We start from the raw sequence: 230887 nt of genomic DNA, 5'->3' as shown, positions 1-230887 counted from the left end.
TAGTGAGAGGGAGGACAGGGGATATACACACCTAACAGACCAGGAAAGATTGTAGTGCACAGAGAGGAGGAGCGTGTCCAAGAGCATTAAGTTTCCACTTTCCAAAGAGAGCTGTGGTTTCAGGTCCCAACCCTGCCTCTATTCTTTATTCATGTTTATAGGTAGCCATGGTGACTAATCAGGAGATTTATGTCAGGCTTGGTGACTGCTATACATAATATATATATAAAAATAATATGCCTGCTTGTTTAGAACAGCACCTTCCTTACAGGGAGATGAACATTTTTTGATTTGGGCTACAGCCCTTCACTCCCCCTGCATGCAGTAAATGATATCCTGTATCCTGCAGATATTTTTGCTCAGGCTGGACCCAATTGACTGGAGCATTCAAAAAATTAAATATTTTTCTTTTCCTTATTAGGAGAGGGGAGCAGAGATGTGCCCTAAACAGACCTGCTCATGATGAATCAGACATTTATTAACTTGTGAAAGCAATCTGCTTCTCTCTGTCCCTCCCCTCACCTCGCTGTGATACACATCCTGCATCCAGACACATTTCATTCCTCCCCAACCTTGTGAAGGTTGGAGGCAAGTAAACCCCAACTGCCTCAATCCAATGGCAACTACAGTGTCAGATTCTGCCTGCTTTATGTCTCATAAACATGTATTAATAATTCCTTCCATAGACCCTTCCACAACTACTGTTGTGCTGTAGTAAACTTTCTTTTGGCCTGGTATCAGCGAAAGAAGCTTCAGCCCAAAGGAACCTGGTGCAGCAGCAACTTCGCTGCATAACACCTTGATGGTTGTAGATTTGACATTTCCCTCCATCGCCAGTATGGAAGGAAGTGAGAACAGACAACGTGCAACCTTACAGCATTGTTTTGTCTCTAATTTCCTCCCCATCCAATAAATGCCTCAAAAACTTTCTGCAATACAGGAATATTTGCGCATGGCCTTGCACTTAAAAGCATATCCCAATTATAATGGAATGCTTTCCTCCAAAGCAAAGATAATAGGGCTTGGGAAAATAATATTTTAGATGAACATCTGCTAGAGACTGGCAAGCTGTCTGGCAACAAATTCTTTGGGGAAACAGCTCAATACTCTTGCTGAAGGGGAGCAAGTGAGATTACAAGACAGGAAAAAGTAACATGTCTTGAAAGGTTAAATGCAAAACCTGATTACTCCTCTCAATTATCCCAATCTTACTTTGTGAAAGTAACTATTTGAGAACTGCTTATTTCCAAATTATACTGAGATGAGCAAGAGGATAAGTCAGTGAAATTACTAAATGAAAACCAACCCTTTTATATAATACATGCAACCCAACCAATTTAGTACAACAAATTCTGTACGCATTTGAAGTATCATGAAAATAGTGTCTTTAATATACAGTTTATATACTTACAATACGCAGTTTAAATTTGTTCATATACATTACAGGGATATTTATTTGCACCTGGTTTAAATAACAATCTGCCTCCAGCCTTTTACACAAAAGCCCAAAACAGCACAGAATTCCACAAAACCCATGCTTTGTTTTATAACGGAAATGTACTAAGCCAAAGTTTTGGGGCTTTTTCTTTTTTTATTTTTCCCAAGTGTTATTTTTTTGACATACCCGAAGTGAATCTAAAGAGCTAAGAACAAACATATTTTTAATACAATTCAGAAGATTGTCCAAGTCAAGAGAATCACTCTGCAGATTTTCACACTGAAAATTTGGTTATTACACACAAAAATTGTGAAGTCTGAACAACTCCTGGACTACCAGGAGTTTAAGACATAACAAAATGGAGAGTCATTTATTGCTAGGTCTCAACAAGGGGCCTTAATTTCCCCACTGCCCTGCCATCTCTATAAATAAAAAGGACGATCCCTCTCGCTTATTAGGATTTCATCTGTACCTTCAGGTTTGCATACAGGAATGCTGCAATTTCAAAGCTTCAGAAAGAGGAGCCAGGAGAGCTGTGCTAAGCCGTAGTCCTCGCACAGGGCTGGTGTTTGGCTGTTAAGTACCACGGTGTGACCCCCTGCCTGGCCTGCAGGCAGGACTTGGCTCGCCTGTGTTACAGGCAGGAAACCCACTGGGAAGCACACAAGAGGCTGGTGCCAGCACAATTTGTTTTGTGGGGGGACAACCAAGAAGTTGATTCAAGATGAAAAGATCAGAGAAAACAACTCTTTATAGACAGGTTTGAAACACCTTTTTCAGGTGTTCAGAGTATTTTCAGGAAGCTTTGCTGTTTACACTGTTTCTCTTGAAGCTGTTGTTGTGGAACAAAATTCTTTTAAGAGACAAGTAAACCCGTTCTATTAGAAAATACACAGCAATACACAGTAAATTCTAACCCTTGCTTCTAGCTGAAAAGAACACTTCAAAATGTATTTCCCTTCTAATTTTGGATGGACCAAATGTTTTCCATCTAAGTTTCTAGCTGTAGGCAATTTTTACAATATGGCAAGAATAAGAATGCAAATATGCACTTTGAGTTGCTGTCAACACAGCTTTGGTTAGCCAGGCAGGCAGCAAGACAAAGAATCATCATCCTAGGCACAATGAACATTTGAAAGAAACTAGCATTCCCCCTCAAGTTTCCTCTCCATCCCTTCCCTGCCCAATGTGGTGTCCACTCCAGGAAAGCCTCCATGCCAGAATCCAGCTTTTATTGCTGAAGGCAGCATCAGTCCTTGAACCAGCACATAACAGTTGCATAGAAAGGATGTGTTTCCTGGTGCAGGACAGAGAGACAGCTCCATACAGAATGACATGACGTGTTTTTTGCTACTAAAACCCCCAGACAAACAAAAACCCCAAGGACAACACACAGCTCAGACACCGGTAACCAAGTAAGCACCACAGGCCTTACATTTATTTAATCTGAGGGAAGAAATCCAAGGTTAGGACTGGCGTATTTTAGTGGACTGCCTTAAAAATATAAGTGATTTTAGGCCCACTCTGGCACAATGCTCAATAGTTACAGCTCTCAGGCCTCAAAGACAATCAACACAACTTCCATCAACATGGCTGGACTCCGCTACTGTCCAAAACCAGATTGGTTTTCCCCACTGCTGACATTTGTGCTGTGCTTGGGAGTTGCCATAGCCTGGCTACCTACTGAAAGGTACCCCTTTCCATAACCTAGGATCCAAAGGCTGAGCTACAACATTCCATACACCCAGTTTGCTCATCACTCTTCTGATTTCACCAGAGCAGACACTTCACTCCAGCTTGAGTACCACAGCAGGCAGATCGACACTGGAGCCATATAATTCACAGAACACAAATGTTAGGAACATCTAAATCCCCCAAAATGGCTTGGAAAGTGAAGGTGATGAGTGGCTAAGGGCAAAAGAAAATGTTAAATGCTAATATATTATGCATAAAAGTAAGTAAGCAGTGCCAAGCAGAACGAGACAACTGGAAGGCCATCAATAGCAAATCTGCAGTTAGAGGTTTTAGCTGTACTTTGGCACACAGGCTCAGCTTCTTCAATCAATGCACATTTCTAGGCCTTTCTGTGGGCCAGTTCTATTTTGGTTTATGCACATGGGATGTTAGTGCAGCATGGTCATGAATGCAAATTCCACCAGTCTCTTTGCAGGAATAACCACTTGAAGCAGGTAAGCAGAGATAATAAAATAGATGTGAATCCACAGTCAAAGAAAATTTCTTTCTCAGGGATGTTAATATTCTGGGGGGTGTTAGCAATATTTAATGTTAATATTACCAAGACTACAGTATTATTTTTTTTGGGTTTTTTTTATCTAGAATTAACAAGCCGAGCAAAACAATGGCAAGTACCTGACATTAAAGATTAGGCCCTTTCATATATGAATACTCATTTGACAGTGAGGTTTAAAAGGCCATTGGTTTCAACTTGCATGTGGTTGACCAACAAACATACACCTCTGAACAATATCTGAATTTGATCTACCCTTATTTAAAGCTAAAATATTTTAGAATGCTAATTCAAAAGCATTTGGAAAAAGCTATTGATCTGTTGCTTAAAGTCAATATATTATGAAAAACAGGATTATAAACTCCTGGGGTTTTTTCTGTTGAGATATTTGTTGGCTCTATAGTACCCACAATAACTGGGCTTTTCTTTCTAGTTGGGAACTGGTGGTTTGCATTACTGGAAGACAAATAATGGATCTTGGCTTCGGCAAGGTGACATGACATGAAATGTCCCAACAACAGAAAGCTCTCTTTGCTAATAAATTCTTTTTAATGAGTCAATATGGTTGAGAAAACAGGCAAACCTAGCCTTTTTGTCTCTGCTCTGTATGTTCTCTTGATGCTCCCAACTACATGCCCTACAATGGAGATATTTTTAATACATCAAAAAGGTAAGCAAGGCAGGTGATGGTTTTCTCCTGGCCAGGGCTCTGCTCAGCAGTAAGTGAAGATGAAATTGCTCTAGCATTCCTAGCCCTGATCACCTGAGGATCCTGGGCATGCACACTTGCTGAGGAGGAAGGGTTAACACAGACTGTTTCTTAAGGATCTCCACAAATCCTCAAATCCAGTATACAAAGGCAGGGGGGATCCTGGGGTTATTTAGACACATTTCAAAGAGCTCTGTCTGCTACAAGAAATCCACAAAGGACTACCAAAAGTTAATGCTATTCCTAGCCTTTTGAGCAGTTAAATTTAAGAGGTCTCTAGGGGCAGACTAATGCCCACCTACCATTTCTGCCTCCCTTTTAACTGCTATTTCCATGTGACATCTATTGCAGTGAGTTTTTGCAGCTGGGCAACTGAATTAGCACATGCTTTGATGTTACAGCACCCCCCACTTTGCCACCCACATCCTCCTAGCCCACTGCAAACAAGACAGGTGAACTGAAAAGATCACAAGCATTTCCTGTGGCATGGCCCAAAACCTCCCTCAGCTCATTCTCAGCAGCATGCCACGCTTTGTTTCCGATCCCTCCCACTTTGCCAGCACTTTATTTCAAAGGCATGACACAGGAGCACTGTCACCTTCCTACACAGGTCTGACCACAGGAAGAGGAGAGCAGCCCAAGCGCTTTTCCAGACAATGAGAGCAGCAGCACAAGAAACACAAGGAGTTGTTACCTTTCACCACAGCACGGCTCCTGCAAGGGCTGTGCTAGCAGGCTGCTGCAGCATGCAGGATTTGCTGAGAAAAGAGCCTGTGCACTGAACTGCTTTTCCCATGAGAAAGCTGCACGACCAGAAGTCATGCTATTTACTCCAGTCATTCGACTACAAAAGCAACTTTTGAAATCTACAGGTCATAAACTTTTAATTGGCCAGGGCAGAGTGGCTCAGTAGAAAATCCCCCTTCTCCCTCCCCTCTGGGCAACGAGCTAAGCATGACTCTTGGTTTAAAAACATTTAACTCTTTTTGCTCAAAGTAACATGGAAAATGCATCCACATTACAGATAGTCAGGAAGATACAGTTCATAAAAATAATGTTGCAAGAATAGTGTATTAGTGGCACTTCACAGCAATTCTTAACATTTTCAGATGTAGTGTCAAAACCAATGCTTTTGTATATCTGCAAGTCACAGCATGTTGCCAAATATTATGTGAACAGAAATAATCCCATAAGAAATACCTTTTTTTGCAGTTAACACAAAACTGTAAACTGGATTGGTGTGTGCCTTTCAGCATCAAATTGTTCAGTAATAAATACAACTAAGTCATAACAGACTGTGGAGTCAAAGTTCCCTTAGTGTCCTGTTTTTAGCAGCTGTTGAATGTTCAGGGATGCACAAAGGCACACCTCTGCAGATTCTCTACCATTATTATTGACATAGAAAAAAAAGTCCATTCACCACTGAAAAATGTTTATCTGCATAGTAAGAATTTTTCTACTACTATTTACAAGAAGGATTTTTAGTGCAAAAAAACAGGAAGTGACATATTAGCTCAAATGTATCAAGTATACAGTTTCACTAAAAACTAGCCAGCATCACATCTTGGGCCTCCAGCCATTAATGAACTGCAGTATTTTCTTAACCTGCAATTTGCTTAGCTTGAAGTCTTCTGATAGGATTTCTTCTGTAAGCTGAACCAGTAAATTGCCATCAATCTTCTCTGTGACAAAAAATGATATGACGTCTTCTGACAGACCAATAAACCTCAATGATTTAGACACTTCCTCTATAGAGAGTCCAGAAAGGTCTGTGGGTGGCTGCCAGGGGGAGCCATCCCCACAAGACCTTGGTGCTAACTGGAGATGGAGGGGAGATGAGAAGGGGTAAGACCCAGAGAATGTATCCTGCATGCCCTTTTTAGCCAGATACTGATCTTCCAAGACGACTGCAGAGCCAGCTTTTGATTCCTCCTCAGCACCATCTATTTTCAGTGGCAAGGGACACATGTCTGTAACTGTCTTATCTTCACTTGACTTCGGTGCCCGAGGAGGTAAGGCAGGACACGAATGGCTCTGCTTTGTGTTGCTGACTCCCAGAGTTTTCTCATCAGTGCAGTCTAGAGAGTAACTTGCTGACTTTGGACAGCTGGAGATGGTGTTTGTGAGCTCTGCTGGAGTCAGCGGGGAGTACCCTGTTGGGAGCTCACATCCATCGAAGTCAAAAGTCAAAGGTGCTGGACAATTTCTCTTTGGCGTACCTGGGGTCTTCTGTCTGGGGTAACTGTAGCTCCTGCTTGGATCAAGGAGGAAATCGCTCCTATTCAGGCCTTCAGCAGTTCCTGAAAAATGGTTTGGCCAAGATAACCTCGAAGGCAGAGCTTCAGCTGAGGGGCTTCCCAAAGGCATTGTGCTCTCAGGCTCTTTGGATTCAGTTTTCATCATGTTACACGGGTAGCAGGAAACAGGTGTGCTCTCAGTTAGGTTGGTGTTGTCGCTTTCTGTGACATTACTTGAGGAACAAAACAGAAAAGATGTTGTTAGTAAGAGAAAAATTGGCATTTCAAGAAACTCATAAATCATCTGATAGAAGGTGATCATCACAAGGAAAGAATCTTCTTTCCTCCAGCAGAACTTTTCACATTTGAATTAACATATTTGAATTAATGTATTGAGAGTTCCTTCACCCCTTCTACAAGCCTGACAAGATGCTGATATACCCAAAAGCCCCATGTCTTGTTTTTTCAAGGTCATAAAAAAGTTGATGCCTCAATTCAGTTCTGTGTTACCTCACAAATCCTCAGTTTTTCACTGCTGAATTTCTGAGGGATATCACCATGGATAAGAAACAGTCTCACATACACTAGAAGATGTTCTAATCCAGCACTTTTATATATATATATATATATATATATACCACAGATGTGTCATGCAAAAGCTCATATGAGGACAGGTCACCACTGCCCTAGGCCATGTGAACCAGTGCAGAGTACAGAGACAACAGAGTGAGTTAATGCTCACTGCCAAAGGAAGAGTTTTATCTGGAAGGGTAAGCAGACCTGGCTGCATGTGCTTTAAGCTTACTCAGAGTAACTTTTTGGTGTATCTGGATCTTTAACAAGCTTTGATGTTAAACACTTGCTCTTCAAAGGCACCTAAAGAAAGTTACCCTGGATCCACTTCAGGGGGTGAACTAAGCTCAGCCTGTCCAAGGGAACTGATGGTTTATATCCAGGTGTTCCCAAGAGACAGAGATGACAATCAAAGGGCACAATCTGTTATAAAAAGCAAATGTTTGCTGATTTTATGCCACTTTCTAAAAGAAAATCTGAAAGATTGCGCTGATCTTTGGAATTTTGGGCAATTAAACTAGAACACTAAAACATAATTAGCAGACTTATAAAATCCTTACTCAACACAACAGACAAAAAAACAGTTGAAAAAAATGTTTTAATGACTTGCCTCTCTCTCTGAAAACTAACTACTCAAGTAAAAACTCAGTAGTCACCCCATGACAGCTCAGTGAACAGTGCTTGAGAATGGATCAAGCTATCAAAATGGATCAATGGAGCTATCAAAAAACCAGCACAGTTTTCAATGGATTGACACAAAATTACTTCTCTGTGTGCTTACAGTGGATCAGAGAGGCCAATCTGGACTCGCCTAGATTAAATACAAAGTGCAGATGTGTAAAACCAGCCCTAATCTGCATTGCTGGAAAATCTCTGTCCCAACAAATGCAGTTTCCCTCTTTCTAACCATCTCTCAGTCTCCATTCTGTGCCTTCCAAACTTTTCCTCTGTTTATGTCACTAATACAAGTCTGGCAGGTAAAGCAGCTAGATGTTTTCAATATGAGACAAGGAGTTTTGCCCCCTCAACAGGGATACACCATCAACTAGTTATTTCTGGTTGCTTAAAGGCCGACTGGTGTATTGCACACAGTGAAAATCATTTTTCAAAAACCAAGTCATCAAGCTGAGAAAACAGTCAGTGAGGTGTTTTAAACAACATGCAGAACAACTGTTCTCCAATTCCATACTGGAACTGGAACATTTATTGAGTTCAAAGATTAATGGAATTTCTGAAAACTGATGAAGTAACATTTTAACATTTTCAAAGTGCTTCCTCACTTGGCCTCCACTAAAATGAACTGCCTGGGACTCAGTGTGAAAGGATGCAAGACAAGCCTCAAATACAGCTGAAATCAGGTATCAGGCATTTTTAGAGGCAGATAAGGACAAATCATATTAACATTGTTTCTGTTTAAAATACTGTCTGCAGCCCTTCATATCCAGAAAACAAGTTTATTGATACAAATGGCAAAGCAATCTGGTTATTCCACATAATGGCAATTTTCTAGTAGCTTCCTCTGCAACACCAGGTCAGCTCTACCAAAACGGAGACGTCTGGTCTGGACCCAGCTAGAGATGAATTTCATGCAAATACTGTGAAAGTCAAGGCAAATCATACAATCACAGAATTATTTAGGTTGGAAAACACCTCTAAGATCATCAATCCAACCATTAATCCAGCACTGCCAAGTCCACACTAAATCATGTCCCCAAGTGACACATCTACACTTTTTTTGAACACTTCCAGGCATAGTGACTCCAACACTTCCCTGAGCAGCCTGTTGTAACGCTTGACAGCCCTTTCCATGAAGAAATTTTTCCTAACATCCAATCTAAACCTCCCCTGATGCAACTTGAGGCTTTTTCTTCTCATTTTATTGCTTGTTAGTTGGGAGAAAAGACTGACCCTCACCTCACTATAACTTCTTGCATTCTTGAGAAACTTCACTTCTGTTTTTCTAGTTTTTGCCCTAGTTTTTGGCAGATGTATTCTTAGCTACAAAGAGAGAAAGCAGCATTTGGTGGGCCCCTAAAACTGGGAGGTCTTGTGCTCAGCCTCCTGTGGAGTAGACCTTGACAGAACTACCCAAAAGGCTTTCATAAAATAAGCAAGCAGCCTTGATCTAAGTGATCGTTGCCAGATCCAGAACACTAAGCTGCAAATGTGCAGTATGACTTAGTAAGGCAATTTCAGTGTAAGTAATTATACCAACTGTATCCAGGCTAAAATTAATTAAATGATGTTTTGGATGAATTTATAATTGTGTAGCATTGTGTTATTGAAGGGGTACCAAAAATAATGGCAAGAGGACATCCAAGGCAAAAAGGAGGTGAGGCTTCAGAAGCTGTATTAACTTTCTAAAGCCAAAGGAAGGACACTGTACCACCAAGAAAGCTATGCAGCAACATAATTCAGAATTTACTGTCAACTTTCATCTAGCCTGGGTGGATTTTCTGGATTGTGGGTTGGGTTTGTGCTGAAGTGTGTTTGATGTGGAAGCTGTCTGGCCCCCTTCTGCTACACCTCACTTAGCACTCAGTGGTGTCTGCTGGTCTTTCTGTCCTCCATCACATCCACCCTGCAGGTGTCCATATAGTTAGTACAACACATTTCTGGATTACCACACTCTTTTTGTGTCCCTGATTATTAGAGCTGGCTGCACTGCATGCAACACTGAAATCCCAAAAACTAGCATTGAGGTGGTCTGGTTTGAAGATTCAAGCCTTTCAAGAAACATGGAGAACTATACATGATCTTTTAATTAGACAGCCTATGTCACCTAAGAGTGATATTACGTCTAGCAATGCACGCAGGTGTTTAATATAAACTGCTGTCCTATCTAGTAAAACATAGTTTCTGCTGGAGCTTTTCTTCCTTTTGAATCTTTCAAAACAACTTGACAGGTTAGCCTGTTTTACTGCAAGTCTGACACCACACTGTGCCTTAGAAACACGTGCCTTCAAAAAGAAGAGTGCTAAATTTAACTTTCTCAGAAAGTGCTAGCACGGTGCTCCCACAGCTCAAACACATACATGTTGTGCAGTCCTGAAGAGTAGTAGGACAGAGTGGGGCTGGGAGAGCGGGTCTGCTGTCGAGCAGGCTTCACTGTGCGAGGAGGGATGGAAGGACTGGTGGAGGACGGCTTTGAACTCCGTGGTGGGACTGGGGGAGCGTTGAGGAGCCTGCATTCCTCTTTCACCTGTACAAAAGAAGAACATGTAAGCAAAGCAGGAAGAAAATCTGGGCAGCAGCAGCCTCAACCAGATGAAGCACATCTGGTTCTGCCTGATTCTTTGAAAGGAAATAATTAAAAAGGGAGGAGAATAGAGAAATGAAAAAGTATATACATTTGCAACAGTATATAGCTGTCAAGGAAGTCCAAAAGAATGCTTTGCCACTGGTAGAATGACCAGCAATCTTTTTTAGGGCACATTTCAGCAGTTTGATAGCCACTCATTTAAAAAGTAGCAGCAATGAAACTATGTAAAAGAACATTTCAATAACACAAAAAATCAGACAGACTGTTCCTGATATTATACATTCTGTAAGGAGCAATTAATTACACCTAAACTTCATTAGTGTTGTTTATTTAGATGTAATGAACCAAGCTTATGTAGTGAAAAGATCTCAATATACTTTGATGTTTCCTGACTTACTTCACCAGTGATAGTCAGTCATCCAACTCTAAGATGATTCCCAGCCTCCCTCCCTCAGGAATAGTACATTTATCTCATATTTACCAGCTTCTGGATTCAAACTAGGATCTTCAATCCATCTGTTGCTGCCAAAGCAGTGCAGGAAAAGGCTGTCCAAAATGTACAAGAGGAAAGGTGTACACCCAGCCAACAGGTCTGCTCTGTGCAGCCAGACAACATCACAGCTTAAAACACACAGCTGTAGCAACGAGCACCTGAAATTTAGTGTGGTGTCCCTGCACAGGAGCAAAACTTCAGGATCCATCCCCATAAAAAATATGATGGAGTTAAGGACTTAATCTCATCAGGACATATTTGGGAGAGCAACTTTATTTAGTAAGGCTAGAGGTGAGAAGGCTGCTTAGAATTTGGCTGCCAGGCAGGATTTTAACGATTCACCACCTGCCCCTGGGCAGGAGAAGACCTCTATGTTCTCCTTGTCTGAAACAGTCTTAGATGCATCAGAAAAAGGAAATTATTTTTGTGTTTGAAAGTTGAAGTTTATTTTAAAATTTTACAACACTGCAGAACTGAAAGTTATCTTAGCAGTTCTGCAACACATAATTAGCAATTAAAGTGATGTAATTTATTTAAAAACAAAATAAATGTGGAACCTTTTGCAATCCACTTCAATGCTTTCAAAATGCAACAGCATATTTAGTATTTTTGTGAAATGGAAAACTGGGGACTAGGACACTGTAGTACATTTTTTTCTTAATTCAAAACAAGTCAAAATTACAGGAAATGCCCGTCAGCATAAAACACTGAAATAAATCTTGTTCTAAGGGATCTTATTTGGTCTTTCAAGGAAAGGGAAAAAAAATGAATCAATTTTATTCATGTTTGTTATTGAATTCAGGCATCAAATTCTTCAACCATTTTAGTACTGTGCTCCAAGAATGCCTGAAGACTTTTTCTCCCCCAAGTCAGAATAGGCAAAGTTAATAGTGAATGCTATTGAATATATATTCATGGGGTTACAGAGACCGTTCAGGGGAGCTCTTGGAGCACAGCAGATGGTCAAAGGCTTAAAGCTTTTCTTTCCTGGGAAGACTGAGGAATTCAAAGGTGCTGGCATAAAAAACTCTGCCAAACTCCCTTGCTTGACCCAGATTACAGATCAGAATGAAGCCATAAATAATACCTGTTTACAGTCCCAATTGCTCCTTGTCACAAAACCACAATTACAGCTGCCACACACAGCCCCCAGGAAACCCAGCAGAGGAATAAAAAGAGAGATTTTGCAGATTATACTGACAAGAGCAAGGGGAAGCTTCAGGAAAGCCATGCTCACTAGGCCCAAGAGAATGGCAATGAAATAAATGCAGGAAATGAGTGGAACAGCCAGGGTGTGACAGGACGATGTCCTCGATGGCTGCTGCTCTTAGCTGGAAATACTCTTTGCCCTGGAAGCACTAGATGTCACATGGCTGTCAGATAGAGATAAAACACACACACTGCACAACCTGAAACTTCTATTCGACACTGAGCTCTCTCATGCTCCAATCCTCTTTCCTGTGACCTAGCAATGGTGACCTGTTTCCAATGGCATGAGGTGCTATGTTGATTTTAAGACCTCTGCTCCTTTTCCTTGCTGCCAGCCCAAGCCTCGCCAGCACCACCTGGGCCCTGGGGTGTTATTGCTGAATCTGGGCATCACGGGTGCCCATTGCAGTGACCAGCTCTGAGGCTGGCTGGATAAAACCTGCCCTGGCACAGCTTGACTGTGAGCGTAACACAGAGCAGTTCCACACTCCTCGCCACAGGAGCCTGAACTTCCGGCGCACTCCATTAGGGATGTGCTTCGTATCAATCAGGAAAACAGCTTCTGATGTTATGCAAATTAGTGTTTGGGGAATGAAGAAATTACTGATTGACAGGCCTTAATTCAGAGGTTATTCCCCCCTCCTCTGCCTCCTGCCTTCACGCTACTTTGATTTTCTGAAAGGCATTTAGAAAATACACATAATGTCTCATAATGCTTCATCTTGCTGGAGAGAAGAAAACCAGAACAGCTTCTGAAATACCCAGATGTCCTTTCCTATCCTGCAAACAGCTCCTGAACACACATTTTAAATTTAGTTCAAAAATACAATTGCTGGCCAACCTTTACACAGAAATGCTATGGAATATCATTCTAGAGGGAGTGATGACTAAACCACATGTTCACCAGCAGCTCCTGAGATCTACTTACTCTATAAATACCTACATGGAAACCATGCAAACGTCTCCTCAGCCCCAGCCCACAGATGAATTCTGTAGGTCACTGATACTCACTCCAAAGCTATTCCAGGAAGCCATAAAAGAAAGTCTGCATTATTATAATCTATGAAAATGTAGGTTTTTAGTTTTGCTTTGTTTTTAATGGGGTTACACCCCCTGCCCACCTCTAAATCCCAGCTAATTTCTTCAGCAGAAGTTATTTCTCCAAAATGGCTAGAAAGCTACACTGAAATTGCTGACAGCATTCACACAGTACCTCAGTAATGTAAGACACACATGACAAAATTGCACGCTTTCCAAAATAACTCTAAAGGGCAACATAAACATCTACCCCAAGTGTCACCCTGCTGTCCCCAAAAGGGACTCATGGGGATTCCCCAGGTATGAGGGTCCACAGCGATGCTGTGCAGGTGCTCCACAGCTCTCCCAGCACTCCAGTGCCCACACCTCAGGCGTAAGACCCTCATGTCTCAGGCATGACCCAGGCACAGCACCCCCATGCCACAAGGGCTGCCCTCACCTCGCTGTGGGGGCAGCCTTCCTCCCCCACCACCCACCACTCCTCTGACCCTGTGCAGAAGCAGTTCAGCTCACAGAAATCAGCAGGAAACAAATCATTTTCCAGATCCAGACCTGGCTGCCTTCCCAGGCACAGGAGTGCCAGAGCCAGCACAAAAGGGAAGCCAGGACGATGTGTCTGGGAAAGGAGGAGGAGGAGGAGGAGGAGGAGGGTGGGACTAGCCCCACTCCAGTTAACATCAGCACAGGCTGCCAGGGAGCCTCATCTCCATATGGTGCTGCTGGGCACTTGTCCAAGAGTCTGGACAAAGTGTCAGTGCATACCTGACCTCAGAGGCAAGGAAGTACTCTTGGGTTCCTGCACTTAACATTGCACGTAAACACTTTGCTAATACATAATGTCTTGCCTTTCCTGGCTGCTGCAAAGCTGCTGCGTTTGCTTTTCGGGGAAGTTTTGGTGGCACAGTCCAAGGGCTGTAGTTGGGCATTTTGTACCTGCAAGTGTCCTCCTCCCCTCTCCTCACTGCACCTGCCTGGCCAGGGGCATCCCCATAGAAATCCACTGCAGGCAGACCCAGCATGAATGAAGACACCTGAGTTATCAACCAGGCTATGACCCAACTTATGAGGGGAAGGCTACAGCCAACACTACTGGACTGTTGGATAGCAATAGGAAAAATATAGGATCACCATGGTTTGTTGCAGTTTTGTCTCAAATTAATCTTAATTTACTGTACAGCCATAATCTTGAAACCACCATAGGGCTTGCAAGTGGAATGGAATTTTTTTTAAATCCAGAAAAACTCCTGCAAAAAAAATTGTTAAATAATGATATACACCAATATTCATGCTATATATGCATCATTGACATTTTGCTGAAGACTCCTAGACACTCTTTCCTGTGGGAATCTTCTTTCTTCCTTTCTTTTCTTTCTTTTTTTTTTATTTTTAATAAGGCTTAGGACTATGTCAAGAGACCAATAATGGGTGGATTCTCCAGCCAGGCCACATAAGCTCCTATTGATAAAATACATTTGCATTTTTCCCTCCTAAGTCTCCATGACATTTCAAGTTTGGAAAAGTGATTTCTCCTAGGAGTTTTCATTAAAAACCTTAGGCCAGGAAACATGCTCTGTTTACATCTTAGTCCTCTAGAAGGCTCATTTATCAATTCTGCAGACCTCCTATTTAAACATATTTTCTTTCAATAAGCAGTACTGACCGATTAATTCCGGTCTAGTTTGATAAAGGACAATGATGCAATATTCTTCAAAATCTGCTATAGGGTCATAATAGAGAAGACAATCTCTCATTAACAAACTCTTCTAGCTGTTCTCATTATCAGAGCCTGTTAATTGAAGATACACTAAGGCAATCTGAGGCATTTCCAAGTGGGTCATGCCCCACACACTCTGCCCACAGAAGATATAAGAAAACATGGAGGTCACATGGAGAGATGATGTGGAAAGCAAGAGAATGAAGTGACTCAGCAATTCTTGTTTGTGTGAGCAAGAAACCCAAATTAAATATCACCAGAAAGCATCAGGATTAAGCTATTAGATCAATAATATTAAATATACTCCTGTGATTTTTAAGACATGGTAGGAAACTAGCTAAAGTGGCACATCTTGCAAAGTCTGACTGTTCACTTGCCCCGTATGTGGCCCTCCCTTCTCCACCACATTCCCTAAAACGATCTACATGCAAACTCTTCACCACCTAAAACAAGAAACAGACAAACACAAATAACCCCAACTTACTGCTTCTGATTTGGGAGGCACTGGAGGTGGAGGTAGGGAAACATCTGAAGACTTTGTGTTTGCTCCGACAGTTGCAGGCACAGGAAGAGACGCGGAACCACACTTTGATCGGAAAGACCCTCTGTAGTTGTCGCACTTGTTCTTCTCACTTAGCGAGCACGAGAGAGGCTGATCACCACCCTTTCCAGATCCTTGGTCCAACCAGAGCTCTTCGTAAGGAAGTTCCGGTTTCGTAGGCAGAAACATCGATTCTTCGCTAACTTCAGGGAAAAGGTAATCACTGCTACTGTCCCCGGACTCCTGGTACTGAAGGGCATCGTGAGAGAACAGGGCCCACTCATTACACAAGTCCCTGCAGCCGTGGAGGTTCACCTCGCTGTTCCCATGCAAGTTGTTCCCATAGACGCACACGGAGAGCCGGTGGAAGGACTGCGTGAGCTCGTCCCGCGCGTAGCTGAGGGAGTTTGGCACGTGGCTGTGCCCCGCACACCGGCTCTTCTTCGGGCTCTTGCAGTCGTCGTTCCAGTCAGTCTTTACATCTCGCACGGCACGGGAATACTCGTCTATGTCAAACTGCTCCTGGCATATATTAAACCAGTGCTGGATGAGGGGTTCGTGCCACAGCTCCCCCTTCACCACACTATCAGGTAGAATAAATTTCGGAAGTGTCAAGTGCAAGGGAAAATGCATGGGAATGATTTTGTTTCCACGAAGCACGCAACAAACTACCACAGTCTTGGTCTGAATGTTGACAAACTTGTACCTGTGCCCCTCACGGATAAAATGCAGGTCATAAGGGTTTCTTGGTGTAGGACTTGGCACAGTAACGTTAACAGGCAGCCTGGTTTTTTCTACTATATTGCGAATTGTGTGCTCCCCTTCTTGCATCTGCACCTCCAGTGGGCTGCGGGTGCTGAACTTGCCCTTACACTGGAAAGGGAGACTGATGCTCTCGTTGGTCCTGTGGTTCATGCAGATGAGGCAGGGCATCTTGCCTCTGCCTAGCTTACTAATTGAATTAAGCTTCCCGATTTTTTTGAAGATGGTGTTGAGCCGTGACTTCTCCTTAGAAGATTTTGCATAAAGGATTTCTGCTTGCCCCATTAAAGTGAGCTCATCCCCAGTACTAAGGGTAATGTTGTAAACTTCAGTGTCTTCATTGCATTCACCTGAAGCTACCTGCAAAATAATAATAAAAAATTTTATCTTCCCCCAATGAAGACAATACTTCAAATCACATTGTATCTCTTGAGACTGAACTTACAAGACTATGTATTGGAAAAAATGAAAGTAGCTATATTTGAACAGCTGACCGGTCAAGTGTGAGGTGTTTAAGCTGAAGCTCAGCTAAATAACCTTTTTAAATTGTTCAGCACATTCCTGCATCTTACTTGAGAGGAAAGAGCCATCTGAAACTGCCAAAGAAGGCATGAGAATAAACATAACCATTTTTTAAAGAAAGGGCAAATCCACACATCCCAGTTATATCCCCATATAGCAGTTCAAATAGCTGCTTGTGTCATACAGCTATGACAGACCATGTCTAGATTCCTTTGGTTATCTTTTCCCACCTTTGTTTTTTGCTGTTTGCAAAAACAGAACTTATTTGCCAGGCTCTTGAGGGACACAAACTTCTTTCACCATCTCCAGCTCCCTGAGGAGCAGAAAAGGTGATTTCATCATTACAGATGAAGCATATCCCTTTGATATAATTTTTTCCAGGCTAGGGGGAGTGACAGATGACATCTATTCCATGAAGGAGAAATCAAGATTATCGGTCTATCCCATATGCCTAACTCCCCCCCCGCTTTGCTCTCCTAGTCATAGACTTCCTTCCTCATTTTTTGATCATAATTGCAATTTAAGAGATTAAACAACATATGCACAGCCATGTGTGAGCTTTTCTAGTATGGAAATTGTACCCGGAAAAAAACCCCAACAAAACAGATGTCCAAGGCTCATTTGCTCCTGAAGTTATTTCCTTATGACTGAAATAACTCTTTACAGACAAGATTGCTCTGCCTCATATTTGAGTGGTTTAACGTGAAAAGCCATTTTCAGGGACCTAACAGAACCCACCCAATTCTTTCGTAGCAGCAGATTCCTACCCGTAAATGAAGGTGCACCAGATAAACACTATTGGTCTGTTATAGACCATTTTATTTGAGAAATTGAACATACTAAAGAAACCGCCAATGAAAACTTAAGCTAAAATTGTATATCCCTTCCTCACCTCCAAAACTCCTAAGACTTCATGGACTTGAGTGAAGTCCAAACTCCAGGCTTCAAACCCTGGTATCATCACACAATAGCCACTGCATGAAATCAAAGCTGTAATTCCAGTAAGTCAATAACCAACAAGCACAATGAATAATTCTGCCTCTTGTAAGACATGACCTGTATTTGCAGAACTGTGATTATCTTCTGCAAGCCAGAATTGCAGTTGCACAGGATTAATTGCACAGGCAGCTCAGGCGAGGTGCGCCGCCTTAGCACTTCAGGCCTGGGGCTTCCGGAGAGGAAGTCATTCAAACCTTGAATTATCTAAACAAACACTAATTGCTCTAATCCAGGAAACCACTAGGGTTTATGGTACGTAATACTCATTCACAGCTTGCACCACTGGTCTGGCAGTATTTGAAACACTGCAATGTGAAATGAAAGCACTGAGGGCTCTTTTGCTGCTAAGGCTCATGTCATGTCCATTGCTGGTTTCTCCTCAGACTGTCACAGAGCACTGCATTGGAGCTGCAGCCATACAGCCCTGCCTTCGAGGGGCTGAAAAGGGCTGAGAACACACAGGGCTCTATGCCTGTACCATGCAGTCTCGCCCTTTTCTTTCTGAGAGGGTGTTTTCTCTAAGAATATTGGTTTCTAGAACCAACAAGTCCCCGCAAATGGCTGCTTTGACAATGCCAGCTACACTGCTGAATTCTTCACTCAATGCTGCATGATCACAGCTTTTCCTCACTACTTGTGGGACACTGTCCCGAGCAAGGGACATGTCACAGCATACAGCTGTGGGAGCTCCTCCTCGACCAACTTACAGTTCCCTGGTGATTCACAAACAAACAAGCCACTGTAGGAGGAGGCGGTGGGTCAGATGTGAAACCACAAAGGTAACTAAATGGCTGAGCTTTACAATGAAGGTCTTGTGGAGCAGCTACTTATTGATGTCATCCACTTCAACCAGCCAAATAGCAAATCGGCTTTTAGAGTCAACTGACAAGTTTAAAGACAAAATTATTTTCAATTAAAAACATTGGAAAACAATTTTTCATTGTTAAAAAATATAGTTACAGGATCATTGCAGGTGAAATAAGGCTGAATTTAACCCTGAATCAGTGTACAGATGGGGGAATCAGATACTGGAGAGCAACACGGTAGAAAGGGAGTCCTGGTTGATGGCAAGTTGAATATAAGTCAGCAGTGCCCTAGCAGCCAGGAGGGACAATTGTGTCCTGGGGTGCATCAGGCACAGCACTGTCAGCATCAGGCAAGGGAGGGGCTTGTCCTGCTCTGCTCTGGAGTGGCCTCACCTCGAGTGCTGGGGGCAGTTTTGGGTGCCACAATATAAAAAGACATTAAGCTCTTAGAAAGCATCCAAAAGAGGGCTTTGAGGATGGCAAAGGACTTTGAGGAGAAGCTGTATGAGGAACAGCTGAGGTCACTTGGTCTGTTCAGCCTGGAGAAGAGGAGACTGAGGGGAGACCTCATTGCAATTACAACTTCCTCATGAGGGGAAGAGCAGGGGCAGACACTGATCTCTGTGTGATCAGGAACAGGACTCATGGCCTGAAGTTGTGTCAGGGGAGGTTTAGATTCAGAATCAGGTAAAGATTTTTCCCCCAGAGGGTGGTTGGGCACTGGAACAGACTCTCCAGGGAAGTGGTCACAGCAGCAAGCCTGACAAAAATTCAAGAAGCATTTGGACAATGCTCTCAGGCACATGATGTGATTCTTGGGGTGTCCTCTGCGAGGCAAGGAGTTGGACTTTATGTTCCTCATGAGTCCCTTCCAACTCAGTATATTCTGTGATATTTTATGAAAAGAAAGATGAGGCCATAGTTCTAGTTTAGCACTCTGAGAGAAATACTGTTCTGCATTCTTTCTTCTAAACAAAGATCTAAGATATCAGTTGCTGCTCAAAATGATAATAAAAATCAAAAACATGAAATTAAAAGTCTAAGACCTCAGAAATTTATCTACTAAATTCAACTTATGGTGATGTTAAGATTGCTGATATATCCCACTGGGCAGATTATACTTTAAAATTGGTAGGTAAACAGCAGGTAAATATGTTTTACAGCATATGGGCAACAAAGATATACCATACATATCACATATCTCTCAATACACGTAACAGTGCATATATACTGCTGAGCTATTGTTCTGAAGATTACAAAGGCTAAAGATCATTAGGCTAAATGATCCTTACTTTGTCCTTGTAGCAATGACATATGAAAATCAGACTTGCTCTGTCTTGTTCAAACATTTCACTTTATCAGTGGCCACAAAACTTTACAGAAAAATCAGCAAAGAGCCATGGACTTTAGCTTGGCTTTACACTGCCTTTGGTGAGCTTCACAGGGCCTCCAGAAGTCCAGGAATTAGTCATGCAGAGCATTTCCTAAGAACAGATGGGACAGGAGGAAACGGCCTCAAGTTGCACCAGAGGAGGTTTAGATTGGATATCCGGTATTTTATCAAAAGGGTTGTCATTCACTGGAACAGGCTTCCCAGGAAAGTGGTTGTGTCACCATTCCTGGAAGCATTTATAAGACGTGAGGATGTGGCACTCGGGGACATAGTTTACTGGTGGACTTGGCAGTGCTGGGCTAATAGATGGACTTGATGATCTCAAAGGTCTCTTCTGACCTAAATGATTCTATGGTTCTATGCCAAATAGTACACTTGTAGACAACATGAAAGTGCATATCATAAATTATTCCTAGAAGGCAGAAGGACCACACCAGACCCATCTCACTCTACCCTCTAAGTTTTCAGCACCGACCCAGCAGGATTTGCATCTTCACAACCCTGAATGATGCACACAAGACAGCACTGCACAGTGGAAGAGTTAGCGTGGTCCAGATCATAAACTAGTGCAGAAAAAAATCATACATTTTTGAGGTAAACACCTAAAGTCTCATAATAATTCTGGAAAAGAGGTAACACTCAGAAGGCAGAAAACATTCAAGAGGCTTTCACTCAGCTGCATCACATATCCAAGGAGGGCTTTATACATTTTAACAATAATGTTTCATGCACTGCAAAAACTCCTGCAGTTTTACTTTGCACTCTTCTGCTCTTCTCAGTCAGTTTTCATTGGTAACAGCTGAGAATAACCAGTGATCCCAGCTTTATGAAAGAGGCAGTGCTTGCCACACTACACTCCCAACGCCATCTAGGAATCAGTAATAGATATTCGAGCTGAACAATGATCCAGAATTTCCTCCCTGAATTGCCTTCTCCTTCCAACTGCCAGCTGTTAATCCATACTATGTGTTCACTGTTGATGCTAGGATACTGACCAGAAAGTTTACAGGCACGCAGACATCTTACCAAACACACTGCAAAACAGCAGCGGTATAAGTCACGGTAATATTTTATATTTTAAGACTCATGCAATTTCAGTAACATTGAAAAGCCATTGAAAAGTCCTGCAGAAGACAGGCATCAGAAAAGCAATGAATGATTATTTAGGAAAATGTGTTTTGGAAAAGCTCAGGTATAATCTTCCTTTTGCTTAAGGAAAGGCTAACTAGCAATAGTAGATTTTGGTAACACCTGAGTCAATATGCTGTCTTGGAGTCCAATTGTTCTAATTTGTTATAATTCAAAGCAGAAGTCTTTAACTGGACACATAAGAACACCTTTATAAAAATGATTTGTGGTTTTATATAGGTTGGTATAACTGCTAGATTTTATTCAATTAATGCAAGTATTGCTTTAACTTTAAAAATACAGTTAGGATTTTTTTTTTGTTAGAGCTTTTTGTAACTGTGAAGTCTCTGATTCATAGCTACAGCCTATGTTTTTTACTTAGAGCCAATTTACTTAGGTCCAATTTACTAGCACCAATTGTAGCACTACATATATATTTAATATATCATATATTAGATATATATTTTTTTCAGGTCACAAAAATAGGAAAAGATTTTTAAAATGTAAAACAGTGTCTTCAGAAGAGCTGTTAGCAGAAAAAAAATTATGAGCAAACATTTTCAAGGAAGTTGGCTAAATTCAGTGAGATAGTACCCCATTTTTCTTCTGTTTCCCAAGACAGAATCAGCAAGTAAAAGTCTTCATGCATCTATGTCCGTCTGGGATAAGAGGGACTTTGCCTAATGGGTACATGAACAGCTGCCTTCAGTGCTCTTTACGGAATGTCTCAAATAAATCAGTGTTCTAAAACTGACCCAAAATGTGGCAGGTAACACTGCAGAGCTGTAACATGAAGCATGTCTTTATGTGGGATGTCAGGAGCCACCAAGGCAGTGGCACTTGCCATCCAGGATCCCTTTGGAGCAGGATTCCTCCCACAGGCACCTCAACGTAGGCACACAGCAGCAGCAGCTCTTCTTCCTCTGCTCCTCTTACTCAAGCCACCCACCTTTTTCCAGGAGGAAGAGAGGCAGCCACAGGATTGCAATGCCAATGCAAGACACCGAGGTGTCGAGCCTGCGTGTACTGGGAGCAAAGGGGAAAAAGAAGAAAAAACCCAAACTGCTTGGAATTGACTCCTGCTGCTTTGTAAGGCTGGCATCAAGCCACAAGGCCACTAAAGCACTAATTCTTGAGGTGAAGAATTATGAATTGCCTGAAAGTCTGGAGCCAAAATCTACACACCACCTCATTTCAAGAAAGTCACTACTGCAGCACTTACAAATGTCACCGTAAAGTTACAGCCTACTATATATGTGCTTTATGGCAACTCAGGATGAGTTTATCAGAGGCTCTAGAATTACAACCAGGAAATCAATTTTGCCTCACTGTACTGAATTACCATCTGCCAAAAAAAAAAAAAAAAAAGAAAAGCGCGAAGTTTTTACTACAGATTTCTTTCTGCCAAAATGTACATGGTATGGGCCAACACGGTTAAATCACTGTGAAAAGAGGATTACATTAAAAAAGATGAACAAATCAGGTATCAAAAGTTCACACCAGTCATACAATATCTTTGACAGGTAAGAAAAGAATCATTAGAAGGCTAATTCACTAACCTATTTCTCCATTCTAGAAACTGTCTGCAAACAGCTTCACAGACTCTCTAGGGAGACCAAATGATGTCTTCAGAACAAAAATGTTATTTTGGAAGATTTGAAGGGTCCTGCAACACTAAGTGAGCTGCTTTTTAGAGTGAAGGAGCTCCTAGTTTGTCCAATTTCAATTTATCAGAAAATACTGCTGCTTTTTAAAGGGAACTTTTTGTGAATTGCCCTCAGTATTATTTGGGTGGGGGGTGGGGATGTGTTTGTTCCTTGTCTTGTTTTTAAGACCTGGTGCAAATAGCTTCCTGGGTGTTTGTACACACTGCCATATGTATGAGACCAGAGCAGTTGAAAGCAAACATCTACTTCTGCTGTTTCAGCAAAAGACAGGGTCCTGGGGTAATTCAACATTCTTAGTATTTTGTTCCTAGCAATAGAAAAACAAAAAATAATCTCATATTTGTAGCATAATGCTGTAACATAAAATCTTCTTCAATTATGCACTGAATATTAATACAAAAAGAGTTCTCACCTATCTGGTCAGTGAAGAAAGGACAGAATGCCTCTATTTTTTGAACAGGAAGAAATTAAACTATTGACTGAGTGAAATTCAATTATCCCCAGAACACTCTAAATTACTGTGCTTGTAGATGCTGCTGGCCACCACTCGAAACAACCAAGCGGGTATTCAGTGCAGTACATATGGATAAAAAAGTTACAAAGTACTTTCAGCCACTACAGAAGTTTTATTTAACCTAAAATTTTTGTTTGCTAGTCTCTGAAAAGATACTACCTTTCCCTCCTAGTGGCACCTGTTTGTATCTATTACATCTGTTCTTCAAACACCCATTAGGTCCTCAACCACCTGCCTAGGACACTGCCCAGAAAGCCTATCCAGCTGCAAAACCACAGGAAAGGAAGGGAGAACCACTGCCTCCCCTGCCTCGCCAGGAGAAGGTGGCTGAGTTTTCCCTTCAACAACTACTACAAGAAGCAAAAGTAAATAAGCCCCTTGGAAATGATCATGCAGCCCATTGCAGCGAGAAGGCAGTTTGGAGAATGGCAGCTGTGAAATCTTGCTAGAGCTGCCAAGGATTTACACTCAGGAGCAAGGCTCACACCAAGTGGAATCATAACCATGGTGTACTGGCACATGCAGGCACACCTCAACAAGCACAGACAAAAGCATGCAGTGGCTGTCTGGTCACCTTGGAACTCTATAGGCTCCCTGTTCAAAAATTATCCACTGAAGACTAGAGTGTATGGAACAAGAAAGAATTCCCAGACTTCAGAGCTCTTTCTCATCTTAAGTGCTTCATCAGATATTTTGGGCACTTTTCTTTTTATATCGGATTAGCTACCTTCTGATACTCTCTTCTGAATTTAAACAGGCACACTACATTGCATAGGAATCAACTGTACTTAGTATTCCTCCCTTTGCTCTAATCAGCTTGACAAAATCTCTCCCATATTAAAATTTTAGCGTACATAATTCTCTTGCATGTAAAGGGTTATTAAACACTTTAATAAATCCTGCTAAGTTAATTTATTTTTTGGAAGATGATAACCTTGGAATAGACTTCTATGAAACTGGAAAAACTGCCAAGAGGAATACTGCCAAGATAACTGTATAACTAGGTTAAACCTGGATTATTACTACTGTTATTTACATTAAGGAGTATCACTATAAAACCTTTTAAAAATGGATTTGATATCCAACTGAAAGCTATGCTTATTTCTCAGTTTGCTACATATGAAAAAGAGGTTTAAAACCACTCATGGTAAACTCAAGATATGGCGTTTTATGTCTAAACAAACATGTAGACAAATACTTTTTTGCACTAGAAAATCAAAGCTGCACATTCTACTGTGCCATTCTCTTGGCTTGGTCATTGATCAAAAGAGAAATAATAGCACAACTCTGGATAAGGCTAACAGTCACAAGGACTTTTTCTGAGCAGAGATAAAATTTTCTTGTTCCCTTGCCTAAAGATACAGAAGTGTTCCAACTTTCTCACGTAGCCTTCATTCATGAAAGCCTCTGTTTTACAGGCTCAGGTTAATGCAGAACACAAATGAAAACAATCTACTGTCTAGCAAGGTGTGAGTCTTAGTCACTGAGTAAATTAACTGATGAGCTCTTCCACTAACACCTATAAAAATTGTGAACTAGCCGGTGTCTCCCAGCTGTAGCAGTGCAAGAAAAAGGAAAAAGTCATTAAAAGGTTGTTGTACAAAGCCCAACCTGATACACATGGGACCAGGAAATTCCAGGCTGGTTTAGCACCAGCCAGTTTCCACCACAGGGTACATGATGTGGATCTCCACCACTGCACATCAGCTCTAGGATGCCCTTACATCAGTCTGAGATGGTGCTGCTGCTCAAACCAACCAGTCTGAGATGGTGCTGCTCCAGGTCTCAAGCCTGGAGACCACTCTGCACTCCCTGCAGAGCTGACCTACCTTGTGGAGCTTCACACATGTAGGTAGGACAAAGAAGAACAAGTCGTGTCTTCATTGCTCCATGCCACTACACTGCAGTGTGCTCGGTGACAGCAAACCCTCTCATGGGATCAGTGACCCTTTCATAAGCCCAAGAGCTGTGCACAAGCAAACACACACACATGCACACAGAGAACAATTGTCTTTTCATTTTGGTGTGTGGTTTTTTTATTATTATTATTTTATTCACAATGGTATTTAGCCGCAGTAATTTTGAGACAAGCAACCTCATCATTTCACCCTGTGTGCTCTCTGAGAAAGAGGCTTTCTGGAGAGGGATTTGAGCAGCTGCTGCTTAGCAGAGAATGAAATTCAGACTGCTAGAGGGGGAGGAGAAAGGGGGCAACAAACAACATTTGTTTAAAATCTGGCAGGAGAATCCTAATTAGATGAATTATTGAATGGATCATCAAGATTGCTCCCCAAAGTGCCATAGGGTAGGAGAGCCCTTAGAGGACATGTTGATTTAAGACTGCAAAAATGATCCCAAAGAGCACCACTGCATCACTGAATGTGGAACACTAAAGGCTCATTTGTCTCAAAAATCACACTTCCCACTCAGCGCCACTGCTCACTTGCCATGTATATAAAGGTTGCAACAGTTAATCATTGAGACAGGGACAAATATTTATTCAGGGACTACCTTAACGTTGAATGTTATTTCCTCCATGACGTAAACTCGTTCAGGAAATGCTTTAGCCACCTCCTCCACACTGTTAAAATACTGCACTGGCTCCTTAATATCTCGGTCTTGTTCCAGCAGCTTAAACTGCCCTGAAAACAGATAATAAACAGAAGAATTGTAAGATATTTATACTGGACAACTGTCACTGTGGCAACTGCTGGCTCAACTTCACCATTTTGCTCAGTCAATTTTTCCAGTTATTAGTAACCAAACAAGAAGACGAAAGATTGTAGAGTCTCCTGAACCTGCCATGAAAGACACCCACATTCACTGCCTAGGAATGAAAAGAACATGTGGCAGCCAAAGTGAAATTAAAAAAGATTAGTTTATCACGTGCTCTCTAGAAATAGTAAATAATTATGGAGGCATTTGCATTTGGGTACTTAATTCAGTGTTATAGTATCTGTACAGATAGCACTTTTGGGTCTTTAATATTAAAAGTTTTACAGAAAGAAACCACACCTACAAAACCCCAAAACAATAAACATACAGAGTTTGGGTTTGTTTTAGCATCATCAAACAGCAGGCTAAACCTAAACCCTTTTACCCCTGGGCTTCCCTAAGAATGGAACAGCATCTAACTTTCCTTAATGATAAGCTAAACCCTTTGAGAACTTTAGCTAACATAAGATATTAAACCACACACATTTAAAACTCTTTTGAAGGTGCCTTCCTTCAGAAGCGCATGAGAAAGAAGTGTTCCTTGCTAACTTTACCTCCCCCCCAGCATGGAAACTTTGGCTATTTTCTATCTCTTGTAAAAGACAAGAGCTAACATGGAGGGAGCCACCCCAGGCAGACCTGCCAGGGACAGCCAGACACATCAATCACCTGTGTGCATTATGAACACAAAGTTTTAGAACCTTATTTTATAAATACAGATATATGAAAAGCTTAGACAATTTACTGTTTGCATGACAAGCTTAAAATCTGTGGAGTGTTCTTTCCAAATTTAGAAATGGTAATTACTACTAAGTTAAAGGCTGGTCTCTGCAAGACTTGATGTAAAAAAAAAACTTTAGAAAATGAGGAAAAGGTTGAATAAGATCTGTGGTTGGTGCATCTCCTGTAAATCACATTTTAAAATTTGCAATGCACTGGATTATTGCTCTCAAATAGTGCTGAACTTCATTAAAATGCATTCAGTATATGAGGATGTTAGCCACCTACAGAAATATTTCTCACTCCTTCAGCATTCTTGTGCTCAGCACCCTGCTGCCCTTTTACATCCCATCATGCTTGAGACTTCTGTGACACGTTTGGAGAATTCACCCACACTGAACTATTTCAGGCTACTCAACAGCAGAAGACAATGCAAACTCAGCGAGCCCGGACGCCCATGAGAGAGAGCTGTCCTGCCCCTGCCAGGTGTGTGCACACACCTGTGCCCACCACCACCCCCCAGGAGAGGTGCCCGAGCAAAAGGCTCAGCGCTGCTGCCCATCCCCAGCACCTGCTGCCAGGGGCACACTCTTTTAAGCAGTATTTTAAGAGCTCTGTGGTTGCAACTCTGAATATCAACTTGCAAGGCAGAGGACTTCCTTTTACGCCCTTCCATGTTTTGTCTTTCTAAAGTGATCATGGTAACTTTGAAGTATTATCAGCAGGGTAACCACAGATGCTGGTATTTCTCACTGCAGGACTCTTTTTCCAGTGTTTTAACTTCATCACACTTCTCAAAATCAGTTGAGTTTTCCCAGCTTCGCATCTGCTTCAGGGCATGCTATGATGTGGCATTCAACCAAGGCAATTCATGTGCTTTGGAGACCAGCACTGGGATAGAAGCCACAGGACCTTTGGTCTGACCTGAGGAAGCCCTTCCTACAGTGTACCACAGCAGGAATGGCTTCTCTGGATCAGACCAAATGTCTGCCGCATGCAGCATTCCACAACAGCCATGTAAAAAGGTTACTTAATGCACAATTAGCAATACTGCCCAGAATCTCCTTCCCAGCTCTCAGAGGAACTCATAGCTGAAGTGCAGGGAAGAGGTTTTGGGCTTAGCAACCCCAGAGGTTTTCTTCCCTGTAAATTTGTTTAATTGCTTATTGATGGTATAGAAAACTTTTGCTGTAGACATACCCTCTTATCGTGAAAAATGTTGGTAAACTCTTTTTCCACAAACTTTAAAGTACCTCTGGGATTAAGGAGTGATAAAGCTATACCTGGCAGACAGTATGGGTAGTCAGAGGAAACCTGACAGCAGACAAGCATTTAGAAAATGCTTCACATACTGAACAGAAACATGCCAGCATACTAAATCTGAATTCCTCAGCATGTCCACTTCAAGCCCTTTTGGGTGCAAAGCAGTAGAGGGGCCAGGCAGCCAACACCTTTGGGCTAAGGGAATCTGCAAAATGAGCAAGAAGCTGCTCAGTTAACTGATGCTGGGAAGTGTGTTATGACTGATGCCAAAGCACACACACGGAGAGATGAAGAGAGAACTGTGCTTTTTAATCCCCAGTCTGCCACAGACCATGAAAATCCTGTCTTCAGGATTTCCCTGTCAGCTACAGCCTAACCAAGAGAAAGATGCATTCGCTGGCTGAACAGGTCCTTTCCCTCACAAGTACCCCACTTTCCTGTAAAAGAAACTGAGGAGTGGGGAAGCTGAGTGAAGTCAGGTGCCCTTGTGCATGGAGTCAGGATGTGCCAGGACATCATGTAGAAGCAGAGACTATGAGCTGCACCAGGGAGCATCTGACAGCACAGAAAAACCACTACTCTAAAGCACAGAGCGAGCAAATTTACTCAGATAGTCACTAAGAGCAGGATGCTCTTAAATTTAACAGATGTCACACAGTGTTCCTTCACCATGGGCTGACCTGAGGCTGTGTTTATTTTCAATTGTCTTCCTCTTTGACTACCGACACAGCCATTGGGATGCAGCCCTAAACGACTGGCCAGTTTGGGATCTAGGGGTCTCATTTCCAAGATTCCTGGCTGTGTCTACCATTTAAGGCAAGCTGTGATCAGAGTTTTGAATGACAAAAAAGTAATCTCAAACATATCTAAGCTCAGTGGAGTTACTTCTGATTTGATACTCCATGCTTATGTACAGAATTTAGGTGAATATGATATTGCATGGAAGCTAAATAGTTTTTTGAAATGGCAGTATACTGCAATAATAAAATTTTACTAGTTCAGAAAGAAATTGAGAATTCTCACTTCAGAGTGGGAACTGAGTTGGGCACAGTAACAAAGCATGAATTCACATAAACGAGGAAGGAAAATAAAATACTGAATAGTAATACATGATATGAACAATACTAATCCAGCCCTTTGAATGAGACAGTGGCCTTTAATTCTAAGTTCTCCAGTTACTCTGTTTGCAAGCATAATAATACTATTTTTCTAGGACTGTTATATATTTAACAACAGTGAATCTGGTGGCAAGACAAGGCCAGTTACTCCCTGCAACCCAAAGTTCTACAAAAAAAGTCCCAAATTCCTCAGCATAGAACAAACGCTTTGGGCTGTGTGCAACTGGGAGCAGAGTTTGCTCTTTACAGCAGAACTACACATTCTTGCAAAAAAAAAAAAAAAAAAAGAAAGAAAAAAAGAAAAAAAGAAAATCATCATTGGGAGCTTTGGTCCCGTACAAAGCGACACTCAGAGCTGTCTGTGTCACTATCTGTGCTATCCTCCCCGTCCTTCAGCTGAGCCTCACAAACACAAAGCTGTCTGTGCCCTCACTGTTAATAAGCAGCAGTTCACGAGGAGGTTGACGACAGAGGAGTACACACAGATCCCAAAGCACAGAAGAGAAGGGCAGCATTAATCTCTGCCTGTTATGAAATCAAGAAGTATGCTGTGCAAGGGAGCTGTCAGGGCTAGACGTTAAAATGCCTCTTCCTTGAAAAAGATGGGTTTATAATATGAGATTTTCTGTAGACAGTTTTTAAAAATATATATTTCCTCATTGATAAAAGCAGACTTTTTTTTTTATTGGAAGGAGAGAAAGAAGGGCTGAAGAGCCTATAATACGCATTTGAACCAGATGTCAGTAACTAACTAACTAATGGGGAAGAAGCAATTTCTTACTATGTTTTTGCCTGGTCTCTATTCAAGCCTCCATAAAAAAAACCAAATACAGTATGGCTGAAACAAAAGTTTAACAGACACAAGTATGGCTTGACTGCATGTTGAAGTGGAAATTTATTCCACTTTGCAAGAGGCACAATTTCCTTGGGACACTTGAAAAAATTGACAGCAAGTTTGAACAAACCACAGGACAATTTCACTTTGTGTTAATCAAAAATTTAATAAAAAATAAAGAAAATATAAAGCTAAAACTATACTTTTATAGAAGCTCACCCCCCTCTCTCACTAGCACAAAAAGAATAATGAAATGTTTCTGTAGTAAATCAGTGAAGGTTCAGAAAGATCAAAGATTCGTAATACCTGCATGGTCCACTGAGCAGGTATGGCTATTCCTCTGCAGCCAAACACAAGGGAGAAATGAACAACCACTGCAAGCTTTTTATCTCTATCTTTCTGTCTGGCCTCTGGCAGGCACAGTATTGGAACAGTTTCATTCTAGAATATATTATCTCTGTAGATTATGAATTCTTATTTCTTTGTGAAGGTACTTACAGCAAAGACAATAAATCTACTACTGGTGGAAGTGACTCTGGAAAGCTAAAAAGGCAAGGATGGACCTAAACCAGTGCTTATTCTCCAGTTTATGAAGGCATTTATAAAAACCCATTAGGAGCAGGAAGATCAGTCCATCTTCCTTCCTGCCAGATTGGCCCTGGAATGGCTGTGAGCAGGGGCATTAATTAGCCCTTTCTGTCCCAGCTTCTGCTACTTCCAATGCTTAGGTTCTTGCAGGCTTACACACATTCCTAACTCCAACCCAGCTCATACAGGTTATTTCTGTGATGTAAGATCCCCTGGTTTTCAAAGTGACTTACCCCTTACCTTCTAATAGTCCAGCAGTTTCCAACCGTCCAGAATGTTCCTGAAGCAGAAACATTCTGTACAGTGTCTGCACTGTACCTAGACCCAGGCAGTCTTTATCTATGGCAGGCATTCACTGGCTGGACATACTGTCAAGTATTCATTGATATAAAAGCATGAGAGCATGTTTATGCTCATAAACAAAAAAAAAAGCTGGAAAAACAAACTCTGTTAAAGAAAAATGCATGTCGTCAATAGCAAACATGGAAGGTCACTGAAACATCTGCTCAGCTGCATTAGCTGCTAAATGTTTCTCCAAGGAAGCAGGAGCTGTATTGTCTTTCTTTGATTATTTAGGAAGTCTCACAGCCCTCTATGAGACTGTGTGCAAGGCCCACTGCTTCTCAAGAATGCGCAGACAGCACAGCAGGGCAGCAAAAGTACTGCAGGGGTTTATGCTTCATATTACCTGTTGAATGCTGACTGCATTTTAGTATTTCAAAGAATAGAGCTACTTAAAAAGGAAAGGCTCTACCTGACAAAATAACATCATTTTGGAAAAAAGACAGCTCTTGCCTACATTTTTCAGCAGTCCTGTGTATAACACAAGTAAATTACTTTGTTTTTCTTCACAAAATGATGATCTTTGATATAACTGGGCAGAGTTGAAGAGCATAAGCCAAAAAGTACACTTCAGGAAATCTGGTTCTTAGATGCACCTCCATAGTCATTATCGAATTGTGTATACAGCTCTCCTCAATGTATGATAAAGATATAAATTCATTTTAGTAGGAGACAATAGAAGGAATCTCAGTTTGTGGTCTCCCCATCAGCCCATCTACTAGATTATACGGTTGAGCTGTTTCATCCCTAACTAATCCTTAGACAAGGCAACCAGTCAAGAGAGAGCATGGCAAAATAAAGACTTTAAAATAATAGATTAAGCTATACCATAACACTTCAGCCCACTTGCAATTAAAAAAAAATAATAGTCAGTTTTTAATTTAAGTTGACATTTGCCAATATGTTTTTGCATAGAACCTCAATGTGGCGTTTTGTTGTTGCAAGAAGTGTTGTCCTAGCAATGGCTGTAGCTGTCTAGACCTGAGAAAAGGAAGAAAAGCCCATCACAACCTTTGACAGAGCTATCATGTGGCTAACTGGGACCACAGTGTAAAATTAATACTGAAGCTCTTTCAGGGACCTATCACTAAGCCAATGTGAAAGGGTTTGGCAGACAAGCAGAAGTCACGATGAGTGAGAAATAAATGCCTTGCTTCACTTTTGTCATCTTCCAGCTTGTCAACAGTGAGCATTTGTTCTAGCTCTCCAGAGGAGAGAAGAGTGCAGGCACACTCAGCAGCAGAGCCCCACTGCAAAGAGACAAATTGCAAATGTAAATGGAATTACAGAATGCTGTTTTTAACAGCAGGAGCAGACAGTAGTCCACAAACAAACTAGTGCAGGCAGGCTCGCTGCTCACAGAGAAGACAGGAAAATAAATCACCTGCTCTGTTATCTCTGAGCTCTCCACTGAAGGAGCTGCTGATTCCATCTCAGGTTGGGATGTGGCAGCAAACTAACATGGATGCAGTGCCATGGTAAGTTCAACCCCTCCGTCAAAGATAGAGCACAATAACCCAGCAGCACAGGTTCATCCTTATCTGCCACACCGATAGCTTCTGAGAGCTATGGAAAAATGGCTTGGGGGCAGAGAAGATATTTTTTGGAGTTATTAATGAAAACTGTTTATTTTCATATTGTAGCCTGCTGAAGGCACACAGGAAACTATAAAAGGGTGGAGAATACAACAGGAAAACACACAAGTGTATCTTTGGTACACAGCTTCTAAAGCATGACAACTGGGACACAAACAAGAAATGCTACTATTGATTCTTAAGGCATAATCACCTTGAAACAGCTGTAAGAAACCAAAATACTCCTGTTTTTTTAAGAACTGCCTGTCAATACTTTTCCTTGAGAAGACAGGTGAAGAAGAGGACCTCCTGTGTCCCATTTTATACCAAATCTTCTGGAAATTTTGGGAATGTATTAAAAATATAGATGGAACATGAACTAGAGATAGATTTAAGTAAACATGTCACCAGTAGAATTCATCAAGTGTACTGGAGCTAAACTTATGGCACTGCAAAGCAGAGGGCAAGGCACAAAGGCATATTCAGCTGATATTGTGTAACATTTCATGGCAAAGGAGCCCTTCAGAATGAATAGTTTTACTTCCTGGAAGTATTAGGAAGATTTTGAAAGCTTGAATGCCTTTATTCCTCACTGTGTCATGTCTGTGGCATAAATACCCCATCAACCAAGAGAGAATGAATCAGGCACCACAACCTGGTGAGACATGTTGAAGCAGGGCACCAGCCCACTGACACATCACCTGTGCATATGCACAGACACCATCTTAGACATCAAGGAAGGGAATCTAACCAAGTTTCCCACACAGTAATGCAATGCTTGCTAATCAAACCCTCTAATCCTGTGCTGGCAAAGCAAAGGGGATGGTACAGCCTAGCATTCTCTTTTGTCTTATCTTACCTTTATGATTTGTAACTAGCATAACAAAAAAATAAAGATTCTGTTGGCAGCATAACAAAGAAAAATCAGTTCAAATGGTAACTGATGATAGCTTAAAGCAGATTTAACTCACAGATATTGCAAGAGAGGGAATTTTAGGTTACAGATCATGTAAAAAGACAGACGGAAAACAAGCCTAACCTCCAACCTTTGTTTCATAAGTTATTATCATCACAAACACAAGATTACCACAATGAAATGTTCCATTTTACAGGGTCACATGTTTTGAGTGTCTGGACTGTAAGTTAACTAGATTTAACTTACTGGATTATCATCGATCTAACCTGCAATTAGCATAATTTTCTTCCTTTCCCATGTGCTTCCAAAAGACATGAAGAGTATGTTCCATAAGCAGTGTGTTAGTTCACACACTCAGTTGACCATGCAGAGGACTCTGGTGACTACCACACTTGTCTGACTTTCCTAATTACTGTTAACAAAAGCTGTGCTAAGTTTCCTGTTGAAGAGTACAAATACAAAGACACACACATGAAGACGGGATGCTCTCCTGGTGAGTATCAGCACTTACCCTGATCACAGCTTAAAAAGGGATTGAGAGAAAGAAAAAGAGTTACAGAAAGCCCAGCTAAACCAACCCAGAGCTTGCATGAAACAGTACTGAGGTGACTACATTTTACAGCAGCTGCCCAATGGCAAAATCTTTCCTTGTATGAGCATCATTCCCTTGGTACTGGAGTGGATAATATCCATGCAGATCTCTCTCAGATTTGACAGTGTTTAATAGTCACTCAAAGCTTATGGCTCCAACCTACTGCAGCAGCATCCAGGATCCTTATGGGAACATCCAATGGAACTGCCTGCCACCAGAGAGGAAGACTTGATAAGAAGACAAAGACAACTTAATCCCTCACTTAGAAGCCTCTAACAAAAAGTACCAGAAAATAAAATGAGGCAGGATCAAAGGTGAGAACATACATGGTTACAGCTCCTACTATACTTTGAAACATTTGCCTTATAAGTAAATGCACTGCTTTCATTTATACATTAACACTGATGCGGGGCTAAAAATCAATCCTAAGGAGCGGAGACCGAGCTTAGATATGTCAATGTAAACTGGATATCAAACCTTGCATTGGGTGGCAGGTAAGACCCTTAACAGAACCTCACACTGCTGTGCCCATAGATTTTTCTATCTGAGTGAAAGACATCACAAACCTTTAAAAGTAAGAAGGAACACAGACCTAATCTGCCTTTGGATCTATTCCTAGCTAGGGGATCTCCTCCCAGATCATCAGTATACATCCATCCCAAGACATACATACAGTAAACAAACAGGGTTGTCTAAAACAGATCAACAGTTCATTAAAGCACAGAAGAAAGTTGAGATGAGAGTAACAGAACAAACTTCTGGTTAACATTTGAAACTAATATTACTAGTTTCAAGCAGGCTCTGACACAATACCTGGGATTCTCCATCAGAGCTGCATCCAAATATTTTGCCTTTATACCACAGATTACTCACTTCATTAAAACTGATTTCAGAAGAAATTATGAATGTGTAAGTTTTCCTCCTCAATATTGACAGAGAAAATCCCTTTTCCTTTTATTTCAGAACAAATTTGTAATTAATAATTTGGAGAAAACACAATAACACAATCTGTTCCTGTAGGCTGATGCCTACACCAGCAGCAGTGCAGTTTAGTCCATAATCTGCTTGGGGATGATGAACTAGAAGTGCCTAATGAGTACAGAAACCCAGTGACATCCTTCCCTTGCCTCAGCAGGTGCCTCCACCTTTCACACTTGCCATTTTGGTTGCTGAACTGTGAACTTCAGTTCCTTGTGCAAATTAAGTGTTAATGAAAGAAAGTGGAGTATTTTCTGAGGACAGCAATATTTCAGGACCTGAGTTCAGTGGAACAGTTCTAGTGGAAGAGTTTCTTTTAATTCCAGTGTCCAAATTTGTTCAAAAAGATGAAAATTATTTTTTGCACTGACAGAAATAGAAAAACCAGACAGCATTCAAGAAAGAAACTCTGTCCACCTGTGGCAACAGAAAAATGTTATAGTGACAGATGGAAGAGGCTTCATTCTTAAAGAAACAGATGAATTTGAAAACAGGGCTAATCATTTTAGGGACCAAAATTTGTATGCATTGAAGAGAGCCAACTTCTGCAAATTAGAAACAAGCAGGTTCCAGCCTCTGTGTCAGGTCTACTATGAATCCTATCATTTCACTTTGATTTAAAAAACTGAGAAATTGCAATTATAGGGAGAGATTGAAGATGTGCAGAAGTGCATTTTTACCACAATATGGATTCCAGTGATCCTAACCACAAGCAAAGTTGTGGATTTACACCAGACAACTTTTTGGATTTGGCATCCATCTCTTAAAAAATAAATTTGTAAAGTGAAAGCAGCTCTCCCAAACAAGTTCATACACATTTCTTGGTAAGTAAAAACTTTCACTAAATAACAGCAACAACCTCTGAGCTTAATCATTAACTTTGCCTTACTGAGTAACAGCTTTATTGATTTGGCAAAAGCTTCAAAGCCAGCACTCACCAAAAGTCAAGCTCTTAATGGTTCTGCCACAGTGCAAAGACACTTCCTTCAATTGCAAACCAACCATCCTTTATGCTTTCTGCTCTTTTGCTGACAGATCTTTTTCCTCCTGCTTCTCCCACATGAGTACCCCCATTTCTGTGGCCTGACCTGAGCACCATTCATTGCTCCTGAGAGCAATTCTTTCGCCTTCTTGCTCACTGAGAGTCTTTTGTGCCTTTCAGGTTCTGACCCCATCCCGTGGGCAACACAGCCTGGCCCAAGTGTAGGACGGTGTGTCCTCCACGCAAGGACAGCAGTCACATCCCAGCGCTGCCCCTGGCACCCACTTGTGCTGCAGTAAACAAAGATAAAGAAAAACTGCATTCATGAAGGAGAAATCTTTAAAATGCACATAGACCAATTCTGTATAAAAAGTGCTTTTGTTTCCTGCTCAGGAACAGGTTTTTTAATTAACTGAATGGGAGGAGTTGTAAAAAGCCAGGAACAATGACTGAGTCAGAAGCTCAGTCAGTTCTCAGTAGCTTAACAGGGCTTTAACATGAGACAGAATAAACTTATTTCATTCAGTTAGACATTTTTATCAATGTGTAGAGAGATTTCAGAGCTGAGACTTGGTATCCTGAAAGACCGTCTGTGCATTATAGAGCAGCTTATTGTTTCAAAGCTTGTATCTCATTTGCTTGCTGAATATATATGTAGTTTCTAGCAGAGCCTGTATTTTTTCCCCTTCTCCCCTCTCCGTCAACATAAATCTACTGAAGTATTGTACTCAAATTACTGCAGAACCTGTCACTCAAACAAGTTCCCAACATCTGTGCATCTGCAATGGGAAGAAGCAGTTTCTATTATTCAGTGTAATTAAAAAGACAATTTTCTTTGGAAAGGTCCTATCACTTTGTATTGCCAATGCCTGTCCTTGCAGACTATACCTTAGTTTACATATTTATAATGTGTTTAAATTAGGAAGTAATTCAATTTATTATATCTCTGACCACCAGCAGTCATGACCAAGTTCTGAAAAAACAAATTCACTTTACTTCTGGAACAAATTAAACAACATTTTAAAAACTGAAACAAAGCAAATTTCCAAATAAACTCTTTAATTACACAATAGGTCTGGTTTATTCATCTGAGGTTTCCTGTCAAGGAGAGTATTCAGCTTTAAGTACATTCATGCTACAGCTAAAATTACATTAAGGAGAATTTAAAACAAGTGCAGAGCCAAAATAATACATGATCTGAAGATCACCTTGATGAAGTACACATACGAGCTTATGCTCCAAAAACTGTCACCTGTAATGCTGGAATACCTGTCAAGCATACAAAGTAACTTGCAGCAAGCAAACATTTCTAATTTTTTTTGGTTTAGGATCAGCAGTCACGTTTGTGTCACTGCCTCAGTTGAGAGGCAGAAGGTGTTTTGATCCCTGCATTCTGCATGAGCTAAGCCATCTCTTCCCTCACTCCCGATGAATGCAACAGAGTTTGTCAGAATTGTCTGGTTTCCAGTACAAGAGGACATTGATTCAGCACTGTGCAATTTACCCACGAAGCAGACAAAGCTCTTGATAACAGCTCAAGATGAATGAAGGCAGCTTTTAAGAATGAGAGTTTTGGCATATGTTCACAGCATATGCTGAAGTGTCACCAGGAAAAAAAAAAAAAAAAGGGAAAAAAGGGAAAGACAGAGATGAGCTGAAAAGGTGGGTGAATAGAGATGATGAGTATGAGCACATTGCTTCAGCACTGCCACTTCATTTAATTTTCACTGCTACTCAAGAAGGCAACAAAGATGATAAATCTAAAATGCAGATCTAAGCAAGATATGCATCTGCCTCAGTTCTCTTGAATGCATTCCGTCACACACCTTAAATAAGGAGGGTACCATCTAAATCTCTCTCTGGCAGTTCAACTTACCACAGCTGAATCCAAGAGGTATAAAGAAACAGAATGCCCAGCCAAATTTTCCCTCTTGTAAGATGCCTGCCAGCTTGCTGAGAGCCAAATGAATCCTGTTACTAGAGGCTGCCAGCCTAGCCTAAAACAGCTTGATGGAAAAAAATGCTGCAGACTACACATGGGTTTAATTCCAAAAAATGTTTTCAGACCACCACTTATGGGATTTTGTTTTCTTCATCTAAATGATAATTCATGAGTTAGAGTTTTACTAGTGAATATTTTCCCTCTATGTATTTCTAGTGGAAACTTCTCACCCATTGAAAGGCATTTTTGCACCAATCCCACTTTGTAGCCTTTCACTGAAAGGGCTGTGAAGTGGTAACTATCACAGAGGCTGACTGCCTGTTTGTCTTTGAGTGCTCATGGACTTCCCCAGCTGCTAGGTTATCATGAGATATATTATTACATGCTGATTTCTAAGTACAAAATCTAACATTAGCAGGTGCAAGTATTCCAGGGAAATTCTGTGATTTAAATTTCTGCAAAAGAACATTGGTTGTAAAACAAGGTGATCTTAAATCTGCCTCTAAGATTAGGAAAAATATTAAAACTTTCATTAAAAAAAGTTATTCCTTGAATAAAGAAGTTAAATCAATAATTTGAATAGTTTGCCTTGTCACATAGATTTAAAGTTGTGAAGATGCCATGGGTGGGGAAAAAAGCATATTAGGGTTTCAGACAATTAGAATTGGTTACTGTAGGTATTTAGAAAGGGAGACAGATGGTGCTTAGAGACCAAAAAAACTGGGACATCCCAAGCTAAAAGTAACTCAAAACCAAAACTCATCATAAGATCAGTCTGCTAGAGCTGTTGCAAAATTTTCCTGACAGCTTAATATTCCTTTCAGGAAAACTACTATTTCAGTTGAGATTTCTGAACATAGGAACCAGAAAGGCAAAGATGTTTAAAAACTCCTGCCTTTGAAATGATATAAATCATGCTCTTTCAAAGAAAATTTTTCCTCAAAAAAGTCCAGTCCTTCCTTTTTCAACTGCACTCCTTCATACCCACCGAAGCAAAACCCAACAGCACGCAAGGCCTTGACAGACACACAGTGGCACAGTCATCACTGTGCTGCAGAAGGTCGCTTGGAGAAGGGTCACCTGCCCCAAGGAAGCAGACCAACCCTTCTTTTGCCCCTTCATTCTGCCACCTCCTCCTACCACACCAAGCTGCCTTGAAGGGGACAGTGTCCATGCCACCAAAACCCTGCCACTGAAGGGAGGGTCTCAGCTTGGCCGGCGGTAGGTGCAGGATTCACAGGAAAAAAGCTTCAGCACCTGCCTAAATAAATCAGTACAAAACACATTTAGTTAAATCATGAGAAAGACTGTGACTACCTAAGCAAAGCCAGACACAACCTGGTTTACAATCTTTGTCTTTTTGTCTGCTGGGTGCTCTCTTGAGTGACTGAGTGATACCAAACAGGGCAATTCACTCTTCCTCCTTGCAGTCACTCTCCATGCTTTGAGCAAGCATTATTTTGACCTTCCCAGCCACTCTTCAAGTTGGAATTGCCCAAGTGGCTGGGAGTCTAAATACCTACAGCAGTTACTTGATGTCTTACCTACGCATTATGCTGCCCCAGTGATGCATCCCTGCCTGCTGCAGGCTCCTCATGGCTGAACAGGCAGCTCATTTGCCATCCTTAGGAAGACTTGGCTGAGCCAGCTCTCACAAAGCTGTGTGCCAGCTGACCCAAGGTTTTCCTTGGACAGGAGTCAGAAAACCACTCTGCACACTTTCCATCTGATCCACATTACATGAGCCTTACAGTAGCCAAACACCATAAAGTGACAAACATCTGCACTAGGGGAAAAAGGTGGCTGTTTTCATTTTCCACAGTGGAGAAGACGAGTGGCACATCCAAACACAGGTGGATGTACACAGTCCTACTCCCCTGGGCCAGCAGCTCTGACAGCAGTAAGGCAGACACGGCAGCAGCACGTTCCACCCCCAGCAGCACAGGATGCCTCCCTCCAGGGACTCCCAGCACACAGCCCCTGGCTGCCATCACGTGTTGGGCTGCTGCTCTGTCCCCACTGCTGTCCAACAGGCAAGGACAGGTTCTTACACATTCACAGGGGTATGTGGGCAGACCCTACACACTTCACTTCCAGGGTTTCCAGAGAATGTCCCTTGCAGACAGCTGATCTGCAAAGCCTGCACACATCTTCATGCATGCTGAAGGCATGGCCCTTTTTATTCTATTTACTCACTTCTTCCCTGACAAAAATCATGTGCACCAATGCTTCTCTGCTTCCCTTCTCCCTCATCCACAATTAATTTCCTTTGAAGAAAAGGAAAAACAAGCAAAAGAGTATGTTTGAAATTACCTTCAGTGGTTCTCCTCTAGGAAGTGACATGCCAGGAATCAGTATGAGCCAAATTTCATAGTAAACTTATAAAAACATAGAGTAAATAAATCTATGCTGCACATATTTTCTTCTATCGTTAGAAAAAGCTTCACAGCTAGTATTAATATTTAGAGAAATCAAAGTTTAAAAACATTCTTCCCAGAGTAACAACAGAGGATAAGTTTATCTATGACCACATAGCACACCAACTCTGACAATCAGTGAAAAAAGAAAGGTTAATTAGTAAATAAATTGAGCCAGATACCAGTCCTTCACAATAAAAAAAGCTTACATATACCAGAAATATCAAAACCACACACTTTAGATCTTTGTGCAAGATTACAGCATGAAGCACTATGGGCTAATCCAGGAACACCAGACAATTTAATTACATTTTCTACTGAAAAAATTAAACCATATGCATAGCTCTTCAGATCAAGCTTCCTAACATGTGTCTGGTTTTAATATCCAACATCTGGCTGAAAATGAGATTTTCATTTCCCTTATGAAATCTGATTCCACCTCCATGGTCAAACTCAAGGAGCAAACTCAGCTCATGTTTGATGGAAAGAAGAGCGTGAAAGAGAACAAGTGTTGGGTCATCTGATTTAGACTTATAGCTGAGAGCTCAATCTCTAAATACTAAAAATCCTACAATACAATAATTATTTCTTAACAGGTGAAGAAGGCAATAGGGAAATGTAAGAATAATCAGATTTCTTTTTCCCTCAAAAAATATGCCCTAAATTGTTTTCATTTTCTTTCTTTAGGACTACAGCTAATTTGGGTCTCAGCCATTATTAATTTCTCCCACACTGTAGTGCTCTCTCACTGCACGGTTTTGGTTTTCTCCTTGAGAAAACCTTGCAGAAAGACTGCACATGTGCGAGGTACAGACAAAGAAATGACACCGTGCTTCTGCTGGATCAGCTCATCTGTCACCTTCATCACCAGTCCCCTGCTGTTACTGAGCAACACAAAGCACGGTGAGCTTTAGAAACCTGCCCATCATGAGGATCCAGAAATATTCAGTGCTCCAGCTCTTGTCAGCTGAACAACATCTATACAAAGGAGAACCATGAAGGTGGAAATTTAACTACAAAAAACAGTTGTAGGTGTTATTTTACAAAGTTGTAACACCAAAAAAAAACCCCTGCTTTTCTGAAAGAAGAACACAAGCCTGTATACTCCATCTGTATTTTACATTATGCTAGCAATTTGCTTGCCATGTTTTTCAGCAGCCTCTTTCCAAAGATCTTGAAGCTCCTCTGAAAACTTTATTTCACTGAGCGTACAGACAAATTCTGTATTCAGAAACTTGGTTAAACTTTTCCTTCTCTCATACTGATCTGAAGTTTTAGAGTTGTTTATTTTTTTTTTTCACAACAGAATTATTCTGAGATACTTCACCAGTGCTTTGAAGCCTACATGGGATGCCTGCATGCACTCAGTGCCACCAAGTACATTTAGAAAACCCTGCATCTTGGTGGGCAGCTGGAGTTCAATCTACCCCTCTTGTTTTTCATTTGAGCTATCAACCTGAATTTATTACATCCCTGGTGTAAGTTCAATCTTTCTTCCATAGTCAGAATTGTATATACCTTAGAATAAAAAAAAGAAAATAACTGCTCCAAATACAATCCTTGGGGCAAGGTAGCTGATTATACATCTTTATGGTCAAGGAACTGTGAACATGGAAAGCAAATTTCAAGACATTGTTCCACATCTAGCAGGACAGGAAATGAATGAGTTTACACATCTTACATGTTATTCACAAAAGTTTTAAATCACTAGTTATTGTAGGGTACAATTTGCTATTTCCATTGCAGATTTGAGAAGCTTTCCAATGAAGAAAAAAAAATCCCAAAACCAAAACACAAGCATAACTTCAGATCAAACTTGGGATGCTACGAAAGTGCAAACAGTTCAGCATTGCCATGAAAAAAAAAAAGGTATAGCTAAAAATTAATCCTGCCAACTCTAATTTCAAACCTCTATGAAGAAATCATTATGAATGTTCACTTGCACCATTCACCCACACTTACACTAATAGCCTGTATTCAACTTCAATTTCCAGTGATGGAAATGCAATACACAGCAGCAGCAAAATATCTTGCCCCTGCCACTGTCAATTTAGCATAAAAAATTAACCTGCATCCTCCTGGTTCAGGAAAAGCTTCATCAATATACATTGGATAGCAGGGTCTGGAGCAGTGAATGTTCTTTTAATGATTTCTAAGCAACGTTTGCTCATTACATTACTTAAAATAATAGCCCAACTCTTTCAGGGTTGATAGTTTTCTAAAGATGAAACTGCTTTATTTCAGCTTCCATCCAGCAACAGCAGTAGGAAATTACTCTTAGATCAGGAGGGAGTTCCTTCTGATGAAGCAATTAACAAGATAATCCAAGATGCTGCAGCATTTGGAGAAACCAGCCAGCACAAGGGGCACATTGTTAGAAGCCCCCTGCCTTGCAGGGGCACCCTGGCTCCCCTTAGGGCAAGGGTTCAAAGGCTTTATACAAAGCTGTGCAAGGGGCAAGCTGCAATTCACCCTCTGCCCTGTTTTTTCTCCTTGCCTGGGGTGCCAGAGCTGATGCCTTGGAGACAGGTTTCAAGGATCAGGTCTCCACCTTGACTTTCTGCACTCTTCTGGCTTGAATCTCCTGAAGCCTGGTGGCAGGGAAAGGGCTGGGGCTGCCTTTCCTTCCCTGTCAGAAGTCATCCCACAGGAGCACACGGTTCAGGATTATACAGAAGGGAGTTTTGTTTCCACTTGGCATCAGAACTGATGCAGAGAGTCAAAGGGAGGATCACCACTGAAGATTCGTTTGTATATCAAGGGGAAATCCAGAAGCCATTGAAATTGTTTACAGCAGGTTGAAAGAATAATACAAAGAACAAACATTGCACTGACAGATATCCAGATGGCTTTTGCAGGCAAATCTCGGCACCTTTAGCCCAGCTAAGGCTCATTAACATTTACATATTATCTCAGGATTTTATTTCTAAAATGTATAAAGCACCAAATTAAGAAGGTTTCCGAGAAACAGGAGCCATCATGCCTTCTCCCAGCCCCTCCCAACTGTTTTGGGATTGAACTGAATTTACAGGGCAGAGCAAAATGGTTCAAACAACTGGTGCAGATGACAAAGAGGGGCATGGGGGAAAAGGTGTAATGCACTGGGGGACTAAAGGATGCTGATTGTGCAGCCCTGTGGACAGGGCTTTTCTGTGATTGAATTTCACAGAATTCCTGCAGTTTCACATTGCCAGAATAGGCTTCTGGAAGTTTGGAAAAGGTGTATCACATACCTGGCTAAGAAGGCATGTCCATCACCTTGTATCCAAACACCTAGTTATTCCTGAATAAACTCACCTGGCAATTTCTATCATTATTTGAAATCCCTGTATCTAAGAGGATGATGGCAAAGTACAGCAAGAGATATTTCCTTACCAGACACAACAGCAAGTCAAGAGTGATGTGTCAAGGAATTGCAGTATCCCACAGAGACCATGCTCCCCAGTGGGAATCGGGCACAAAGACTTAAGACAAAGAGCCATGAAAGTTGAAATATTCATGCACTATTCATCCACATCCAATCTGTGGGAAAGAAACGTTTACCAGGGAACCCCTTTTTTTCCACGGCTCTCTCATTTTGTGATACCAAAATTCCCTGAGTTATGTACCAATGCATTCTGGCCACATCACTTACCACTGTTTCATGCACTGGGTACAGATGGAGTATAAACACTTAACATTTTTCTGCCTATCAAAATAAATCATTCCAGTTTGCTGGGTAAAAAAGGGTGAAAAAGTAGCACTGAATCCTTCACCTCCATGTAATGGCAGCAAAGCTAAAAATAGATTTATAAAGTATTTGTAATCCTTAATCTGCCTTCAAATCAAAGTGATGTTGAGATTCACCAGTGTTTAGAGACCCCAAGAGATTTATTAGTAAATGGTTGGCTCAGACTCAGCTAAATCCTCCTTCTTTGTATTTAGCCAGTTTGGTGACCTGGTAACAATTCAAAACATAAATTTTAATGAGAAAAATATCCAATGACCTCCAGCACATTAAGGTTCTGTAACAGAGAAAAGAAAAAGAGAAGAGAGAAGGAAGAAGGAAAGGAAAGGGAAAGGAAAAGAAAGGAAAGGAAATAGAAAAGGTGTTGGTTCACAGAAGCTGGGGGGAGGGGAGACCTTTTCAGTAGCACATGAATTCAGTGTTCTGAATCTTCCACACAGGCAATGTGTTTTGTGTGGCTCCCTGCACAACTAATCTGTTGTTACTTATTCTTTTTTCCTGCAGTATAGATGGACCCTGTGTAACAGGGGACAGGGTTTCGGAGAACAGCCCTCATTTTGTTCAGTACAATACAGCCTTCTCAACTCCTAATGCTGCCACTTGAACCTTCAAACCCTTAAAACAGGCAAGAGAAGAATAATTTTGAAATTACTAAAGCAAATAACTGATTTGACTCTCTGGGTGTAATGTAAAACCAGCTTAAGGGCTAGGAAAAGCTTTTATGGAACATTTTCCACACCTGGTAGTTCATACAAACGCTCCCTACGGATATTTCTCAACTTTCCAAAAAAAGAGACAGTTGCTATTGTCCTGAACAGATTTCCCATCAGATGCTTGGTGAAGATCAGAGAGGAAAGGCATTACATGTCTGCTTGCACGTGATTAACTGGCATCACTGCAGACTAGTGGATGCATTCATTTATGTAAGGACAAGATTTTAGGCTTTATCAGTGACATTTCAGATCTCAGCCAAGGAAACTTTGCTGATCTACCATGACTCACCCAGATTAACACTTCCCACAACAAATTTCATAATACTGAAAGAAGTATAAAAAAAGTCCACAATAATACAGAAAAAATGCTTACCACTGAAAGCCATTTTTGGTGAATGCTGTTATTTCTGTATCGCAACTCCTCAGAACACAATTCACACACTGAATCTGTTCCATGTAGATAAATTTTAACAGATTTTTATCCATAAAGGCATAGAGACATGCAAGCACAATTCCCAGAAGATGAAGGAATTCCCATTCTCATAGTTAGAAGTGAAAGGAGTGGGCTGGAGAGGGAAATGACTGTAGTTAAAACTGTCAAGGAGTCTCAAGGAATGAATATGCATTGCCTGACCTGAATCTATTCCAGTTTCACATGGTACAAGAACAGAACATTTGTTTCCATATGAAAAACAAAAAAATAAATGTGTTTCCATGGCTTTCCTAGGTAAAGCTGCATTTGAATCTGTTTTGAGATAGCACTTTTTGTAAAATGGTTTGGTTACTATTAAATTCTTCAGAGCACTTCAGGCTGGTAAAAGATAAAACAGTTGGCTCCCTAAAACAATATTGCTCTCAGGTATTGTAAAATAAACAGAAAGACACCCTTAATTTCAAGAAAAGATCCAACCAAACATTATCAGCAGGAGACCTCTGTTCATATTTCATTAATCAGGATGGAATTTATTGCTCAGTAAGGAAGTTCAGGATGTCCATTTTTTTGCCATTTGGTGCAAAGCTGGATGTTGCTGTGTGAAGCAGGTGTGACAGAGAGCACAGTTGTTCAAGCATGCTAAAGCAAGAACGTCCTGTGAACTCCTCCAGAACACTAAGGCTTCATTTACTCATTTGTTATCCTAAAGTCATACTTGTCAGCTTCAGGACTCTGAACCCAAATGCTCCCAAACACAGTACTGGCACTTCATGCACTTGCCCCCGAGGAGCATGTATGACTAACCTACCTTTTAAGGATACTTATGCTGAGCTATGAGACATGGGATTTACTCTTGTACTAAATTCTGTACTGAGAGGTATTTAATTTTATCTTTTATTAGCAACTCTTGGCAAGTGTCACTATCAGCACTGCAACAAAGAAATTGTGGGAGATGGAAAAGGAAAAAGAAAAAGAAAGATTGGTGATATTAATAGTTATATCTTCCAAGAAACTAAATTCACATAAAATGATAAAATTATGAAGCCCAAAAATCATGGTCTTTCAGCTTCTAAAAGGTAACTCTACTCTATTTAGCACAGTGAATCTATTCTGTTCCAAGAAATGAGGGGAAAAGAGAGTTGAGGTGAGTATTCAGAGGAAGCTATTTGGCATCCATCCCAGAGAACTGCTAAGCCCTCTCCTTCCATCCCTGCCTGAAGCTCCAACCCACCAGAACACAAAGAAGAGTTTCCAAGGAATTAACTTATGCCCCAGTTCATAGGGAAATCTGGTGCCACACTTACAAAATAGGAAACAGTGAAGCTCAAGGATATCGGGGTCATTATGTCTGATGGCACAAAGTTTGACTGTACAGATAGTTTACAGGAGATGATATGAAAAATAGGTAAAAGGCTGTTTTTAAAAACCCCTAAATCCTAAAATACAGAGCTTAGTTTCTGCTTTGTGAAAACCACCCAGTCGCTTAATGAAAAACTGGATGTTTGAGTAGCCAAAGAGGCAACCTGGAAGGGTGGGGAAGATTTTGTGGGTGGAAGCAGGAAGACAAAGAGGTTGAAAAATAAAGAAAATTGCGTACATCAGCACAACTACTCAGACGAACATGAGTGTTCAATCCCAGCTTGGATGCATAAGGGCTTAAACCAGTACAATCCAGTTTTCACAAGTTCACAGCCATGAGCAGAGAGACCTTCTCTCTCTAGAGAAGGGAAGAGAGGGGGAGGAGAACAAGCAAGTTAGCCAAGGAAGGCCATCTGTTAAGTGAACTTGAGCTATGAACTCAAGACCTGCCCTTACTAGGCTCAGACATTAATAGAAGTGTCCAGAAAACACCAGCAGCTAAACATAAAAATTACTTTAAATCAACAAAACTGAAAAAAAGTAAACACAGAGGTGTTTTATTTTAAAATAAATGCTACAGCCACTTAATCACAAATTAGATGCAAAATAAACCTTACAAAGAACTCCAAAGCAAAGAATTCTTAGCAATTTCAAAGGTGTATTCTCATCAGTTAGGAACAGGACAACAGTTAATGCTATGCATATGCCAAAATTTCTCCTGGCAGCATTTGTAAAGTTTAGGAAGAAGTATTTTGGAGAGATACAAGAAGAAAAGGGAGTGGGACAAAAAGCCGCCCACACACATCCCCAGCTCCTAGCAGAAAGGGAGAAAACAGCGAATCTCAACATCAGCTCCAGATTTCAGGCAGTAATTCAGAAGGCTGGGAAACATGAGAAACTAGATGGCTATAATCCTTACCACTACACCTTGTGGTACACCACCAAACTTCCTTTCCCACAGAAAGAAACGTCACCAGTATACTGTAGGTGATAAAGACAGGTTCATTCCTTTCCTCATCTTGCTGTCCAACTCTTAAGAGCATCTCATAAAACAAGACAAACATCAGAATAAAACTGTTCATTTTAAAGTAAGGTTTCAGTGCTACAGATCCAGTGTTTAGCAATAAGCAGGAAATAAAGGGGAGGGATGTCTGTCCTTACAAGACAAATCTATAATGTTCTTAATGAGGCAGGACCTCTGGAGGTCATGAACTGCTCAAAGCAAGACTAACCTGAAAGGTGGATTCCAGCATCCAGTTCCATCAGGGTTGGAAGGTGTCCAAGGATGAACATTTCATGTCACCTTTGGGTGATCCTTTCCAAGCTTTAACAACAATGATGGTGAAAAGCTTTTCCTTACATCCAAGGCTAAGTTTCCCTGTTGGACATGGCATATGTTGCTGTTTCATTGTGCTCCTAGAAGTGTGCACTTGTCAAAACTCCCTGTGGCTGGTGGACACTGTCACCCCCTGTGTTTCTCTTCTCCAGGCTCCAAGCTAACTTACTCCAGCTTTTCTCATAACACCACATGCTACAGCCCCCAGGAAGCTGTGACTTTTTCCTGCTGATCACTAATTCCAGATACACTAAAAATTTGCAGAGAGCTCTTCACCACTTGCCAGTAAGATCATTCTGAAGTTAGCAACCTTCCTTCTCTGACATTCCCTTTATACAATACGTTACTGCAATCTCCCTCAACATGAAGGATGTATAGTTTCGCAGTTTTATCTATAAATGGTTAAATACTGGAAATGTAAACCAAGCTTTTTGTACCCCATCCCACCCCCACCCAATAAAAAAAATCATTATATATTTAACATGTACAATATCCACACCATCAACTACTTGGTTCTGCCTTTTTTTTCAGATTTTACAGTTTTCAGGACATATTTTTATAGTAGTTTCTTTACTATGAAAGAAGATTGCTTGTAATTATGTGACTCCAAAAATCATGGTATCCAATGAAATAACAAATGAAACAATTACTGAAAAAAAAAAAAATCAAGAATTGAGAGGAATTCCCTTGAGGAACACTCTCCATTGTTCTCAAATGAACAACATCCTCCCTGCTATAAGAAGAATAAAAGCTAAAATATACTTCTCTGATATGAAAATTGATAGAAACACTAATGATCTAAAAAGAACAGGTACAAAGACTGAAAACATCACTTTCAGAGAGAAATTACAAAATGCCAGTCATGGGAAAACCCTCCTTCCACTCCCACCAGAGCTGCTAATCTCCCATTTAATCCTCCCCCTCTTCCTCATTTTGGAAAATAAATTAGGAAGCCAGAAGGAGCCAATGTAATCATCTAAGTCTTTATCTGTTTGATAGAACAAGCCAGGGGATTGCAATGAATTATTTCTTCCGAGTTAAGGCTTATGGGGTTTTGCTTATTCCAAAAGAGAAGAAAAAATTGTCCTATCAATCTTGAGTGAAATGTTTCCAGGGAAGGAAGTTTTACCCTCAAATTAATGTTTCTGTCCTCATGCTGATTGTTACCATTTTGTTTACTTTTGATTCCTGCTCTGATGTGACTTGGCCTGGCAGGCTCTTCTAGCTTTAACATTACATGGCTTAATTTCACTGCTTTGATAAGGGAAAGCTCTTCAAGACCACAGCTGAATAAAACTAACTTTCCTTCCAAGCCTCCAGAGTTCACAAGTGATATGATTGTCCAGCCCATCATGTTAATGTGCCTCTTCAAGGAATTCTTGTTTTCCCCTAGTATCTGCTCCACTGTGAAAAGTAGACATAAATTGTGCTCTGCCTGCAGTCACATCACTCCCGAACAGAGATTAGTATTTGCCTCTGTTTTCTCAACCCATTGGTTACTATGAGGCCCATTTACCACAGAAATTAGATTAAAAAAATCTCACAGTAGATAATCAAGACCTTTTCAGAACTGATGCTTCTTAACATAGTGTGTTTTGATCCTGTAAATGTAACTTACATGCCTTTGTTCCTACACATATAATTTTAGTATCTGTCTATAATGAAATAAATGCTGTTTTAATCTAGAATAATATTTAACCTAAATTAATTTTCTACCCATGCCTGATCTTTTGTATGCCAGACATTAAATTTATTAATAAAAATGCTAAAAACCATGCACACATTTGAGAAAGAATGGGTATGAATGGGACTTTATAATAGCTCAGTTCTTAAATCACAGGAAACAAGAGTAGATGTCCAAAGGTTCTCTCTTCCCTCCCTTCTTGCACTTCCAATGCAGAATTTGTTACCTCTAAACCAATTCTGGCAAATATCTGACATGTTTTTAAAGCTTCTAACATAGGAGATGTCTTAAACTGTCAAGGCACTTTAAGCCAATGTGGAGCATCTTCATGTGCAGAAAAGTTTTTTGGGTTACTTGGAATAACTCATTTAAATCTCTCTTGCTAGGACTCTTCCCTTCAGAGGTTGTGTTTTCCAGCTCTTGGTTATTCTTGCTGCTGTCATCTGGATTTCCAGTTGCCTGCACTTTTCTTGATATTTGGTGTCAGAAGTGAACATGTTGCTCAGCTCCCGCCTTACCAACAGCTGAGAGAGCAGAACCGTCTCGTCCTACGGACTGACTTCATCTCAGACGCTTCACCCCTCCTCTTTCCTTGAGGCAACAGCATGACACAGTTGACTCATGTTCAGATTTATAAACAGAAGTAAACTATTACTAAATTTGTTTTCCATCTCTAAATATCCAGCTGAAAATAAAATCTTTGATGTCTGCTGCTAGCAATGTGCTTGATGCCTGCCTTTAACCTTTATTCGTGCTCTTGTTCTAAAGCGGATTCCATTTCAGCTGTCAAGAATTCTAAAACTGGAACAATCAGGAGCTTGGATGGTTGATTTTCAGACATATTAAAAAACCACTTTCTTAAAAAATAATAAAAAAACCCAAACCAGAGCAGAATACAAGATGCAGACCACAAACACTTCTCGCTTGAATCTAAATTGTCTGTATGGGTGAAAGGGCATTTCATTTTGTTTGCCTCCAAGCACGCTCGGACATCAAGTCTGCATGGACAATATCTGCTATTTCTTCAGGAGAATTAAAATCTATCATTAAAATAAACAACAAAGAAAGAACAGTAAAAGAGCTACTGGTAGCAAACACAGTATTTTTAAAAAAAACAGCTCAAGTGTCACATGGAACACAAAAAAACCACATTCTATATTTGCCCTCTTCTTTAGAGCTTCAGTGAGGTAGAACATCTCAGGGAACTGACTGACAACAGAAAAAAGAGACACCAGCAATGATCCCTGAGGTAAACAAGCAAAGTGTTCAGTAGCACACAGAGACTTCTGTCTTTGTAGTAACATCAAATTAGACTATAAAAATCCAGCAAGGAGCACTCAGGCTACAACCCTCTAAAACATTCATGAGTTCTGAGAGCTTGTGTTCCTTACATATAATAACTGTTGTAATCTCAGATCTAGTCCCCATGTCTTAGAAATGTGTGTAAATAACATGCACTACAAACTGTACTGCATTGCAACTTCACAGAATATATGATGTTTGTATAAAACATCAGAAGAGTTTTCCAAAAGGGATGCTGGTGTGCAAGAGCAGTGCAGTGGCCAGTGAGTTGAGGAAGAGTCAAAAGAAACATCTTCAATACATGAAGATTGGGTAGGAGATATAACATGCATGTCTTAAGTCTCAGTAGTTCCTACTGAAAGAGATGAAAAAACACTATGAAGGAACTTCCTTCATAGCCTTCATTTTGATAAAAAATATTCCTGTTTTTTTCTAAATGCTGTTGGACAGACAGATAGTGACAGACACAATCTGTTGCTTGAAGCTATTGAATATATGTCTTTGTTCATCACCTAGTAAGGGGTTGTTAAGATCTTCCTAAAGTTGACATGGGCTTTGAATTCCTCAAAGTCAGTTAGTCCAAGAAACAAACAAAAAAAACCTGAAGAAGCATCTGTTGAAATGTGTTTCTCCTTCTGAAATGTATCAGGCAAACATGTTCTATTTTTTTTCCCTCCTAAGGAAAGCAGTCACAAGAAGCATTAAGAATACGTAAGAATTTACAGAAATAACCACTGAAGTAATACCATAAAAGGCAGAAATGAGCCATAACATTAAAAGCTACAAAATGTGACATCTCCATGGTGCCTCCCAAATAATGATTAATATTTTCCTTGCCTCATATACCCATAAAAGTTCTAGAAGCTGCTACAGACCTAGCAATATCCTTCTTTCAAGAAAGAAATTAAAATCCCTGGGTTCTTCTTTCAACTGTTGTAAACCAGAGTAGCATGAAGGAGTTGAAGTGAGCCAGCTCCTCTCCTCTGTACACAGAGTGCAGAGGCCATCCTTAAACCAGCTTGAATTTCAAAGCTGCTTTCAAGCATAAACAGCTACACAGTGCAAGTCCTTCTGGTTCTAAAAGGAAACATCATTTAAGAAACAGCTCTGCCTGACTTGTTTCTGAATTGCTACTTAAGGTAGATTTTATCAAAAATATCCAAATACAGCATTGTGCAATACTCAAATCTGACAGGAAAGGGAAGTGCTTTTAAACTGTAGTAAATATTATTAAAACCATGCTCATTTATAATGAAAGATGCTACTTACTTACATAAGACCAACAGCTATGAATTGCACTTTCTGTCAATGAACACAGTTCAACCTTTTCTACAACTTTATTTTTCACATTTTACTAAACAGGTTCCTATTAAACCATAACTTTTCCAGTTTTCCTTATGTGAACCTGTTTCCAGCTGCAGGGTGAAACTGACTTAACCACAGCCAACATTTCAAAGTCTTTTATGGAAGCAGTGTTATTTTTACCAAGATAAACACTATATAAATTTCCACAACAGTCTTGTCTGGAAACAGCATAGGAAAGTGTTCTGAGTTCTAGAAATATTTCTAGATGTCCAGCAGATATTCTTTTAAATCAAGTGAGTAGTTCCCTCTTCCCCCTAACCATCAACAACAAGCATCTTTTAGAACTCCTTGGCTTGTCTGACTTTTAAAGATGCTGTTTGTTTAAATACTAGTAAGCCTACTACTAGTAGTATAAAAACCAACAAAACAAATCTAGAACTCTACACGCATGTAAGGCACACTTCTGTTACATGCCTCCCACACAATGCTTATAGTGACTATAATATTTAGGTTGTGAAGTAAAATGGTGCTAGGATGTTATTTAGAGAATCAAAATTTTCTTAAAAATCTGAGTTCTGTCCTGTTAGAAAACACCAGTAGGGTTTTTTCACGTGGTTAAAGTGCCTAGATTAAAATCTTGCATGTGTGACCTCTTTAATCCAGACTAATCACAGATGGTGAACACATGCTGTATAAAACAACATTCACCCAGCTTACTCTTGGAACCCTTCCTACATTAGTAGCTGGTAAATGAATGCTTTTGAGGAGGACTTGCAGAAGTCCCTTTCAATCCATTCTCAATCAAATAAGTGTAAAACTACACAGTAAGCAACCATCTTCACTCTTCTGAAGAACAGGTTGGGATAAGAGGGTAGGAAGGCACATGCAGTTAGTGACATATTACAGCACAGACATACATTAGTCAGGGTTTGTTTGGATTTTTTGTTTGCTTTTAAAAATATTATTACAATTCCTTAATTAAAAATATGTATTTTAACTGTATAAACCAAAAAATAATGGCTATTTCTAAGAAGTCTTCACTATGTTTTCCTACTACAATATCCTTTACCATGGTTCACTTCTTGCATTTGGATGTACAGGCAGCATCTCTTTCATGCCCCAAAAACCAGGCAGTCCTCAGGCTCCCCTGCAATACAAGAAGTCTGTCTTTTCTCTCAGCTAGACCAGGTATTGAAGTGGAGATGACCCATGTTCAGGTAAGCACTGCTGGCTACTTGTCTCCAACACAGCTATTTTTCTTCTCCCTGTGTAACAAGAAAGCCTCCTCTCCTCACTTGCACCTTCACACAGGATGCAAATTTCCCAGATGCCCAAGAACCAAGAATCAGAACTAATCTTAGTTGAAAGCTGGATCAGGCTTTGAGCAACCTGGTCTAGTGGAAGGTGTCCCTGCCCATGGCAGGAGGCTTGGAACTGGATGGTCTTTAAAGTCCCTTCCAAACCAAACCACTCTGTGCATAAAAAACAATGTGGTGCCCACAGAGGACTAAACTGGGTGCTTTCCACACTGCTATCTGCTAGTATTAACAATGCCTAGTCACAGAGAAAAGAAAGTGTAAAATCTCACCCTGGAAAGATGAGATTAGAGGCTGAGAACATTTTCTGCTCCACATCAAACTGTTTTGCCCTCCTACTTCAATACTCAAATCCTCCATTTGTTCTTCCCGCCAAGGACTCCATGTGTCTCATCCCTCCCATGCTGTGCAAAAATAGCTGTTCCTTCCTAAGAGCCATGTGCCCAAAAGTCTGCCTGCCTTTTCCAAATGTATCTTGTGAAATTCCAGCTGGTCTAAGAAAAATATTATGCCTCTCTATATAACTTGTTGTCACAGTGAGACAACATACCTACAAACACTACAGCTACTGCCCCTCTCTGCCTGCATATGCCTTTCCTTCCTCCTCACTTCTCCCGTAGAGAAAGAAATAGGATATTCCAGGGTATCTAAGTTTTAAAACTTTAGCTAAGATTTAAATCAGAGACTAGACAGCTACCTAAAAAAAGCTGTCAGTTATTTGATTTACAGGGAAAAGCCAGAAACTGGTCAGACTGCCTGTCAAAGGCCTTCTGCTCTCGGATACCTCCAATATCAGCTGGCATTTTTGCACTAGCAAGATGTAGAATCTACAGAAATGTGGGACTGGAAAGTCCCCATGCCATTAAGCTCAGGTTTCTGATCAATCACAGACCGTCACAGTAACAGCTCTGCAGTCCACCACAATTGTCAGTATAATCAACTACTACTGATTGTCTCATTATGGACACAAAGGGATTTTGCACTGGCCTTGCTGCAAGTAGCAAAGGAGGGCTCTGCTGGAGCAAGTTCAGAGGGGGCCACAAAGGTGATCAGAGGGCTGGAGCACAGGCTGAGAGAGTTGGGGTTGTTCAGCCTGGAGAAGAGAAGACTCTGGGCAGACCTTAGAGCATCCTTCCAGTACCTGAAGGGCGTCTGCAAGAGAGCTGGAGAGGGACTTTTTACCAGGGCGAGTGTGGTGACAGATAAGGGGGAATGACTTTAAACTGAAAGAGAGAAGGCTTAGATTAGATTTTAGGAAGAAATTTGTTCCTGTGAGGGTAGTGAGATGCTAGAACAGATTGCCCAGAGAATCCCTGGAAGTGTTAAAGGCTAGGCTGGATGGGGCTGTGGTCTAGTGGAAGATGCCCCTGCCCATGGCAGTAGGGTTGGAACTAGAGGATCTTTAAGGTCCCTTCTCTGATTCTATGACATAGCTCCCCAACAGCCTCAGCAAAAAATTGGCTCATGTTTGTGCACCCACATGATAAAAGTGTAGGCCTCCATCTTCTCCCAAGCAATCCATTCACATCCCAGAGAAGACAGCACGCTCCCTGCAGAGCCAGGCTGGCTTCTCAACCCCATCTAGTGCCCTTTGGAAGAGGTGGTTGGCAGCTGTAGCTCCAAGCAGGGGCTCTACCACTGCTACCAAGCAAGAGTCACTCCTGTACAATTTTAATCCTGAACTCCCTCTCCCATCTACAACCAGGTCAAATACTAGTAATCTGTCACCATTTTTGAGTCTCAGACCTGTGCCTAGGGTTGAGTTTCTGCTCTGATCACAGAAGATCAAAACCACCTCAACTCTCCCAAGGACAGAGTGGCCACCCATCAAAAGCTAGTTTTCCTGTTAATAAAAACTATGGGGAGTATTTCTCAGTTTTGGCTCATCTGTGCAAGGACTTATAGCCTCTGAATGTGAACTGATTCATCACATATAAGTCATGAGCTTCTAGTTTCATTTCAGACAGTGGACAAGCAGGGACTTTAAGCTTCAACTGGAAACTTTCATCAGTCTACTTACATTTATTCGCCCATGCAAAATTGTCAGGCAATTTTTTTCATTTGCTGCAGGATAGCCATAATTACCCATAAACCTTATATAGATTTTAATTAAATATGTTTATAATCTGCCTTATAAGATTACAGACTTTCTCCAGGAAAGCCCTTAGGAAGCATTTAGTAAAGTAAGAGAATTCACAAATAAAAATACACCAGGAAAAAGCCAGATAACCAAATGTTTTGGCAGGCCCCCAACAAGTCTTTTACTGGTAGCAATCAACATCCACTACAAACTCTGATTTGTCATCTACTACTTTTAAAATAATGGGGCAAATCCATTGGCCCCAAGTACCATCTTAATTAAAAACTCCAAATCAACTTTCCAGGGAAACTGTGCTAGGAAATCTACTCTTCTCTATTCCTGTCACTACTGAAAGTTTATGCTTCAGAGTAATGATGTGAACAAAATCAAGCACTTGGTAGTTATAGTTATTCTTGATTACTCCAGAGGTAGTATGCAAATTAATTCAATTTAACAAGGTACAGTGTCATCACAATCAGCTAGGCATAAGTGAGTCAATATGCAATCAAGAGTCCTCAAAAACAGAAGTTTCATCATCCAAGTTAGACCAGCTTGTCCTGTGACTGATGTAAGCACACATCAGCCTGCAAAGGAAATACAGTTTTTATGTACAAAATAACCTACAGAGCAGACAGCCCTGCATATCCTACTCATCCACTAGGGAAGGATTAGACTAGCAGAGAACTGACAGCAATCAACATATTTAGTAACCAAAACTCCATTCTGTCCTACTCTGCTGTGCTTCCTGTTCCTACCATCACATGAAAGATGTCATCATTCAGTACTGCCAGGCTTACTCCATCACTATTTCCACTCTGTTTTCATTCAGGTTCTTACTTCGATACACCACTTCAGTGAAAATGAACCCAGTGGACACCTTTTGTCTTCTACTTGGCTTGACAAATAGTCAATGATCATCACATTACTTAAAAGAGAAGGTATTTTTTCAGGTATGTTTAATCAGTAAGGCATGACCCTTAATTTTTGCTTTACATTGGGTGTTCTACCACTTGCCTTATATTTTCCTGCTTAGAGAAATTATGTTAAGAGTACACACAGTTAATACACAAAAGACTTTGGAGAGAACAGGAAGACTTCCAAGTTTGTTAATGCCTGCAGCAGTGAGTTTTAATGTTTTATTGACTACACTTAATGCAATTGTGAAAAGCAAGGAGTTTTTCTGTTGTTATTCAGCTTATACTGCCCATAGAATTATCAGGATCTTTACAGAAAAAAATATTCAAATGGATCAAAGATGTAATATTAAGAAGAGAATGCTGAACAACTTCAACAGCAGGTGAGCGGTCCAACCTCTTCAGTGAGGTTACAGTGACTATGTCCAACTACACAAGCCCACAGGAATTTGTTGCACTAAAATAGCTTCCAGAGCAGGTTTTTAACTTTCATCTGTTAGGTAAAAGCTGGAAACAAGGAGCAGCACGGTGTCACCACCACTCTCTGCTAGCTCACCAAAGACCAGCTAGTAGGTGGTCCCACAGAGCATAACCTAAAGGCCTTCTGCTGGAACTGAACACCTCTAGGAACCAGTTAAGTTGGCAAGATTTGTGAAGAGAAGCAATGAATGAATGAATGAACTCTAAGACGCTCAGTTCCACATAAGCATAATTAATGGATCCAACTATGAAGCATAAGACTGACATTATCTTGGAAAAACTCCAGGGGTCACAGGCACGATACAGGAAAGGGGAAGCTACAGAAGGAGCTACTGTATTTGCTTAATAAATCTATTGCACAGACTGCTGTCAGTGGATTTTGTTCCAAGGAACTACACAAACAAAACAGTCTTTACAGACAGAAGAGAGGGAAGGGGTGGGAAAGTGGTGAGGAGCCTTAATCTCATGATCTCTAACAATGCTGAACAGCTGAAAAAGTCATGGACAATGTCTGTGGAACTCATGAATTTTCTGAATTATTATGACAAATCCCTATTTCACAACCTGAAGGAGAAAATAACCACTTTAAGAAACCAAGCAAAGTCACAGTTTGTTATTTAAATATGAGGTTGCATTTAAAAAGACAACTTTTCTTGTTGACCCATTGTATTCTTTGAAATATTTTTCAGCATTTTCCAAGATGGGAGTCATTCCAGTGTTGTCTACAATTGCTTTTCTAGTAAAATAAATGAGTCAAATTGTATATAACCTGCTTTCCTATGAGACCACTGGAGAACACTAAATATACACTGAAATCTGATTTTTCACATTACCTTCTCAAACCACTTTAGTTTAGCTAATAGGCCTTAATTGTGCTGTCTTTGCATAGAAACATAAATGTTAAGAACTAAAAAAAAGATGCCTTTAGCACAAATTCTCCTAAATTTAAGGCTGTATACATTGCAAGTGTAAGGATGCCATAAAATTACACAAAAATAATGTTTTTTCATTCAGATTTAGAAATATGAAAAATGCCAAAGGATAATAAATTCTTCTTATATCCTTCAGCTACACTACTTTTCAATTAAATTTCATTAATATACCCCAAAATGTGCAACTTTCATATCAGACTGTCTGGACAGTAATCACAGAAACAGAGCATTAGTAAGATTTTTATGTAGGGTACTACCGATTCTTTCAAAGTTGTCCTGAGGAGACATTTTAGACAGGACTTCCAGATGACTCAGTAGATGGCAAAATTTCCTGTACTGCCAATTATTAATTAAAGCTTATTCTAGAGAATTAAGCTTACATACATGTGTCTCTTGTAACTCAGAATCTCCTTGCAGCTAGGCCTTGGCATGTGATTCTGGAGCTCATTATCTTCCAAACAGGCGTAATTATTTTGCAGAAGTGGTTTTGGTTTTTTTTTTTGGTTTTTTTTTTTTTTTTTTTTTTTTGTTTTTTTTCACTTACTGCTGTTATGGAAGCTTAGTATTACTACCCCATTATTCTTCTGTTTGCAGCAAGAACTTGGCCTTCAGGAAGAACATCTGAATTGCAATTCTGAATTGCTAAAAGGCACTAAAAAAAGGTGGCAGTAGTATTAGTTATCACAATTTCAAACAGACAGACAGAGAGGTGTGTGGATATGTATGAGCATATGAGTATGTATATGTAAACAATAGATATATACATATAAATTTTGAAACATGGACCTTACCTCTTAAACCTCTGCAAAAAAACAAAACCAAAATCCCACTTCATAAACCCTGAATCTCACACCTTCCTTCCTCCTACTTTCCTTTTTCCACATCTACCACGATACACTTAAGGCATCTGTCAATGTCAGAATAGATGTCAGAATAGCACACCCCTCTTTCCTTCAACACATAACCCTGACACACTTCACTGTGGAAAGCCAGTGAAACGGGCTCCAAATATTTAACTCTGCAGCTGGTCTTTAAGCCCTAATAACCAAGGGAGGTTGAAGTCACTCTCTAATCTCCTAATGTGTAAGAATCAACAGAGCCCCCCTTTGAGCAGCCAGCCTACGCCGGAGCACAGAACAGATTGTGTCAAGTGACAGCTGCTTTCTGGCAGAACACACAGGCTCCCTTACCAAGAAAGGCAGGCAGGAAGCATCACTCAGTTGAGGAAGAGGTTGCCAGATTAAAAAAAAAAAATCACACAAAAAAAATTATACAGCCATTTGAAGAAGACCCATGCAGCTCTGAAGAGTTGTACGCATATGCCCTGAACGTTTATGCCCTGTTGCCATCTTCTCTTCACCTCTCCTCTGTTAACTTGCCTTTAGCAGGAGGAAAGTTTCCCACCACAAGAACTACTTGCCTATGTATCTGAATGGTGCTTCAGGTATTATGGCTGCTCTACAGAGAGAAATAATAAAGGACTGTCAAGCTCTCTAACTGGTTAAACCAAGTTTGAAATTGAACATGTCCTACAGATATTCACTTTTCTTCAGAAAAGAATTAGGTGTAAGAAAATGAGCTGTAGTATGGTGATTGATCATGGGTATTACTGTGTGCATATACACATGTACAAACACCCGGAAACACATTTTTTGCTATGTGCCAGCATGCAAGAACAAGGCATAGAATAAAAAATGATTTCATGGCTCCATGTTCTGACCAGCTTGTGCAAGTGTTATCTTAATTTTGAAATGTCCACTAAATAAGCTTAAGATCAGTCACAGCTTAGTTCAAGTAAGAAGTTTCTGAAGCTACGGTAGCATTTTTTTCTGAATGCCTACAATGTTCTGCAGCACAAAACAATTTTTTTTTTAATGCTGCATTTTTGAAAACAAGCTGTTAGATTATATATTTGTACTATATTTGTACTTCTGGATGTATTACCTTCCAAGACGAGGGGAAAAAATTCAGCCCAAGCACCTTTTCCACCTCTGTTAAAGAAATATAAACAAAACAAAAAAAAATCTCCTCAAGAAAATCTTGGCAACAAAGCAGCGGTTGTTTTTTAGAGGACTATTTAGATATTAGGGCTACAACAGTTGACAGATTTGCATTCATATCCTTTAGCTGTATGATTTACGCCTTTGTCAGCTTGATTTCGGTCCTGCTTAAAACCTTTTGTCAATATGTTACACATACAGCAGGCTAACAACTAACTGCTTTGTTAAATCCACATTTATGCGTAAGCAGTCAACATACAGATCATATAAAGGGATTTTTGCCAGTTAGTTTCAGCAGAATGAAGAAAGGCCTAGAAAAGGCTATGGAATTAAGCATTTTTAGAGGAAATATATTGTACAGATTCACAAATCACAGGATATTCTGAGTTGAAAGAGACCCACAAGGATCAACAAGGCCAATTCTTAAGAGAACAACCCATACAGGAATCAAATCCATAACCCTGATGTTATTATCACCATGCACTTACTAACTGAGCTAGGCTGGCTGTTCCTTTGAAAGAACATATAAATCAGACTCAAGAAAGTTCTAGTACTACATGGTCAGTGAAGAACATTAAATGGCAGACCGCAGTCCTTCAAGAACTCAAAAATGGCAAATGGGTGTAATGCAAATACACCAGACATTAACAGTTCAGTTTGTGGATGAAAGAGAAGTCCCAGCCCCTAAGAATAAACATACCTACAAATTGATCTGATAATAGGAAGAGTTTTGCAACACAAGATAATACTAATAAAACAGGAAAGATGGTTACAAAATCTGTTCTTGCAAGAGTCCTGATTACATAATGAATTTAAGAGATTATAAATTATTGTCTTTACTGCTTCCTCTAGTGCTTTACATTCTGTTTACCAAACAGAAATAGCATGCAAAGAGCTGGTATAGCAGGTGTTCCACTTTGCTGTGCTACAGCAGTGTCCCACTTGGCCACCACGGGCCACACACCAGCAGTGGGGCACCTCTGCAGAGCTGATGGAGGACAACTCCAGAGATGAGGCACAGCTGGGGGACGTGAACGGATTCAGAATCCAGTCCTACATAACCAAAAGCTGCTGCTGCTTCTGAACTGTTAGTGGTTGGGCAGACATTTTCCATTGGAATTACATGATGCTCTTCTAGCTTTGCATCTGTGTTCATGAATACATTGCCAACTCAGCACCAAATTGCAACTGTTCTCACAAATATTCCTTTCTAGCCAGAGACCAAGTACTTTTAAAGCTGGTCTCTGGTCAGGATCAGGCTAGTTCACTTACTATTCTTAATTCTGGGTCTCTATTACACAAGCCCACACAAATACTTCAGCCCAGAGCCAGGAATTCCCCTTCATTTTCCATCACCTCAGCGTGTAGCATCTGGTAAATAAAAATACAGAGTCTCTCATCTAAATGGAGCAGTTTATCTAGACATGGGTCATAAAACTTTCTTGCTGTGTATAGCCTGTGGAAGTTCAACCTCATCTGCCTTCCTGTTCCACCTGGGAAGTTCTCCTTTTCTCCTGGCTGGGCCTAAACGTTGAGATGCCTCCAGAAAAATACTTTGAACAGCATGTTCATAGCCAAGAATGCAGTCCATCTCACAAAGAACCACAGGAGTAGCCCCACTGTCCTGTCCTTACAAGTCTACAACAGTAAGCAGCCTCTTACTGGAAAGTTTACTTTCCAGTAAGAAAGTAAACTTAAAAACCATAAAAACTTAGAACTTAAAAACCATAGAAAACATATAGAACTTAAAAACCATAGAAAACCTACTGCCACCATTCTGGACCTGAGAAGGATTTATTCTAACACAAATCACCCTTTAAGACAATATACCAGTAACTTTTTAGGAAATAATTAATGGCTTTTCTCAAGCAATATGTTGGTCTTGTTAATGGCACAATGAAATAAGGGAATGTTTAGGGATTTTTTAAATGGCCCAAAATCTACTCTCACAGTTAACAGCTATTCAAAAATATCATTACAAATTTCTCATAGTCAAGTACAACATAAAGGTATTTTCTCCACTCACAAATCTCAAGATCAAAAAGCTTTTACTCAAAATTGAAATGCTAAGGTATTGAACTTGCAGGACAGTGGTGCTTAACAGTTGAACATGTATCTCTGAACGACTGCAAAACAAAAGGGAGAGAACAGTCTAAAAGTGACTTTGCTATATTTAGGAGTAGCACAATCAATACAATACAAACATCAACTCCACAAATATAACTCGGGTTAGTCACCAATGCCTGGAGCCAGTACATCTGCAGACAAAAACAAAAGTAAATAATTAAATAAATAAACAGTTAAATCAGTCTGATAACATAAGGGGAATGATTCTAGTAAAAGAATTTAGCAGGCACAGAAGAAATTTTTTCATTTTGGGGAATTTGTTTGGAGGGATTTACCAAATCTTTACATGAGTTTAGCAATCTCTTAGCTATTCTTCACGTTTACTTTGATTTTGCTTTAGTTCTGTGAGACTGTTAAGCAGCCAAAAACATTGAGGTGATACCACACATAGGCACAAAATAACAGGAAAAAAATTATGAAATAGTGGCAATCAAACAACCTCTACTGACAAAATAACTGGCTTTGCAGCTCAGAGGGAAATGTTGCATTATAATCTGGATGCAATCAAATCTCTAGTGGGTTTGTAAATCATTGCTAAGAATAATCTGTCTGGTTGTTTACACTCTTTAGAAGAATACTGATGTCAACACCCAAAGTTTGATTTCCACGTTGGCCTGAACTCTCTCTTCTGTAACTGTTCACAGACAAAATTTTGTCATCTCTATTAGTCAGACCTTCTGGAATAGTCAAAAGCTGAAGTTAATAGGTCTCCACAAATCATAAGTGATAACTCCCATGTAGAAAAGGAAGAAAAAAAACATCACCACTGGACTGAGAGATATCCATGAAAACAGTACTGTGGGGATTTACATTTACTGAGTTACTGACTTCTGCATGTTATACATTCAATTTACAATGAAAGATCCTAAAAATGGCCACAAAACAAGGAGATTTGACAACTACAGTTTGGATGTGTAGGGGTTTTTTTGTTCTTTTCTTTTTCAAACTAAAAAGTGATTATACAGTATTAACCTCTACCCACTAGTTTTAGAGCTTGCATTTTTTTCCACTGGAAGGAAAGAGAGAAGAAACAACAGTTGAAGGCATCTGTTTCCAAATGTTTGATTGGATATGGTTCAAAGAGTCTGCAGTTCAACTCTTCAAGAGGTGCTCTCATGAAATAATACAAATCCTTAGTATATGATTTTGCACCTGCTCTTTTCAGTGTAAACCACATTTATACTGTTCACTCCTTAGTGTTTCTGAGCCACAGCAGCCAAGAGTAAGGAACCTAAAAGGTGCCCCCTAAATACAATACATATAAATTCACTGCTGTAGGTGGTTGGGAGTCACTAATTCTGTGCATTTTAAACTAGTAATTGTACTTACATGTTCTGAGTTTGTAAGGACACATTTTTTGTTGCTGCTATTACAATCAGTTAAATTTAATAGGGAATCACATTTTTGTTGTTGCTGCCATTATATATGGTCTACATTTCATATAAAATCAGCTAAACAAATATATGTACCCTCCTATCTGCATTATCTCCATTCATCCCCAGGCATTAAACTGATATTGCTATCATTTATTTCTGTATATAGATGGATATTTTTTATTGCCACTGGATTAAGCTTCAATGTTTAAGGCAAAAGGCTTTTGAACTTTAGTTGTCCCTGAGTAAGATTTGGAAATCTTGCCATCTGTAGCCTCTACCTCCTCTCACTGAGGTGAACCCATAGATCCAGGGCATTGTCTTCATATAACCAAAAGTCATCTACATTGCTTCCCTTACATTTCTCACTTTTTGGAACCTAGTAGTATGAGCAGAACACCAGAGAGAGAATACAAAGATTTCCAAATATTCAGAAATAGGCTCTTCTCAAGAGCCCTTATTAGAAATCCAGCTCTGCTCCCATTGAAATTATCGTGACTTTTATCACTGTCTTGAGGAAAAAAAAAAAAAAAAAAAAAAAAAAAAAAAAAAAAAAATCAATGGCTCAGCTAAGGAAATGTTACATAAATCCACAAAACTTTTCCTGAAAGACCAGTCAAAGGTTTCATTTAATTCTTCTTTCCTGATGTTGTTTGCTTTTTCACTTACTCCAAACATTTACCCAAAAGTTCTGACATTGTCCATGTGCCATAGCCACTTCTTTCTTATGGCAGAGAAAGAAGAATTTTTCCTCCAGTGTTACCAAGGGAAACAACTTTCTGAGCATTTCAAATAAGACAATACTCGCTGAAGAACTACCTGACAAGGGTTACTAAGCCCTAGAACAACAAAACCAATCACTCTGAAATTTATCTTGAGTTACAGCATTGGTTTAATTTTAAGCATGATTAACTAGTGAAACTCATCTGGCCTAAGAAGCCATGATACAACATGCTGTAGCATGCAGCAACATGGAGCTTAAATGAAAAAGGCAACACACGTTATTTTTAAACCTATTTCAGAGAAACTGTCTGAGGACATAGGTAAGAGGCTGTCTGTATTCATTTTAACAGTTCCTCATATGTAAGAACAGTTTTGTTTATTTGTTTAATACAGAGAATTCCTGCAAGGGAGACTGATATTTATAACAATGCTAGTCAAAGTATTCAGTCTCTATTCCCAAGATCATCCCTCCAACTGAGGAAAACGAGAAACAAAAAGCCCCATCTGCCAAAAACAGCCCAAATTGCTTCTATTGTTGATTTCTTTTGAAGTCAATGATACTGAAAGCCTTGGGCAAATGCTTACCAACCAGGTCCCCCATTTTAGTTTTCCAAATAGCTATCCAAACAAGTCTTTGAGCTTTATAAACAACTAAGCCTTTACAAAGAGAGTATGTTTTAAACTGATCCAACTAAATTATGAACAAGATCAAGTATTACTCAAGTGCTGCCTTTCAAAATACAACAGCTGAAACTTTTGATTCAGATTTGGAAGAGCAAAGCTTACTGGTGCTCAACAGGAGGCCCCAGACACTAATGCTTATTTTTTCCTCCATTTTATTTTATAAATGCATCTAAGCATCACTGATCAGCAAGTATGGAAAACAATCAATACCCATCATCACCACACACAATGCAAACACTAGAAATATGCACATAAATCGCACCTATGGCTCCTATGACACAGGCCCTTCAAAGTGAGGGTCTCTGTTCACATGCAGTACAACTCCTATCCATCACGGCAGCTTATGAGCACAACAGGCATTTAAAGCTGAAAATGTTCTTACCCTGAAAAAGCAGCCTTCTATTAAGCAAGGCAGCAGATAACTCTGCTAGTGATTTGGGCAGAGCAATCCTCTCAGAAGCATTCATATAGTAGCTTGGTTTTAAAAACTTGGGAAAATTTAATTTTCATAGCCCTTAAACACTTACTGAGTTTGTAATTCTAGGACTTAACCTTCCTTCCCCACTCCTTTAAGAGCTTTTTCCAAAATGGAAAGTGTGGACTTCAAACTTCTTTTGCAGGAACTTTCTAATGGAAACACCAGCTTCCTTGCAAACCTACTCAGATGTATACACGTTGTGGCAACATGTCATAGAGGCATTTCACAGCATCACATCTTTCACCATCTTCCTCAAGCATATCAGTTACCTTTATTCAGTGCTCTTAAAATTTGTGACATTAGACACCTCAAACTAAATGAAATACTGAAATATACTAAAGTACCAGAGTATTGTTAAAAACTGCACATGAAAGAATTCTTTTGGCTATTTTTGGAGAACCAGAGATACAAAGTGCAAACACCTGATTTTGAGTTAACTTAATTTTTCTTTACCTTTTTTCAGATGAATTTAAGACAATGGAAATAAGCTAGATACCTTATAAGTTTACTTCCAGGTAGGAAACTGTCAGCTACTTACTGTACAGTCAGCAGGATCTACCAGTTCCTCACTGATTCTATTTCATTCACCATGTTACAGGAGTTTAAACACCCTTTATGCTTTACAATGGAAAATCTAGCTTAAAAAAAATTAAATCCCCCACAAGCATCCCAACAACAAAGAACACAGTTTAAGGTTATCTACAATGGTAAAATTAGGCAGGCAATTCTGCTACATTGCTTTTTCAGTTACTTGCCTATAAGAGCATACCTTCCTTAAAATATATTTACATTTCCCACCCCCGAGAAGTTCAACCCACTCACACTAAATGATTTTTACTGCTTACACACCAAGAAGAAATATCTGGGAGTAGTCTGCCTTCAGGTATACAGATAGTTTGGAAATCAAATCAAAGTAAGATCTGCTACTGTGGTGTATGTGTATAAAGAGAAAGAAAAAGAGAGAGAGAGAGAAAGAGAGAGAGAGAGAGAGAGAGGCTATTACTCACACCTTGCTGTGATAATATGACTTGGCAAATACAGAGGGTCAAATGCTTCCACTCTTCCCCCCCTCCATACTGTGCTGCTATAATTGGTCCCCAGCAATGTGACATAGAAAAGGTTTGTACATTCACACTCAGCTGGCACATGTCCAGGCAAGGCTTGGAGAGAGAGAGCTTCCCAAGAGTCCCTGCTAGACACACACAGTTGGAAGAAAGCCTGCAAGACTGAAGATTAACAGTCTACAAAAAGACTTCCAACACCCAGACTGTGCTGGCCAGCTGAAAAGCTCATCCCCAGATTCTAAACCAGTCTGCAGACACCAGACCTGGCAGTGCCTGAGGCCAGCAGCACAGCTCTGTTTCCAGGCTGCTTAGATAACAACTGTGCAGCCGAGGGATGGACTGGGAGAAGTTATTTTAAGTTGCAATTACGAGTTCATACGTTATCAAAAGAGCCGGATGAACACAGTCATTGTTGCTAATAGCTTCCTTCTCTCTTCCGAAAGAACCACAAGGATTTCAGTAATGGCAGCTAAAGACAAAGTAAATAGCACCAGGTGAAGGGTTAGGTGCACACTGCTGCTGCTACCACCCCAGTGAACTCCAGTACCTCCCATTTTTTTTTCAGGCAGTCCTACTGAAACAGGTCTGAAACACATCTCTCTTTTTTTTTCTTGTAGAAGTATTTAACCAGCCTCTTTCCTACAGAGGATCCAACAAACCCACCATGCAGTGGCAGTGCTCAAGATAAAGGAATGCACAAGCAGCCCTCACTCTTCAGCTGAGGGCTGAGCGCACACAGAGGGTAGCAAAGTACTTCACACTTTCAAAGCAATCACTGAGTGGTCAGGAAAAGTGTTAGAAATCACAGCAAGAAGGAAAAGCAGCACTGCTGCACAAGAGGTGAGGCAGAACTTCAGAAGGGGTTAGCAGTAAGATGATGGAGCATGAGGTATTCTCCCTTTGCTACACACAAACTAATTCCAACATGAGAACAAACACAAACATCAGAGCCAATATTAAAAGTCATTGCAATAACACAGAATATTCATCATCAGGCAAGATTATGTGCTGAAGATCATCCTTATCTTTCCACAAGTTCATCTGAAGTCTTAAGGCTGAATGAGGAAGTTGGGCATAAATAAATAAGTTTTTTCTTCATGAATCCTTACACAGCTACACCTTGGCAATGGATTTCTCTTAGATCAGTCACAGAGCCATTACTAACAGCAGAGACTGATCATCATAAATTTTATGCTCCCATACTGGTGGCACCCCAGTTTAGAAACAATGGTCCCATCCATCCTCCAGACTCACTACTGGCTATCAAATACAGTATTTTCCGACAAGTATTTACTGAAGTAAATTTTAATAGGATTTTATGGACCAGCTGCAATAATTTATTTCAGTCTTTTAGACTACTGTGATTTTCAGAAGTCAGATATTATGTTACTTTGTTTTACTTATCATTGAAAATTTCACATGCTCCAGAAAAGTATATATGGTACCCAACCACCACTGAGAGGTAAAGAACTGTGTGCTTTCCAGTTTTCCAAACCAGGTTCTGGAATATTTTCTTACAGCTTTGGTAACAAATTCTTGCAGAAGCTACAGTGAAGTTTTGTCTTCCTAAAATACTTACATGATGATGTTTCCTAACCCCCTTCCTGAAAGGAGACTCACCAAAAAGTTGCAGGATTTAATTTTTTTTTTTTTTAATCTGGCAAGAAGATGCTGCTCTAAGACTGTGCCACACACAAACTGGATGAGCAGCCAACTGCTGAGTGGGAGGCTCATTAAAAAAGGCCATTTGCTTGCCATATGTCCCTTTCTTCTAGACAGACTAATTCTAGTCATTAAAATTTTAACCAGAAATGCAGATTAGCAAAGCAACTTTTTGCTAAAATAGCACCAGAAATTTTCCTAAGTAGAGCACGGAGAGCTACTCGGTGCTCAGAGCAAGTTACCAGTTTGACAGGGGAGCCCCAATCCCAAAGCGGGGTTGGCAGAATGCCTCATCCTTGCAAGGCTGCAGCCCTGACCTCCCAGTAGGGACCCCTTGTCCCTCCATCTCTTCCTCCTGCTGCCATCCACCACCACCCATGCTGCTGCTGCTACTGTCCCCTACTTCCCCCTCCAGCAGCACTTTCCGCTCACTCCTCTCCCTCCCTACTACCGCCCCAACACTCCCACAGCCAGAGGGTGACAAAAGTCAGCACAAGCACATCTGGTCCCAGCCATCTGCCCAGAACAGCTCTTGCAGACCTTTGGATTCACTAGATCCTTTGACACCTTTGTGTGTCTTTGACATACCAGTAGACAAACAGGCTGCCCACAGGCAGTCACAGACTTCCTGAAGTGGGACAGTGATCAGTCAGCAGCAATCAAATTGAAAAAAAAAAAAAAAAGAAGAACAACCCTTATGATTTTGAGTCCATCTCAGCCTTTTTTTAGACTCAGGTAAAGCAGGTTTTCAGATAGGAACATGTGCATACTAGATCGTAGTATAAATGTTATTCTTTTCTATTTACATTCTGTTTTAAGACACTCTCCTCTTGGATAGCTCAACAGCACTGCACAGAAAAAATCTGATACCATGAACAGCTACAAGTACTGACCATTTCCCCCATCCAGTGTCCCACAATGTCTAGTGAAGCCTAAGGCTGATTTAGTATCATACAGCAACTTCATTCCTACTCAGAGGATTTCTCATCCCACACCCCAGGCCATGCTTTAGCTCTTCTCCTATACTGACTCTGAGGGACACATGCTTCCCAGCAGCTGGTTCTGAGTTTCTAAACTACATTTACAAGAATCTCACAATTTATACCTACAAAATCTAATGCAGCACTAGTTTGTTTTTCTTCTGTTTTTGGCAATGCCATTTCTGTAGCCAATGTCTTAATTCTCCCACATACATTGAGCCCATGTAATTAATTTAGCAGAGACATAGTAGCTAAGAAACTGGATTATTCAAGTTACCTTGCCCATCTATCTCACCTGTTTCACTTTTCCCATCAAGTTTCACAGTGATCCTACTTGGCTTACACAGACTTTACTTTTGGGGTTCTGGAAATGAAGAAGCCCATGCAGCATTTTATCAGAGACAGCTTTCCCAGAAAAAGTCAGTACATTTTCTGAATGTTTTCTCCTCCACAGACACACACCTCACACTTGCTCAAAAAATTATAAAATTATAAATTATAAATAGTTTAAAAAATTAAATAAAATACACAAAACAATTATTCTGGCAGAACACAACAAATTCACTTCCCATCATTTTGATGAAGACTCTCAGGTGGGATCTTGCATCCTACTCATCCTTTTTGAGCACATGTGCAGCCAGCCATCAAAACAAAAACGGGACCTTTCACATGATCAGCTGGTCCACACACAGCAAAAGAAGGATCAGGTGATTGCCATGAAACAAGGCAGCAGGGAACAGATACAGCTGGTTTGAGTTATTTCAGCCACTCAAATGCAGCCAGCCAGCCTTGGCTGGCTATTCCCAGTCCACTGCAATATAGAATTCATGTGAGATGAACCGGAAAGGTTGAACTGGTGACAAATATTTAAAGAGTGTGATGTCAAGGTGCCTCCCCTAAAAAACATAACCTTAACACATTGATTTGAAAGGTCTTTCTTAACTCTACATAGGCTATCAACCATCAAAGATGACAGTAACATCTGTCAGTGTTGTAGATTTTGTGACAGGTAGCTCAGCAGCCTGGTGTTCCTAGTTTGAGGACATTTATGAAAGCCCTCTTAGAGGTACAACGGATTCCCTTTTTTGCCTCTACTCCATCCAGGTTTGTAGTCAAACTGAACACTTGGGCTCAATAGAAGAGTTGAGGCTCACCTGCAGTAAAGGGGATGAACGGAAAACGGAGCTTCATATCTGTACATAAAGCTGCAAGAAAGTAAGTACAGGTTTTCAGTTTCTCTCTGTTGCACAGGTCCTTCAGAGCAAGAAGTTAAATACCCATGTTCCTCCTATGCAGGTAATAATGGTCACCTTTGCTCTTAGTGTTAATAGCTTCCCTCCCCTCCCTGCCACTGAAACAAGTTCATCTCTGCCAACTGAGAACAGAAAATCTCTGCACAACAGCCCACGATGGAGTAAAATGCCAGTTTTTCCACTTCTTTAAATTTCAAAGCTGACAGAAGTGCCTTTCCCTGACACAGCAGAATCACTGTGGCTAAATTAATCACACAAATTACATTCTCCATATAAACAGTTATACATTACTTAAATAGCATGGGTTTATTTTCCTATTGGCACAGTAGTTCAGTCAAAGCTTAGGACATCAATGATGTCAGCTGTTTTAATTGGCAGCATTGACGTGACCGGCTCTCGTTCCCAGACGTGAAGTGTGCTGGTTTCCATAGGGAGGATGCTGACTGAAGAATTCCAACAACACTTCCTATCAGTTGTTTCCAGCAGCAAATACTGGCTCCAGCAGGGGGGAAAAAAAAAAAATCCTCTATTTGGGCATCCAAAAATTCACAGGACAACGTCACCCTGTGAGACAAGATTTCTCTGCAGCTCCCTCCCTAAACACACATGACCTATCAAAATTCCTGCTCTACATTCCTGCCAGCTGGGTTCTGTATTTACAGAAGGGAAAGACAGCAATGATTTTTGCCTTGCTCGTTTGCCATGTTAGCTCAGTTGTAACAGTTCCCCCTCTGGCCCCCAGAAGGAAGAGGGACAGTCTGTCTGAAAGAGATTTCATAGACTAATTATAGAAAGCTCATGGCAATTTCTTCTCTCACAAATTCCCATGCAGATTTAGTCCATGTAACAAGTCATCAGTAAAGGAAAAAGTGAGGATGAACTTGCAACAAAGTGAAACCAAAAGCAGAAGAATCAACCAAATGAAATGTGCAGTAGTCCATAACCAAATTCCCCCAAGCATTAAGGGCTTTACTTCTTTGCAAGAGTCTTCATCCACTACTAGCATGAACTGTTATCCAGATAAGAGTCATGGGATAGCTTCATTCCTAGCAGTTACATGTGCTTGCTTTCTTCTGCACCTGGTACTCTGTAAAAATGAAAATTCATGCAGCCTTACGTAAGAGATTAACAAAAGGCATCATTGCCCATATGAACCATCAACTCAAAATACCCCATTTGTCAGAATTTAATAAAAATTCTTTCCCCAAGTTTGCACAGAAGACAAAGCATATTTTAAACTGGTTAAACATAGCTTTTACAACTCCCCTATTTTTATTCTTTACCACATTAATGGGTAACTTCAAAGCCAGATGGGTGGTGTTAAAATTGTAAAATTCCTACTTTAGGAAAACTGGTGTGAAGTTCCAGATTGTAATTACAGAATATAGACTAAGAAACCCTCTTTGAGCTCTTTAACTATCCTTAAAGACTTTTAACTGTATGGTTTTCTACAGGCCTGTTGGGGTAGGCAAGGGGTGAAGCAGCTTCTCACTATATTCATGCCTTCCTCAGTGCCTAGAAACAGGAACTGTTTCCCTGCCCCAACCTGCTGGCAGAAGCTTACCAGCTGGGTAAGCTGTAGTGCTCATGCAATTCCACCCTGCTGAATTCTGAAGTTAGACCTCATGAAAGAGGAGAACAGCTGTCTCTTGGGAACTCAGGAGCCACATTTCCAGTTTTCTTGTAGCTACTGCTTAGGGTATCCTCAAATCGATAGAAATATGGGATCAGACTAGAACCTCGAGTGCAGCACTGAATACACCTCAGATTCCCAGTGGGGATCAACCTTTCTCTCTCAGCTTCCCCGTGGTTAAGTTAGACAGCTTTTAAGACCCTCTCCCAAGCACTTAAGTCTTTCCAGCTTCATGCAAATGAGCCCAGCACTCCACTGTACCAGCCAAGAGCTAAGGCAAAGTAATTCAAGCAATGCCAAGTAAATCCTGTGTGATCCAGGTCATCTCCCAGTCTTCTGGGAACCAGTTTCCTGGCTGCTATTCTACCCTTCCCTCAATTGCAATCTTTTCAAAAAGTCCTCTCCAGTTAATTTCTTTTGTACAAGCCTCTAGAACATTTTCCTAATTGATGCAACTGCAATTGGCTTTTTTTTGCTGCTCATGGAGATCTGAAACAAGAAAACAGAATGAAACAAAAATCCCCACCAACCACCTTACAATGAATACTTGTAAGGTCACAGCTGAATTTCAGCAAGTTTCAAGTTTGCAGACTGAGTAACAGCCAAGAACTGTGGAAGTCTGAGAGAAACATGTGATATTAGGAGTCATCAGTTGTAAAAGCTGCAAGTTTTCCCTCTCTCTTCCTACCTCCCTTCTCACAAATAAAACACAAAATTCAATGCAGAGGAAAAACTTAGGGTTTTTCTTTTTAAAACAAGGATAAGACTTTACTTGTGCTGAAGTCAAGGTAGAGGAGAGCAAGAGAGCAAGACAGCTGTATCTAAAAGTATACACCTCTTCCCACCTAGCACCTCACTGCAATAGGATTGAAAAGTATCAGTCATCACAAGCTTTTGGTCCCTTTATGGCACCAAGCATATTTTAGAGTAGAACTGGTGCCTACAAACCATAGACTCTTACTCCAGGTTAGAAAGAAAGAGAGAAAATGTAAACTTCATTTCATGAATTGCTGGGACACAGACTTTTCCTCCATTGCTTGGAATATTACTACCCTGTATGAATTAATCCCACTTTTTTCATTACATCAAAGAGCAATAGTCTTTGAGGGCTGCAGATTCTTAGACAGACAGCAGTTCCAGTTTTGCTGTCTGCCCTATCTGAAAGGTAAATTGGAACTAAAAGAGTGTTGAATGTGGTATCATTAAAAAGCTGGATGCAAACTTTGATATATCCACCCATCAAGCAAATTCTACAAGTTCTGTAGTGGATATCAGGAATATCTAATAGATGTAAGGTTGTATATACACATATACACATATATACACAAAGAAAGAAACAAAAAAAAAAAAAAAAAGACTTATGTATACTTTCCTTAGCAGTTCTAAAACAAAATGCAAAGTAGACAAGAGTCTCCAACACAGGTGATCTTACAAAAGGGGAATATTTCATTAAAATGAGATAAAAAGCTGCTACTTCGCCAGACTGGCTAACGGGGACATGAAAGAACAGGAAGAACAAGTGCACCCAGAGATGCAAAAGAAATAAGCAATTTTTGCCAGCAATCTCATTGACTGCATTTTGATTCTGCAATTTGATATTGCACTGTAGATCAATGGAGAACTGTTTGCCAAAATTTAAATGGGCACAGAAAGTGAAATAATAGACAGGACCATGGGAAAGTCTGACAATTTGAAGGTAACTCTCTGAGGAAAAAAAAAAAAGATGAATATGGATATTTGCTTGTATATAAGATGAGTTCATCCAGTTTTTCAAGGTGACAGGTTTGAGAAAGTGTGAATATGAAGAATTTCCAGACTACAAAGCTGTGTTTTCCTAGAATTAAAAAAAAAAAAAAGTCTTTGTGGGGAAAATGAGGTAGCAACAAAATAAAATCATGTCAATAAATATATTTTAAAGCACATATATTTCCAGAAAAGCATGTAATGATGCTGTATAGGCAATTACAAGTGTTACAGACATTACTGATCTCAGAGTTGAAGAGGCACAAACAGTTCAATAAAATGAATGCCTTCTCTCTGTGCAATATTCAGGCACTACTCTACAATCAGACTTTTAAATGAATACCCAGTACACTTTCTTCTACATGTTTATGGGGAGAGAAAGGTGGTTGTTCTCATGAAACTTCACACAGATGAGTATTCAAAACTACAGAAGTCATAGTTCTCTTTTAAAAGCATGAAGGCTATACGCTGGTGGCAATGCTCTTTCTTTCATAATAAGTATTTGTGAAAAGTTTTCAAATATCTGATTGCTTTGCAGATGCACAACTCTTCAGAAAAAAAAGGAAAAACTAAACAAAACTTGAGTACTGGGGGGATTAAATGTGTGGGTAGGTTGTTTTCTTAGTTTTCTTCTGAGGAAGAAGATATCCACTCATTAATCATTTACCAGCCCACGTACACATGGCAGCCTGCCTCTTTCAGGAGTATTGCATTCGGGCCCTGCTCCCTAGAAAGTGATATTCAGCTGCAGAGCACAAAAGCCTCAGGAGAACTGTGTGATAGCCCAGTGCCAGGTCAAGTTCAAAGCATAACACAAATTAAAGTGCAAAACATTTCATATCAGGGAGTGGTGTAGCTGTTGGCTGGAAAGGACTCACCTAAGTTCTTTACTCAGTTCTCTCTCTAAGGCAGTGTCCCTCCCTGCCTTAGATCTCACCCACCTCTTTGAACTTAAAATTACCCCATCGGAGCTGCACTGCTCAGCTCACTCAGAAGAGCAGGCATAGCTCTTCCAAGGGAGGCAAAGTACCGGACAAAGCGCTCTTTGTCCAGCACCACTTTCCTTGAGCAGCAGACAGCATTAAATTGCATCTGAGGGAGTGGAGAGTCTGAAATGAACTTAAGCAGGCTCTGTCCCCAAAGTAACACAAGCTGGCAGCAGAAACCATAATGCTGACAAGCAAAGGATGCGTGCCAGTCTAATGTTCGCTCTTCTCCCCAGGGCCAGGAAGAGAGCTCTACAGCAAACTTACAGAAGACCCAACATATTATAAACATACAAGAGAGCACAGCATCACTGAAGGAAAAATCTGAGCACTTCCAGACCTCCTAAACCAGGATGGAGCAGGTTCAGGGTGGCTAATGAGGAAGAGCAGCTGCTGTCACTGTCATCACCTCAAGACAACTTGGGAGATACTCTCGTCCCTCAGTGTCCAAGGGATGGCTCTTCCAGAGTGGATAGCAATAAGCCTATAGAAATGGCCAAACTGTGCCTTGGAGGCAGCCATGCCTTTGGACCTGAGAGAGAACTTCTGCAGCTGCATGTTGCCAAATCTCAGGGAGCTGTCCTGCTCTCCTGTTGCCAAGGCAAGTTCACTCCTGAGAAGACTTGCAGAGAGCGTCTTCCTCCGTGTTAGCAGGACAGGGGAGGAGCAGGCCCTGCTCCGTGATTAACAAATCCAACCCGCAGAAACAGGTTCCAGTGGGGTGTTTGTTGTACACCAGTTCCAGCACCAGAGAAGGGCCTTCTGACTCACTCCTATCCAACACCCCACCTGTGGAAGGTTCACATTACAAGGTTTTATATTTCCTCATTTAAAAGACATTAAAAAAGCTATCAGTACACTTAAGTAAGCAACCAGAGCAGGGCACCAGTGATTACTCTGTATAAGCAACTGCACACTGTCAGTCTGTGGTAGGGAGGTGTGAGTTCACAGGAGTATTTTCAACATCCCAGATGTGCTACAGTGTGGCACACCCTGGAATAGGGTGTTACTTTCTAATATCTTTATAGAAATACTTTTGTTATTAGTTGCCTCCTCTGTGCGCACAGATGGCAGCAGAGACATAAGAGCCATTCCCTCCAAACTCTGGGCAAAACTGAGTAAAAGACTACAGAAAAAGTAAAAGATTTTTACACTTGTGTGTTTGTCCTTTTTTTTAAGATATCATCTCAAAGGAACAGATTTCCTCTCAGAATGGAAAAAACCAAACAGTTGAAAAAATGAACCATCAGTTGCAACAAGAGCGATAAGGCCCTGAAAAACCCCAACATTAAGTCCTGTTATGATTTGATTAAACATGGGATTGAGTATTTGGGGCAAAATTACCTGGATGCTGCCAATTCATCCCAAAGTACTTTTTTCTTTCATTGCATGCACTTACCAACACTAGCATGGCCTTTGAAAGAGAAGCCTGCACTGTGTAGGTGGAGTATGCACACACTCCACAGCCTTCTGTGCCACTTTTCCTGTGCAGCAGGTTTTAAGCAACCACGTCCAACTTGATCATCCACTTTCACATCAATAATCTGCACACAAACAACTATGGCCAGGTAGCAGAGGCATGTACAACAGACTGAACCCAAGCCATTCACAGTCAGAGCAGAACATCTCTGTGGCTTGAGCTGATGAATCCTCAGAAACACAAACACACAAACCTCAGAATCCTCAGAAAGATAGTTTTGAGCTGTCAAGTCCTGGAAAGTAACGCAAGAAGAATCAGACAACACCCAAGAGCCACAGTATTAAAACCCTGAGAGAGTGTCTTCAGTGCCTTTCAGTTATCACAGACTATGTCACAGATGTGGTCACCAGCATGTCCGGGGACACACCTTACTATGCAGAACTTCTGCAGAAGAATGAAAAGTATCCTTCTTGGCAAGCAGCAGCACAGCAAAGTGTAATTCAGCACAGCAAAGTGTAATACCAACAGGCCCTGTATCTTCCAAATTGAGATCATAAACCAGTATTTTCCAGAGGCTACCAGGGGAGACAATTATCAAGGTAATGGTTACCATGCTGCCTAAACAAGACGTAACAGTAATATCTAACATCAGCTGGAGGGTATTGGTAACACACACTTGCTTTTAGAGTAGAAATTAAGGATATCAGAGTACCAGGAACAAAACATAACTAGTTCAGAGAAAGTGCTGATAAGACCTTCCTATAAGTATCAAGTGTGAATTGTGTACCTGAAGAAAGCAAACAAAACCACCAAAGGAATGTCCACCTGCTGTGAATGTCCATCTGCTGTGATGGTTTACCTCAGACTCCAGTGAAACCCATTCTTTCAGGCCAAGATGGGGCACTATCAGGACATTAATTTTGATATGCTCTCCATTCCATATGCATGTGAAGACTTTTGTTGTTTTAAGTGCCAAAAGCACATTAGTTATTGGTTTTAATTACATTAAAATTTAACTTGATGCTACATTAACTTTAATTTTTACTCTAAAGAGAAGCAGACTGGAGAGAATATTCAAGAGACAATGGTTACACTAACAGCTCTCATATATGATCTTGAACAGCAAAAATTAATCACGTCTGCCGCCACCAAAAGAAACAACCATGGTAGCACTTTCATAGTGGGGAAAGCACCACCAGCAAGACTGCACAACTCAGGTTCTAGTAATAAAATTCCACTTAAATGTAAAATACAGCATTCCCCTTCTTTAGTAAGGCTTTATTGTATTTGTTTTATTTTACTGATTAATAAGTGTATCACAACCTGATTTAGAAAGCAGCAAAATAAGATTTACTGTATGCTCATATATATATGAGTGATGACTTTGTGGTACTTAAACTGTAATCTCAGGAAAATAAAATCAGTTTCAGTGTCTCTTCCTGCTCAACTGTTACAATGAAAATCATGTTGCAATTTGTGACATTGAAATTCTTCTAGGGTTAAAGAACAAAAAAAAGGTACTCTATTAAAGCACAAACAAACCTTGAAAGTCATTTCAATAAACTCTTATATTCCATCGCTAAGGGTCATTCTGGTAGGTAGTACATTTTAGCTGACAGAAGTTTAAAGTTTAACCATGCAAAAATCAGGCCTATAACCCAGGTCAGCACCCAGCCCAGCAAGCTGGTTTAGGCAGCTCTATTAAATTGGCCTCTGCAGCAGCGGGTTCTGGATCCCAAGAGCAGAGAACATGAGGCACTGCACAGGGCAGCACTGACAGCACACTCAGTGCTAGCTCACAGACCTGGGTATGGTACTCCACAGCAGCACAAGATTAACCTAAGTTAATCTTTAGGCTATGGAAGACACCTCTAACTGTTTTTAGATGTTAGCATCCAAGTGCCAAACTGCAGTAAATTGCTAACTAACCCTTCACGTGTGTAGATTCATCCCTCCCTACATGGAGGCAAACCCACCAGACATGCTCTGGTTCTGCAAGTTAGCGCAGACCATTTTTGTGAAGTTCCTTTGGCTCATCTCGTGTTCAGTAAGTGTCCTTGCTAGGTGGAAGCTTCTGAACTTTCAGGTATTTTCATCTCATTAATAAGGGTTTTGTGGCAGGGAATTTTCTTTGACGGCAAAACATGTTTTGCTAACTACACACACCCTCTTTTCCTGCATTAACACAAGCCAGGAAGAAAAGCACATTGATACTTTTGCAGTATCTCAGGGGACAGAATTTTATTTTGCTGGTGTCTGTGTAAATTTAAGATATGAATGAATGGAAACATGAAGAGTCAGGAAACACTACTTAGCATGTCTTTGTTAACTTTAAAAATAAAGAACCAAACCAAGACTTCAGTAAATCCCTTAAGATCTTTTATGCCATTGACCATTTTATTTTCTGTTCTCCTTCCAGGAATCACTGTAGGGATTTTAAATATGGCATTCAGTTCAAAGGAAGTGAAGTGTTTATCTGTCCACACCACTGGAGCTTATGCAGCCAGGAGGTGCAATAATAAAAAAAAAAAAAAATCAGCATTACTAAGCATAAGCACTAGAAAATATTTATCCCAAGAAACTTAACTTCATAGAGTTTTAAAGCTACATACATTATGACACTCTATGCCATCAGACCACAGCTTTTAAACATATCTTAGAAAGAGTAACATTCCAGCAGCAAGGAGAAACAGTACCTAAGAAGGCAAGTGGTGTAATTTTCATCACTGGAATAGGGTGGATTGCTGCAGCTGCCGCACTGGTGCGACTGACACAAAACAATTCAGCCAGGTCTTGTCCAAGTCAGCACACCCTCTGTGCACAATGTTTTAAAGGTGACTGTAGCAGAGCCAAGCACATTATTCAATTGATAACTGTTTATACAGAACACTAATTAAAACACTAAGCCTGCATCTTTATTTTGTAGCCATGGCTCTTTCAGTTTACACTTTCCAGCTTTGAAAAGTTTTCTATCTACTCCTGTAAGATAAGCACTTCTCACTCTCATTGTATTGTTCTGTTCAGCTTGTGAATAAGAACACTAAACAGCAGAAAAAAGTATTAAAAATAATTTCCTGGCAAATTAAAAATAATTTGAAATCATAAAATAAATATGGATTAGTTGGATCATAGCTACTTGGAACAACAGTATTACTCTATCACTCAAGAAGGCATAGACAAGGCACTACTGAGGAGCATTAGTTTAAAACTGCAGCAATATTATGAAGACTCCCTGGTGTTTAACATGGCAACATCAGAAAATCCCCCCCGGCTTGAATATACTATCTATTGCATCTTTGACCAAACATTTCAAGGCAATTTCAAACTTTCACACTTGTGTCTCCACATTCACACATGAGAAGTGCTGGCAACTCATTATGCTCAAATTGAAATCAATTCCTCTACACAGCTACGTGTTATGTCAATGTGTTGCTCAATGAAATACATCTATTTAGCCGCCCTGCAAGTAAGCATCTCTTGCTCTGTAACATTACTAAAAAGTTAACTCACAGACAATGGCATGAGAGGCTTAGCTTCACACTCTCAAATATAATGATCAGTATAAGTGGCAGGAAATTAATTATTTTTGAATTTGTATTTCAGGTCAACATTAGCTTTACCTGCATAATGTACAGGGATTTCTATCTTTGGCCCTATGACGTAGTGACCCTCCTCCAGACTGTGAGCTGTAATTGTTGTCCACTGCCGACACGAATGAATCAGAAGATAATCGTTCTCCCGAAGACCTTCTATAGTTTCTCCTGTAAAACAGATGTAGAGTTTTTTTAAAAAATAAAACAAACCACACTTATTGCATGATGACTTAGAAAAGCATCACAACAAGCATTTTAGTCTTATTGGTGTTTATTTTTTCCCAGACTTTTTGATAATTAAAAATTCAGTTAAGTTAATTTCAAGTCTGTCCAGTATTCATTTTTACAACTTAAATACCTTACCTTCCAGAAAACAAACATTAAGCAAAATACCTCAGTGCATGCACACAAAGCATAGAGATGCAATCCAGATTACTGATTAGTCGCTCTGGGGCTCCTTTTTCAACTTTCTGCATAAACACACTTTTCATATTTCTATTTTGGTCTCCCTATCTCACTTGATACAAATACCCAAGAGGTCCTTTACTTTTTAAATAAAGGAAAAAAAAAATCCAACGCATTTTCATATTTTAAAAGAGAAGCATCACATTAGCATACAGTACTAACTGGATATCACACTTTCAGATCCAGATATTTCATCTTTGTCATTCTATCCCTTTGCAAGCCACTGCTTAATTAGCCATTCAGATGTCTATAAACTTAATCCTATCACTTAAGGAAGAGAAATGAATAAATAATTATTAAGAAAAAAATTCACAAACCTCTAAGTCCCATATCAGACTGAAATTCAACCAGAAGCCTACCCAGACAATGTGTTGCTCACCTTCTTAAGGCACTCTCTTATATTCTTGCACTCTGGTGTCTGTCAAACCCATCCTAAACACAGCCAAAGATCCAGCTCTCCTTTCTTCCCTTGCCCCTCACAGCTTTGCATTTCTGCAGAGTATCCTACCCTGATCTACAGTTTGCAGTGTGTGATCAGGTCTAGAGTGCTCTGCTAGGTTTTTCAGCAGCTGCAAGAGCCATATTAGACAGACCACTTAAAGTGCCAGCTACACATCTCAGGCGTGATATGAAATATGAACAAAATTTCACAGAGCAGGAAACTGCTCTGTGCATCATCACAGAACTGCTCTTACACACCTGCAGTCCTGCTCAGTACACTTCTGCATTAAGCACACAAAAACCAGCCTTTCTCCAGGCGTCTTTGAAGCAGTCACTTGGACTTTCAAGAGCACTCAGTAGACACTAAACACGGTCCAAGAATAATGAAACTAAGTTTCATTTTCCTCCTCTCCCACCAGCCCTCTGCAGTTACAGCCAAAAATAACGCAAATAGTTTAGCCCCAGAATCAAGTTTGGACAAAACCCATCCCTTCAGCTACTACAACAAACTGAACTTTCTCCACCTTGTCCTGATATTCCTAAAATTTAGTGGAAGAATGAGAATTTCCTCAGGCTGGGGCAGCAGCCATTTCCTCTGTTCAATCTCTGCAGAGGAGAGCTACTTCCCACTGAGCTTTTTTTCTGCCCACAACAGGCACTCTTCCACCGTAGGCAACAGCTTCTACATCGCCCATTCCTGCCTGATTTCATGCTCCCATTCTATCAGAAAGCACCCTCCTACACGATTTTAAACAGAGCAACTGGTCTGTGTGAGAATTGTTAAGATTTTAAATCAGAAGAGAGCATTACGACCATCTGCTCTGACACCCTTTGGCCACAGGACTCTGCTTGTTTCCTCCAGAAACTTGGATCTGGCTAAACAAGGGAGAGACATGGCCAAACCTGCAGAGCCCAGTAGATGTACTTCCATGGGTCTGCTGTTCCATGGCCTGTTAAACCTTAAAATATTCCTGCTTTGCCCATTTGTGTCTTTAACTTATAACTATGGGTAAACTACTATGATGGAAGTGTAGAGGAGAAACAAAAAAACCCAAATTAATTAAGAAGTCAGAAGGTATACAAAACTGCTTTGTACCAGTTATTCTTGCTCCTATGAAAGTACATTTCTAGGTTTTCTTCTTTTCCACAGAAAGTAGCTTCCAGGTAAACAGGCCATTTCATGAACTGGTTTCCAGTTGTCCCTTGGACCAAAGCAAGCTGCTTAATACCAATTCCTGATCCCTGGGAAGCACCACCCCTCCACCCACAGCACACTGGGATAAGTGTTATTGTAAAGCCTGCAGAAAAGTGGTAAAATTACCATGCAGCACCAGGGAATTCTTTTCCCATCCCTATCTTGAGAGAAATTCAGATATATTTTGCTGAAGGAATTACTCATCTGCAAAGTTTTAACAAATTATCAGACCTAGAGTATCTCCTGTTTTCTGCTCACAGAGCAACTTCTAATATGTATAAAAATTATCTCTGGCTTTCTGCAAAGCTTTATGATTTTGAGGGAAAGCACAATAATAATAACAACAATAACAGTAATAATAATAATAAATGGTGTTATTTGAAACTCATGCTTCAGTTTTGAGAGCTACAGTCATGCTTCCTATAATCTGTGGCAACAAGTAATTTTTCTGTCCCACAACAAAATCCAACCAATGATACCTAAGGGAAGACCTAGTATTTTACTACTTTCACTGACAGTGGTGAACAAATTTTGAATAAAACACAAAGCATTTCTCATATACATTTTTTCTGCCTTGCAATCTGTAGGTATAATTTCAGAATATTACCTAAAGGGAGGCTGGACTCAACATCCAGGATTGCAGGAAAATAATTATAGTATGGGTCACCCTCGAAGAATCTGAGGAAGATATTCTCAGGAAAATAAAGACACCCATTATGAAGAGGTGCTTCCAGCCATGGCTCACATGCTGCGATCTGTTTAAGTGGTTGCTCCACTAAAACTGGGTGGGACAGGTGAGTGTAAAAAGAGATTAGTAAGGCAGGCCCAAGAGTGACTACATAATTGAGTCTGCAGCTGGAAGTAGCTGTATTTTTTTAAACAGAACCTTGGAAACCACAATTCTCATTACACCAATTATTTGCTGCAACTGATTACATCGGAAATGAACGTTGTGCTTTGCCACAGGAGACTGGAGGAAACAAGGTGAAGCAGATGTGACAGGGAGTTGACACTCCCCTTGGCTCCTTAACAAAGGGCAGGTCTGTCCTTACCAAGGCCTGACCTTTCTCAAGCATTGGTGAGACAGATTCCTGGAGTTTGCTTGGAAGAGGCTCCCTGTCACCAAGGGATTAATGGACTCTCAAAAACACCTGGCTAACCATGGTCTCCAAGCTATGCAAGGAAAATGTGACTGAGCACAACAAAGCAACTCACTTCTTTCTTCCCTTTTCTTCTACTCTGTCTCCCCATAAGAATTGCTCACTGATTATGAAGTGCTTTCTTTTTGAAGGGGAGGACCTTCCAGGCTGGAGACCCCTCTAACCCTTGCTACATGATTCCTGGCCCAGCCCAACCCAGCCCTGGCTGAGTTATCCCTTTACACCTTTCTCAGCCAACCATTCCTTGCAAAACAGCCACACACATTCAATCTGATTTCCCCCTGCTGCAGTGGCACAAGTTGTGCAAGCCTTTCATTAATCACATTTTAGCTGTGTGGGAGAGAACTCGGCAGCCCTTACATTCACCAGCTATGCAACTTGGTTCTCACCTATTCCACACGCTCCTAGGCTGCTGCTTACATAAAAATAAGACGCCATGTGAAAACAGAGAACACAGGCCACTCATCTTTAGTAACAGTTTTGTCTCTTATGATCCAGTATGGATTAGCTGCTCTATCTTTTCACCCTCTCCTCCCTGCCCCACATGCCTGCAATATAATTAAACCACTACAGAGAATCTACAGGCAAATACTTGTGCTGGTCTTTTACCCCACCAAATAAAAGTCAAGAGAAGCAATGAACTACCACATGCAATTCCCCACCTTTCCCCAAGTTGCCTACCTCCTTCCAAAATATGAGTCAAGTTTATTCATAATAATGCCTGAGATTAAGACACCCACGATTCGCTAGCAGCTCCTAAACCCTAAATCAAGTGTCAACACCCATCCTTGCCTGAGATAAAAAGCCTCATACCTCTCAACTAAAAACTCAGCCAGTATGTTCCAACACAAGCTGACCTCCCACAAGCACTCTGACCACAATCAGGATTTGAGTACTTCACTTTGCACCACCAAAGCAGCACTGCAATAGGTCTTCAGGTGTTCATTGCAAATAAGATTCACTATCATTTTCTAATTGCATAACCAATTTCTGTACAATTCCTGAAACCCTCTACAGTATTGCCAATACCACGCTTGTTGAAGGGTAGTTGCAGGGGAAACATGGATCAGGATAGGAAAATCATTCAAATGTTGATACAGGCATTACAAAATGGTAATTCCTTAATCAGGAGTTCCATGCTTATTAAATATTATCTACATTACATACCAATACTACTTTAATATTTCTTTCCAGTTCCAAAACTGGATCATCCACATTTGGCAAATCTTGGCTCTGTCATTGTAAACATTCCAATTTCAATTTAACAGCTAACAACTGTAGCAAGACTGATGAAGGAGGAAGAGGATACCTTCACCTATAAATTCAGAGATGAAATTATGTCTTCACCTGTACTTTTTGAGACCCAGGTGAGAAAACAGAAATCAATTGCATGCAGGGGCTGACTTTATATATGTCTATGCTACAGCACAGAAAAAAAGTGATATCTTTTGAAAAGAGACATTTCTGCAAGTTGTTGCCACTGCTTACTTTCTAAAGACATATACATTTTTATTTAGTTTAGCATTTCAGAATTCCAAAATGTCTATGAATTTCCCCAAAGCCTTGGGAGAAGAACTGAAGACCACTTCAGTTTTGAAGGGTCTGAGCACTCCTGTCTCTTCTTTGCTTCCTCCTGGATCACAGAATATCTCAAATTTGAAGGCACCTGTAAGGATCATCAAGCTCAATTGCTCATTTCTCACAGGATTGCCTAAAATGAAACCATATGGGTAAGAATCATAAGATGCTCCTTGTACTCTGACAGGTTTAGTGCTCTGACCACTTCAATGGAAAGCCTATTCCAGTGACTGAACACTCCCTCAGAGAAGAGCCTTTTCCTAATACCCCATTATAGTCCACAAAAGAAAACTCACACAGGTCCCACATACTCTGCTTGCCAAAGACAACAATGACTTTTCAACACCAACCACTAAAGAAAATTCATGAAACAAATGAAAAGAACCAACCAATGAACCACGCAACAATCCAACACCAAAACTTTTACAGTTCTCCTCCTAATATTGGGAAAACTAACATTCAAGTCACTGCAAAATGTTCAGACTAATATGACTCACTCACAGAAACTACACAGCTAAAAATAGGCAGTGATGTACAGGAATATAAATGTTTTATAATGCCACATACTTTGTCATTGTGGCTAAGAGTTTGCATCACTGCCTTAAAGCACAAGCTTTGTGTCTGGAGACATTAAAATAGTAGGTAACAAGGTATTCAGAGAAAGAGAAATCGCCGTATGCAAGGTTCCAGTAATGGAAGAGATTCCATTTACACACACCAGATGAGCTAGATACCATTTCCTCCTGCCAGGAAGATGGTTGTGGACACATTCCACTCATCTCATTCATCACAGAAGACTGCAAAGTGAGCTTAGTGCTGTCCCCCCTGCACATCAGCTCAAGCATGCTCAACCTGCTCTTTCTGGAACGAAGCGGCTTACAGAAAAGAATCAGGAGCTCACAAGAAACTTAAGATGGCTTTTGTGAAATAACTGATGAAAAAGATGCCTGTGAAAACCCCAGGGAAAACTCGGCATGACTTAGGGCCATGTGTTTTCATTAAGCCTGAACACCATCTGCATGCAAAGTAACAGATGCTGTACAATTAAGTGCATCACCCGGACTGTCTTGGTCAGTTAAGTAGGTGGTGAGTTTAATTATTCCATCTAATGTTCCATAATCACATTACATATCATTACATAGAAAAATCTCAGCAATATTAAAAATCATGACTGAGTGCTCAGCCCGGTACCTACCAAAACACACAAAACAATAATATCCACCTTATTCCCCTTTGAGTTTGCACTAACATTTGCTAGGAATTACATGTTAACTGGAAAAAGAGGTGGCTGGCTGGTCAGATGAGCACCTATGCTGTGAAATAATTGGTCAGAAACATCAGCATGCGTCTAGTGTTAGAAGGAAAGAGGTTTATCTGGCAACAACAGAAAGCTAAGAGAAAGCAAAACTATCAGAAGCCAGAAAAAAGAAAGAAATTAGGTTCTCACTTATTCATCATGCACCCATTGCACTGAGGAGCCCTAGTCACACACTATCTGCTTCACTGGGCATGCAGCTTCCCTGGACTTTCCCAAGCTGAGGACCAAACAAGCCATGTATTAAGATAAACCTTAACATTACCCTACCCCATCATGAAAACAAAAGGACAGCCCCAGACAGTATGAAATGAAGTTACAATCTATGTCTTGTTTAAAAAAATAAAAGTACTACAGACTTGCATGGCTCTGTGCAAAGAGATGTTCTGGGTCAGAGGGAGGTCACACTGCTAGCACAAATATAAATGCCAGTGCTGCTTTTTCATGGCAAAATAAGAAATCTACAAAATCTGGCATTAGCAAACTAATAAAAGCTGTTGTGTTTCTAGAAAGGCAAATCTGTGTTTCAACAGATACAGCTAGTCACATAGCTCCCACACAAGGTAACACCTTAAGATGAATTCAATTTCTTTTCATCTTATTGGGAGATCCACAGAAGGTAACAGATGAAGCCAAGGCTTCCTCTCAGCACAAAAGCTTGGAGGAGACCCCATCTAAAAATGGGAAGCTCAAGGCTGAGCAGTGATGAGACAGTGATGAGACACCTGAAGAGACCACACACAGGCCAGAAACACCCAGCACCTGTGAGCAGCTGTGAAGTGCAGGCATCACACACACACCTTCAGTCTCCTTGGCAATGAGGGTCTGGGAGCACCACAGGTACCTACAAGTCTTTCCAAGGTAAGCTTTGCAGTACCACCAGGTGTTAAAACAAGGCTGGGTACCGCAGCATTCTTTTATCTTGAAAAAAAATAAGAAAATATCAATTATAAGAGGCATTCTTATTTGAGAGCGTTTGTTTCCCTCACTGGTGGGCTAATCCTTTACATAATCTTCAAAGAGGTCTCAGCACTTTAGCTCTTCTTAGCCAGTTGTTTGTTTGGGCTTTTGATTTTTTAAACGACAACACAACAAAAAACAAGGCATAAACATCCACAAAAAAACAGCAGATGGAAAATTCTTGTCCCACACAAACCAAGTAAGCCAAAACAAAAAGATGTACACCAGGCTGCATCACAAAGAACATTCACTGTTAATTTGAATTTGTACTCATTTGTTTCAGGGACACGCAGAAGCACCAGTAGAGCTCAAGCAGCACTGCACTGAGTTTGTTGCTTTCATGCTATTAAGAATACAAGTTCTCTGAAAAAACATACACAAAAAAAGCCTCAGAGTGTTAGCATGGGCAACAAGCTACTGAAAGAGACCTCCAAGTTCCTTACAACAGTGCACAGGACAGCTTCCATCCGGCTTGCACAGTGCTGTCAACACATGATCCTTCACCACCTCCAGCACTCAGCTGTATGACTGCCGCAGCATTTCACTGGCACAACAGCTGCCTCTTCTCCTACAGATCATTTCACTGATACTTAGAGCTTTCTTCTTTTATAATGATGAGTTTAGGATTTACGTTTCGGGTGAAGAAACAAAGTTTTTGCTAATTCTGAATATTTAAATTAGGACAAATTATTTTATTATTATTTAGCAGGCTGTGTCACCTCTCCTTATGAGAACTCCCTCTGAACTCTGAGGGAGGGTGAAGGGAGCAAGTCAAACCTTTTGTTTTCTGCACACTGCATCATACTGCAGACTATCTGCTGGGGTTTTATCTATGGAGACACACCTCAATGAATGTCGAAGACTAATAAATATTAAATTAGGGTGGTTTGCTTGCTTAAGCTTTGGCACTGTCCTCCATTACTGAGTCAAATTTCCATTGAGCTTTTCAGCCTGTCAGTGCTACTTCTTCAGCAAAAGCACTGGTCTGTGATATAGGTCAGCAGAAAAAGTTCATTAGGTAGAGAAGAGCACCTGAATTTTTCAGTCTGAAGTAGCAAAGGAAATTTGTAGGGAAAAATTCACATCATTGTAATGCCCCTTAAAGGAAGGGGAAGAAAACCCCAGAAATATTTTGCTACATGATGAAGCCCACTTGTAGCAACATTAGACCTACAAAAATTAATTTTTTTTTATATCACTATTACTGAACAGATGCTCAAAGGAGCTACTCTTGCATTAAATGCCTAATGGAAGAGAAGTAGAAAGAGCATGCAATTGTAAAAGACACTACTACTACTGAAGCTTTCTCAGAAAGCCACTTCATGTTATCAGTCTGACTTTCTGATTCCATACAGAAACAAAAAAAAGTTGATTAAAAAATTAAAATCAAGCTGATCAGAGAAACTTCCCTTGTTTAAAAGAAAGCATAGCAACTTGTGTGGGAGTATATCATGCAAAGTTTAAATACCGACTGCCAGTAAGTTAAAAGAGCAAATATTATCATTTCTAGGAGCAAATATTGTAGTTTCTAGGAGTACGATAAAAAAAAACCAACAAAAACAACAACCCAACCAAAACAAACCACATTAAAATTTAAACATCTCAGGGCTATATAATGTAGTGTACTAAATTTTTAATTTAAAGTGGGCAGATTCATTAGGCAAGCCTGACAATGGTCTCAACTGACTTCCAATGTCTGAGCATAGTGGAAAAGATGAAAACAGAAGGTTCTGTACCAGCTACACAATCTTGTGAGCTTTCAACACAGAGATCTAGAATAATATTCCACTTACATCTAGGGCTATTGGTAATCAGCCTCACTTCTCAGTTTCCTTTCTTCTCAAAAAAATTCCCAAATAGTTTTCAATATGTGCTTCCATTTAACACTTCAATTCCTGCAGCACATTCAATTGTGCTGCTTCCCATTACCTGGATCAACGAGCATTTCTGTCATGATTGAAACTGCAACTTAAAACTCCTCTCCCCAAAAAAAAATAAACCCCAAGTAATACTGACTTGACCATTCAACAGCAGCACAGACTTCATGTCTTCCAGTGAGTGAAAAGTTTCCTTTGACAGCATAAGGATTCATACTTAATTTGATTTTAGGATGACTTATGTTCTTATTTCTTTTGCTAAAAACAAGAAGTGGGGAAAAGTTGTAAGCATGGAAATTCAGGCATTAGTCAAAATTCTTCTGTGCTGTCTGTCAGATTAAGACTCAACCTACTGATGTTCAGAGTTGCTTTTTAACTACAAAAGAATTTAAAAAATATTTTAAAAATATTTTTGTTTGAGAGCTAGGCATCAAAGCCAGCTCAGGTTGTGCCTCACAAACTCAACAACAATTTTACATCATCTCCACATTAATTCACTGCAGAGACAATGTAGGAAATATCCATGAGATATGTCAACCTATCCAATGCTGCCCAAAAGCTGCTCATCTGCAGCAAGGTCTGCCACCAGCACTTACATTTGTCTCCACCTTGGATGGTGGAGAGAGGGACACTGTATCCTCCTGCAGCTTCAGGGAGAGCCAGGCAAGATCCATCTAGCCAAGGAATAGTTTGTCCCAGATGAAGCCTCTTGCCACTGTACACTTCAGATGAAACACAGCTGCTGTTGGCTGCACTGCAACAAGTTTCAGTTGTCTGAACAGGGAATCCAGCTTGCTTCACTGACCCTAACTGCTCAGCAAGGAAGGAGCAAGGACAGCATCACCCAGAGTGCCTTATATTACTACCTGGGGTACTTTGTGCATTGATGTAATCCTTCAGCCTCACAGTACTGATCAGACTTTGCTCTGGGCAACCATTAAATATTTCACAATCAAGAGAAAGGAGATAAAGCTTTATTTCTGCAATTTCCATTCCTTCTGCAAAAGCCTGATAAAATCAAATTGCTTCAATCCAACTGATGCTGAACTTAAGCTATCACCCATTAATACCTAACAAGAGAGCAGAGATGCCCAACCACCTATTCTTTTCATGCCTGCCAGCAAGAAGACAGATTTATTTCTCTAGGATTAGCATTTTGCTATTGGAATGACTGGATATACTAGTACTGTCGTAACAAATCAGCATAAACCATAATCTCATTACAAAGCTATGGGACAGTTTAATCCGCTGAAAAATCCAGTTTGTTCCAAGGCAAGCTTTTCCCTAGCTGCAAATACACAAAGACAGCATCTCAGTGAGTCTTCAAAAAAACCTGTTTGACCTACTGCAGGGAGGAGAAGGACAAATATTTTAAATAAGCACTAAGTGGAATTTTGGTGCCACTACCACTGATGGTAAACTCTCTGCTGACTTCAGCAATCTCACAGTTTGAACCTTGGCATCTTGCTTTCTTTGAGTTCATAAGAAAATTAGTGAGAAAAAAAAGAAAGAGTAGTAACAACACAGATTTCATTGAGCTTTGTTTGTGTTTATTTCAAGCCTTCAGAACTAACATCCCAGAATGAGAAACCTTTCTTTTTATGAATTCAAGCCAAACAAGCCAAAACACATCTTTCAACACAGACTGTTCTTCACTCCCACACAGGGGGAAAAAACCACTCAGTACAACAACATCTTAACATTCACATTGCAAAGCAGAGTAACTTTCTGTTGCTACCATAATTACTCTTCTTATTAATATTGAGCATTATCAAATGCAACTGCAGATTTCTGTATCCTCATGACAGATTTAATTCTATGATTGTTCAAACAAAACAGTCAAACACCATGGTTACTTACAACAGTCTAGAAAATATCAGCAATTCTTTAAACTATTCTGATATTCTGCAACATGTTGAATACCTGCCAACTATTAGTGGCAACTATTTGTCATTGTAAAAACAAGGAAGGAAAAAAAATCATAAAACCACTCAATTCCTTAAAAAAATGAGACTCTTACAGAAGAGACCACTCTGCTTTTGAAGTCACCTAAGATCACAAATCTCTGTGCTGAGAAAAACAGCAAGGAATGACAAGTTTAACTGCACTTAAAATGATTACAGGTTAGAAATATTGAGGAGAAAGCTAACTAAGCTTTTCATTGCATCCAAGAGAGGTTCCAGCTTAGTTTATTGTTACCTTAGGGAGTGAGAGAAAGGAATTATGTTGATCCCATAGGTAGTTAATTTTCCATTTTGAATTCTCACAGCCAAAGTCGAAGGGGTAAAAAAAGTTAAAATGTTTATCTGCCCTTTGCAATGAAGGCACCAGGCCTGGAAATGAAGAATGCAAAGAGTAGCTTTCAAAAGCAGTCTGATAGGTAAAGAGAATAACAGCATTACCTGACCAAAGGAAAAACACAGCAGTAATGAGACCTCTGAGCAGTTTGCTGCCACACAAATAAGCTCCTTTAAATATTTCATTCAGAGAACTGAGGTTCTCTTTCACCAGAGGCAGGCATTCCTCATTGTAGAGAGCTCTTGCTCAGATGTGTCTATAAATACTGTGAGGTCCACTGGAGGACACACTTCCAAGTGCTTGTTTAGCATCAGGTGCCCAGCTGGAGAAGGTTAATACTTAAGAGGTGGGAGGTCAGAATTTAGCATTGCACTTAACAAACTCCACTGACTTCCCAGTTATGTCCGAGCACAGCTACAGAGTGGTTGCTTCAGCTGATCAAGCCAGAGGCAGCTGCACACCTTTGCTGCTGCACAGGTCTTGGGCAGTGAGGTCAGGGAAGGCTGGGTAAAGCTCCCCTGAGCTGGGATGAAGATGAAGACAATGTTAACCCTACCAACCTCATGGATTTAAGAGCTAGAATTTGATCCCAGATTGCCCTGGCAGACAGAGAAACAGTCTATTCATTCAGACTTTTCCTGGGCACAGCATGAGAGCTGGGGAGCTCTCATTGACAGTTATTTATAATTAGATGATATTTTAAAATAGCATCCAAGTAAACATGCTCTATCCTCTCATTATCTATCCCAAGTCCTAAAGGGACTCTATGGCACTTTGTGTTGCACAGCAGTGATCCCTGCTTGAATTCAAGGCATCTTGGACAAGCTCCCAATTAAAAATAAGTAGCCCAAATGCAGGAGCTGCTCAAGCATAGTTTTCTTTGGCTTTCAAAGAACTTATCATTAAAATTTAATTTGTCTCTCATCTTTCTTGCAGCCTGGGTTAAGGACGAAATAAAAACAGCTGGAAGTGAACAAAAGTTCAGCTCTGCTCTGAAGTGGGGTTGCCACCTGGCTGCTTGCCCAGTGGCCTGGCCCACCTCCCTGTGCCCTCACAGGCTGAGCAGGCACTAATGGGTTGTGCACACATGGCACCTGATTGTTGGAGCTGCCATTGCCTCTGCATTTTAGCCACATCCACCCTACCCCTTCTGCTCAACCTGGAAAAATTCAAGTATCACTAATAGGCAGGCAATGCCTCTTCAAACGTGGGCTGACTGCATACAGAGACAGAAGTATGGATGGTCAATTCTAATTAGGCACCTCTTTGGTCTGCTTACATCCTGGAACAGTATTTGAGTATTATGGGAATACTAACAAGAGGAACACATTCAAAGCAGCCCTACATCTTTTCTGATTAAAAACAGTCTTAATCCTGAATGCAGTTTATTTCCATTGTTTCAGAGAAATCTATACTTCAGCTGTAAAGCATAAGAAGAATGGATTTGCTTTTAAATAAAACGTAAGAGACAAGTGAATAACAGAACTTAACAGCTCTCGGATAATATTTCTATCAACTTAAGAAGGTACACACACAAAAAAACCCAAAAAACCCCACCCTCCTGTGGAAAGGAAAGCTTTTACTTTTGGTAAGCAGTAGAACACAGTGAATAAGAAAAGCCCATCATGCCTCACTCTCCCCTTGAGGGCACATTTATCTTTGCCCACAGGCAATTTGGTCTTAAGATATTTTGTTATATATTGACAGGAATCCAAATGATATCTGACATTGCAACCCATAAGACATGCAACAGAAAACTCTTCTCCTCCAGCCTGCCCTACATTCGGCTGCAGTGCTGTTACAGCTGTGCTGCTGGTCTGCAGCCACATCCTGGCTCCAGGGGTTGCAGCAACTCGTGTGTGTCACTACATTTTGTATTTTCAGCCCTCTCACCTCTCTGAGTCACACATGTGCAGATACGTTTTATATTTTCCTGCTATGAGTTTTCTGCTTTACGTTCAAAGATTAAGACGGGAAAAAAAAAGTCTGACCATAATGAAATTATGTGAGTGCAACTTGGGTAAGATCTCAGATTTAACTCTATGTGTGTGCCTGTGGCCCCTTCAAAGAGGAAACAGGGCAGTTTGTCCTTTGAATACATAGAAGCCTAAACAAAAACTGTTAAGAAAGAAGCAGGAATAATTAAGTGTTTTGGAAGCCAGTCTTTCAGCAAGGATACACACCTAAGATTCTCCTTTTGGGTCATCACATCACAAATTGACAAGGATTACTATTATTCTTACAAATACACAGCATACCCACTCTCATTCTCTAGGTCAAGCCAGAAATCAAGAAGGATTCTGGCTAAGAAAAGGAAGCATTACATGCAAAGCCTATCAATTCACATTTAGTCCTGCCAGCAAAACTCCCTTCACCAAAGTTAAACAAAACATCATATCAGCAGCACAGTGTAGGACTCCACAGGGGGAGATCCCACGTTTTCTGCGCTGATAGCAGCCACCCCTCTGCAGCAGGGAAGGAATTGCAGCTCCTTCTGACAGCAATGAACTGCAATTCTAGCTTCTGCTTCCAGTGACCAGAAACACTAAAATCTCTAGAAATGCCTAAAATTACTTTGCCTGCTTGCTTTCTCACATTTGGTAGCACATAGGCAGCTACCCCTTCTAGAACACACACAGCAAACACACTGTTCTTTGGTCCAACAAAGACCCTGACTTCCTCCACACTGAGGAAAAAAGAAGAGGGCAGAGCAAAAAGATGGAGGTAGGGAGGGATAGAGAAGCAGAGTTTGCACAGGTGCTGGAAGAAGACAGCACAACAGATGAAGGGGTGAAAGGAAGGACTATCCTATGTGAAGAGAAGAAAGGATATGAGAAGCAGCTCCTTGCACTGCTGCATTCTGCTACTGCTGGACAGTGCTGTGAGTTTTACCTGACAAGCAACCTTGCAACACTTCCTGGAAGCCCAAAAGTGCAGGACAGGGCATGGAAAAATGACACAGGTTGGAGTCAAGGGGTTCCTCGAACCCACCATGCTCTAAAGGGACACACTGAAAGATGCAACAGCTGGCAAGAAGAGATCTGTGCACAAATGCCATTTTCCTCCTCCTCCTTAAAGAAAAAGTTTCCTTCATTTTCCCACCCAAATCTTTTTTTCTTTCTTCTCCAAAATGATGAGATGCCAGGAAGCTACAAGAATAACTTTCGGTGGGGCAAATAAGCAAAACTGCCAGTTGGAACCACAACAACAGAAAAGCTGCAAACTGAAAAACAAACACAGGAGAGGGGGTATCCAAGCATTTGTGGACTACTTGGAAATAGCTCCTGGAAGTTAGTAACTTGAGTATTTAGACTGCATAGCTCTTACAAACCCAGCTGCAAAGCAAACATGCTCTGCTTCAGTCTGGCGCCCAGCTCACGCAGTGCTGAGCAGCAGCCCTGGCAGCACAACACCGAGTCAAGGGCAGCTCTGAAATGACTGCTTATATTGCATGCAGGGACCTTCCTCTACTTGTGCCCTTGGGTCAGCCTTGGGCACACAGCCTGTCCCTTTGGGACAGAGTGAAGCCTTATGCACTCTGTTCAGGGTGGTTAATCTATGTACTCCGTGACACTAGCCCACCTCCTCCTGGCAGAGCAGAACAGTGTCCCCACACAGCCTCTCTCCAGCACATCGCCTTTGGAGTGTGCACACCCCCACTTGTCCCTGGAAACCTGTCACCCATGGAGCCACATCCTTATCCATGCCAGGCAGATGTTTTGCCATGATAGCATCAAGACAGAAGGCAAAGCAGCACACGGCACAAAATGGCCCATCAAAAAGGGCTTTTACTTCTTTACTCAGCTTTTCTTCCCACTCCCCCAGCTCTGACTGTAAGGAGAAATGCCCCAACTTCCTTGTCGCCACCACAGTGTTTTCCCTGCTCATTTCACAAACAGAATTGCAGCATGTTGTGTTTTATATAACATTTGAGTCACTAAGGTTCAGCCCTGGCATGAAGCAACTCCAGTATCAACTTCATCAGGTTGAGCTCTTGGGCATCTTCCAGCCTCTGAGACCATGTTTCAGTCTTTATTCTTGATTCTATTAGAAGCCCAGTGACATTCTCACAGATCAAGGAAATCCACATACATCCAAGTTCTCTGTGATTACAGGATTATAACAACCTGAAAGAAAAACCCCAAAACCAAAAAGGACACTTTTCAAGTAATTTTGCATTTCTTGAATGTTTGCACTTCCAGGAAGCTCCAAGTGACCTTCCCCACAGCAAAAAGATTTGTTGCTTTTCCTGGAAAAATCACCATCCAGTCCTCTGCTGAGTGCACATCAGCCCTTGCCTGGGGGTGCAGAGCTGCAATCCCTGGCACAGGGCTCCCCACACCCCCAAAAACACAGCTCTGGCAGTTATTGCTCAGCATTTCACGTCTTCATCCTGGCTTGATCCACTCAGTGTGCACCTTACAGTCTCAGGAGCATCTCCCTCCACATAACACGCAGGAGTTATGAAGGATGAGGAGGCTGGACTCCACAGCCACCCCAGCCCAGGAGCATGCAGCACCAAGCCTGGCAGGGCAATCCATCACATAGCAGTGGTACAGGAGATACTGAGACACCACAGCTATTCTTGCTGGTGCAAAGCCTCAGCCAAGCACACAGGTGCCCTGACAAAGCTGTGATTTATTAGTTTTATGCCAACTTGCATACCGCCTCAGAGACTGCAGTGCAGATGCGGCTCTAATCCTCAGCAAAGACACTCTTCAATCTGCTTATACACCTCAATTTTACATTTCTGTGCTAAGCCCTTTAGATGAGCATACGTGGCTTACAGGTGGAGGCACAGTGAAGTTCACTCCACAAGTTTTTCATACTGCAAATGGCATGAAAATCGCAGACCACAAATGCTACGTTAAACTCTTTCCAAAAAGGAGCACCATTAAAAGCAAAAATATTCAGACTTGAAATATTGGCTCACTGAGTTTTATGAAGGTTGGTTTTGAGTCATATGCAATCCACATTAAGATGATGAATATTTTCCTATAGGGGAGAGACTTAAGCTGCCCTAATCCAACCAACTTGTTACTCCTAATGCCAAAAGGAAATACAGCAACACCCATGCCCTTTGCTTCTGACAAACCACCACTGGAATGACTGGAACACACTGCAACTCTTCCCACAACTTCCACCAAATCCTGTTGCACCAGACCATGCTGTCCAATATCCTCCAGCATTTCATCTTGGCATAGCTGCCTTTGCTGGGGCATTACAGGGAGTGCCAGTTCACGTAATCACCAAAGCCAGGAACACCTAGTTCCAGAACAGCACTTACAGACAAAGCAGAAAACAACGAACCCCTTCTTTCCTATGCTAGACTTATACCACTCCTTGCAACAGCAGCATATGATTCATCACACCACATTTGCTTTAAGCTTAGGGGTTTGACTGTTTGAGGCACCTTAATACCTTAGATTTTATGTGTATCTCATGCTTTATTTGAAAGCTATATGTAATTTAAATGGGGGGTGGGGGGGGGGGGAGTGGAGGAGAACTTAAAGTTATAGCACTTGAATTCCAGTTAAGAAACGACTAATGGCATTTCACCTTCCAATACCTGAACTACATAATTATCCAGGAAGTGTTTATCCAGTTATGTAAGGCTTTGTGAGGCTTCACAAAGAAGCAAGAAGAAGTAAGAGCAATATAACTGTTTTCCATCCTAGCAGCCCTAACACACTACCAAGGGTTCAAATGTCTGGTTAAGAACACACAAGACACACTACTAAAATGGGCATGATGCTGAACTCTGTCTATCTCAGTGGAAGTCCAGGGTACTCCTGGGAACAGGTTTTGCCAAGGTACTGGCCTCCATCTCCAGAAAGGCACAATAATCTTCACAGACACCATTCGGTAGCTGCAGGTTTTAAATGAATTAAAAACTTTTCACTAAAATGTTTCTGGAACACATCTCTGCCAGCAAGGGAAAAGGAAAAAACCAATCCAACCAAAACAAAAACCCAGAAGTAGTATTTAGTGGCAACCTGTCAATTGGTTTTTTTCATTCAATTGTCTTGATGGAAACAGCAGAGCACACAGTGAAGGCAGAAAGAAGAGAAAGCAAGCAGGAGATACTACTGAAATTATTCTTTAATGGCAGAACACACAGTATAAACAGTTGGAGTTTCAAAGCTGTTCAGTACCTAAGGAAGAAAGCAAGCCATGTGGATACAACGTATCTTGAGGATATTTGCTGTCAAATGAAACACCTGTCTTGCCTGCCCCATACATAAGAACTATCACCTACTACACACCTCACTGGACAAGGCAGCCACACCTACAGTTGGCAATCAGATCATGGCCATTAGGAAGGGTCTGAGCATATCTGAAACCTCTTTCTTGGTCTGTTGAAAAGCTTTGCCCTACTCCCACATGATGTCTTTTAAAGATTTATTCAATAGCAGACTACTGAGACATGCTGCACTAGCTTCTCAACAGGAAGAGGTCATTCAAGACAATTAAAGCATGGATAGCAGCATTCAGACCTTTAAAGAATAAGCCTCTTTGTAGTTTCAAAGTATTGTTCAGCTGCACAGATAACCCACATTTGAGGAGTGACGCAATGCAAAATTTTCATTATGCACATGGCCATGCTGTTCTATTGAGTATGATCTTTGATAAGATGTGAGGGTGCTTAGTTTCCAGAACTGGAATCAGCTCTACAGTAACGTGCTGAATAGAACAATAATCCCCTGAACACAACTGAGGCAGATAGTTGTCACCACAAGAAAGTTTTGAAATGGAAGAAAAAAAGAGAACCTGAAATGAAACTAAATAAAATCCATTTGTCCCCAGGAGCAACAGCAGTACAATTCCATCATTCACCTACTACTGATATGCACAGGAGTTCACCTAAGGGTAAGGAAGAAGAAAAACCCCTTTTAAATCTGTTACCCATTTACAGATTTCTCCCTTCTTCATAGCCAGTAATTCTGCCATTTCATCTTACAGTACATTTACAATGCATAAGGAAGAATTTCCTTCACTGCCTTGGTGGCTCATTGAGATCCATCATCTCCTCTGCAGGAAAGTTCAGCATGTTTTCCCTGCCATGCACAGTAGGGAATCACTATTCTATGAGTTGAGGTCAAGTGCCATTATATTTGATCCCAACAGCACCACCACATTTTTTTTTATCTAGACATCAAAAAAAAAAAAAAAAAAAAAAAAAAATCAAAAGACCAGACAGTCTTTTAATCACATAAACCTTAATCTTTGCACACAAACTGGGAATTTCTGTGAACTCGTCCAGTTCATATCCAATATGTGGGTAAAAAGGCTGATCTTTACTTGTGAAAACACATCAAGACTGTCTGGGAAAAAGGGAGTTCCACTAAGAAAAAGAATGACAGGCTCTTAGGAGTCTGAAGGGAGCATAAACTTACAAAAAAAAGCTTAACCTAAAGCTCAGCTCTATGCAAAGTAGTATTTTCCAGATCTTAACCTTGACGGCATTTCTCTTTTACCCTCCAAAATTGTCCTTAGAAAAATAATTACCAGAAATGTAAAGCCCTGAGATCACCATGCACAACATCATTTCCTCACTAGCAACAAGGCACAGTCCCAGCTTCGCCATCAGCTTTTCCTCCTGATGGTCCGAGGAGAGCCAAGCCCAGCCTCACGTGCAGCCCTGGCTCTCCCAGGCCAGCCGTGCTCACCTTTTGCCCCGTTGCAAAAACCACACTGCGATAAGATCTCTTTCTGCCGAGGGTTCCCAGAGCAAAATCTTTCCCCCACTGCACCCACCCACAAGTCTCTCACTGGGGTGGTATTCAGCTGTGACAATGCAAATCGGGACCGGGGGCAGAAAGGGGGGAAGACAGGAAAAACACAGCACAAAGCTCGCTCCTCTCTTGTTCTTTGAGTCTTGCTTCTTTTCATCTGAAAGAGCCCACTCAGTGAATTCCACAGTGTGAGATCAAGTCCATGCATTTTCTCTGGTAGGGTGTTCAGCACTTTTTTAGCAGTTTTGTATTTGAGTTATGATCTAGAAATATTTAAGTTGTTAAGGAGGTTGGGAAATAAAAGAAAACATATAAAACCCATTTGCTCCCTTCAAGAGTGACAGGTTTGGGGTTTTCTCTATTTGTCTATTTGTTCAATCAATATAACAATGTTCACCAGGAAAACAATAAAACCCATGAACACATTGAAACAAACAGAATTTGATTTATGACTTAACAGTGTCCAAAAGCATAAGCTGAAACACAACCAGTCTTAAAATGAAAAATAAAAAAAAACTTGAAAAGTTTTTCAGGTTTTCAAGCTCTGAAAACAAAACAAACCTAGAAGTTGACATATTTATCATTTCTAGATGGATAAGGTAGGCATGAATGCCTAACTACTTCCAACTATATCTTGATGTAACAAAACACTACTTCCTCCCATACCAGCAAGAAAAACCCTCCCTTCTCAGCAGAGGACCAAATTTAGTGCACATAAATATTTCATAACTTCATCCTGTCAAGAAATCAAACTGAATTACTTAAGGGCAATTTTCCAGGAGCTGCACATCCAAGCTCAAAGAATAAAACTGAACTGATCATATCCATTCTTCCACTTTATACTGAGAGGCCAGAAGGTGAAGCACAGTGCAAAACTGGACATCTTCTATGGGTGTCATCTAAGAATACTATCCACCAAGTGTTGAACTCTATTAAGAAATGTAGCAGCAACACCGTAAGACTGACATCTTCTGAAGAGAATACAACTCCAGCTTTACAGTCCTGTCCTAGTCTGCCAGAAGAAACAAATTCCGGCTTTCACAAAACTTCATGAAAAATGAAACAACAGCCAAGAAACAACTTGCTGCTACAGACAGAGGCCAACCACAGAATCAAAAGGTGACTGAAGACAGACATCTACAGGTGGTTCAATTTCCAACAGCATGAAACACACACAGCTTCCCCTGACCTGGAGAGGAATTCAGCACCTGAAGACGACATAAGGGCATTTCTGCGCAAACAAACCCTGACAGAAAGATAAGAGCCACACCCTGATAAAACTGGCACACTACCTTGCTAACAGAGGTAGCCTTAAACTTCCTAAGCACTGGATGACACACATTTGGGTTGGACTCTGCATTTATTTTCTTCAGCGTCGCATCAAGAAATTTTCTGACAGAGCTCTACTTGTTAACCTTGCAAGACAAGACCCGGGATGCAGAGCAACCACCCCACAACAGCCCATGCTCCAGTCAATTCCACGAGCATTGCACGTTCCCAACTTTCCTCCTTTAGAAGGCTATCCACTGATTCATGGTTGCTTTCTCTTATTGCAAGACAAGCTTCTCTGGAAAAAGGGAAAGCATTCTCTTCCTATCCCAAAGACCATGGCGTCTGCGTTTTTATAAAATATTGATTTGTCTGCTGTCTGTAGTGCCCGAAGTTAAAAGTACATGCATTTGAGTAGGTAAAACCAGACCCACGAGCCACTGAACCGGGCAGATCTAAATCGGCTCCAACCCGAAACCCTTCACACAGAGCCCTACCTGAGCCTGCCTCCTGGCAGTGCGGGGTTGAACCACTACTGCAGGACACCTACACCAACAGCTGCCTCCTGTCTGGCCATCTCAGGGCATGGCAGAAGAGCTCAGGTCTGTTTACATCCACTTGCCTTTGCATATGCTCTTAAATGTGGCACATGGGACAAAGAAGCCTTTGCACGAAAGCCACAACGTCTTTGTCTCCCCAACAGTTATGGGATATTCCCATCAACAGCTCCAACACAAGGACCCCCCCCCCCAGAAAAACCCCAACAGCCGCTTGCTTCAAAACCCTTAAGCTTTCTCTACCCACAAAGCTTTTTCATGGACCTTCTAATGAAGAAAGACAAGAGGAGTGGGGAGATTTGGAGGTGTAACACACAGAGAGGGAAATTAATAAGTCATCAATATATCCATCCTATTAAAGCCTGAATCAGTGCCAGAAGCCTCAAGTAAATTAACAGCCATAAGTACAGTGACTGGAGGCCATCTTAGCTGCTCCTAGTGACAGAAGGTACTACCATGAGGAACTCCTTAACATACCAGCTTTGCCATTCTCACAGGACAACATATATTTGACAGTATGATGATCAGGAAGATGCAGTTAAAAAAGCAAAAAAACACCCTTTCTTTAACCTACTTCTGAGTGCCAGCTCTGAGGAAGTACTACAAGTGAAAAGAAAAATACTGCATAATCCAGGGGCAAAGTCAAAAATCATCACTGCTTTATGAAAACTGCAGTTAAGTAATAAAACAGTCTTGGTCTTGACCTGTACACTGGGAAGTAACAGAGGATGATGCCTCTGTGCTCATTTTTAACTTTTCAAATCAATACAAAACTTGATAAATCAAGAACTGCTGTATTACATCGTAAAAGTACATTACTTCATAAGCTAATGAATTAAAAAGCCTAGAATTTTTTTCCAATTTGTGAGTAATCTTCTGCATTCCTTTAGAGAGCTGGACAGTTTTCATGGAGCTATCATGCAATGCACATACACATTATTACAAAGCAGCTGTCGAGCCTTTATAAAAAAAATCCCGTATTTTAATCTGTCTGTGCCGATGCATTACTTTTCAAGACATGGATCTAGGAACAGTAAAATGGTGCTGTCATAGCTGTCAGACCTGATTCATATTTCCTGGAGTAAACAAAAAGCTGCACACTCGGAAACGGCAGGTGAGCACCCAAGTGAACTGTAATAAAAAGTTATCTGGAGACTGCAAAGGCTTCTTATGTTACTTTTTTTTTTTTTTTTTTTTTTTTTTAACAGGTCCGTGGCCTTCTTAGGGAATTGTAACACAAGGGATTTAGCCCACTTGGCTATTTTGTATCCCTTCTCATTTGGGCCTTGCTGTAGCATCACTTCATCAAAACACCGAGCCTCTAGTGCTGAAAATGCCCTTCCACGCTTAATTTGGGACTACGAGGACCTCTCTCAGTAGGGCAGGCTGCCGACAGCAAACAGGCTCCACCAAGCTGCCCTCCAAACACGCGGAGGGGGCACAGGGACACACTACCCAGCTATTTTGGTGCAAAGCGACGCGCGGAGCAGAGCCTTTCAGCGAGCCCCGGCAGCAGCGGATGCCAGTTCGAGGACGGCCGGGAGAGCGCTCCCAGGAGCCGCGGGAGGCACGGGGCGCTCCCGGGACCGCGTCCGGCAGCCCGCCCGCAGCCCGGCGCCCGCCCGGCCCCGCTCCCCGCCCCACGCACCGCTGTCCAGCCGGGCGATCTGGGGCAGCCGGTAGGTGCTGACGAGCAGGTCCAGGGGCACGGCCACCGCGCTCCACTTCACGTCCTTGAGGTTGCAGCCCAGCGGCGGGCCGGGGTCCATCTTCCCGGCCCGGGAGAGGAGGGAGCAGCCAGACAGGCAGCGCCGGCGGGGCGCTCCCACCCGGCGGGGCGGCTGCCAGCGGGGCGGGCGGCGGAGGGGGCGCCGGGAGGGAGAGAGGGAGGGAGGGAGCGCGGCTCGCTCCGCGCCAGGCGCCCGGGACGCGCGGGGCTAGGCAGAGAGGGAGGCCCGCCGGGCGCCCGCTGCTGCTGCTGCGGCGGCTGCCGCTGCCTCTGCGGCTGCTGCTGCTCCCGCCGCCCCCCGGGACCGGCTGGGGCCGCCCGCCGCCGCCGCCGCGCCTGGCCCAGGAAGCGCCATCCCAGCACTGACTAATCAACAGGGTGCGAGCAACGCCTGCGCAGCTGCCGCTCCTCCCCGCGCCGAAAAGGAAAGTGCCGGGCTGCCCGCCCGCCCGGCGCGGAGAGCCAGAGCCGAGCCGAGCCACCCAGCCCGTCCCTCTCACTCCACCCTCCGACCGCTCGCCCGACGTGCAGCCCGCACTTGGGCTATGTATCTCTTACTTTAGTTTTCACCTATGAGTTACGTATGTACGTGTGACTTCACGTATATAGGCTGTGCACTGTTACTACACACGCAGGTATTACATATATTGCGTATTCCGAGGTCTTCACGCCATGGAAACGTTTGTAGACATTACTTCTTCAAAGTGGCTTCTGTGATGAAATCCTATATGATCTCCATAATATATTTTATTTAATGTTATCCTTTATTTTATGCATTTTGATCTCCAGGCTGCCAGACTGCAGAAACTCTGGGAAATTAAACCAGAAAAACTCCTGGGTGGTTGCACTGTACTGTGCTCAAGTTTATTTTGTTCCCTCCTGTGTCAAAACTGTTTATTTTATTGCAGCAAACTTGGCTACATTTAAGCCTTTACTGTTGACTAGAGTTATAAAAGTGCCTTGCAGTGATTAGCAAAACGACTGAGAACATCCACAGCCAACATCTCTCTCCAGACTCCAGCTTCTCTACCTATCCTTGAGATACCGGGGATGGCAGAGCTCGGGGAAGAGCTGTATTACCAAGAGAGCTCCTGCTGCTCACCCTTCCTCATGGCCTGGGTAAAGGGCCAGACACTGCTGCGTGCCTTTGTCACTGCTGGTGGCCCAGCACGGCCAGGAAGAGGGGGGCTGAGACAGACATGTTCTTGTTCTACTCTGCTGCAAACAGAGACTGGGGCTATCCATGGTCTCCAAGATGAAACAAAGACTGTGGAAACTAGTCAAAATAGATTACAGAAAACCCAAGTTATCTTGCTTTATGTGGATCAAGGTTGGCTTCAAGCTCATCCTGCTGTGCATCCATGATTTAGTGATACATGTGGCACTGGATTTTCCCAGCATTGTGAAAAACCTTTGTTCTTTACAAAAGTTTTTCTGCTGTTAGATCCTACCTACCAGCATAATTAGCTTTAAATTTTTTTAAATTTACCTTGAAAAGATACTTATTTTCAAAGTAGTTTTCCTTTTAGCAAGTTCACCAAATGCTTTTCAACAACATCAGTGAATTAAACTGTTGAAGTGCAAAGTAGACTGGCTCACGTTGGGAAGGACTACATTGGGTCATCTGGTCCAACCTCCGTGCCAGAGGACACGGCACAGGATTGCATCTAGACAGTTCTAGAATATCCCCATTGAAGGAGGTTCTACAACTCCTCTGGGAAATCTGTTCCAGTCCATGGTCACCTGCACAGTAAAGCAGGTCTTCCTCACATTCAGGTGGAACTTCCTGTGCCTCAGTTTTCTGCCTGTTGCATCTTGTCCTATTGCTTGGCATCACTGACAAGAGCCTTCCTCCATCCTCTTGAGACCCTCCCTTCAGGTACTTACAAACATTTTAAAGTCCCCTCTGTCATCTCTCATCTCTTCTCAAGGCTGAACAGGCCTGGCTCCCTCAGCCTTTTGTCATAGCAGAGATGCTCCAGCCCCTTAATCATCTTTGTTGCCCTCCACTGGACCCACTCCAGGAGCTCCATGCCCCTCTTGTATTGGGAACTGGACACAGCACTCTCGATGTGGCCTCACCAGGGCTGAGTAGAGGGGCAAGATCACCACCCTGGATCAGCTGACAATGCTGTTCCTAATGTACCCAGGATACCACTGGCCTTCCTGGCCACCATGGCTCCCTGCTGGCTCATGGACAGCTCGTTGTCCACCAGGACCCTCAGGTCCTTCTCCACAGAGCTGCTTCCCAGCAGGTATCAGCCACTCCTCACAGCTTTGTGTCATCAGTGAACTTGAGCACTGTTGCTAAGAGCATTATTGTTGAAATATGGAACACATGGGTTTAGCTCATTCAGGCTTGATGAGGTTTCCAGGTGCAGTATGTAAAGCGAAGCAGATCAGATCAGACTGAGATTCACCAGGACTTGAAGCACTAGTCTGTCAGGAATTGTTCTTAAACACTATCTTGGGTACCATTAATTCCAGGAGAGATACCATCTCACAGTATTTGTCTCAGACATCATGCACTTCTGCCGTCTGGGAAGAAAAGCATCTCTCACACGAAAATAGTTACTGTTGATTTTTCTTGAGAGATTTTTTCATTCTTCCGTACTAGATGTCCTATGGCCTTTAAATCTGCCTTCCTATGACTGCGTTTGTGTTCTCTCCAGCCACTGAAAACCCAGACCATTTTTAACCATTTTACTGGCACAATGTGCATTTAAAAAAAAAAATCTAACTTCTAGATAATATCTAAATTTCATTCAGTTGTCTCCAGGCAGAAAGTTCATAATTCTCACTACTATTTAAATGTCTTGCTCTTGCTCTTCGAGTCACTTTGTTATGTGTCCTAACTGTACTCCAGCTCCACCTTCTTGGAATATATTCTAATAGTACATAAATGGCATTCAAATCACCAGCACATAACAGAAATTTCTTGTTTTAACTGCACCTTGTGTATAATTAACACTTTAGAGATAATTTTCCTGATGTCTAGCAATGCCTTAGTGTGATGGCTTACCAGTCTCCTACTGATGTAAAATGCTAATGAAGCCACCAGACCTGAAGAGTAAATCCACCCTAGGGCCAGGGCCTTAGTTTCACAGTGTCTTAGTTTTTGTCTATGTGCCTTTCAGGTGGTGTTCAGGGACAGTCTTTATGAATCAACAGAAAATTCTTGCCATAAGACCATAAGCAGTGGCAAAAGGACTCAGAATAATTCCTGAAATTATTCTTAAATGCATTTTGAATTGACTTTCATATTGATTTCATAACACATTTCTGCAGTAGTCTGTAGAGTCTGTAGTATGTATATATTCCATTGCCAATAGCATTATTCTAAAAGCATTTCAGATCATTTTCAGTTCAGATATGTGCTAACATCTGAAAAGGAACTGTTTACAACAAACTCAGTATGAATCTGGTAACATGCTTTATGGTGTTGTGTCCATGCATCAAATAAAACTGAGCTTTATACAGTAAGTTTCATGAGAAACCATAATATTTGGTATTTCTTTTTAAAAAGCCCCAATAATTTGCACTCCTTGTTTCCATATGATTTTTTTTATATCAAAGGCACGATTTTCCTAATATTTACAAATCCAGCGGGATATAACAGAAGATGAAGTGATAATTTCAGAATCAGATCCTAAATTTCTTTCCCTGAATCTCTAAATTACAAAATAATTTAAGTTGGAACAGACCATCAATATCATTGAGTACAACCTTTGACCAAACACCACCTTGTCAACTAAACCACAGCACTAAATGCCACATCCAGTTATTTCTTGGAACACTTCCAGGGATGGTGTTATTTACCCCCTCCCTGGGCAGCCTGTTCCAACAGTTGACAATGCTTAACAACCCTTTCCATGAAGAAAATTTTCCTGATGTCCAACCTGAACCTTATTTGGCCCTTTCTAGTGAGACTGGTGTTTATTCCCTACTGGCACACTCCTGTCATCTACAATGAGTATGTTTGGAAAAAGGCAGTTGTTTTGCTCCAGGAGATGTGAAAAGGAGAGCACTCATGGTGCTCATGGAATGTTAGGTGAAGCATCAGCTAGCAGGAGTTACCATCCTACAAAAACTGCCATGGGAACATGAATCTCTGCATCTCCCTCAGGTGGGACTGGATCATACCTAAGCACACATAGCAGGAATCTCTGCACAAAGGAAAACTGCATAGAAGAAATTCCTTACTTGAAATTCTCATTAGCTATAAAGAGAAGAAATCAAAATTACAAATTAATCTGACCCTTTAAAATCTATTTCCATTGTTATAAAAAGAAGGGTGAATTACATGGAGAACCAGTAGGTGGACTGTGAGTTCAGGACAGCTGGAAATTCATCACAGAACTACTGCTGAAAGGCAAAACTGCAGAATTTGATCTATACAGAGGTGGGGAAGGAAGTGAGATAAAGATTAAGTTGGATGAATAATGAGATCTTCAGTGACCTGAAATAAAATAGAAAGTAGGTCAAATTACTAAATTATTAATAAATATATAGACTATGTATGGACAAAACCTGGAAGATAAGCTCCCAGAAAGTTAGAAAATTGGATTTTAAAGATAGCAAGCCTGTTGATAAGATTCATAGTAAGAATACTAAGGAAAAAATTGGTCTCTTATTCCACAGAGGGGTAACTCTATTTAATCATCACTGGTGATGCTGATACTTTCAACCTCAGCCTTCAATTTTAGAAGGCAAATGTGATTTCACTCTACCACCACCATCTAAGGCCAGAAAAAGGAACAAATAAACTGGAAAATACATTGACAAGTTAAAAATTTTTGGACAGACTGGACCTGGTGAAGCTCCCTTATGGTTCAAACTGATGATTTCCAAAAATCAACAGAATGAGGTTCCAGAAAACCCAAAAGGGATTGCATCTCTCTCAAAGAAGAGAAGGAAATACCAAACTGATATAACATACAAATTGATCAAGTAAAATTCCTACTAACTCAAAAGGTTTTAACAGGCTTTGTGGATGGCAGAGAAAGACTGAGGATCATAAGAGTTTCTTATAATATGCTCTTAACAAAAAAACTCCAAATGAACAGTTTAGGCAATATAAATACAAAATTATTTGGAAATAATTAATACTCCAAAGCTGAAAGGATACACTGAATAGGGTTTCACTTAGATCCATCTTGGACCGGAACTATCCAGGACCTTCATCAATATAATTGATGACTGAACAGAGTACACTTATATTTGGAGACTGTATTTATAGGAAGAGGCTCCAACTATGTTGGAGTACAGCATTACAATTCAGAGGGATCCTGGCAGACTGGAGCAACTGAAATGCGGAAGGGAAGGGAAGGGAAGGGAAGGGAAGGGAAGGGAAGGGAAGGGAAGGGAAGGGAAGGGAAGGGAAGGGAAGGGAAGGGAAGGGAAGGGAAGGGAAGGGAAGGGAAGGGAAGGGAAGGGAAGGGAAGGGAAGGGAAGGGAAGGGAAGGGAAGGGAAGGGAAGGGAAGGGAAGGGAAGGGAAGGGAAGGGAAGGGAAGGGTGGATGGTTCAGAATTCTCAGGAAGATACACTCTACTGGAAAATGTCCCTGCCCATATTAGGGAGGTTGGAACTAGATGACCTTCAAGCTCTCTTCCAACCCAAAACATTCTATGACAGCAGTCTTAGTATGGGTTTGTCCCTTTCTCTCAGACACCACCTTTGCAGAGTCCCTATTCAAGAGTATTGAACTAGCATGTATGTGTCTGAAATGGGTATAAAAGAAACCAAGCCAAAAGTCCTCTGAGACTTGTCTTAAGGGATTACAGTAAGTATCAGGTACTTAAAGAGATGTTATATGATTTCATATATCAGAAGGTTGCTTATGTGATGATGTCAATGTTCACTGTATTACAAAACCGGTATAAATAACACACAAAAAAAGTGAAGGGTGTTTTTTAATAACAGAAAATTAGTACACCTAGACTTCATTTCTGCAAACATTTACATTCAAGCACGGTCACCCTGTGAAGCACCTAATAATTCCTAAATCAGATAACTGTTTTATCTTCACATTAAAAATATGAAAATATAATATAAACATATAAAAACATTTGGTGACAATGTCTGTGTAATACAAAGGATGCTTAAACACTGTATTTTTGCATTGCAGGCTCACTTTTAAAATCTTATATGTCCCTTTGTAACACTTGATATTTCCTGAAAACTGAATAAGAAACAGTATTTTAGAATGCACAGCAGGTTCTCTTCTTAGTTTCATTTAGAGACACAACGTCTAAGTCATGTAATACACCGGATTTCTGAAAAACAAACAAAAGCAAACACTTCATTAAGATAACTAGAACACAACGGTTGACAAGTTTGCTTTTTCATACACTTTAATGTAAAATATTTGGTGCAGTCATTGGATATGTTTATCCCTTGAATATTTAATTAAATGATTGAAGTTTTCTAATAAATTAAGATTGAAACTGATGCCTATGAAAGTCCTATTTGGCATCTTTACATTCTTTAGCTGCCTCAAACATGTATCCTAAATCTGAAGGTGATAGAAAGTGTCTTTTGAGGAGTCACTACAAACCATACATGCCAATCCTGAAAATCTTTACTCACGTGAACTGTTATATAAGTACAGGTTCTTCTGTTGACTACACCGATTTTAGCTAATTTTCAATTAAGTACCCTTATCTTTGAAGTATTGAGCATGGGCTGGAAAAGTCCAGTTGAAAGGAACAGGTACAGGCTATTAACTATAATACAGGAAGTTAACTTGTTTTGTGAAATTGACTAAAATTTTGTTTTCTTGCCTCTATTTAATAACCAGGAATGCTCTCAAATGGAAACAGTTCAGTCTTTATCATAATAAACTATCAAAATAGCACTCCACCCTTGTAAAACATTTATTTACTGATTGTAAAAGCAGATTGTAACAAAAATGAAAATCATCAAAACCAGGACTCTTCCTTTCAGCAATGAACTCAACTAGATAATTAATGTTGACCAGAGAAACGATCAAAGTCAGTTGTGCAATGCAGAACATGTCGCAATCTTGTTCTCTGAAACTATGAACACTGAACCCTGAACTAGGGCAGGCACAAAGACACAGAGAATATTGTCCCATGCCCAAGAAAATGAAAGCCCCAACTTCTCTACCTGCCACTCTGCTGCCCGTGTCTTGGCAGGTCTACCAACCAAGCTCAGAGAAATAAAAGCAACCAGTGGATTCACCACATTCCTCTCTCAACCCGAACAATAATCAATAACAGCCATAAACAACCATGTTTGACAATAGAGAGAAGCTTCCAGAGAAAACAGCTATCTAAACTGGAATGAATGAAATCCAAAGCACAGGAAAAAAAGAAAGGAAGAAGGGAAAAAAGGCATCATGTAATACAATACTAATAATGATTCCAAATTGAAAACTTACACATAAAAATTCACAGGGTAGTTGATCATTGACTACATCCAGAAAGATTCACCTAAAATTACTCAGCTGCATCAGAATGAGGGCAAAATATAAAGTCTCCCCTGTGCTACAAATAAGCCTTCTGCCTCTTTGTCTGAGAATATTCATCACTTCTTAAAATTCTGGAGAAGATGCATGGAATTTGTTTCCTTTTTCCTTCTGTAGCCATAATTCCAGCTCTTCCAGGATGCTGGCTGCCCTATGCCAGAGCCACAAAGAGAGTGGCTGAGCTCATTCCTCCCTGAGGCTGCAGGGACCTAGGGAGGCTTCCACAGTGCATGGTGCTTGGGAGAGAACATGAAACATATGGGAAGGGATCAAAAGTGATGGATAGAGGAAGGAGCAGAGGGCAGGAAATGTATTGTAGTGTCTAAATCCCAGGATGGATGCTGAAGCTGTCATGAGTAAAATTATTAGCAAATACCATCTGACTAGAATATCCAAAGACTGTTGCTTACTGATTTTAGAAATTTCTTGTCATAATTAATTTTATACATAATAAAGAAAAACAGCAGGTGCACTTTTACTTGGGTTTGTTTGTTTGGTTTGGGTTTTTTGTTGTTTTGTTTTTTTTTTATTTATTTTTTGAGTGGGAAGGACCAAAAGACAGCATTTTTATTATCCTTGATAATTCCCACAAATACCAACATGCGTCTTTATAGCTTCTGATTAGTTTTAACTTTTTACACAGTTGTGGGAGGTACAGGCATTAGCTATTATGGTTTCTGCTAGACAGAGACAGTATTTGGTAGTCTGCAAGCACAGACAGTAAATTAAAAGTATGAAGACCTTTTTAAAAAAAGGAGCAAGGCAGAATCAAAATTACACAAACATAACCTTGTCATCTCAAGAAACAAGATACCACTCTGGTTTATAGATAAGATTCTGAAGGGAAAATAAAAGCTTTGGAAGATAATGCTACAGTAAGAAATTTAATTTCACTCAATTGAGACCAAGAAATAACACTGAGCATTGATTGTTGTGAACATCAACTAAATAGGCTTTGTTTCACCCATGATTCTTCTGAAGAAAACAATCAGTTTAGGTAGTAAAAGAGCCCTGAAAAAATCCCTGTTTGAACAGTTTCAGAATTCAAGTTTCACTTACTTAGAGGAAACAGGTAATCTGAAGATGTTGCAGATTATACTTCAAGACCAAACTTCATGCTTCCAGTCAAAGGGAAAAAAACGTACATTTCCTTAAACACTTAGGATACTTATCTGCATCCTTAGCATTTTACTACTCAATATTACTTTTGGATGGTAAAGAAGCTCTTCATATACCCCTAACAAGAATCCTCAGTACTGCTGAGTGATTAAGAATGATGAAATGTATTTGATAATGCAAGAGTTCTTATAATCTCTAAAATCATTATTTGTTAGTTCATCTACAAACTAGCAAGGACAGACAGACAAGAACCACCACTCTACAAATAAAGAACAGCCATTTAAAAATTCATTTAAAAGCTGAGGACTATTAATCACTTCAGTTTGTAAAACTGCTCCATATAGGGTCTTTGTGAAGCAAATAAGGGTCTGGGATCCGTTTAAGCAAATGTGCTGCACACACAATTAAAAAGTGGACATTCGTGATCTAAAGAGATACTACAACTCCTGCATAAAGTGCTGAAGCAACGATCAGATTTGGGCAATCCCACGTAGTGCTCAGCCTCAGCCAAGCCTTGGGAGAGGTGGGGCACCCCCCCTCCCTAAATTGCAGTAGGGAGGTATGCAAATCTCTCCCACCTGCGAGAACAAGGCGGGCAGCATTCCTCCTCCAGGGCTCCATGAACATTAACACTTCCAGCTCACATTTCAACTCAGCTGCTTGTAACTCACTGCCCCATAAATCAGCCAACAAACAGCAAAAAACTGTGAAAAAGTGAGAGCAACCAAAATGGTACCAAGAAGCTGGAGACTCCACTTCTGTATCTTGGGCAAAGTGAGGTTTTGAAAATACCGCCACAGACACAGATGCCTCTTTACCCTGCAGTGATTTCAGTAAGATGTTGAAACTTCCTGCTATTAAATACTAGTTTTTCCTGTTAAATAGCACAGCAGACATGTCTCACCTAACTGGCAGGCATCTCTGCAAGCCACTTTCAACTTCCTGCTTAAATCTCCCCTTCTGGCTCTCCTGCCCACTTCTAAGCAGAATTTGTATCACTGGCATACTGTAATTGTGATGAGATGGCTTAGTTACATTTTTTTTTTTTTTTTTTTTAATCAAGGCAAGAAAGCTAGAGTGGAATACGAAGGAAAATGTAATGAAAAAGCTCCAATAACCTCTTTGAAAAGTTTCTAATAGAGTAAATATATAAATTTTCATTAAGCTCAGCTGTGCATTCCTTGCTAAAAACCTACTTGGGTTAATGAAGGATCCCCCTCCTCTAGCACAAGTTTTTGGTATTTTGATACTGGTTAAGTTATTTGGAAGGTAGGGCTCACTGTAGGCTTGAAAGAGTGATAGGATTTTGCTTTATCTATATCATGTTCCCAGTCAAAGTCAGACCTGGAGTGCTTGCTGAAAAATTAGAAGCTTTGGAGAAACAAATAGAAGAGACTGGAACTGAGGTTACTATTATTTATAACTTTTTTAAATTTTGAGGATTTTTACTCTTATTAAAAAATGATCCTACTTAATTACTGCAATAATTTTGTTTATATTTAACAGTGATAGTTGACAAAGACTGGCAGAGAACTTCATGAAATGTAGTCCCATGTGACTTCAGTGTCTGACTTGCCATTAGAGAGAACTCGGTTATTAATAGTCCAGATACTTTTTATGTATTTCCCCTGTAATCTGGAATTCAAATTATCTGTTCAAAATGCAAGACAGTAGTCTCACAATCACAATGGGCTGGACACTGAGTATTAAGCACGGGCTAGAGATATATTAGCAGGGAAAGCAATCACAGTGGGAACAGGTAGAGGAGCAGGAGAGGAGGATCTAACTGCTGCAGACTACATTCCTCAAGGAATGTTGATGAAGGTCTTCTCCCAAAGCCTGCTATTCCACCACGTCTGAAACATCTAAAGCACTGGCAAAGCGTGGGGCTCTATTTCCTTCTCCTGTCACTACCATGTAGAATGTAACAATGCTGTACTGAGTTAGTTATTCACAAACTTGGGAAGACAGGTGTGGATCTTCTTTGAGGTTCCTCAACCCTACAGATCATCTAGGCGATGTTTAATATAGTTGCATCATAAAAACTCTATTTAAGAGAGCAATACATCTTCAAAGTCAATATCCTGCAGAAGCAAATGCCAGAAGTCAAGTCTGTAACTTTCTTTTTTTTCTCTCGGAATTTAATTTATTTAATTTGAATCATAAGAAACCATATAGACTGAGATATGGAGGCCTCCTTAATCAATGGAGGGAGAAAGGCACCTCAAAACCACAATTTTATCCTAAAGACTCATCTCTTTCCATTGAATAGAGATGATTCCAGACCAGTCATGCAAATTTTAGCTGGCTAAGATTGCATGCTGAGTCTCATCCCCCATACACAGATGATGTGATTAAGTTTTGATTTATATGACCTAATTATATGCTACTGTTTCCAGAAAAATATATGGCGCATTCAATGTCCAGAACAGACTTTTTAAAAATTAAATAAGATAGCATAGTTAAATTTTGCCTTACATTGCACCAGCACTGAGTTGGTACCATTTATCCTCTTTGCTTTAATCTCTGTACCTCTGTTCCCACATGTGCAATGCTGAATATACCTAATGTTACTAAGAAAGTTAAGAAGATAAAAATCTAAAAGGGATCTAAAGTACAGCAGAATAAGCATTATGAAAACCCTCTCGAAGGAATTATTATTCTGTGGTCAGTACAAGATAAGTAAAGGGCAAATAAAGCCTGGGGCTCCATGCATGACTAAGGATAATAAAGAAACACTGAGTATGCACTGCTGGAGACACAGGGATCTTTCAGACAAACTAACAATTCCATGAACCTCAGCAATAATGAAATCCGATTTCCTATGGATTTAGGTCTTGAAGTGAATTACATTTGATATCTGTGATGCAAGCTCCAGCTGGAGTAGCTGGTTGAAGCATTTTTCAGTCTCTCTGTGCAGTGGTCTCTAATACTCTATGAACTAATGCTGGAGACTTTCCTTCTGCAGAGTACTCTGCTTTTCACCTTATTTTCAGGAAACTACTCAGAAACTTAAGTATCTTTTAGTCTGATTTGTCAATTTTTTTTAAAATCAGCTAACAAGTTCCAAAGGTACTTTAAGAGCAAAGGAATAGAAAATACAGTGTAATCTCAACAATCTTGTTGCCATAGGAAAGTGTAAAGAAATGAAGAAAGGACAAAATTGAGGACTGTTACTTCTGAATGTTCATCTCAAATGACATCCAGCTGTTAAACATTAAATGTCAGTCCCAACAGCACAAGGCAAGGTCTTAAATGGATTTTCACTGCTCTCTACTCAGTAGATATATATATATTTAATATGATTAAAATAGTCTTAGTAGTCAATCACTCTTGGGAGGTAGGCAGAATAGAAGTTTTGGTTAGTTTTATTGCAGTTTTCAGAAAAAGCTGGTAACTTCATTCTTCTTTTTGTTTTGTTTTTTTTTAAGAGAGTTCTCTCCCGATCCTAGTTTAGAAAAATACCAACAATCACACCAAAAGGACATATACAAAGGCTTGTAATATGTTTTTGAAAACCTACTTGAGAACACCACTGCTTGCCAGGCATGAAACCAAAGAACACAAAAGAGGAAATGCTAACTGCATTCTGGGTGGTAGTTTTTTGGTTTTGATTGTTTTCAGGACTGACTCACAAGTCCAAATAGTTCACTGGCAACCAAAAGCATTGTCAAACAACAGCTGTCATCTATTGATGAACAGGTTTAGGCATATCTGAGATTCATGAGACTTGTGAATAAATAAAATACTGTTATTTGTCAACATGTCTAAGCAAACTCCTGGAATAATCTATGTCATTAACATTTATTTCCACTGCAGCCTTTCAAATACAATCAAATTGGTTATTATTGCACTTCTCCAAAAACTTGTCTGTCAGAGGAAGTTAAAACTCAAGTACTGCACTCAGTTATTATTAACTGATTGGTTTGAAAATTGTGAGTTCTCAGAAATATGGCATGACTCCTTAGCTGTTACCAATGTAAGCAAAAAAATATCTCAGAAAAACATTAATGAGACTGCTCATGTAAATTAGAGCTGCAGGACCAAGACCCAGCATAGAATGGCTGAGATGAAAAGTATCTGAAAGATCAAGCAGCACTTTAGTTATCCAGATCACTGGGATACAGAAGTCTTATCTCTCCCTTAAGCCCAACAGAACACAAACTGCAAAAAGAAATGGGAAAATGCAGTACAAAATCATAACAATACACTGAAACACTTGTACTTTTTTGTTTTGTGTTGTTTAAATGTCTTTAATATTAAATATTTTAATATGGTTTTTTTTCCCCAAGCCACCACTGAACCACAACCTGTTATAAATTCTGAAAGAATCAAGAAGTTTAGTACTTTTGTATGAGCTCTATAACTCTAGACATCAATCTTCCCCATCTACAGGAGTGCTTTGTGTAAATGAAGTTACTAAGGACATGTCCACAGTAGATGGCAAGCAAGAATGTACACAAAAAGTCTGAGATTTCCTCAGATTAATACAGTCTACTGCAATGCATCTGAGAATGGACTACTGCCTGCCAGCCTACCCTGTTTATTTATCTTAACTCTGAGTAAGCTTCATGCACCTCCCAAAAGTGGGCCATAATAGACTGTCCTAGGGAATTCCTTTATTCTGTGAGACTGGGAAAGCAATGATGTGCTTCCACTGAAGCATCTCATCAGTCTCATCATCTCATCCATTGCAGAGGATGCATCTCATCAGTCTCATCATCTCATCCACTGCAGAGGATGCATCTCATCAGTCACATCATCTCATCCATTGCAGAGGGCAGGGAGGCCTGATATCCCCAGGCATAGGTGCCTTGGGCCAAAACACTGTGCAAAGCTGTATCTCCTTTTTACAATCTGGAAATACGTATTTCACCACTACCAAACAGATGTATGACTGAAATTATCTCAGACTGGCATCTATCATGTCATTTTTCACAGCTACTAGTCACACTTGCTACTGCATTTTCCATTCTCCAAAATTTCATCAGTTAGAGGAAGTTAAAATTCAAGTACTAGACTCAGATTTCACAGTTTTGTGAACAGGCAAATTATTTTGTCGAACCTGAAAACCATGATGAAACTGTATAGTAGATTTTTTTTCCAGCAAACTCTTATCAGGCCAGTGGTAAAACCAATTGTGCTAAAGGGGTTCTTGTTTAAATCAACAAATGCATTTTACTAAAAATGGCAAATTATACACCAAAGTAACGGTACATGATGCCTCATCAGTATTCCAAATATTTTTAGCTAAGGTGAAACATTACTACAGACAAATATGACAAATTCTTATGGGCACATTTTCCAAACACACATACATGCAGAGCATACAACTGTTCAAAGCAGTTCTAATTAAAACCAAGCATATTCAACGTTGTCTGAATTTTTTTGCCATGTCCACGCTACAAACCACATGAATTTTCATGAAGGTGAGTTGGAATACTGAAGTTTCACTTACCGTAAAGTAAGTGTAGGCAATCTTAATATGAAAAATACCCAAACATCATTTCTGCATGTGCAGAGAACTATCTTAGATATCATCCAAACACACTCTGTAGAAATGCTCACTTCACATATATTTGTCTTTGCAGCAGTTATGATCATAGCTATTGTTTTGTAGTTTTCATATTTCATACTAATAGTATATTCTCTATTTACAGTAGACAATAACTTTTTCCTTTACAATAAAATCAGAGTTATTTTACTTGAGACTTTTTTCCAACAAGCTCAGTAACTCAAGGGTCTGCTATTATCCTCCTGTTCTAAACAATATTTGGCTGTTCAGTTGCTGAGTTTCACTTTCATGTCAAGGTAACCAAAATATTTTTTTCCTTTTTTTTCCTCCACCAAAATAACCAACTACAACTTGTGCAACTATGTAGTATGACAGGACCTCGATTTAGAAGCAGTCCAACCCTGAACTATTATTCTGACCATCCCCTATGGCTACTTAATCAAAACACTACTACTTGTGACTTTGTCAGTAATTTTGCTCATTTATCTTTATTATGACTTGAAGAGTATTTGGAGTGGAAGGTTAGTTTTGTACAACTAATATTGGTGATGAATGGCAGTGATAATACATTGCATGAAGAACATCTATTAATGTCTAAAATAATATTCTGCTCCTTAAAAATAAAATGCAATGCAAAACATGCTCAGAGCTAATTAACAGTAATTCAGTCCTACAAAAGAATTGGAACTTTGAGGAGTAAGGACCTTTAAGCCAACACACTCAAGTTAGAGAGATGCTGACTCTGACAGTATCCATATTGATTCTACCATGAATTAACCCAAATATTTAGGCCCTGATAACTTCAAAAGCACTAGTGTAAATCAGCCAAACAAACAGGTATGAATCTTGGATAAAACATTTAATTGCTGAACATAAAAGCTCCAGTGATTCCATCATCATGCAGCATCTTCACTGTGTGCACACTCTGCAGAAACCTAGAGGAAATAGGAATCTTCCTGGCACAGAAGTGGAACTACTCAAGAGCTGTTAACCACTCCCATAAAGGAAAATATGGGAAATAAAGCCACAAAATAGTCTTCCTGCATTTTCACTTTCTCTCTGAACTGTATTGTACCTGCTCTCCTCTTCTGTTTTTCTTCTTTCCCCCATGCCTCTCCTCTGTATGCCTGCAGCCACAGCATCCTCCCAAAATACTAACTCCATAATGCAAAAACAGCATCAGCTCTGCTTTGCTTAAACTATTCTGTAGTTACAACCTTGTTTACCCAATCTCTCAAGAAAAATCTCCCATCTTCCTTCTCCTTGGAAAAGAAGCCTACCTTTTCCAGGATTTCCTTAGTCAAGACTGAGAATGCGTGCTCAATGTTCACATTTTCTTTAGCACTGGTCTCAAAAAATGGCATTCCAAATTCCCAAGCAAGCTGAAAAACAAATATAGGAAATGAGATGAACATTCTTCAGGAAAAAAAACCAGTTCTTAATACTAGTAGCAAGCAATATGAAGGTGTTCTGACTGCTAACACACTATAAAACCACTAATTAAGTACATGACTGCTCAGTAAAGTAGTCTATATTGATCCTTAGTTTATAAATTCCAGGTACCTTTTAAAACATTCTTCTTAAATTTTTGTGTTTTCAAAACAGTTCTTTTAACCAATCTTTACTCGCAAATGACAAGAATAAAATCCAGTGTGTCTGTTCTCAGTTTTTTGATTTATTTGGAAAATCAACTGTCTCCTAACCAATTATTTAGAGGAAACTAATGGAGGGCCTGCAGATAAAAATATGACAAGAACTGTTGAAAAAAAGTGGCAGAATGAAATATAAAAAAGAGATGTTCCTTTATGCTAGACAGAGAGAAGCACAGAGATAACAGGCAAGCAAAGAAAACATATGCATGCAAAATGATATTATGGTAAAAGGCAAAGAGAGAAAACACTTAGCTGGGCAGCACAGACTTTACATTGGTTGGTTTTCTTTAATTTACTGCTGTTGTCTTATTTCCAGTTTATTTCCATTACAGACAGCTTTGAGTTATGTTGGCATGAATAAAAAAACTCCAACACGATATAGATACATAATAATCAGACTAGAGTTATAGTCAAAATATATAAAGATTACACTAAAGGAAAAAAAAAAAAAAAAAGTAAGCAAAATGGTTTCCTTTCCAGAATACTACAAGAAATTATAGTTCTGAAAATAAAGATGAGATCTAACTGATTCACTAAACAGAGACCACTTCATAACTTCATAAGGGATTCTGAAACTTGGACTGCTGTGAACTGTTTTCAGTACTGCAGCAACTTGTTAAGATCATTCAACAATTGCCAGTACAAAACAATGATTCATAAGGGCTCATAAAGAAAAATACAAGCATTAAAAGAATACTGGGGTAATAAAGTAGAGAACTACTGGCTTGCTGATTATAAAGTACACAGAAACTATATATGTCCTTTTTCTTCCTTGTATCATGTAACAGGTTCCTAGAAGTTACCTATGTACAAACTTTGATGAATACAAACCAATGCTTTAAATAATGGAATTGCAGAAGTAATTTTGAAAGACAACCCCTCTTGAAACGAGGCTACCTCTCACACAATATTGGGTCAGCCATGGCTTTTCCTACAGAAGTCTTGAAATCCACCAATGATGGAGATTTTGTAGCCTTTATGGGACCCTCTTCCATGGCTACATCAACATTCTAGTGCAACTGGTTCTCCTCAACTCCAATCTGAACCTCCCAAGCCAGGACTTGTGTCTGCTACCCATCTGTTTATTGTCTGTCTCTACTGAGAAGAGTCTATTTCTGTCATTCCTTTAGTGCCACTTCAGTTGCTGTAGACCAGTAACTGCTCCTTAGCCTGCTGTTTACCCAGCTCCCTCTCCTCATGGAATACCAGCACTAGACCCCAATCACCTTCATACCTGTCTCCTGGACCAGATGCAGTTTCTCAACACCATTCTTGAAATGGGAGAGCCAAAGCTGGACACAATATTCCATGTGGCCTTGTCAGCACTAAGTAACGGTGGTAATAATTTCCCCAGATCTGTCATCCATTATCCTTCTAATGTAGCCCAACACCTTAAAGGCATTGAGGCAACACTGCTGACTTATATTCAAGCTGGTGTTCATTGTAACTCATCAGTCTTTTGTGGCAGGGCAGTGACTCATGCCTTGGATTATTCCATCACAGGTGCAAATCTTTGCACTTTATGAACTTCATGATGTTTCCGCTGGCCCAGTTCCCAAGTTTATCAAGGTCGCACAGAATTGGTGTTCTCCCATATGGTGTTCCAGTCACACCCCTTAATCTCATGTCACATGCAAATCTCCTTCTATCATCAGCCAAATCATCAATGAAGATGCCAAACAATGTGACTGAGGCAAGGCTGACTGCCTGTAGTTCCTTGAACCTTCTTCCTTGCCTTTTTTAAAAGACATGTCATGGCATCTTTCTAGTCAAAAGGGATCTCTCCCAACTACCATGATTTTTTGGAGTTGACTTACAGGGGTTCAAATCACAATAATCAGCTCTTTCAGCACAACTGGGAAAACTTCACTATGTCTATGGGTGCATCCAACTTTCCTAAGCGATTTCCAATCCAAAGCTTTCCCACTGCTGGCTGACCTGCTCCTTCCCAAACCAAGCCAGCACCTGCAGAGGCCTGGGAGCAAGCTCTATTTGTGAAGACCAAAGAAAAGAAAAATAAAATCAAATCAAACAAAAAAAATTTAAGTACTTGAGACTTCTTTGTATCATGTTACTACGTTGCCTACTACATCTATCAATGTGCACATGTAGATGTGCACAATATTGGTCACAGAAGATTAATGTATGCATTTTTTCATTTTACCCTGCATACTTGTAAACTCTGTGGCAAGCAAGTCCTCCAAAAATGTAGCTCAGTGCAAAAACCCCCACTGGTCCAGTGGTAAAGCAGTTGAAAGTATGAACATGTATTTGGCTACTCCCTCTCCAAAACACAATAGAAAGGTGTATTCAAATAACTACTGTTTTTTTTTCCTTTGGGAGCATCTTGAATAGATCCATAAATTAAATACCTAAATACATTTACAGACCTGTGGGAATTATGCTACTGAGAAATTATACTTTATAATATCCTTGATAACAGTTTGCAGAACTTGTATGAAATAAGCTTGTATATTACCAACAACAATAAAATAAGTAATGCTAATACTACTTCCCAGTAAAGTGCTGGTATGATTTCTTAGTGCTGAATCAGAGAGATATGTCTGCAATACTCTGAAATGGTGCAGTTCTATTATATGTGAAAAATCAGCTTTGAAACTATAAATCAGCTTCAGCTATGAAGACAGCAAAAGCAAAAAAAAAAAAAAAAAAAAAAAAAAAAAAAAAAGAAGACGATTTTACTTGGCTTTTTCTGTTAGAAAGAGTTGATAGGAGAAAACCAGCCACATTCTACCAAGCCATATAACCTGCAACATTTTAATCTTTCAATGAAAAAGATATCATATTGGGGGGTGAACAGAGAAGCCCAAGAAGGTTGAGTTAGAACTTTTATCTAAGTGAACAAGAAGCAATTAATACAAGAAAATTATACTTCATAGTGTTAAAATTAGATATCTCCATTTCTGAGTGATCACAATTACATAAGTTTGTACAAAATTAATTATTACATGATTATGTGCAAAAAGAAAGAACAAAAAAATTTCTCACCATTAAACTGAAATGAAATTATATACAACAGCCACTCAGTTGTAACAGATTTTTACAGAAATGCCAATATAGATGATGAAATCCCCAGGGAACCTAGAGTTCTTCTGTGCAAGAGACTGAACAGAACAACACTTAAAGTTCATACTATCAGGGTAATATGAAATATGTAACTACAAATTATTATTTGTCAAAGTTAGAACCAAACTGTTTTTCCCCTCTTAATTAGGATATTTTTTTCTTTAGAGTGAGAAGACAATTACTGTCTCTCTCTGCTAACGGAACTTTCTCCAGCACATTCAGTCACATCCTTTAGATTTATCCTTGTAAATCATATTAAAAGAAGAAATAGTATAACAGAAGAGTTGTCTTGTCTCAACGCACAGGCAAAATCTAGAAAGCAGACCCATTGGGGAGGAGAAAATGATTTATTTCTGAAAAAAAAAATACTACATTAAGAGGCATTTTGGTTGCATGGTTAAGAACCCAGAAGTCAGAAAATGTCATGGTTAATATCCTAAGCAAAACCCTATTACTGCCCTCTGGTGCACATGCATCCAGTGACTCTCTAGGTTTCTGACAGTGCATCCTTTGTGTGAGACTACAACATGTAATTTTCAGCAACCTTATTCCTTGTACACAGATAGGGTACATTAACACTGAAAGCATCTTGCATGGGAACTACAAAATCTCAGGAATGTAATGTTGTCAAAAAATTGGTATTATTTTTTTAAAGTTTCCTAATCTGGGATTATATAATTGGCAAGAAGCTATCAGTGTGTTTTTATTTAAACATGAGACATCCTGCTTGACTCACCATGCCTGAAAGCATAACAGGAGGGCTAATTCCAAGTTCCAGAGAACAGATGCATACAGTTTACAGTAGCAAATTTACTGGTATACAGGACATGCTGTTCTGCAATATTTAATTATTATCCCAATTACTTCTGTCATAGCATGGCTTCTGAATTTCCTCACTGGCTCTCAGTGAGAGACGTTTGCCATTCCCTTTTAGAACAGCACTCCCCACTTAGTAAGTTTTCCCCCATCCATGATCAGCAGCTAGAAACTCTACTGTAGTCTCGACTATATGTCACATACACAGTTTTGGGGAGCTGGATATTCAGTATTTGTCCAGTCTTATTAAAGGCTACTCAAGAGACAATGCAAATCACTTTGCACAGTCTGCCAGAATAGTTCTTTATAGTCAGACTGTAGCAAAAATACCACTGATGGGTGGTATCAGAAAAACTATGCAGAAAGTATTTAATTTTAATATTCTACATTACAACAAGACTCTGAAAATGCAGTCTATATAAGATTTCTGTTGTAACACCTAAAACTTTTAAAGTACATTATAACCTTTAAAAGAAAAATCAGTATTCTGAAGAGATCAGCAAGAGATTACTTAATGTATTTCTAGCACTCTAGAACTTTACAACTGTTCTTCTAGTGCTAAGTCCTAATAGAACTTTTGGAATTCAGGAGCTTTTTACCGTTTTCTGTTTAACAGCTCAGTCACATACTAAGAAACTCAAAAGGACCCAAAGAAAGTACTAAAGATACCTTTTCTCCTTTCTGTTTTGGAACTACCCGTTCTGACTCCTTATCACACTTGTTGCCCAACAGTATTACGTCCACTTCATCACCTGCTTTCTAAAAGAGAACCAGCATTAATAAATGTCAAGTAAGAAAAAAGCAAACAACAAAAGCCCTTCACCTTCAGCTCACACTAACCTTCAGCACTCAATTTCCTTGAAAGTAAAGGCTAAATTCTCTCATGACCTTCAAATGTGCAAATATTTTCCACCAATTACTGGGATTTGGAGGAAAACAGCAAGAATGCAAAGAGCAGAAAAAAGTCACTTGGAAGTGCCACGTATAATTTCCAACCTCTTTTGTAAGATATAAAGTACATGGTGCATGGGCACCATCTTCTGATGAATGCTCCAGCTTGAGGCTTTAAAGTGACTGGAAATGCCCTGAATTCACAGACACTGCCCTACTAAAAGTAATAGATTCATGGATTAGCATATGACTCTGGTCTACATCCAGCACTCACAAGTAAAAGGGTAGGAATTTGCTGCACCTGAAAGAACACCTCTCTGTGTTTCACTTTTGCACACAGACTGTAAAATTACTTTCAAAGTGTTAAAACTCAATATAAAAGTCTGATTATTCCAAGACACTAGGAAGAAGGCAATAGATTTTAATGAAGTAAAATTTAAAAACCTCATTGATTTCAAAAGGAAGAAAAATCTACCTTTTTGACCTTCTCTTCTTCTCTGTTCCTCTAATCCACTTGCCTGCATGATGACTGTGAAATGCACTGGGTTTCTCACATCAATGTTATTTTAAGATTAAGTCATTGTAACTATACGTGACTGGAATAATGACAAGGAAAGCGAATAATTCTGCAACAGCATGTGGAATTTGAAATCTGACATTTGTTGTGAAAATCATAATACTTAAAACCACTTCTGGTGCTTAAATGGAGGACACTGAGGATCTCAATCTACAAACAATTGAAGCTACTGTAGTCTGATGCCATGGATTTTATTCTGGAGGTACATGGTCCCACAGCTTCCCTGATGACTTAAAAAGCCTGGTCTCAAGCTGCAGAACTCTCTATAGGGACTTTGATAAAATCTCTGATCTTTATCAAAGGCCTAACTCTTGTAACTTTGCCATAAGACAAAATACAGCACAACCACACAGAGAAAAACCTCTATTCATTAAAGGATGAGAGAACACTATTTTTAGTCTATTTCTACTTTTATAACAATTTGAAGACTTCATTAGTAGGCACAATTTAATATTAAGGAACACTATTTATTTTTTCTTAATCCATACTCCTTAGAGCCATTTAGACTTATTTCATACCCACAGTTTATTAAAATGAAGTAAACTTCGTAAGAGTACAAAGTAGAGGCATAAAAAAATGAATCATTCTAACCTGGATTAATAGACCAAAACATTGGCTGTTTCAGAATACATTGAAGCTTCACTCATTTAGATCAGTGGCTCTCTACATAAAACGACATATATCAGTCCCAAAATAGGGTAAATAGACAATTAAATCTCATTATGTAATCAACCTTTAATTTGGAAGAATACTGAAGGTTGATGAAGGTTTTACAAGTGACATTTGACTTCACTGTGAAGTTAAAGTCTAGAGGGAAATACTTGCATACTGCACGCACAAACCCACTGAATTAATTCTGTAACTTAATTTCTGTATAAACAGCACAAATTTTTGCAGTCGGAATGTTCTTTCTAAACAGCTTCAAACAATAACAAAATTTAAACAAGGTTTTTAGCAAGTATTTATTAGTACTACTATTAATAGTATTGCTATTAATATTGTGAAGTATTTACTTCTGCAAATAACTACTATTTCTACATTAGTATAACGTATTAATGTATTTTCACTTTGTCTGGATCCTCCAACAAAGCTTACAGTTCTCCTTTTTTAAAGATGGTATCTTGCAGTTTCTTGCATTTAGAAAACTGAATATTGTTAGTCAAAATGATGTGCATTTTAAATTCTGAAAATTGATTATGCATGACGTCTTAAAAAATTTAGTCAATACAACTAGGCAGTAGTTTGACCATGTGTTTAGCTAGCATAAAAACTACACAGGTACACTGGCCAAAAATACGGCTTTTCAGTGCTTCCAAAAGCTTGCTGTATATTTTCATGCTCTGTTATTTATAGCTCAGGAATAAGCTTTCCAAATGCAAAATCTATAGCTAAAAAGATGAGGGTTATTTTACAGTTGTTAAAATCCTATTATGCAAGTCAGCACTGAGTAAGCTCAGAGACTCAGGAAACATTTTTCCCCCATTTATGACGTCCTATTAAAAATCATCAATTTCATCAAGGCAGAAATATTTTTTTTTCCAGATAAAGCTTTACTCTGGTATCTCAAAAATGCCATTTTTTGGTTCACTCTCTCAGTTTTTCTTTGTGTTTTAACATTTCAAAGTTCACATTTTACTGAAGGTTAAAATAAATACAATCTGAACCTGGAGAATACCTACACCACTTTGTTTTGAAAAGGAAAACTTCATCATTGTATTTTTCTGAAAAAAAAATGGAGCCAAGAGATTTACTGAGACTGAGCGAGTCTTCTCAGATGTTTAGCACAGTTTGGAGCCACCAGGTTTTGGCAGAAGGGTTTTTCTTCCACTGGGTTCCCAGGCAGCTGGATCTGGCAGCAGCAGGAGCCAGGCTGCTCTGAGCAGCGGCCACGGGAGGGAGCAGCAGCAGAGCCTCAAACTGAGCGCTGCCACATCCTGGACTCAGAGCACTGGACATTCACATCACAGTACCACAGTCTCTGTAGCACACTACTGATAGGGGCCACCCACCTGTGCCCCTCACCCCACTGCTTAATGTCCACCCAGCCAGGGGAACACACAACCTGACTATGCGCCTATTAACAGAAATCAAAGATGCAAAGGCGAAAATATCTTGCTCATTCCTTTTGTATGTAATTTGTCTGGGGATTTGGGTGGGGTTTTTTCATATGTTAGATCTTTTTTCCCTACAGTTTTTATTTTCCAGAAGTGCTGTGAATTTATGTGAGTATGAAAAGTAGCAGACACCTTTTCTATGAGAAAACTACACTATATCTGTACTTATAGACTATTGAAGAAACTATCCATTCACTTCTTAAATGGTGAACACAGACTACCAAGAATGATGCCAACCTCCCCTGCAGCAACCTCCCCATGATGATTATGAGCTCACTGAGACTCCTTGTATAAAGCTATCTATCCAGGGATACATCTTCCAGAACACTGCCTTGTCCCTTCCCCACATCTCCAGGGTGTAGTTGTGAAGGGCTGCATGATATTGATTACTCATTAATACAGCTTGAAAAGGCAACAGAAGTTTGTTTGTAAATCTAAACAGTGAAACTGAGAACCCATACCTGATAAATAAACTATGGGAATTCTTAAATAGTCTGTATTTAAGGAATAAATGTAGCTTTTCATATGTGAAAATGTACATGGTCAAACATCAAGATGAAGGCAGAGCTGGAGAAGGCAATAAAACTGGAAAACTTTTTCTTTTTACTCATTATACAATGACACTAGAAACCTACCCTTTGTAGTACTGAAGAACAACTTGTTAAAATAGACTGTCCTCAGAGACTCTTTGAAAGCATCACATGGGCAGTGTTCATATTAGGATTGCCAAACATGTCTCTTTCCACATATTTTCCTAAGTGCCACCTTATGACCTCAATTACAAATGCCTGGTTTCCAGGACTTCAGTGGAAATATGATGAAATTTATTTGTCTACTAGCAAATTTAGAATGCAGTAGATATAAACCAATTTATCCCAAAGCCAACCTAGGACTACAGATAAACCAATTTAGTAAAATGACAAGAGCAAGAATTTTAAGGTCTTATCTGAGCCATAACGACAAACCTATCTATGAACTGGGACAATTTGATGTTTTAACATCAAGCTTTCCCATTTGAGGGAGAAAAAACTGAGAAGAGTTTCAAGTCAAGCTAATTTACATTTGTAAAGCAGTTTGCTGTGCTGCTTTTATTTAAGTATGATGCTGAAAGGCAGTCTAGTCTCCCAAATGAACCAGAGGAACCAAACCAAAAAAGGGCACTATGCAGAAATGGCAGCAACTCAACAATTCATACAGTTCATATCCTGGTTCATAGCTTCAGGTAGGACAAATAGAAAGTTAATGTATTAAAAACCACTAAACTACCGTCACCACGACTTGCACGAGAAAAGATTATCTTCTCCATGACGAAAATTCTGTGATGGCAGACAATTTCCAGCACAGAGATAATTGTTAGGAGCCGGTATTGCCACCTTCATGGCCACATCAAGAGAGACTAGCACAATTAAAACCAATTCAAGGTATTTAGAAGTAAATTAATTCCTACCATCTATGTCAACCATTTTTGGAGACTCAGATGCCATGTGTGAATAATGGAGTGATTTAGGTTGGCAAGGACTTCTAGAAGTCAGTTAGTATAGTCCTGCATTCAAAGAAGAGCTAACTTCAAAATCAGGTCAGGTTGCTCAAGGCCTTGTTGAATGGAGTTTTAAGTGCCTCTTTTAAGTGATCCTCTCTGGGCACCTATTTGAGCATTTGAACCACTCTATTGTGAGGAACCTTTTGCCAATGTTAGCTGGAATCTTGTTCAAAACATCCTGGAAAAAACTGTTGTCTGCAAAGTGATTTGGTACACAGCTGTTTGTATTTATTTAATTTTCAAAGGCCAAGCAGCATCAGCCTTTCAGAACAGGTGCATACAGTAGCTAAAAACCATGTCAGCTAGAGGAACACTTTAATAAATTGGACACAACCTGCAATTCTACAAATAAACAATGGTTTAAGGTTCTAAAGTTATCTTCCTGCAATTATCATGCTCCTAATGACTGCATTACAAATCCAATCTCTTATATTGGACTTGCCAGTAATGTCCTAAAATATTAATCTATGCACGAGTATATTTTTCTAGCATGCTTTTAAAAAGTACAGTTATGATACTTCATTTCCTATAGTTCTGAATTCAAATTTTACAGCAATACAGATATGGAAGCATATTTGTGTCTTGTATTTCCTTGGACAATAATTCATTTTTAATAGTGAAGCTGCTGTATTCCATACACAAACTAACTGAAATATAATGAGAACATTACTGGTAATCTGATTATAATTGCACTGACTGGCCAGTTTTTATAAAATCAATGGGAGATTTTAAGAATACTAAATTGCTTGGATTGTTATTTTCAACTGTTGCAAAAATGGCTTAGTACACTGAACACATTTTAAAAAAACTTTCTGTTTAAAATCTTTATGTGCAAAGAACCAAAAAATGAGAGCATAATGTAATAACTGAATTGCCTCAAAAATTCATGTTTGACTGGTTCAGGTGCAAGCTTTACACCTATTAGTCTGGTATTTAGTGAAGTCTGTATTCTCTCTGTTTCCCTTTTAAAAACTTATTTATTTTTTCTACGTTTGCATATTTTAAATGGTGCTGTAGCAACAGTCACTTTGATTCTGGGCATTTGTAGGGAATTAAAAACTGGTTTGCATTCACAGACCAAAGCAAGTGCAAGGAATGTCACCGACCTCCAGGAAGTAATTAATTTTCATGAAATGCCCTGTCTTTTAACAGTTATTGCTTAAAAACATTTCTTTTGCAATGAACAGCCCCATATATTTTAACCAAGACACTTCATAAATTGATATCCCACTAGGACTAAATTAAATTTTTTATTACTATCTAGCTCTATTACAACACTAATTGCCAGTTTTGAGATTGGTACAATCAATCATGCAATTTACATTCCTAGAAATTGTTTCAGATTGAGTATTTTTCCATTTTTTAAACTTTAAACTAACAGAAGTACTTTCAGGGGTTAAGATTAAACAGTCTTAATACCTTGAATACATCTACATGAAAACTTTTAAAATGTCACAAACTGAAAGCAGGCTTGTGCAGGTGTCATTTCCTGATTGATAAATTAGATCTAAACCTGCATGGTGGCCACAGGAGCTAGTCTCATCCTTCCCACCACCCCAGCCATACAGCCCTGATACCTGCTCACTGTTTATGGCTGTGCACTGTAGCCCACTGAATCAATCATCCTGTTGATCTAATTGGAGATGACAGGATAATATGACCCCTTTGGAGCCAGTGTGTAGCCAGAACAATATTTTATGTTGAAATACAGATAGATAGATAGATAGATAGATAGATAGATAGATAGATACATAGATACATAGATACATAGATAGATAAATGAATGCAGATAATCCACATTTTCAGTTTCAGGTAACAGTAAACCTGCTATCTACTGTTTGCTGAACTAAAGTTTTGTTAACCATGAAATTGTACAACCAGTGGCACACCTAGCTGTGACTTTTGTTTGGCCAACAGAAGAAAGGCACATGCTTTTCTTAACAAAACAATAAAACATATGTGTTAGTTTAAAGTGTGGGCAGACAAGCCAGTAAGAATATTGAGCCATCCAATCTCCTTTGTAGCATATTACTGAAGTTAGGCTCTCTTGCCACTAAGATTTTTAATATGGCTCTAAGGTCAAGAAAAATTATTTACTATGTCACCAGAGTAATGTTTTTAAAAGTGAGATAATGTGAATGTAATGTTTTCCTAATGTATGGGGTATGAGATATCCCACGTATGTATTATTGGATATATGATCATGTGTAGTTCATTAATTCAGCTGTATACTGAAGCTGTGAAGAAAGAAAAGAATGCATTTCATGGTTTTATTTCAATCCCTCCTTCCCAAGATGAAAAGCCCCCTTTCCCATCCATCCCCATCAAACCATAAGAATATTTTAAAACCTGCCTTAAACTTTACTTGATTTTGATCAATGAAGAGAACTACCTTGATTGTATTCTTACACTAACTTCCACAAGCCTACAAACTACAAACTGCTGTGCTACTGCTGAGGGGCAATCACTGCTCCCTACACCCTCCTCACAAGGGAAAGTAGATCTGAAAGATACTGATCTTTTTCCCTGGTATCAAGAGACAGGACACATGGGAATGACTCAAAGTTGTGCCAGACTGGAACATTGGGAGGCATTTCTTTACTGAGCCAGTGGTCAAACACTGGAACAGGCTTCCTAGGGAGACGGTCAATTTCCAAGCCAAATTAAGAGGCATCTGGACAATGTTGTTAAGAAATAACATAATTTAAATTTTAGTCAGCACTTAAGTGGCCAGGCAGCTTACAGTTGAAGGCCCCTTACAGTTGAACTATTCTATTCTAAAACTGCCTTGCCTCTATCTAATAAAGAACACATCAAGAGAGACCTACCAAAAAAGACTTGGAATACAGGGTTCGAGTCAGCTGAAGGATGTCGTGTCTAAGGGCTTGCCCACTCCTCTCTCCCTTCACATTGTTTCCAGACATTCTTCTTCTGGCCTTCTTACTCCAACCTGTTTACCTTACTGCAGCTCCAGTAAGTGTCAGATCTTTCTATGAGCCTCTCAAGCTCACTAATAGAGCAGAAAAACCACTCTAACTTCTTTTGCAGTGTTAGTTTTCTATCACATTAGGAAGTCAGAGTGAAGCACAGAGAGCTCTGACAAGCTCCAGCAGGAACACATACCCTGTCTGGCAGCCATATGCTGTTGAATCACTTCCTATGTCACATGAAAGCACGTATTTCTGGTTGCAGCACCACGAGCAGCTGAGTTAACCAAAGAGACTCCCACCCCACTTCCTCCCTCTTGAAACCATCCTCTACAGGAATATGCAGCAAGGACAAAGAGGATATTTAATTCCTTTGATCTTGGGATGAGGTAACTACACTGAAGTAATGAAATTAGGAAAGGGAAATCACGGGCTGTGATACAGAATTTTGATATGGAATCTAATTAAAATCCCAGGATGAGCTCATGCAGACTGATCTATGCATAGCCACACCAGTGACAAGAGCACCATAACACAGCATGCACAAAGAGGGATTGGAAGCTATGTTTTAGAAGTACTTCAGAAAACATTCCTCCATCAACATGGGCTTTCCTAAATATAAACCATGTTCCATTTCAGATGACAGTAATTATATTATCATACTTTGTGCTGAGTTAAATGCAAGAAATTCTGGTTAGAAACATACAGGAACAGAATACATCTCATGCAGTTGTTTACAATGACACATTAATTACCTTCATTTAGCGATCAATTGCTGATATATTTACCTCATATATGTCGTTCATCCACATTGTTACACTTTGAAAACTCTTCAGATTTGTGATGTCATATACAAGAACAAAGCCTTGTGCACCACGGAAATAGCTGGTACTAAGTGTATGGAACCTTTCCTGGCCAGCAGTATCCCTGAAGGAAATGGTAACAAATCACACACAAAAAATAAACAAAAAAAGAGATGATCAAACTGCAGAATCCCCAAGAAAGATTACTTTACTTTAAGGAGTATTGTCCAAATTTTAAATTATGTACTCTAACATGAAAAGAACATGAAAAAATACAGATGACAGAAAATATGGGTGCCAGATATAGCTATAAAAGAAATAAACTGGAAATTTATTCTGAATAATACAGCCCTTCTAGGGAAACCAAACCAATGGCTGAAACCTGAGATTAATGTCAAGCCCACCATTCCTTCTTTATATAAATTCAGGTGATAAAAAGATCAGATGTCAGATGACATCCCCATATTTTGACAAGCCCTTTGTAAACTGTGATACAAACAACAACCTGGTTTAGATGGAAGACAGGTTTAAGGAAAAAACCATAAAATATATGGACACAGCGATTCTTACACATAATGCCAAAACCTGAGGAAAGAAACACAAATGGGATACCTCAATCTGCTTCAGGAGATGTTTGCTACAAAGTAGCTAAACCTGAAATGTTTCTACACTACTACACCAAGAAAGGGGAACAAATGAGACAAGCTCCAAGGTTTGTCCCACTCCCAGAGACATGACATCACTGGCATGAGTGAAACCTGATAGGAAATAAAATGAATAAGCAAGGTGCATGCCCAATGGAAGCAAAGTTAGGTGACATGGATAGAATACAGAGATTCTGTTTGCCACTGTAGGGAGAAAATTTGTGTGGTCAAAGCTACACTGGAGCCAAAGCTGACAGAAACATGGGAGACAATAAAAATTTTTTTTCAAATACACGAATGGCAAAAGGTAATGTAGAAATAACATCAGCTCATTACAGGATGAGGATGGTCACCTCACCTAGAGGGACATGGACAAGTAGAGGTGTTTAATGCATTCTCTGTCTTCAACACAGATGACAGACCAAGGGAGTCTCAGTGCCCTGAGCTGGAAGACCAGGACTGTGTGAATGATCAACTCCTAGTCAACCCAGAAACTGTGTGGGATCTGCTTCCCCAGCTGGATCCATACAAATCCATGAAGCCTGATAGGATTCATCTGAGAAGTCTCAAAAAGCTGGCTGCTATCATCACAAAGCCTCTCTTGATTTTTAAGCAGTCTTGGGAGTCTGGAGAGGTCCCGGCTGACTGGAAGCTGGGTAAAGCTGTCACAGTTTTCAAGAAGGGCAAGACCCTGGAAACTACAGGCCTGTCAGTCTCACTTCAGTGCCCAGTAAAATAATGAAAAATATTATTCTGGGAGATACACACCTGGATGACAACACAGTCATTGGTCACAGACAGCACAGCAAGCCAAAGTCAAGTTGTTGAACCTGACTTCCTTCTATAAAATGGTAATCCACTTAGGTGATCAAGGAAAGCCAGTAAATATGGTCTCACTGAATTTCAGCAAAGCTTTTGGTACTGTCTCCCACAGTACCTTCCAGACCAAACATCCAGCACACAGCTGGATAACCATGCTGTGTGATGTGTGAGCAGCTGGCTCACAGGTCAGGCACAAAAGGTTATAGTGAATGGGGTGACATCAGAATGGGGTCTGGTCACCAGTGGGGTTCTGCAGGGCTCCATCCTCAGCCCAGGTCTCTTCAACATCTTCATCAAACACTGGGATGCAGGACTTTAAGGGTACTAAGTGAGTTTGCCAATGACACTAAATTAGGAAGAGCTGTCAACTCTCTTGAGGGCAAACAGGCTCTGCAGAGAGACCTCGACACATGCGAGGACTGGGCAATCACCAACTGCAAATGCTGGATTCTGCACCTGGGACAGGATAATCCCATTAGTGTGTACAGACTGGGGAATGATTTACTGGAAGGCAGGGCTGGAGAAAGGGACCTGGGGATCCTGGCCACTGGCAATTTTAACATGAGCCAGCAGTGCCTTGGCAGCCAAGAGGACCAAACATGTCCTGTGGTACATCAGGCACAGCATCCCCAGCCTGGCAAGGGAGAGAACTGACTCTGCTACGCACTGGAACAGCCTCACCTCGAGTGCTGGGCGCAGTTTTGGATACCACAATATAAAAAAGGCATTAAGCTCTTAAAGAGCATCCAAAGGAGGGGTATGAGAACAGGGGAAGCCATAAAAAGAGTGTTCGAGGTCACTTGGTTTGTTCAGCCTGGAGGAGACTGAATATCTCTGTAACAGAAGGGAGACCTCACTGCAGTCTTTAACTTCCTCACAAGGGGAAGTAAAGGGGCAGGTACTGATATCTTCACTCTGTGTGACCAGTGACAGGACTTGAGGACATGGCCAGAAGCTGAGTCAAGGACAGGTAGGTAGGCTGTCAGGAAAAGGTTTTTCACCCAGAAGGTGGCTGGGCACTTGAATAGGCTCCCCAGGGAAGTGGTCACAGCATTGACCCTGACAAAAGTTCAAGAAGCATTTGGACAATGTTCTCAGGCACATAGTGCGATTCTTGGTGTCCTATGCAAGGCCAGAAGTCAGACTCAATGATCCTAATGGGTCCTTTCCAACTCAGCATATTCTAAGATTCTATTAATTATGCCTTAAGAAAACTATAACCAAGCCTTTATTATTTTTGCATTAAAGCCTGAGATGGAATAAGTGCAGATCCAATACCAGTCAGATATTCATGTGCAGATTTACTCCTTGACAAGTTAAATACTGGTATATAGAGATAATTTTCAGTATTAGATGCCAGATGTCAGAAGCCCTACATAACCTTTAGAAAAATTTCAAAACCAAAAATAGTCTACATTCACAAAGATTTATCTTATCAAAAGTAATTTCTCTTGGTGACCCTTTTGAACCTACATTTGATGGGTAATGAAATGTAACATCTTCTTGCTTTGTCACTTTCCTCAATGTTCCTATACAATTAAACACATTTCAAACTGATCATAGATCTGCACTTCTTTGTATGCTGCAAGTTCTATTACTAATGCAACCCAGTGACAAGCCACTTTTTAACTTCCATTAGCTGTTGCAAAAAAATATACTCTCCCAGTCCAGATTCAAATTTTAAAATTATCTAGTAGGAGCACCCACACATTATAAAGGCACACAATTAAAAGTAGATCAAATTTTTCATGTCATAAAGCAATTGAGTTGGCTTTCTTTTGTGATACTAAATAAAACTTACCATATTTGAAGTTTCACTCTTCTATCATGAAACATTACAGGCTTTACTTTAAAATCAATGCCTAGAAAAAAAAAGGAAAATCTGTAACATTTCTCATAATAAGATGGATTCCCTCTGAAGATTGTTTCTCAGCTCTATTTATCACGCAATTTCAGACAGAAAGTGAAAAGGAACAATTCCTAGAAATATAGATAGAATAGAATTGAAAGAATAATTAGCCAACCATATACATTCAAAATGGAAGCTTTAAAGGAAATTATTCACTGCTGAGTGCCAATACATTGCACAAATACAATACAAAGCAATGCCAATACCAAGCAAAGAAGGGCCAGGTCAAAGGAAAGGTGAAGATACTCTGAAACCACAATTAAGTACTACCATGGATTGGCAAGGGACACAACAGCAGTTTCATGGCCTATGCACAACAGTACATTGTGCAAATAGAGTGGTGATTTTCAAGAGCATGGCAGCTATGAGTGGGAAGGTAAAAATGCTTACAAAGCAGCTGTCACATGTGCAACACAATTTTGCTGTCCTTAATTCCAAATCCCTAAAAAAAATTCCAGGGTTACATGAGAAGAAATAGGACTTGCCTGTATGCATTAAGTGCAAAGAAAAACATACATGGGATTTAATTCAAAATGAAGAGGAATAGCTCTACAGCCTAAATCAGATCCAGAAAGGCAATGCTAAAAGCAAGTATTAACACTTAACATCAATGCAGAATGTTGTCTCTAAACACACTACAGATCCTTCCTCAAAGATATCTTCCTTATGATTTATAGTATTTGCCTTTATTGAATTGTCAAATTAGTACTCCAGATGTGTTAGATCATACCTAGATTGATGAGCTGCTGAAGTTCCAGTTCTAAAATTAGAATCTGCCAGCTATCAGCTGCTATCTTAGAATGACATATTTTTGCAAAGTAAAGCAGTGTTTCCCCCTATTACTTCACTGCTGAAGTTTGAAATACCATTTGATAATTTCTATGATTGCTCTTTTCCCCCACTGATAAAGATAAGGCTCTTTTTGTCAATTATAGTAAATGAAGTTAGGGTAACATTGTGACAGCTGACCATACTGTATGGGCAAAATTCCGTAAGATCAAACTATAGCTACTTAAAATTACACTGTCTTTTCACTAGTAGTAATGTCATTTGGAGGAACTAGACAGACTGAAAAAAATCACACAAAAAATTAAGTTAATATTTATGTAAGAATGTGCAAGCCAAATCACTTTATCAAAGGAAAGCACCCATGGCAGCAAACCAAAAGAGCAGAGGAAATGCTCCCTTCCTTTGGGACAGATGTATTGTGCACAAAATTTTCACAAGTACACTCTCACATGCATGCACTCACATGCACTTTCAATGCTATTACAATATTTTTGTGTCTATGTGGTAAGGGAATTGAGGTGGATTTCAAAAATTATTATGATAATCATGTCCTATACTTGATGAATTTTCATTGAAGCTGCAATGAAAGGGAAAGATGAAATAATATAATTGGTATCTGTAATTAATATTACACAAACCTTCCTTGATGGAATTAATATCGTGAGAAGAAAATGTGATTTAAGGAAAATTTGTTCATGTAAGGTGAAATTCCAACGTGCTGGAAAACATTTGCTCCTGAAATTCACATGGTTTTGTTTAATTATCTGTATCATTTTCTACAATTGATCTTGAAGCAGTTGAGAGGGACAGAGTATATACTGGGAGGCTGGAGTGTCACTTACAAATGGTGCATTGGGAGCACAGCAAAAAATTATAGTTCAGACAGGGATTCCCAGAACTATAGGGAAAAGTTCTTAGTTGACATACATTTTAATAATAAATTGCTATAAGCTTTTAAAAAAAAATTGTAAAAAAGGGAAGCAGAGTGCTGAATAAGACTAAAACTTAATCTAAATTAAAATCAGGCATATTGACTTCTTAAGTCAACTTCAAAATTTATTGACCTAAAAGGTCAATGAATGTTAGTGAAAAACAGAAGTCAATATGTTCTGCATGCATGAATTGTTCATGTCTTTATATGAAATTTCCAGCAAACTTAGCAAATTGGAAAGACAGAAAAGAAAAATGAGATACACAATGCCAAAGACAGCTCACAGATTTCAGATGCTTTTAAGACCTACCTGGTATACAACATGATCAACATAACAAAGCAAGCATTGATTACAGCTCTTGAGATGAATGTTATTGGAATGCAACAGCATGTAGTTTGCTTCTTTTAGGCTGTCAAATAAAACCAAGAAGGGGGATGCTGGGTACAAGCTCTAATACTGTTTGCTATTTCCAACTTTTATAGCCATGAAAACTTATTTTCTTTGTAGTTCAAAGAGTAAAAAATGCCCATATTAGGACTGAAGCATCTTAAAGACAATTAAGTATAAAAAGTATAAAAATAGTCAGCCACAGGGTAATTCAGCTGTGAAATGCCCCTCTCTTCCCTCCCTTTGCCAATTGTAGAAGTCCTTTTCAAAGAGGTCTTTTGCAGCTGGCCTGGAAAATTACAGCACACTTTTCAAACAAACAGAGCTGGCGGGTTCCTGATAGAAAATGCTCAAAAACCTACGTCTATCTAGAGAAAATGCAAGTTTGAGTAGCCTAGCAGGACACAACAGTGAAAACAGTGACAGAGGGCGGTGAATGCCCCCGTGCAGGTTCTACCCAGCCCACTGCCTGTCATACAGCATCTTCAACTTCAGGAACAGGGAAGTAGTTCCTAGCAGCTCCTGTGCCCACACTTAACCTCTCCAAGTTGTTGGCACATTACTTGCATCACATTATTTTCTGAACATATCAAGAAATGTCTGAAGCAGAGAGGTGTCTGAGCAGTCGTAAGTATTGATAATTCCTGTTTTGCTGAGAAAAACAACTCATGGGATAAGAGTTGCTGTTTCTTGTTAGGAAAACAAGAGTGACAAGAATATCCAGTTTTGTTAAAAAAAAAAAAAAAGACTTGGATTGCTACTGGTGTTCATAACACAGGACATATTTACCTTCAATATGGTTAATTTTTGTTGATTACTTTATTCCTTTCTAAGGTAAATATCAGGGAATCTACACAGACTATTTATCCTAATGTTGAAGTACCACTTTAAACTATGAGAGATTTGGGAGGACTCACAGCTCTGCAGAAATTTTTCTCTACGAAAACACATGTGCTGAAAGACCACAGCAAATGCAATACAGCAAAATAACCTCACAGCCTGTGAGATCACAATTCTGTTCACTGGTATGCAAGGAGGTTCTTCTGTTCATAAACCTCTACGACTTTATACACAATACCACTGTATAAAAAAAACAAAAACATTTATTCTTTATAATCTATTCATAATACAATGCATCCACCTTATGATGTGTTTCAGTTTAATTAGAAAACTATAACTGCTGGTAATTTATCCAAACTATGTAATTGAAGAAGAGAAAGGGCACCCAGCCTTGAGTGTTTAAGTGCTGCATTAAAAGTTTTCAATGAAAATTTACTGTAGATGTATTTTTTGCATTTTCTCACAAAATACATAATTTTAGAAAAGTTCACTACTACTGGAGCCTACTACAAAATGCTTATCTGGCTTTTTCCCCAGCAATAACACTAGGAATTTTCCTAGTAACACAAATTTGTGATTCATGATGACATAGAAATGAGACTTTCAACTACCTTTTAACTTGTGTGCTAAGACCCTCTTCCACCAAGGAAGATGATGGCATATGATTTTGTCAGGGAACTCAGGAAGTTGCAAGACTGCACAGTCGGGATAATGTTCCCTCTACTCAAATCACCATTTCAATTGGACAGGTAAAGTGACAAAACACCTGACAGCAGATGAGCATTTAATAGGCTGTACAACAGAAAGGGATCATTTGACTGAACTTGTATGAAACAGGTATCCAGATAAAACTAGTTATTTGTTCTGATGGTACCAACAGTGAGGAAGGAGACATCAAAAAATGAGAAAACACAATGTGTTTTCTTCCTTTACACCACTAGGAACCACAATCTTGAGGGCACCCTCTCCATTGCAGCTGTCTCAATGAAAAAGGAACCTTCCACTTCCAATATTACTCTTTTGGAAGCCATCACTCATAATCCCATTTTTTTTCAAAGTCCAAGCTCTAAAACACATGGCAAAATGGAATTAAATAGAACAGAGCATTTCAGAAATAGCTTTAAAAACACATTAGGTAACAAATACCATGTTTGGATTATTTATTTATATTCCAGATAAGCATTAAAAAAAAAAAAAAGTTCTTAAATATCTCAATAATATGTGTCACTAATGAAACTAAAGAGATTTAATCTTAGTCCATAAACTGTCATAAAAACTATTATCATCATTATTCCTTGAAATAGTTCAAGTCACAACTTGGGAAATATATTCTAAATATTATTACCATATAAAAGTTTTTTCAGTCTGCAGTGGACTGAGTCAGGAGTAAAAGAAATTATGTCTCAAAATAATAACCTGATGATCAGGAATCTCAATGTAAAGCACATCTCAATATAAAGCACAAAAAGCTGTTATTTTTATAGTTGTTCTTTGGGCTTTCTTGTTAAGCCTGGCAACAAGTTGCCTATTATTAGGATCAATTTCCTGACTTTACTGATAGTTGTGTTCTTCCCTCTTCATCTGTGCTGGTTGCAGAAACTGCTTTGTAAGAAAGGGCAAGAAAATAAAAAGTGGTTAAAGTTCAGCCATTCTTATGTGGACAGATCAAGTCATCTCATGTACATTAAGTATTCCCTGGACCAACTACTGCCACAGCTACTGTCTGGTATTTAATTCCACTATGCCAACTCCTCTCCGATTGAAAGATGTGTAAATGAACCATGCAAATTCCAAATGCAGGAATACACAATTTCCTGGCCTAATTTAGTTTTCTCTTCAAAATCAAATTAAATAAAAGAAAAAATATTCTTATACACAAACTCTTAAAAATTAAAATTTCCCGATGAGGATTTGGGAACATGTCCACAGCAAAATCAAACCACTGTACTCACATAGCACATCTTCATGCTGGAGACAAGGTTTTCAGCATGTGGACAGTCATCCTGCCATTCCCTATGGCACCGTGGGTCTGGGAGTGCCAAGGCAGGAGCCCCCCATCACCTGCCAGCTGCAGCATGTGGTGCCAGCGCAGAGCTGACTCAGTCTCTGGTAGGGTTAAATATTTCCATCATAGCAACAGCTCTGCTTTAATCATCATGCATACTACTAACTACAGTACAAGATATCTTTATATCATGAAAGTTATAAACACAAAGGTAAAGCCCTTTCTAGCCTGAAATATTGATGAACTGGGCTTTTTACTGACATCTGACAACTCCCTGAGGTTGGTACCTGAAAGGAGGCTGTAGCCAGGTGAGGATCGGCCTCTTCGCTCAGGCAACAAGTGACAGGACAAGAGAAATTAGACTCAAGCTGTGCCAGGGAAGGTTTAGGTTGGACATTAGAAAGAATTTCTAATGATTAGCATGATTAGACATTGGCATAGGCTGCCCAGGGAGGTGGTGGAGTCACCCTGGAGGTGTTTAAGAGCAGAAAAGGCACACAGTGAACGGTCTGTTTGACACGGCGGTGTTTGGTCACAGGTTGGACTCGATGATCTCAGAGGTCATTTCCAACCTAGCTGACCTGGGGCTCTGTATTTTTCTCTCTGCGCCTGCACCGATGTACAGCAGCAGGGTCTCTGTGGGCAATAAAAAACAAGCCTCCACAAGTTTACACCAGGAGCAGATTCCCAATGCCCACACGAGAGCAAGGACACTGTAACAACCCAGCACTTTGCAGTGGCTCTGGAGCCAGTGTGACACATGCCCTGACACCACGGCAGAGGTTTAAGCCGCCGGTCACAGCTGCACACCCTGCCAGCCCCGCACAGGGAGCTTTGGCACCTGCCAGCCCGGCACAGAGAGCTTTGGCACCTGCGAGCCCGGCACAGGGAGCTTTGGCACCTCACAGCCCGGCACAGAGAGCTTTGGCACCTGCGAGCCCGGCACAGGGAGCTTTGGCACCTCACAGCCCGGCACAGGGAGTTTTGGCACCTCCCAGCCCGGCACAGGGAGCTTTGGCACCTCACAGCCCGGCACAGGGAGCTTTGGCACCTCCCAGCTCGGCACAGGGAGTTTTGGCACCTCCCAGCCCCGCACAGGGAGCTTTGGCACCTCACAGCCCGGCACAGGGAGCTTTGGCACCTCCCAGCCCGGCACAGGGAGTTTTGGCACCTCCCAGCCCCGCACAGGGAGCTTTGGCACCTCACAGCCCGGCACAGGGAGCTTTGGCACCTCCCAGCCCGGCACAGGGAGCTTTGGCACCTGCCAGCCCGGCACAGAGAGCTTTGGCACCTCCCAGCCCCGCACAGGGAGCTTTGGCACCTGCCAGCCCGGCACAGAGAGCTTTGGCACCTCACAGCCCCGCACAGGGAGCTTTGGCACCTGCCAGCCCGGCACAGGGAGCTTTGGCACCTCCCAGCCCCGCACAGGGAGCTTTGGCACCTGCGAGCCCGGCACAGAGAGCTTTGGCACCTCACAGCCCCGCACAGGGAGCTTTGGCACCTGCCAGCCCCGCACAGAGAGCTTTGGCACCTGCGAGCCCGGCACAGAGAGCTTTGGCACCTCCCAGCCCCGCACAGGGAGCTTTGGCACCTCCCAGCCCCGCACAGGGAGCTTTGGCACCTGCCAGCCCGGCGGTGCCGCGCTGACAGCGCCGGCCTGGCCGCGTGGGAGCCGCGGGCGCCGGGGAGTGCGAGGGGCGGCAGGAGGCGGACCGGGAGCCGGCGGGCACTCACCGATCGTGGCCATGTACGAAGTGGCGGGAGAGCCGGCGGGAGGCGAGCCGGGCTCCGTGTACCTGCGCACGATGGAGGTCTTCCCCACGCAGGACTCTCCGGCCATGACGATTTTCACCAGCAGCGGCCGCGGCTCCGCCGCGCCGCCGGGCCCCAGCCCCGCCATGGCGGGCGGCGAGTGCCGGCCGGGCCGGGCCGGGCCGGGCCGGGCCGGGGCGGGAGCGGGCCCGGAGCCTCCTCAGCGCTAGCCGCTGCCCCGAGCCGCGTTGTGAAATTATGCAAAGATACACTTTTCTTTTTGTTTGTGGTTTTTTTTAAATTTTTTTTTTTTTTAAGAAGTTTCATCACCAGGGTGGAAGCGGGAACTTTCACAACCCCCATGACGCTTCCTCCGTGAAGTACAGAAATAAACAGTCTGGTTTCAAATTGCTTCCTAGCGTTAAGGCAGAGACAGAAGAAACAGGGTTTAAGAGTTTCCTTTTTTTCTGCTTTTAATTTGTTGTCATCTGACAGTCAAGTGTCAAAATGTCAAATGTCAAAAAGTAACCTGTAACACACACACACACAGTGGAAAAAAAAAAAAAAAAGCCAACCAAAACCACCTGTATCTATATATCTATAGTGTAGGTTTGCTGCATATGTGTCTGGATGTTTTTTTACCAGAATCCCACACTGTCCAGATTATAAAGCCCATGGCCATTAGCCAGCATACACACGGAACTCATCGAGTGTCATAAATTTAGGAACAGGATATATTTGGCTGAAAAGTGCTAATGTACATTTATGAATATTTGTGTATTTCTAAGCCTGCAATGACTTCCCATGGGATTTCACATTGTCACCTTAAATCCTTCAAGCAACAACTTGATGAGTTTATGTATCAGAGCTGTAGATGTGACATGCTCACTTTTTGTGGAGAACAGTTTAAGACTCAGTGAGCTCCACCTAGCATGGTTCAGAATTACAGAATCTGGACCATCAAGGATGGAAGAGCCCTTAGGGATCATCCAGTCCTGTAAGCAACCCAGCACTGCCACTGTAACTCCTATACCACTAAACTGTATCACCAGCACCAGATCCAGATGCCTCTTAAATATCTCCAGGAATGCTGAATCCCCAAATGTCCTCTTATCAAACGTCAAATACTTTTTCAGGCTTATGTCCCCCTCACCCCTCACTCTAACCTGTGCCTCAGCTTGCCAGTATCGGACTTGGTGACCTTTAGGACTTTGTGGTAGAAAATCTCCAAAAGCTGTCATCAACCTGTTTCTCAGTCAGTGCAATTTTCTTCATTGATGGAAAAATGAGGATTTCTGCTACAAGCTGAGAAATAAGGAGTAGGAAACAACAGATTAAATCAACTACTGAATTTGGTGGGCTTTTTAGGAGCGATCTCTGAGATGTGACTGTGTAAAAAACCCAACGCTAGAACAGAAGGCATCAGTTAAAGTGTTTCCATTACGGACAGAGTAAGGTTGTGTATTGATGAGTCTGAATACATTCTTGAGACACTCTTGGTGAAATAAGTTGAGCCCACAGGACACTTTCAGGTGACATATTACATTATGAAGGTGTTTTGGAAGCCTGACTTGTACAATAAAGCAGCAGGCATGTGGCTTGCTTAGGTCAACAAAGCAAAGGCGAGGAGGGAGTATGGTTACTCTTTGCCAGGGATTCAACTAAAAGGAGGCAAAAAAAGCTGCATAAAATAAAGAATAATATAGTGAATAGATAGATATACATTGACCATGAATATGGCTAAACCAAAATTTGTGAGGGTTCTAATGATATTTCAGAAAATTCTTGCAGTTGAGATGACTGGGAGAAAATTCTTCATAAAGGCAAAACGAGAAGAATGCATTAGAGGGGCTGTAACTGCCTGCAGTAGGGAAGGACTGGATTTCATAAACCAGAACATTTGCTGTGAGAAAGATCCTCCCCTGCTGTCTCAGCAGCCCCATGAAGTTCTGCTTCCCCATGCGGAAATTTGAAGTTACCATTGTTTATCCCGAATCTGAGGGAAGATGGGGTGCTGGCATCTTCTGCTATTTGTCATGGGTCAGAGGCAATGACATCCATGGGGGAAGTCCAACACAGATAATGTAACATCAGCAGGCACAGACGAGTGTCTGCAGCCAGCTGTGTGTCACTGCTGCTCTGGTCCCTCGGTCAGTGAGGACAATGGTGCTGTGTCCTGTGATGGGTGCTGTGGCAGGGGTTGGACAGATGCATTCATGTGGGCAGGACACTGCTTTACAGAGACACCATAAGGGTTTGTCTTTGCTGTGGACCCTTCTCGATTGTCTGCTCTGAGGTTGTCCTTCTCAAAATAGCTTTCTTCAAATACAGGCGATGCTGCAGCTGCCTGCAGCAGTTAGATTTACGTGTTAGACTAGACTGATGGTGTTAACAAGGATGCTACATTAACTCAGTCTTTACCCTCTGCTGTCTGTCAGGCCAACCAATTTAAATAAAAAGGCTCACCATAGCATTTTGTACATTCGAGTGTTGATTTATGAGCCATGTGCAAAGCAGGATTCTAGCCAAATTTCTAATGAGACTCCAAATACCCGGGGTTACTGCTGCTCTCAGTGAGTTACAGTATCACTTTTCCTCATACTCCTATCCACAAGGGGACAGTCTTTCCATCTCTTACCACTGACTAAAACCATTTAAAAGTTAGCTCTTTGTAAATCTACCATTCAATGAATGCAATGTATTTTTTTTAAATACATGTTTCGTGCTTTAGAAAAAAGTTCCGGAACATTGTATATATGATATTACTGTACTTACAGGGCTAATCATAAGCAAAGTTAGTTTAATGAAAATCATGACTTGAAAACAATGACTGTGGCTACAAAATACTCAGTGCAAAGTACAAAATGAAGTCTCCATTATACTTATTGAGATATCTTTGGAATAGAATGTATTTTTTTCTCATTCAGCTTTTTTGATTGTTCACTTACATTTCTTGACTCCATCCAAAAACATGTTTAATAGTACTAGTAATAAAGACATAAATTCAAAAGGGGTTTTAGTGGGAGATCTTGAAATTTTAATACAGAAAAAATACTAGATTTATTATAATATAATGTCATAAACCATTAGATTATAAAAACATCACATTCATTTTTCTTCAATATTTGTAAATTGTTCCAGTTGATGTCATAGATATGATTCTTACATTTTTGCTTCTTACCCGAAAAATTTGGTTTAGAAATAACTGCTTGATTTACTCTGAGTACAGAATACTTTGGGCAAAGCAGATAATGCCATAATTTTAAATTTTCAAACTGCTCACACCTCCTAGTTTTCATTAGTGTGGCATGTGGCCCCAATCTCTCCTGATAAGTTGATAAATCAGCCATTTTTTCATAGAGCCAAACCCCCACAAAAGTGGGCCAATTCCTCACTGCAGTTACAGAAAGTACTGCAAAGTTTTCTGAATGCAGGAAGAAACCAAAAATATTCTTCAGCAAAATATTTCATGCAAACCATGCAGCATAATCTTGTCACTAAGCCTGCTTTGCACATACTTGCAAGCAACCATAATTAAAAAAAAAAAGTTATGGAGAAGGGCATAAATATGAACAAAAGATGAAGAAACATTCTTTTGAAACATAATGGTATTAAAGATGCCACAGCCTCCTTAATAAATGAAGCTTCCTCCTTAATGAAGAAAAGCTTACAAAATATTGCAAAGTGGTTCAATGTATTCCATCAGAAATTATTTCTATGGAATATTAGAATACTAATGTAATTACAAATATTAGCAGCATATATTCATGAAAGTGTTCCTGAGCTGGAGATATAAGCTAAAAATTATAATGAGAAGAAAGAGTGAGGCTTAATTTGGATTTAAAATGCTCAGTACTAAGTTACTGCTCATGTCAAGATTACTCAGTGAATAGATTCTCTTAAGTGACCAAAGTGAAACTTTTTTCTTTCATTTTTGTTAAGATAAAACCACTTCTGAGTGGACAAAATTGAGGTAAATTACTCGTGATAGGCAAAACAGGGTTCACTAATCTTTAAATGAAATTTCTGGGCCAACCGTAAAGTATTTTAGTTATTTAAGAGGCAGGATTCTCTGTCAAACCAGTATATAATTTTTAAGATTTCATCAGTGAACATCTCTCTCTACACATCAGAATGACTTAAATGTGTGGTTACTTATAAAAACTGCTGAAAAGTGATTGTGATGAGTTACCCATTGTTTGTAGCAGCTCATGATCCACTTGGGATTTGCAATAGGTTTTAATTTTACTGTATTCAATGGCAGAAGTTGTCACTACATTCTGCTTTAGCTTATTATCCTCAGTTAGTGCATCCCTTGATATCTCTGGATTCAAAGCCATATTTCTTTATATATTTGAAAGAGGTAGCGCAGTGGTCACAGTAACAGGCAATTGCAGCTGATTCAAGAGCAGCAAGGAGAATAAATGAAAGATGTGAGGATTTCTGTAATCAAAGGGAGAGATAATTGAGGCTAAGAGAATTATTTTAGTTACCAAGATAAGTAAGAAAGATTCAGATACATTACAGAGAAAGAAGTAGCCTCACAAGTCCTGCCAGAAGCTTGCTCCAGTGCAGGTTTCCCACAGGGTCGCAGCCTCCTTCAGGCATCCACCTGCTGACACGGTTTCCTCCACAGACTGTAGGTGGATTTCTGTTCCACCATGGATCTCCATGGGCTGCAGGGACACGCCTGACTCACTGTGATCTGCACCACAGGCTGCAGGGGAATCTCTCTCTGCTGCCTGGAGCACCTTCTCCCCCTTCTTCTACACCGACCTTGGTGTCTACACACTTGTTGCTCTCACATATTCTCACTCCTCTCTCTGGCTGTGGTTGCTCCCTCCGTCCCCCTGCCTTCTTGACCTGGGCAAACTTGGGAGAATTGTGATTGTTCATCCTGGAGAAAAAAAGGCTTCCAGTAGACCATCCGATACCTCAAAAGGCTTTATAAAAATGAGAGACAGGATTTTTCACATGGGCAGATAGTGATAGGACAAGAGGAAATGGTTTTAAACTGATAGAAGGCTGGTTTAGTTTAGATGTTAGGAAGAAAAAGAGAATAGTGAAGCATTGAGACAGATTGTCCAGAGAAGTTGTGGATGACCCATGTCTGAAAGTGTTTAGGACCAGGTTGGATTATTGCCAGGAGCAACCTGGTCTAACCTGGCAGGGTTTGGAACGAGATCATCCTTAAGGCCCCTTCCAACCCAAACCATTCTGTGGTTCTGTGATTAACGCTGTTGTTCCAGGTGTGCTACCACCGTTGCTGATGGGCTCAGCCTTTGCCAGCTGCAGGTCCATTTTGGAACAAGTTGGCATTGACTCTGTCAGATATGGGAGAAGCTTTTAGAAGTTTCTTACGGAGGCCATGTAGCCCGCCCCACCTACAAAAACCTGACTTTACAAAAACAATATAGAAGATATCTTGGTAAGCAGAACCACAGGAATCTCTATTGTTTGAAAAAAAATCCAAACTTAGGAAACATCCTAGCATCACCAAACGAGCCCTGTAATAGGAAGAGGAGTGAAAAGAAATGTTATTATCAAGATATTAGCAGTAGTAGGAAGACACTTAATACATGTTCTTATCCTGATTTTTCTTAGCACCTGTAATGTCAGGAGCAGTGTGGACTGAGGGAGATTATTGATCTCCAAATCAGAGGGATGGAGAGTAGAAAATTAGAGCAGATGTAGAGGTGAAAGACTGAATTAATCCTTGCAGGGGCCTTTAGGTACAATTTATGGGAATTATTTCCTACAGTAGTTATAGAGTATCTAAATGAAGTATGTGGCTTAGAGAGGTCACAGACTAAAGGCCAAGCAGCCGTAACAGTCATCTTTGAAGATAAGCTTTGACATACTCTTACGATTATATTTTTACCCGGTGATGGAAACAAATATGAGACCATGCAAGCAGACTGCTTATAGATGAGCCTGAGAATACGCAGACTACATCTGTACCACCTTCAGTAGAAATATCCATATTTCAGTTCAAGTTCACCAAGCGAAGTTGCTGGAGGAGTAAACCAGTGAAAACGCTCCATCTGTTCTGTAGACATTAGCTCATGTCCCCTGGCTGTCACTCACTGGCTTGCTCTTGTCTCCATGTGTTGGGCCACAGCTGGTCCTGCTAACTCCCAGGCCACATGCTTCTCTTCTATGTCCAGACTTACTATTCCATCTAGGAGGTGTCTGTCAGCCTATCACAGACAGTTGAGGTTGCAGCCCTGCTGCCTTTGGTGGAGCAGTGTTTTTGGAGAAGAGGTGTTGGTAGCTGATGATGGTGGTGTTTAATCCTCTGAACCTTGATTAACAAACTGCAAGATAACTGGCAGCTCTCCAGACAGTTCAACTTTCTATGGCAGGAATCTCCATACATGTTCAAAAGCACCCACCTACCCCAAAACTATATACAAAGGGCAACATGAACTTTTATCCTCTCATTTTCATCCTGGTGAAGGGCTCTCTAATCTGGATGGTACCATTCCCCTGTGAAATTGCCTAATTCCTGTGACCTTCAGATCTGATGGAGCAAAAAGCCAGGACTGGGTTGGGTATACTCAGAGCTTGGCATTTTTAAAATGCTCTTAAGATTTGAAGCCACTTCTCCAGTTGACCTCATGGTTTTGGTCAGTGGAGGTTATCTGAATGACTGTCTGGAGCAGGCAATGGTTTTTAATTTATTTTTCAGTGACTGTTTTCTGATTTAATGGAGGTTTCTGTGTTTATACTTGTTGTCACTAGTCTGACTATATCTTCCTATATATCAAAAGCATGCAGAGTTGCAGATAGACCTTTTTATGTATCATATAAATCTATTTAAGTGAATAAATAAATAAACAGTTCCAGAATGGAATAAGAGTGAAAGATTGCATTGATGTTATTAGGAGTAGAAATATTTTGGAGGCACCACTATCCAATCATCTGTGAAAATGCCACAGAGGCATATGCACATACATAACCCCCAGAGAATATGTTTTCCTGGGGATAAATGTCAAAAATTCAGGCATCCATTTTCATTTAAGTATCTGACATACTCTTCAAATCCACAGTGCTTGGCAGATACCAAAGCATCTTCTACTAATCGTAAAAAGATTTAAATTGCATTTTATATATATTTAGCCTTCTGAAAGCAGAGTAGGGAATAATAAGATTATTTGATATCTAGAGCCTATAGGCTTTTTTCCTGGAAAAGTCTGGTAGAAGAATAAGGCTAAATTAGTAGTACCCTAATCTGTTGTAGATAATCTAATTTATGTTGCTATGTATCACATTAATGATTAAACCAATGTGCACATTATATTTCTTTTTCATTTGCAGTTTGGGATTCTCAGAATAGGAGGTGCAGAGACAAGGATAATCCATGTTTTCCATGAGAGATTCATGGAAACTGAAAAATAAGGTCTTTTAATATCTTTCATGATAACTGTTTTTCTTGGATTAAGTGTAGGTTTTAAAAAATGGTGCTCATTGTTTTGCTTGTAGTTCTTTCATGCATGAACAATCATGCTGATGATGCATTTACTTCAAGTGAATTTTCCAATTGAAAAAGTGCTCTTGAGTAGTTTAAGTACTATGAATCACCGAAACCTCATCTAAGTCCCATAAAAGCACTGGCTGCAGAAAACAGCCTTGGAAAGAAGACATATTGGAATTGTACTGCATGATTCAGCTGAAGGGAAGTATATTTGGTCAACACAGAAGAAGCTGAGGAGTCTGACAGTTCTGTAAAAATGAAATTATAATATGCTAGATGGACAGAAACTAACTGCTGCAGCCCCCTCTTATATGCTTCACTTGTTCCTCGCAGCTTTGAAGCAGTGATTCCAAATATGAGAACCTCAGCCTTTGAAACATGTGGGGCATATTTCATTCCTTATCTCTTTCTCAACTTCTTGGTTTCACTGTTGTCTTTCTTTCTCCATAGTTTCCCTTGTAGCCTAACTATTGGAAGGTCCCCTTTTCCCTGGTATCACTGCCTGCACCATTCAGATGAATAGTATTTCTGATACAATGTTTTCTTACTATTAACAAATGCAGGCTATTTATTTCTTATATATTTTGACTGAAACAACTTTGAGTCATAAGTATTTGTCAGGGAAACATTAGTGATCTTTTGAAAGCAGATAAAACTATTCAGTAAATTAGTGTTTGAAAATTGTAAACTATTTAATGATAACTTCAAAATATTAAACTATTGCCTTTGATTTTTTTTTAATTTATGATGCAACTCAATGTTACAAGTTCTTAACAGTATCTTAAATATGTTGAAAGTTTAAAAAATTTAATGTAGCTTTCTGTGTCTTGCATAGTAGTGTATTGTCTCAAGTGAGCAACACAAGTGTAGTGGGTTTCCTTATGCTTGGAATTTTTGTCAGGATCCAAGGCTTTGGGGCCCAGATCTGGTCACAGACTGATGAGCCCTATGGTGCTCGTATAAAGGCTGAGAGGGTCGTTGTGGCCACACCACCTTTTCTGCTTGCTGCCACTTATGCAGTTGCAGTTCCTTGTTGCTGGAGTAGATGGCTTCCATGTTGTCCTGGTGAAAAAAAGTATTTTTGCCCACATGAAGCCGTATAAAACATTTACATTTTGGTTGTTTTTCCAAGAAAATTTGGATACAGTTAAAAATGTTTAGTATAAGCCTAGGGGACTTTGCACAAGACATCTAGCCAGCAGTGTTGGCAGGCTGACCACTGATACCCAATATCAGTTTGTGATTGGTGCTGCTCCTTGGGAATCTGGAAGCAGAGTGCCTGAAATGAACCTTTAGGGTAGAAGATACCTGAGAAAATTAGATGATTTATCTCATGTTTTATTTTTTGGTGACATCAATCCTGCACAAGCCTTACTTTGGGGATTACAATTCTTGTGCTGTTCTTTGAGATAAAACACTTGGTTAAAGTGTAATTAATGTAATCACACCCTCTGTTTAATTATTAGAACAATAACTGTAAAACAAGAAAGAATAAATAAATTGCCTTTTGGTCTCTACATCTTCCTAAGCAACAGGGATGGTATCTTCCCCTTGCCCTTGTCTAAAAAATATTAAAAATGTCTTGAGGTTGGTATTCAAGGGAGGGAAGCTATATGAAACATGAATGCTTAATACCCATTGAAGAGAGAAAATAGCATAAGGTGCAGTTTTGCCACAAAGATATGAAATAATCAATGCTCACTTCTAACTCAATCTAACTTTCTTAAAGGCATGCCTCCCTTAAGTAAAAGCAATGTTTAAATAAAGACCATTTTCTTTGATTTAGAGCTAAAAAACCCCAAACTTTCATCCAGGTCCCCATACACACACAAAGGTGAAGGAGTGATTGTGCACATCATTTGAAATATTGATCAAGCAGTTGAAAGTTATTTGGAGAAAGAATAAAAAAATGTTGAGAAAGGCCTCATGTGCCTTGTTTAGCAAAACAGACTCTTGCAGTGGGACACACAGGTTATACACCTGCATGACGAGCTCTCGAGCTCCCTTCCATTCCAACAGAAAGCACATTAACAATTTTTTATACTTCTGTAATGTTTCATGTTCACTGTTTGCTTGGAAACCTTTAATATTGCTGCAGAACAATCCAATGAAATTGGTGCTTTCTTGGGCAGCACCATTCTTCTCAATATCATTATTTCTAACCTTCTCTGTTTTTTTGTACACCAAAATTTTTGAAGTCACTGCTAGGACTTTTTAAAGGCGCATGGCTGAATATGGTGATGTTGTGCTGCCCAGTGTGCTACACAAAGAGCATTTTCCCCATATGCTACTGTTGAATATGGGTAGTTTAGGCTGCTAAAATAAATCATTACCAAAGGTATTAGCAAAAGCAGGTTTTAGTATTGATTTGCAAAAGAGTGGCGTAACAGATTTCAATGGCAAGGTTCACTCTTACTCACTACAGAACGGAAGTCAGTTTAGAATCAATTTAGAATGATTTACACTGAGACTGAGGATGCAAAAGGGTAAGAGTGCAATAGGATAAAGGAGACCCTTCTGTTAAGTCACAAAGTTCAAAGAGGACCCCTTTGCTTTCTAAACTTCTGAGAGATCCTAGATGTAGCTAAGTCCAGTCTGAGTCCCATATTTGACCAATGATTCTAAAGGGCTAAGCGACACATAATTATTGATCAGTATTTATAAAGTGACCCAACAGGATTTACTACACTCACAACAACTAAATTGTGGATTGAGGATAACAACATTCATACTATGCATGTTAGTGGGCATTTGGATAAATTCACAAATACATACACACAGATGCAGAGGTGTATATATATATATATATATATATATATATATATATATATATATATATAAACATATATGTATGTACATAGGTACCTGTTAAAATCCCCTTGAGTTCAGTAAAATACTCCTGTTGAATGTCTATGCACTTCTCAAAGGGTGAGGGCTGAGCATCGGAAGAGTGGAGAGTATCAGCTTTTGGTGATGGTCATTCAAGTATCACAAACTTGAGAGCTTGTGGGCTCTGAGAGGCATTCCTCTCAGAGAGGTACTGTCACTATAATCCATCAGAGTTCAAAAGGCCTCACTTAGGTCCCCTGTTTATAGGGTTACAAAATGACTGACTTTAATCAATATGGCCATAATCCTGGCCACAACCCAAGTCAGTAACTACTGAAGTTTTTCAAAAGTCTGACAACAATGGTGCCATTTCACTTTAGCTACAATTCAGCTAAGTAATGTTCCAAGGCTGTCAGGACATAATTGATTATCCCTTGTTCTCCATTTTGGTCAGGAAATGGATGTACTGTGTATGAACAGTGCCACTCCCAGCTGTGCAATTCAAGAGTTCCTGGTATGGTCAAGGAATGCTTCATTGCCCAGTTCATACAGTCAAGGGACGCTTCACTGCCCAACTGGTATGGTCAAGGCTTAATGGGAATTGCTGAAGTCACAAAGCAGGTCCAAGGGGGCCGTGAGGGTGTGGGAAATGCACCACCACAACCCACCCCATGACTTAAAATTTGTCTTGCTCCACAGGGTGGAGGTAGGGTCACCTTGTGTCTCTGGGCATATGAACAGATTAATGTGAACAGATTAATGCCATATTCCAGTTGTAATTTGAGGGAGATTTTCAGTTGTTAGATAATTATATAGATTTTATTAAGCATGACTGAGTAGTATTACATATGTAAGGAGGACTTGGCAACTGTGCCACCCATCTAGCTATTTTCCACACTCTTAAATAGCAAGCATAATATGACATAAATAAAATTACAATGAGATTCAATTTAGAGCTCCTGTGGTGATGAGAACCACTCAAATAAAGTATCCCACTAGTGATGTACTCTGTATTTCTTGCTCTTTCTAGGACAGGTTGTATATCTTCTGTGGCTTAATGAACAGTGCTTAGAGCTCTGTGTCCATGGTTTTAGACATGTATGTTGTAGGTTTTGTCTCAGGTCATCATTTAGTAGTTTCTTCACCAAGGTAAAACTCATGCCAATGGGGGTAGGTGGTAAATCTTGATGTGAGATGCAGTTAATTTGCAACAATTGGTGGGTTGTGACAGGAGCTGAATGGTTAAAATTGCATCCCAGTTTGGTAAAATTATAGACACAGATATTTGACTGATTGTTTGTATCTACAGTGGTGTTGTCTGTAAGTACAGAATCACAAAGATTTCTCAAAATACCCGAAATCCAATTCCAACATATAAAAGTACCATTTTGGGGTTTCATCAGGATACATTTCAAAATGACAAACAGTTGGTTCAGTGTCAAACAAATGTCTTGGGTCATAAGGGTATTACTTTCACAAACAAATGTTGTTTCTGAGCAACAGGTGCACCAACATCAACAGCTTTGCATCCATTTTGCTGGGCCCATAGTCTATGTTCAGATGAGTTTCATGCCGATTTAATCCCATCACAATTATTAGCTTTATGGTGTATCTCAAAGTATTGTCAAAATGATGACTCCTTTAGGTCCATGTAAAGATGGAATTTGTTGGTTATCATTTTCATCTCTATGAATCCATTCCTGCCTACAAAAAGAGATGTTATTGTGTAGTGCTACTGCTGATATATTTAGATCAGGCATAGCTACATTTAGCATTACATATGCATCAACCCATATACACCCTGTTGTACACAAATTCCACATTTTGTGCTTAACAATAATGAAATCAAATAATAGTTCTACACTATGTTTATCCAGAGGCAAAATGTAAGTATGAGTTGTATAAAAGTAAAATTGAACCAATGGTTTGGCTCTGACAATTTATAGAAAGATTTCTTATGATTTCTTGGTTTGAAAAAATCACTATAGTGTTTATTAATCTTGATGTGACTTTCTGGAGTAGAGCCATCGATTGCCCAGTACCCTATTTTTATTTTTTATCTCCTATCCTAGTATTACAATTATTATTACTATTCTAATTATTTTCCCATGAAAGGTCTTCCGTCTTCACTTGTTGTCTAGACCTCATTTCAATGTATAAAAAAGTAGCAAAGCTTAAGCTTGCCTTACCTTTTGGCAGGATCCCCCAATGTTCCAGTAATGCAGTGCATGATCCCAAGGGTTTTGTGTATGATCTGGAGGGATTATATTTTCTCAATCAAGAGGAAAACCAAGACTGTGTTAGGACTATACAGCTGTTTTAATTGCTATCAATATAGATTATTTTTCTGCTGTAAAAGAAAAGAAATAAAATGTTTTGATGGGGAAAGTGGAATTGGTTATTCCTTTTGTGATGCAAGATAAATCCACTATGCTTTAATTCTTTATTTTTCAACATTCCTATCAGTAGTTTCCCAAGCAAGTAAGCCATAGGGTTTAGTCAGAGTCATAGGCACAGTTCCCATTTGTGGTAAATTTACCATATGTTGGGTTGTGCTGCCTCTAATGATATCTGATATTTTCTTTGGAAGAAAGTATTGGAAGGTAAAGAAGTAATTGGAAGGTAAAGCATCAAGTTCAGCTTTTGCAGAGAAGCACTTTGGAAAGTCAAGTATCCCACTGAACATTGTGTGTCTTAAGCCTCTTTACAATAATCCCTTGGGTCTTTCTACCATCTCATTTTATTTGGGGTAATTTGGAGTGTGGAATACCCATTGCATTTCTTCTTTTGGTCCATCCTTCCATCTTTGTACATGAGAATTGTGAGCCAGTATCACATTATGGGAAGTAAGTAGACTCAAGAACCAACATCATAATCCCTGCACTTTTATCCATCAGCCTTTCAGCACTTAGTCACTGTAGGTAAGCTGGAAGATTACTGCTACACTCTGTAAGGTATCCTACAGACGATTTGAAGGCCTGATCCAATCAATGTGCCATGTAGACCATAAGGTTTTCCCCTGATTGTTGCTTTAGCAGGGTGATCTGGTTGTATTTTAAGCTGCATTGATGACATTCTATAAGAGTAGCTCGACAAGTTTTTCAACCTTTGGTCTGTGCAGCAAAATGATGTGCTGATTTGCCATTGTGACCTAATTTCTGATGTGACTGTTCTCCCAATTGATACCACTCAGGATTCAAAGAGTTCCCTATTTTTATCTCCCTAATTTTAGTCAATTCATCTACCTTTTCATAACAGTTTGTGCCTGGTTTATTACCCTTGGCATGAACTTTCACCCATCCCATTTAGAATTATGTTTTCCTGTCTATATCAAGAAATAATTGCCAGTCTTGAGTTCTCCAAATTGAAGATCTGCTTACTTCCCAGTCCAGATATTTCCACTGACTGAAAGATTGTGTGATGCCTATCTACACAGCATAGGACTCCACATATAAAATTTTTCCTCCATTTTGTGCTTCCAAAATAACTTTAATTTTGCCCTTAATTTTCCTACTTGTGTACTACCTCCACCTTCTATTATTTGTTTGCCAGTGTTAATGTTTAGTGCAATAGCCTTACATTGCCATTTACCATTTATCTTTTTTGCTGAAGCATCAGTGAAACACTTTGAAATAGGTTACTGGAAGTACCCTGTTCAGCAAATCCCCATTCTGTTATGACAGGGTCATGGGGGTATACTGGTCCCAGTGATTGATGGTTTTAATTCCTGTATTGAGGTTTTGGTTGCCTCTTCATGTTCCAAATTCCATCTCCACAGTTTTCCCATTCATAAAAGAGAATATAATGTGCAAGAAGCAATAGAAAATCCAGATACTTGTTTTCTCCCCTATTCTAGAGTTCTCATTAACTTTTGTAACTCTTTCCTAGATTGGGATGACTGCAGCTGTTTTGTTTTTCTTCAGATGTTTTCTTACTGCCATCTATCGTACTGCCTGCTATCCACCAAGTACCCAGATTCTTTGCTTCTTCACTTGGCCTTTGACATATGTTTCTGGTGAGGTCTCACCTTCTTTATGCAGTGCTTGCACTGTTACTGATGCTTCCCCATCTTTTCAGGTGAATCTCCTGCAATTACAATATCATCTATATTAACATAATTTCACATATGAGGAAGTGAGACTGTCTGTAAAAGTTCAGCAAGTTCAGCGAGTACAGCATGAGCAGTCATGGGTGAATGTTTATATCCCCATTGGAGTCTGCTAAAGGTATATTGTGCACCTTCCCAAATAAAAGCAAATTTCTCTTTATTGTCTTCCTGTAAGAAGACCCTAAAGATCACATCTTTTCTATCCAATGCTGCCATCCACAGTTGTGTGGCTACTTGTAGTGTGGCTGCTGGGTTTGCAGCACTGAGTACTGTAGCTTTTAGTGGGGCCATGTTCGTATTTAAGCACCAATAATCTGTAGAAAGTCATCATCTCTCATCTTGTTTTTGAACTGATGAAACCAATGGTTCTGTCTGTCAATGACAGTCTGTCATTTTTTCCAATCAACTATAACTTCCTAAATTATGCTTCATGTTGCAACAGAAATTGAATAGGGAGGCTGGGGGCAGGTGGAGGTGGGCTGTGTGTTGAATGTATCACCATAGATGTTGCATACAACTCTTTTCATAACTGCCTCATCCATCATCTTCCACACCCTCCTGGGTTTTCCACCTTGCATATTTCTCCAACATTGTGCTTGACAAGGCATAGGTAGGGCCTGGTGAGTTGGAAAGACCAAAAGGATGAGAGGAGCCAGGATGGGAGACACAGGGTCTGGTGAGCTGTAAGAAGATTGAACCAGATTGCGAAATCCGACCCTTCCAGCTATACTGGTAGCATTGTTTCTTAAATTAAATCAAAATCCAAGAAGTGACCTTCCTCAAAGATGACTTTGAAATTTGGAGTTTGTGTTTTTTAAGGTAGAGGAACAAAATTACAATGGGCTACTGCAGGCTGTGGCTCAGCAAAGGAGAGCAGACAAGTGGTGCTGTGGTTGTGGAGACTAAGGCAGGCTACTGTGGCTGTAGTTTATCCACAAGCGTGAGAACTGATACCTTCTGTGAAATAAGGATAGTTAGCACTGAGGGAGTGCTCCAAAGCTCTTCTGGAGCCATTGATCATGCACATTACAAAGTGCACAGGAGTGTGTCAGCTTAAAAGAGTGCTGTTTGATGACCGGTGAAGTTGACCAAATCTCACCTTCAGAGGAAGCTGGAGATGAAAACAAGTAATGAAATGTGTGCCAGATAAGTTACACAGGATAAGCCTGGAAAATGATAAATGTAAAGCTTATCTTTAGAAAGCAGGGAAAGGAAAAACCAGAGACTAAAGGAACAAATAATCAAACAAGCCTCAAGGACAAATGGGATTTGTCAAGTACAAATTGTATTAAACTAGCCTAATTTCTTTCTGTGACAGGATAACAGGCCTTGTGGATTAGAGAAGAAGGAATAAGAGTCTGTAAATCACAACTTCAGGGAAATTTTTTTCATAGTTACACATGGAATTCCCATAAGCACTCAGGGAAAATACACTCTGGGTACATTAGTCCTAAGCTATTTCAAAAACTAAAGGGAAAAATTTGTAGATCACTGTCACACTGAAGCATATTTCAAGAGACAATGTCCCAGAGATCTGTCATGGACCTGGTATTAGTGTTGAATATTCACTCAGAGTAAATTTCAGTGAAACATGGCTGATGAAGTAAATAGCACATTTATTAGATTTGCAGAAAACACCAAGCTAAGAGAGATGCATACAGTTTTCAGGACAGAGCTAGGATCTAGACTATTCTTGGTGTCTTGGAGAAAGAGATAATAAAAAAGGACTGGGTGAGTTCTCAAGGAAAAACCCTACACTCAGAAATGAGAACCTGCATTTCAAACCCCTCAGACCTGGAAATAGCTGCAACACCATAAAAGCCACGGAGAAGGTCTAGAAGTTAGTGTGAATCTGTGCAGGTGTGGTGTTCAGCTGGAGAATGGTGTCCAGTTTTGAACACTTTAAGCACTTAAAGAAAGATGAAATTGATGGATTTTTTTTTTAATTTTCCTCTAAACAAGATTAAGGGAATAAGGCTTTTTTGATCTAAAGATTACTTCTTTGAGAAGATTTTGCCAGTTTTGCAGAGAAGTGAGATGCCATTCCTGATAAATAATAAATTCTTCTCTCTTGGTGACTTTCTTATCTGCCAAAAGTTTAGTGATTCTTTTGTTAGAGTTCACCTTTGTCTGAAGCATACAGACATGTCAAAGGACAACCTGAAAATGTATGGTGTCCTTCCCTGTAATCATGTGTTAAAAGCCAACAGGATTGTGAATTGAAGGTAATTGTATGCACAAATGAGCTAAAGACCCACATGACAATTACTAATTCTAATTAAGTAAAGGTCTAATCTAATATTTTCAGTAATGGAACACTAAATGAGTGGAATAAAAGAATATTTTCTTTCTCAAGTTTTCACAGGTGAGTTAGAATAACCCAGCGTGCATGCTTAGCTTGACATCAGCAAGGCTGTTGGCAAGTATGCAAATTAAAGGGGATGAACAAGCATGAATTTACAAGTAGCACTAAGTGGTATCAGTAGAGTAAAACAAATACATTCTTGTGCCATGTGATATGCCAGCACTGTTTTAACTGCACAGTCTCTTTGGATTCTCTCATTATGATCAGAGTTGCAGATAGGCAATGGTGCAAGTCTTCATACATACAGTATATTTCTTTCTTGAAGTCTAAGACCACTGAACATTGAGCACCTCTTGTCATTAAAAGTAGAGGCTTTTCAACTGTGTTCTTTCCTGTCTTCTGGAGCCAGAAACACTACATATAATACAATAATGTGGAATTCCCTGGGACAGAAGTACCTCAACAAGGAAGAAAAAAGCAGCTGAACCTTTGTGGTTCCACTGTGTCCCTGGTGGAATCACAAGACAGAAGGTTCAAACCCAAACTGATTTCAAGTTTTTGAAGAATCTATTGTGTGATTATTTCAGGTCTTCACTAAAGCTTTTGATAATAGTTTTAACATCAAAACTCTCTCAGAAACATGGATGTAAGAGGAATGATTTGTGCATTGCCAACCTGTTCTTTGCAGTCACATGTTAAAGGTGAAATGCAGATATTTTCTGTCAATCCATGGCTTTTGAAGTAGCTAGCCACCACTAAGTCACTTATCTTTGCTGCTATCCTATCATTAGTTATATTTTATATGTAATAGTTATATGTAAAAAATATAGGTGCTTCTCTCATGCAAAAAGGAATCCCAATAGCACATTAAGACTCTCCAGGCTTCAGTTCCAACCTTCTACCACTTTCTATGCTATGTAAATAAATCCTGGTGTCTGTAAAGGTCAGGTTGAACATATACAGGTTGCAATTAAAAAATGGTTAACATGCACTTGTGTCTCTTGGACAGCATTTCAGCAGGCACGGATCTGCAGCTCACACTGAATGATGTTCTAAATTCCAAATCATGATGTAGCTGTGATACACATCTACAGATATAACAGATGCAGCTTGCATTAAGAAATTACACCTTTTTTTTTTCTTGGAGCAACTGATATAGCTGGGAAGAAACACGTTTTCAGGCACAAATTTCTCTGCAGGTAAAAAAAGCTAGGAAGCTTTTCTGTGGTTTTATGACCAAGTAACCAAGAAAATAATTTCTTCTGACAGATTTGCCCCACTGCAGCCTGGGCAGCAGAACTTGTCAGTGCTTGCTGGTGGTCTGTGCTGGGACTGTGCTGGCATCTGCTGTGGAACTCTTCGTGGGGACTGCGGTCCTCCTGACACAGTGGAAGCAGGACAAGGCAGGGATGTGGCAGCAGCCAGTGAATGAGGAGATAGAAGGAAAAACCTCATGTTTGTCCCCACAAACCCTGTACCTACCCCTGAAAATCCCTCAGGTGCCCCAGCTTTGTCTCTTATTTGGACAATGTTCTGCCATCTCTATCCAACCAGGCTTCTGCCCTCTTGCTCTTGCCCCATTTTTCCAGAAAGACCACTCATCACCCCAGCAGCAGCAGTCATCCCGCAGCCACCTGCTCCATCATTGCCAGCAAGCAGCCATCACTTGCCACAGACACCAAAGATGGAAAAGCCACAGCTCTTCACTGAGTCCAAGTGCAAAGCATTGCTTTCCAGGGAGAGAACTTACAGCAGAGTAAGCCATACAACTGCAAGATTGATTCGGAAGTGCTAAAAGAAGCAACATAAAATATGGACATTCCCTCGCAAAGTTAAAATAAGCAATCTGAAATGATGAAAGGGGTCTAAGGACCTTTTAAAAAAGGCAAATATTTTAAGTTGCATGCTACTTTTGCAGACTTGCTGACTTCAACTTCTGAATGCTTTGCTCAAATCCAGAAGTACTTAATGTCCTGCATTAACTAGACTGTATTTCCACAAAATACACCATAAGTACTTTTTTTTTACCTCCTTCATATATTTACTTAGACATGAATTTGTGGTAAATGCAGAACTCTGAAATTTTTGAATGCTGAGTCAAGCTCCTAATGAGTAAAACAACAGATGTTATAAGAGAACTGATATGTACAGAGAATCTCTTTCACCCTGGAGCTGCTTCCACTTCTGTCTTTCACTGTGTATGAGTCTGGGGAAATGATGTCTATCAAAAGCATCAATTTTACAGCAAGCTGGTGTTCAGTGAGTGAGGCGTTCCACAAGGCAGTGCTGGTACTCCAGAGGCTGTAGACACTAGGGGCTGGTTCTTTTGGAGCAAAAAGTGACAGTCATCCTGTGCCCAAATAAAGGGCTTTGCCTTGCAAACAGCAGGTCTATGCCCTAGCTAGTGCCTCAATCCCTTTATTCAAGGAAGCCAAAGCAATATTGCCCTCCACTGGTCCTGAAACTAGTTTAACTGCTAATGTGAGTTGGACAAAATCTTTGTTGGTGCCATCAGGGGCACCTTGAAACCAGAATTTGACTCAAATTCCTGGGGGCATTGGTGTTGTCCCATCTGTGCTAGGAGCTTTTGCCTTTCAGTCCCAGCTGTGGAGGCACAGTCATTATGAGTGGCACGACACAGCTGCACAGCACGAGGGGGGTACAAGCAGCATCATCTCCTGTGAGGGACTTTTGGTCAGGGGATCTGTGTCTCAGCTTTTGCTCAAAAGATAGAAAATCAGATCAAGTCAGGTTTTTCAGATAGAAACTCCATTCAGCACGACTTCTGGCACTGTCCAGCCTGAGCCTGCCTGAAAATTGGATTTGCTCTTGACAGTGAACAGTGACATTGCCATCAGGTAAAACCTGCAGGCCCCCTAAGCATTTCAGATCTCTAGAGTTTGTGATGCTGTGTTGAATACCCATGTTTCAACTATTATGTCTGCTGCTTCTCACTGCTGGTTGAGGAGGAGGTGAGGTACAGAGGTTACAAAACCTCAAGGTCTTGCAGGTGCCAGAGCTGGCTCTAAGGCACCCAACAAAGGCAGCCTTACTTTAACAACCCAGGCAAACACCAGCATCCAAGAGCTTCATGCTAACTGCAAGAGGCTTTGAATAGTTCCCCTCCTGCTTTGAGGACCATCTGAGGATTGTGCAGGCAGGCACAGTCAGGCTGCAGGTTTATCCCTTGGGTGTGAAGATGTGAGGGTATTCTGTGCTGGTGGCACAGGGGAAGTCTGTTATATTATAGGGATTTCTGCTGTGGTGAGCAGCAGTGGAAAGATTAACTGTCCTGGCATTTAAGTGACCAAAATTAGGCTTCTGGTGAACAACCCTTTGAAATAAATAATAGAAATTCACACCTATCAGGATCCTAAAGCTTTTCAGACTATTTGGGGCAGGCTAAAATTGGGTGTGTAAATCTCCTTGAGTACTTTGGGCACTCTGCAGTTGTCTTAAGGAACAACTTTGCCTCCCTAGTTCAGTCTTTTAACCTGCTGTTCCCTTCATGAATAAAAATGTTCCTGGTTTGCAAGGCATGCTTCCCAGAAAATAACTCTTCTAAGCAACCACAGATCTTACTTCTGTCTTGATACATCTAGAATAACTGTGGGAAATAAGTCCAAAACCACTGTGAAGGGCTGAAGTATGAAAGATTTTAATATTGATACATTTATTGTGACTTATCGCACATCAGAAAAACTTATTTAATTTCCACAATTGATTTCTTTCAATGAAGTCGGAAGAGCTGCATGGGAGCAGCTTGGATGTCAGAGAGGTTTTTGCAGACTTAAGGACTTAATTTTAGAATAATTTTCAATAAGTTGCTAGGAAAGATTATGGGCTGAGGGTTTTTGCAGGATATTAAGAATTATATCACCCCTTCCAGAGCTATTGGCAAATCCTGTGCTGGTGTGATAAATAACCCCACACACAGTCAAAAGACAGCAACCAATGACCTTGCAAACTAAAAGAGGTCGGTTTTCCAGACAGGGAGGTAGTGAGAGCTACAGTTGTTGTTCTAATGCTGTTAATGGGTGACTGTATGCTAATTAGTCAGATTAACTAAGCGGGTGAGTCATGCACTAACCCTTCTTGAGAGAAAGTGCCCATTTTGAGATGCTAAATGAGAACATAAATGCAATCAGGTAGAGAATTCTTGAAAGATAAGAGGAGAGCAGACCTGCTTGTTAATAGAGTTAGTGAAATTAATTCTGCTCTGGAAAAGGGTACACATTTTCATGTTCAGGGTTCATTTTAATGGGGAAGGTTCAAAACCTTCAGATCTATATAAAGCATTTCACTAAGTGGCTTTAATGACCTAACATAATAAAGGAGATTTCTGATATTCTCTGTTATGTTTACACCTTCAGAAAGATTTCTTTTTCTTTTATTTTTTTTAATTAGAGGCATTCAGATGTTTCAAATGAAGACAAAACTATAATATTCTGAAAAAAAACACAAAGTCCTTTCATCTGTGATTGATGGGAAAACAGAAAAAATGTTTATTGTGAATGCTCAAGCTATTATACAGAAAAGCAACAGCCTTTCCACATTTGAGAAGTTGGCATCAATGCTGACAGAGACCGCAGGTGTAGTTCTGCTGTGGTGTTGGGAGTCACCATTGAGGGTAAGGGAAAGAGGGCTAGGTTGCCTTTCAGTGGAGAAGATCTGCATCCTTTTTTTGGTGGGTGCTATCCCTTCCTGTCAGGGTGACCACCCACTATGTGTGTTTGCCTATTTTTACTTTTTTTTCTTCATTACTCGTAACCCTGCAGACATTAAGAAGTGTAGCAGTGGTGCTAGCAGCCATCCCACACTGCGTGGGATGCTTTAGATCCTGAGCTAAACAGGGCTCAGACAGCCAGGAAACCCCAGTTTCTGCTCTGAAATCCCTGTCAGCTTCCCAAGTGCCTGACATGGTGAGAGGAGGAAGCACCAGTCCTGGCTCCCAGTAGCTGTTCAGTGACCCAGCCTGTCCATGGCATTTATTCATGGCAGCACCCACCCACCCTTTGGGCACCGGGAGGGTTTTGGGGACATTCTGCATGCACACATGGGGAAGTTGGTCAGTGCTGCAAGGAGGCTGATGCTGGGCAGAAGTTCTGAGGGAATGATGCCCAGAGAGGTTCTGTGGTCTTCAGGACCTCCTGAAAAAACACAGGCCTTGCCACAGCCCTTGGGCACTGAATTCACCATGGAAATATTTTGCCTCAAGCTTGCTTTTAAACATGTTCTGTTGACTCATTATTTGCCAGAGATAGTCTTTGTTCTTAAAGTTTTTTGACACTTGCAGTCTGATAACAAGGTAGCAGCTTGGCAGTAGAACTGTTAGAAGTGTTGGTTCCACAACCCTGCCTTCTTTTCTAACCCAAATTCTTTCCAGTGCCACTGCAGTGGCTACCAGTTTCCAGCCCAGAGGTGGCTGCACTGAGGTGATTGGTGAAGTGATCCTTATATATATTTTCAAATCTCTGAAGTGCCTTGAGGCTTGCAAAAGGCACTATATAAATCAATTAATAACAGTATCAGAGGTCAGTCAGCCAATAAGAATACAATTTAGTTTAATGAGAGATAAATAAGACAGACAGAGTGAGAGGGAAAGGGAGTTACAATGCTACGAGCTGGCTCTAAGTACTCCAGCTCCTGGCTTTATCGTAGTGATCATCAGAAATATCAAAGATAATTTTGTCATTGCCATTTCTTAGTCCAGTGTAATATCTATTACTGGTTTTGATGTCTTACTCAGCTCTGTACCAGTATGATTTTAGGAAGAGTGTACATTATTTTCATGAAAACAAATATGAGCATGAGGAAGCATTTTTCCCTTGCGTGCAATTCCTACTAAAGAATTTACATTCTTCTAATTTACTGGTTTACTGCACCACTTAGTGCACTCCTGAGATGTGCAGAATGTCCTCGCAGTTAAGAATGTGCAGATGAAATTTACCCTTTTTGCACTGAATCACTCACTCTTCCCTTGGAAGTCACCATGCTCTTTCCTCCCTCTAAATCTCCTTTAACCACTCTAATAAAAGAACAGATTATTCTGCACAGTTACAAAATGGATCCAAAACGGATGGTTGGCAGTTTATTTGGGTTTTAGGGTACTTATATATTTTTGTAACCAGTCTGCTACTAAATAGATGAATGGAAAGACACTGTTTTACATTTGATTCTTCTATTTATATGACACTCTGGATGTTGGGATGAAAATTCTCTATTGTAGCCCCAGACAAAATGCTGGGCTACCACACCATCATCAAAGCAGTATTTGTTAAGTTGCCAGAAGATACAGAGAACATGGAACAATAATTCTGAGGGGGGCAGAACAGGGGATTGGGGAGCCCTGTGTGGCTAAACAAGGAGGTGTTCCATGTTTGTGCCACAGCAGAACACAAGCAGCACAGCCCATTGCTGTGTCTGTGTCCACATGGACACAGCTGGAATGCTGAACAGCGCTTTGGGCCCCACTGCCTGGGATCTGAAGCCTTAAGAGCTGGCAGGGAAGGCAGCAGCTCCTGTCCAACCTCTGCACATGCCCTTCCTGTGGGTCTGGAGGGAGCCTGTGCATTGGTACAACTGGTACATGGAACATAGCTAGGGAATGTTCTAAGGCTCAATATTATAGAAACTGCCATTAGCAGCAGAGCATGAAACGTGTATTTAAAGCAGAATTAAGCATTATGAAGCACTCGTGGTGAGCAAGTCCATAGCTGTAGGGCAAGGTTGACTTGGGTTCAGATTTGACACAGTTTAGTGCAACATCATTACATGCAGAATTGTCTTACCTGGTTATTCCTAGATTCTTCTTCTTTTTTTTTCAGCTGTGTCTGCACTCACTGCATCTCTCTTTGTCTGACATTTGCCTACATCTTGCTGCAGGGCGGGGTACTTGTTTAGACCTCAACCTGTGGCTGTGGCAAAGGGAGGCAAAGTAAAGAAACAGACCCTCCTAAAGCTCTTTCACAAGAATCCAAAGCCAAACGGTGCTGACTTCAAGCACATCAACACTTCCAATGCTGTGCCCCCAAAAATCCCACTTATATTTTTGAGTCCTTTCACGTGCCTCAAAACAGGAGCCTGTGGGGCTGTCTCCTTCACACTTAGGTAATCCATTTTCAGCCACTCAGACCTGGACATGAAAACATTTCTTGTGTAAGGAGGACTGCTCTTTGTTCTCTCTCCCCCATGCCAAAAAAATCCAGCCCTGAACACTGTGACAAAGGATTAGCTCAAGCTGAGGCCAGGCTTTAATGTAAATAGCCAGACAGAGAACAGAATGGCTTCTTTTATCAAACTTAACATCCCAAAGCTCTACTGATTTCATTGTCATTATGGTGGTGATTAATTTGACCCAGAGTACTGCCACCCACTGTTAAAGCCTCCACTGCATCCCTGTTGATAGCTCTCATGACAGAGATTACAGTCTGCCACTGCGTTGTCCATAATTAGTACTTGCCAAAATGAGATTTGCCTATGGTAGCCCACTGCTCATGAGAAACCCATTCAAAATTAAACATGCTTTGGAAAATAGAGGACAGTTCATCCTCTAATTGGAACCAATAAGTACAGAATGATAACTCTTTCTCTCATCTGTTAAGTGTTGTTCAGGTCTTAAAAATTATTTTTTGAGTTTTCTCCATAGCTACCAATAAGTGCCCTCTGGTAAAATATGATAGTGCCAATTCTGTTCTGCAGCTGGCTCCTAAAATGTTTGCACAGTTAATTCCCCAAAGCAACGTAGTTTAATTACTTCATCTGAAACAGGGACATGGTCAGGGTACAGTGGCAGACCCTGACACATGGCCAATGCCAGCCCTGCTGCCCATCCATGAGTGACAGTGGGCCCTGGGGAAGGCCAGGGCTGGGCACAGCCTGGGGAATGCCAGGAGTGACAGCAGGGAGGGGGCATTTGGGAAAGCTGTCACTTATCTCCAGGGACTGGAGGAGAGAGGAGGGAGTGAAGCCACACAGCCTGTGGCCTGCCCTATGGGCTGGCATGGAAATGTGGTGTTTGTAGTGACGGGAGTGTGAGCTACTCCAAGGCTTCATGAATTGATGTTTTGGGTTGGACTAGGCATAGAGTTTAATACACAGTTCACTTTGCAGACCAAGGCTACAGCTCTTTGTGGTTGTTTCCCTCCACTGTAAGAGGAATGGCCAGTGTTATTGCAACCCTGAATGCAAAGACTTAAGTTACTAGATCCAGTATCACTAAGGATTGCAATAAATTGTTTTCTGATTAAACTCTGAACTACAGGGCCAGAGATGGAGTAAGTCCAATGACATTTTTTATAGGACAAGCAGAAGAGCTGGTGTTTTTCAGAAGCATAAATACATCTATCTATGAAACTAATTGCCCTGACCAACTGCCTAAAAACAAGAGCAGGCGATCCAGAGCACAAAACCCTTGTGCTAGTCAAAATAGACTATTGTTGGAGAAATATATCTTTTCAGTTCAGGTACTGGAAGTGCTCAGCAGCTCTTGAGAACACTAGAATATATCATGGCAAAATTGAGTGCTTGGAGAATAATGCACAAGAGGTGATGATATGCCAGACATAATTCTTCACCAATATCTTTCATTTTATTCCAGTAGAAGAAGCAAAAGCATTTAAAAGACATCAGCAATTTTGTTCTGAATGCCCAGTGATTAAGTGCCACACTTTCTTGCAGCAGGTTAATTAATCCCAGACCTGTATGTAAACTCCATTCACTAAAGTTTATTGGATTCCCTACCCGAACCTCACACAGTCAGATGACAGCTTTCATCCTTATCTTTAGTGGAGGCACTGGTAAGAATGGGATGTTTTGTCTAGTGCCAAAATATCAGTCTGATCATTTGGGACCTGGGCAAGGTTTCCTAGGGATGGAAAGACCTCATTGCAAAGCTTCAGTCCATTGCAATCCTGGGGTGCATTACTATAAGCTAGACAGAAACCACCTGGTCACTGTGCAGGTGAAGATGTGGGACAGGTGATCAGCTAAAAAGGGAAAACCAGATCTGCTGATAGATATAAATTTCATAGTTAGGGAGAGAATGAGTCACCAGCTTAGAGGAAAGTGAAGACTGGTAGTCTCTGGGTTTGCAAAAAAACCTGTTGCAAAGTGGGAATAAACAGTTCTCCTGTTTATTTCACTGAAAGCAGGAGAAGAAAAAGCAGCTTTAAAGATTCTGTCTGTTGTGCAAGTTTTAGATTATTTAATTATGAACTTACACTTTTGGAAAATATTTGTTTTCTATTTTAGGTTTTTTCCAGGAATCACCTCTTTAAACTAATGAGACATTGAAGCCAGACATTAGGAGGCATTTTCTGATGATGACGGTGACTCCATCCCGTCACACATGGCTACGAAGGTTAGGCCAGTCAGCAAATGTCTGCTGGGAGCGCGCCGGACATCGCCGGCCCCGCCGCGCTGTGGGGGAGGCAGGGGATGACCTTGGCAAGCCCCAGCCACTCCTGCTCCCTCTCACTCCGGCAAGTCTGAAGATTTACTTTCACCCTGAAGGTAATCAGTCAGTCGTGATTTTGACCTACAGTTTAATGTGCTCTCTTGCTATAGTTACAGACATCCTCCTTCTGGTTATGCTCCCTGCTGTGACTAATGGCATCTTCGCAGTTAAAGAGGTGGTTTTTAAAGAAAAACATCCAAGTTTCAGTGCTGTTACTGAGTTAACAGTTTTAGCAAAAACAATGTCACAGCAGTCCTTGCTATGGCCTATGAACTTGTCATTTTTTTGGGTGCAAACGTGTACATGTATATTTGTATACATTTTACAAAACCCCTACATAAATAGGAAGCAACAATTTTTTTTCTGTTAGTGTTTATGAAAAGGATCATCAGCCTTGGTATTCACTATTCACAGTGAAGTACATTTTAAGTTCAGCCTCCATTCATACAAAACAGTCTTGGTCAGTCAAAGTTTTTTGAAAAATGAATTATTTTGCACAAATGGAAACAAAAATAGTAATCGGTTTTCAAAGATCAGGAACTGAATACCACACAATACACCAAGATATTAAGGAAGTTTACAAATCTGATCCTGCAAGTGTGATTTTTCTGGAAGATATTTAAGGGTGACATGAGAAACCATTTTTTTAAAGATAAAACCAAAAGGATTTTAAAGATGTTTTGCAAAATACCTCAACCATTTGTAACTACTCCTTTTTAAAACACTGTAATGATTGAAGGTAATTCTTCAAACCGAAGAAGAGGTTTTTAGATTTAATGATGAGACCCCTTTAAATAAAAAAACCAATTTTTTTTTGTCTGTGTAGATGCTGATGAAAAATTTGGGAAAATGTTACATTCATTTAAATCTCCTTCCCTTGTCTTCACTTTACGAATAGGTTGCCTGTATCTGTTCACCTCTAAGCCCAATTAAATTCAGGAGCAGTAGATCACAAAAGCGAATGCTACTAGACCAAAATTTCTACTCTGTGGCAGGAAAATCAGCAGAAAGTACCTCAAGTTTTTTTTTTTTTCTTTGCTATATAAAACTGCAGATGTCATTTGGATACTAATTGGAGTCATTGTACAATCAAGTTCGATGCCCTGTTCTCATTCAATATGTGGCAGGTAACATAGTACCTATGTTCTTCAAGAAAAGATCAATGACAAAAAGGTAGTTTTCTGCTGCAGGGAGAAGACAGACAATTAGAAAATCACTATTTGTATTCAATCTCTGTTTACACTGGTTGACCACATCTCTCGCAAGTATGCATTTCTCTCCAGCTTCAGAAATACACAAATATATCAGCACCAGAAGTCTCCTCTCGTTTTAGTTTGCAATTCAGGATTGCTTTATTAATCAACACAAGATGCATTCATTGAACTGGATTAATCCTGCATAAGTAATTTTGAAATTTCCTGCTGAAGTTATTTTTCATTTCTGGGAACAAATCATTTATTTGGATTTTCATATATCAGGATCACAGAGATTTGCCACAGTCAGATTTTAATTTTAGTTACATCTGAGCTGGCTTATATATTAGGGTGCATAGTTTTGCATGAGAGCATCTTCTAAAATCTGTAATTGGTGTGGAACACTGACATGCATAGAATACATCTGACAAGGTCCAGAGAGTTAGGTTCAGTTTTGCTGATCAACATCTATGCTGCAGATTAACTGAATCTTTTATGGCATTACAAGCCCTCCAGAATTCATTAGTGTGCTTTCCCTTCTTGCAAGCCATTCTGACCTCCAGTGCTGCCATCACTGCTTCCTTGGACTGGACCCGAGAGGCTGAAACACTGACTCCTTTCCACTGCTGCACTAATAACAGAAATTAAACGTGTATCTTAAAACTGCCCTGGAGTGTGTGCATTGGCACTTACCTTGGGCCTTTTAGCACTGCTCAGAATTTCTTTCTCCTTTGTCTGTATCAGAAAGCTTTATTTAAATTGAAATATGGCCTCTCCCTTAAAAGCAAGGGAAGTAGAGTACTTTATTGATGAGTGACTACAATACAATAGAAACCAGTATATATAATGAGGTTTGGCATGGATTTTTCTCAGAAATTGGCTCACAGATGCAGCTAGCAGAGGAAATAATTGAATTAAAAGCAGAAAGGGGGACAAACACATGAGGGAAAGCAATGCCAGCTTTTGGGAGGTGGATGCAGAGTATCTTCAAAGATAGCACTGTAATTATTGAAAAGCATATTTTTCAAATGCCCTCTTTGTCATTCTTAAAGGCATGGGTACAGCCAGCAAGTCACCAGCAAATCAATCTTCTCACACTTCTTGGCCAGTGGATGGGACCATAGCTCAAGATCAGGAAAATACCTTCAGTCACCAGTCTGTTGTTTTCCAGGTCCCACTCTGCAAAAGTACCTAGGCAAGTTTGTCATGCTGAGGATGAAATGGAGAAGATTAAGGTTAGGCAGGAAGGACAGCAGAGAAAGAGAACTATGGAACAGTCCATGTGTCCATCTCCCAAAGATGACTCTCATCCGAGAATCAGAAATTGAATGGGCTCTTCCCTCCAATGCAGCTGGGACCAGGAATTGTGGCTCGTCTGCTCTTCTTGTGCTTCCCACCACCAGCATCAATTCCCCTTGTCACAGGTGCTGGCTGTGGTTGGGTGTTTGCCACAGCCCAGGCCGGGCAGAGAGGTGTCACTGGGCATCTCTTTGATAGGTTTTGTTGTGCTGAAGTCTGTGCATTAAAGCTTTAACACTGCAACACCTAAATCCTTCTGCACATTAGCTAGGCCACTGAAAATGATTAGCTGAATACCATCACCTAAGGGCTTTTTTTAGTTAGTTTCATGTTTATCTCATGTTGTCTTCTATTGAATTTTATTATGTTTCTCTTCTGCCCTTTGTATTGCCTTTCCTCTAATTTTTTTCCAGCCTTGCTCTGATATGTGCTTCTCAAAAACCATCTTTGCTTTCCTCATTAATCCTGATTTTTTCTGTGCTCCTGATCCTCAAAAACTTCCAAGCTTCTCCTCTCATAGTCCCATTTTTGATTATTTCCTTTCATTTTCTTTGTTCCCTTCCTTTCCAAATCATATCTCTGCTCATTGCTTCCAGTTTTTCCTCTTCATCCTTCTTCCACATTACTTAAAAAAAATGCATAAATCTCCTTTCCTTCTTCTGCTGCAATAAACTCATTAATGAAACAATTCTATTCATTGTGCTACCTTAGTGCTATCCAGTACAGCCTACACCAGCTTTAAATACAGCCACTTTGCTCAGTGCACCCCCCTGGTTTGCACAGGCAGATTCTGGTCCCTGACAAAGGTTTGTAGGCACGAATAAACAATGCATGAAAAGTAACTGCCATCGATGATGCTTCTGCTTCCTGGTAGAACCTCCTGCTTTTACCTTCTCAGCCTGGCAATAATTCTTGTCCCAACTCCTCTACAGCACGCCCATGCCAGCATTTTCCCTCCAAGAACTGAAATACCTATAGTTAGAAGGGTCAGTTGCCACGGGAGGAACATTTTGAAGAAGTATGAAGTTGCCACAACAAGCACTAAATTCCCCTAAGCAAGACTGGGCTTAACAAAGCAGGGTCCTTTTCACTTACTGTGGGACAGAGGAACAGAGGGAGCAGCACAAGGTGGAGGCATTTCACAGGCACGTAGTGGCTTCTCTAGTGAGACCAGGCACAGTGGTGGAGCTTTCCCTGATGGAAAAAGGTGCTGCTTTCCCAGGCCAGGCACTGTGCTCTGGGGAAGACCAGCTCACTACAGACCCACGTTTTACTGCGGTCACTGCACTGACAAGCACTCAGTAATGACACTTGGAAAACAATGAGGCTGTTATGTAACACCAGAAAATAAACGAAGTTCACACATCTACATGATAAAAAAAGTTCCAAAGAATTTAATGTAGATATTATTTATACATACACTTTATAAGTAGGAATATGGCAGACAGTTGAATTAGTACATAAAGTTTTATTTAAAGTTTCCCCCCTACAAGCAAGCTTCATTTACACAGTCTAGTACTGTACAAAATTTACATTCTTTGTGTGACTTATTTAGTTAGTATTGTTTCCTTGGTCATGCCTTCCTGACAGATAGAAAGATTGAGATACAGTCCTCATAAATTTTTAAATTATTTTGGTAAAAAAAGGAACCATTTAAAAGGACAAGAAGTATCCTTTAAAAATGGTACATTTTAGTAGAGACAGGTGACAGTCAATGTTCAGTGGCAGACCTTTTAAATGTCATACAAGGTTTCCTCATTTATTATCTTAACAGTTTCCTTTTTTATATATATTTATATTTATATACTTTCAACAGGAAAGGAAAAAAAAGTCATGATTGCACCAAATATATTTTACAAGGGATCCCTTGGATCTGAACAATATAAATAAATACAAAACCAACTAAGATTGCACTATATAGGAGAAATGGATTGAGATTTCAGGATATACACTCCACCTTTATGAGTTCCTTAGTGATGCTCACTGGAAAACTCCCCAAGGGCACATTCAAATATTAGCATCTTCAGATAATTATTTTGTTTAAACATTTTTTATGGGAATGCAGCTACCTTATCAATTGGATTATTGCATTTGTGTGGTACCAGTCTTTACTGCATTACACCAATTTTACAAGTTGTGTAATTCTGATGCAAGCAAGGGAGTTGCAATAAAATTGGACTGATGTCAGAGAGAAACCGTGATATTTGCTCTCAAGCATCAATATATAGTGTAATTTCTGTGTACATTCACCCTTTTTCTATTTTGCAAAGCAAATGAAGTCTTTTTCCCATTTATTGCCTCTGCAGCTGAAACCAACCTCCAGTAGCTGCCTGCTCCTTGCTTAGCGCACTAGCATTAGGTCCTGTCATGAAAGATATGTGCAGGGCTGAAAATGCAGGAGCAGAGTGTCCTTTGCCTTTTATCTGGTGCAGCCAGCTACAACTAGGCAAATTAAAGGCCAGATATTTAGCTGACATAAAGTATATCCATTGGCTTCGATGGCGCAATGTCAGTTTACAGTAGTAAAGAGGATGGTCCTGAGAGTAATGGATGCAGCACTAGTAAACCACAGTGGGAGAATTATGCACACACTTTAATGAGGTGCAGATGATTTTGTCTGTTAGCTGCAAGGTGGTGAAGAATCAGGCTCAGATTTTGTCACCGCTTTTGCAAAGCCAGGACAGAAAGACATAAGCTTAACACATAGACAGTCTGATTTGTGCAAGCAGCTATGACTTCATGAAGCAAGTCCTAAATGCTACTGATCCCCTGTGGGAGCATTCTGAACTCACTTTGCAATGTGTAAATAATTACACAGGCTATAAGGCAGTGGAAAGTCTAGCCTTATATTACTTTGGATCAACAGTAAAACTCTCTCAGAGTGCACCTTAAGATCAACCACACAGGACTACTTTAACTACTTACTAGTGTCTCTCTAAAAATGTGCATAAGCATTTCAGAGTCCAAAGCAATAAATTTATGATTAAATGCAGTTTTCTTGTCTTTGGAAAGAACTTGCACAGATGCTGATATCTAACAGGTTAGTGAAAAGGAAGTAAGGCTTCTGTGCTTTGTTAAGTGGTCATAGAAATAACTTACTTTACAAAGCCAGATTTTAAGCTGTAGGATCCAAATTCTGTTATACTAATGTAGAACCAGTCATTCCACGTGATTTCAGTGAAATGGTTCTGACTTTACACAAGTGTGATTAGAAGAATTTGATCCTAATCCCTAAGCTGCTATTGCAAGAAGTGCTCTGTAAAGCATAGCTTTCATTGTAGTCTGCTTTCTGCTGCACTTGCACATGGGGACTTTGAAGGCAGAGTGTATTAGTTGCCAAGCTGTGCAAAAACTGAATGTTTCTTTACCTTTTATAATCTTCTGATGCTGTGTTGCTTGCAGAGCATATGAAGTAGTTGTAGGTTAGGATTACAGAGGAGGAGACAATTCTGCAATGCAGTGTGAGCTTTTCACTATCTGAATTCTGAAACATTCATGAAAACAACATCCTCATGACTTCAACACAGATTACATGCAGGTAGATACAATGCACAATACTGATCTTGTCTCTTCAGGCTCTATTTGAACAGTTAGCCATCATTTTTTTTTAAGTTAAATTTGATGTGAGGAGTATCTCTGCAGCAGGAAAAGTTTAAATCAGTCTGAAATGGCAGTCTGTCAGCATGTAATGTTCGGTGTATTTTAGCTTCTTGCTTCATAAGACACCGGCACCTATCTGAGATGGGACAATGCTTGGTTTCTCTTATCTTTTAGTTTGCTCCAAAAGCATAAACATGGAATGAGGGGTCAATTATGGTAGCTTTGTTTTAACAGGAATTCTGTTCTAATAAAATATTTACGTCACCCGTCATTATTTTCCCAAATGCACTCAGTGTTCATGTCAGTGCTCCTGGCCCATCACTTGTTGTACGGAACACAGGCCGGCAATACCACAGTCGAACACGCAGGTCCTGCTAGGGGCTCCGCAACGTCACCTTCCAGTTCTGTCCAAGTCCCTTTCTCAGGACTGTAGCATATAGTTGAAGATTTGTAGGCTCCCTGGTCAGAGAACAAAATGTCGTATTAAATGTGGCTTTGGTAAAATCCAAGTCACACATCAGCTCTAACAATGTTTGAAAGTGACTCAGGGTCACTCTAACTTAGAAGCTCTACAAGAAGTTTTGGTTTTGTGAGCACCCAGCCTCTGAAAATCAGTCTCCTTTACAAGCACCTCATAAACAGAGCTGTAAGCATATAATCCCATCAATCACTTTTTCAAAATTCCTTCTGGTTTTTAAATTACTCCATATAGGTGAATAGAGTGTAATAATAACTTATCTAAATAGAGAAGCACAAAGGTAAAAAAACACTCCATGTTCTCTATAAGCTAAAAACCAATCTGAACCTGCCCCAGTAGAGCTAATTCGCCTCCCCTCTCCATCCCATCTGCATGCTCTATGGACTGACCACAAGAACACAGAAGGAATAGAAAGGTGATTGTAGAAAGCAGGTACACACCATACTCCAGCTGTAGCCTCCTACAAGGTAAATACTGTCATCAAGGACTGCACAGCCAGGGCCACTGCGACCCTCCAGAATAGGAGTCTGGAGGATATTCCACTGGTCACCTTTTGGATCGTAGCATTCCACAAGCATTACGTCGAGATGGGAGAAACCTGGATGAGGGCATTAAGAAAAGAGAATATGTGTTATGACATTCTGGTTTATTACTTATTTTACTGTTACATTTATTAAATTATAGTTACAATTATATTATTACAATTATAATCCTTAAATAGTTTTTAGAAAATATTTTCATATACATTTAAGCCAAATTCTGTAACATCAATGCTTTATTATTTCAGTTCAAATAAATCTGTTGAAGGTTTTTACCATTAGTTCTACAATCTTCTACAAATCACAAGTCTATATAAAACCTGACCACATCAGGAAACACTCAGTAATAACTTATTAGGGACACAAGCAGACTCAAAATTTTTCCTTGTCTATCAGTGGTAATACAAGTTTGAACATGTAGGAAAAGATTGTCCTGGCAGTCCTTCTGAAAATTCATCAGATACAATCTATTCAAAATTTAACAGATTGAATTTTGCTCAGAAATCAATGTCTAACAAGTCCAGGGAGAGCTTAGACAACTGAAGCCACTTGTTTCTAGTGGGACGAAATGCTTAGCATGATGGTCATGATGTGCAGGACCAGTTTCAATTTTCCAGCTGATTTAAGGTATATTCTAAAGCACACAGCTGGGGTAAAGTCTTTAAGGCAACAAAAAAATGTAACCACAAAAATGGTGGCCCCATCTTTCCCTTGTAGGCCAAAAAATGCTCCAAGCGACTGCTGCTGTTCGATCACCAAAGGGCAGAGGGGTCTCAGCTCAAGATTCTCAAGCTGTATCAGTTAGTATGAATTAAGTGAGCCGAACACAGACATTGAACACAGGAGTTCTGGTTCCTGCTCTAATATTTAGGCAATTCCCTATTTCAAACTACCTTCTTTATCAGAGCACTGCAGTTAAAGTATGGCTTTCCTAATATGCTGAAGTGCTTTTCTTAACCCTTCTGTTTTCTCTTCAAGATACGACAGCAAAGAGAAGTAAGATTTTCTGTAAAAAGGGTATTTGGTGATATTGGCATTTCACAAGGGAGCTGCTTGCTTGAATATTATTTATGTCTGGAATGAGTATGAAATAATATGAAATAATTAATGATGATATAATTATTTGCTACTTTAATGTTTTCAAGGTGTCATAAAAAGGCCACTGCTGTGTACCCAGAACCTGTCAAAAGCTCTGTAACAAACTGCAGTATGCACATGACCAGCTGTGATGTGGTAAATGCACAGCTAACACTACTATACAGTTCAGCTTCACAAAGGAGGGCTTTGCCATGGAGCCCTGCTATTCCCTGCTGGTGGAGAATTTGTAACATTTCATCCACACTTCAGTCCCCTCCCTCCTCCCTATACCTGCAGTTCTTCTTTTTGTTTCTCTGTATAGCAGAAACCATTTTTTTCCAAAAAGTCCTTTTACCAGACAGCCACACCTTTCCAGAAGCTTGGATGTTAAATAACCCTCACAACGCTTCAAGCATAACAAAGGCACACAGGACAAGAGTTGTAGAGGCAAAAATGCTTATTAGAAGTAGGTGAAACTGTGTGGAAAAAATAAAAAAGAAGGTGGCAGAATAGAAGCAATTCAAGCCCCTGCAAATCAAAGCATGTGCTTTAGCTTGAGGAGAGCTGTGACAGGTTTTACTTTTGTAGGAGGAAAAGCCAAAGCACTGAAACCTGGCAGTTGTTCACGTGCAAGCAGCTTTTGCTCTCTTCACCTTGTAAGGTCCAGTCCATAAACATCCATCCCAGCTGGTGTGGGGTGTGGAGGCACAGCAGCACTGAACCTGCCTGCAGGGGTTTATGCACCAGTGCTATTTATCAGGGAAAATTCACATTTGGGACTTTGTCCCTTGCATGCTCCACAGACACTCAGGTCTCCAAAAGCAGCATGTGGCTTTACCGTGTCATGAGGACATGGGGACTGGAGTCAGACATGACCTGGTCTTACTGGCAGTTAACACATTTTTTAACTTTTTCTTCTATAGTGTGATTTTATCTTTTGTTGTTAGAAGTATTTTATTCTTTTTAGTTTTAAACATTAAAGGAGAAAGAAGAAAAAAGTGCATATAAATGATCAAATATCATCATGGGAGAAATGAGCAAGAGGTGTGCTTTTTGTCTAAGTGGCTGGATTAAGAAGCATCTTTAACAGCAATGACATACAGGTATTAAGATAAAAGTACCAGATGCCTAAGCAATAGTTATTTTAATATGAGACCTTTTCAAATGATGAAAACAAGAGACCTCTAAAAAGAATTATAATAAACAAGCTGCATTTAATACTAAAAAGGGATTTAAAGAGCTTAGTTCTACTATTTAATGGGTGGAAGTTTGCTTCTTTTTTTCTCTTCATTAAATCAGGAGCTTGTTTTTGTGTGTTGCTCTGAATAAAGCTTTCTTTAACTGCACATTTTGGAAAATGATTTACAGAGGAAAATATTGCTGGTGCTTTAGGGTCAAAGAATAATCTGTTTGTTTCATTGAATTCTTGGTAATGACAAATTGTCCATGCTTTTGAGTAATGGAAGCTCCCATTTTTATTATCTAAAGCATTCATTACTCATATATTTAATGTACTGTTATAATTTTAAAATAATTTGCATAAAATGTTTGTAAAATTGCTGGCTCAAGTGTCCTGTTAAATTGTATTGCATGGCTTTCAATGTATTTAACAGTGACTGTTTAACAAAAATATTCTTTATCAGAGATGTGGGACACTGAGATACTTTTTCACTATTAAAAATGTGACCTTTCAAATGGTTTCCTCCAATTGCATACAGTCGATCATTCATTACAGCCAGAGTGTGGATTGCTCGTTTTGTGTTCATGTCCTGTTTTCGGGCCCAGACGTCCATCACAGGGTCATAGCAATACAGCCAGGGAACATATTCTCCATTGTGAACACCTCCTGCAAAGTAAATACACATCAGTTCATTCATATAAATAAAGACATTGCACTGCAGCAGGAATTTAGCTCTCTGGTTTTGGGGTTCTGCAGTTTATTTATTTTTTATGGTGGTTTTGGGTTGGTTTTCTTGTCATACAGCAGGAATTATTCAAGACACTGGCCTGAAATATATATCTTGCCATTGTGAACGGCTCCTGCATGGGCTGCCAGGGGTTGTGGTAGCGAAGACACGTAACGCCACTCGTTTGTCTCCAGGTTGTAGCACTCAACGCTGGACAAGTAGCCAGTTTCGTTTCTTCCACCAATAACATACAAGTTCTTGTCAAGGCGGCAGGCGTAGAAACTGGCTCTCCTGGAGGACAGGGCAGGGCAGAACAAACAAGCCAACAAAAAACCAATTAGCCACGTCAAACGTTTCTTTCCCGTCTCCAGCTGACTTCCTGAACTAAGAGATTTGCTCCTTCAAATGCTACATCAGGGAGAAGTAGCTTCCAGGAAGCTTCACATGCTTACAGCTATCCTAGAGACTGTGGCTGCTTTGCTAATCAAATGCACAATACTCAACATCAAAAAATACTTCATTTTTTGTGTCAAAACAATTAGGCACACATAAAACTGACAGAAAATACCCCTTTTCCAATCTGTTTGTTTCTTTTTCACACTCGTGAACGATAAAAAGGTGCTCATTAATGTATGGGGCATTACCTTGTAAGGGATATAACAACTCAGTAAGACAAAGTGAAAAATGAGGTAGATAATGTAACAATAATAAATTATCTTGACATTCACTTTCTTTATGGTCCTTCAAGGGTCATTGTTCCCAATTTACTAAGAGAACCACATCATCAAAATTTTTCTTCAATTATCATTTTTTCTTCCTTCTGCAGTACTGCAAATAGAACAACTTTCCTTATGCTAGCCACAACACTACATTTCCACCCTTTAACTCAAATGAGGTCTGTCTCCATCTGACTAACCCTGAGAAAAGTTTTAGCCACCTGTCTGCTTTTACATGCAACTCAAGTGTGTAGGAAAACAATTAAGTTTTCTGGCCAGGACTGCTGGGCAAATATTAGTTTGTCTTCATTGTGCCTCCAAAATCAATGCTGAGTGTTTGTTGCTGAAGTAAAAATTGAGCAGCAGATGAATTTGAGAGACCTTGGTTGGTGTGATCCACTCCAGGGAGAGCTCCTTGGATCATTCAGCAACAGGAAGGATTACTAGAGTAGAGATCTTTAATTTCAAGCTGCAATAACATGAGAAAGAAAATTGCAAAAGAGCACAGCTGGGCTAGGAAGAGCTGAACAAAATATTGAATGACAAGAGTCATCAGTGCCCAACATAAAATCTCCTGAGTGAAACCAGAATGACATGGGAGCCCAGAAATGAGCAGGCAGGCCAGGCACAGCAAAGTTAGGTCTGACAGCCAGTGCAAAGCAGGCACTCTGGAGTGTGGCTGTAGCTTGCCAAACCCTGCTCTGTGGCTGATTCAATGCACTCTGGTTCCTCCCCAGATGCCTTACTTCGAATCTGGGAGTAGCTGTATATTTCACTCCTGAATCATGCACTAAATCTTGGGGCCTTGATGGTCAGCTGCACCATCAAGGACTTGAACCTGCAGATGACTGCAGAGCACATGGATGAGCAGTGGTACACACAGAGCACAGCATCCTCAGTGAACAGCTTGGGCAAGTCCAACTCCTTCTCCGCCTTCCCGAGAGCCATCCCATGGCCAGGTGAGCTAACAAAGCCTGGTGTGCCCTGTCCCTAACCTGACATCTAGCCAGGCATGTTCAGGAGCATTTCCTTCAGTGAAGGCAGGAATAAGATCTTGCTCTTTTGCACAGCTACCTATTTTCGCAAAATTTGCAGCATCCTTTAACATTTTGGAGAAATTTCCCTCTTAGTTAAAAGTGCCTGAGACTGGCTGGCAGTTTATAAGCTGGAAGAGAAGCCAGGCAGCTACCAAGGAATACAGCCATGGAAACAGCAGCACTTGCTGGGCATCCACGGAACAGATTTGATGCATCACTGCCAGTTTCTGACCTTACTTTTGGATTTGGTGCACACCTGACAGGGCTTCTCACCAGCCAGGGTCACGGAACACCTCCTCTTCACTTCTTTGCTTTCACCCTGCCTGCACATGGGAAACTTGGATGGTGTGGGACAGAACCCCTTTCTGAATGTGGCTGAGGAGTTCCACTACAGGGAAGACTTATGAAAAAAAAAAGTGGAAATAGGAGGACAGGAATACTGGCAAATGTCTCCAGATCAACTGATGAATTAAAAAAGACCATTTAATTAATCTGTCAGTGGGCAGATAGAAGCTGATGGCATATTTTGCTCCACATGGTTGGGCAGCAAATTGTGCATCTATGTTTTTAGCCTGATATTCTATGGAAATGAAGCTAATTTGATTACACTGTACATGTACCCATGTCTGCCTACTGTTGTCTCTTAAAAAAAACCCTGTTGACTGACTTCACTCTAATTTGACAGAGGCTATAGGTGTTACAGGCAATCAAGTGTGTATAAGCTTTCTGAGAACATGTGATGGGCCTGAGGCAACACAGCCTGCAGTTGCCCCAAAAGTAGGAAATGATGCAGAGGTCACCTCCTACTAGATATGAGAGAGCCTGCATCAGTAGGTACACATTTTTCAACCCTCCTCTGTCCAGCAGCCACAAGGCACAAAACCAGAGTGTGCCTGTTGTCAGTGTTTTCACATCCACTCGTCTGTCCTTGTGCACCTCCTCTGGTGAACCCATTAGCAAACTGCTCTCAGCAGGTTTTGCCCTTTTTTTTTTTTTCCTTTTGGTTCAGGTTTAATAAACAGAGGTAGACACAAGTTGCATGCATTATTCTCTTAACTAGGGTTTCACTGACAATATTCTGTATGTGTACTCCTGGTTTCATCCACACAGTGTCACTATAAGGAGCAAAAATGAAAACATCAGCATACTTCACTCTTCTGCTTGGATGTGAACATTCACTCAGTAGCTTCTGTCACAAATATTTTAAGCTTTTTGGATTTTTTAAGTTTTCAATGATACAGTGTGTAAAGGCATGCTGTTACAGCATGCAAAGGCATGCTGTCAAGTGATGGCTTTTAAACTGCTGTAAAATATGATTCAGATTAAACTATAATACAGCAATCTTGGCATGACAATGTTCCCCTTAATACTGAGAAGACACTATCCATTCTAATCAGGTAACTAGAATGTACCTCAGGATCTGAGTACGGACAATAAGACAATTATTTTGTGATTTTCTTCGGGACTTGAAAGTACTCAATGTTCACTGGTCTCCTAAATGCATCTCCTTCACACCCCTTCACCCAACCATCAACCCAACCAACTTCTTCTTCCAAATATACACATATAAAAGGGAAGATTTTCCTCATGATTTTCACACTTAGTGAATTCATGTCCTGAAACACCAAATAGAGCTACCAGTCTGAGATTTAAATTTACCAGTGCTGTTACTGGACATATCTGGACCTAATTTCAGAGTCAGTTATAGAGTATATGCTTTGGCTTTTAAAAAATAAATAATCTTAATAGGGGTTGACATTACTATTATTAAAGTCAAAGAGAAAAATAAAGTGTGAATTTTTAAAATCTCTTTTTCTGTGCCTTTTCTTAGTTCACTCAGCCTCAGAGAGTACATAGACCTGCTCACTTTCCACTTCCACTTGTGCTTCTTCAGAACCTGGTATAATGCCATACTTTTTGCTGGTCTTCAAACAAACATTTTTAATTCAGAATATAAGAAAAAGCAAGTTGTTTTAAATGCTGTTTTGCTCCACACACCTTGAAAAGCTCTTGAAAAGAGCTGGCAAGGAGCAATAGTTCTGACTGAGGTGTCCAGCTGAGGCTCACACCTCAAGTTCAGATACAATTGCTACAAAGACTACTCCTTCAGTAGCTATCATAGTCTAACTTAATTGCTCTCCAAAAACCTTCCTGTTGTTATGACATCATCAGGCAGATGTGTATTTCCAAAGCTTATGAGTCACTTGCTGGTTCTCTAAACAACAAACTCCTGAAAATAGTACATATTTTTCAAAAGCATTTATATTTGAGATGTTCTTCAAGGGAAAAGAAACCAAACTTAGCTTTAAAGAAAATACACTGGTGACATTGAATCTATAATGGCATTAGACTTTTCTTTATAGCTCACATAGTAAAATCAATCAGATATGGATTTTGGCATGTGAGATAAAAATTTACTTATCAAATATTTAATACAGATTTTTGATTTGAGAATATACTGCCTGTGAATGAGTCCCACATTTACCTGGCAGTCATTTCAAAGAAGCTATTATAGTCTATCCAGCCAATTATTCTCAGACTAAAATTCCTAAATAGGTTTTGACTTGATGGACCATAATGACTCAGAAAAACCCATTTAACAGTCTGTCTTGTCAATGGTGCCTGCATTATGCTAGCAGAGATAGGGCATGACCCTGTACTTCTAGCATGAGGAAAACAGCCTGTTGGCTTTAATGGGAACTTCATCTCACTAAAGGAGTTTGGAAAGAAAACTGAGTAAATGCTCTCTCTTATTTGCGTGTTCTTCTATAAACTAGGCCAGTCCATACCTCTGAAAGCTGCAATAACTCTGAGGAAGTCATTAGGACTGAGCAAACAAACCATCAAAAACATTTTAGAAAGTGAGTGTAAAATCTCTTTTTTCCAAAAATATCCCTAATGCTTAGGACCCTTTAAAGAAAAAATATGAGCAAGCCCATGAGCAAAAGAGGTGACAATTAACATTGTCATAGCAAAGCCCCTTGCAGAAGGAACTGTGTATGAGTGGACCATTGTATTTCAGTCCCTCTGAAAGGAGCTGTGGTGTCCATACATTACAGTTTATTATGGGCAGGGGCGCAGGGCACAGCTGAGCTTTGGCCTCTTGGCTGAAGGCAACAGCTTCCACCAAAGCACAAAGCCAGTCATCTGACGCACGGTTTTCCAGGGAAACACAACTGGCCAATGTGGAGGTGGGAAAATTCCTACTGCTTCCTTTCTCCAGCCCTCAGCTGCCTCCTTCTGCTTTCTGTAGTTTGTCAGCCAAATAAATCCAACTGCTCAGCCAGCTGCCAACACCCCTCAGGAATCTGGCTTGGAGATACCCAGAGGGCCTTATTAGAATTCAGATTAGGCTCCATGGAAGAGCTCCAGGCTCCATGGAAGAGCTCCAGGCTCCATACAAACATCAGTTGGCCTCCCAGTTCAGTAAGGATGACCACGCTGATGCTCACCTCCTGTCTCCCCCAGGCCAACACCTAAACTGGTGGTGACTCACTCTAGGAAGCTGAACCGGGGGGAAAGTGTTCCTCTGTTTTAAAGTAAACAATCACAGCTGTGAAGGGTATCCCACAGTGTTGGTGAGAAAAAGGGAGAAGGAAAGGTGCTGCCAAAGAAGGGACTTAGGTCAATCAAACTGAATCTTGAACAAAGGTCCTTCAAAAATTCTGCAGACACATTCTACTCCTGAAAATTTGAAAAAAACAGCCATATTTCCAAGCATCTCATAGGACACACCTTGAATCACAACACTGCACTGAATTAAATATATTTATCACTGCCAGACACCTGAATAGTGTAGACAGACAACAAAAAAAGAACTGTAATACTGGCATGGAATAAAGAAAGCATTTGAGGGAGACATTGTGAGATCTTTTGTACATGGGAACCATGAGAAGATGAGTGTTTAACTGAAGGAAGGATGCTGAATATTTTCTTCAAATAACATTGTAACTTTGGATCTTCTGCCTTTGAGATTCTTCTTATGAAACATGCACAATTCTGTTCAGGTTTATGGGATTTTTTTTCCTGTGAGGGCAGGATTTGGGATCCACAGTTATGTTTACATCATCTTTATGAGTCATTGCTCAAGTCCACATCCACCTTTGCTCTTTGGTACACAGCAAGATTAAAACATGAGCTACTCTAATATGCATTTACTGACAGCAACTTCACTCAAAGACCACCTAGGATTAAGAGTCCTCTGACAAGTGGAGACGTGTTCAGGAGAGCTTTTCATAGCTGGTGTGGTGAAACAGGATGGAGTCAACATGTGAAGGTTTCAGTTCCCTCTAAGATATCTGACTATAATTACTGCTTGTTTACTGCAAACTCATCACGACACTTCAGTCAGGGAACATGACAGGACACTACGGAGACTTCAGGAAAATCCTTCAGACCATACTGAGGCAACCAGTAATTGCATAAAGTCCATGGCTATTTTGCATGAGTTAGCACTGCAGGACTTGGCATCTGGAGTTCCAAATTTGGAAAGTTTTAAAAATTAAGAAGCAAATGGGACACAACTGCATGCTGCAGTTTTATCTGTGTTTTCAATGCTTCTATAGGCCTTCTTACTCCCAGAACTAAGACAAACCTCAGCTGCTCCTAGATGAGAAAACAGAAATTGAAAAACACATAGCAGGTTTTTACCTCTCTTGCATGGGTGGAAGTTGTATCCAGCTGTTAAACCTGGGATCGTATCGGCTAACAAAGTTTGTACTGTGTTTCCCTGTAAAGATAGATTATTTTGACACTCAGCTGTTTGTTTCATGTATTTAACACCATGATTGTAATATATATTACATATACTTCACAAGTTGACACCTTTTATGAAGGGTTCCCCCTTTTACAACAATGTATGATTGCACTGTGTGTACAGTAATAATTCAACAAATGGGGCACTGCAAGGCTTGAATTAGCAATCGCTAGCAGTAAAAGCAGATAGCGATTATTGTTGGTCTTTGTAATAAGATCTTGAAAATGTGTATTTAAATTTACTTATACAAGCTGTGGTATTTTCACAGCCACAATAAATCACAGCACTAAACAAAATTACTGCCCAAAGAGGGCATCCCCATGGTATTTTTATGACTAGAATTTTGTCATGTAGAAAAATTGAAGGGAGAACACATTCTTTTCTTTCTCCTTACATTCTCTCTGTGTGGAACATGGCAAAAACCCATTGTGCAAATAACCAGGAGCTGCATAAGCCATCAGCATGGGGTATGCAGTGTTTGCACTAGATAGTGTATTCTACCATGTACTTTCAGTGTAAGTTAGAAAGAATTACAGATGTGCATCGAAGGGGGAATACACTCCTAAGAGTTTTATTCCAACTCTGTTAGCTAAAATATGAAGCATGAGCAACATACACCAGCTAACTAGCTTCTCCCTGCTGTCAAGCCCAAGAACTGTGTTCATGTCTTCACAATATTAAGATTTCACCTTATTTTACATGCAGATTGACACCAAAGCAAGAAAACTGAAGCAATAGAATGCATGGCAATTTCCTGTAACACCTGAGACTTCAATAGATGAGCATTTTGAAAACAGAAACCTTTGTTTATGTATGTGTGACTAAAAAATTGAATTAGAGGCTTCACAGGCCAGCAGAATAACCTAACTGCATATGTCACAGTTCTATAAATGGTCACTGGGCATTCTACAAGGTGAATATTTTTGCATCAGACAAGTCTCTGCAGGATTGGCTTGCTTTGCCTGCTTCATTCCACACTTCAGCATGTGTAAACAGACCATCAAGACAGTAGAGAAGAATAACAATACAGCTAGAATTTATATTTGTAATAATTTAAGTTCATGTTCTACAAGTAAACAGAGAAAGAAACCACACTGACCACTTTGGAAGTAAACTGATTTCCTCGCCATGTTATAAGCATGTTCTGTATGAGGAAGGTAAAGTAGAAGACTGATGAATAATGCAGCATTTCCCTTCAAGTCCAGCATGGTGCCTAACAAGGACCATGCTGAGTGCCACTCAATGACATGACCATCTCAGCACCATCTCAAGACACAGGGTGACATTCCCATACTCTAAGGGCAACTGGCCATTCTGCCACTGGGCTTAGTGAAGTGAGCCTTTGCTTTTGGTCCTTATTTGGATTCCTTTAGTCTACACAGACAATTTAGAAAAAGAGGCATTGAGAGCTATAGATTCAATAAACAGCAAAACAGTCATAGCAAGCTTGAAGATATTCTAGGTTTTACTGTCTAAGATATTTACTAATCTATTTGCATTTCAAAAAGAAGGAATTCAAAATAATATAAATATTGATCCAAAGTTTAAACTTCTATTTTTTTTTTCTAGGTTATAATACTGCTGTATTCACTACATCTTTCAGAGTTACTGGAACTTCAGTGCTCATTAGTTATAGATTGTAGTCATTCAAATCTATAATTTGGCTGCCTAACACATGTCATACACATACTCAATACAAACACCACATATGTAGAAGACTGTAAAGTGCAGGGTAGAAGAAGGGTATAATAAGCCTAGACTGGGAGTGCAGCTACAAATCTGGGTCCTTCATAGGAAGGGAGAGGAAATCAAACTAGAAAAGTCACAGAGAAGAGCTATTGTGGCAACAGGGAGAACAGAAAGTTTATCTTATAGCAGGAAACAAAGAATTTGGCCTGTTGCACCTAGAAATACAAAAGCTGAAAGGGGATAGGAGGTAAGGTCTGTAATACTTTAGAGGAAGAAATCTCCAAAAGGGGAAAAACTGTTAAAATAAAGGCCAGCTTTGGCATGACAACAAGGTGATTTAAACAGTCAAAGAATACTTTTTATTTGCTATCAGAATAAGGTTCCTAGTAATTTAGAGCAATTGGATTCTCTAACAGTTTTCTAAGAGGAGTAGTGGGAACTGGAAATCCAACTGCTTTTCAAATGTAGCTTTGAAAATTTACAAAATGGGATTATATTATATGATGCAGGAAAATGACTTGGTGACCTACTTAATCTGCCTGGTGTAACTGGTTTGACTGCAGTTTGAATCAGGAGTTCAGTCTGAAAGACAACTCTACCTATATTTTGCTTTGCTCATCAGCTAGGAGATTGCACATATTAGGATGCATCTGCTCTGTTAGAACACAGAATTTGGGACAAGTGAACAAAAATCAGGATTAGCAAACCAGGATGATGGCACAAAAAGAGGCAGATACTGTTCTCTGCTCTGCAGCCATGCTAGAAGGTGATGGGCTCTGAAGGTTATGAAGGTTGGTCTTAAATCCATGCCTATGTTGTGCACCCTGCTTTCATCAGTGTTTACTCATGCAAGAACCCCTTGTGACTGGAAAGGGATAGCTACTGGAGGATGTAAAAAAGTGAGAAAAAATGTCTCCCATACTTTCTGGGTTGTCAGGAAGTCAGTGGAGCATGAAGGAAGCATGAGCACTCCACATAGTCTCTCAAGAACCAGACAGTCTGATGGCTAAAGCAACATCTTACTATGGCTACCACCTCTAAGATAATTCTTTACATTGGGAAAAACATCTGTAACACCCTCTTTTGAAGCAGAAGTTTTGTAAAGCCTTGGCAAGATGGTTCCAGGTAGGTCCATATGAAGTCCTTCCTATGCTCTGAGGATAGCAGTCAAGGACCTTTACATAAATTCAAGTGGCCATGTGTGAGATGCCCCCATGTAGCTGCACATTTAGAGCAAAGTGGTTTCAAGAAAGAATATGCCCAACACAGGATGTAGTTTATGATTTCAAGTCAACTTTCAGTGACAAGTAACATCCATTTGATAAAGTGATCAATATATAGCAATGCTCATATATTTTTTTATTGCTATCTTCTCTACGGAAAAAGTCCCAGCACTGGTATTCACAGGCCAGGGAAATTGGTAAATGTCTTCAGCAACATCTTCAGCCCAGAGGCTGACCCAGATCTGGGCAATCTCAGGCCTTAGGTACTATTCATCTCACAAACAACTGTGTTTAACTCCTATCTCGGATGCAAAATATGTACCCCTTCTACCATCTCTCCATCACCTTGCAAGTCAGTTTCCACATCTTTGAAACATGGGTAATTATACTTTTTTTCTTTTACCCTTCATGTGACATGGCCATTTAATTATAAACTGTCTGGAACAAGGTCTGGCTGTCCATATGCCTACCACCAAAACAGGAGCCCTCACTGGATGGATGTGGCCAACGATCCTAAAAGAAATTGTCATTAGTGATACTGCACTGTCTCCTGCTCCAAATAAAAGACACTCAACAATATTCAACAATAGAATTAAGGGGCCCTTCTACTAAGACATATAGTGATATTCTTAACTACACCAGAAACATGCTTATAGGGTGGCCTGGATTGTTTGTCTCAGGTTTTAGGGAGTGAACAGATGTAACAATTTTCTATAATTTGGTTTGGTGCAGATGCTGAAATGGGGCACTCACAATAAAATATATGCAGTATATGTAATTTCAGCTGGATCCTCTGGTGTTTTAAAGTAAAAATGTGTACCTGCAAGCTGTTTTATGGTTTCTCAGTCATAATTATCTCTGTTACACAGACTGCTACAACTACAACTCTTTCTTCATGTGCAAGCTTTTTAACAATGTCTTGACAATTCTGTGAATTTTGCAAGGCATGGTATTCTTCTTTTGCTTTGCTCAGAAGCCTGTTAAATTGTTTAATTTCTCTTTGCAGTAAATTTATGAAGTAATCAAATGAAAGAAGGTAGAAGCAGATATCTATATGAGAAGCTCTTGCACAAAACTGAAAAAAAGGATCAGTTTAAAAATCTGAAAGTATAGATAATTAACACATTAACAACTTGAGCTGCAAGTATCTTGTTTGACAATAGAAAAGAAGCATTCATCTACTGCAATTGCATTATTATATTATGACTGGAAGGAGCTTGGAAATGAAGGTTAAAATTCTTAACAGCTGCTGCCTGGTGCATGCACTTGAAAGAGTCTGTTCTGCTGCCTGTGGCATTTCTCAAGGGATGTGGGAGCTGATGAATGACAGAGATGCTAAGTGCTAAAGTACCAAATATTTATTACATCAATACCAAAGAGTAGTTTTTACTAGGTTCAACAATTAGGCTGAAGGTCCTCAAAATCCCTTGCTAATTAATATATCAGCTGACCTGACAGACAGGAAGGCACAGGAAGGCAGATGCTCCCTTTGCTTTTAGTATTCTGCACATACCATTAGGGTTCCACTGGTCTTCTCCTCCCAGCACGAACAAGAAGTTTTCCACTTCCACGACGCAGTGATGGGCACTGTTGTATGGCATAACTGCAAACAAAGCAAGAATTCCTTGTCAGCTCAGGACACTGATTTTATCAAATATTTCCTCTTTACCATCTGTAGGAAATAATATGAGTCACCCCAGGCATGTATGAACACTGACTTAGCAGCAGACAAAGCCACTTATGCAGTTTACAAAGTAAAATTTAAATTTACAAAGTAAATTTAATTTTGCAAATAATTAAGGAAAAAATCAGGAATTCTGTTCCCTCAGTGTCCCCTCATCTGCCCAAATACTGTACATGCTAATCTAAAAAGAACTTGTAGAAAGGGGTGAAGTTGCATGATATTTCCCTGAAAATAAGCAGATGCTAGGAATCTTAGTATGCTAGAAAACATTAAAAAAATCCTCAGCTATGCTTTGTTCTTCTGGTAATGTTTCCACAAGAAGAGTCAGTATGTTCAGTAGCTTTCTATTACACAGCAATGAACAAGCTGCATTTCCATAGAGTTTTAAGTTTTTAAATTAAGGTCCTGCTGATTTAATGCCTTTTCCAAATGTATACGCTTAATTTCCTGTACAATGTCATTAGCAGCACATTCACACATCTTCTATTCATCTAATCAGGAAGCCCTTTGTTAACAAAGATCAAAACTGTGGCATTAGGTTTGCAATATCCCTTTTTTAGGGGGGAAGGTATCATGATTACTATGGACCAGCTACAGATGTAAACATCTATTTCTTAATATTTACTTTTTCCACTGCAAATGATAAAATGCAAAACCAAGGATTATATGTAGATAATACACACATATTATTGCAGTGTGCCATACCCACTTTAATGATATCATATAGAAAATGTAAACTTATACAGCATTAGTTACTATACCACATAAAGTAGTTTTGGCCCAGTGACACCAGTAGGAAAAATGATGTCCTTGTTCAGCTCATCATATGGGCACCTTAAATCTAGGTGAGGACAAATGGGGAGGTGATGTGCATGTACAGGCAGGGAACTTATTGCTTGACACGGATCAACAGAGCACTTAGGAAACCAGTGCAGTGGGAAATCAATATGACTCAGGGCCAGCTCTTACTTTGTGCTCTTTTGCCAATGCCAAAAAAAAAAAAAAAAAAAAAAAGAGGCAGCCTATCTCACACTTGGATTATTTTGGGTGATATATCTCTCATTTCATTTGTTTTATTATCTTTTATTTTTCTCAGAATGCAGTTGTGCAGTATAGCATATGCAAATAATAATAAGAAGAAATACGCACAGCTTTGCTGTTTAGGATACATTTTCTTAAAGATCAAGTGGGCTCATTTTAGCTTCTTACTGAAGTTTTTGCCTAGGCAATGATGAATAAATAAGGTATGTTTTTAGTTTCTAGTAAAGGTCGAATATCTTTTTCATAGTCTGTGCTCTTACAAGTCATGTAAATGAAGCAGTTCTTAAATTAGGCAGCCAGGTACAGTGAGAGTTCATTAATTAAGGTTATTTGTTACTGATCCAATTTATATTAACTGGGAACTAATCTTATACTAGACACTGCAAAAGATTTTATGCTACCTAGAGATTCCTACAGTAGGATGAAAGGATGAAGTCTGTTTTTTGCTATTTTTGAGACACCATATCATCATTGTCTCACTCTTTAGTCTTAGATATTTTCCTATTTTAAAACCTTCTCTCTCAAAACCACAGAATTTTTCTTGATTTTGTGGAAGCTTGTAGTCTCTTGAGAAATTTGCTGTCTTCCTTAGATGCTTTCTGAGACCCTTCCTCTCAAGAAGAGACTGCCCAGGATCAGTCTGTAAGGGCTTCAAGTTTTAAGTAATACAGTGCTCTGTTACGGCTTCCAATAAGTTCCAAGCTGATGGTTGCACATTCAACCTCTTATACTGGTCAGTCTGGAGAACTTGAGCATTTACAGAAAAAACTGTCTGCAGGCAGCATACATGCACATTGTTCACATTGTGTTTTCACTTTTGCAAAAATTTGTGTTTATTTATCCACCATATTGACACAAACAGGGTCAGTAGACAAAGAAATTCTGCTTTAAGCTTTTCTGCTGTTACCATGCATATAAGGTATGCAGTAAAACTCCTGTAATTATTATGATAATTAAACCTTGAAAACAAATGGCTTAATCCTGGCTCCTACTGAAATTGATGGCAACATTCCCATTGATACAGGATTGGGCCCAAACGACCCAAACTACTGTCCATAATTCACGGGAAAGCTAAAAGGAAGCTTGCCTTAGAAAGGAGGGTAGTGTTTGGCCTTCAGAAAGAAAGGTGACTGCAATAAAACACTGCAGACCTTTACTGTGACCTTTTGTTTCTCTCAGAGCTTTGGGGAAAACTGTTCTTAGTCTCATGAATCTAGCCATGGGACTGAAGGGAGTTGGACAAAACGGGGAGGATGGAGCAACACTGTGGACATCCAAGAGGGAAGGGACTCTACATGAGAAATCAATCACCTCAGTCTTGCTCCTTGACCCGTCACAACTGGGAGTTATACACAGAAAACAAAACTATGTGAATGAACAATTTTTTTTTCTATTATAAAATATTCCTTGAGAACACAGAAAACTTGCACTAAAAACCATGATTCTTGTGAATATACACCCAGATAGGACCTAACTTTTCATAGACAACAGTCAAAATCACATAGCAATGAGCACACTAAATTCGGTATCTGGTAGAAGCAATCTTCTCAAACTCACTAGGCTTGCCAGGGTGTAACTGGAAGAATTTGGCCCATCACAAAGTCTAGCCAGACTGCTGCTTTCATTAATTTTATATGAGTCTTTGTCTGCTGTGAAAATCCTATCTTCTCATTTTTTAATCTCAACTCATTGGAACACCTGCCTGCCCCACAAAAAGGGTATCTGAAGAGAAGTTTGTATGCCACGCTCAAACACAGCCCTGCATGAGTTTTTAGCGTGTCAGTCAGTGAGTTAGAGGGAAAGGGTAAGGAGAAGCTAATCAGGATGAAATGAGATTAAAGGCTGTCTAATTTTACAGCAACTGTGATCCATCAGCCACTGTGAAAGTGACAGTGGAAATGAATGATGGAGACAGACAGGTGGGGCTGTACATTTCACTGATTTATCCTCAAATGCACTGGGCCTTATTTTATTGAGTGAACATGACCGCATTTATCATGACTGTCATCTAAACCCACTTCCCTCCATTTAAAAAGGTCACTTTACTAGGAGGGAGTAGGATAGAGGCACTTTCAAAACAGATTTAAAATTTAATAACACATGTTTATAAAACCCTGTGCAAAAATTCTTAACTTTATTGAAGACCAATTTAAAAATAAGGCAAAAACACTACTAAAAAGAGGAGAAGATAAAAAAAGCCATGGTCATCTGAGAAACATGCCAAGGTGATAGGTGCCAGAGAAATATGTGAAATAGAAGATATAAATAGAGTAGCTGGATGGGCAGAAACCACCTCTCCTAAGTCCCTGCCCCTCACACACATTTCCCAAAGCTCAGGATGCCCATGCTTTCCTGCACCAAGAGCACAAACAAGTGCAAACAGCCTGGCTGAAGACAGCACTCCCACCAGCCTCCTTCCCAAGCATTTGATGTATGGTCAGTAGGAGACACTTGGTAACGTGGGAGGAAATTTCTCAGATACAGATATGTAACATGCAAAGCTAAGTCAAAACCAAATGGAAGATTTATACTTGAGAATTATCTGGAAGGCAGTGGAGTCCAAGACTGCAGTGGTGTTTGCTAAGAAATACTTCACAAACATCAGTGATATTGTGCAGGAGGTGACACTCAATTGCTCTTCAGATACAGATGAGGTGGAAGACACAGCAGCACTGCATATCAGGATAGATATCCCAAGAAGAAATTCCTCACATATGTCAAAGCTCACCTAATAAAAAGTACCAGACAGTGTTCTGGGACCTACTGTCAAAATCAGAGAAATTAATGAAAATCAGAATTCATTAAATTAAACACTCTCAACTATGAAGCCTGTGAGGTCAACCAGAAGCAATGATGCTTCAAAGGCACCTCCATGATACACCTCATGAACCTAACAAGCAACAATATGTGCTCCTTGTCTTACCCAGTTTTGCTTACTTCCTGCCAATTATTGCACATTTAGGAAACAGCATCTGGTTGTTCTCCATAAATTAATCAAAGGGTCATCAGTTCCTCCTCCTCCTTACACCTTCCCCTGTCTATTGTCGCTTCAAACTAACTACCAGGGAAGAAGGGAAAACTGGAAGACAGAAGGAAAATGACCTCAAGTCCCAGGACATCTGAAATCTGTGATACAGGCTATACCCATTCTCCTGCTCTGCTAAAAACTCCTTCCAGTATTTCTATGTGATTCCCCTACTAAAAAAAAAAAAACAAAAAAAAACACAACCAAACAAACAAAAAACAACAAACAAACAAAAAACCCAAAACAAAACAAACCAAAACAAACAAACAAAAAAACCAACCCCAAACCAACCAAAAAAACCCCAAAACCAAACCACAACAACAAAAGAACACTCTGCCCTGAAGAAATCAGCTGCTTGAGATACAGGAGGTACTGCAAGGAAAGCCAAGAAATATCTTCCTCAACTGCTGCACAGCTTGAGCATAGCCCCTTCAAGACTCAGTACACACCAAGAAGTCATGCTCAGCATCTCTAATGACCTGTGCAGATGATGCAAGAGAAGAGAGTGTTTCCAGAACAAAGATGTCATTATCAGAGGACATATGGATTCAATAATGACCTTCCACAATATTAACAGCCTATCATATTGACTACATAATATTCAACTACAGCTTCTTGAAAACTGGCTATTTCTACAGCTCTGAAGAGGGCAGTGGAATGAGAGATGTGTCTCTCCAGTACTGAAGGCACCTACAGACTAATTTAGGAGACTGTAATTTGCTCATGGCAGAGACACAATATTCATTTAATTCCCAACCCTATCAGCAAAATGGTGGGCAGACCACAGCTGGTCCAATTATTGCCTGAGAACAAAACATCAGCTACTGTTCACCTTTCTGTGTTTCATACATCATTTTCAGAAAGACTATGCATTTATTACAGAATGTTACTTGTTATTTCTCACCAAGGAGGTTATATAAATAAACACTACAATTCCTCTGTGAATTGTTCTCTCCAATTTTTTGTTATTTAATAACTGTGGGGAAAGACTGATCACAACAAGTGTGAAATTCTAGCCTCAGTGAATGTGGTGGTAGTTTTGCACTGGCTTTAAAGGCATCAGATATTCATCCACTATTATTTTCTCAAAAGATAATGGAAAGAAAGTTAAGAGAATTGTCAACATAGATGGAAAATACCCCTGTTAGTATTCCTGGCCAAACTGCATTCTGTCACCTCAAATTCAAGGAAATACATGCAAAATGTTTTTTTCGAGTAACATGCCAATGCCAGCCTTGAGTCTGAGCTCAACTCACTGAGGGAAGGCTGGGACCATCCAACAGCAGTTACCATAAGCACAAAGTCTTATGATGAAGTCACCTTTGAGGGAATATTACTGATACAGCTCTGGTCCAGCTACACCACTGAGAACATCATCAGCTCAGCTGGAAACCTCACCACCTCTTCCTTCCCATGCCAGCTTTGTGGCAACTTTATTCAAGCCATCACAAGTAGGATGGGCACAGAGCTGCTGAGTTCATCTAGGATACAGTCCATACTTCTACTGGGGCTAAGGATAACATAAGCACCAAGAAAGAGTTATCTGAGCAGATCAAAGACCATTCACAACACAGTGAATGATATTTAATGTCAATTACAGTATTTCTCATTGTGACAATATTTCTTAACTTTTTTTTTTCATTCAGATGTCAAGAGTTATTCTTTTATACATTCAGCCAGTTTTTTTAACAACAGCTACATTTTTCCAGAGGTCAGGGAGTTCCTTGGTTTAGTTGTTTTAGTGAGCTACAGTTTTCATATATGAGCATCTAAAATAAGACACTTAAATTCATGCTGACACAACAAACATAACAAACATAACATCAGGAATAGCTGGCATGCTCAGCTCCCTCCTGAGATAAATTTCTTTAAGGTTATTTACAGATCTGTCTGTTTCTGCAGGTGAAATTCACCTTGTGGGAGAATGTTCTGTTGGGTTTTCAGCAACATATAGATTTGGCTGCTTACATGAACAAATTTTATCCATACATTTTCAAAGGTTCAAGCACCTGTTTGGATTTAATTTGAATAATGCTGTCTACTTGGATCAACAGAGTTTAAATAAGGTAGATAAATACTGCACTCCCACCTTAAAAACTGATATTCCTTAATCAAAAACCTGACACAATCTTCCCCATGAAGTGCATACAAAAACCTATGCGCACTCTGCTGTGCTCCCCTGCTGCCTTCCCCATGGGAATGACTCTGTGCAGCTGAGCTGCCGATGCAGGTCTGAGAAGCTCATGTAAGTGAATACACCAAAAATCTTGGCACAATTTGGAGCTGAGTATGTAATGCATGGTCCTGTGGAAAGGTTCAAAGTGACCATTTTTATTGTTTTCTTACTCCTTGCTTATCAACTTACCTGCTGAAGGTTGCCCCTCACCATCCAGATGCCCCATGGATTTCCACAGAGCATTTATCAAGAGACACTTGTCCACCAACATGAGTTATGCAATGCTACCTCAGTGATGGCTGCCCCCCAGTAGAATATCTTGTGTACCTACTCAGGCCTGTGTTTACAATCACTGAAGTGGAGCCCAACATGTATTCCTGGGAAATGACATCTCGTCACATCATAACAGTCTCATGATGTGACATTTTGCACAACAAAAGCTTCTCATGGACGAAATGATGAATAGTCCCTGATGGGAGAAAGCCACTGCAGAGTTGCCAGAAAGCTCTGGAAAGAAATACTATTTTGTCCCAGTGGGCTTTCAGATTCTCCAAGATGTCAGCTCAAGGACATGCATTCCCTTCTCCAACAGTGCCACAGGGCAGAAAATTTTAACCAGGAATGGTGTGTTAACACCCAACTGCTTGTGACCAGTTGTATTCATTTATGGCCCAATTTCCACCTAACCTTGAAATGCACCCATTCTCCTGGTCTCCTCTGAAGGCAACCTTCCAAGCTCAGAACAATCACAGACCCTCTTTGTGTTTCCCTGGTTGATGCTCCTTGGGGACCCATGTCTTTAAAGGCATTCATCACATGCAGCAATATCTTACTTGGCCCCTACCACCCCAAAACCCAAGTCTTCCACAACCTTCTCTCTCAGTTTCACTACTTCCTACTCTGCTCTCAGTTCTTGACTGACATAGCATTTTGGAGTTACTTAGGGTTTTGTTTCTTCCCACTAACTCTCAAAGTCATTCCAGGGAAAGAAAAATGTGATTTTCCATTTGGAAAACCATACATGAAGGAAGGATATACCCATATTTCACCCTATTAGAAAAGCAGTTTTGATACACCGAAGTTAATTCATAATACATGAAATGGAATTAACTGCTAAAATTCACTGCTACAGATTTTTCAAGTTTTCATTTTAAGTACTTCAATATTTTCAAATGAAAGGCTTTTTTTACAAGAAAGTCCAGCCCATACCTAAAGCACTAGACCTAAAGCAGAAGGCAGTGGAAGGATCTGTCCAACACCTACCACCTGGAAAAAAATCTTCCTTTCCCAGAAGATACATACTTCATACGGGTATCTGAAGAAAAGCCTGACTCCCACATGCCTAACTTCCAGCATGCTCAATCTCAGCATGCAAAAGCAGGACTGTCCACATAGAAGCTAGACAAATACAAATACAAATACAGAAGGAAGCACAGGAATTGAACCACATAAAGTAGGTAACACCAAGGACTGATTTCTCCAACAGAAACAAGGCAGAAATGTTTCTCTCCTAGACCTCTCTCCACAGTGGAATTCCTAATGAAGGGAAAGACAGACACACAGAAAATTTTCAAATTTAGGGCAGGAAATGATCTAGGCAGCAAAACCACATAGGTAAAATTTGCATAGATTTATTTTGTAAATCTATACACAGAAGACAAAATCAGAATGCATAGCTGAAAAAAAAAATCCATTAATAGATGTGGACTAATTTATGTTAATTTTCTTTTGCTTTGTATGAAAACAGTACTGTTTAATATTTTAATAAAAAAACAATTCTGAAGAATGTTGTGATGCCTACTTGTAACAATCCCTAAAATTCAATCCATATAAGTACTCATACTCCTGTGTTTCCAAAAACCTTTTGTGGATTTAGAAAGCATCCCATCAGGAAACAGACCGAAAACCACATTTCTCAAAACTGAATACCAAGCTGAGTATCATAGCACAAGTGGCTGCTACTTAAATCAAGAGGTATCAAAATTCATGGGCTGAAACATGTTCACATGGAATCACAAATAATTCACAAATCCCACACTAGTGCATGCTTGTGGGCTGCTGACAAACAGGATGAAAGGTCATGTTAATTCAAATTACTGGCCATGCTGGCACTGCCAGATTCAACACAGACAATAGACTAAAATATAGCTGTTGTGATCAATCCCAAAGACATAAAATATACCTAACTGTGTATTTTATAATATAATAATATATTTAAGTATCCTCAAAAAGCTTGTATCTTTTGTTTAAGACATTTATTTTGCAAAGAGAATTTTTTAAGAAGGTATAATTTTCAGTTAGTTAGGTGAAGGAAAGCGAGAACTGAGACATGGAGTCTGCATGAATGAAACTGGGACTCACTGTACTAGTAAACATGACTTGGACCAGGTTCTGGTGGAGACTGAATTGAAGAAGGAATGAAACTGAAAAGGGCAGGGGTGGATCAGGACAGGTCAGAGAGGACATACCAAAGTACTGGGTCTGAAGGAAGAGACAGCAAAGTCTGCGAACACAGCACATACTGATCCAGAACTCTTTAAGTCTTGCAGTCTTCGCATTCCTCTGCTGTCAGCACATCTGGGTAGAACCCAGACATGTTTACACCCCCTGGTTCCCAGGAGAACCTTCCTGAAGGTCCAGTTCCATACACACCACAGGTGTGTGGAAACTTCCACTACAAAAAAACACTTCAGCTCCTTCTCAGGGTCTCAGGATCCATCATTCTATGCGATGGCCTGTGCACACATGAAGCCAAGAAATAAACAATCAAGAAGCCACATTATTTTTTTAAGGTGCATTGCATTTAACCCTGATCTGTTCCCCACTAGGCTTTCCTGCCAGGCCACACAAATTAGACTGACCAGGAGTGTGAGGCCATGAGAAGGGAAGACTTATGTATTAACAGCAGCACCAGTTTGGATCAGCTTAAAATGGTTGTGAAACTACAACCTCAGCACAAAATACCAAGCCGTTGAAATGGCTTTAACAGAGGGTTGCTGTGGCCCTGTCCCTCTTACAGCCCAGAAAACCTAGAATCCCCCCACCCCAGTGAGTCCTTTCAAAGCAATAACCTGGCAGAAAAATGATTCTGAAAAGAAGAAAGTATATTTTCAATTTAGTTTAAGCTGTTTGTTTTCTACAGCAACCCATTTCTCCTGTTCGGAGAACACTAATTATTTGTGCTTCATTTTCTGAGCCTGATTTGATCCCTGTGCCTGACATGCAGGAGCACTCTGTGCTCACTGCTGTAACAGAAGTAGGTGGGAGAGGCCATCTGGAAAGCCTGGTCTAAGAGGTCTTAAAATAGGCACCCCAAAATAAAGGATGTCTTCTATTTTAATCACATTGCACCTCTGTTCCTCATCTGCAAAAAAATTGGAACAGTGATAGACTATGCTCCTCACAAAGAGGATGGTACAAAAATATCACAATGAATGTCCATGAAGCAGTTGGCCTCTGTTGTTGTAAAGTCTGTGAAGAAACCCTTGTGAAAAAATTGCGTCTTCTGAAGAGTATTTCAGAAGTATGTGACAGACAGGGTCTACTTGCTGAACACAGAGGAGAAATGCTGCGAGCAGAAATTCAGCACAGTCCCTTCTGCGCACTGATGTGTGACAAAGAATAGTGTGTGATATCACTGGAGATTTTATCTTAGTGCTTATGCAAACAGAGGCCGAATTAAGGTTGCAGAGGCAGCTTAATTCTCACATTTCTTAACTCCAGAGGGCTTAGTATCGCCGTCTGTCTAACACTCTTTCCGAGCTGGGTGCGAGTCCCTCGTGTGTTCTTCGCCCCAGGTGTGACAGACAGCCAACACCTTCTGCTGCTTCAGCATCTCCGCATCACCCACGAGACCAAAGTCTACGGAGCCCATGGCCAGGGCTGCAGGAGCCCTCTTCCTCCTCCTCCTCCTCCTCCTCCTCCTCCTCCCGCTGCTGCCGCAGTTCCTTCCCTCCGGCAGCGCGACGCTGAGCCACTAGATGGGGCGCGCTGTGCCCGGCTCCCCCCGCCCCGGGGAGAGGCGTTTCGATCATCTTTTGGCTTCAGCTTTTGCAGCCAACCAAAAAACAAAAGAGGTGAAACGCAGCACAAAAAAGGGCATAGCCAGCTTCCTCCCAAGCAGTTAACTTCTGCTTGTTCCTCGTGTTCGGCGTGAAAGGGAAGAAATCAAACTGAGTACACAAGCCCCGGGGAGTGCTCGGTGCATCGATCCTGGCGGATGCGGAGCCGCCGCCGGCTCCCGCTGCCTGCAATGGGCACGGCAGGTGCTCAGGCTTTGGCACGGGTGTCAGTCATACCTGCTTTGTCTCGTCTTGTCTCAGCTCCTCGAACCCAGACTGCGCAAGGATCAGTCACCGATTTCCCTGGCAGTGCACACACATCTGCTTTTCTACTCCAAGCGCCAGTCCCAGTGAAATACAGCAGGCACAGTTCCCGTCCCCACCAATACACCGCCAAATCTCTTTCCCTCTCTTAATAATGATCTGGAATCTGGGTAGAAACAACATGCTCGCTTTTAGCAAAGAGCGTGCTTCCTCATTACAGGGGTTAAGAGGAAAGAGGATGCAAGGAAACTGTGACACAAAAAGATAACTATGGAATGAAGGAAAAAAAAAAACCCTTTCTAAAAAAGTCAATTCTTTCCAATGGGAAGACAGTGCTTTACTCAGATAGTCCCCAGCTGAACTGCATAATGGTGGCCAGATTACTGCTCTCTCCTCATCTTCCTGAAGAATGACCTTCTGGAAAAGGCGTGATGAATCTGAAACATGTCTAGTCCATCCAGGAAGGAGTGCAGGGATTTGTATTTACCTGCATTTCCACCACTGCTGAATTACGCCTTCTCTCACTCTTCCCCAACAGTTTACAAGACTTGTCCCTCTGAAGGTACCATCCATCTCAATAACAATACTTATATTAAACCTGTATATAAAATACAACCAAACACTCCTTCCCAACATCCAGCTTCTTACAGCTTCCCACAAAAATACCAACATCTGAGATCCCCTGCACAGTACCCTCTCATGACCTGGCCCGGCCTTGTAAGCTCCTACAGACTCCTTCTCCATGGCCAAGAGAAGGAGAGCAAAAAGCCAGGATAATTTTTTCATCAGGCTTTTCTTTTCCTTTATGGTATGAATGGGGAAAGTACTGCTCAGCAAAGGAATACTAACTGAGAGCCGCTGCTGGGGATGCTCCTAGCACAGGGCAGCAGTACAGGCAGGAGTAACAACACCCTCCATTCTCCTCTTTACCCCAGCAATTGAACAATTTGAATTTTGCAGTCTGTTACAGACAATACTGCACAAATTGGTTTCCCTGCAAGTGTCTCAAAAACCATCTTGAAAGAGCCATATGCAGGGGTATACCCAAGTGGCAGTGCAGCACTTGGATTTGGCAGGATTGCACTTGAGTTGTGAACCGAGAGAGGAGTGCAGGCAGACAGATATGTGCCTGCCCAACAGTGTGTCCTGTCACATACCCTGCAGGTAAAAACTCAATTTAACTTTCATTCCCAATGAATTTGGACTTTTACAAAGAGAAGCAGATGTAAAAAATGTGGCAGAAAAAGAAACACGAAATAAAATAAGAAAGTGCATTTGAGCTGTTGGTTTTTTAATTCATTGCAAAAATGCTGATAAAATGTGCAGTGCATCACTCCTGGACAGTAACACAGACTGATCCTGCCTAAGGAGTTTGCAGTCTTTATATAAATTAATAGACAGAATATAATCCCAAGTGCAGGGTGTTTGATCATATATATTAATATGGAGACTGCTGATCCACAACTGGGTAAAATAAATGTGTTTTTATACAAATTAGGTTACCACTGATACAAACACTTTTGATTCATACTACAGAGCATGAACAGATGATCAACACGCTTGCTTTGATGTAGCACCAGGCTTGAGGAAGTCACCACTTATCAACTGGGCTGTGGTAATTGCTCCTAGACTTTTAAAATTAGAAGAAGCCACTATCTTAAACTACCTTAAGCACTGATTACATTGTTTAAATGAGCACATTTTACCTTACATTTGTAACCACTTAGGAAGGAGAGCACTAGCAGGCATTGTGGCTCAACTACTAGGTGCTACCTTGGGGAAAAGCAGATCAACTGGATCTCTTGCAATCCCTTGGCCACAACAGAATCACAAAAATTCCAGACTGAATAAACTTCCGCAGGTGACAAGAACAGCAACTACCTGCAAAATGAGCTGATGAAAGCAACCTACTCTTTATGTCAATGTACCCTATTTATACAGTACTAAAACTCTGAAATTTTGCATTGACTGTACATATCCTAAGACACAGTATGGAATATTTATTGCAGAAATAATTTTGTTAAAATTCTGTAGAGTCCTTGATGTCAAATCTTAGCCATTAAGTCTGCAAAGACAGCTCCACATGATCAGCTGTATGTAAGCTTTCAAATGGTAGCTCCTCTGATTTATTTTGTTTTCTGATATAAAGTAGTTTTTGGTGTTCTGTAGTATGTGGAGCATCTGAACAACTGCAAAAACTGTTTGGGACACTTGCTGAGATCCATTTCACTGGATATTCACAAATAAATCCATTCCTATTGCAGCGCCAGGGTGCATAAACATAGTTTTGATAAAAATGAATACTAAGCAAGTTTACAAAATTTTTGTCTTCAAATCATATTACCATGAAGGCTAAGTTATTTTTTATCTACTCTAGAGTACAAGTGCTGATAACCCAAAACATTTCCAAAAATTACAAGCCACACCACTATATCCAAAACACTACATATGCTTGATGCCCCTTAATTTACTTTCCTCAATTTGCTTTCAATTGACTTTTAATTTTCAACCATAAGATCAAAACCTCCCATTTGAAAACAATCAGTTGAATCACACAGCTTTGTCTTAATATACTAAATGTGCAAGATCAGAGATAAAGTTGTTGGCAACACAGCTAATGTAACTCTGCAGCAAGTTCCCTGAAGTAATCAGAATTAGGTACTCAGTTACGCTTTATTTGGGTCCATGACAAAGGGCATCATTATTGTTGTGCTCTGAGGGGACGGTCCTAGGGTAGAACTGTGAGTACCAAAATTGTTATGGTGTGGTGTAGTGATAACTGAACTAACTTCATGTTACTGACCTAGCCCCAGCTGGTGTGCTCTCGAGTTCTCCTTTGTTTTAAAGGTCCCAGATGGTCAAGGGCCCGAGTTCAGTAGGTACTCTATCCACCAATGGCAGGAAAAAGTGCATTAAAAAGGCATATATAAATGATCAAAAATGGGTAAATTGAGTATTTCTTCCCAGTATCTGTCTGTGGGTTGCTCTACTGGATAATCACAAATCATTTATAAGTAGAACAGATATTAAATTCTTAATACATTTCATTTCACCCACAGATTTCACAGAGTGATATGAATTTGGTCCATGCCATTCTCTTTGCTTACCTCTAATAGCCCAGACTCTCCTTTACTTGTGTGTTTTTTTTTTCCCTGCTATACTTGCCTGACATTGCACCAGCCTCTGAGGCCACCCAAAAAGGATTCCAGCTGTGGACTCGTGAGCTGCCCTGGTGTCTGCCCTCATTGTCCAACCCAACCAACCAAAACCAGTCACTCCTCAACCCCAGCTGCACCCTCTGTAGGGCTCCTGACACCCAAAACTGGCGTGTAATCATTCCTTCTCCACTTTGGTGCTACTTTTGCAGCCTTGCTTTTGTGAAGAGGAAGAGGATTCCCACCCCTGGCTTTGCACCCCTGAAGCCTAACCCTGCAGCACCCTGCAAAACCTCTGAGTCTCAGAGGAAACACAGAGCCCTGAACAACATTTTTTGCATACTGCTAAAAGGTAATTAGGGACTTCTGAAGAAGAGGTAAAAAAACATGGTGTCAAGACATAGCTTCATTCCCACTGAACAGCACTGTTTTGTGCCATGTAAAGCCAGAACACTTTTCCCTCCATTATTTTCTCTGATGACAATGAATTATTTTCCAATACTGAAAGTTTCAAATTAAAGCCCTGAAGTGGCTGCAACTACTTCAGGTGGGTACCAGTGCTTTACCTGTGGGGGAACCCCTTTCAGTGTCAGCCTTGCCTCTCAGAGGAAAAGCCAGGCTGCTAAAATAAAGCTGCTGGAGTGAAGCCAAATTATGGCTTCAGGAAAACGGATGCTATGTCAGGGCTTTATTGACGTTGTAAATCTTTGCAGTTAAGAAAAATCAAATTTCTGAGTGCTGAAGTGATCATTTCTTGGAGCAGTACTAGAGACAGCATGGGAGCTGACAGAAGGACAGTGGCTCTAATCTTGCTGGGTGAAATATGTCCTGGTGCAGAAAACCCCTAAAACACCCTGCATATTAACAGGACTTAAGCTGGAGGCTTGACTATTGGATAAACCCTTACATGGGACATCTCTGCCCTGAACTCTTTCCTGGAGCTGAAGTTAATGGGAGCCAGTAATGTCCAGCTGATTCCAGCAGTGGTGATTCTGCTGAATAAAACAAAGTTTAAATGAGCTTGAGTGGACATCAGTGTAATGCAGCTGGGAGACAAGGGCTGCACGGGGACTAGCCAGAAGACTGGGATTTGGACACCACAGATCATCCAGCACTGTGCTGCTGTCTGCCACGGTACTTAAAATAATTGCAGTCCTCTGGAGAGAGTCTATAGATAAACTCTGTTCTATGTTAATGCACCGTCATATAGAGCTGTTTACAGGCAGTACTTAGTAAAGTACTTAAGCATGTATTTAAACAGGCTGCTGAACATCAGTGTGATTAATACTTTGCTGAATTAGAGATATGAATACATTTTTCTGCTGTTGCAGTTTTTCATTATATACACTTAGAAACTGGACATAAGGATTTTCTTTCAGTTTTGCATCCAACAAATGAGTTAATTTGGGAGTCAAATTCTGCCTTAGTTATGCCTGCACAATGCCTTTCATATGTATGAGGGCTGAAGACTTCTTTTTAATTGGACTTATTTTTTGTTAGTCTATAATCAAGAAAAAAACCAAATCTGTTTATTTCTTTCTGATCTTGCAGCTCTTTGACATTCCTTCCATGTCACTTCAGTTAGAAAAGTATCTTTTACATATGGTGTGTATGTTGGTTAAGGCCATGCACACACAGCAGCTGCAATTCTTGACCACCAAGCAAGCAGCTGCTGTTGAGTACAGATTGGAGCCACACACTTTGTTTTTCTGCATGTAAAACTGGGTGGGGGGGAGGGAGGAGAAGAGAAGAAACATGGCTCATACATCACTCATCATGGTAATTCTATTTAAATATATTTTAATGATTTCTAACAACATAATTTGCCAAGCCTCTCCACCTCAAAGTGATGCAAGCACATTTCTCTCTCAATTTTCCCTTTGCTGCTTAGCCTAGGAGGAACATTTACCATCTTTAGTAAGTTTTGCAGTCAAACCTTTTCCAATCCACATATATATATATGTGTGTGTGTGTGTGTGTGCGCGTATTTATATGTATATATACATTTAAAATAATCAGAACTCCAAGCATTGGCCTACTCATATACATTAATGTCATCTATCACTGCAGAACCATCACTTGCATTTACTTACTGTTTCTGCTCATAAGGAAACAAGTTTGATTTAATAGTTTTAGTCACAGCCATCTCAAGAGTTGAAGACTTCCCACCCCTCTAAATTAAAGCTAAATCATGTGCATTAAATACATTATCTACTTGCAATAAAATGGGAATTTTTAAGATGATTCAGTCACAGATAATTTGTTGCTGCAAACGACAGGCTCACATCAGCCACTGGCCGCTCTGAGTGTTTGCTGAGCCCAGGGAATGCTTGGGTAGCTTATCCACTTCATGGAAAACAGATGTTTGCACTGTGGAAAAGATTCCTATTCCCTTTCATGGTCTTAAAGATCCTGAGTGGGATATCTCATGCCAAAGAGCCAGAGCACTGGGCTTGCTCATCTACCTAAGCCCTCACATGCAGGTTAGTCCAGGGCACTGCAGCAGGAATCCAGACCCCATTCCATGCCAAAAACACAGCCCAGCTTATCTCACACTCAACCCCCAAGAAGCCATCAGAGTAACTCTCCAGAACAGCTCTGGAGGGGCTCAAAGGCACCTCTTTTTTCAGACTGGGGGTGATCTATTCACAAGCAGAGGCAGCACAGCTGTGGGGCAAGGAAGGGCAGCTGATACTACAGCTGCCTTTGTTGCTCCTGCCTGGCAAATACCAGAAGAGACCACTTGTCTAGACTGACAGGAAGGCATATGTTAAAGCAATTAATTAATTTGCCCTAAAAGATTGAGGCCAGGCCAGGATTTGTCCCTTTCCCAGTGCTCAGTTTGATTGTAAGCAATGGGACTTCCACCATTTCCCATGGGAGATTATTCCACAACCTAATAGATCTCAATGTCAGGAAGTTTTTTCCTGATATTCAGCCATAATTCATATCCATGAATTATGAGCTACTGTCGACATCACATCCATTGAGGCATTCCTAGAGCCTGCTTCATTTAAAATTATATGCTCTAGTTATGCAGGGTTTCTGTGTACTAGGGCAAAATGCTTTTTCTGCAGGTTAATTCATTACTATTCAATTTGTTAACACTTTTTTTCTCGGTGTGAACAGTCATTCTGCAGTTGCATACCCTGTGTAGTAGCACAATCCCCATTTGGGAACAGAATCACAATATATAAATATGACAAAACAACATACCAAAACCCATCCCTGTAAAGACATATTAGTCTGTTCCTGCAGATACTCCAGCATTCAGTTAAATCAAAGCACTAGCTCATACAACACCTGGTATGAGACAGAAAGCTTAGAGAAAACCCTTCTAAAGTATGTAATAAATTTTATTTCTGTCTTTAACAGGGGAACGTAGGAGAGTAGTGGGGGCAGCAGGGAAGGGGAAAGGTATGGAGAAGGGAAGGGAGAAAGGAACTTAAGCTGTGAGGAAATAGAGGAAAATTGAAAACAGAATGACTAGCTATAAACAATGAGCCTCTACAGCACAGTAAGAACATACAACAGCAAATAAAGTTGAGGATGCAAAATGTTCACTTCTTACCACTAAAGCACTTAGAAAAATGGAGAAAGCTAAGGCAGGCTTCAAAAATCTGTATTGAAAATAATTGTGTACAAAACACTTCTGAGAAGGAAACAGCCTTTTAATAACATTTGAGAGGAGAAAATTCATAAAATGTACCAATCTCTCAAAGAAATTGGAGGAATTCAATTAGAGTTTTTTATTGTTACATTTTGCCCATCTAAAAGAGTTCTGCCATCCTGTTTGCAATCCTTTTTACATAAATGCCACATCAGCCACTGGAAAGGGAATGCTTTCCAAAGTAAGACTCTATAAACACACTTGAGTTCATTTTCATCTCCATACAGGCCTAGCTCCCATTAATGCTACATAAATCTCAGAGCAAGTAGGTAAGAATAAACATAGAGATTTTTACCTGGAATTAACTCAAAAACATAAAGCGATGTTTGCAAGAAGCACTGAATTTGCACAGTGACATATAATTTTGTGTTAAAGTTATTCCAGATGGTTGATTTTTTTAGAGACAGTAGCCATATAGTATTGAGGTCTGGTGAGAACATTTGGGTAATGTAGAAATTAGGTGACTTTACTGAAATCTGTACCTAGCCAGGTGGGACACTTGCTTTGGACAGAATACAGGACAAGGCAGCTCCCTGTTCCTACTGGACCAGATGTGTGTACATAACAGACAATGCCCATAGGCTGAGATGGACTCAAAGTGTTGCAGAGCCTCTAGGGCGGCATTCTGCCCACTATCTACATTCTGTTGATCACCTGGTGAAGTCACAGCAACTTGTCATTTGTAGCTAGGCAGTTTCTGGTTTGCAGTTAGCCTTGCAGAACTTGACAAAACTCTCTTTGTTGGAGATGTGAAATATCCCTTGGGACATATATGAAGAATTAACAAGCTAGAAAATTGTGCTCTAACTGTGACCCTCTTCCACAAGAGATGTTGAGAAGAGATGTTCTGATGTGACTCTGGTTTTGCCAAAACATTTGAAATATTTTTTTGTTTTGCCTTGGAACTAAGCAGTAGAAGTTGCTGCAAAATGGAACTGTCATTCTCAAGCCATCTGTAAAGATATGTAACTCAAGTTGAAAGATGACTTGGAAAAAGGTAAGCTCTGTGATCCAGGAGGAAGGGTTTGAGTCAAAGGTCCTGATGCCCTTGCAAGGATATAGAAAGAAGTGGCATCTCCAGGAGCCAGCATCTTTCATTTTTAAATGTCCCCACAGCAGCCTGACATCAGCATCTGCTGTGAAAATGGCACCGATCATGGGGTAACTCATCTGTCTTACATCTGCTGCCTTCTCACTCAGCTCTCCACTGCCTCAGTGCCCTGCTTGAGGAAGGAGCACTCCTCAGCATTTGGAAGGGAATTCTGCCCCGTTATCTCAGGTTTTCAACAACAAAGAGTCCTGGCTGAGCACAGGCAGGGAACAGGACATTTAGGTAACACTTATGGACTCTCTCTGAAAGTAACTGTTTGCCAATGGCATTTTTGAGGATGAAGATGAGTAGGTAGTTTCAGGTATCTTTGTATATACAAAAGGAAATGAACAGCCTGGTTTCCACACACGTGGGTGTTCACAAGTTCATAACAAAAGACAGAGCAGCCAAGAGAAGCTGAAAGACTGTTGAGAGCTTTAGCACAGACTGAATGCAGTGAAAAGGGTTGTTTCAACCACAGCAAGACGTGTAGGCACTGGAAACACAGGAATAGACAGCTATCCAGAATTTACAACACTCACATTTACAAATAAGGCACAGGGAATAGGAGAAACAATCAAGTAACACTTGTGTAAATGGAGAAATTGACAACATTGTAATCAAAACCAAAAATGTGCTCAAAGAGGTCTGACATTTCCTGAAATTTATCTCAAATGGCAGTGCAGAAGAAAATAATACTTAACACATAAATAAAGCAATCACTGTGAGAACCTGCTACATTTTCACCCGCTATGTTTTACTCATTGTGAGACTTCTGTCATGCTCTTAGATACGCAGGCGTGCGCCATTAATGGCACTTGCACAGTTGAACTCCCACGCATCATCCTCAGAATGGGAGTTGTGGTTAACCTCTGCTATGTCACATGTAGAAAAATACTCTTCACTGTATTTCTGTTTCTCACTTCTATATTCCTACTTCCCTGTAGGTATAAAACATGTGGCTTATTAGCAGTGTGTATGACCACCTTGAATTAATCTCCTAAATCCAGACTTAAAGCTGGATAGTCATACCAATCAGCCAAGTTTTCTGTGTGTGAATCTTTCTTCCTTTGTGACTGTATTTGCCTGCTTCTGAACCTTTTAAAAGGGTCTAAGGATGAAAGACATAGATGGAATTTGTTTTAAAATCCATGTGTTTCTTCAAGGAGGATGCATAGAAGCATGTACATACGTGTACATGTACAACTTCTACATACATCTACCACATTTATTATACCTGTCTAGTGGGTAATATAAAGACTACTGGCTTAGTGATGTGTTAATGCTTGCTCAAGCTTTTCAATGCAGTGCTGGAAGCATCCTTGACACAGCACTGAAGTAGAAGCTGCAGCATCTCCAGCTGCTGGATAAATGGAGTAAGAGAAATGAAATTTATCAGGGCTGCCGAGAGCTCATCAAGACATATTTTTTAACTAATATAAGTGTGCACTATTCTCATAACTACATTAAAAAAAAAAAAAAAAAAAAGGAGGGGGAGGAAGAAATTAGAACAAGCATTTATCAAGACAACCTGTCCATCTGATTTCATAGACTTTTTGCAAACATCACTTCTTTTATTCAGTTACCAACTGTTTTGGGGTAAATTGAAGAAGGAAACTTGTGCTTCTAACATCACTCTTCAAAAAAGTAAAATCTTTACACTGATTGAGTGTATTTACTTGAAAGACACCCCATTTCCAAAGGCATAATGTGTGCTGGGCATCTAGTAGTGCTCAAGCTGACACTTAAGCCTTTGAAAATTTCTTCCAAGAACCTCTGATGTGAGCTATAATCATACTGTTTGTCTTACAAGTAGCCAACCTGGAAAATAGAAAACTGGATAAAACACTCCAACACATGAAGGATTGAGAAGTTCTCAGAAACTCCAAAGACATTTCAGAAAAAGAGGAACATGAGTTTTGTTTTTAATTTGCTCAGGAAAGATAAAGTATCATTCAGTATAGGAAAGGCTGATACAACAGAGCACCACAGAACTGCCAAAGAAAACATGGAAGAAAGAAATATAACCTATTCCAGTAGGAACAATGCAGGCTGGGGACTGGAGTGACCTGGGTTCTCTGATGCTGACTTTGAAGTAAACCATTCTACCTTCCTTCCACTTGACTTCCCTTTAGATAAAGTACATACATAATGATGTTCAAAGGGTTTTGAGAACCATCAGTATGCCTAAATGCTGGCTAACATGCAAAAATGTTGTTACTGAAGATGGAGGACTGCTGCACTGTCACGGAATATATGCAAGGGAAATTTAAAAAGTCAAAATGACAGAAATAAAGTATGTTGTATTCAGACCAGACTACCTGCAGGGTAGTACTGCTTCATGTAAAAATGAAAACACAGCCAGCCTGGGGAAGGAAGGCAAAGGTGGACTGCGTTTATCAGAGAATAAAGGATGCAAAGGTTTCTGACTGCTCATTATGGTCAGGGAATCAGATGAAGATGACAACTCTAACACTGTGTGATTGCTGCTGGCAGGAAGGAAAGGGATTGGGAAGGAAATCAAAGTGCCTGCTTCATTGTTTGTCTTTACATATGGACCAAACACAGCTGACTTAAACATACCTAGCAAAGGCCAGAAAGCCAAGGCAAAAAAGAAAAAAAGACTAAGGAATAACTAGTAGAAGAAGAAATATGAAAAGAAAAGCTGATCATCCTGACTAAACTCTCCAATCTGTCAACTTTCTGGACATTTCCCTGTCTTTCCCAAAAAAATATAAGACAGTTCTCATTGGACAATGATGTTGGTTTTTATGCTGGATTAAAATCCAAACCTAGTGCAACCCCTAAGCATAAATGCACTATGGCCCATACATGTATTTGCCATTATTGTGAAATTCACTGAATTCTCTCCATGGTTCACCCACATGATGTGGTGAACTAGGCAGGTTAAACAATGTTACAATTAACATCTTATTGAAAAACAAAGTATTGATATGAAAACAGTATCTGATACAGCTGAAGCTTCATGTGGATGGAACATGCCATTTAGGAGTTCAGTAATGCTTCCAACATTTTACCTCTTGTGCTTCAGAAAAAAAGGAATTTTAGATTGAAGCAAGGAATCGCTGTATATCTAGAAATCTGTAAGATCCAATTTCTCTTCTAGTCATCACTTCCAATCAGACAGATGGATAAATTGCTATAGAAAAAACCACAAAAGAACCTCACCTAAAACAATGACTACATCATTTTTATTTATTTCTTGCATTCTCTGTTCACATAGCAAGAAATTTAATTCCAGTTAGATCATTCTCTTGTGATATTTTTTCTTTCATTTAATATATTTTTAAATGCTTAGAAGCATTATGACAGAAAAGCATGTATTTTTTTGCCCCTGTTTATACCCATCACCCTTACCGTTACAACAAGACAAAAGCATTAAAGTAAAATTAATCATGTCAAAAGATTTTAGCAAAAAACAAGGGAGATCATGCATAAAGCATCGCTTTGTCTAGTGTGAAGTCACGCTCTGATTAAAAACATATAATGAAAGTGAAAGTAATACATCATTGCCTTAGCAGTAGGGTTTTTGGGAAAGCTATGCAATTCTGAACACAAAAAATCTTTATAGGCTCTGGATCTTGCAATTATTATAGAATAATTCTAAAAAATAAAACACTGTTTCATTTCCTTAAAGTTTAATTAATCTTAAATGTTGCAGTTAAAACAAACAACCAAAGGAGTTCTAGAATTAAATACAATTAGACTCCTGGCAGGACCATAACTGGTAATTAAAACCCAAGCAGCAGCGGCTGGTTCTGAGCAGTGAGGTATGAGGTGGTGACACAGAGACCCCCTGCAAAGCCCCACATTCAGTAAGTAGTTATGAAGACTAGAAAATATCATGGATTAAAGAATCTCCATTAACAGAGCAGAACTTTTGCTGTTACTGAGGACTGTCACACCACCATCAGCTGTTCCATTTCTGTCACTGGGCAATGGTACCCTGTTGCTGCTACATGACCTATGTAGTACCCAGTTAAAAACTGAACTGTGTTTGTGCACATGTACGCAAGCCTGAAAAGAAACCATGCAGTGAAGATATTTTCTGTACTTTACCAAAAAGTCCATAAAAGCCTTGACTTTGCTCAGGCACAACTGTACAATAAGTGTTTCAAACTAAACACCAACATGCACATTATGATGTGCATATTATTTATAATCCCAGATTAGGATTGTGCCCATATCAAACAGAATTAGGTGGTAAAAATGTTTGTAGAATGCCACTACCTTACTCCTTTTTTCCCCCCTCTTTATTCTGTCTCTATGTTGTCAACATATAAACAATAACTCTCTGAGAAATACCAGATAGGAAAAATACACAGTAATACTAGACTGTGAAAAATCTACCGATCCCCTGAGCCATAGCATTCTTGCCTATAGATGATGACATTAAAAAATTGGAAATGGGTGCATGCTTCCCCTCCTCTCCTGGGTCTGTGAACAAGGCAAGTTGTTTTCCTGATACCTTTCGAATTACTCCCATTAGTACTGATGCATTTGGTGCTTTGGCTATCCAGGCAGAGAGAGGTGGGCAGGATCCCCTGCCAATAGATCTAGTCTTGTCTAGGGAACAAAATGAGATTGCTCCTCTGCTGAGCTGTCATACTCGATAGCTTGTGCTGTTCCACCTGCACCCATCCTCGCAGCTCCAGCTGCAGTGCCATGGAGTCAGTAGTTCCTGATGGTTGATCTTCTCCTGTTCCTTATGCATCACACAAGGCAGGACACAGAGCCCTGAGCAACTGAGTGCTGAGAAGTGAGCCACTCTCCGTGCTGAGAAGGCAAAAGGAAACAGGCAAGCAGCTCCCTCTCAAATAGGTCTGCAAGCCCTGAGAGTAACTGCTGGGGCTCCTCTCAGTGGAGACTGACAAAAGGAAATTCAGGCTCCTCTCACTCACCTCCTCCTCAAAGACCCTGCCACTGCACTCGGGATTGAGTGTTTGCTCCTTTCCTGCTATCCCTACCCCAAATGCCACTGGCACAGAGAGGAGAAAATGAGGAATGTAAATGGGTTTGGAGGAAGGGAGGGGGGACTTTCTGTGCACACTTACATTGGATCAGTAAGCCTCTAAGTGCAAAATGTGGCATTTTGTTAGTGCGTGGGGGAGCCTATTAGCAGCCAGAAGGTTAAAGAAAAATCTTTGTAACAGGAAAAAATCAAATACACCTAAGGCAATAATAAAATAGAACATCAGGCTACAGGAACTGAAATTCTTCCCATCACAGAACCTCATGAGCAGGACATAGCATTTGCTCTGTCCCTATTCACTAAGGAGCAAACCCATCATTTGCACTGACAAGTTGAGAATGAACTGCAACATTGGGACTGAAAGTACTGTCTAAATAAGAAAAAAAAAAGACAAATAGAAAAAAAACTTCTGCCTTTGTTGCTGATTGTCTACCTCTGATAAGACAACAGTGGATTAAGAGAGAAGTAAAAAGATAAAGAAATAAAACTCCTTCCTAAATTGCAAAAAAATACATTATAAATAATGACAGAACTACGTCTTTAAATTTACACCCCCCCAAATGTCACAGTATGTTGGATAGCACACCACGGCTGCACTAAACTAGCACTATGTTTTAAGCTTATACAGTTGTCTTCCCTAAGACTTTTTAGTCACAGTTCTTCAAGTCCCTGCACTCTTATGCTGTAGTTCTTCAATGTTTCAAAGAAAGGACAGAAAATCTACTTGGATTTATCTCCCATTCTCTGTTAAGTTAGGAAAAAAGGGGATACCTGAAACTCTTATTTCAACTAGGGTATTTTTAAAAATAGTTTTTGCTACCATTTTGTGAGTTGTAAAATATTTTCTAAGAAATTATGCTTGTTAGCATTTTGTCTTTTTCAGTGTGAAAACACAGGCATTCTCCTCTTTGTTCTTCAAATTTTAGCCCTGACCAAGAGGGCATCCTTTTCTGGCAGGATTTGCAAGAACAGGATTACTCATGTCAAGAGAGGGCTGTGTATTTGGCAGCTGTTGTCTCAGCCAGCACTGGGACAGATCCTGGGACCTCCAGGACTTGCAGTGCTGAGCAGCAAGTTCTTGAACCCAAGCTGGCCAAGACTGCAACAGATGCCTTGTTTTTAACCGCAGCATAGAATGTTACATGCATTACCACAATGGAAAGAGAACCTTTCTTCTTTACTTCTAAAGGTAACACAGAAAAGACTAAATTCTCTACATAAAATTATCCTGAAACATCTCTCAACACCACCACAAACAGTTGGTCCAACACTAGTGATAAGCATTTCACCAGAGCATTAAAGTATCCTGCCTGTGGGTAGTTTCCCACCTTCTTGGAGACTGCAACACAATGTAAATAACCAAGAGCTGAGTAAATTCCATTCTTACAAAATCCAACAATATACACCTAGTTAAGATTCTGAAGAAAGATTTTTACTTGAATTCTGTAGAGAGTTCAGATCTTGAAGCAAGAGATCCATTGCTCCCGTGTCTCCTGTTGAGCCACTGGATTAGACACAGCAAATGAAAAAAAACACCTGGACAATTCTGCCTTAGGCAGTATCATTGATTTTTCACTGACTTACCATCTTCAGGATTTTCTTAGAAGTAGTTTACAGAGGTGGGTATTGTAACTCATTATTCTGAAAAATGTGAAGCATAACATATGCCCTAGTATAGATGCTATAAACTTTTATAATGTACACTTCATATAACCTTTTTTAATTGTCATTCTTTCACAACACCCTCAACTATTAATTCAGGTCATGTATATGCAAACAGTCTTTATGTGATACCCCTTTGTAAAAGGCTCCTAAATCTACCACAGGAAAAAATCAGTCTGCAAGGGCATTATTTCAAGTCCTTCATCATAGCAATTTTAAAAAAATTTCACCCTAACCTATGCATGTAATATTAATGTGGATGTATGCCATTATAGGGCTTTGGATAAGGGAGAAGAAAAAAAAATTCTGTAAAATGTATTTTACTTGGGGAGGGAAAAAAGGAGGTATAATAGGAAATCCAGGTTTTACCAGTTGTCCAGTTTTAGAAGTATGGTTTTGATTTATGGATCAAAATTGCTCATTTATTATTTTATCTATACTGCTTTGGGCAATTTTGACAGTTAAAATTTAGTTTTATTGACCAATGCAGCCAGTTTAGCCACAAGGGGACTAATGCACACACAGCCTGCTGCACTCAAGAAGCTATGATTTGATTCCATGACCAAGTCAGACTGGGAATCACAACCAACATAACAATAAGTTCCAAATCTCGATGCTCGAGGCAAAATACTTACTCTAAAACCAATCCACTATTAAAAGAAGGTGGGAAAGAATTTTGTGATAGCAGCCTCCATGCACTGTTTATTGTAGCTGATATATTCCACCAATGCTTCTGTCAGCAATGGACGCAGGGTAGTACAGAGGAAACCTTTCTTTAATGATTGTGGACAACAGATAAAGCTGGAAGAAGGAAATGAAAATGCAAAACAGAATCAAAGGTGTGCTCTAGTACTACGGCTTACCAGGGATCTGACTTTTGAGAAAAATGTCTTGAAAAAACTGCTTTTTTTTTTCCCCCTAAACCAGATTTTATTCATATATAGATAAATATGCATGGGTTCATGTTGCAGCTTGAAAGACCTACAAGTTTACTTAAAAGAAAAAACTTACTGGAATGATTTTAAGCCAATGTTAATTTAGGCCTATCCTATTATAAAATTAGCATCTTCTGCAATCTCAATTTATTGCTCCATTGTGAAGCCCCTTGTGATACATAAACAAATCTCTGAAGAGAAACAAATCAATAAAGTGTCTAATTTGATTAACCATGTTTTTAAATTCATCAAGACAACTGTACAAAAATAAACCACTTACTTGTCAGTATTTTCCACGTCTTCTTTTCATCATCATAATACTGAACCAAATTGCTGGGTAGCCGGTCAGGTCCGGGAGGCAATCCTCCAACCAATAACAGCATTTTCTTATTGGAACGAATTCTTCACCCAAAACAAGAGGAAAGATGAACAACCACATTACTGAAGAGTATTTTTAGTGGCAACAAAATCATAACCATCAAAAGAATGTTCACTGCTTGCAGTTTTCTATTTCATTTTTTGTGTTTCTTTTCTCAATCATGTCTCAACAATTTCTTGAACCAAGCAGAAAAATGATCAGAAAAGCTGCGTATCTCTCTACTCATGGAATAATAAGCTTCCTTTATGCAATTTGTTAGAGGTTCATTCTAGAACGACCTTTTTCTTATATTATCCCTTTAAATCATCACTCTTTACAGCTGAATACACATGAAATGCTCTGGAGTTGTACTAAGGTTAAGCATTAAAGTTGCATGTCAAAAATCGTATTAGTCAAAATCATTATTATAAGCCATTCTACACTCAAAGAACCTTGAAAAAATTAAGGTTATGCAGAGAGTTTGTGAGCCAACTCTTTAATCACACACTGAACTTCAGATATATAGTTTGGTACAATTAGTAGCACTGGGCTAATGGTTATGGGTTAAATGCTACTTACAAGCACTTTTGTTTGTTTAATTTAGTCCAGACTCTTGCTTTCATTCTCCCCCCTGGCTCCCTCCCTCGTCTTTGCTCTCCCCCTGTGCACCACTGGCTATAGCAACACCAATTGGTAAAAATGAGACTGTGATGTTGTTGTGAGCCTCCCCAGAGTGGAGCCCTGCCAATGCTTGCCACTGATCCAGCGGCATGAACCTGCTCAACTGTGCAAAGTCACTCTAATTCCCTCCCTCTGTTTTTCTACCTTCTCCCCCAGGGGGCAACCACTGAAAGGAGTGACTACCCACCCATCAAGAGCTGGCAATTCGCTGCTATTAACCGTGACCGTGATTCCCAATCTGCCTGGCAGTTCTTAAGAACAGGACTGCAATGTCTCATCTGCAGTAAAAGTGGTTATCTGCACCCTGGCCTCCAATGCCCCACCTGATGAACGTATGATTTCTCTGCAGCATTAAGGGATTTAGCACAATTGTAAGTGAAAACTGGAGGGGAGGCGCAGACCCCCAGATGAGCCCTGATGCTTTAATAGTCACTTTGCATATAATTGAACTTTCACCAGTTATACTCAGCTTGGGTGAGATAACACTGAAATAAAGGTCTAGGCTCAAAATGCTCCTGTTAGGTAGGAAGGTGATGTAGCCTGGAGAACAGCCATCCATATGAACGACCATGCATTTGATGGAAGGCACCCTTGTCAAACACCATTTTTCCAGGCATGACAAGAGCCATGTAACACTCTGTGTGTCAGTTTGCAGCAAATACCCCAGACAAGAATGGCACAGAACACAAGAAACCAAAGCCTACCACCAGAAATGCTCATGGAGGGGTCAAAGCACCACTCAGGAGCTCCAAGCTCAGTGCACTCCAGCTGTGGGAGCTTTATGACTGAGGCACACTCATGGCTTCACTCCAGCTGTTACCTAAAATGTGTACTGGTGACCCAATGATTACACTTGCAGCAGGACTGCATCTTCTCTTGAGAAGAATGGTCAAAAATGAACTAGATTGTGCTGTAGACATGCACCAACCACAAGGAGCATCCTTCAGGAAGGGAACACACAGCTGAGGGCTTGATCCACACAATGCTCCAGAATAAAATTTGTCAAATGGCTGTCCCAAAGACAAGTATAGACTACAGATACATCTATGATAAGGATGGCCAGGGAACTATCTGGTATATGGCCTTATCTGTTTTTTAAACAGATTTAGGGCTCAGAGAAGGTCATGAATTGACAGTGGATGAAACAAAACCCTCAGTGCTGAAGCAGGAGTTTAACCATGGGGGCAGTGACACCATCCCACACTGTCCTACCCCTTGATTCTCTCCTGACTTGAGGAGAGCCCCTGCAGTCCCTCAGTCTTTCTGACAAGCCAGCCTTTGATGCCTGCACTGCACCTGCTATATGCTGTCAGTGAGGACTGTTACCTGCCCAGCAGACTGTGGATGTGTAGGATATCAGGAACTGTCTCATGATCACTGTCAGCACAGATTCCATAGTGAAACCAAGCTCTGGGGAAAGCTTACTAAAGCACTGCCAGCATATTTTAACATTCAGTCTCCCCAGTAAAGTTTTTAATGATTTGATATGTTCTATGCAACATGGGAGTATGATAAACTGTTTTTGGTATGAGTTAGGGATGACTGCACACGTAACAAGTGGCAGAGCAAACCAGAGCCATAAGTCAGTTATGCATGGCCATCCCTAACAACAGAGAATAAATTGTTTATTCCAACCCTCCTGTGTTGTATGTTATATCACAATCAACTCCCTGTGCATTGTAAAATTCAGAATGCCCTTGCAAGGTTTACTTGATAAAGGAGTTTATTTTGATTTTCATCTTTCATCTGTAAAACTCCCTTCTAACTCCAAAGCACTGTGAAAATCCAACAAATGGCCAAGGCTCAATAGTTAAGGTGAAGAATGAAATGTCAGATATAACTCTGAGTTTCCAGACTTTGGCAGTTGCAACTATCCTTAACATTACTTTTTCAGTCAAACAGCCTGAGAAGCTACTGTTTCTTAAGAAGAAGCAGTGCTGCTATATTGGTATGCTTAGAAAATACTAATTTTTAAAATATGTTTAAAATGGGAAGTAACAAGAACAAAGACTTTTAGTAAAAGTTTAGTAAGAACTTAACAGTCAGCAATACCTCTACCAAAAGCACAGGAAATTTTCACATGGCAAAGAAGAGATGTGTACTTATACCCAAAATATCTAATTCATCTGCATTGCGAGCTCTTCCAATGAATCAAGTAAAGATAATACAGTAGGTAAAGACTTGCAGGTTTTAAACTAATATGTTCCCTTAGAGCCAAATCTGGTTTTTAAGTCCTGATGTGAAATGCTGCAATTTAGGCTTTGAAAAAAAGATTTTCTTTATTATGCCATATTTATGTTTCATATTGCACTAAGCAATACTCTTAGAATCCTACAATGTGTTCTAAAATATGGAAAACATGTAAATAGCCACTGCTTATATGCAGAAGACTTTTCCAAATATTAATAAAAATGTTATTCAGTGAAACACTGTGGTGAAGACAGGATTTTAAAAGGTGTGTAATACATTAAGCAAAATAAAGCTTCCCCCTTTCATGTATTATTACATGTTTGCTATTTGGATAACTCAAGATTACAACGTGAAATGTTCTTTATTATATGTGATACACTGTTTTTTGTTTTTTTTTTTCTTCACAGTCCTTATTTTACAGTCTAATATCTAATATACTATTCAGTTACTGCTGTGGTTCACAGTGTCCCCAGCAAGGATTTTATGATCACCTTTTTTCCATTAACACTAGTGGGTCTTGGTCAGGGAAGGCTAAACCGTGGACAGGCAGGCTGATATCATGGCAAAAAAGTTGAGATAAATTTGTCCACATTGTTTTCTTGAAAACATTACTTAGACTTAGACTCCAAAACTCTAGTTCTCACTGATGTTGTTATTATTCTGCACACACTTTGCAGTTTCTGTTCGGCTAAGATTTTAAAACACTTAATTCACCTTAATTAAGTTCCTGGGTACCTCATGTGGTGTGAAATTTATTTTGTCTACTTACAAGACTGGAAACCAAAGTATATTTCAAAGTCAACATTTTCAAACTTATGTAGTTTCCCTCAGGCACACAAACTAAAGAATTTGAGTACTCACAGAAGTGGCTTCATTCTCAGAGATACCCATCAACATAACTAAATCCTACTCACTTCAAAGGTAGCAGCAGATGCCCATCAGCTCTAAAACTCAGATTGCCAGTCCATGGTCTAAACTAATCATAAATATTCATGGCAAGAGGCTGACCCCAAGAGAGTTTATAGACTCACAAGAAATCAGTAGAAAAGGCTGTAAGAGACCTCAACAGTCCTGACAACCACTCCTACTCTTTTGCAACCTTGATGGCCTCATGCTAATAGAAAACGCGTGAATGGGAAATACTCTTCTTGTACATTGTTTTTCTTTATTAACATATCCATCAATCTTGCACTGGTAGGTTTTCCTTATCTGGGCAATTAGTAAAAGTTCATTCTACAAAAGCTGGCAAGAAAACAAGCCTCAACAACAGGTTTACTCCAGACTCTTCCAGTTTTTAAACAATGCACTAAGGCTCTGCTTTCTGCATTAGGGAATGCAAAGAAAAGGAAAGAATACAACCATGAAGTGGCAATCCTGTGGTTCTTAATGCATCCAGTGTAGTGTTACACATCAGAAAAATAAGTGCATCCTAAGACATACAAATGGTCATCAATGAAAAAAAAGAAAATGAGTGTTCAACTATACTTTTCTCGTAATTATATTTTCATATAGGCTATCACCATGGCTTTGAGTATGGGTAGCTCTTCAGAGCAGGGACTTGACAGATATGATGGCATCCTTGCTCCTGCTTCAGTGCTGACCTTAAACACAGCAGAGCCAAACTGAACTCCAGGTGTTTTCCCACAGAACTCAAGCACAACAAAAATCAGCCATAAGACCAGCACAGACCCAGCAAGGGCAGGTGAATGCATGGTGAATTTATCTATATCCTCATATCTCATTACATCAAAGGATTTGAGAAACCAGAGTCTGTCAGTGATAATGTCAAAATAAGTAGCAAGAATCTCAGAAAAGGGGGCTGTGTTAACCTGCAGCAGAAATAAATTATTTCAGAGAGGTCTAGATACAAACCTTAGTAATAGAAGAAGAGAAACATACTATCCCAATCAACATTTCAGTTGCAGACCTTTTGTTTGTAAGCACCAAAAACTTAATTTCACCTTCAGAAACCAGGATGGTCTTTAGCAACCCTTTCCTTCTCAAAAGCCATCTGAAGAGATGCTGTGTTCAACAAAAAATGTAGTTGACAATTTAGTTTCAGTCTGCAAAACTGAACAAATGTTGCAAGCATCCATTTGCCCATGACTGAAAAAAAAATGTTTTGCCATCAGAACATAGGATGTGATTTTCAACAATTACCTTCCCAGCTCCTGGATGGGCATTTCAGTACAACAAAAGTATCATACGAAAACTGCTCATTTCAATGGATTTTGGCTTCCATAGCTGACTGCAAAGATAGCCATGATTAGTAACACATGTTTAATAGAGAGGAAATCTAATTATCCGGGAGTTTAACTATGAACTCGATGAAAGCCATAAGGTACAATGTAAAAGTTATTTTGGACAAAGGAATGTTATGAGGTTTTGTCATCACATAAAATGAATTAACAAACATCATAACCTATAGATGAATAGGCATCCAGAATCTCTTCCTAACCCTACAGCAGTGCTAGGGGAAGAACCTGAGTTCTCACAGTCAACAGATCAAGTCCTGCATAGTGTCTTTTTCCTTACAGATAAAGACATCAAGACTATCCTGATTTTGTCAAAACATAAAGCACAATAAAGTCTCTTGCAAATTATGACCAATAATTTTTTTAGTTCTTCAGTTCAAAGAACGTTCAAAAATTTGCTGAATGTATGGAAGTTGCTTTATGAATGGATTTTTTTGCCTCTTCTAATTTGCACTTATTGCCCCAGGCACACTAGAAAGGATGTGGAGAAACTTTCTAAAAATACTAAAAACCTGGAAACCAGTCTTATAGTGAAGATTTTAGTTTTCATCTTTTTATTCTCCATATAGGCAGGCTTGGCAGAAGACCCCAGTTTTCATTGCAGCAGAGCTCATAATAATGTTCACTGAAGAGGATATTAATTTAATACATGTTGCTGACCACTGACAGAATTAAGTTTAGGAAGACAAATACTAAGCTGAGAATGATTTGCTGCCGACATTGATTGTTGATTTTCTCCTCTGAATCGACTAGAATTTTTTTGTTTTGTCCAATACTTTAAAAAAAAAGCACAGAAAAGAATTAGTTAATATTTGCTTTAAAAGTAATCATTCCTTTTCCTTCTAAAAGCCGAAGTCTAAGAGTAAGTGAATATTTTACCTGGCAGGCCACACTTAACTGTTACAGAGTTACCTTACAAGTTAAAAGTTCCTTTATTTCTAAAGTTATCAGACAATTTTCCATCCCCTGTATTAAAATAACTTAGAATCTGTTTGAAACTCTGAAAACCCCACTTTTCTTTAGGAAAGCAATCCCACTACTGTTGATCTCTAAATTAATATTTAAGAGTTAGCTTGAGCTTTTAGATGGAATATTTTTTAAAGTCAATATCCCTTCCTTTTTGGGGTAAAAGCTTCTGATGTAACACATAGCTTAGAAGTGATAACTATCCTGGAAGAGTGACACCTATCCAGTTCTCCTTTGGAAGAACACAGAGAAGTGTCCTTCTCATCTTTGCCTCCTTGCACTACTAGATCTGAATGCTAAAGATATCTAGCATTAGCCACACACTGAGTATCTGGAGCCCTGCAAGGGAAGTGAATTCAGAGGAATGTTACTAGCAAAGCCAATTGGTGAATGAGACACAAAATCTCCCGTGTCATGATTATTTTTGGTAAAACTACTCAAAGATTTTTCTCACTGATAGAAGTTCTAAAAAACCTTTAAGTAATTATTTTTATCCTGAATTAAAAAAAAAAAAGAAAAAGAAAATGTCAAAGATAAGTACTTTTGCAAATTGCTTCCCTTCTTCAAATAATTTTGTTTGGCCTTTTTTTGGGTTTGGTTTGTTTGCTGGTTCCCTTTTTTGGTTATTTTGAGGTTTTTTTGTTTTGTTTTATTTTGTTTTGTTTTAAATTTTTCTTACAGAGGTTATAAAATGGAAATGCTTTATAGAATGCTTCAAAGTCATCAAATCATCTTTTTCATTTTTGTCCCCTAGGAAATTTCAACCAACTCTTATTTTTTGAAGTTCAGACTTTGTAAAGCGAAGAAAGTCCTTTTTAATTAGATTCTGTGTCTGATGTCCATGTCAACAGAAGGCTGACACAGCATCAGAGGCTGTGTTCTCTCCAGCTGAAGCTCCTTTTCCTTAGGAAGCTGAAGGAAAGAAACACACCTTGCTGCCAGCTCACTCAAGGTATGACTTGCTACCTTTTCCACTGGTTTGTTTGTTTTTTGTTTTTTTTTTTTTTTAACTGAAAGAAGGCATCAGTTGGGGAATACAGGAAGAACCAACTGTGGCACCAACTTCTATTTACTTCCAGCTTCACTGCAAACCGTCTGCTTCCATTGAACTTGGCAGCTGACAATATTTGCTCAGTTTATTGTCTGCTTTCCAAGAATACAGCAAATGTTGACTACTAAGTACTAAGCATGACAGTTTTTAAAGAAAATTTCAGGGAGGCAAAAAATGTTAAAAATTATGCCAGGAAGTATCCACCAATAGTTTCTGACTTTCCATAGTCTTCAATTTCTTTAGATTATCCTTTGGTAAATGTGTAATACCAGAAAGAATCTGTTTCAACAAAATCAACGTGAGAGATATTTACAGAGCAGGGGAGTCCAGCTCAAACCCTTCTTTTAGGATTCCTATTCCCTGTTCAATCTTTCCAGGCCATGCTGAGCAAAGGATAATAATAAACCTTGCTCTGATTAGAAAATGTTTTGGATTTTTAAAACATAGGAATTGTTTGAAAAGATGAAACAGTGTTTTTTACAGATTATACCATCTTTTTCATAACATGAGTTTATCAGAATTGAAGCTTTTTCCTGACAAACTATTTTCTGTTTATTTTGTGTTCTACATTACCTCTCTTCACTCCTCTTGCCCCCAAGGTTCTCTGTGCTTTCTCTTCAAGTACAAATCCAAACAATTACACCATCACAGCTCTGTTCCATTTACTGCTCAGCAGTTACAGACTCAGAACCTCCATATTCTTCTGCAATAAAGAGAAAAACTATAGTGACCCCAGGCCACAACATGCCCTCTAAGACTCTCTCCTTTCTATCTCTTCTCTCCACATGAAGGTGATGCACACTGGGCAAAGAGTGAACAATAAAGTCTCAGGCCAGTAGCAAAGACATATACGTCTGATGCTCACCATGATCCTACAGCACTCCATTTGCAAAAAGGTACATCCTAAGCAAAAATCATTCCAGGAGGATTTTGTCTGAAATGGGACTTATTTGTCTAGAAGGCTCTGCACCATTTGTGACCTACATACTCCCAACAGGACAGAGATGGATTGTGCTGCCAAATAATGAGCAAGAACAGCGCAGGAGCTCATGGTGACAGCTCTGCTTTTAGGGACCTGCATGACTTGTAAAACTGCTATATAGACTGTCACAGGTGGTGGAAAGGGGCATTTTTGCTCTAGCATTTGAGGAAGAAGTTCCCATTTTTGAAGGCACTTTGTCATCAGTTTGCATGGCTTACTAAGATTACTTGTTTTTAAACTTAGTTTAATTTTGCCTCTAGAACAAGCTGTTCTGAAATGCAGTGAAAGATTTCCCTTCAGAAAAAGAGCTTGGAGATGCAGATACACTCATGAATTGAGGTAACAGAGGATGCCAGAGAGGGGACAGATAAAGTTTGGTAGATGGGATCTGGGGAAGAACCCTATCATTTAAGGACATGAATCAGGAGGCACTGCCAGTTCACAGAGGACGCTATTCCAAGGTAGTGTCTCTGACTGGGAAACTGGCTGGCAGAGCAAGTACCTGCACAATGTGCCTGGGAACTCTTCTTCACCTGCAGCTGTTGGACAGATGGCTGTCCATAAAAAAGGCCATTAAATGCTCTTCATAAATTATGTTTCTCCTAAGAAATACTATAACTGACCCAAAAAAATATCTGTCACCTACGCCTCTGCAGCTCTCAAGGATTTTACCAGCCAGGACATATGAATCTTTAAAAAGGTTCCCAAGGACTTTCCCGACCCACAGCACTCCTTTTAGCACAGTGGTGCTCTATCTGTCCATAATGTGAGCTCCAGGCCTCCCACCCTTTTGGAAACTCTGCATCTCTCCACGTACACTTCAGCATGAGCAAATGAATGCACATGAGGCAAGTAAGGAAAGTAGGTGAGACTAACTAGGATTAAACTGACTACAGGTCTGTGGTTCACTACCCCACAGCCTCTAATGTGTCAGTCTCCCTTCTGCAGCTCAGCTGAGAGAGTCCTGGCACATGTACAATTTCCTGATATTAATTCAGGCACATAAAAACTGATCCAAAGCTCACTAAAATAAACCAGAACCTCACATCCACTTCATCCATACTGCAATGCAAAACTTAATAATTCACATACATTTTAAGATGTGTTTTTCCATTTCATGATGGAAATTCATGATCTGTAGTATTTCTCACTTGCAATTGATCACGAATAAGAATATTAGCTAAAAATCAAAATATTGCTGTTATGACCACAAAGAGACAGGTAGGTGGCTGTAACCAGAAGACAGAGTTTCAATGAAAAAACACACACACTTCTTTTTACAACCACCAAACATGTCCTGCTGAGATTCTACAAAAATCTCAGTAGAAAAAGAACTCAAATTGAACTACGGTCTGTGAGATTTGGAGACAAATAGTATATGCAAGAAAGAAATTATTTAATTGCCAAGGGATGTAACTGGTTTCTTCAAATTTTTAATCTCCTCTGTAGAAAGTAAAGTAGATCAGGCATATATGTGTTCCATATAAATGCCACTGTCTCATGCTGTTCAGTACCTTGCATTTTCCTTCTTCAACAGTTATCATCTTCTTACTGAATGAAACTGTTCATATCTTCATCACCTGTCATTGTTTAATTTGCTATCACTTCCACTAATACTGTCCACTACTAAACAGTCTGGATGACACCCTCTTTCAACTGAAATGAAATAAAAAAAAAAAAAACCAAAACAACAACAACAACAAAAAACCCGCAAACTAAACCAGTTCTACAACTATCTTTAGCAGGACCAGAATTTGTACTTCTAATCTCCCCAACGTCTAGTAGTCCAGGGAACGAAAGTATAAAAAAACAGCTGGGTCTGTACATGCTGGGACTTTGCTGAAACCATAAAACAGCACGGGCAGACTTAGCCTTCTTATCTCTTTGTCTCCTTATTTCCCCTCTTTTCTCTTGTGCTCTTTAATTCTGTATTTTCTGCCTAGGACTATTTCTATCTTATGTCAGCTGGTTGATCCCGATCCATTTTTCCTCCCCAAATTTGAAAAAGCTTTTCCAGAAACTGCAATACTCAGCTGCCATTGACAACAGATACTGTTTCTGCCAAGAATTAGTGTTCCCCCTTTTGTTTCATTCCCTATCTTCTTTTTATCTGCCAGGGTCTTTTTTCTTTTGCTAATTTCCTTTCCTGTCTAGTATCCAATTCTTACATTTTTCTGCCTTCAAAACTATCCTTCTCTCATCTCTTGCCTCATTTGTACTGTCCTATTTCCACTACTTATATCCCATTTCTCCCATGGGGTATCTTAACTCTTTTCTTTTTTCTGCATTTCCCCCTCTCTCCCAGTTTTACTTCCCCTCAGTCCCCTCTGCCTTCAAGTATGCAGCTGTATTTGCTGCTCTGCCGGCAGATCCTGGGAGGGGCAGACCAGCCCAAACACTCTTTGCTGGTGAGAGGAGCTGCAGGTGGTAATGCTCTATCCCCAAACTTTTAAAAAATTGAAAATACGTACTATATATTGTATAAAATACATTATATTACACAATAAAACACAGAGACGTTTTCATCAACTCAGTACTCTGGTGAGGATCCTAGAGTCAAATAAATGTCCAGAATATGAACTTTCCTCTATCGGAATGCATTTTCTTCCCAAAACTACAGAAGAGGATACAGCACAGAGCTACGTGTCTCTTTCAAGGACAGACAAACATAATTTAAGACTAATGTTCAGGGTCACTCACCCCACTTCAAGTTGAAATCAACTATGATTTTTCCTAGTGACATCAAAACTGACTGTCTCCAGAGGCTTTAAGAGCAGCTTGTATGCTGAGGCCCTGGTGAGGTGAGGATCACTGAGCCAACAGTATTACTAACTTTGCTTAGAGCTGAGCATCTGATGAAATGGCAAATCAAAGCCAAAACACCCATCCCCTGTGCTGAAATCCTAAACCTCAGAGTGCACAGCAAGGTTCACAAGGCAGGAACATAATTCCTCAACTTTTTAAATTCTGATCATTTAATTGTTGTACCTTGAAAATTAATAGTACAAAAATACATCAGGACATTGAAGCATTACCTTCTCTTAGGAAATTTCATGAAAAAAATTTTACTGTAGGTAAACAGTGTTTTTCACTGCAGCACAAAAGACAACTCAGGTACTTCTAACCCCAGCATCACTTGCACTGCAGGATCTGCATTTGTGGCACAAAAAACATAATTTGCTCAAAGAGCACAGACTGGCTCTTGTGAGCCCAAATCTCTTTTTCCTCCAGCCCTGACCACATTTCAGAGGAGAATCAGCATATTTTGAGCTTCCCTTTACATTTATTTCCATTAAGAAATAGAAGAAGCCATGATGCCAATGTACTCCAGAGTGCATATGGATAAGTAACATAGGTGCTTTTAAGTTTTTTTTAAAAAATGCAGAAAAGTTATTGGCAAATTCTAACACTGAGTGCAATTCTCATTTCTTGAATATGCAGGAAACAGGTGGCTATGGCATTGGGCTGCTTGCATTTGTCATCAACCCTTACTGTACTGTGCAGGAGCTATTACACTGCACAAGAGGAAAAGTTAATCTCTTTCTAAAGACATGTACATCTTTGGCGAATGACCTTTCATTAAATTCCAAATTACCAAAGTCACCATTACTCACAGAAAAAAGTAATCAGAGTTTTGAAGTCTTTTTCTGTGTAATAATTTTTATGTATTTGCACATGTACTTCACTGTTACTTTTAAGATTTCCTTCTGCAAATTAGTAACTTAAGGAACTCTTTGCAGATTTTCTTCCCTAAAATTTTACTGAATGAATGTCAACCTGTTAAAATTGCTACTTTAGAAAAACTATGAGTTTTTCTAAACTCATGAGAGGATAAATCTGGAAAACTCTGTAGTCTTGAATGTTTCTTTTTTTTTCCTCCTTCATGTTTAAGATGTCACTTGTACACTTAGGCAGCCTGAAAAAATCTTAAAGTGATTAAGATTCAAAGATGGGCCTTTGTGGCCTTTATGAATTTCCAGGAATATCGTCCAAGACCAAAAATGAAAATATAAAAATTTCATTCTGCATTAGTAATCATTCCAACATCTCCAACACTTTAACATTTGAAGTAAGTTCTAATGCCTGCTTATAAATAAATCTGAACAGTTTTGCTCCCATTTCACTGCTACTAAAGAACAATTAAGAGAAGCTAGTTACAAGACTGTTATTAGACACACAGTAAAGTTGGGAAGGTGACAGCACGTTTTCACCCACTGTGGTTAAGGGTGTCTGAAATACCACTGTCTGCACAGACATGCAGACCTACTACAAATAAAAAGAGTAGCATTTCTGGTATTTGGAGTCTCCTGTAAGTCATTAAGTGCAACTTTGACTCTCATCTAGGACTACCTAAAGTACAATCCCTTTGTGTATGCTCCCACTAACAGGGAAAGCCAGCTCCCAGCACCAGCAGTATCAGATTCTTGCAGCATCCATGACATTTGTAAGCATTCAGTGGTCAGAACACCACTACATATCCTTCAAATGACATGGACCACTGAAGCTGGAAAGGTATCTTCACTGAACCAAGCCGGCTGGTATCTCAGCAATCCACCAGGACATGAGCACCAGCTTGCCCCCCGGTGGCATGCAGAATCTTGCCTGAGGAGTTCATGGGGTTTGCATTTTTGAAAGTCATCACTTTTGAGCGTTGAAATGCAAAGGGTAGGCACCAACTTACAGCAGTGGCATCTCAGAAATACTTTACGCTGCAAAATAGTTGTATTTGATGTTTTTGATTTCAGAGTGAGAATCAGTTAGACAACAAGGTGATAAGCATGACAGAACACTAACACAGTGAGCTAGCCAGAAATAATAAGAGGGCACACCATCTCCAAACTTAAACCATCTGAGTAGCACCCATTACATAAAGAATCCTCTGCATTAATGTTAATAGAGTGTATTATTTAAAATATTTATTAACATACTAGTTTCTTGCTGCTGTCAAATCATTAGTAATATGCACCCATTAGTCCAAAAGCTTATCATAAACTGAATAATACAAAGTGTGGTTTGATTTCTGTGCTACCACATCTCTGTATTATACCAACACTAGAAGATGGTATTATCTTTCCATCTGTGAATGAAGTACAAACATATTTTTAAAAAAGATAAATAAATTTTGTGTATGTTTAGTCCTTGTTAAACTACGTTCACTTCCTAACACCAACCTTGTATTGTCAATCTTTGACATCGTGATTCATTACCTTATTAAATGAAAATAACTGACATGTCGTAGATGTAAGGACTATGAAGTCACAAGTTTCCACGCACACCCAGGGACATCACCCCACCATCAGCAACATCAGGGCGTGCATGGATGATACAGTTATTTATGAAAATAACAGATGTAGGACTTGGCTATTACAGTTTAAAGACGTAACTCTTTGTTAAGGAAAACCATTGTGGCAGAAAAAAAAAAAATTATTCATTATGGTCAAAAAATCCCCCCAGGCCCAGATTCCCAACGCGCGGGCGGCCAGAGGGCCGAGGGGAGGGGACGAAAAGTTTGGTGGTGCAGGGGGCGGGCGGCTCGGCCCCGCCGCCGCCCCCCTCCAGCCGCTCCGGCCGCCGCGCCGCCCCCGGCCCCGGCCCGCGGGGTCTGTGCCCGCCGGGACCCCCCGCTCCCGCAGCCCCCTCCCCGCTGCCGCTCACCTGCTGGCCAGGCTCTGCCGGCAGTGCTGCCTGAAGGGCATCAGGTGGTAGTTCATGGCGTCCAGCAGCAGCTTCTGGCAGACGGGGTCGGTGCGCATGAAATCCACCGACTGCACCCGCTCCACCAGCTCCGGCGCCGGGATGAGGGCGAAGCGGAGGCGCTTCATCAGGTCCGGCGCGTACTGCATGCGGGTCTCCCGGTCGTGCTCCAGCCAGAGCACGGACATCTGGAAGAGCGCCAGCTCCGACTCGACGGGGGGGGGCAGCGAGTCGAGGAGGGCGCGCATCTCCTCGAAGTTGAGCAGCAGCACGTCCTCCACCAGGTACTTGTTGGCCAGCTTCTTGGTCTCCTCCAGGCCGTGCAGGGCGGCAATCTTGCACACCTGCTTGTAGTTCTGCACCGAGATCTGGTCGTTGAGGAACTGCACGCACAGCTTGGTGACCTGCGGGATGTGCAGGATCTTGCTGACCGACAGCACCTCCTCCACCGTGTCCAGCGAGAGGGTCACGTTGGCCGTGTACAGGTACTCCAGCACCAGCCGCAGCCCGATGGACGAGCAGCCCTGCAGCACGAGGTTGTTGATGGCCCGCGGGCTGGCCAGCAGCTTGTCCTCCGGGGAGGAGGATGGGGTGCCGGGCTCCTCCTGCGTCTGCGGCGGCGGCGGCTCCTTCGGCGGACCTCCCAGCCCGTCCTGGGCGCCCGGCCCCAGCCCCAGGGCGTGGGGGTGCCCGCCGCTCCCGCCGCCGCTGGAGAACAGGGATCGGAAGTACTGGGAGCAGGAGGCCAGCACGGCCTTGTGGCAGTGGAATTGCTGGCCCTGGGCCGTCAGGGTCACGTCGCAGAAGAGCTGCTTCCTCCACAGCAGGTTGAGGCCGTGCAGCAGGTTGTCGCTGTGGCTGGGGTCGAAGGTGGAGGTCCTGTCCCCGGATCTGGACATGGCGAGCGGCCTCCGGCACACCTGCCTTTTAAGCCCTCCTCCAACCTGGGCAGAGGGGTGGGGAGGAGAGCGGGGTGGGGGGACACACGGGACGACACAACAATAAACACAGAGCTTTAGAGGCCCGGAGGGCGCATCCCGGCTGTGTGCGCAAGGGTGGCGAGGGGCGCAGCCGGGGGACGGGCTCCCCTCTGCCCGCCGAGCCGAGCCGCCCCCCCGCCCGGGACACGGACGGGCTCGCTCGGAGGGGCTGCAACTTGGGAGGGCTGGAGGAGATCTGGGGTTTTTTTGCCTCTCCCGTCTTCACCCCCGCCCCCGTTTTCGTCCCTCCTCGGTACAAACCGGGCAGTTCTCCAGGGGAGGAGCAAGGAAGCCAGGGACATTTTAAAAGCTGAGCCACCCCCTCCAGGATCCCCCCTCCCAAACACCCAAGCAATCAAAGACACCCCAAATAACAACACCACCACCCCTCTCTCCCCCCCGCCCCCCAACTCCGCGACGCCCAGAGAAACTACCAAGTGACTGAAACTCTGCCGGGCAGGCGAGCAGCCCTGCCCGCCCCGCTCGCCGCCAGCCCCCGGTCTCCTCCGGCCGCTTCGGCAACTCGGCGGCGCCCGGACCCGCTTCCTCCGCGGGGGCGGCGTGCCCGGAGCGGGGGCTCCGGCACTGGCCGGCACCGAAGTTGAGCCCCAGTGCTCGGCCCAGCGCGGGGGTTGCAGTACTTCGCACCCCGGAGCGGGGACGGGGGGATGGAAGCGGCAGCCCCGGGCCCGGCGAGGGGCCGCCCGGTGCTGTCCTGCCCAGCTTCTCCTCGCAGCAGACGGCGCCGCGGCCGTAACTCCGGTAACTACGTGAAGTTCAAGTTGGGGGAAGGACGGGGGAGGCGGCAGCGGGCGGAGGGGAACGGGGCCATGCCCGCCGGCCCCCGGTCCGGCCGGACCCGCCGCGCCCCCAGCCCGGCCCCGTGCCCGGCCCGGGGAGCGGGGCCGGCGAGGCTGCCCCGAGCCGCGGCCGCACCTGCGGAGGCTGCGCAGCTACCGACCCGCGCTGACCGCATCCCGCCCCGCGGAGCGCCGCCGCCGCTCTTCCTCCTCCTCCTCCTCCTCAGCGGGATCCCGCCGAGACCTGCTCCTGCCATTGCAGCGCGCTCAGACGCTTCTCGCCGATACTGGGCTTCCTCTGCCTCCCTTCACCCCCGCCTCGCCCCATTTATCGGCACAGCGAGGGGCTCCCTCCAGCCGCTTCCCCTGCCCCGGCGCCGCTCAGCCCCGCTCCGCGCCCCGCCGGCGGCTACAGAAACCTCCCGGAGCCTCTCCCTTTAAGTGGACCCGGTCAATCCCCCCCTCCCCACCGCAGACACACACACACACGCATACATACATACATGCACATACATACAGACACACACACTCCTCCTCTTCTCCCTCCCCTTCTTTCTTTCTCGTTTTGCCCATTTCTTGCAGTCGGAGTTTATTCCGCAAACGCGTTCGTTACACAACTGCCCCCCCACCCCGCGCACACAAACACCCTGTCCTCTCCCCCAGCAACAAACAAATCAGGAGGCACTAGAAAATGCACGGAGACGGTTAGACACAAGGCCAGAAACTTACCTGCTCCACAACCAGCTGCCAAAGTAAAG

General features: G+C 40.4%; 3 protein-coding genes across 4 annotated transcripts; all 3 read right to left on the bottom strand.

Annotated features, from left to right (window-relative positions):
• Window positions 1-1368: 1368 nt before the first annotated feature.
• GAREM1 (GRB2 associated regulator of MAPK1 subtype 1) lies at window positions 1369-102234 on the bottom strand. The gene is made up of 6 exons (XM_021525726.2): window positions 102035-102234; window positions 79563-79703; window positions 25765-25895; window positions 15406-16584; window positions 10241-10407; window positions 1369-6865 (listed from the first exon to the last, which is right to left on the bottom strand). The coding sequence occupies exons 1-6, from the start codon at window positions 102153-102155 to the stop codon at window positions 5953-5955; spliced, it is 2652 nt and encodes an 883-aa protein (XP_021381401.1). The 5' UTR covers window positions 102156-102234; the 3' UTR covers window positions 1369-5952.
• A 5777-nt stretch (window positions 102235-108011) lies between these two features.
• On the bottom strand, window positions 108012-140879 carry LOC110468134 (ras-related protein Rab-10). 2 transcript variants are annotated; one of them, XM_021525739.3, is made up of 6 exons: window positions 140709-140879; window positions 133914-133974; window positions 130632-130770; window positions 122464-122553; window positions 117520-117621; window positions 108012-108391 (listed from the first exon to the last, which is right to left on the bottom strand). In XM_021525739.3, the coding sequence occupies exons 1-6, from the start codon at window positions 140872-140874 to the stop codon at window positions 108317-108319; spliced, it is 633 nt and encodes a 210-aa protein (XP_021381414.1). In that variant the 5' UTR covers window positions 140875-140879; the 3' UTR covers window positions 108012-108316. The 2 variants fall into 2 exon arrangements, with proteins under 2 accessions (XP_021381414.1, XP_021381413.1); XM_021525738.3 differs by lacking the exon at window positions 122464-122553.
• Window positions 140880-171243: 30364 nt separating this feature from the next.
• On the bottom strand, window positions 171244-230276 carry KLHL14 (kelch like family member 14). Its single transcript, XM_021525724.3, has 9 exons — window positions 230266-230276; window positions 228311-229293; window positions 214453-214574; window positions 187930-188019; window positions 183399-183477; window positions 177096-177286; window positions 176776-176934; window positions 173913-174070; window positions 171244-173453 (listed from the first exon to the last, which is right to left on the bottom strand). Exons 2-9 carry the CDS (start codon window positions 229246-229248, stop codon window positions 173313-173315), a joined length of 1878 nt encoding a protein of 625 aa, XP_021381399.1. The 5' UTR covers window positions 229249-229293; window positions 230266-230276; the 3' UTR covers window positions 171244-173312.
• Window positions 230277-230887: the final 611 nt, after the last annotated feature.

The sequence above is a fragment of the Lonchura striata genome, chromosome 1 (genome assembly GCF_046129695.1).
Source record: "Lonchura striata isolate bLonStr1 chromosome 1, bLonStr1.mat, whole genome shotgun sequence".
Lineage (NCBI taxonomy): Eukaryota > Metazoa > Chordata > Aves > Passeriformes > Estrildidae > Lonchura > Lonchura striata.
The sequence above is the reverse complement of the archived record's forward strand: the minus strand, read 5'-3'. Positions and strand labels throughout refer to the sequence as shown.

Bases quoted from the DNA above. Each gene is read 5' to 3' on its own strand.
- GAREM1 (XM_021525726.2), bottom strand. From the start codon at position 102,155: ATGGACCCCGGCCCGCCGCTGGGCTGCAACCTCAAGGACGTGAAGTGG. The intron at 16,585-25,764 runs GTAGTCCCTGAA...ATTATTTTGCAG, and splicing joins AAATAACATTCAACGTTAAG to GTAGCTTCAGGTGAATGCAA. The intron at 6,866-10,240 runs GTATGTGTTTGA...TTGTTCCTCAAG, and splicing joins TCTTCAGGACTGCACAACAT to TAATGTCACAGAAAGCGACA.
- LOC110468134 (XM_021525739.3), bottom strand. From the start codon at position 140,874: ATGGCGGGGCTGGGGCCCGGCGGCGCGGCGGAGCCGCGGCCGCTGCTG. The intron at 130,771-133,913 runs GTAAGTTTTATT...CATTTCCTTCAG, and splicing joins AGAGTGAAACTTCAAATATG to GGATACTGCTGGCCAGGAAA. The intron at 108,392-117,519 runs GTAGGCTTCTTT...TTTGTTTTTCAG, and splicing joins CTAAGGAAATCCTGGAAAAG to AAATCCGGTGTATTACATGA.
- KLHL14 (XM_021525724.3), bottom strand. From the start codon at position 229,248: ATGTCCAGATCCGGGGACAGGACCTCCACCTTCGACCCCAGCCACAGC. The intron at 174,071-176,775 runs GTCACATTTTTA...GCCCTCATCCAG, and splicing joins TGGAGGAAACCATTTGAAAG to GTTTCTCCCATCTCGACGTA. The intron at 173,454-173,912 runs GTGTGTACCTGC...TTCTCTGACCAG, and splicing joins GAGGCTACAGCTGGAGTATG to GGAGCCTACAAATCTTCAAC.